The sequence below is a fragment of the Salmo salar genome, chromosome 09, assembly GCF_965601325.2.
Source record: "Salmo salar chromosome 09, fSalSal1, whole genome shotgun sequence".
Classification (NCBI taxonomy): domain Eukaryota; kingdom Metazoa; phylum Chordata; class Actinopteri; order Salmoniformes; family Salmonidae; genus Salmo; species Salmo salar.
Genome location: NC_138299.1, coordinates 129630411 through 129918768, shown reverse-complemented (window position 1 = coordinate 129918768; position 288358 = coordinate 129630411). Strand labels below are relative to the sequence as shown.

The 288358-nt window shown below is 42.9% G+C and overlaps 7 protein-coding genes across 32 annotated transcripts in view; 1 reads left to right on the top strand and 6 right to left on the bottom strand.

The window, feature by feature from the left end:
* Nucleotides 1-10873, bottom strand: part of LOC106612913 (schwannomin-interacting protein 1) — a 301652-nt gene extending 290779 nt beyond the window's left edge. Inside the window, exons 1-2 of the mRNA XM_014214571.3 lie at nt 10813-10873; nt 10484-10559 (exon numbers count right to left, since the gene is read on the bottom strand). Coding sequence (XP_014070046.1) covers nt 10484-10559; nt 10813-10835 — 99 coding nt within the window. The 5' untranslated portion in view covers nt 10836-10873. The remainder of the gene's footprint in view (nt 1-10483; nt 10560-10812) is intronic.
* An 11168-nt stretch (nt 10874-22041) lies between these two features.
* Nucleotides 22042-33854, bottom strand: mfsd1 (major facilitator superfamily domain containing 1). The gene is made up of 16 exons (XM_014214576.3): nt 33613-33854; nt 33340-33392; nt 32764-32876; nt 32140-32182; nt 31354-31421; nt 31150-31258; nt 30930-31032; nt 27047-27145; nt 26455-26566; nt 25228-25284; nt 24304-24460; nt 23856-23953; nt 23564-23676; nt 23435-23482; nt 23182-23242; nt 22042-22447 (listed from the first exon to the last, which is right to left on the bottom strand). The coding sequence occupies exons 1-16, from the start codon at nt 33773-33775 to the stop codon at nt 22444-22446; spliced, it is 1401 nt and encodes a 466-aa protein (XP_014070051.1). The 5' UTR covers nt 33776-33854; the 3' UTR covers nt 22042-22443.
* A 29148-nt stretch (nt 33855-63002) lies between these two features.
* phldb1b (pleckstrin homology-like domain, family B, member 1b) lies at nt 63003-164641 on the top strand. 21 transcript variants are annotated; one of them, XM_082956270.1, is made up of 27 exons: nt 63003-63244; nt 83493-83594; nt 87991-88114; nt 90824-90994; nt 106551-106676; nt 119448-120997; nt 134351-134662; nt 141062-141208; nt 141488-141625; nt 142161-142220; nt 144264-144392; nt 146792-146947; nt 147248-147358; nt 147884-147973; nt 148981-149106; nt 150014-150133; nt 151450-151608; nt 152038-152178; nt 153203-153319; nt 156894-156996; nt 157408-157500; nt 158130-158415; nt 160096-160186; nt 160459-160605; nt 160733-160952; nt 161899-161984; nt 163189-164641. In XM_082956270.1, the coding sequence occupies exons 2-27, from the start codon at nt 83535-83537 to the stop codon at nt 163327-163329; spliced, it is 5004 nt and encodes a 1667-aa protein (XP_082812396.1). In that variant the 5' UTR covers nt 63003-63244; nt 83493-83534; the 3' UTR covers nt 163330-164641. The 21 variants fall into 21 exon arrangements, with proteins under 21 accessions (XP_082812396.1, XP_045580433.2, XP_082812402.1 ...); XM_045724477.2 differs by lacking the exon at nt 63003-63244 and adding an exon at nt 80290-80447; XM_082956271.1 differs by lacking the exon at nt 63003-63244 and adding an exon at nt 80291-80447 and having other exon boundaries at nt 134351-134611.
* Nucleotides 164454-184571, bottom strand: LOC106597686 (alpha-2-macroglobulin). Of its 2 annotated transcripts, none has more exons than XM_045724499.2 (36): nt 184334-184571; nt 182038-182221; nt 181383-181539; nt 181185-181237; nt 180916-180936; nt 180577-180745; nt 180405-180489; nt 180132-180246; nt 179915-180023; nt 179723-179832; nt 179371-179538; nt 178969-179205; nt 178624-178687; nt 178243-178388; nt 177230-177379; nt 176549-176761; nt 176235-176328; nt 175802-175925; nt 175347-175572; nt 173414-173540; nt 172760-172881; nt 172242-172293; nt 172036-172119; nt 171597-171773; nt 171089-171170; nt 170641-170797; nt 170015-170089; nt 168276-168441; nt 168002-168198; nt 167522-167737; nt 167203-167321; nt 166774-166864; nt 166505-166573; nt 166186-166291; nt 165096-165137; nt 164454-164962 (listed from the first exon to the last, which is right to left on the bottom strand). In XM_045724499.2, exons 1-36 carry the CDS (start codon nt 184414-184416, stop codon nt 164949-164951), a joined length of 4404 nt encoding a protein of 1467 aa, XP_045580455.2. In that variant the 5' UTR covers nt 184417-184571; the 3' UTR covers nt 164454-164948. The 2 variants fall into 2 exon arrangements, with proteins under 2 accessions (XP_045580455.2, XP_045580456.2); XM_045724500.2 differs by having other exon boundaries at nt 176247-176328.
* Nucleotides 184572-196906: 12335 nt separating this feature from the next.
* LOC145858080 (alpha-2-macroglobulin) lies at nt 196907-217104 on the bottom strand. Of its 2 annotated transcripts, none has more exons than XM_082956267.1 (35): nt 216857-217104; nt 214525-214708; nt 213872-214028; nt 213674-213726; nt 213419-213439; nt 213080-213248; nt 212908-212992; nt 212635-212749; nt 212417-212525; nt 212227-212336; nt 211875-212042; nt 211473-211709; nt 211128-211191; nt 210747-210892; nt 209734-209883; nt 209053-209265; nt 208739-208832; nt 208293-208416; nt 207833-208058; nt 205905-206031; nt 205251-205372; nt 204733-204784; nt 204527-204610; nt 204088-204264; nt 203580-203661; nt 203132-203288; nt 202506-202580; nt 200767-200932; nt 200494-200690; nt 200014-200229; nt 199695-199813; nt 198995-199354; nt 198676-198781; nt 197571-197612; nt 196907-197437 (listed from the first exon to the last, which is right to left on the bottom strand). In XM_082956267.1, the coding sequence occupies exons 1-32, from the start codon at nt 216937-216939 to the stop codon at nt 199252-199254; spliced, it is 4185 nt and encodes a 1394-aa protein (XP_082812393.1). In that variant the 5' UTR covers nt 216940-217104; the 3' UTR covers nt 196907-197437; nt 197571-197612; nt 198676-198781; nt 198995-199251. The 2 variants fall into 2 exon arrangements, with proteins under 2 accessions (XP_082812393.1, XP_082812394.1); XM_082956268.1 differs by having other exon boundaries at nt 208751-208832; nt 216857-217103.
* Nucleotides 217105-229422: 12318 nt separating this feature from the next.
* LOC145858079 (alpha-2-macroglobulin-like) lies at nt 229423-249439 on the bottom strand. 2 transcript variants are annotated; one of them, XM_082956265.1, is made up of 36 exons: nt 249194-249439; nt 246862-247045; nt 246209-246365; nt 246011-246063; nt 245756-245776; nt 245417-245585; nt 245245-245329; nt 244972-245086; nt 244754-244862; nt 244564-244673; nt 244212-244379; nt 243810-244046; nt 243465-243528; nt 243084-243229; nt 242071-242220; nt 241390-241602; nt 241076-241169; nt 240630-240753; nt 240170-240395; nt 238383-238509; nt 237729-237850; nt 237211-237262; nt 237005-237088; nt 236566-236742; nt 236058-236139; nt 235610-235766; nt 234984-235058; nt 233245-233410; nt 232972-233168; nt 232492-232707; nt 232173-232291; nt 231744-231834; nt 231475-231543; nt 231168-231273; nt 230066-230107; nt 229423-229932 (listed from the first exon to the last, which is right to left on the bottom strand). In XM_082956265.1, exons 1-36 carry the CDS (start codon nt 249274-249276, stop codon nt 229919-229921), a joined length of 4404 nt encoding a protein of 1467 aa, XP_082812391.1. In that variant the 5' UTR covers nt 249277-249439; the 3' UTR covers nt 229423-229918. The 2 variants fall into 2 exon arrangements, with proteins under 2 accessions (XP_082812391.1, XP_082812392.1); XM_082956266.1 differs by having other exon boundaries at nt 241088-241169; nt 249194-249438.
* A 12320-nt stretch (nt 249440-261759) lies between these two features.
* On the bottom strand, nt 261760-281927 carry LOC106599406 (alpha-2-macroglobulin-like). Of its 3 annotated transcripts, none has more exons than XM_082956262.1 (36): nt 281682-281927; nt 279341-279524; nt 278690-278846; nt 278492-278544; nt 278236-278256; nt 277897-278065; nt 277725-277809; nt 277452-277566; nt 277236-277344; nt 277046-277155; nt 276694-276861; nt 276292-276528; nt 275947-276010; nt 275566-275711; nt 274527-274676; nt 273846-274058; nt 273532-273625; nt 273099-273222; nt 272651-272876; nt 270716-270842; nt 270062-270183; nt 269544-269595; nt 269342-269425; nt 268913-269089; nt 268405-268486; nt 267957-268113; nt 267331-267405; nt 265597-265757; nt 265318-265519; nt 264838-265053; nt 264510-264628; nt 264081-264171; nt 263812-263880; nt 263505-263610; nt 262403-262444; nt 261760-262269 (listed from the first exon to the last, which is right to left on the bottom strand). In XM_082956262.1, exons 1-36 carry the CDS (start codon nt 281762-281764, stop codon nt 262256-262258), a joined length of 4404 nt encoding a protein of 1467 aa, XP_082812388.1. In that variant the 5' UTR covers nt 281765-281927; the 3' UTR covers nt 261760-262255. The 3 variants fall into 3 exon arrangements, with proteins under 3 accessions (XP_082812388.1, XP_082812389.1, XP_082812390.1); XM_082956263.1 differs by having other exon boundaries at nt 265318-265514; nt 265592-265757; nt 273544-273625; nt 281682-281926; XM_082956264.1 differs by having other exon boundaries at nt 265318-265514; nt 265592-265757; nt 281682-281924.
* Between the last annotated feature and the right edge of the window lie 6431 nt (nt 281928-288358).

The following is a 288358-nucleotide window of genomic DNA, read 5'->3' as shown; positions in this document are numbered from 1 at the left end:
CTAGCCTGCTTGTTAGCACCAATGAGGGCCAAGATAGCGTGGCTCTCCAAATGATTGTGTTATGTGGAAATGCACTGTTACAGGGGAATTTTACTATGTAAGCAGCACTTGCCTAGCCACGCTAGCTTGCCCTCATGTGGGTGCTAACAAGCTATCAAGCAAGCTAGGTAGTGCTAGCTTATCAACAGCCATTGTCAGCCAATCTAGTAGGGTCTGAAAGCTATGGTGACCTTCATTTGGTCACTTGTGTTGCGATATCGCAGAGGATTTGCATAAAGTTCAGCTTTCCCCAACTTCAGCCCCACCCTGTTCAGCTCCCTCGCCCACTCCGCTTCTCTTTTCTTTCCCTCCAATGAAATTGAATTGATTCCGATGTTTCACTGGGCAATGCCACTCTATATTAACACAGGACGTTACGCTACATTTCCTCATTATGTTGGGTTGGTGACACCGCTAATTCTATTGGTGTCACGATTGTCGTCGGTTAAGGAGGACCAAAACGCAGCAGGTATGTGTACGCTCATCTTGACATTTATTAACTCAGAATGAACACACCAAAACAACGAAACAGTCTTGAACGACACATTCAGCAAAACAAGAAACAATCTCCCACAAATACACAGACAAACACACCCAACTAATATAGGACTTCCAATCAAAGGCAACACCACACAGCTGCCTTCAATTGGAAGTCCACCCCAATTAACTCAACATAGAAACAGATTACCTAGACTAAACATAGAATTACATAAACAAGGAACAGTGCCCAAAAACCCCGGAATACATAAATCAAATGCCCTTTTTAGAAAAACCACCACCCCGAACCACATAAACCAAATACCCTCTGCCACGTCCTGACCAAACTACAATAACAATTAATCCTTATACTGGCCAGGATGTGACAATTGGTAAATTTCCATTTTGGATAAATGTTGTTCCATTGCAGATATTCCATTCTGCTATAGTCAGTGACTGCAGTTATCATTATTGATGTTGTTTGATGTCTAAATGCTACCTGTTTGATAAGGTCCCAATGGTTTAGCCCATTTTGTGAGTGTCTGTTCAGGCTATGTATGCCTTGCTCCATTCATTGTTCACTTTACACGGTTACCAATAGGCTGCACTGTAAATAAAACCTATATTTCAGCATGTTTTTATTCTCTGGTTTGCTCTGTGTACTCAGACCCCCCTAACAAGACTGACGGATCCTGTTTAACAGTGAAAACTACCAGTTCTACACAGAGACAAGTCTTTTCAGTCTAACTTTCCGTTCCTCCTTGTGTTTACCATTACCCCAGTCAGGAGGATAAATGAGGATAAGTGTACTCAGATTCAGCCTGGTTATTTCGGGAGTGACATTTTTCACATCTCTGAGGCGGTGTCTGTCTGGCTTGTGTTTGACGACATTGATTGCCTGTCAACTTCAGCCTGATATGAACATGAAGGGAAGTAGAAAGAGAGAGATAGAGAGGGGGGGTATCAAATGAGCAGAGTAAGACTAGATGCATAACTTCAGAGGGACTGTTTATAGGAATGTTATGTTGTACCGTATGTGGGCCAATGATAGCAACCATAGATCTAGTTCTCTTTAAACACAGAGTTCAATACATTATGTAGAAGAGCTGAGATGGCTCTTAACAAGCTACATTACACTGCCTTGAATTAAACAGTGAGGCAGTAAGAGGGGAGGGAAGGAAGAAGGAAGAGCGGAGAGGAAAAAACACAGCACACACCAGCGACTCCCCCGCCCTTTAATTGAGTTATTAAAATCATAATTTCTCAGAGGCCCAGTTCTATCAGAGAGATCGATGGGAAACACACATCCGATAAGTTGAGTATGCGCACACACACAGTGTGTGAGGAATGGTCTGGTGGATGCCCTTCAGACTCTGGTATCCCAGACACACACATGTACACGCGCGCACAGGCACACACACACACACACACACACACACACACACACACACACACACACACACACACACACACACACACACACACACACACACACACACACACACACACACACACACACACACACACACACACACACAGAGAGAGCGAGATGAGGAAAACACATCACAGGGGTGAATTGATGAAAAGAAAACAGAATGATGGGAACAGAACACAGACCAAATAGAACACACTAGTGGAGATAAGTTCAAGTTCAGGTTTATTATAGAACACACTAGTGGAGATAAGTTCAAGTTCAGGTTTATTATAGAACACACTAGTGGAGATAAGTTCAAGTTCAGGTTTATTATAGAACACACTAGTGGAGATAAGTTCAAGTTCAGGTTTATTATAGAACACACTAGTGGAGATAAGTTCAAGTTCAGGTTTATTATAGAACACACTAGTGGAGATAAGTTCAAGTTCAGGTTTATTATAGAGCACACTAGTGGAGATAAGTTCAAGTTCAGGTTTATTATAGAACACACTAGTGGAGATAAGTTCAAGTTCAGGTTTATTATAGAACACACTAGTGGAGATAAGTTGAAGTTCAGGTTTATTATAGAACACACTAGTGGAGATAAGTTGAAGTTCAGGTTTATTATAGAACACACTAGTGGACATAAGTTCAAGTTCAGGTTTATTATAGAACACACTAGTGGAGATAAGTTCAAGTTCAGGTTTATTATAGAACACACTAGTGGAGATAAGTTCAAGTTCAGGTTTATTATAGAACACACTAGTGGAGATAAGTTCAAGTTCAGGTTTATTATAGAACACACTAGTGGACATAAGTTCAAGTTCAGGTTTATTATAGAACACACTAGTGGAGATAAGTTCAAGTTCAGGTTTATTATAGAACACACTAGTGGACATAAGTTCAAGTTCAGGTTTATTATAGAACACACTAGTGGACATAAGTTCAAGTTCAGGTTTATTATATAACACACTAGTGGAGATAAGTTCAAGTTCAGGTTTATTATAGAACACACTAGTGGAGATAAGTTCAAGTTCAGGTTTATTATAGAACACACTAGTGGACATAAGTTCATGTTCAGGTTTATTATAGAACACACTAGTGGAGATAAGTTCAAGTTCAGGTTTATTATAGAACACACTAGTGGACATAAGTTCAAGTTCAGGTTTATTATAGAACACACTAGTGGAGATAAGTTCAAGTTCAGGTTTATTATAGAACACACTAGTGGACATAAGTTCAAGTTCAGGTTTATTATAGAACACACTAGTGGAGATAAGTTCAAGTTCAGGTTTATTATAGAACACACTAGTGGACATAAGTTCAAGTTCAGGTTTATTATAGAACACACTAGTGGAGATAAGTTCAAGTTCAGGTTTATTATAGAACACACTAGTGGAGATAAGTTCAAGTTCAGGTTTATTATAGAACACACTAGTGGACATAAGTTCAAGTTCAGGTTTATTATAGAACACACTAGAGGAGATAAGTTCAAGTTCAGGTTTATTATAGAACACACTAGTGGAGATAAGTTCAAGTTCAGGTTTATTATAGAACACACTAGTGGACATAAGTTCAAGTTCAGGTTTATTATAGAACACACTTGTGGACATAAGTTCAAGTTCAGGTTTATTATAGAACACACTTGTGGAGATAAGTTCAAGTTCAGGTTTATTATAGAACACACTAGTGGACATAAGTTCAAGTTCAGGTTTATAATAGAACACACTAGAGGACATAAGTTCAAGTTCAGGTTTATTATAGAACACACTAGTGGAGATAAGTTCAAGTTCAGGTTTATTATAGAACACACTAGTGGAGATAAGTTCAAGTTCAGGTTAATTATAGAACACAATTGCATAACAGGTATGAAATGTGTATTACATGGAGGAGAGCAGGAGAAGAGAACACACATTGAAGAACACTACACAAGGATAGACACACACAGGATAACGTAACATGACACATGAATGCACCTGTCGGTCATTACCCTTAACGAGCCCACAATAAAGATGCACACCTTCAGAGGAGACGCTAATGACACTGACGAAGGCCGAAACGTTTGTCCATTAACCTACTCACCAAATGAAATAAACATTAAAAACAAACTCCTTTTGATGTGCGGACCAGCTACACAATTTTGGAACACACAGGCATCTGATTGCTGTGTAGCGTATGCATCATGGCTATCTATCTACCAGTCTTGGCCGGGGGAAATGTCCAATCAGGGAAAAGAGCTGCATCAGTACGGATTGGAAAATTGGAAATCAATTTATATGAGCAGCGCTGGCAGGAGCGGATGTATGGAATGCAACACTTACATTCGCATGATTTGGGAAAAGGGTCTTTAGAACGCAATCACTTCCACTAAGAGGGATGTGTACATATAATGGACACAATCATATGATTACAGGGCTTGAGTGGAGACTGGAATAATTCATGTGGATGAAAGACAATTCGCTACCTGAATGTAATGACCATGAGATAATACAACAGCAGTGGGTAGATGAGATGCCTCCCAGTCCCACATCTCTGCATGGTGAGGAAAAGGGGCGAGACGAACGGATGGACGGACAGACGGACAGAGGGAGATGGGTGGACAGACGAACAGACAGACAAACAGACAGACAGATGACAGACAGGATGATGTGTGTAATAGCACACACTGGTTCCCAGGATCCCCTGACAGAGCAGCTCATTATCGCTTGTCTATTGCACACACATCAATAGACAAGCCAAGGAGGGAGGTGGAAACTGATCAAGGAAGCAGCGATAAGGAGCCACCTTGGAGGCGACAACACGCATGCAGATATGGAATTCATTTCATATCTATAATTAAGCAGTCCATCAAGGGTGAGACAACCCCATTTTCACGTGTTGGAGATAGCCCTGGTTTTATGGATGCGATTCAGAGATATCTTCTCCCCTGAAACTCATACTTACAGTACACACACTCACACACACACACATCTTCAAGGACTAGACACAACAACTCCTCTCTGATGAGTAAGGAAAGAAAAGTGGATAAGACCACAATCCTGATCGGCCCCTTAAAATGTACATTTTGATCAATAAATATTTTATTGTGTTACAGTTAGAAGGTACTTACTTCACACACACACACACACACACACACACACACACACACACACACACACACACACACACACACACACACACACACACACACACACACACACACACACACACACACACAAATGTACACAGACAACACACACACACACACACACATAAATGTACACAGACAACACACATATCCAGGCTGGATGCATGAGAATGGGGTGTTAGGGGAGGATGGTGATGGAAGAGCTGATGAGGAGTGAGGGGGAGGGAAGGAGCAGGAAAGGGGAGTGAGAACCTGGGAGAAAGGGAAGAGGGAATGGAGAGGAAGAGGGATGGCTGGGGTGATGGAAGAGGCGCGAGTGTGAAAATGATCATATGGTCTATCAAAATGCAAAATGGAGCGGTTGGGACTATTCCCCTGGTGCCATTAGCCAGTGGAGAGCTGCTTTGGTAAACATATGGTGAGAAAGAGAGAGGAGGGGCAGAGCTGCATGGTTTCACACAGTGGAGAGCCTGGCTCTCACAGTGATCAAAGACTCCGTCATTTAGCCCAAACCAGTCTTCCACAATATGCTAATGAAATGGAACATGGGTGAGCACTGCATTGCCAGAAATGCTGGGGAAGGACTGGTGGAAGGTGTGTGTGTGTGTGTGTGTGTGTGTGTGTGTGTGTGTGTGTGTGTGTGTGTGTGTGTGTGTGTGTGTGTGTGTGTGTGTGTGTGTGTGTGTGTGTGTGTGTGTGCGTGTGTGTGTGTGTGCGTGCGTGCATGCATGTGTGTGTGTGTGTGCGCGCGCGTGCGTGTGTGTGTGTGCGTACGGAATGGAACGTGAGTTAGTGCTGCACTGCCAGAAGGGCTGGGAAAAGATTGGTGGAAGAGGTGTGTGTGTGTGTGTGTGTATGTGCGTGCGTGCGTGCGTGTGTGTGTGGTGTGCGTGATGACTGAATGCTCCACTGAGCTCAGCTTCATCACTCTGAGAGTCTGAGAACACACTTCAGTCATCTGCCTGCCATTCCAGAAACGTTGTTACACACGTTATTAAGACAATAACCCGCTCAGTCAGTGTAGTGGAGCGAACAAACACACACAGACAAACAGAGACACACACAGGGAGCAACACATTCCCAAGTCAGATGACAAGGTGCAGCAGGCAGGCGGACGGTAAGGGGAGAGGAGATGTATGTGTTTGCGGGCCACTGACGGGTTATTAAGACTCAATCCTGAAGCACTTCAGCTGGTGCAGACGGCAGTCAGCAGAGTGGAGTCCTACAGGGAAATGGAGACGTTACTCAGCAGAGTGGAGTCCTACAGGGAAATGGAGACGTTACTCAGCAGAGTGGAGTCCTACGGGGAAATGGAGACGTTACTCAGCAGAGTGGAGTCCTACGGGGAAATGGAGACGTTACTCAGCAGAGTGGAGTCCTACGGGGAAATGGAGACGTTACTCAGCAGAGTGGAGTCCTACGGGGAAATGGAGACGTTACTCAGCAGAGTGGAGTCCTACGGGGAAATGGAGACGTTACTCAGCAGAGTGGAGTCCTACGGGGAAATGGAGACGTTACTCAGCAGAGTGGAGTCCTACGGGGAAATGGAGACGTTACTCAGCAGAGTGGAGTCCTACGGGGAAATGGAGACGTTACTCAGCAGAGTGGAGTCCTACGGGGAAATGGAGACGTTACTCAGCAGAGTGGAGTCCTACAGGGGAAATGGAGACGTACTACTCAGCAGAGTGGAGTCCTACGGGGAAATGGAGACGTTACTCAGCAGAGTGGAGTCCTACGGGGAAATGGAGACGTTACTCAGCAGAGTGGAGTCCTACGGGGAAATGGAGACGTTACTCAGCAGAGTGGAGTCCTACGGGGAAATGGAGACGTTACTCAGCAGAGTGGAGTCCTACGGGGAAATGGAGACGTTACTCAGCAGAGTGGAGTCCTACGGGGAAATGGAGACGTTACTCAGCAGAGTGGAGTCCTACGGGGAAATGGAGACGTTACTCAGCAGAGTGGAGTCCTACGGGGAAATGGAGACGTTACTCAGCAGAGTGGAGTCCTACGGGGAAATGGAGACGTTACTCAGCAGAGTGGAGTCCTACGGGGAAATGGAGACGTTACTCAGCAGAGTGGAGTCCTACAGGGAAATGGGGACGTTACTCAGCAGAGTGGAGTCCTACGGGGAAATGGAGACGTTACTCAGCAGAGCGGAGTCCTACAGGGAAATGGAGACGTTACTCAGCAGAGTGGAGTCCTACAGGGAAATGGAGACGTTACTCAGCAGAGGGGAGTCCTACAGGGAAATGGAGACGTTACTCAGCAGAGGGGAGTCCTACAGGGAAATGGAGACGTTACTCAGCAGAGTGGAGTCCTACGGGGAAATGGAGACGTTACTCAGCAGAGTGGAGTCCTACGGGGAAATGGAGACGTTACTCAGCAGAGTGGAGTCCTACGGGGAAATGGAGACGTTACTCAGCAGAGCGGAGTCCTACGGGGAAATGGAGACGTTACTCAGCAGAGCGGAGTCCTACGGGGAAATGGAGACGTTACTCAGCAGAGCGGAGTCCTACGGGGAAATGGAGACGTTACTCAGCAGAGTGGAGTCCTACGGGGAAATGGAGACGTTACTCAGCAGAGTGGAGTCCTACGGGGAAATGGAGACGTTACTCAGCAGAGTGGAGTCCTACGGGGAAATGGAGACGTTACTCAGCAGAGTGGAGTCCTACGGGGAAATGGAGACGTTACTCAGCAGAGTGGAGTCCTACGGGGAAATGGAGACGTTACTCAGCAGAGGGGAGTCCTACGGGGAAATGGAGACGTTACTCAGCAGAGTGGAGTCCTACGGGGAAATGGAGACGTTACTCAGCAGAGTGGAGTCCTACAGGGAAATGGAGACGTTACTCAGCAGAGTGGAGTCCTACAGGGAAATGGAGACGTTACTCAGCAGAGGGGAGTCCTACAGGGAAATGGAGACGTTACTCAGCAGAGTGGAGTCCTACAGGGAAATGGAGACGTTACTCAGCAGAGCGGAGTCCGACAGGGAAATGGAGACGTTACTCAGCAGAGTGGAGTCCCACGGGGAAACGGAGACGACAGTCAGCAGAGTGGAGTCCCACGGGGAAACGGAGACGGCAGTCAGCAGAGTGGAGTCCCACGGGGAAACGGAGACGACAGTCAGCAGAGTGGAGTCCCACGGGGAAACGGAGACGGCAGTCAGCAGAGTGGAGTCCCACGGGGAAACGGAGACGACAGTCAGCAGAGTGGAGTCCCACGGGGAAACGGAGAGACGATAATGTACTTCTGAAATATGACCCCCTCCTTCACACATTATAGGCTTTTACAGTAGATCTCACTACCATACCAACTCCACTAGGCAGGATTTCACTAATCCTGTAAACTCACTAACTACGTGTTCAATGGTATATAGTGGACCAGTGCTCTACCTACACCCTTCAAAGGATTCTTCCAGGTTAATTCTGAAATCCATCTATACAACACAAGACACTGCGATAACCTTCACACTCCCCACTGCCGCACCTCACATAATTCTCTGTCAGATACAGAGGTATCGTACTCTGGAATTGTTATCTTATTATTTACATTAGTGAATAGTATTCTAAGCAGGTCCTCATTGTCTTGGCTGTATAAACATCCTCTGGTAGCTGTAGGGGCTAGAGGTTATTGATTTCTTCACATTTCACAAAATACAACTGTCAAATCAAATAGTTTGAGTCTAGCCGGCTGCTGATTGGAACGGTTATGAATTATTGTTGAGTGGATTAATGCTGTGGGTAACTAACACCAGTCTGTAGTTGCTAAAACCGTACCAAGTTAGGAGATCCTATAGCCCAGTATCCTATCCTGCAGGAGTGAAAGAAGGCTAAAAAAAAACATAATTGATCTAGAATGAGAGTTGTGAACAACCAACTAGCCTATATATCTGAAAACGAACAAAGTGAAGAGGGATGAAAAGCACAGCACATGATCACCACACTGACAACGTGTGTGTCGCGACAGCGTCTAGCCTTCCCTGTAGCTCAGTTGGTAGAGCATGGTGTTTGCAACACCAGGGTTGTGGGTTCGATTCCCACGGGGGGCCAGCACAGGAAAAACATTTTAAAAAATGTTTAATGAAATGTATGCATTCACTACTGTAAGTCGCTAAATGACTAAAATGTAAATGTAAAATGCAGTATAACATAACATAGCACAGCGTTAGAAGATACGGGATTGTGCTGTGCTTTCAGGCGTTCGTTCTCAATAATCCCCCAAGCCTAATAAAGCGCTGTAATGCACTTCGCATTACATATTCACGAGCTGCGCGCGGCCAGGTGGATTGGTTGCAGGCTGACACACACACACGCACGGACACACAGACAAATAGATCACGCGTTGAAAGTTGTTTCTTCCGCTGTGTGTCAGACTGTCTTGTGACTATTATTCCTGCGCAGCATATAGATTTGTTTAGGCAAGAGCTGTTCCCATTATTTTGGGGCTAATCACCAGGACCATTTTCAATCGAAAATAAAAATGTGTTTTCTCTCCCATGAACCAAAAGTGGTGAAACTCTGCCGGTCACCCTCATGTAACACATATGCACAATTAGGCCTGGGTTATCTCTTTAGATGCACTAAATGAATCAGATTGTATTCAGAGATTTAATTAAGGAGTGAGAGGTCGTCTGCATTTGCCTTTTCTCGACTGGAAAATGACATTTGTTTGGAGTGTGGAGGTTGGTGGACAGGATTTTAATGAGACCTTAACAGCTGCCGCTGGCAGACGGAGAAAAGTGCCAGCCCACGACTCGAAATCAACGATGAATGACACACGGAATTGATTCAGTCTACTGTATTATTTGAATTGGCTGGCAAAGCCAGTTCATTAAATGACAGTTGGAAGACAATGAAAGTATGGGTGCGAGAGAGAGGGAGGGAGAGAGAGAGAGAGAGAGAGAGAGAGAGAGAGAGAGAGAGAGACTACAGACACGGGGCTTCGCTGTCCATGGTGCTGAAAGACCATCTCGCCGCTTTAATTGAACGGGTTGGGTTTTTGTAACTTGGTGCAACTGAGTGCTAGTTTGGAAGACTTTCAGCTTCACTGTAGGCTACCTTTTGCACAGTAGACAGCTGTTGAAGGAGACTAAAATGATGTTATAGTAGCGGATTCCAGTGGAACTGTTTCTGTTATGTTTTAGGAAGGCTTTTCTGTGTGCCCAGAGACCACTCTTAACACATTATCAATCCCAGCAGTGCTAAAACCAACTGAAATCAGCCAACGGAAGTCCATACACACAAAACGACCCAGAACAATAATTAACACAAATGCATTTCAAAATCATTGAACTACCATAGGTAGGTTACAGAATAATCGTCAACATGGCGTAAGTCATCAACGCATAGGCTACAGTGTAATCTTTAAACGATAAACGTAAACGCATTTGAAACAGCAGCGTGACTTCTGGAGACTGATGTGTATCCTACCTGGTTGATGCACAGGGCAAGACGCTTCCTTTCCCGCGCGCCACGCAGCCTCGTGCCTTCCCCTTGATACATGTTCCTGGAATGACACAAGCAAAAGTTATGCCAATTAGCCTAATGTCCACATTTTCACTGTAAAATACAGATGTCTCCGAGTGAGAAGCAGCGGACTATAGTAGGTCTCTCCGGATAGGTGTTGGCAAAAACCTTCAGAGCTTGTTCTGCTAGCTAGAGCGTGATGTATGATTCATTACTCAAACTAAATTGGAACAGAATATGTCACTTATCAAACATGCATGACGCATCAACAGCCTATATTATGATTGACTAACCGATAATTGCCGGTCCTCAACATAGCTGGCTATGCCACGGTCAGATAGAGAGACAGCAGCGGAGAGTGAAGAGAGTAGAGTAGCCCCACTGTCAGAAAGAGCCGACTTGGGAATTGTTCTCTCATCCAATAAGATGTTTGGGTCGTGTATGATAGGCTATATACTGCATGTGTGTCGCGGCAAAGGGGGAGTAATTTAATCCTGTAATCAACATAAATCACCAGTTTGTTAGCTCTCTCTGCAAAGCATGGTGGGAATATATATATTCTCTCATTTACGGGTAACCGGGAAGGAATTTACAATCCTCATGTGTCGCCAGTGGACCTACAGTCGCGAGTCATGGAGTCAGACATGGGAGATGAATATGCTGGGCACATAGATTGAATACCATGTATTTATTTGACAATAGAATATTGTTGAAGCTTTAGGCTTGTCTGAGGTGTCCTTGTTTGTGGCCATTATTGTTTTTTCTTCCGAAAAGTCCTCAAGAAAATCAAAGCACATTGATGATTACATTTTGTCAATATAATGACAGCAAAACGCTGCAATAGACTGTGTCATATATGACAGTGCCCAACCATATAAATAGGCGGCACAGAGAACAAGAAGCCAGATGTTTCACCGGATGTATAAATCTGATGCATCCGGTTGGAATCTCCTTCAGTGGGAGAGTATGACGCGAGATGGAACTGGAAACATTTTCTGCTGATTTTCTCAATGGAGAAAAGGCCGAACTGAATAGTTTTCTGTTCCCCAAAAATATGTTACGAAACAGGTTGCACTAAGTTTTGTAGACGTGGCCCTTTGCCAAAGTTTAAAAAAATTACGTTGTTTACAAGGGCAACAAAGGCGAATTGAGTTCTTGGACACACACACACACGCTTCACAGAGAATGCGTTCCCTAACAGAAATATTCAAATACATGCCAGAACGCCAATAGGATCGCGCTAGCTAGTGCTTGGCTCTGCCCACCTCCTTGCTTGTTCAACCCACTATAATGAATTCGCTCCCATTGAAAACGACACAGATGAACTATCTTGGGTTAGTTATAAATATATTTGCAGGCGGCTTGAGATGGTCTGAGTAGACTGACTTTCTGTGGTTCTCCAACAGTAAGTAGCCAGATATGTTATTATCAGTGGCATTAACTTGGAAACAATGTAATGCATCATCAGTTTAGCTTCTTGGCTTAGCCTTGTATGTGTAGCTTAGTGTGATTTTATTGATCAAGGCAGGTCAGTTATGTTAGGTTTTACCTAACTTAAAGCAGGTAAGCAAAGTGGACAAAAGCTGGTGAGGTCCATCTGTTACAGAGCAGCCAGCAGCTGAAGTCAAGGAGTTGGGAGTGTCTGCCGTCACAACCATGGCATCTTCAAGGACTAGACACAACAACTCCTCTCTGATGAGTAAGGTAAGAAAAGTGGTTATGACCACCACCACCATCGGCCCCTTAAAATGTGCACCATCCTACTCAGTGAATTTCATGAAAATAAAAACAATGAAACGTTAAAAAAGTTATCTTTTTAGATCATCAAATAACTGATTAAAACACCCTATTTTGTAATGAAGGTAGCCTCAACAGCACTCTCTAGCACCATGGTGTAGCCGGAGGACAGCTATTTTCTGTCCTCCTCTGGGTACATTGACTTCAATACAAATCCTAGGAGGCTCATGGTTCTCACCCCCGTCCATAGACTTACACAGTAATTATCAAATCAAATTGTATTTGTCACATGCACCGAATACAACAGGTGTAGATCTTACCGTGAAATACTTACTTACAAGCCCTTAACCAACATTGCAGTTCAATAAATAGAGTTAAGAAAACATTTACTGAATAAACTAAAAAGTAACACAATAAAATAACAATAACAAGGCTATATACAGGGATACGGGTACTGCTACCAAGTCAATGTGTGGGGGTACAGGTTAGTTGAGGTAATTTGTACATGTAGGTAGGGGTGAAGTGACTATGCATAGATAATAAACAGCGAGTACCAGCAGGGGGGGGTTAATGTAAATAGTTAAGGTAGCCATTTGATTAATTGTTCAGCAGTCTTTTGGCTTGGGGGTAGAAGCTATTAAGGAGCCTTTTGGATTTAGACTTGGCGCTCTGGTACCGCTTCCCATGCGGTAGCAGAGAGAACAGTCTATGACTAGGGTGGCTGGAGTCTTTGATAATTTTTTGGGCCTTCTTCTGACACCGCCTGGTATAGAGGTCCTGGATGGCAGGAAGCTTGGCCCCAGTAATGTACTGGGCCGTTCGCACTACCCTCTGTAGTGCCTTGTGGTCGGAGCCCGAGCAGTTGCCATACCAGGCAGTGATGCAACCAGTCAGGATGCTCTCGATGGTGCAGCTGTAGAACCTTTTGAGGATCTGAGGACCCATGCCAAATCTTTTTAGTCTCCTGAGGGGGAATAGGTTTTGTCGTGCCCGCTTCACAACTGTCATGGTGTGTTTGGACCATGTTAGTTTGTTGGTGATGTGGACACCAAGAAACTTGAAGCGCTCAACCTGCTCCACTGCAGGCCCGTCGATGAGAATGGGGGCGTGCTCGGTTCTCTTTTTCATGTGGTCCACAATCATCTCCTTTGTCTTGATCACGTGGAGGGAGAGGTTGTTGTCCTGGCACCACACGGCCAGGTCTCTGACCTCCTCCCTATAGGCTGTCTCGTTGTTGTCGGTGATCAGGCCTACCACTGTTGTGTCATCGGCAAATTTAATGATGGTGTCAGAGTCGTGCCTGGCCGTGCAGTCATGAGTGAACAGAGAGTACAGGAGGGGGCTGAGCACGCACCCCTGAGGGGCCCCTGTGTTGAGGATCAGCATGGCGGATGTGTTGTTACCTACCCTTACCACCTGGGGCGGCCCGTCAGGACGTCCAGGATCCAGTTACATCCAAAGTGTAATTAATAACTTCACCATGCTCAAAGGGATATTCCATTTTTATTTTTCCCCATCTACAGTACCAATAGCGGCCCTTCTTTGAGAGAGGCATTGAAACCTCCCTGATCTTTGTGGTTTGTGTTAAAAATTCACTGCGCGACTGAGGGACTTACAGATAATTGTATGGGGTGCAGAGATCAGGTAGTCATTCAAAAATCATGTTATACACTACTATTGCACACAGAGTCCATGCAACTTACTCCTGAACTCATTTAGGCTTAGTGTAACAAAGGGGTTTCTCTGCAATACTTGACTCAAGACATTTCAGCTTTTTATTTTTAATTCATTTGTAAATATTTCTAAAAACATAATTCCACTTTGACATTACGGGTTATTGTGTGTAGGCCAGTGACACCACATCTCTATGTAATCCATTTTATGTTCAGGTTGTAACACAGCAAAATGTAGAAAAAGTCAAGGGGTGTGAATACTTTCTGAAGGCGCTGTAAATTCATTTTATCAGTTTTTTTTGTGTGTGTGTGTGTTGATTTGGCGGACCTTATTGTATTTGTAAAAAAACTCATGAATGCAATTGTTAATGTCAAATTATTTTGTGTTCTACTTGTATCCCTGGTTGTCCTGAAAATACCATTTTAAAACACTTAATTATAAGGGCTGGACATGCAGATAAATTAAAGTCAGATAAATGAAAAGCCAATACTGCTGTATTTCCTGGGTTAGACAGGCACCGGAAGCAGCTCTGGGTCCAGTTATTTAGGAGTAAGATGGTCCATCCGGTGGTGTGCAGAGTATAACCAGATATACAGTGGCAAGAAAAAGTATGTGAACCCTTTGGAATTACCTGGCTTTCTGCAGAAATTGGTCATACAATTTGATCTGATCTTTATCTAAGTCACAACTATAGACAAACACAGTCTGCTTAAACTAATAACACACAAACAACTATACGTTTTCATGTCTTTATTGAACACACCATGTAAACATTCACAGTGTAGGGTGGGAAAAGTATGTGAACCCTTGGATTTAATAACTGGTTGACCCTCCTTTGGCAGCAATAAGCTCAACCAAACATTTTCTGTAGATCAGACCTGCACAACAGTCAGGAGGAATGTTGGGCCATTCCTCTTTACAAAACTGTTTCAGTTCAGCAATATTCTTGGGATGTCTGGTGTGAACCAATCTCGAGGTCATGCCACAGCATCTCAATCGGGTTGAGGTCAGGACTCTGACTGGGCCACTCCAGAAGGCATATTTTTTTCTGTTGAAGCCATTCTGTTGTTGATTTACAACTGTGTTTTGGGTCGTTGTCCTGTTGCATCACCCAACTTCTGTTGAACTTCAATTGGCGGACAGATAGCCTTACATTCACCTGCAAAATGTCTTGATATACATGGGAATTCATTTTTCCGTTGATGATAGCAAGATGTCCAGGCCCTGAGGCAGCAAAGCAGCCCAAACTATTATGCTCCCTCCACCATACTTTACAGTTGGGATGAGGTTTTGATGTTGGTGTGCTGTGCCCTTTTTCTCCACACAAAGTGTTGTGTGTTCCTTCCAAACAATTCAACATTAGTTTCATCTGTCCACAGAACATTTTGCCAGTAGCGCTGTGGAACATCCATGTGCCCTTTTGCGAATTTCAGACGTGAAGCAATGTTTTTTTTGGACAGCAGTGGCTTCTTCCGTGGTGTCCTCCCATGAACACCATTTTTTTTTTGTGTTTTACGTATTGTAGACTCGTCAACAGAGATGTTAGCATGTTCCAGAGATTTCTGTAAGTCTTTAGCTGACACTCTATGATTCTTCTTAACCTCGTTGAGCATTCTGCGCTGTGCTCTTGCAGTCATCTTTGCAGGGAGGCCACTCCTAGGGAGAGTAGCAACAGTGCTGAACTTTCTCCATTTATAGACAATTTGTCTTACCGTGGACTGATGAACATCAAGGCTTTTAGAGATACTTTTGTAACCCTTTCCATCTTTATGCAAGTCAACAATTATTAATCTTAGGTCTTCTGAGATCTCTTTTGTTCACAGTATGGTTCACATCAGGCAATGATCCATGTGAATTGCAAACTCACATTTTGTGAGTGTTTTTTATAGGGCAGAGCAGCTCTAAACAACATCTCCAATCTTGTCTAATTGATTGGACTCCAGGTTAGCTGACTCCTGACTCCAATTATCTTTTGCATAAGTCATTAGCCTAGAGGTTCACATAATTTTTCCAACCTACACTGTGAATGTTTAAATTATGTATTCAATATAGACAAACTAATAACACACAAATGATTGTATTTTTCTTAAGTATTGTTGTGACTTACAGTAGATGAAGATCAGATAAAAAAAAATTGATCAATTTATGCAGAAATCCAGGTAATTTCAAAGGGTTCACATACTTTTTCTCACAACTGTAGTGCCAACCTTCTCTGGTACTGCCATATATCAATTAATGATTTTCTTATTTTTCTTCTCTGCAAGTCAGAAAAACAGCTAATTATTTTCTGTTAATAGGTGAATGGACCATTTTGTTCTATGTCTTTTGGCACAAAATTGCCCATCAGTTCAGGCAGGCCTGCTTCATAGAGATGGGTCCATCTTAATCTCTTCTGGACTATACTCAGCTGCTTAGTCAAAGTGACGAGAGGTTAAAAACGGATTATCTGATGTGTTCTCAAGGGCTTTTCTAGAAATGGGAAATGAATAATACACAGCACGCCTTTTTCCTCGATAGTTTTTTGTAACTACGTTTTTCCATTTCACAAACAACAAAGTACAGAACTCATAACAATACCAAATCAAACACCTTGAATGTATTACTGTATTCAGTCATGAAGGTAATATTCTCACCTGTAGGCATGTTCAACAAAAGGTAGTCCATTCATATTCACAGAGGTACTCTAACATTGACTTACATATTGTATGGCAGATAAATAGTGCCCTCTGTTGTTGACACAGTTGAAAACCATATCCACATTGCTGAGGCACATGCAGACAACAACAACAAAAAACACTCAGAGACTTCACACTTACAGGGCATGGAAAACACACGTTATTACACCAAATAGTACTTTCAAGATACAAATATAGTTACTATGTATATAGTAGCTCTTTTACACTATCAAATGTAATTTAGTGATTAGCTTAGAAACTGTAATAAACAAGCAAAAGGCATGAGTGTGGCTTCATAGCAACGTATACAAGGTACAGCAATAGCTTATCAGTAACTGCATCAATAAAGGACCTGAAAGAACATTTTAGTGGAGGATCTTTTGTACCTTTTTTAGACATGGACACAGACTCATAGCCACGGGAAGTAGGGGTGCAGCAGCACCCCCTAATTAAAAATAAATAAAAATGTGTATATATATATACAGTGCCTTTGGAAAGTATTCACACCCCTTGACTTTTTCCACATTTTGTTATGTTACCAGACCAGACACAACGCGTGCGCGAGCGTCGCAAAATAAATGTAGAAATCCATGTTATTCAATTATTGCACCCACACTGATCGCGCACGCCAACGAGCGTCTGCGTTGCCAAGGGCTAAAATAGAACTCCTTTCTATTTCTGACGCAGATCGCGCTGCAAGTCCTGCCTCTCCCATCTCCTCATTGGTTTATAGAAGCAGGTATCCACGTGCCATCTCCTCATTGCTTATACCCACGTGGGTGATTGAAAGACAAAATGTTTTGCTGGTTGTTGTGGTAATACTATGAAAGTGTAGATGCCAATCACCATATAAGTTCAAAGATGAAAAAGCCTGGAAGGAGGAGAGATGACTAGAAACGGTTGGCCGTTTTATGTGTGGATTAATTGTCAGAGTAGAGGACCTTGTGCATTTCAGGTAAAATAACAACTCAATGTTTATATCCCAGGACAAATTAGCTAGCAACAGCAAGCTAGCTAAATAGGACAAATTAGCTAGCAAGTGCAAGCTAACTAGCTAAATTACCATACATATTTCATGTTTTTCGACCTGTCCCCAAATCAATGTCATTGGTTCAGAGTTTGTTTTGATATTTTAACCTGTGTGTCGTGATCGCGTTTGGTGTATGGGGACAAAATAAATGTATGCACGATAACGCACGATGGCGCACGCGCGCAGCCGGTTTGGGTTCCGTGTTATTCTAAAATGGATGAAATAAAGAAAAAAAAAGCCTTAGCAATCTACACAAAATACCCCATAAAGTTTTTGAAATTTTGGCTAATTTATTAAAATACCTTCTTTACATAAGCATTAAGACCCTTTGCTATGTGACTTGAAATTGAGCTCAGGTGCATCCTGTTTTCATTGATCATCCTTGAGATGTTTCTACAAATTGGTTGGAGTACATCTGTGGTAAATTAAATTGATTGGATATGATTTGGAAAGGCACACACCTGTCTATATAAGGTCCCACAGTTGACAGTGCATGTCAGAGCAAAAACCAAGCCATGAGGTCGAAGGAATTGTCCGTTGAGCTCCGAGACAGTATTGTGTCAAGGCACAGATCTGTGGAATGGTACCAAAAGATTTCTGCAGCATTGAAGATCCCCAAGAACACAGTGGCCTCCATCATTCTTAAATGGAAGAAGTTTGGAACCACCAAGACTCTGCCTAGAGCTGGCTGCCCGGCCAAACTGAGCAATCGGGGGAGAAGGGTCTTGGTCAGGGAGGTGACCAAGAACCCGATGGTCACTCTGACAGAGCTCTAGAGTTCCTCTGTGGAGATAGGAGAACCTTCCAGAAGGACAACCGTCTCTGCAGCACTCCACCAATCAGGACTTTATGGTAGAGTGACCAGACGGAAGCCACTCCTCAGTAAAAGGCACATGATAGCCCGCTTGGAGATTGCCAAAAGGCACCTAAAGAATCTCAGACCATGAGAAACAAGATTCTCTGGTCTGATGAAACCAAGATTGAACTATTTGGCCTGAATGCCAAGCGTCACATCTGGAGGAAACCTGGCACCATCCCTACGGTGAAGCATGGTGGTGGCAGCATCATGCTTTGGGGATGTTTTTCAGCAGCAGGGACTGGGAGACTAGTAAGATTTGAGACAAAGATGAACAGAGAAAAGTACAGAGAGAACCTTGATGAAAACCTGCTCCAGAGCACTCAGGACATCTGACTGGGGTGAAGGTTCACCTTCCAACAGAACTACCCTAAGCACACAGCCAAGACAATGCAGGAGTGGCTTCGGGACAGTCTCCGAATGTCCTTGAGTGGCCCAGCCAGAGCCCGAACTTGATCTCTGGAGAGAACTGAAAATAGCTGTGCAGCAACACTCCCCATCCAACCTGACAAAGCTTTAGAGATCTGCAGAGAATAATGGAAGAAACTCCCCAAATACCGGTGTGCCAAGCTTGTGGCGTCATATCCAAGAAGACTTGAGGTAGTAATCGCTGCCTAAGGTGCTTCAACAAAGTACTGAGTAAAGGGTCTGAATATTTAAGACAACGTGATATTTCATTTTTTATTTGTAATAAATTGCTAAAAAAATAAAAGGTTTTTGATTTGTCATTATGCGGTATTGTGTGTCGATTGACGAGGGGAAAAAACTATTTAATAAATGTTATAAGGTTGTAACCTAACAAAATGTGGAAAACTCAAGGGGTCTGAATACTTTCCAAAGGCACTGTGTATATATACAGTACTAGTCAAAAGTTTGGACACCTAATTATTCAAGGGTTTTTCTTTATTAAATTTTTTTCTACATTGTAGAATAATAGTGAAGATATCAAAACTATGTTTAACACTTTTTTGGTTGCTACATGATTCCATATGTTATTTCATAGTTTTGATGTCTTCACTATTATTCTACAACATAGTAAAAATAAAGAAAAACCCTTGAATGAGGTGTGTCCAAACTTTTGACTGTATATATATATATGTATATATATATATATAAATGCAACAATTTCAACGATTTTACTGAGTTACAGTTCATATGAAGAAATCAGTCAATTTAAATGTATTAGGCCCTAATCTATGCATTTCACATGACTGGGCAGGGGTGCCGCCAATCAGAATTCGTTTTTCCACACAAAAGGGCTTTATTACAGAAAGAAATACCCCTCAGTTTCATCAGCTGTCAGGGTGGGTAGTCTCAGACGATCCCGCAGGTGAAGAATCCGGATTTGGAGGTCCTGGGCTGGCGTGGTTACATGTGGTCTGCGGTTGTGAGGCCGGTTGGACGTACTGCCAAATTCTCTAAAACGATGTTGTAGGCGACTTATGGTAGAGAAATGAACATTAAATTATCAGCTCATGAAACATGGGACCAACACTTTACATGTTGGGAAGGGAAATATTTTTTCTCACAAAAATAGTCCTGTATTAGCAGACCAACATAACCCCCCACCCCCAACCCCTGCAGATATGGACAGACTGGGTTTAGATGTCGACGGGGTTAAGTGCAGAGTAGGCCACATCACTTCAGGACACTTCTGTGTGCCAGTGAGGACAGTTGGGTACAGTACTGATCTGGGATGTGTAAAGTGTGTGTGTGTGTGTGGGGGGGGGGTAGCAGTTGCGCAGGCCAAAAGCAGACATGGGCCTGAGTTTGGCCAGCTTCTCCTCAGTCTGCTGACTGACCCTCTGATGCCTCTCAACTGTGCATGGACAGCAGGGGGAGTAGAATAATCATCATGGTGAAAATAAATAAAACGGGTCTGTTTTTACAAACTTTTATTTGCCATCCTGAGACAGTACTGTTGTATATAAAAGTCAATTTGATCAGACAGAATGACAATCAGATCTGACAAGGACACAATGGCCTGATGTTATTTAACAACCACAGTGAACATCAGCCATGTAACAAGAACATCCGCTTGTTTTATTTATCTTTTACCAAATTGTCATTAAATGTGTAATATTTTAACTGTGGCGATTTAAAATTACGACAAGTATATTATGAATGTATGACTACACATGGTACCTCGAGGCCAGGGGGCTCCAACCCTGTTCCTGAAGCACTACTGTCCTGTAGGTTCACTACAACCCTAATCTAGCACACCGGATTGTAATAATTAGCTGGTTGATAAGCTGAACCAGGTTAGTTATAACTGGGGTTGGAGTGAAAATCTACAGGAGGATAGTTCTCCAGGAACAGGGTTGGAGCCCTGCTCTAGGCAGTAGTACCCACAGAACACGTTATTTAGAGCTGTTAGAAGTTTGTTAGATCAACACGAAACAGACAGCACTCTTAGTGAAATTTACACAGAGACTATTCTGCAGCTAACAAACAGCCATCACAACTTCAATGGTATATGGATAGGCTTCCTCTACCACAATATTTGACCTAATACTATGCTACGACAAGCCACTTGGTTCAAGCTCAGGTTGTCCTGCAGAAAACTGACTCAGGATTAAAGACTGAAGTGATCCTTCATTACAATAGAAAAACTATCAAAAATGATTTTGTCATTAGAATGATCATTTGATTTAGTGGTTTTCAACATATCTCTTGGCAATTTCCTGAGATTGATCAATAAAACAAAGCATTTTTCCTTTCATTCAGTTGTACAGCAAAGAGGGTTTCCACCCAATTGCCAATGTTACAGTATTGTTTAAAGTCCTCCTTCTTGCACATAAGCCAGGTCATTTTCACAAAGGTCAATGTAAAATTTCTAAATTTGAGTTGTGGTTTTTTTTGTACATTGGGTGAATTGAAATATAAAATGTTTCCGTTTAAAATTCCTTTATCACTTTGACGAGGTTTGCCTTAGCCTTGACGGTGTGACAGTGTAAAGTTTTACGAGCCTCTATGACCAGCCACGAAAGGAATTAATGAAGGAACAGCACTATAAAGAATTGAACACAATGCTGATTCTGAAATCCTCCAGCATAAATCTGTCAAACTAGATCATGCGTCTAGGATTACTGTTCAGAATGACCTCAAGCTATACAAAAGCAGGGAAAGGAGATTGTTTGGTTGGTTGGTTGTGTGTTCCCAACCAATTTGATATTTTCTTCATGATGATTATACAGATTATTCATTTATGGGAATATAGAAGTTATCACACCAACTGTTTCTTTTGATAATCAAAAACTTGGAAGTAAAAATCTAAAATACTTTTCTGAGCAATATTCATTTTTAAAAACATACATAACATTGATAGACAATCTAACATCCTGGTTGTAGAGAGAGATGCTTAAAAGATGAAGAAATCTATGTACTTTCTAACATCCTGGTTGTAGAGAGAGATGCTTAAAAGATGAAGAAATCTAACCATTTCACCTCTTACAGTGTGGGTGATTATACTAAGCAAAAAGGCATATCTTCACGTGGATTATCGGTGAATAACTTTACATCTCTGAAGTAAAAGTCACTCAGCCTGGAGTCTTGTTCTAGACATTTATAAACCTTTTTTTAAAAACACTTAAGTCGGTTTAAAGTGCTTTCTGGTGCCCCACTCTACTGACATTAAAGTATGATTGGTGCTGAGGCTTGAGGTTCCAAAGCATGCACAAACACCAGTCAGTCATTAGCCCTGACAGACACTGGAGGGAGCAGTCAGTGAGATGAGGAGGCGGCCTTGGTGTGTGATGTCAGAGCAGAGGGGTCAGCATCTGAGCTGCGATGGGTCAGTATGTTGTTGGGAGGGGTCAGTTACAATGCAGGGCTGGGTCAGTGTGCAGGTGGGAGGAGTGAGTAGTGCAGACAGGCCCCCTAGCAGGTGATTGACAGCTGTGGTCAGGTCCGTGCAGCCAGCTGGTACAGAGGCCCAGGACTATGTGACCGCTCACCTGGAAAACAGCACAAGACAGGGCTAATGCATTAGTCTGGGATACTCAGCACACAGCCAGACAGACCAACTGGAACCATAAATCCAGTCCTTCTCTACTGCCCTTGTTAAGTGAAACAGCTTCATACTGTTTTTCACATCTGCGTGGGCAAGTCAACAAGGGCAGAGGGAAAGAGACAATATGTTGGAGAGGAATTGGGCCGAGCAGTCACACACACACACACCAGATTAGACAACACACAGACCACACTCAGGAACAGTGTATGCCGAGTTAGGAGAGCCAGAATTGGTTAAGGAGCAAGAAAACCATATGCAGATTTGATATATCAAGAGTTTATTTGGTGCTCAAAGTCTAAATCTATTTGACTTAATCCAGAGCTGTCAAATTATCTACTACACTTGAACATGTTAATTCAGAATGTTACCTACAAACCACTGAAATGCTTTTCTCAAATGTTTTCATTAAACCCACTTGGGATCATATATTGTAGAGCTTCTCTTACAACTATCTCTGAGCATTCCGATAAGGTGAGAGGTTGGGAACCCTAGTGAAGAATATCACAGTTGCAGGCTTTTCTTTTTAGTCCAGCACCAGTTGGATGTTTAATAATACATTGATAATAGGTCCTTGCCTTCCTCATGAGTGGGTTGAGAACCTAACGTTCAGTGGCTCTTGTCTGTATTGAGTGTGAGAGGAGGAGAGGAGGAGAAAGGTCAAAGGTCATGGATACTCACTCTGAATTGGAGTCCTTCAGGAGTTTGGCCCTGGCAGAGGCTGAGAGGTTCAGATCTCCTCCTGAAGAGAGAGAGAGGGAGTAATGGAAAGAGAGTGGCAGGGAGAGGAAAAGAGGGAGAAGGTCAGAAAGAGAAAGGGTGGGAGAGAACGGGAGAGGGATATCAAAGAGCAAGGTTAGTGATGATATCATAAGGCCCGCTCCACTATGAGTGCTTTAATGGTGTTAGGAGGCCAAGCTCCCAGCTCCCTTACCTCGTAGATAATCAACAAAGTACAGCATCACTACCGCGATCAGCGCCACTGAGAGAGTGCGAGAGACACATACACATTTATTGGTTGACTCGACACACACACACACACACACACAGAAGTGTTACTCACAGCAGACACAGGCAGTGAAGAAGACCTCCAGGAAGAGGTATCCCTTGTTGTCCAGAATAGATCCTGCTGCCATGGAGATCAGAGCCAGGCCCAGGTTCTGGATGGACTGCATGCTGGGAGGTAGGAAGGCCATGCGTCATCATCAACAACAGCAGCATCACCACCGTCATCATCAACAATAACTACAACATCATCATCACAGTCACAAATAATGGATAGAATGCAAACGCCTGTAGGTATGAAGCACCTTTCTGGTTCCACAGAAAGGGTGGGTAGGAGCAGGTGTACTTACAAGCCATAGGCGGTCCCCAGCTGATGCTCTGGCACCACGAAGGCCACCATGGGCCACAGGGCACAGGCCAGCAGGGAGTAGGACAAACCCAACAGGGACTGGAGGACACAGATACATAGTACCATTATCAACACTGTTACCAACACCATTCACTATACCTGGTTACCCAGTCACAAAACAACTACATTACTATATATAAACACAATCTAAACTCTGACTGCATAAGCCAATCCTCTGGAAGCAGGATGTAATTGTCTTGCAGGACTAAACAAAAGCAAGTGTTCAAGGACCCAGTGATCCAAGGTTGCGTGTCCAAATCTGGCCCACCGCTCGTCACTGCATACACTAGGTTTCTAGTGAATGTCCTACTAAATGTCTCCAAGGTCATATTCTGCTGTGAACCACTCTGCACCATTCTATCGGTAATAAAATGGAGAATGGTCTTCACCATGGCGATCCAGGGGTTCCAGAAGGTGAAAGCGAGCATCATGTGGGCTATGAGCGTCGTGACGACGGCACACAGCACCCAGATCACGTTCTTCCCTATCCTGTCCACCATGAAGCCCAACACAGGTGAGGCTGGGGCTGAGATGATGTACACAATACTGGGAGAGGGAGAGGGTGGAGAGAGGGGACACAGGGGGAGAGGGTGGAGAGAGGGGACACAGAAGGAGAGGGTGGAGAGAGGGGACACAGGGGGAGAGGGTGGAGAGAGGGGACACAGGGGGAGAGGGTGGAGAGAGGGGACACAGGGGGAGAGAAGGAGAGGGTGGAGAGAGGGGACACAGGGGGAGAGAAGGAGAGGGTGGAGAGAGGGGACACAGGGGGAGAGAAGGAGAGGGTGGAGAGAGGGGACACGGGGAGAGAAGGAGAGGGTGGAGAGAGGGGACACGGGGGGAGAGAAGGAGAGAGGGGACACGGGGGGAGAGAAGGAGAGGGTGGAGAGAGGGGACACGGGGGGAGAGAAGGAGAGGGTGGAGAGAGGGGACACGGGGGGAGAGAGGGGACAGGGGGGGAGAGAAGGAGAGGGTGGAGAGAGGGGACAGGGGGGGAGAGAAGGAGAGGGTGGAGAGAGGGGACAGGGGGGGAGAGAAGGAGAGGGTGGAGAGAGGGGACGGGGGGGAGAGAAGGAGAGGGTGGAGAGAGGGGACATGGAGGGAGAGATAGTGATTGTGTTTACAAGGGTGGCAGAGACACAGTTACAATGTGTTGTGACAGTTCATAGTCTGAGGTGAGAAGAGAGCTAAAACAAACCTCATTTGAAGAACTCACAAAAAGTTGAGTGGCACATCCTCACTCTGTCCAAATTGAATCACTTGTTTTATTAGTTACTCCGGCATCTCAGACTGGGGTAAAGAGTTGTGTGTGTTACCTGTTAATTGCTCTTGCTTCTTGAGGTGAGAAGTTGAACTTTTCAATGAAGAAAACCCTGCAAGGGGAAGACCGACAGAGGAGAAAAGGACAGTCAGTCACACCAGACCAGAGTATGTCCATACTATCACTGCAACATATCCCACCACCACATTAAGCACATCCCTTTTCCTGTACTATAGGCATTCATTACAACTCACAGACCAATGTACTCTTTACATTTCTATACAGGGCCTTAGGGAGCAACTGACAGTCCCTCAGACTGTTTTAGCACACAAGCACATGCGCGTGCACACAGACACCGAACACCCCCCATCCCTTCCAGCCAGCTACCAAGTAGAGTTGCACCTGGTCCCCACATTGGTGAACCGCAGAACATGGTAGTGAACAGGCTCCAGCAGCCAGGTAAGTATTGTATAAAAAAAAAATCTAGATTCTATAACATGCATCTCCACTCTTCCCCCCCCCCCCGCCCGTCTCTCGCCGTCTCTCCCCCCCCGCCCGTCTCTCGCCGTGTCTCTCCCCCCCCCGCCCGTCTCTCGCCGTCTCCCCCCCCCCCCCGCCCGTCTCTCGCCGTCTCCCCCCCCCCCCCCGCCGTCTCTCCCCCCCCCCGCCGTCTCCCCCCCCCCCCCGCCCATCTCTCGCCGTCTCCCCCCCCCCGCCGTCTCTCCCCCCCCCGCCGTCTCCCCCCCCCGCCTCTCGCCGTCTCCCCGCCCATCTCTCGCCGTCTCCCCCCCCCCCCCGCCCGTCTCTCGCCGTCTCTCCCCCCCCGCCCGTCTCTCGCCGTCTCTCCCCCTGCCCCCCGCCCGTCTCTCGCTGTCTCTCCCCCTGCCCCCCACCCATCTCCCTGTCCCCCCCACCCCCCACCCATCTCCCTGTCCCCCCCACCCCCCACCCATCTCCCTGTCCCCCCATCTCTCCTTAGTACTCCCTTTCCTACCCACTCAGGGGGTTAGATTACATGGTCTCTAACTGTTCATTCTTTAAATCAGCTTGGGAGAAAAACATTATTCTAAAGGAGTTCATTATATTATATTCCCTCAAGGTATTGTACATGATGGAGAATAGACATTGTGTTCGAGGGGACAGGCATGAACAAGTGGCAGCACATAATCCCTGATCTACAATCACCTTGCAGCCCAAATTCCTACTTGTGATAAAAGCTGGCAATATTGGTGATGGTTTTGACTGATAAGACATGATGACTGATGGTTTGTGTGCTACTCACTGTCCCAGTCCAATGAAGGGGAAGATGGCCACGTAGTAGCCCACACAGATGATGAAGATGAGCCACAGTGGGAAGGGGAAGTCCTTCACATCCGTCAGCTTGATCACTTCCCCTACACACACAAAACACATGTTCAACACACAGAACCAGTCTTGGCTAAAGCATCCCCTTGGGAAAGGAGTGTGACAGCCAGTCAATAACCCACAGGAAGTAGTACTACGACCCCTGACCTCCGCCCCTGTCACACTAAAGCCAGCCCAGGGAAACGCTGAGCACGGTGGAAACACAGGCTAACTTCCCAATAATCAATTCTGACAAGATTACATGCAACACAATGGGTAGTTTGAAGTTTCCCAGGTGGATAGAGCTCCTTAAATCAACTAAATTCATCAGGGCAAAATGAGATAGGCTAATGGTGACAGAAGGAACCTACCCTCTACCACCTCACACCAACATTGTCAGAATACAGTGGACATGATAACCATAGCACATAGATAATGACCATCATCCCAGTCAATGCCATTATCCTGTGTAGTTCAGCTCTGATTGGGACACACATCGGAGGCAGTCACTGACTGCCGTGTTAGCTCACCGGTCGCTCCCTGTTCCTTGTTGAGGATCCTCTCAGCCCTCTTGTCCAGGTAGCCCAACACCAGAGCACAGACCAGAGAGAATATACATGTCGCCCCAGCTGGAGAAGGAGAAAGAGAGATGGAGAGAGCACGAGCAAGAGAGAGAAAGGGTGAGGGGGGATAAAGGAGAGAGACAGGAAAATCATTACATCAGCTATGAACAGGTAGGTGTGGCTCATGAACCTACAGCAGCACAATAGGGTAAGTCCTCAGGAGAAGAGCCTGGCAAAGATCTTTAAAGACCTGTCTAGTTCAGTCTAAATAAACATGACTGCTTCCTTTAGGACCAACAGAGTAATTAGATTAAAAAGTAGCTCAAAAAGTTTACTTTAGATTGTGTCGAGAGCGATTGCCGGAATACTTTCGATTTCTTGGGGGAGGTCGAAGATCTCTACATCACACACATATCACATCCCACCCTCTACAGCAGAGGGGTTTGTAGTCCAAAAAAATATTCTCTATTAACCAGGTGAAATTTCAGTAAGTATTTGGCTAAATCCAGTAGGCTTTGGTTTGAATTAACAGTAGGGTATGGACATATTAGACCCATCTCACAGGCTTAATATTCCTCTGTAGCTTCAGTAAAGCATCGGCACATATCTACTGGGGCTCCATTATTCCATTCTAATGTTACAGGACTGTACGGTTAAGTCCTGCTGGAGAGAACACAGACTGCTGGGCTCCTCTTATTCCTGTGGAGCGAGTGAGGACACCCACCATGAAAGAGGAAGTGAAAAGAGAAGTGAGGCGGAGCATCACGAAACCTCTTCCATCACGTGATTCATCAGACATCCCTCTCTGTGCTGAGATTAGAGAGCATTTGTAATAGAAGTGGTATGGTGTTGCAAGCAGGGCTGTCAGGGCTGGAGGGAGATATGTAACCTGAGGCTCAATGTAGACAGCAGGCCTGGGAATTTAGCTCACTCTCCTCCTGATCACGTGGACATGCAACTCACACACACACTGGGTGGTTCTGTATTATGTTATATGTGGATACTAATAAAATACTAAGCGCACACACACACACACACGATGCACGGGTTGACTCATAACCCGCAGTCCCTGTGGTTATATCAGCAGGGCGGGTGGGTTCAGCTTCATTCAATATTGTGTTGATGAAGGGCGGGTGGAATGAAGAGAAACAATGTTTTAAAAAATCCAGAAATGTATAATTCTGGTGTCCATCTATAGGCTATATTGAGTTTTTTTTATCTGGCATTAGTGCATAAGATATAGGGCCTAACTGTATGCTCGCCAAATACATGCACCAATCACCAAATGCTTTTGGGAACTGGGGCAGAAAAATGTATCATCAATCCACTGAGGAAAAAAGGATGGTGTCGGAGTTTAAAATCAATAAGCTACAGAATGGAGGCCAGAAAAGTAGTGTTTGGGAAAGATTTGGTGAAGTGATAAGAGAGAATGATAGCACTATGATGTGTGTGATGATTGTGAGGCGCTATAGAAATTCAACAGCCACATGACAGGGACTTCAAATATGGCCAAGCCACGTACGAGCAAGTCAGGTCTCTAGCCCCAAGCCCATCTCACATGTACGCTGACAGCAAAAAGATACCACTGCAGGTGAAATCCGAGGTTGATGATGATTGTGTGGACTTGCATCCCTTTGACATTGTTTCGGGAAAGGGCTTCACCTGTATGGCGCAGGGACTTAACATTGGAGTCCGTAATGAAGCGATCAAGGCCAACTCTGTCATCCCGCGCAGACAGACAGTGTGTGAAAGAGCCAAAGAGGCCACAACAGAGAAGGCTACACGGTCTGAGTCAATCAAGAAGGCTTTAGACGCCGGGGGAGCTGCCATCACCACAGACATGTGGACGGATGATTTCAACAAAAAGGGCAGGCACCCTGCTTATTTTTTGACAGACGATTGGCAACTGAAAAGTCACGTCATCGCCTCCGTGGAGTCTGACGCCTACCTGAGGAAGACAGCAGAGAACATCCACGAGCAAATCAGCAAGGAACTCAACGACTTTGGAATTCCAGGTGACTGTCTCTGCAAAAGCGTGTCTGTGAGTGACCAGGGAGCAAACAAACGCAGCGCTGCGCGACTACCACTGGATCTCTTGCACAACTCCTGAAACATCAATTCCAAGAAAAGGGAGGCATCAGAGTGTGTTCGTGAAGTCACTGAGATGATGGAAGCAGGCAAGAGCCTTGTGACCTACCTAAAAAGAAGACCGGCACTGTCGCCAATTTACCCCGTGCAGTAATCCAAAAACGTGAGACTCACTGGAACAGCCAGGCTGACATGCTGGAGTCGGTCAGCAAGCAGGACACAGAAATACGGCAAATGCTCGAGGACAGAGACCAACTGGATGGAATGAAGGGCATTTACAAGGATGAGCTGAGCCCTCACCGACTTTCTGTCAGTCTTCAAGGCGGCATCTGTAGAGCTAGAAGGAGAGAAGTACCACACTCTCTAGTTGGTGATGCTCTGCTTTTACAAACTAAAACAACGCTGTGAGCCAACACAGGGCGATCCACTCTACATGGTAAACATCCACACACAGGCATCAGAGCTCCTCGCCGAGAAGATGCTGCTCACTCAAACTCGCCACGCTCCTGTGGCCAAAATTCAAAAAACACTGAAGATGCTCCCCATCAAAGAAAGAGTCGCTGTGTCTGACCAAGCCAGGAGACTGACAGAGCCAGCCACTCCACTCCCCAGTCAAGTTTCAGCACCACGGACAGAGGATCTCAGCAAAGGTAACTTATTATTATTAGAATAATTAGTATTACTAGGCTTAGTCTTATTAAATATTCACTTTACAGTTGGAAATGCAAGCAACTACTCCGTAAAGAGACCAAGATTTAACTTCACGGACTGGGAGGACGAGAGATCGACGAAATCCAGAGGTACAGAAGCACTCACTTTTCCCTGGAGGATTGTGTGGAGGAAAGTTTCCTTTCTTTCTGGGAGATGCAGGAGCATACGTTCCCACAAATCCAGGCTCTTGCAAAGACAATTCTCTGCATTCCAGCATCAAGCACATAGAGTGAACGCGCCTTCAGCACTGCCGGGCGCGTTACTGAATCCAGGCGCGTCACTGAATCCAGGCGCGTCACTGAATCCAGGCGCGTCACTGAATCCAGGCGCGTCACTGAAACCTGGCACAGCCGACTGAAACCTGGCACAGCCGACTGAAACCTGGCACAGCCGACTGAAACCTGGCACAGCCGACTGAAACCTGGCACAGCGGACGTTATTCTGTTCCTTAACAGGGCTGCAAAAAAAAGACAAAGTAGGCAATTCTAGCCTCAACTGGTCAGTGGGCACTTCCCTTTTCTAAACTTCGCTGTGTTGTAGCCAAGTTATCATTTATTTTCTCCCCATTCAATGTTTTTTTATTAATTCATATACCAGTATAGGATATTAGCCCACACAGGCGGTCAGCCTACAAGATGTCCATTTACTGTTTCCTTTCAGTAAAATGATAGGCCTAAGAATTTTCAATTGCTCAAGAAAAAAAAAAACTGCCTAATTGTTCAATAAATGTAAAAAAAATTAAAAAAAAGGAATAAAAAAAAGCTGTGCAGTCGTCCTACAAGAGATCCATTCAATGTTTGACATTTTGTTTCGTTTCAGTAAAACAATAGGCTACTGTTCAATAGGTGCAATCCTTTTTAAATGCTCAAGAGAAATGTAATGGTTCAATAAATTGTGCAAGAGTAAAATATATATAGATTTTCGATATTTGCGGGTTAGGGTCAGGTGTGGGGCTCAGATTTTCACATTGTAACCCATCCACAATCGCCCTACTATCAATTGCTGGTCGGTGCGGGTGAACAAACAGCTGACACACACACTTTTAACTCACCGATCATGAGCGAGACTCCCAGAGTGGTGTGTCCTGTCGAGCCTACCAGGTCAGCGACACGGTTGTACACCCAGCCCATGATGTTCATGTTGACAGTGCTACCCTGAGGGACAGGAGACAACCCAACACTCCCTGATCAGCCACATAAATAACACCTTAAGTATGTGCTTCTGTATCCATCTATATACGGTGTTATACTTCGCTTCTAGCGTGTTCTTACCAGCCTGGCCATGCTGAGCTGAAGACCAAACACCAAGTTGAGTTCCTTCCCTTTGAACCAGTTCACTGCATAGGTGTTCTGGGCCACAGCCAGAGACTCACCTCCGATCCTACCCAGAGAGAGAACTTAGTTAGGGGGAGAGAAGTGGCTTGGAGCTGTAGCAAGGACTAGCTCAGTGACAAAATAGTCTAAAATGCATCTTACCCAAACACAAAACGTCCAATCTCCATTAACCAGAATAGATCTAGAAGTGCCCCAACAGCAACTATAACCTGTGGAAATACACAGTGGTGGAAAAAGTACTCAATGGTCAGTCATACTTGAATAAAAGCAAAGATACCTAAATAGAAAATGGCTCAGTAAAAGTCACCCAGTAAAATCCTACTTGACTAAAAAAGACTAAAAGTATCTGGTTTGAAATGTACTTAAGTACAGTGGGGAATAAAGCAGTCAATTGTCATACTGGAGTAAAAGTCTAAGTAAATGCTCTACATCAAATTCCTTATATTACGCAAACCAGACGGAACGATTTTCTTGTTTTTATTTACGGACAGCCAGGGGCACACTCCAACTCTCACATAATTTACAAACACAGTATTTGTGTTTAGTGAGTCCGCCAGATCAGAGACAGAGATGATAACGCGTTATACTGATAGGTGCATGAATTGGACCATATTGCTGTCCTACCTGAGCATTTAAAATGTAAACAAATACTTTTGGGTGTCAGTGAAAATGTATGGGAGTAAAAAGTACATATTTTCTCTAGGAATGTAGTACAGTACAAGTAAAAACCATGGGGTATTGTGTGTAGATTAATGGAGGGAAAAAACGATTTAATAAATGTGTAATGTACAAAAATTAAAAGGAGTCTGAATACATTTCTGATTTCACTGTACATTACCACCGGAAATATATCTATTTAATTTGTTCCTAGATATTTTGTAGAAGAGCAGCTCTCGAACACATCTCCATCATGTGGTGTGCACCTACCTGTCCAACGCAGACAAACAGGGCGAAGATTATCGTTCCTAGCCTACCAGGAGAGGACAAGCACAGTGACAGAAACTATGTTTACATGGGGATAATTTGAAGTGAATATAAACATGCTCGTCACAACGTTATCTCTCCTTGTGTTGCTGGAGATGACAGCCCTAGTTCATCATAGATTCAGATTAACCCTTCACACACACACACAATTACCTCAGCATCTTCTGTTGTCAGAGGTTCATGGTGAGACTAGGGATTTCCTACTAACTGGCAGACAACCCCTGCCCAGACTACAGTAGGTACAGGCTGTATTGTCCATGGAGGAGTGTGTGGGGGAAAACACACCTACAACCAGCATCCGTTATCATATTATACAAATGTGACGTAAAAAGGATCCTAGGGTGTAAATCTCAACGTATGTATTGTACACATACAGTTTTTGCTCTGAGAAGCACAGCACTATGCACGCGTTATGTGACTGTAACCAGGTAGTCACTGGACGCAAGAGGTTAAATACCATGTCTGCGCCAGTACAAGACGGTTATCCTTGGATGGCGATAACCAAGTATTCCATGTAGGGAACAGGTGTCAGTACAGTAGTGTTTAACTAGTAACCTGTGGTCCTACCTGATGCCAAAGACCCTGTCGAGCAGGAAGCCCCCCAGGAAACAGAGCACCACGTTGGGCCAGGAGTACCAGGCATAGAGCTGCATGAACATGGACGTGTTCAGCTTCATGTCCTGGTGCAGACCAGAGAGGACAGAGAATGTCAGTGCATTGGTAGCCCAAATGACTAGAAAGGTCTCTTTAAGAAAGCAAAACAAAGGCAGAGAAACACTAATATGAACTGTGAGTGCATGGACCAACCATACACTAACTGGTATGACCTGATATTGGTCTGTTGTTTACTGTATTAGAAAACCTTTGAGCACAATGAGAAGTGAGAAACGTAGCTGCATTAGTTCTAATGGGCCATTTCCTTTGTTTCACTTATCAGCAAGTTTACAACATCAAGGTGGTGTCATGAAGAGTCAGACGTTCATGTAATTAGAACGTGTCCATAGAGTTAGAATAACTACAATAACTATGGTCATTTCCCATATTGAAGCATCGGAGGAAGGCTCTGGCATACAGCAGGCTAGGCTACAATGACGACAGAGTGACATGATGTGACAGACGGAAACTTCAGTCCTCCTTCCTCACCTGTATGACTTGAGTCTGCAAAGCAGCTGGGTTATCATAACAGAAGTAACTTCCTGAAACAAAGTAAGGCTGTCAGTGGGCAGAATTGGTACATCAAAGTGCTGAAACTGTACATTCTAAACCAGCTCGTATTTAATTGATACAGTCATGGAAGACTACATCATTGTGAAAGATAATCAAACTCTGATATCCAAAAGCAATTAGTGTGATAGTCAAGTTAGCTGAATGAAGCCTAAACTCTCCAAAGAATTTTGTTGGAACCGCCCTGCTCACCGAATCCCAGAAAGCACATAAAAAGCAGGACGAAAATGCGGTGAGGCAGCCGTCTCGGGTCACAGAGCGCAGACATCGGTCTAACCGGTCCGCTTTCATTTCTGGGACCTGAAGACGAGATATCCCCTTCATCGTCCAAAAGGTTCTGTCGCTCCTCCGCCATCTTCGTCTGTGTTTTGGAAAGGAAGGGAAAAGGATAATAAGGCGCAGACAGTCATATGACATACAGCTCCACGTGACTCGTCTCGGCTGAGCGCAGCAGTAAAAGGAAAAGAGTTCAGCAACAAGCCCATGACCATAAAGGGGCAAATCGCTGATCGTTACATATTCTACTTTAGAATATTCAATACAATGGTGATTTCTAAGGCGGGTCATTTTTATATTACATAATTGAATTTAATTAATTAATTTGACATACATACATACATACATACATACATACATACATACATACATACATATATATATATATATGAAGTCGGAAGTTTACATACGCTCCACATAACACAAGTAATTTTTCCAACAATTGTTTACAGACAGATTATTTCACTTATAATTCACTGTATCACAATTCCAGTGGGTCTGAAGTTTACATACACTTAGTTGACTGTGCCTTCAAACAGCTTGGAAAATTCCAGAAAAAAATGTCATGTCTTCAGAAGCTTCTGATAGGCTAATTGACATCATTTGAGTCAATTGGAGGTGTAACCGTGGATGTATTTCAAGACCTCCCTTCAAACTCTGTGCCTCTTTGCTTGACATCATGGGAAAATCAAAAGAAATCAGCCAAGACCCCCGAAAAAAATAATTGTAGACCTCTACAAGTCTGGTTCATCCTTGGGTGCAATTTCCAAACGCCTGAAGGTACCATGTTCATCTGTACAAACAATAGTATGCAAGTATAAACACCATGGGACCACGCAGCCATCATAACGCTTAGGAAGGAGATGCATTCTGTCTCCTAGAGATGAACGTACTTTGGTGCGAAAAGTGCAAATCAATCCCAGAACAACAGCAAAGGACCTTGTGAAGATGCTGGAGGAAACGGGTACAAAAGTATCTATATCCACAGTAAAACGAGTCCTATATAGACATAACCTGAAAGGCTGCTCAGCAAGGAAGAAGCCACTGCTCCAAAACCACCATAAAAGAAGCCAGACGATGGTTTGCAACTGCACATGGGGACAAAGATTGTATGTACTTTTTGGAGAAATGTCCTCTGGTCTGATGAAACAAAAATAAAACTGTTTGGCCATAATGACTATCATTATGTTTGGAGGAAAAAGGGGGAAGCTTACAAGCTGAAGAACACCATTCCAACCATGAAGCACGGGGGTGGCAGCAACATTTTGTGGGGGTGCTTTGCTGCAGGAAGGACTGGTGCTCTTCACAAAATAGATGGCATCATGAGGGGGGAAAATGATGTGGATATATTGAAGCAACATCTCAAGACATCAGTCAGGAAGTTAATTAAAGCTTGGTCACAAATGGGTCTTCCAAATGGACAATGACCCCAAGCATACTCCCGAAGTTTTGGCAAAATGGCTTACGGACAACAAAGTCAAGGTATTGGAGTGGCTATCACAAAGCCCTGACCTCAAATCCTATAGAAAATGTGTGGGCAGAACTCAAAAAGCGTGTGCGAGCAAGGAAGCCTACAAACCTGACTCAGTTACACCAGCTCTGTCAGGAGGAATGGGCCAAAAATTAGAGAACTTATTGTGGAAGGCTACCTGAAATGTTTGACCCAAGTTAAACAATTTGAAAGCAATGCTACCAAATACTAATTGAATGTATGTAAACTTCTGACCCACTGGGAATGTGATGAAAGAAATAAAAGCTGAAATAAATCACTCTTTACTATTATTCTGACATTTCACATTCTTAAAATAAAGTGGTGATCCTAACTGACTTAAGACAGCACATTTTTACCAGGATTAAATGTCAGGAATTGTGAAAATTGAGTTTAAATATATTTGGCTAAGGCGTATGTAAACTTCTGACTTCAACTTTATAGGCTGACATTGTTGAAGCTTTGTAGGCATAGGGGTGATCGAGGAGGTCTTGTCAATGACCTACACAAACTACTCTGTAATGTCAAAATGGAAGAAAAATTTGAATATATGTAAAGAATATTAAAGATGTATTGACCCCCTGAGTCAATACAAGTTTGAATCACCTTTGGTAGTGATTACAGCTGTGAGTCATTAAGAGCTTTGTGCAACATTTGCCCATTATTATTTAAAACATTCTCCAAGCTCTGTCTAATTGGTTGTTGATCATTGCTGGACAACCATTTTCAGCTCTGGCCATAGATTTTCAAGCAGATTTATGTCAAAACTGTAACTCGACCACTCAGGAACATTCACTGTATTTTTAGTAAGCAACTCCAGTGTAGATTTGACCTTGGTTTTATTGTCCTGCTGAAAGGTCGAATCAAAATTAAATTGTATTAGTCACATGCGCCGAAAACAACAGGTGTAGTAGACCTTACAGTGAAACGCTTACTTACGAGCCCCTAACCAACAATGCAGTTAAACATTTTTTTATCTCAGTGTCTGGTGGAAAACAGACTGAACCAGGTTTTCTAGGATTTCGCCTGTGCTTAGCTCTATTCTGTTTCTTTGTTTCCATCCTGAAAACCTCCCCAGTCCTTAATGATTACAAGCTTACCCATCACATGATGCAGCCACCACTGTGCTTGTAAATATGGAGAGTGGTACTCAGTTATGTGCTGTATTGGATTTGGTCCAAACATAACACTTTGTATTCAGTACATAAAGTTAATTGTTTTGCCAATTTATTTTCAGTTTTACTTTTGTGCCTAAACAGGATGCGTGTTTTGCATTTTTATTCTGCTGTACAAGCTTCCTTCTTTTCACTCTACCTGTAGTGACTTCCTTACCAATTGAACATAGCCACTGGCCAAGCCTGAAGCAGGGTTGTTTCAGACACATACAGTCCACATTCATAGTTTCCAAAAACCAAATGGCAAAAACATTAAATGAGATCCAGGGATACGGTGCAACAAAAAAATTATTTATTTTCCTTATATCTAACAACAACAAAAATTCTCCAAATAACTTAAAGCATAGATTACTTGAAATTAAAATACATAATATGGTCTCTTTGTATGTATGGTCAAAAGACTATACCACTCCCGTGTCTAGCTAGGATTCCCTCCATCCCAAAGGCCCAACTTCCTGTCTTTATCCTATCACTAACACACTTGCCACAGTACAATGCATGGGCCAAAACTAAGTTACACTAATAACAAAATAATACATCTCAATCAGGCAAGTACCAAATATTTCATCACATAATGTACATTCATATATATATATATACACATACATACACACACACACACACATACATGGTGCTCTGTATGTTATTTCATAAAAATATGTCTAAATCGGCAAAAAAAAACAGAATTAGGTTAGTATTGTGGAGTAACTACAATGTTGTTGATCCATCCTCAGTTTTCTCCTATCACAGCCATTCAATTCTGTAACTGTTCAAATGTCACCATTGGCCTCATGGTGAAACACCTGAGCGGTTTCCTTCTTCTTCGGCCACTGAGTTAGGAAGGACGCCTGTATCTTTGTAGTGTCTGGGTGTATTGATACACCATCCAAAATGTAATTAATAACTTCACCATACTCAAAGAGATATGCAATATGACGACTGAACAATGCAGCAGATTACATCATTGTTGATGTCATCATAGTGCCAAACCCTACAAATAGGACGCGTGAGATTGTCTGGACAGACTGTCAGACTTACTCTCTGTGGGTCTCCAACGGTAAGTGGCAAGAGATATATTATCAATGGCATTAACTTGGAAACAATGTAATTCACCATAGATGAGTTTAGCTTATTGGCTTAGCCTCCTTTATGTCCTCTGATTAAATTCTATTGATCAAGGTGAATTTAAGTTGTAACTATGGTAAGTGTGGTATTCAGCTAGGCCTATACATTAGTAAAGTGGGGGAGGGGGGTGTGTTTTGTTCCTCTGTCACCCAGCAGCAGGAGCCCCGAGGGGTGGAGTTGTAGTGACTGCTGATGATACTGTCATCTTCAGGGACTACTGACCAGCTACAAATGAACGCTGATGAGTAATGTTAGAAATAGTGGGCATAAGCTGGTAAGCTTTGGAGAAGTGTGTTTTGTTTCTCTGTCTGTATCTTACAGAAAGCCAGCACCAGGAGCCAAGGAGTTGAAGTTGTAGTCACTGCTGACACCACCATGACATCATTAGTGGCTAGCTACAACTCCTTTCTGATGAGTAAGGTAAGTAGTGCACATGACCAGCACCACTAGCATGGCATCGCCAGGGACAACAACTCATCGCTGCAGATTGTGGAAGACAAAACACTGCACCACTAGCAGTCGACTATATATACGTACTATATACCACAACAAACCAATCAAAACTTCTCACCCCCCTGTTTTTTCTTCTACTGTGGATTTTGATCAATAAAGAACAAATAAACGGTTTCTTGTTGTTTGTGTGTTACAAATATTTAAAATTAACAAAAATGTGTGCGTGTGTGTGGTAGACATGTATCACAGGCAGACACTTGGACACTTCTACAGAGTGAGTAACATTCCTTATGGGACTGCAAGAACGCCCTGATACAATGGGCTCAGGACCCGAATTACCTCAATGGCAGCAGCTTGTACCCACTGATGTCTCTCGACATCTCATGGTGGAAATCATAGGCCCAATCACTTACTGTAATCATGTGAATTTTCACCCCTTGCCTATATCTCTTTTCAGTTTTTGTCATTTAAAAAAAATTATCCTCTGAGTAGACCACAGTATCTCCAGGGTTTATGCAATTCCCATGAATGTAATTTAGAATTTCCCATAATTCACTCCTGCATGGTCATCTGCAAGAGAATTTAATCTAAGGGTGAAGAGTGGGCCTTCCCCTGGCTCCACTCACGCTCTAACGGCATTGTAGCTCATAAATGTTCTGTCCAAATACCAGGCCTTGTTTCTGGCGAGGGAGAGAGATCATATTTCATTATTATATTAATCAGACCCGCATGCAGATGCGACGGTAAATCAGGTCGTAGGTGTCGACAAAATCCCCACGCCCAGTTTGTGACTCTCCAGAAACCTGACTGAGGTGGAGCCAGAAAATACAATATATTTGCTCTGATAAATATATTTCTCATCTGACTCAATTTTAAAATGAATCTGACAATAGGGCGGTATGATTATTATTATGAATAATACATCCCTTCCAGCCTCTCTTGGTGTCGCCCGTTAAAGGCCCTTCAGTTCAGATTTCACTACTACCTAATCCCCATCAGAGCAGTGTACCTGGTATCTCCTGTGTTTCAGTGTCTCTTACCCAGCAGTGATTGATTATAATACATCCTAATCTGTTGTTGCAGCATCACACATGGAGATCCAACCTACCCCAGCCCCACTATCTTGGAGTCTGGAGCTCAATGTTGCTGGAGACAACAGTTGCCATAGCCCATGCCATGCGGAGGGAATGCCCTGACGCTCGGATGCTGCTCCACTGCTCTGTATAAACGTTAATAATCCTTGCTTGTTATACAGTTTTGCAAACCTTGAACACTCAACTAAATTATCATCCAAAAATACATTTACCAAGGTACACTTGCTGTTAGCTGTTTTACCACAGATTCCCACAGTTTTTTTGCATAACACACCTTCGAGCAAACTTATTTTTTGTTCCCTCCCGAGTTTCCATTAGCTCAGCAGGTAGTGTTGTAGTTTGGGTAAATGTGCAACGCAAAGTACCTCTGTGGGAATCTGTGTTAAAATGATGCACGGTAAGTTAATTTGTTTCTATTTGTAAAATAATTTCTCTGTGATATGAAAGTTAAGCTCCAAAGGTCTCCAAAACCATACCGCAGGCGAGGATTGTTATAAACATTTTTAAAGGTTAAAACAGAGCATCAGGATTGTAGTACACATGGTTCCAGCTGTAGTCCATTCATTCAACTGAGAACCCTATAGGGCTGGTTTTATGCCCCCTTGGGTTCTCAAGAGCTACAGTTGCCCCAAAGTGCAGATTTAGGATCAGCTAAACTTGGGTGAATGTATTTAAATTAAATGTGTTAAAGTAACTATCCAGACAGGAGCAAGGGGGAAAACGCTGGTAGGCTTGACGAACAAAATGAACTACTAACAGACAAACAGAACACAGGTATAAATACACTGGGAATAAATGGGGAAGATGGGCGACAACTGGAAGGGGGTGGAGACAAGCAATTAATTATAGGTCATATTTCATAGAAATCTGGAAACACTGGACACTATTATTTTAATTGACAGCCCTCCCACCAATTTGGCCCACTGATTAGGTGCAGGTGAACACATTTGTGGGAGAGGCACATTGTTGGGAGAATGCAATGATGTAAGGAGTGTCCACATTTTTAGACCTATTTGTTTTTGACTTTTTATCCTTGTTTTAGCCATTTTAAGCTGACTGTTTTATATCCAAGTATTTATTCACAATTATTGATAATAAAACTAAAGATCTTGAACTATAACTGTTCCAGACTTCTTTTGAACCTTTTTAATGTGACAAGCCCCAGCCAGCTTCGTCACAGAGAGGAAGAGAAAAGCATTCTGATTGCGGAACATTTCAAAATGCAATCGCACAAAAAAGCAGTGGTTCTACTGTTATGGAGAGAGGAGGGTCTCAGCTTTCTGTAGGTATGACATTTATGTATGACATTTATTTACTAACTTTCAATATTGACTGTTTTAGCACCATTCCAACAGAAGTAGCCAATCTTTGACATATAGCCTAGGCTACAGAGTGCGGGAAGCACTCATCTGCCATTCAGGGTGATTGCATAGGCCTGCAGTATAGCCTATGCTACGGAGTGTGGGAATATAGAGGCGGCATCTTTGGGTGGTATGCTACAAAGTTTAAGACATTACATTTACTGTTCGATTAATCAATTACACAGCTAACTAGCAGGAAAATATATTTAGCTATCTAGGCAATGGGTTTTGAGTTAACACTTCCTCTGTAAGATTATAGCAACAAAAGCCTAATTGTCAATCCAAAATTCATGCCAATCAATGGTTTAGATATTGCACATCAAAATAGCTTTATCATGCAATCCTGCTTGGACATGTTAGGTGAAACAACGTATTACTTGAATCATACCATCTCAATAGTATTGTCAATGACTTTATAGCTTTATTCCTAATTGTCTATTTTGTGACGCGGTGGCAACATTTTGGTGTGACCAAATCAGGTGCTGGTGCCCTTCTATACAGCTTTCTTCATGTACAGTATATGGATTACCGCTAGTATCTTATATATTAATAATTTATATATCTCTTTTTGTGTGTCAGCCACAATACAGGGCTCCACAATGCTCAGTCTAGTTTACCAATAAACAAATAGTGGCATCACCACTGGATAGTGACATCACCTGCTGTCTCGACCTCTGAATGCTCGGCTATGAAAGCCAACTGACATTTACTCCTGAGGTATTGACCTGTAGCACGCTCTACAACCACTGGGATTATTATTTGACCCTGCTGGTCATCTATGAACGTTTGAACATCTTGAAGAACAATCTGGCCTTAAATGGCCATGTACTCTTATAATCCCCCCCAGCACAGCCAGTAGAGGGCTGGCCACCCCTCATAGCCTGGTTCCTCTCTAGGTGTCTGCCTTTCTAGGGAGTTTTTCCTAGCCACCGTGCCTCTACATCTGCATTGCTTGCTGTTTGGGGTTTTAGGCTGGGTTTCTGTATAGCACTTTGTGACATCTGCTGATGTAAAAAGGGCTTAATAAATACATGTGATTATATACTGTATATAACATTTCTCTCCCACACACACACTTTTTTGAGAAACTACAATTGTAGAATTAGAATATTTTACAGTACACTCAACATAGTGCCCAGTTTTTGGTTACATTGTTGGCCATCAGTAGAGGGTTAAATCACAAATAAAGATCAACAATATATTTCCTAATCCATAATAATAAAATAAACTTGGAAGGGGCATGGTATAAGTATTATACACTGGGTAGTTTGAACCCTGAATGCTGATTGGCTGACAGCCTTGGTATACCACGGGTTTGACAAAACATTTGTTTTTCCTGCTCTAATTACATTAGTAACCAGTTTATAATAGCAATAAGGGAGTTTGTGGTATATGGCCAATATACCAAATCAAATGTTATTTGTCACATGCACCGAATACAATAATACAACACCTTACAGTGAAATGCTTACTTAAAAGCCCTTAACCAACAATGCTTTAAGAAGTTAAGGAAAACGTGTTAAGCAAAAAATAGAAAGGTAAAAAACATCTAAGTAACAAATTAAACAGCCGCAGTAAAATAACAATAGCAAGGCTATATACAGGGGGTACCAGTACAGAGTCAATGTGCGGAGGCACCGGTAAGTTGAGGTAATATGTACATGTAGGTAGAGTTAAAGTAACTATGCATAGATAAAACAGAGTAGCAGCAGTGTAAAAGAGGCGTCTGGGAAGCCCTTTGATTAGCTGTTCAGGAGTCTTATGGCTTGGGGGTAGAAGCTGTTAAGAGGCCTTTTGGACCTAGACTTGGTGCTCCGGTACCGCTTGCCGTGCGGTAGCTTTGAGAACAGTCTATGACTAGGGTGGCTGGAGTCTTTGACAATTTTTAGGGCCTTCCTCTAACACCGCCTGGTATAGAGGTCCTGGATAGCAGGAAGCTTGGCCCCAGTGATGTACTGGGCCGCTTTGTGTCGTGCCTAAGAACAGCCTTTAGCCATATACCACACCCCCTCGGCTTTATTGCTTAATTATATGCTACAACTGAGTAGTATATGCTACAACTGAGTAGTATATGCTATAATTGAGAATATGGTATATCTGAATATTATATGGTATATCTGAATATTATATGGTACAACTTATTATTAAAATATAATAAGCCATATTTAACAACTGCTATAATGAGAAGAGGACTCATCTTTATATCTGTCTGTGACAGCATGAGAAGCGACATTGGTTACAACCCATAGGAATCCCCGAACAGTTGACTACTTTAAGATGGAGGAAGCATGGTGTAAGCCCTCAATGGCGCTGCCCATGCTAAAACTGCCTTTTGGCGCATTGAGGCCTCTATCATTCTCTATGCAAATAAAGCAGAATAATGCATCAGGGGAACTTTACCACTGCTTACACAACTCAGAAGCATTTTGGTTTACCCAAAACCCAGGATAGAGGGGCTGAGTGAATGTGGTCTGGACTCTATGGAGGGGGGCATTATATCACAGACACTGTAGAAGGACAGAGTACCTGCCTATAAAAGTTAAGCAAGAAGAGTTTTAAGTTAAGCGTTTTAGTATTAGTATTTCCAACCCACCTGGAGTTGACATCTTGGTTCATTCTCCTTTAAGGAAGTCTTCTAGTTTCATTTTCAGCTCGGACACTGACCTGCTCACATCTCAAAAGTACTGAAGAGGGCGGACAACAATACTGGGTACATCTGAAGATTCATTAGGACTGGAGAGAGACAGAAGGAGAGACAGAAGGAGAGACAGAAGAAAAGAGAAGTTTCGATATTAACCAGTCTATTCCGTCTCTAACTAGAAGCCCAGCCTGTTCCTCACAGTGGGACTCTGATTAGACAGTCTGATTGGAGAGTGGCATCTCTCTCACTGGCTGCCTCAAGGAGAGAAGTGAAATGGTGTGTCTCCCTCTCTGGTTAATCATAACACTCACCTTGAGAGACTCCACAGCACAATCTCTTTCCTGGACTCTCTGCTGGACCTTCTGCCGACTCACCCCCAGCAACTCTGTGGAGAAATTTCATTAAGCTATCAAGTTGTAAGTGTCCAATAGTTTAATTGTACGGCAAAGTAACATGGAGGGTAGGGATACAAATCTAGAAAAAGTATGTTGTTTGTTCAAAAGGCAAGTCAATCACCTGTAAATCACCTAAAACACAGATGAATGATTATAGTTTTTACAGAAGACAACAAGTATCAGGGAGACTAAACTTGAGTCATTAAAGGGAATTCAGAATGATAATGGAATTTGACTTAAGCAAACTGTGATACTTTTGTATAATCTAGGTTTCATGTTCAATCTAGGTTTTGATTCCATTTGAATAACTGTTTCTCCTATTCAAGCAAAAAGTATCACCTTTTACCTTTTCCACATGTTGTGTTACAGTCTGAATTCAAAATGGATTCAATTAAAATGTTGTAATGGCTGTCATGGTGAATGGATGACCAAGGCGCAGCGGGTTGCGTGTTCATCATGATAATTTATTAAATAAACATGAACACGGAAAAACAATAAACAAAAGAGACCGACAGTTTTACAGGCTAGGTACTTACATACAGCAGTGCAAAATCAACAACCCACAAACCCAAGTGAAAAAACACACACCTAATATATGACTCCCAATCAGGAACAACGATAACCAGCTGTTCCTGATCGGGAGCCACACAGACCAACATAGAAACAGACATACTAGATAAACACATACCCAGTACTTCTGCCATGTCCTGACCACAATACTAAACAACTACTCCCTCTGCTGGTCAGGACGTGACAGTACCCCCCCCCTAAAGGTGCAGACCCCAGAATGCACCTTAAAAGAAAACACAAAAATCCCCAATACCACAACAAAAAAATAATACCCCCTAAACAAAAAGGGAGGGAAGGGAGGGAAGGGAGGGTGGCTGCCGTCAATGACGGCACTAGTGCTACATCCCCCCTCCCCATCCCACCTATCCTGGAGGTGGCTCAGGTTCTGGCCTACTGCCCTCCAGACTGTAGGCAGACTCATTGGGTTCCGGGTCGTAGATAGACTCACTCTGTTGTTGATTGTAGGCAGACTCTTTCTGGTCAACGCTGTAGGCAGACTCATTTACAACACAGTTAGTAAATTTCAGTTCTGAGTCGTAGGTAGACTCCTTCGGTTCCGGGTCGCAGACAGACTCACCCGGTTCCGGGTCATAGGCAGACTCCCTCGATTCCGGGTCGCAGGCATACTCCCTCGGTTCCGGGTCGCAGGCATACTCCCTTGGTTCCAGGTCGCAGGCAGACCCCTTCGCTTCCGGGTCGCAGGCAGACCCCCTCGCTTCCGGGTCGCAGGCAGACCCCCTCGGTTCCGGGTCGCAGGCAGACCCCCTCGGTTCCGGGTCGCAGGCAGGCCCCCTCGGTTCCGGGTCGCAGGCAGGCCCCCTCGGTTCCGGGTCGCAGGCAGGCCCCCTCGGTTCCTGATCGCAGGCAGTCTCCCTCAGTTCCTGATCGCAGGCAGTCTCCCTCGGTGCCTGATCGCAGGCAGTCTCCCTCGGTGCCTGATCGCAGGCAGTCTCCCTCGGTGCCTGATCGCAGGCAGTCTCCCTCGGTTCCTGATCGCAGGCAGTCTCCCTCGGTTCCTGATCGCAGGCAGTCTCCCTCGGTTCCTGATCGCAGGCAGTCTCCCTCGGCTCCTGATCACAGGCAGTCTCCCTCGGCTCCTGATCACAGGCAGTCTCCCTCGGTTCCTGATCACAGGCAGTCTCCCTCGGTTCCGGACTACACACTGTTGCCGGATACTCTGGACTGCACACTGGTCCTGGATACTCTGGACGAGGCACTGTTGCCGGACACTCTGGACGAGGCACTGTTGCCGGACACTCTGGACGAGGCACTGTTGCCGGACACTCTGGACGAGGCACTGTTGCCGGACACTCTGGACGAGGCACTGCACCTGAAACAAAAACTAACAAAACAATAACCCACAACAAAAAATCCCAGGGGAGGGAAGGGAGGGTGGCCACCGTCACCGACGGTTCTTGTGCAACACCCCCCCTCCCCAATCCTCCTACCACGGAGGTGGCTCAGGCGCCGGCCTTAGTCCCCAACCCAACCTGTCCATCCCCGCTGGAGACCTCGGGAGCCACACAGACCAACATAGAAACAGACATACTAGACAAACACATACCCAGTACTTCTGCCACGTCCTGACCACAATACTAAACAACTACTCCCTCTGCTGGTCAGGACGTGACAGTTGTGTCACTGGCCTACACACAATACTGCATAATGTTAAAGTGGAATTTTGTTTGAAGAAATGTTTTTCAAATTAATGAAATATTCAAAGCTGAAATGTCTTGAGTCAATAAGTATTCATCCCCTTTGTCACGTCCTGACCAGTATAAGGGGTTATTTGTTATTGTAGTTTGGTCAGGGCGTGGCAGGGGTGTGTTTGTTTTGTGTTGTCGGGGTTTTTGGGTATTGTTCTGTTTTGTATTTCTATGTTCTTTCTATGTTGTGTATTTCTTTGTGTTGGCCGGGTATGGCTCTCAATCAGGGACAGCTGTACATCGTTGTTGCTGATTGGGAGCCATACTTAGGTAGCCCTTTTTCCACCTGTCTTTTGTGGGAAGTTGTTTTTGCACTGCTGTGGTTTGCCTGCAAACTGTATAGCTGTCGTTAGTTTTTTCTTGTTTTGTGTAGTGTTCAAATAAAGTTAAGATGAGCATTCACATACCCGCTGCATTTTGGTCCAATCACTACGACGGCCGTTACACCCTTTGTTATGGCAAGCCTAAATTAATTCAGGAGGAAAAATATACTGAACAAATCACATAATACGTTGCATGGACTCATTCTGTGTTCAATAATAGTGGTTAATTAACATGATTTTTGAATGACTACCTTATCTCTGTACCCCACAAATACAGTTATCGGTAAGGTCCCTTAATCGAGTAGTTAATTCCAAGCACAGATTCGACCACAAAGACCAGCAAGGATTTTCAATGACTCGCAAAGGACACCGATTGGTAGATGTGTAAAAAACAAAAAAGCAGATGCTGAATATCCCTTTGAGCATGGTGAAGTTATTAATTAGACTTTGGATGGTGTATCAATACACCCAGTCAATACAAAGATAAAGGCATCCTTCCTAACTCAGTTGCTGTAGAGGAAGGAAACTGCTCAGGGATTTCACCATGAGGACAATGGTGACTTTAAAACAGTTACAGAGTTAATGGCTGTCATAGGAGAAAACTGAGGATGGATCAACAACATTGTAGTTACTCCACAATACTAACCTAAATGACAGAGTGAAAAGAAGGTAGCCTGTACAGAATAAAACATTACAAAACATGCATGATGTTTGCAACAAGGCACTTAAGTTTTGCATCCTGTTTGCAACAAGTCATATTTTTTTTGCCAAAGAAATGTACTTTTTGTCCTGAATACAAAGTGTTATGTTTGAGGCAAATCCAACACAACACATCACTGAGTACCACTCTTCATATTTTCAACCATGGTGGTGGCTGCATTATGTTATGGGTATGCACTATGCTTGTCTTCGGCAAGGCCTAGGGAGTTTTGTTTTAGGATATAAAGAAACGGAATACAGCTAAGCACAGGCAAAATCCTTGAAAACCTGGTTCAGTCTGCTTTCCTCAGACACTGGGAGACAAATTCATCTTTCAGCAGGACAATAACCTAAAACTCAAGGCCAAATATACACTGGAGTTCCTTACCAAGACGACATAGAATGTTTCTGAGTGGCCTAGTTACAGTTTTAAATTCAATCGGCTTGAAATTCCATGGCAAGACTTGAAAATACCTGTCTAGATATGATCAACATGTCACGCCTGCTCCCGCTTTCCCTCCCTGGTGCTCGAGGGCGCCAGGCTGCCCTGCATTACGCACTCCTGCCACCATCATTATGCACACCTGCTTCCCTCGTCACACGCATCAGCGATTCATTGCACTCACCGAGACTCAATCACCGTGTTATTACCTCCCCTATATATTTCTGTTCCCCAACTCTGTTCCCTGCTTCTGCATTAATTGTCATATAGAGCTTGAAGAAATATTGTCCAATCCAGGTGTGCAAAGCTCTTAGAAATGTACCCAAAAAGACTCACAGCTGAAATCGCTTCCAAATGTGTTTCTAACATGTATTGTCTCAGGGGGGTGAATACTAATCTAAATAAGATATAAACTCAGCAAAAAAAGAAACGTCCTCTCACTGTCAACTGAGTTTATTTTCAGCAAACTTAATGTAAATATTTGTATGAACATAAGATTCAACAACTGAGACATAAACTAAACAAGTTCCACAGACATGTGACTAACAGAAATGGAATAATGTGTCCCTGAACAAAGGGGGGGTCAAAAGTAACAGTCAGTATCTGGTGTGGCAACCAGCTGCATTAAGTACTGCAGTGCATCTCCTCCTCATGGACTGCACCAGTTTTGCCAGTTCTTGCTGTGAGATGTTACCCCACTCTTCCACCAAGGCACTTGCAAGTTCCCGGACATTTCTGGGGGGAATGGCCCTCGCCCTCACCCTCCGATCCAACAGGTCCCAGACGTGCTCAATGGGATTGAGATCTGGGCTCTTCGCTGGCCATGGCAGAACACTGACATTCCTGTCTTGCAGGAAATCACGCACAGAACGAGCAGTATGGCTAGTGGCATTGTCATGCTGGAGGGCCATGTCAGGATAAGCCTGCAGGAATGGTGCCACATGAGGGAGGATGATGTCTTCCCTGTAACGCACAGTGTTGAGATTGCCTGCAATGACAACAAGCTCAGTCCAATGATGCTGTGACACACCGCCCCAGACCATGTCGGACCCTCCACCTCCAAATCGATCCTGCTCCAGAGTACAGGCCTCGGTGTAACGCTCATTCCTTCGACAATAAACGCGAATCCGACCATCACCCCTGATGAGACAAAACCGCGACTGGTCAATGAAGAGCACTTTTTGCCAGTCCTGTCTGGTCCAGTGACGGTGGGTTTGTGCCCATAGGTAACGTTGTTGCCGGTGATGTCTGGTGAGGATCTGCCTTACAACAGGCCTACAAGCCCTCAGTCCAGCCTCTCTCAGCCGATTGCGGACAGTCTGAGCACTGATGGAGGGATTGTGCGTTCCTGGTGTAACTCGGGCAGTTGTTGTTGCCATCCTGTACCTGTCCCACAGGTGTGATGTTCGGATGTACCGATCCTGTGCAGGTGTTGTTACACGTGGTCTGCCACTGTGAGGATGATCAGCTGTCCGGCCTGTCTCCCTGTAGCGCTGTCTTAGGCATCTCACGGTACAGACATTGCAATTTATCCCCCTGGCCACATCTGCAGTCCTCATGCCTCCTTGCAGCATGCCTAAGGCACGTTCACGCAGATGAGCAGGGACCCCGGGCATCTTTCTTCTGGTGTTTTTCAGAGTCAGTAGAAATGCCTCTTTAGTGTCCTAAGTTTTCATAACTGTGACCTTAATTGCCTAAGCTGTTAGTGTCTTAACGACCGTTCCACAGATGCATGTTCATTAATTGTTCATGGTTCATTGAACAAGCATGGGAAACAGTGTTTAAACCCTTTACAATGAAGATCTGTGAAGTTATTTGGATTTTTACGAATTATCTTTGAAGGACAGCGTCCTGAAAAAGGGACGTTTCTTTTTTTGCTGGGTTTATTAGTCTTTTATTTTTCATGAATTTGTTTATAATGGATTTTGCGTAGATCGTTGACCAAAAATTACAATTAAATCCATTTTCATCCCACTTTGTAACACAACAACATTTGGGAAAAGTCAAGGGGTGTGAATCATTTCTGAAGGCGAGTTACCATTAAGTTGTTCTGGTCTTACCTGCTTCTGAGTCTTCTCTGCTGCAGCTGACACTATAATCGCCTTTAAGTTAATCCATCACACACTGATAACACTGTTGATCAGTACAGCAATTAAGATCCATCAGTTTGTTATGACGGGAGCAGTGGTTGTGCAGTGTCTTTGACCAACTTGTGTTTCTTGAAACCAGGAAATACATGGTGAGGTTGGAGGTGAGTCTCACAGTAAGACACCAGACACACCATACAGGACATGAGGGCTTTCTGCTTTCTGGTCCCAGTGCAGACATCACATGCCAACATCTCCAGGTCCAGCATATCACAGAGCAGGGGGAGTAGCCTGGAGTTCTGTCTTCTTCAGTTTCTCCACCACCTCAGCCAACATGTGATTTTTCCTCAGAGTAGACCTTGGAGTGAGAGTCTGTTTTCACTGAGGACAGCTGCAGACGCCCTGATCAGCCTGATCCCGGTAGCCCTCGATACAGCTTGTACAGTAACTCTATCCACAGTGACATGCTCCTTCAGTAGATCCATACAAACAACAACAGAACTCGTCCTGGTCTAGCAGAACTCCGTGCTGAGCCATTTGGAACATTGTTGTTCATTCTCAAACACAGATGACACAGAGAAAGAGATCAGTTTTGTTTCCTCAGAAGATAATTTGTGGAAGGGGAGGGGGAATAACTGGTTCTGCCAGAGGGTGGAGTTAGAGAGACAGAGGAAGGGAGAGAGAAACAAGAGGTAGGGAGAGAAAAGTGGAAATCCAACAAACCAAACAAATCCACATTAGGGGTGGTTTAATGATGGAGTAACTCACGTAACTTACAGTTCAACACGGTTACCTAGACACACTGACCAGCTCCAGTCAGACCAATACAAACTCATCTCTCAGCATGTCCAGCCCACTCATTATCTCAGCCAATCATGGCTAGCGGAAAGGTTGCTCCTTTTTTCTGTGGCTAAACCAACTAGGCTCGTAATTTAACAATTTTATTTGTATTTACAGATGGCATACAAGTTTGATATTAAGGCACATGAAAGTTCACATGTTCGAGAAGGCATTTCTGCCAAAAAAACGCATTTTGATAAAGACATATTTTTAAAGTTCAAACGGCTCTCCTGTGAAGTCCTGACTTGCAACATACGCCTAGTTCCCTGAATCGGGTCACAAATGATGTCACACACACATAAACACCATAATATAATTTGTCCTCTGATACACTCCTCCCCAACAATGAAGACAATTAAATTCAGATGATAAGTTATGACCAAAATGATAAGGATTCAGACATACAATAGACCTGATAAACTACACTCTTCAAAAAAAATTGCTTCTGCATTCACTGGACCATGCAATTGTAATGGAGGTGTGAACCACACTCATGTGTTGAGTAACCTTACCTGAGACATGAGCACAGTGGGCTAACACAGTGTTGTGGTGTGGCAGAGACAAGGGTTTGAACCCAGCTAGTCACACAACCAATGACCATCTCCAAGGGCCAGCAAGGATGGATCTGTTGTGGGATTGTTTCTGGTCAAATCTGGATACCATAAATCTATTTATTTTCATAAAGTGATTTTTCAAGAGGGGGACGGGGTCAGTAACACATATTTAACCGTTGATTTAGGGAGCAGGATAGTGCAATAAATAAGAAGGCTTGAATGAATAAGCATGCATTGGATTAGTTCAGGGCTGACCAGATTTGTGCCTTGATTGCTAGGAGTGAGGTGCAGCTGAAAGGATGATAGTCGACTGGGGAAGTTTGTAGGGGATTGGATCATGGAAAACATGGATGGAAACAGACTGGGTGATGACATTAGAAGCCACAGAGAGGGAGATATTAAATAAAACAAATGTAGATGGAAATGGTTGTTGACACGGGGACAGTCAAATCCTTAGTGGTCATTCAAACAGATGGGCAACCGTGGAAAAAGAAGGGGAAGGGGGGTTAGGAGGGGGATGCTAATAGCAGCTCTTCCAGTGATGAGAGGGTGTGTCTTTTTTCTTTTTTTTATCTTTTTACAAATGAATGAACAGGCAGATAAACACTGAGCCAGGCTTTGTAAAGGGTCTCAAAGGAGAGCGAGGCAGTGGGGAGAGCAGGCCACAGACAATAGACTCAACAGAACACCATTACCATTGGTATGTTGTTAGAGAGTCTGATTTCAGGATTCAGTCTGTCAGAAAACTAACATCAGGACAGTGTTTTGGACACTGGTATTTGTGGTGTGATTACTGCATGGTTTGGTGAGCACAGTCTAAACTCTGCACAGTGGAGGTAGAACTGGAAGTGCTTCTGGACCTGCTGGGAATCTGTTGCATGTAAGAAGTAGCCTCTTCCCCTGGACTCGAGGATGATGCTCAAGAAGGTCCACTTCAAGGTAAGCTACTATTCTCTGAAGTTGTTGTTTTAGTCAGTGCATGTGCACGCCCTATGGGACGGTGCACAATTAGCATAGCGTTGTCCGGGTTTGGCCGGGGTCGGCCGTCATTGTAAATAAGAATTTGTTCTTAACTGACTTACCTAGTTAATAAAGGTTAAATGTAAATAAATGTGAACATTTATTTAAAGCTTTTTTATTAAACTGCCCCCTTTTCTTTATATGTCAGATGGTCCAGCACCATCCTTAAACAATTGCTTTCATTTTTGGTCTAATTCTCATTTCTGGAAAAGGCTTAAAATAAAGGTTCAAATCCAGGTCATGTGACATGAGTAACCAAAATACATGGTCCCAGTATGATGCATGGTTCTAGCTATGGTATTGATTTATTATGTATTTGCTAAATCTGTATTTTCTTTCTATGTCAAGCTTAGTAACTTAAAACTAATGTAAACCTGAATAATTATTTTTATTTGTTGTTTTATAACCTCTTTATAAACACTGTAAAAACTTCCAACAGTATTTGTGAAGTGTTAAGGGCTAGAAAACGTCAATTGTATTTCTAAATACTATATTTGAAATTCAACATTCAACAGTTGTGTACTCAAATCAAATCAAATTTATTTATATAGCCCTTCGTACATCAGCTGATATCTCAAAGTGCTGTACAGAAACCCAGCCTAAAACCCCAAACAGCAAGCAATGCATGTGAAAGAAGCACGGTGGCTAGGAAAAACTCCCTAGGAAAATCTCCCTAGAAAGGCCAAAAACCTAGGAAGAAACCTAGAGAGGAACCAGGCTATGATGGGTGGCCAGTCCTCTTCTGGCTGTGCCGGGTGGATATTATAACAGAACATGGTCAAGAAGTTAAAATATTCATAAATGACCAGCATGGTCAAATAATAATAATCATAGTAGTTGTCGAGGGTGCAACAAGCACGTCCGGTGAACAGGTCAGGGTTCCATAGCCGCAGGCAGAACAGTTGAAACTGGAGCAGCAGCACGGCCAGGTGGACTGGGGACAGCAAGGAGTCATCATGCCAGGTAGTCCTGAGGCATGGTCCTAGGGCTCAGGTCCTCCGAGAGAAAGAAAGAAAGAGAGAAAGAGAGAATTAGAGAGAGCATATTTAAATTCACACAGGACACCGGATAAGACTGTCCATGTCACCTCTGTGTCACATGTTTGGCCATCTTAAACTGTAATTGCCCATGCTCTGACAGACCATTCTCCGGTTATCCACCCTCTTGATTAATCCTATCTAATACAACATTCCATCTCACATAGAAGATGGAATGTTGTATTTACTCAGTAGATTAGAGATGATTAAGGCCACTTATTCACAGGCGGTGGACATTGACCTTAGGGCTGCAGTTCAAAGGAGGCCGGCTGTTGCGGCCCATGTGGTTACACCCAGGCGATAATTATGGCACCGGGCTTCTCTTCCTGGGAAAGATAACACAACCTGGTTGGAGGTTGCCTGGGTTAGGGCTTGGGGTTGAGTGTCAACAACGGGCGATCTAGTTACCTTTGAGTAGGGGTTTAATGGTGTAGTAGAATATCATCATAAGACTGTCAGTATCCTTTCTACTCTGAACAGTTGGACTAATCTGATAAAGACATAAAATCTCTGGCATTTCATGGACGCCCAGAGAAGCACTACACTATAATGTGTCAATTAATTAGGCCTACTAAAATACATTTGCCACTGTATATACATTGTGTACTCTGTCAGTACTTCTGCTCAGGAGTCTGTAGTGTCAGATTGGCAAACCACTCACTTTTCAGTGTTGTCCTCTTGATTTAGACAAATCAGGATAATGTGAACAAATACAAACGGTATTGAGCTCTTTTTCCCTGAGAAGGAACTTCCTATTTTTGGTCATTTTCACATGTCATCCAGGATGCAAATTGCCTTATCTGTCCCATCAAGTCTGCCACTTTTAACAATGCACACCTGTTAACTGAAATGCATTCCAGGTAACTACCTCATGAAGCTGGTTGAGAGAATGCCAAGAGTGTGCAAAGCTGTCATCAAGGCAAAGGGTGGTTACACGGGCACCCTCATAGATATCATCCTAACCAACCTGCCCTCCAAATACACCTCTGCTGTTTTCAACCAAGATCTCAGCGATCACTGCCTCATTGCCTGCATCCGTAATGGGTCTGCTGTCAAACGACCAACCCTCATCACTGTCAAATGCTCCCTAAAACATTTCAGCGAGCAGGCCTTTCTAATTGACCTGGCCCGGGGTATCCTGGAATGATATTTACCTCATCCCATCAGTAGAGGATGCCTGGTTATTCTTTAAAAGTGCCTTCCTCACCATCTCAAATAAGCATGCTCCATTCAATTTTTTTTTAACCAGGAACAGATATAGCCCTTGGTTCACTCCAGACCTGACTGCCCTTGACCAGCACAAAAACATCCTGTGGCGTTCTGCATCGAATAGCCCCAGTGATATTCAACTTTTCAGGGAAGTTAGGAACCAATATACACAGGCAGTTAGGAAAGCTAAGGCTAGCTTTTACAAATAGACATTTCCATCCTGTAGCACAAACTCAAAAACGTTCTGGGACACTGTGAAGTCCATGGAGAATAAGAGCACCTCCTCCCAGCTGCCCACTGCACTGAGGCTTGGAAACACTGTCACCACCGATAAATCCATTATAATTGAGAATTTCAATGAGCATTTTTCTACGGCTGGCCATGCTTTCCACCTGGCTACCCTTACCCCGGTCAACTGCCCTGCACCCCCCACAGCAACTCACCCAAGCCTCCCCCATTTCTTCTTCACCCAAATCCAGATAGCTGATGTCCTGAAAGAGCTGCAAAATCTGGACCCCTACAAATTAGTCGGGCTAGACAATCTGGACCCTCTCTTTTTAAAATGATCTGCCGAAATTGTTGCAACCCCTATTACTAGCCTGTTCAACCTATTTTTTGTATCGTCTGAGATTCCCAAAGATTGGAAAGCTACCGTGATAATCCCCCTCTTCAAAGGGGCAGACACTCTAGACCCAAATGGCTACAGACCTATCTATCCTACCCTGCCTTTCTAAGGTCTTCGAAAGCCAAGTTAACAAACAGATTACCGACCATTTTGAATCCCACTGTACCTTCTCCGCTATGCAATCTGGTTTCAGAGCTGGTCATGGGTGCACCTCAGCTATGCTCAAGGTCCTAAACGATATCATAACCGCCATCAATAAGAGACATTACTGTGCAGCCGTATTCATCGATCTGGCCAAGGCTTTCGACTCTGTCAATCACCACATTCTTATCGGCAGACTAAACAGCCTTGGTTTCTCAAATGACTGCCTCACCTGGTTCACCAACTACTTCTCTGATAGAGTTCAGTGTGTCAAATCGGAGGGCCTGTTGTCTGGACCTCTGGCAGTCTCTATGGGGTGCTACAGGGTTCAATTCTCGGGCCAAATCTCTTCTCTGTATACATCAATGATGTTGCTCTAGTGATTCTCTGATCCACCTGTACGCAAACAACACCATTCTGTATACTTTGGGCCCTTCTTTGGACACTGTGTTAACTAACCTCCAGACGAGCTTCAATGCCATACAACTCTCCTTCCGTTGCCTCCAACTGCTCTTAAATGCAAGGAAAACTAAATGCATGCTCTTCAACTGATCGCTGCCCGCACCTGCCCACCCGTCCAGTATCACTACTCTGGACGGTTCTGACTTAGAATTTGTGGACAACTACAAATACCTAGGTGTCTGGTTAGACTGTAAACTCTCCTTCCAGACTCACATTAAACATCTCCAATCCAAAATTAAATCTAGAATTGGCTTCCTATTTCGCAACAAAGCCTCCTTCACTCATGCTGCCAAACATACCCTCGTAAAACTGATTATCCTACCGATCCTCGAATTCGGCGATGTCATTTACAAAATAGCCTTCAACACTCTACTCAACAAATTGGATGCAGTCAATCACAGTGCCATCCGTTTTGTCACCAAAGCCCCATATACTACCCACCATTGCGACTTGTACGGTCTCGTTGTCTGGCCCTCGCTTCATACTCATCGCCAAACCCACTGGCTCCAGGTCATCTACAAATCTCTGCTAGGTAAAGCACCGCCTTATCTCAGCTCACTGGTCACCATAGCAGCACCCACCCATAGCACGCACTCCAGCAGGTATATCTCACTAGTCAACCCCAAAGCCAATTCCTCCTTTGGCCACCTTTTCTTCCAGTTCTCTGCTGCCAATGACTGGAACGAACTGCAAAAATCACTGAAGCTGGAGACTCATATCTCCCTCACTAGCTTTAAGCACCAGCTGTCAGAGCAGCTCACAGATCACTGCACCTGTACATAGCCCATCATACTGTATTTATTTATTTTTCTTGCTCCTTTGCACCCCAGTATCTCTACTTGTGTATCTCTACTTGCACATTCATCTTCTGCACATCAATCACTCAAGTGTTTAATTGGTATATTGTAATTACTTCGCCACCATGGCCTATTTATTGCCTTACCTCCCTTATCTTACCTCATTTGCACACACTGTTTATAGATTTTTTCTACTGTATTATTGACTGTATGTTTGTTTATTCCATGTGTAACTCTGTGTTGTTGTATGTGTCGAACTGCTTTGCTTTATTCTTGGCCAGGTCACAGTTGTAAATGAGAACTTGTTTTCAACTAGCCTACATGGTTAAATAAAGGTGAAATAAAAAAAATATTTTACTTTGAAGAATCTCAAATATAAAATATATTTAGATTTGTTCAACACTTTTTTGGTTACTACATGATTCCATATGTGTTATTTCATAGTTTTGATGTCTTCACTATTATTCTACAATGTAGAAAATAGTAAAAATAAAGAAATACCCTGGAATGAGTATTATAGGTGTGTCCAAACTTTTGGCTGGTACCATATATATATATATATACATATATATGTATATATAAATATACTGTTTTTGTTAAAATGTTGGTCTCAAAACAGGTGGGTCTCTGCCCCACCTACCCTGAATGATGGGTCGCCACTGGCTTGGGCCATGAGAGAGAATGTGTGTCTGGGAGAGACAAAAAGAGAGCGTCTGTGTGCGTGTGAGAGTGAGCGAGAGAGAGAGAGAGAGACAGAGACAGAGATAGAGAAAGAGAGAGAGAGAGCGAGAGGGAGACAGAGATAGATAGAGACAAAGAGAGAGAGAGAGAAAGCGAGAGAGAGACAGAGATAGAGAGAGACAGAGAGGAAGAGACAGAGGGAAGAGGAAATTGGATGCATTCTATTAGAGTATGTGGAATTTCCTTCACATGATGCTACAAACAGTAGTGGTGCTGTAGAGGTGCTGTGCGTGAGAGACCCACTCCCAAACAGACCGTCAGCCTGCTTTTGTTAGGGTCTTCCTTATCATAACACTCACATGTTATTTTACGGAGGCCTAGCAATCCTATTTGTTTCCATTTCCTAAAGCAGCGCATGATATACAAAGGTATATAGTGAAACTGCTATTTGAATCTTAAAACAAAACCACTGTTTTCTTTAAAGTATTTGTTATTTATCTGTCAATTTTTGAGATTCAATAATTTCACAGAGAGAAGTGGAATGAATTATGTATTGTACCCCCATTAGCTGAACATATTTAGGTTTCTTGACTTAGTTGATCATATTATAGCCATGTTTTATACCTGTTTAGGGTTTCCACCTCTAATTTTAAACTACCACTGTTTTACACTAAACTCCCACTGGGTGGCACTCTTGTTACATCATGTTCAGAGCCCTTCTGTATATCTCCTTATGGTTCTGGGGCCATATGAATCAAGAATCTCAGAGTAGGAGTGCGAATTTAGGATCAGTTTTGCCTTTTAGATCATAATGAATAAGATTTCATAGACAGGAGGGACCTGATCCTAGATCAGTACTCCTACTCTGATATGCTTCATACAGTACATACAGCCCTCATGTTGATTAGATAGAATATCCAACTGATTCTTGGTCATTTCCAGCTGTTCAGCAGTCTGTTGCTGAGTGTGAACTAGAATGGGAGAATACATGAAGGGATAGTGAGTTTTGCTGGTTGTTTAAATCCCTCATGGCAACACTACTCAATGTGGTCTGTTGTCATATTCCAGCATAATGGAGAGTCATCTACTACTCACAGTGATTTACCTATTTACCAGAGAGCAGCTTTGATCATTCATATGGTCATCTTAAGTTCTTACTTTATGCTGATGTTAATGTAAAAAGTACTAAGTAACAAATGTGAAAGGACATGTGGCTTCAGAATAGTAACATTTTACACATTTAGCCTGCAGCTAGTAGAAATATTGAATAATCTACTTGTACTTCTGGAGAAACGGTGACCCATTTCCTTGGAATCTCTGAATTCCCACTCTATTGTAGTCTGAAATCACTCCATGAATTTCCAGCCCTGACTACAGTACTGTTCCAGACCTGGATTAGGTTGTTTTGTTCACCGATTGAGACGCTGAAACCAGCTCAAAGGATCAAGTCAGTGCCTATCAATCCCTTTGATGTCTGTAATGAAGGTTTACTTCAAATTAGGCCCTGGGCCATTCATACATGCTCCCAAAAGCCAATAGGAATTGAGTAGGAGGTGGGTAGGCGAAATATGCTATTCATTTAAAATGAAAGGAAAACAGGGCAAGCTTTTTACTGACACAGCCTGTTGTGTCTTCATTTAGTTTAACAGTGTACTGTATGGTTGCATCCCAAATTAAACCCTATTCCCTACATAGTGCACTTGAATAGGGTGCAATTTATCATGCAGCCTATGTGTTTGCAGTATGCAGATCAATAGCGGGCTGTTGATAAAGGGCATATTTAATAGGGGCTCCTGAGATCTGTATGTGTATTTATAGGGTATTTACAGGGACATGGTCTGGAGTGAATGAAGATCATGTGTAACATACCTACAATACATTCGGAGATGTTCATTCTGCCTAGTTCAAGCTCAAAATCCCCCCCCCAAAACAAATGTCAAAGGTCCCTGTATGCATGGTACAGAAAGTACCTCCTTATCCAAACAGCTGGGGTGCCCACGACAGCTGAAACAGAGCAGAATCTAGCCAATTCCTTTGTCCTAGTTTTTGTCAGGTCCTCAATCTGGAGGCTACGCACTGCAAACCTGTGGATGTGGCCGAGACTGACGAATATCAGCGTCACCCGCTTGCACCTACACCAAGGCTGTCCAAGCGAGTCACGAGGGGCTGGTATTTAAGCAGCTTCTAGGCAAAGGCCTGCTCCATGTATCTGAAGATCCTTTATGCGATCAATAGAATAGTCATAGATGTGGATGTAGAGAAAGCGCTCTGTTGCAACCACCTGGATGAGGAGAGGAATTTAGACAGTATTGGTCAATACAACCACCTGGATGAGGAGAGGAATTCAGACAGTATTGGTCAATACAACCACCTGGATGAGGAGAGGAACTCAGACAGTATTGGTCAATACAACCACCTGGATGAGGAGAGGAATTCAGACAGTATTGGTCAATACAACCACCTGGATGAGGAGAGGAATTCAGACAGTATTGGTCAATACAACCACCTGGATGAGGAGAGGAATTCAGACAGTATTGGTCAATACAACCACCTGGATGAGGAGAGGAATTCAGACAGTATTGGTCAATACAACCACCTGGATGAGGAGAGGAATTCAGACAGTATTGGTCAATACAACCACCTGGATGAGGAGAGGAATTCAGACAGTATTGGTCAATACAACCACCTGGATGAGGAGAGGAATTCAGACAGTATTGGTCAATACAACCACCTGGATGAGGAGAGGAATTCAGACAGTATTGGTCAATACAACCACCTGGATGAGGAGAGGAATTCAGACAGTATTGGTCAATACAACCACCTGGATGAGGAGTGGAACTCAGACAGTATTGGTCAATACAATTGTAGGTATGTAGGCATGACATACAGTACCTGTATGTCTTTTTGATACATGTACTGTATGCCATACCTACAATACATATGCAGATGTTCATTCCCTAGTTCAAGCTCAAAATAATTCCTCATAATTTGCACACACACACACAGTGACTGACTGACACACATACACACACACACACACACACACACACACACACACACACACACACACACACACACACACACACACACACACACACACACACCACACACACACACACACACACAGTGGTTTGGGGGGAATTTGGCTCTGTGCAAGCCTATCTCTGTGGGGAGAGTAATTACATTTAAATAGACGGTTTAGAGTTAGCGAAGTACAGACCACGCAAGGTTGATGAAAGAGTGCCGCTGCTTTCCAATCCACAGCTAACTTTGTAGGCAAATAGTTATCTCCATCTTAAATGACTTCCTCATGTTTGAAAGGACTTTCCAAATATCTGACCCACTACTGCCTGCCTGCTGATGCTTTTCCATCTTTCATTGAATTTCACTTTCATTTCCGTCTCAATATATACCGTACCAGTAAAAATTTGGACACAGCTACTCATTCAAGGGTTTTTCTTTATTTTTACTATTTTCTACATTGTTGAATAATAATGAAGACATCAACACTATGAAATAACACATATAGAATAATGTAGATACCAAAAAGTGTTGAACAAATCAAAATAGATTTTAGATTTTAGATTCTTCAAAGTAGTCACCCTTTGCCTTGATGACAGCTTTGCACACGCTTTGCATTCTTTCAACCCGCTTCACCTGGAATGCTTTTCCAACAGTCTTGAAGGAGTTCCCACATATGCTGAGAACTTGTTGGCTGCTTTTCCTTCACTCTGTCGTCCAACTCAACCCAAACCATCTCAATTGGGTTGAGATCGGGTGATTGTGGAGGCCAGGTCATTTGATGCAGCAATCCATCACTCTCCTTGGTCAAATAGCCCTTACACAGCCTGGAGGTGTGTTGGGTCAATGTCCTGTTGAAAAACAAATGATATTCCCACTAAGCGCAAACCATATTGGATGGCGTATCGCTGCAAAATGACCAGCAAAGCATCCCCACTCCATCACACCTCCTCCATGCTTCATGGTGGGAACCACACATGCAGAAATCATCCGTTCACCTACTCTACATCTCACAAAGATGCAGAGTAAGGACAGATTTCCACTGATCTAATGTCCATTGGTCGTGTTTCTTGGCCCAAGCAAGTCTCTTCTTCGTATTGGTGTCCTTTAGTAGGGGTTTCTTTGCAGCAATTCGACCATGAAGGCCTGATTCACATAGTCTCCTCTGAACATTTGATGTTGATATGTGTCTTTTACTTGAACTCCATGAAGCATTTATTTGGGCTGCAATTTCTGAGGCTGGTAACTCTAATGAACTCTGGGTCTTCTTTTCCTGTGGCGGTCCTCATGAGAGCCAGTTTCATCATAGCTCTTGATGGTTTTTTGCGACTGCACTTGAAGAAACTTTCAAAGTTATTGACATTTTCCTGATTGACTGACCTTCATGTCTTAAAGTAATGATGGACTGTCATTTCTCTTTGCTTATTTGAGCTGTTCTTACCATAATATGGACTTGGTCTTTTACCAAATTGAGCCATCTTCTGTATACCACCCCTACCTTGTCACAACAAAACTGATTCGCTCAAACGCATTAAGACGGAAAGAAATTCCACAAATTAACTTTTAACAAGGCACACATGTTAACTGAAATGCATTCCAGGTGACTACCTCATGAAGCTGGTTGAGAGAATGCCAAGAGTGTGCAAAGCTGTCATTAAGGCAAAGGGTGGCTACTTTGAAGAATCTCAAATATAAAATATATTTTGATTTGTTTATCACTTTTTTGGTTACTACATGATTCCATATGTGTTATTTCATAGTTTTGATGTCTTCACTATTATTAGACAATGTAGAAAATAGTCAAATAAAGAAAAACCCTTGAATGAAAACATGTCTCCAAACTTTTGACTGGTACTGTATATATACACTACCATTCATAAGTTTGGGGTCACTTAGAAATGTCCTTGTTTTTTAAAGAAAATCAAATTTTTTGTCCATTAAAATAACATGAAATTGATCAGAAATACAGTGTAGACATTGTTAATGTTGTAAATGACTATTGTAGCTAACGGCTGATTTTTAATGGAATATCTACATAGGCGTACAGAGGCCCATTATCAGCCACCATCAGTCCTGTGTTCTAATTGCACGTTGTATTAGCTAATCCAAGTTTATCATTTTAAAAAGCTAATTGATCATTAGAAAGCCATTTTGAAATTATGTTAGCACAGCTGAAAACTGTCGTGCTAATTAAAGAAGCAATAAAACCCACAAATGCTGATGCTCCAGATACTCAACTAGTCTTAAGAAGGCCAGTTTTATTGCTTCTTTAATAAGAACAACACTTTTCAGCTGTGCTAATATAATTGCAAAAGGGTTTTCTAATGATCAATTAGCATTTTAAAATTAGCTAACACAACGTGCCATTGGAACACAGGGGTGATGATTGCTGATAATGGGGCTCTCCACACCTATGTGGATATTCCATTAAAAATCTGGCATTTCCAAGCTACAATAGTCATTTACAATAACAATGTCTACACTGTATTTCGGATGAATTTGTTGTTATTTTAATGGACTAAAAATTAGCTTTTCTTTCAAAAACATTTCTAAGTGACCCCAAACTTTTGAACAGTAATGTACATTTGTTTATCAGGAAAATGGTGTGCTTTTTATGAGGCTATAGGAGCTATATTTGTGGCTATGTTGTTTGGGTGTTTGTATTCTGTCTGTGTTAGAGCCAGGCTGACAAGCAGCAGCATCACAGGTTAGGTCAGCCATGACAGCTTGAACCAATTTTGACAGATGAGTCCGAGGCTCTGAGCCTCTACAAAAAGCGGACGTCTGCAGTTTATGTTCCCTTTGACAATAATAGACATTATGTGATTAAAAACTGCCCCAACCAGTTGTTATATTTTACGCTGTTTTCACCACTTACTGTTTTCTCAGTGACACCTGGTCGCTTGTTCATATTAGACTCAGTCAATCAATATTAGCTGTAAAAAAATATAGAGTTTTCAATATAAAAGTTTAAGGAATAAATATAGTTATTTATTTTATGTTGATGAAGTGAAGTATCTGGTATTAAAATGCAGGAACACAGTAGGTCAAAATAACTAATTGGATGCATCTTTGGGGCTGTTTCAGTGAAGAGTGCATGCATCTATCTAATGATTATTTCAACCTCTTCCAAAATATGCCAGTGACTCAAGGTGAACTTGTTTCTGTAGGCTTTGTGAGAACAAGTAAGGATTTCTTTAGCCAGAAGAATGACTGCCTTGTGTCCTGCTAGGAGTGGTTGACAGCACAGGAAAACTGAGGGAGGGAGAATGAGCGAGATGGGGGGGGTGGGAGGGGGGGCAGACTGTGTCAGCAGAGCAGAGCACAGGACACATTGCTTTGTCACTCTTTTTGTCATGACAGTGTGATGTGAGAGAGTGTGTTTAGGACAGGGAGAGCCTCTCAAACATCGGAGAGACTGACCGCAAACAACAAACTCCTGCTGCACCTCTCGCTCTCCCCCTTTTGGATTCCATCCAGGCTTTTTTATTTGGGTTTTGCTGTACATGAAGAAGACTGACAGTGGTGCCCTCTTTGTGACAAGCTGTGTTTGCTCAGTCCTGCCGTCTTTCTCTTGTTGTTACTGGAAACTTGCCCTCAGGTAAAGTAAACTTCCATTATGCTTTGTTAGAAGGGTTGACTTTTTCAGACTGACAATCAGCTGGGAGATTAGCGTTGTATGAAAGACTCCAGGTGAGACACAATACTCGCTTTGTGTTGGCTGCATGTGTAGATCTGTCATTGTTCTAAAGGTTCATTGACGAGAGTTGGTCTATTGGCATGTTATTCAATATAGTTTATTCTTTATTTGCTGTTGCTGGTTTAAAAGAGGGAGAAGCATGAATGAATGAACAAATTAGTTGATCATATGCTTGTTTATCTTGGGATACATTATTGAATTATAAAGGGTTTAAACAAACTTAACTAAATCTATAACAAAATGTTATAATTCGTTGAGATTGTGGGGGAATTTGTATAGTCACTCTTGGTTGGATATCATTGTTCCTTATTTGGACACCATCTGGTTGTTTGTGTCAATGCCAACCTCCAGGAGTGGGTCCTCTAACTGTCCTTGGTTTATCAGAGCCCCAGACAGACACAATACAAGCCTAGGTTGTCCTCCCCTGAGTCTGCACACTGGAAGCTGAGATCTACAGGGCAGATTAACTAGCTAATGCTTGGCTAGTTGGCTACGATGGAGACCAACAGACAATGATCATGTCTGTGTACCTCTTCCTCTTCTAACTGTTCTCTCCTAGTCTCTTTGCAGCTTCTCTTTTCAGAGTGGGGAGAAGGAGAGGAGGATAGAGGGAGATGGAGAGAGAAAGACAGAGAGAGGGAGACAGGGGATAGAGACAGGGAGAGAGAGAGAGGGCAGGCACAGACCAGTTACAGAGGCAACAGTCATTGCCACGTTTAGTCCCTTCTTCTTCCCACTCCTAAAACAGTGGATGCTATTGAGAGAAATAGAGAGAGGGAGGGAGTGAGAGAATTGTTTTGCAGTCGGTCAGACACGTTTTGGGGGCCTTGCAGAGAGAGAAATGCTCCCTAGAAACGGACTTAAACTGCAATAATAACTCCTTTGTTATGAAAGCTTGTTCTGTTCTGTTCTCACAGAAATCAGGGCCATGTTGTAATCACCCAGTCAGTCTTTCAGTGTGTCCTCTGTACTGTGTCAAATGTTACTGTGTTGTTCCACCAGTCCCACTTCTGCTGTGGGTACTGTGCACTGGCCTGTTAATTACTGCTGCTGGCTACCTTGAATGGGATCATACACTCAGTTTCCTGGAAAGAACCTTTTTGATACATTATAACGGTCTTAATAAGATGCATGATCCCCTTTACACCATTAGAGAAATGCACAGTATTGACAGAACAGAAATAAGTGGTCTACTCTGGCGTGCTCAAGCGGTTAGTGATGCTTCCTTCAGGGCGTATGTATGCTGGTGTTGGTGTGAGGTCAAATCTGGCCAATGCCCTTCTAACACAGTAACACACTTTCTCCTCCTTACTTCCATGTCTTTCCTCACTGTCTCTTAAATAAACATGAAATGGGAAGTATATAAACTAGATGAAATACGTTTTTTTTTTTACAGATATCTTATATATTGTATACATTAGAGCACTAGCTGTCATATACACTGAACAAAAATATAAACACAACATGCATAATTTTACAAAGACTTTACTGAGTTACAGTCAATTGAAATAAATTCATTAGCCACTAATCTATGGATTTCACATGACTGGGAATACAGATATGCATCTGTTGGTCACAGATACCATAAAAAAAGGTAGAGGCATGGATCAAATGAATGGCACAACAATGGGCCCCAGGATCTCGTCACGGTATCTCTGCGCATTCAAATTGTCATTGATAAAATGCAATTGGGTTCATTGTCCGTAGATTGTCTGCCCATACAATAACCCCATTGCCACCATGGGGCACTCTGTTCACAACGTTGACATCAGCAAACCGCTCGCCCACACAATGCCATACTGCCCAGTGCCATCTGCCCAGTACAGTTGAAACCGGGATTCATCCATGAAGAGCACACTTCTCCAGTGTGCCAGTGGCCATCGAAGGTGAGCATTTGCTCACTGAAGTCGGTTATGCCACCGAACTGCAGTCAGGTCAAGACCCTGGTGAGGATGACGAGCACGCAGATGAGCTTCCCTGAGACGGTTTCTGACAGTTTGTGCAGAAATGATTCGGTTGTGCAGACCCACAGTTTTATTAGCTGTCTGGTGGCTGGTCTCAGACCAGCACGCAGATGAAGGAGCCGGATGTGGAGGACTTGAGCTGGCGTGGTTTTGCGTGGACTGTGGATGTGAAGCCGGTTGGACGTACTGCCAAATTCTCTGAAACGGCTTATGGTAGAGAAATTAACATTAAAGTCTAGCAACAGTTCTGGTGGACATTCCTGAAGTCAGCATACCGATTCCATGCTCCCTCAAAACATCTGTGGCATTGTGTTGTGTGACAAAACATTTTAAAACATTTGCACATTTTAGAGTGGCCTTTTATTGTCCCTAGCACAAGGTGTACCTGTGTAATGATCGTGCCGTAATTAGCTTCTTGATATGCCACGTCTATCAGGTGGATGGATTGTCTTGGCAATGGAGAAATGCTAACTAACAGGGATGTAAGCAAATTTGTGCACAGAATTTGAGAGAAATAAGCTTTTTGTGCCCATGAAACATTTCTGGGATCATTTATTTCACCTCATGAAACATGGGACCAACACTTTACATGTTGCGTTTATGTTTTTGTTCAGTATAGTATATTTGTCTTCCTTTTATCTAATGAGTAGCTTCCCAAGCTGTGAGCATACCTGTCTGTGAGAGTGTTATTGTTATAAACAGCTGTGTGTTCCAGGGACTTCAGGCCTTTCCAACAGCTGCAACATCTGGGCTTCACACACTACCAGGCGATATCTATCTTTATAGATACTGCAGACTGGATGACCTTTTCTGAAGGTCTTTCCTCATGTGATTTCCTTTCCTCAGTCTTGGTCTTTTTTTCCTCGCCTCGAGGCAAGCCCTTCATCCAAAACAAAGACAATCACTTTCAGACTGAATCATCCTTTGAATTTCTTTTCTTCTGTTTCACAGTCGGATATTTCCTGTTTGCAAGAACTTGGGAAGTGAGCTGGTCATAAGTCTTCATAATGATATCTTCAAATCGGTGGTTCCAATGGCTCAGCGGGGTAGAGAATGGTGCTAGCAACACCAGGGTTGTGGGTTCCATTCTTTCTTGGTCCAGATATACACACACTGTCAAAATTGACAGTTATATAAGTTGCTTTAGATAAAAGCGTCTGCTAACTGACCATATTAGCATTCACAGATTTGTTTGGTGGTAGTTAGTTCACAATCAATGAAACCCAACATTAGCTGATCATCATTATTACTGGTGCAATATCTGAGAACACGCCAGACTGATCGTTTGGGTGTTTTCCAGATGTGTTGTCACGGTAACACATGGTTGGCGGTCCAAACGAGATGTCATCATGTAAGTCACTGGTAACATTTACCGCAGTTGAACAGGGAACCTGTTGTCACTTTGTCCAAGGAAACCACTCTCTCTCTGGCTACTTGTCTGGAAAATGTCTCATAGGCCACATCATTTGACTACACATAAACACAAGATGCTTGTCCAAAACAAGAGCTATAGTAGTATGATATATTGCAGGCTTTCAATTCATATTCACCAGGTTGGAATCTGTGATTTCACTCTGCATGTTGTCTGAACATGAACAATTCGAAATTGTAATGAATACTCAGAGAGAAGAAGGTGTAGATTCACACGCAGAGCACGGCAGATGTTTATTAAGCCTTCGCAGAAGGCAGGAATTGTGGTCGCAGGCAGGCAATGGTCAAACACAGGTAGGCAATCAAAAACAAACAATACAAACAGAAAGAACTGAACTAAATAGGGAGCTGATGAGACCAGGTGAGAAACGAACACAGGTGAAATCAAAGAACAAAAATGAAAGACACGGCTACGTTCAAGAGCACAAAGAAACAAGGCTACGTTCCAGAACACAAAGAAACACGGCTAGGTTCAAGAGCACAAAGAAACAAGGCTACGTTCCAGAACACAAAGAAACACAGCTACGTTCAAGAGCACAAAGAAACAAGGCTACGTTCCAGAACACAAAGAAACACAGCTACGTTCAAGAGCACAAAGAAACACGGCTACGTTCCAGAACACAAAGAAACACGGCTACGTTCAAGAGCACAAAGAAACACGGCTACGTTCAAGAGCACAAAGAAACACGGCTACGTTCCAGAACACAAAGAAACACGGCTACGTTCCAAAACAAAGAACCACGGCTACGTTCCAGAACACAAAGAAAAATGGCTACGTTCCAAAACAAAGAAACACGGCTACGTTCAAGAGCACAAAGAAAAAGAACACATGGTTGACTAAGAAAAGTTCAACCTTACAGAAATAGTGTTGTTTTGGGAAGGAGATTCTTGATTGTAGTGGATGGGGAGAAGAGGATGGCTGTCCGTCCATCCAGAGGAGCAGTTTCCATTACTCAAAGGGATATATCCCACACTGTCGTTTCCTTCCCCCACCCTGCTTCCACCTCTTCCTTGTTACTCCGTCTTCCTATAGTGCTGTCCTTAGCAACAACAACAGCCAACACTTTTCCCTTTTCCCTTTATAGACCAGACTGTGTTTCTGAACTAATTTGTGAAGACCTCTCTCTTGTAACTGACTGACATTTGCCACTTGATGAAGAGAAGGACAAAGTGAGAGTCAAAGGGAGAGAGGGGAGGGTGAGTCTGTGACACTCTTGACAAGCAGCATATTGTGTGAAAGGGCTGCCTTTCAACTGCAAAAAGGTGGGAGGGTAGCTGCTGTTTTGTTGCACTGACACACAGGGCCTTGTGTACTTGTTACTTAGCTTATTCTGGTAACACCACATTCAAATTCCTGACTTGCTGCTCCTCTTTGTCTGTTTTTCTTTCTTAAGAGGGACTGCAAGATGAATGAATAGACCAATAAGTCAGTCAAAATACTGTTGGAGAGACACGGCCTGGTACCAAAGAGTTTGGCAACAGTTGGCACTCCAGCCAAACGTCACCTGGCTGGTACAGACTTTTGACTCACTTAGAGAAAGAGAGAGAAGTGCTGCATTTGCCTGCTGTCCTTTCCATTTGGAGAATTTTCAGTTGAAGAAGGAGGAACTCTGTGTACACCGAGCAAGTCCTGGGACAGCCTGTTTTGAGGATACAGAAAGCCATGGCACCGGTGTTTCTGCCCACTGACCAGCTGAGGACACTGACCTGAGAGATGGAGCATTATCACTGTCCAGCTAACATTGGGGTCAGAGTACTCCTGGTGTCAAAGCTCCATACTAAAATCCAGGTTGTACCAAAGGTAAGAGGGAGCATAGAGCTGTAAACATGGAAATGTACAGATGGATAAATGAGTAAAGAAATAATTGGATACTTTAGTGAGATTCATAGTTGACATGTAGTAAGACATGCTCAAAAGCTTAGATTACAGTAGTGTAACTGATTATCATTATATTTCTCATTGTATAACAGTTGGGGGCCTCCCGAGTGGTGCAGTGGTCTAAGGCACTGTATCACAGTGCTAGAGGCGTCATTACAGATCTGAGTTCGATCCCAGGCTGTATCACAACCGGCTGTGATTGGGAGTCCCATAGGGCGGCGCACAATTGGCCCAGCGTTGTCTGGGTTAGGGGAGGGTTTGGCTGGGGGGGCTTTACTTGCGCCCTAGCAACTCCTTGTGGCGGGCCGGGTGCTTGCAGGCAGATCTCGGTTGTCACTTGAACGGTGTTTCCCCCGACCCATTGGTGTGGCTGGCTTCCGGGTTAAGTTGGTTGGTGTTAAGAAGCGCGGTTTGGCGGGTCATGGTTCGGAGAACGCATGACTCCACCTTTGCCTCCCAAGCCCATTGGGGAGTTGCAGCGATGAGACAAGACCAAAATTGGGGAGAAAAAGTAAAAAAGGTTTAAAAAATGAGGAAAAAAATAATTCATTAAAACATCTTTTTTTTTTACAAAAACAGTTGGACTGTAGAAATGGAAAGTAGAAATGTTACATTTGGAGACCAGATATGTATCCTAATCAACATGGTTTCTCCTCACTCTATCTCTCTCGATTATTCTCTCTTTACATCATGTGGCAAGGATATCTGTTTCCCAAAGGCTGTTGGTCAGCTCTGTTCTCACACATATTGTCCAATAGTTCCCTGGGGGTTTCCCTGGCCATGTGCTGTCTGTATCAGCATGTGTGGTGAGGCAACAGTGTGGGATGGCTGGGCCCTGTAACCTAGTGGAGTGGTGGACAGTCCAGTCGCCTAGTCCATTCCCTCTCTCCTCTGGGAGATTATGGACATTGAAAATAGCTTTTTGTGTCGACCAGCACTGGAATTCCTGTAGAGCTCTGTGTCTTTGGGAAACAAACAGCCAAAGTCAATGGAACTTTTGAGCAATGACCCGCATTTGGAATATCATGGTACCACTCTAACTCTCAAACTCCCCCTGCCCTATCCCCTAATGGTAGTAAGGAAATATCGGAGCCGGAGAAAGAATGACTCACTCCCTAACGGTTGACCTGGCATCTAAGCCAGGGGTTTAGTTTTAGTCAAGTTTGCCTTGCTGGTCGTGCATGTATTAGATAGCGCTTTGTGTTTTGCACGTGAAGGACATATTTTTGTATGGAAATGTTAATCCAATAATTATAGCGTTCCTCTTCTATCCACTGAACTGCATCACTGTAGTTCCAGTATTTGCTGGTATGAGTTGTTCAGTGATGTCAGTGCAGTGGTGAGGAATCAATCACACAGCATAACATATAGTCACCCATATCGTAATGACCAACAGGTATTATGAAGAGGCTATAATGCATTGTAAGACTTGTCATAAGAATGTATGACCCATTATACAGTCTTATCATCTCATAATGATCACAATTAACTGAATAATGGCCATTTTAAATCAATTGAAAATGTATAAATAAGTTATAAAGCATTATGACACATGCCTCTAACCCTATTACAGGGGCTGAGTCACTGGCTTACTGGTGCTCTTCCATGCCGTCCCTAGGAGGGGTGCGTCACTTGAGTGCGTTGAGTCGCTGACGTGGTCTTCCTGTCTGGGTTGGCGCCCCCCCTTGGGTTGTGCCGTGGTGGAGATCTTTGTGGGCTATAATCGGCCTTGTCTCAGGATGGTAAGTTGGTGGTTGAAGATATCCCTCTAGTGGTGTGGGGGCTGTGCTTTGGCAAAGTGGGTGGGGTTATATCCTGCCTGTTTGGCCCTGTCCGGGGGTATCATCGGATGGGGCCACAGTGTCTCCTGACCCCTCCTGTCTCAGCCTCCAGTATTTATGCTGCAGTAGTTTATGGTCGGGGGGCTAGGGTCAGTCTGTTATATCTGGAGTATTTCTCCTGTCTTACCCGGTGTCCTGTGTGAACTTCAGTATGCTCTCTCTAATTCTCTCTTTCTTTCTCGCTCTCTCTCGGAGGACCTGAGCCCTAGGACCATGCCTCAGGACTACCTGGCATGATGACTCCTTGCCGTCCCCAGTCCACCTGGCCGTGCTGCTGCTCCAGTTTCAACTGTTCTGCCTGCGGCTATGGAACCCTGACCTGTTCACCGGACGTGCTACCTGTCCCAGACCTGCTGTTTTCAACTCTCTAGAGACAGCAGGAGCAGTAGAGATACTCTCAATGATCGGCTATGAAAAGCCAACTGACATTTACTCCTGTGGTGCTGACTTGTTGCACCCTCGACAACTACTGTGATAATTATTATTTGACCATGCTGGTCATTTACGAACATTTGAACATCTTGGCCATGTTGTGTTATAATCTCCACCCGGCACAGCCAGAAGAGGACTGGCCACCCCTCATAGCCTGGTTCCTCTCTAGGTTTCTTCCTAGGTTTTGGCCTTTCTAGGGAGTTTTTCCTAGCCACCGTGCTTCTACACCTGCATTGCTTGCGGTTTGGGGTTTTAGGCTGGGTTTCTGTACAGCACTTTGATATATCAGCTGATGTAAGAAGGGCTATATAAATACATTTTATTTGATGTATGCTGTCATTAATTAAAGCGTCATACCTTCAACGGCTTTCACAAAGGGTATGATGATCTGTGAGTCTGTGTTCTGTAGCTCTGCTGTTCCCCACAGTGGAGCAGGTGGTGTGTTTAGCTTGCAGCAGAGAGTGGCTGTGGTCCAAAACGGATAGCTCTGGGCCAGGGCACTGAGCCTGTGTGTTTTGAGCACACCATCAGCTGAGGAAGGAATGACAAAAACTCTTCCAGGCAATGCAGAGCATGTCAATATTGATATCATTGCTTTATCTTCGTTTTGAACAGTGTTTTTATTTTTGCTGCTTGCGGAACGTGTTGCCGATTGGTTTGACACTCCTATAATTCCTACAGAATGAGTCATTGTAAATCAGAAATAGTTGCACTTGTAACATATAACTCGGCATCAGAAGCGTAAGTGACCATTTAGTTGAGAGATCATTGTACATATCAAATCTCTAATTGAATGTTTATAACATCTGCATCTGTTGTTAGTAAACGTTAAAAGTCCCGTTTGCATTTTAGTCTGTTGCATCCTGATCTCTTGGACGGGTTTCCTGAACTACACACAGAGATCATTGTACTGTCCCTTATATCCTTCTGTTCCTTATATGAAAGTGACAGAGGCCACTATCAGACCTTGGCCTTGGCCTCAGCCCTACGGGAAATGCTTCCTCTGTCGGCCACACAGGATGTCCACATATAGTGACACCCGTTGTGGTCAACCTCTTCTAGCTGTCCTTCTTTGTTCGTCATCTTTTTCCTCTTGCTGTCACTCTGTCTTTCCGGGATCCTTCCATGAAGAGATGCAGTCTCTTATGTGGTTCACAGAACATGTCCATCTATTGACTTCCTCAAGCCCTATTTTCTTCAACCTCATTTTAAAATCAGACAATAACTTTTCATAGGTGCTTTTGCTTATGTTATATGGAGAATTTTATGAGAAAGTGCCATCATACTGGCCAGTTTTAGCTATACATGGCAACCATAACATGAGTTAAATACTGTGCATTGGCTCACATAACAAATGGCCATAAGCAACACCTTTAGCCATGTGCAAAAATCAAAGTGGAAACCTTTTATTCTGTCTGGGAGGCCACATCCATTGGCTGTGTCCCATTTACCAATGCTGTTCATTAATCTATTCTTAGATTTCTGTTATGATTTGAAAGCTTTGAATGGTTTTTACAATGAATCGTGAAAATTGTAAATAAATCCAAACTTGTGGGGACAGTTATCTAGTTAAGTAGATAATCTCAGTTTAGACAAATGAAATGTACTGTTTCTCATTCTCTTTGTTACTAGGTTAGACTGACCAACCTCAACCACTGACCCTGACTGTCATTGTACCCTGCCTATTGCAGATTCCCTTTGTTCTATGTGGCCTATAATAAACAGTCATATATCTCACTGGTGTTAAAGAGAAGGAGAGTAGGGAGGTAAGCCTTTGATGCTGCTCACTGTTTAGCCCCCTGTACAGTGTACATATTAGGACATATACCCCTCCTGCCTGTCCCAGGTACAAATGTTTTGACATTTTGAAATGGAGAGGTACTTACCTGAGTTTGTCCAATGAAAACTGTGTGTCCTACTGAAGATGACCCAGATGGAAACAATGACAATCAGATTTTGTGATTATCAATGGAACTATTTGAATTAAAGGAAAACAGCCGTTATGATGCATTTTACATCATATGAGGCTGCGTTTTGCATCATATGATGCAAAATGCATCATACCGGATGTATTTCAGTATTTTGAAAGGTATGTATCTTGAAAACTTGATTGCTGACATGCATAACACTTTAGGACTATATCAACAATGGACTAGTGAAACAAATACCAAAAGATAGTTTTTGGATGGAATGTTCCATTAAGAACATTGAGATGCATTATATGGTTGTTTAAATGTAAATCATTTACACACCTCGAAACACCTCAGAAAGAATTGATATATAAACTTTGTAATGATAGTTTTTTTGGTTTTGAGCTTAATTACTGTTGTAGTTCTCCTTTAGTTTTGTGAGTCGTAGAGTTATGCTCATGGCACTCAAAGTACAAGTAACACGTGAGTAAATAATGAGGGATACAAAGTATATTGAAAGCAGGTGCTTCCACCCAGGTGTGGTTCCTGATTTAATTAAGCAATTAACATCCCATCATGCTCAGGGTCATGTATAAAAATGCCCAGTTGCCCATTATTCTGGCTACCATGTCTAGAAGAAGAGATCTCAGTGACTTTGAAAAGGGTTTTGCAAAGAAGCATATGGGGTTTAAAGGGTGTGTGTGTGTGTGTGTGTGTGTGTGTGTGTGTGTGTGTGTGTGTGTGTGTGTGTGTGTGCGTGCGTGCGTGCGTGCGTGCGTGCGTGCGTGCGTGCGTGCGTGCGTCAGTCACTAGATCTCAACCCAATTGAACACTTATGGGAGATTCTGGAGCAGTGCTTGAGACAGCGTTTTCCACCACCGTCAACAAAACAACAAATTATGGAATTTCTCATGGAAGAATGGTATCATATCCATCCAATAGAGTTGCAGACACTTGTAGAATCTATGCCAAGGTGCATTGAAGCTGTTCAGGGGGCTCTTGGTGACCCAATGCCCTATTAAGACACTTTATGTTGGTGTTTCCTTTATTTTTGCACTTACTTGTATAGTGATCTGTATGTGATGTATTCTCAGCCAGATAAAATATGAACTTTGTTTGGGTGTTTGGAGAATAGACCATGGAAGGGTGTTGCCAGAGAAGGGTACTTTGTAATACCACATTGTAAATTGCTTTTCCCTCCCTCCCTCTCATAAATTGAGTTATTGTTTAGAGATAAAGCTACTTTTATACTGTTTTGCATTCCATGCAACAAAGGGGAACATTTTACTCAAGCAAATGGCAGTAAGCAAAATAACCATAAACTATTTAAATATATTGCTCTCTCTTCAGAGACAGATTTTAAATTAACCCTTCAACATGCTTTATGTTGTATGTTATTAAGAGTTTACCATTAGTTTACTAGTCCACTGAGTGTAAACCAGATCAAGTTAAACAGCCACGTGCAGCAGGACTTTTCATCGCATTCATGTTGTAACTGGGAAATTATTTGTGTTGTATTCTTTTCATTGGCGACAAGTTGTGTCTCAATTCCTAGATCTATAGTATCACTTTGTTTCAGTAGATTGTGTGCTTTCTTGTGATGCAATGGCTGTAGTAACCCTCAGTATATCACTTGGTTCTATCACATAAAGAAGTATGTCAATCAATCAATCAATCAATCCAATTTATTCATAAAGCCCTTTTTACATCAGCAGATGTCACAAAGTGCTTATATAGAAACCCAGCCTAAAACCCCAAACAGCAAGCAATGCAGATGTAGAAGCACGGTGGATAGGAAAAACTCCCTGGAAAGGCAGGAACCTAGGAAGAAACCTAGAGAGGAACCAGGCTCTGGGGGGTGGTCAGTCCTCTTCTGGCTGTTCCGGGTGAAGATTATGAGAGTTGTTCAAATGTTCGTAGATGACCAGAAGGGTCAAATAATGAGAGAGAGCGAGAGAGAGAGAGAGAGACTTAAAGATGTTGATGTCATCATTCTACAGGAGACATGGTGTCACTCATTGTTTCACAGGCTACAGAGAGGTAATTGTACCATCACAGAAACTCAGCTCTGTCAATAGAGGCAGAGACTCTGCAGGACTGATCATTGGTACAAATCCAAAATACATAATCTAATTGATCCCCTCAAAATTGGTAAACATCACATTTGGTTAAAACTGAAAAAAAAACTTGTACTGACTGAAAAATATGTGTTCCTTTGCGCAAAAAAAAAACAAAAAATAGAAACAAGAGGAATTAGTAATACAAAATGGTGACATATGGACAACCCATTTTAAAACACTCTACAACACCGTTCAAATTGACACAAATGCAGAACAATGCAAAATTCATGAGAAGTTTAATGGATTAGAAAAAGCTATAAAGGACAATCAAAATCCATTGGATGCCCCAATTACTGACCAGGAGCTCTATAAGAAACTTCAGTCCCTCAAATTTAAAAAAGCATGCGGACCTGATGGCATCCTTCATGAGATGCTCAAACTCACTAGTGCAAAATTTTTATTGTCTATATTAAAACTGTTTAATTTGATCGTGCGTGTAGGTTATTTCCCTGACATCTGGAATCAAGGACTCATAACCCCAATCTTTAAGAACGGAGACAAATTTGACCCTAACAATTACAGAGGCATTTGTGTGAACAGTAACCTGGAGAAGGTTTTCTGTAGTATTATAAATGTAAGAGTTCTAAACTTCTTTAATAAGCACAATGTCTTGAGTAAAAGCCAAATTGGATTTATACCAAAACATTGCACGACTGATCATATTACACCTTACACACCCTGATAGATAAACATATCCACCAAAATAATACCAAGATATGCGCTTGCTTTATCGACTTCCAAAAATAATTTGATTCTATTTGGCATACAGGACTGTTCTACAAAGTTATTGAAAGTGGTGTAGGGGGTAAAACATATAACATAATTAAATCAATGTATACTGGCAATACGTGCAGCATTAAAATTGGCAAGAAAATAACAGAATTCTTTAACCAGGGGCAGGGCCTTCGCCAGGGTTGCAATCTGAGCCCTGTACTCTTCAATATTTACTTCAACAAATTGGCCACTATTCTAGAAAAATCCTCAGCCCCTGGTGTTAGTCTCCACAAATCAGAGGTTAAATGCCTACTTTTCACAGATGACCTATGCCTGCTGTCACCCACAGCACATGGCCTACAGCAGAGCCTGGACCTGCTAGAGCAGTACTGCCAGACCTGGGCCCTGGCAGTAAACCCCAAAAAGACTAAAATAATGATTATCCAGAGAAGATTCAGATCTCAGGGAATTAGACCAAAGTTCTCAATTGGTACAAAATATATAGAGTACTGCACACACCACAATTACTTAGGTTTAAAAATAAGCTCAACTGGACACCTTAATGAGGCAGTGAATGAACTGAGAGAGAAAGCACGCAGGGCATTCTACACCATTAAAAAAACAAATTCTAATTGAAATACCTATTAAAATTTGGCTAAAATTAATTGAATGGGTCATTGAACCAATTGCACTTTATGGCAGCGAGGTGTGGAGTCCACTTGCAAAACAAGATTTCACCAAATGGGACAAACACCACATTGGAAGCCTGCATGCAGAGTTCTGTAAGATTCTCCTACATGTCCAGAGGAAAACTACATACAATGCATGCAGGGCAGAATTATGCCAATATCCACTAATAATTAAAACTCAAAAAATAGGAATTAAGTTTTGGAAACATCTAAAATACAGTGGCCCCCTCTCATATTTTACATTTATCATTACCAAACCCTGCAATGCCAAGAGCTGAGCAAAGAAAAGAGTCCCCTCATCCAGCTGGCCCTTTGGCTGAGTTCACAAACCTGTTCTACTAACACACTGAAGCCCCAGGACCAGAACATCCAATCAATCAGAATAAAACAAATTACAACACAATCAAAACAAAACTACATTGCTTATTGGGAAGCACAAGCACAAGCAAAATGCAGTGCTATCTGGCTCTAAATTGACAGTACACCATGGCAAACTATTTGACCATGGTTACTGATCAAAACCTTAGAAAAACCTTGACAAAGTACAAGCTCAGTGAGCACAGCCTTGCCATTGAGAAGGGTAGACACAGGAAAACATGGCTCCCTGTAGAAGAAAGGCTGTGCAAACACTGCACAGCAGCAGAACCTGAGACAGAGCTGCATTTCCTTACAAAATGTCAAAAATATAAAACAATTAGAGACTGTCATTTCCCCAAATTTGAAACCCTTATTCAAGGTTTCAAAGACCTCTCTGATGAGGATAGGCTACCCATCCTGTTGGGGGAGGACGCAGAGAGCTGTGGGTTGGCAGCGCACTACATTGCCGCCTGCCATAAGATGAGGGACAGTGTCTGACAGACCAATCAACCTGCACATGCCCTCTACTGTATGCTTATTGTTATTGTTCAATGTATGGTTATTTTTGACCCTTGGTTATTGTTGTTACTGTTGTCCCGTTGACAATTTTGATTCTTATTATTTTCATATTGGAAATATCAAAAGTAAGCTTTGGCAATATGTACATTGTTACGTCATGCCAATAAAGCAAATTGAATTGAATTGAAAAAAATTGAAAGAGAGAGACAAACACAGCAGGTCAGGGACAAGGTAGCACATCCGGTGAACAGGTAATGGTTCCACAGCCACAGGCAGAACAGTTGAAATTGGAGCACGACCAGGTGGACTGGGTCCAGCCAGGAATCATCAGGCCAGGTAGTCCTGAGGCATGGTCCTAGGGCTCAGATCCATCCAGGAGGGGAGGGAGAGAGAGAGTTTTTAGGGAGCCTACTGAGATCCACACAGGACACCAGATAAGACAGAAGAATTACACTGGATATAACAGACTGACCCTAGCCCCTCGGTACATAGACTATTGCAACTTCTTGACTGTCCCCCAAAATGAAATCGGGGAGGGGCCTGTGGCTCTGTCTCCGTGCGTTAGCAAGTGCGTATGTTAATCACACGCGATATGTCAGACAGCACTGGCCTGATTTTGACTAAACTTGGGTAAATGATGCGTCTTGCCATAGAGATCTGGCGTTTACAAAAATCCACTGATTGGCCAGATGGCGATTGAAAATGCAAACTTTTAAAGGTCATGCCCCTAACCCCGCTATTGACCAATAAACATTCACATGGGTGTGGTATGGCACATAAATGTATATTAATCACTCAAGTATATTCGTATTGTAATAACATTTGGTACATATGTTGCAAACACTGTCAAGACTCAACATATGCAAGAACATTCATATCGACCACACAGTGGAGTTATAACAGGCAGATGTTTATATCTCTTGATCTGTTTGACTCGGAGTGATGAAATTTGGCACACATGCTCAGGGATATGGGTCTAGCTAACCCGCTCGATATCTCAGACAAAACTTTGGCAAATTATGCGTCTTGCCATAGAAATCCACAGATTGGCCCAAGGGGGACGCTGCATGATTCATGGGGGACGACATTTTTACCGTTGCCTTCTTGAATTGTATTGTTGTAGGCATATCCTTGCATTGTGGATATTGCGCAAGTAGCATGAATCTTCTTTATATCATCTGATTTAAGGTATCTGGTAAAGGCTGCCTAAAAGATACATGCTGGAACTCTTCCCATGGTAGTTTGCTACATTTCTGTGGCCTCGCTCTAAAAACAGAAGGTGCTGTTTGGCTGTAGCCACATCCAGTTGTGAAGAGCTAAGGGACATTGCAGAGTACAATTGTTGCCATAAATATATGTTCCCTGAAATGCCAAGTATTTATGTTCAGCCACTTGGTGTCCTATAGTAGGCTGTACATGGTGCCTACTACTAGAACTACTGTCCCCCTCTCTACCCTGTTCCCTGACATGTAGGCTACGTTCCAATGTCCATACTAACATACCACTTAGCTAGAATATGTGCCCAATACATTGCTTCATTCTAGGTAGTATGCTAGTGTGAATATTAGAACAGATGATTGCAGAGATGTTTTCTCAGAGTGAAACATCTCCGGGTGAGAAACACATCAGGTCTCAGGGAGAGAGTGTTTACATTTTATGGAGACAGTGAATATTTTATTACAAGAACCAAAAACTACAAGGAGTAGGATGCTATAGCAGATACGGCATTTGTAATAGAATTGATGGATTGTTCAGCAACACCTGGGTATTCGTGTGTGTGTCTTTTTGTCTCTCTTTCTCTCTCCAGCCCACCTCAGTTCTAATGCCAGTGTTGAGTAATCCTCTGGGTAGGAAGGAACAGGCAGCCAATCATTACCTTACTCCATACGAGACTATTCATTTCTATTCTAATTGCTATTTATTTCCGACGCATCAGCATTTCGGAAGCGCACAAAGCGTCTCTTCATTGGAAATTCATGCCCATGGGTAGAGAATCTGTGGAGAATATTGTCCCACGTGTATTCATATGCATGATGAAACCTCCAAATGGTATGTTTGGACAGTAGTGAGATTATATTTTTACATAAGCTACCATAGGATGTCTACGGAGGTAATATCTTGTTGTTGTGTCGAGGAAGTTTGTACTATACTACAGCTGATGTTTAGGAGTTTCTCTGTCTTGACTAGGGGAAGAAAATAGGGAAGAAATTCCCAAGTTACCCAATTCTCCCAGATTGTCGTCAACGTGTTTGAGTGACGAATTTGTTTGTCTCCTGGGACAGTCGTGGGACTTCGGGTTTGGAAACAATATGCCCCACTATTGCACATACTTGCATGCCTTCAGCAAGCCACAAGCTCCCTCCCTCCAACATTTCTGCTATTCAACTCGATGGCTCCCCTCCCATATCCTCATCAAAAAAGATTCCTTCATGTGTGAGGGAAAGATCCATGCATGCTCGATGGAACACAATGCCTGCCTTTGTAGCAGCCACTCCAGTTTGAAAAAAAAGAAAAGTGCCATGCTTTGCATTGTTTCTCCTTTAATCTCTGTGTGTGTAGTTAGCAGTGGGCTGGTTCTGTAGAGCGCATTTTTAGAGAAAAGGCTGTCAACAGTTTTGAGAGAGAGAGAGAGAGAGAGAGAGAGAGAGAGACGTGAGGCTTTGATGAATGTGATGGCATGTGGTGGGAACTGGCTGAGAATAGGGGCTGGAATCAGATCAAACCGGACTAGATCACAGAGATATATTGGATTAGACCGAGTTCGATGATGGCCTATTGTATGTTCTTTATCCAGCTCTCCAGACGACCTACATTGCCTTCATGGAGTTACAGTCTCTGAGTTATTGCATGTTCATATTACCCTAATAGTGTTAATAATACTGTATAATCACTCTAAAGGCTATTTCTACCCCTCACCTCTCATCCTCTCTCAATTTTCTCTTCCTTTTTTGTCTCTGTCCTTCTCTCCATCCCTCTCTCCTTCTGTTATCAGGGCTTGTGGCTGCCAGGCAAGAATGCGGGCTTAGTTCAGCGTAGCAAGCACAGACAGGTCCGTGCTGTGAATGGGAGCATGTAACGAATCAGGGGTGATTGTTGAGGTAGATGATACCTCAACAATAGGTAAAGCTGCTGGCAAGTAGCAGGTACTGTAGCAGCTTTGAAGGAAGCTCTAATTTGCTCACTCTGTAGTTGAGAGTAAGAATCTTTCCACAATGGAGGCCGTATATTTGCTGGACAACTGGTGAAAGGTAATTACCGGATAGCCCTACAACTGCACTGTAAGATATGACAAGGGACGTGGTGGCTATATCATGAGGTTACTCGGTCTCTCACACACACAGTAGTTTCTTAGTATGTATAGTCATGTGAAATATAACTTAGATTGAAGCGTTTTGTTCTGATCATAGTGTTTTTTTTAACTGTTTGTTGACATATACATTTTTGCTATTTCTATAAGTAATATCAGACATTTTAGTGAATTTTTTGGCAGAGTTCTATCACGTTAACAGGATAAACTTGATGATAAAGAACATTTGAATCTATGTTGTGAATTGGGATACATCAGAAACATACACTATGTAGACACCTGCTCGTCGAACATCTCTTTACAAAATAATGGGCATTAATATGGAGTTGGTCCCTCCTTTGCTGCTATAACAGCCTCCACTCTTCTTTGAAGGCTTTCCACTAGATGTTGGAACATTTCTGCAGGGACTTGCTTCCATTCAGCCACAAGAGCATTAGTTAGATCGGGCACTGATGTTGGGCGATTAGGCCCTGGCTCGCAGTTGGCGTTCCAATTCATCCAGAAGGTGTTCGATGGGGTTGAGGTCAGGGCTCTGTGCAGGCCAGTCAAATTCTTCCAGACCGATCTCGACAAACCATTTCTGTATGGACCTCGCTTTGTGCACGGGAGCATTGTCATGCTGAAACAGGAAAGTGCCTTCTCCAAATTGTTGCCACAAAGTTGGAAGCACAGAATCGTCTAGAATGTCTTTGTATGCTGTAGCGCTAAGATTTCCCTTCACGGGAACTAAGGGGCATCGCCTGAACCATGAAAAACATTATTCCTCCTCAACTAAATTTTACAGTTGGCACTATGCATTCGGGCAGGTAGCGTTTTCCTGGCAGCCGAAAAACCCAGATTAGTCCGTCGGACTGCCAGATGGTGAAGCGTGATTCATCACTGCAGAGAACGTGTTTCCACTGCTCCAGAGTACAATGGCGGCAAGCTTAACACAACTCCAGCCAATGCTTGGCATTGCACATGGTGATCTTAGGTAAGCTCAGTCATCGAGACCCATTTCATGAAGCTCCTGACGAACAGTTATAGTGCTGACGTTGCTTCCAGAGACAGTTTGGAACTTTTAAATGTTGCAATCGGGGACGACAATTTTTACGTGCTACGCACCTCAGCACTCAACGGTCCCGTTCTGTGGATTTGTGGCCTACCACTTCACAGCCGAGCCGTTGTTGCTCCTAGATGTTTCCACTTCACAATAACAGCACTTACAGTTGACCCGGGGCACCTCTATTAGGGCATACATTTGATGAACTGACTTGTTGGAAAGGTGGCATCCTATGACGGTGCCACGTTGAACGTCACTGAGTGCTTCAGTACGGGCCATTCTACTGCCAAAGTTTGTCTATGGAGATTGCATGTCTGTGTGCTCGATTTTATACACCTGTCAGTAACGGGTGTGGCTGAAATAACCAAATCCACTAATTTGAAGGGGTGTCCACATACCTTTGGCCATGGAGTGTATTTACCAACACTGCACATCTTTTTAGGGATGCTAATTACTCTGAGAACACTTCCGTCCAAGGCACTTAAATGTACAAAGACGACTATAATTATGTGTTTGATAACCTTACTTGTGGTTTTCTCGACTTAATTTGCCCACAATGGGTGCATAAGTATTTTGTTAGTCTCACATACGCTCACTCTCAAATCTGGTCATTTATGACACGTACAAATACAGACATGGAAAAGTATGTATAGCAATCTGTTCTGGGCTGACTCGGTGGAAAAGCCAAAAAGCAATGAATAAGAGAGAAGGAATTTGTGGGATAAGGAGAGTGGGGGAGAGGGGTGGGTGCAGTAGAGACTGAGGGGAGGGCAGACAGACAGACGCAAGAAGGCTGCAATGCATTCCTGTGTCAGGTCTCAGGGGAGATCACCCTGTGTCTCTGTCTGTTGGCTCAGTGAGGTAATATGGGATATCAGCAGAATCTGTACACTGTCTGTCTCCCTGTGTGTGGTGTATTCTCATCTAATGAATCACATTACTGACTCATCCTGGCTGAGAGGGGCTGAAGGGGGAATCCCAATCAGCAGGGTCTGCCTTTCTCTGAGAGTACTCATTGATCACTTGTAAGGTCTTTTTTTATTTTTTATTTCACCTTCATTTAAGCAGGTAGGCTAGTTGAGAACAAGTTCTCATTTGCAACTGCGACCTGGCCAAGATAAAGCATAGCAATTCGACACATTCAACAACACAGAATTACACATGGAATAAACAAACATACAGTCAATAATACAGTAGAAAAAAGAAACATCTATATACAGTGAGTGCAAATGAGGTAAGATAAGGGAGATAAGGCAATAAATAGGCCATGGTGGCGAAGTAATTACAATATAGCAATTAAACACTGGAATGGTAGATGTGCAGAAGATGAATGTGCAAGTAGGGATACTGGGGTGCAAAGGAGCAAGATAAATAAATAAATACAGTATTGGGATGAGGTAGATAGATGGGCTGTTTACAGATGGGCTATGTACAGGTGCAGTGATCTGTGAGCTGCTCTGACAGCTGGTGCTTAAAGCTAGTGACGGAGATATGAGTCTCCAGCTTCAGTGATTTTTGCAGTTCGTTCCAGTCATTGGCAGCAGAGAACTAGAAGGAAAGGCGACCAAAGGAGGAATTGACTTTGGGGGTGACCAGTGAGATATACCAGCTGGAGTGCGTGCTACGAGTGGGTGCTGCTATGGTGACCAGTGAGCTGAGATAAGGCGTTTCACAGTCCCTTTGGCCATGGCTAGTTAAGCATTCTGGACCATTCTCTTTCACCTGTAATGTATAGAACCATGTGAATGACCGTGCATGTACAGTATAATCGCCACATAAGACGAGACTAAAGACAGAGACACAAAAAGTTGATTATAAAGTATGATTCATGTTGCCTTTTGTAAACAGCAGGAGTCAGTAATGGCAGAAGGCCTGTGAATCCTTCAGAATCCTTTCATCCCTGCTTGTTATCCTCTCACAGGTGTGTTGTGTTTTGTTCCATAGGATCTTCATGTGTCAGGGGAGGTGATTGACAACGCAGTAGATATGGACAGTCTGAACAGGAACCTGCCTGAGTGTGGACGGCAAACCCATCAGGTGTTACAGGTGAGTGTGTGTGTGTGTGTGTGTGTGTGTGTGTGTGTGTGTGTGTGTGTGTGTGTGTGTGTGTGTGTGTGTGTGTGTGTGTGTGTGTGTGTGTTTTGTTTCTATGGGGCGGTGCATGTGTGTGTCCCAGTGTGTGAGCGATGCTAAAAACTTGGCAAGCGCCGTTGGAAACAAAGTCCTGGCCGTCATCGTGATGTGTAATTTTGTTTAATTTTTCCAATGTCAAACCATACCCACTGCATTTTCTCCTCTCCTCCTGATTACTGTATCCACTGACGTGACATGTCAAGGCTCCCTGAAGACTAACTAGATAAGAGATCAATGGGTCTGTAACAACAAGCTGCCTCTGTAGCCACCTGGGGTTGGTATGGCTCTGTGTTGCTGAAACCTGGGTTCAAATACAATTTTAAATCATTTACAATAATTTAGCTGGGCTTGATTGAGCTTGCCTGGCGCAATGGAACCAATAGAATAGTCAAAAAGTGCAAACTCCGCCCATCTGGCACTCCAGGCAGGCTGAAGCAAACGCTCAAGGTATTTGAAAGATTTAAAATAGTCAGTGTCTTGGACTTGGACTGAAATAGGTGGCGGTACTTATTTTTGGTCCCGGTACCATTTATATTTAGGTGCAGGAACTCCTCAAAACTTTTGAGCTGATATTTTAAAGAAGGTGCAGAAACTCAAGAAGAAGACCATTTTAGGTGGCGGTACTCAGTTCCAGTGAGCTCCTGCCCAAGTCAAGTACTGCTTTTTGAATCCAGGTGTGATATGATACAGTGTAGCTACAGATCACTGCTTTTTAAAAGTAGACATCAAAGTCTGAGTCTCCTAATGTGTGTTACAACTTTATAGCACAATGGGCTGCTAGTGTGCTCCTGAAAACCCCTGCTATAGATAAATATAGATTGAAACAACCTACCAATCAAGGTAAAGGTGAAGGAACAGTATAATGGGCATGGAGAGCAAATGGCAGCGCTTGCCAAACTGCCAGGCATTTGGGTTTGTAATTAAAGGGACACTGACATTGAATGTCTTATTCCTGTCTGGGTAATATAGTCCTACACCAGCTGTACATCAAGTCAGGTGGTCCACAATGCAATTTGCAATTTGTAGTTTGAAAGGGGGGAGGGAGGGGTAGGGAAGAGAGAGGAGAGAGGAAAGAGGAGAGAGAGAGAGAGCAGGGAGGGAGGAAGATAATAGAAACGTGAAGATGAGGTGGACATAGAGAGGGAGAGGGGCTGGAGAGTTAGAGAGGGATGAATATAGAGAGGGAGCGGGAGGCAGGAGGATAGGCTCAGGGCTAAAAGCAGCAGACAGAGGTTCAGAGCTGGAGTGCCACAGGGGAGCAGTAGCACACAGGAAACTGCAGCTGGGTGCCACTAATACAGTAACCTATACTGACATTCAGAGAGAGACAATGACTAAACCAGCATAAGAGATCAAAGTGAAAAATATCAAAGGGAGGCTGACAGAAGAGATTGATCTTGTTACAGTAGGCCTTTGGCCTATCAAGCAGGAAACACTTGGATTTTTTTTTCAGAGACGTCTCAGTAAGGTTTAATGAGGATTTTTGGGGGTTGTGTTCAGTAGGGCACACTGTAGCAAAACAAATTGGCAATGAAAAATGAAAATCGTTATTTCTATTGGACAGGTTTAGGTAGCATCTCTGTTTCACTCCGTTTCAAAACGTTTTGTCCCTACTGAACACCACCCTGATGACAGCCAGTAGACAGTGACAAAGAGGCCATGTGGGATTTCAACATTTCATCACCTACTACAAAATGGTGGCATGGTGATTACGCCTATTAGTCCAAAATGTGATTACGCTATCCCCCACAGCACTCCTGGGCCCTCATCTACTGCATCTGGTGACTACTGCTAGCTGGCCTACGCGTTAAAGCTATTATCATCTATCACCCCAATCCTCTTCACCCGGGCCCAGCTTTAACTGATCGATCTAATTGAAAGTAGATCATCCTATTTGGACATCCATGGGTGGCCACCCAAAGGAGAGGATGACTTCATGATCTGTCGTAACGCTGCTTGGTGTGCAAATGGGTTGATTGTAAAGCGAGTGAACGTGAAAGATTATCATCAAGGATATGCAACAGACTCAAAGTAGCATGCCATACATTGGGCTAATGATAACTGGGCTCAACCATTTTACTCCCTCTAGTCTTCTGCAGTACAATGTTAGAGTAGCCTAGGCATCAAATGAGTTAATTTGGACTAAAATGAAATGCAAACCCCACGTGTGCTATACATTCAGAGAGATGTTATGATGATGATGACAAAGAGGTTCTTCACAACTCTTAATTGCAGCTCTCAGTGCTTCAGCGGTTTCCAGTGAGTGCTGTTACCATGACAACTCCTCCTTCTCCCAAAGCCCAAAACCCCATGCTGGTGTTTTTGCTCTGCGGGCATAACTAGGCTCCCTCACAGCTCACACTCTCTCTGTATAAAGCAATATGTAAACAGCACCAGCAGCCAGCTAGAGCAATGCCACCACACAGAGAAGACATTCATACAGGCTGGATGCCCCTGGGCTATGAAATGAACCGTAATGTAGGCCTAAAACAGTGTTGAAACATATTGTGTTTATGAACAGAGAAATAATGAAAGGGATTCTTCTGAATAGCCAACATGGTCATATAATGTCATGTTATGTCCCGACTGTTTGTCTGGATAGTGAACATGTATTGTGTGACTGTCTTTTGCAGTGTAAGGGAGCATCCATCCATTGGGGGATGGTTAGTCAAAAGGCCAACTGTAGCTTGAGGGTAGTTGTCTAAAGGTCTATTCTCTATCCCATTTAGCTTTTCCCAAATATTTGATGATATTAAGTCTGCTTCCAATCACTAATATATAACTTAACCCCTTCCCTTTTTCCACATTTTGTTATGTTACAGCCTTATTCTAAAATAGATTTTTTTTAAAGTTTTCCTCATCAATCTACACACAATACCCCACAACTGTCACGATCGTCGTAAGAACATTCAGACCAAAGCGCAGCGTGAAATCGGTTCGACATTTTATTTGAAGTGAACAATGACAAAGCAAAAACTGGTTTTTCGAAATGTTTGCAAATGTATTAAAAATAGAAACCAGAAATACCTTATTTACGTAAGTATTCAGACCCTTTGCTATGAGACTTGAAATTGAGCTCAGGTGCATCCTGTTTCCATTGATCATCCTTGAGATGTTTCTACAACTTGATTGGAGTTCACCTGTGGTAAATTCAATTGATTGGACATGATTATATAAGGTCGAACAGTTGACAGTGCATGTCAGAGCAAAAACCAAGTCATGAGGTCGAAGTAATTGTCTGTACAGCTCCGAGACAGGATTGTGTAGAGGCAAAGATCTGGGGAAGGGTACCAAAAAATGTCTGCAGCATTGAAGATCCCCAAGAACACAGTGCCCTCCATCATTCTTAAATGGAAGAAGTTTCTAACCACCAAGACTCTTCCTAGAGCTGGCTGCCCAGCTCAGGGAGGTGACCAAGAACCCGATGGTCACTCTGACAGAGCTCCAGAGTTCCACTGTGGAGATGGGAGAACCTTCCAGAAGGACAACCATCTCTGCAGCACTCCACCAATCAGGTCTTTATGGTAAAGTGGCCAGACGGAAGCCACTCCTCAGTAAAAGGCACATGACAGCCCGCTTGGAGTTTGCCAAAAGGCACCTAAAGGACTCTCAGACCATGAGAAACAAGATTCTCTGGTCTGATGAAACCAAGATTGAACTATTTGGCCTGAATGCCATGCGTCACGTCTGGAGGAAACCTGGCACCATTCCTACGGTGGAGCATTGTGGTGGCAGCATCATGCTGTGGAGATGTTTTTCAGAGGCAGGGACTGGGAGACTAGTCAGGATCAAGAAAAAGATGAACGGAGCAAAGTAAATAGAGATCCTTGATGAAAACCTGCTCCAGAGTGCACAGGACCTCAGACTGGGGAGAAGGTTCACCTTCCAACAGGACAACGACCCTAAGCACACAGCCAAGACAATGCAGAAGTGGCTTCGGGACAAGTCTCTGAATGTTCTTGAGTGGCCCAGCCAGAGCCCGGACATGAACCTGATCGAACATCTCTGGAGAGACCTGAAAATAGCTGTGCAGCGACGCTCCCCATCCAACCTGACAGAGCTTGAGAGGATCTGTAGAGAAGAATGGGAGAAACTCCCCAAATACAGGTGTGCCAAGCTTGTGCTTTGTCATTATGGGGTATTGTGTGTAGATTGAAGAAAAAAATACAATTTAATCAATTTTAGAATAAGGCTATAACGTAACAAAATGTGGAAAAAGTCAAGAGGTCTGAATACTTTCCAAATGCACTGTAGAGGCCAAATGGAGTTAATACACTGATAATTGAGTCTATGACCTTTCTGTTCATAGAGCACACCACTGGATCTGTTTGAGAGCGGCAAGGGGCTGAAGGTCCAGGCAGAGCGCCCGCATCTGGTCAGTCTGGGCAGTGGCCGTCTCAGTACAGCCATCACACTGCTGCCCCTTCCTGAAGGTGAGCTAATATTTCTTCTATCCAAATGTCAATAGTGAAATGTAAAAAAAAAAAATGTTTATCTGAGGCGTGAGCATTTGGTTGGTTCTTACACTTCTTTTGATCTTTCAAGTGTGCTTTTCAGTTGTGAGGATTTGCATGCACACACACTCAATGGAGCACAGAATACAGGAACATGCATATGCTCACACATCAGCCCCAGGAGCATAAAACTGACAGTGGCATGTCCTTCACCCTGCAGTGTTCACTTCAGTACCACTATAACCTTTATTGGCTATACCCCACCCAGACACACACACACCGCAACCGATGTAGCTAGGTCGTTAGCCACTTGTAGGTAACCAGTAACTTCTCCAGTATGTGTTGAGGTAATTTCACAGGATTTGTTTTTGGACGGAATAAGTATAGACCAGTAAGAAATGGCACTTCTGTAGCTAAATATCTTATTCACTCATTATAAAAAATGTTTTAGCATTTAATTACCTGGTATGATGGTGCATTGATCATACCAGGTAAATACATAAATCATTTAATTAAAAAAATTTGAAATAAAACCTTGATTTTGCCCAAAATCGACCTTTAATGTAACTGTCCAGTGTTTCCATATTTCTGTGAAATATTACCAATAATGGAGTTAAATAGTTTTCCTTCCAAAAAATGGTAATTAATGATTATAAAAAGCAATTTTCTGTGTTGGAATGGTAGAGGATGACATCATCCTCTATGAGGAAATAGCAAGCATTTTTTTAAATGGTCTGTTTGAGATACAAGTTTGAGGTGGGGTTTTTGAAGTGTTTTTTTTCCCCTCCAATTTATGCTTTGGACACAAATACGAGTATGGGATGAGTCAACAACATTATTTGGGTATGAGTTAACAGAATATTAAGTTTTAAAAGTATGATTTTCACTGGCCAGATGCGGCTACCCAATATACACAGGGTCCATTGTAGGTTCTGTCAGCCCCATAGTGACAAATTACTATGTGGCTAAGTTTGCATCAACTATGGGTAGCTACCGCAACGGTTTGGACTTCTGTTAACATTAGGACGATAGAAGTAGCTAGCTAGGACACCGGTACACAATGTCCTTCGCCCATCTCTGAAGTAGTTCATTCTTTTCGGTAGCATGATCAAGGGCTACCCAATTTGCACAGGGTCCATTGTTAGCAAGGACATAATGTCGTAACGTTAACAGAAGTCCATACCCTCGCGGTAGCTACCCATAGTTGATGCTAACGTAGCCATCTTGAGCAACGTAGCTATCAAAACAATGTCATTCATCACTATGGGGCCAACGGAACCTTGCTAACAATGGACCCGGTGCATATTGGGTAGCCCATGCTCATTGGGTAGCCACACAGTTACTTTAAAACAGCAGCATTTTTTCTCAGTCTCATGGCAAAATATGTAGAAATGCAGGAAAATAGCTTTAAACTGCAACATTCTCTCCAACTCATTACAGAAGGTGTAGAATAGCATTATAAAACTACACATTTCTCTCTCTGCCCATGGCAAAATGGGTTGAAATGCAGGTTAGCTGTTTTCCCCCCCAAAGATTGGGGGGAGGCCTTCCAGTTATCCTTCCACTTATACTGTGTATTCAAAATACCCCTCCATATACCCCTCAAAGAACCCAAGAGATGCATAAGTCATATCAAGCTGTGTAGAATTGCAGGAAATGTGTTTTAATATCTCCCCAAAAATGTCCCCTGTGGCTGTGGACCCTCTGTCTACTATTCGTCCCCCCCAATATCTACACCACAATTTGGCCCTGACCTCAACCCCCACCACCACCCCTCCCTAACACCCCTTTAGTACCCTCACCCCACCTCCTGCAATGTTCACCACTGCTACCCATTCATCTGGGGAATTCCTTTCTCCAAGCCCCTCTCGGTTTGTCTGGAGTTCTGCGGGGAGTTGGGTATGGAATGCACTGAAAAGGCTGCATCCCAAATGACACCATATGCCCTATATAATGGCAGCTTATTCCCTATGGGCCTTGGTCAAAAGTAATGCACGTTATAGGGATTAAGGTGCTATTTGGGAGGAAGCCTTGGTCTGGGGGGGAGAGAGGATGAGAATGCGTATTGCACTGTGATGTGACATTCCACTGGGGTTTCTACTCTTATCTGGAGCCCCAGTAGGGATGAGGCTGGACAGGGCCAGTGTTGGGCGGAAGGAGGGGGTTGTGGAGGGTGGAATGTGATTTAGCAACAAAGCATTTCTATTTAGCATATCTGCCTAATTTAATGAATGACTGCTGGATATGACATTGACTCTCGCCATGAGTTACAAAGACTTATATAATGGATTAAACCAGAATGAAACAAGATTATGTAATCATTCACGTATTTTCAGGGTTTCAGTTCTCTTGCAAGTTATTCTGTCACCTTAATTAATAGATAACTTTGTCATTATAGAGTAACAACATGGACGTTGTACACAATAAGTAAAACACTGTAGTCGAGGGTCAATTTACAGCCACAAACAACCACAGTCAACATACAGCCACATTCTTCTCTTTGCAAAATCATTTGATGAGACTGCTTCTATGAACATTGAGGGATCATTCTAGCCTGGCAGTAATGTTATAGTACTTCTTTAGCCGACTCCTTTTATTGTATGAACAGATTAGGCTACCACCAGGCTAGAATCTCTCAGTTACAGTGTCCATATTTTGCTCATACTCTTCTGGGTGTTGCTCCTAAAGGCAGGACAACGTTGGGCCATGGGGCGATGGACATCAGCATCCAGGGCCCAGGAGTTGCCGCCCAGCACTGCTACATAGAGAACCGGGCAGGGATCATCACTCTCCACCCCTGTGGGAACCAGTGTGCCACAGACGGGCTTCCTGTCACCAAACCGGTCCGCCTGTCACAAGGTATGGCTCGTTACAAACAAACTGACTTGTTGAAATGAACCTCAATGGCAAGGAGTATATACAGTACCAGTCAAACGTTGGGATACACCTACTCATTTAAGGGTCTTTCTTTATTTTTTTACTATTTTCTACATTGTAGAATAATTGTGAAGACATCAAACAATGAAATAACGCGTAGAAAATAAAATAGGAGGAAGGGAAGCCTGCTAAGTTACACAATAGTAGATGTTGGTAGACAGAAGGTGCTCTTTGGTAAAAGGGGTAATTTGGTCATCAAAAAGAAAGGAGGACCAAGGCACTCTTCATATAATTAATTAAAATGCCTTTATTTTGTATGGCATGTTCAATGGAAACAAAGTTTAAAAACTCTGACGTATTTCGGCTGCATGGCCTTCGTCAGGGAGTACAAAGAAATGATAATACAATGTTCTCTTTTGAACAGCTTTTTCCAATCAGCCCTAATTTGAAGAAGGAGTGGTTACAAAATTGATTAGACAACACCTAGTAAGCAATACTATACACATTATAAAATGAAGTACTGTAGATATGTTATCAAAAAATTCAACTCCAAGCTAGAAGCATCAGAACACTAGAAAGGTAGTTCTAACTTTAAATATGACTGGGCAAAATGGCAAAAATAGGAAAGCAAATCTATTCCATAGTACACTAGAACACAGTAAACATGGACAACAACAGTCTAAACATAGCTGAGGGCAATAGAGCAAAATGTCCATTAGATGACTGCAAATGGACCTATCACGACCCTACAGGAAAGGTGAAAAATCCATATTTTCATTTAAACCAGGGTACTTAGTGGCCTGTAGTTTGTAAACCAAAGAACTTTCCCTTTGGTTTAGCTATTTTAGACGGTTCCCTTTTCTAATTGAGGCCGGTACATGATCAATACTCATAACTTGTAGGGAGGCAGGGTTGCCATGGTGTAAGGACTTGTAGTGCCTTTCCATGGGGTAGTCTTCATTGCCTACCCGTATGGCGTACTTGTGTTCTGCTAAGCGGTCTTGAAGGCATCTCTTTGTTCGTCCAATGTAGAACACCTTGCACTGTGGACATTCCAATCTGTAGATGACATGAGTGGTTTTGCAGTTAATGAAATGCTTGACGTGATACTCCATTTTAGAAGCTGTGTCAACAAAATATTTTTTCGGTGCAATATTTCTGCAATGGTTGCACGGGTTACATTTAAAAGAGCCCGTGGGTTTGTGATCTAGCCAAGTTTTGGAGAGTCACCAGGAAGATAGCTGTGAGAACTTGTAATTTAGGGTAGGACATCTCTTAATTAAAGCTTATGACTGGTGGCTCTGGGAAGACTTGGCGTAGTAGAGTATCGCGTTGGATGATTCCCCAATTATTTTTTATGATTAGTTTAATGTTATCGGCTTCAGTGCTGTATTTTGTAAGAAAGTACACTCTTTCTGATGTATCATGAGTCACTCCCCTTTGCAACAAGTTCTCTCTGTCAAGTCGAAATAACGCATATGGAATCATAGTAGTAACCAAAAAAGTGTTAAACAAATCAAAATATATTTTATATATTGAGGTTCTTCAAAGTAGCCACCCTTTGCATTGACGACAGCTTTGCACACGCTTGGCATTCTCTCAACCAGCTTCACCTGGAATGCTTTTCCAACAGTCTTGAAGGAGTTCCCACATATGCTGAGCACTTGATCGCTGCTTTTCGTTCACTCTGCGGTCCAACTCATCCCAAACCATCTCAATTGGGTTGATGTCGGGTGATTGTTGACACCAGGTCATCTAATGCAGCACTCCATCACTCTCCTTCTTGGTCAAATAGCCCTTATACAGCCTGGAGGTGTGTTGGGTCATTGTCCTGTTGAAAAACAAATGATAGTCCCACTAAGTGCAAACCAGATGGGATGGCGTATCGCTGCAGAAGCCATGCTGGTTAAGTGTGCCTTGAATTCTATATAAATCACAACAGTGTCACCAGCAAAGCACCCCCACACCATCACAATTCCTCCTCCAATCTCAAATTTGGACTCATCAGACCAAAGGACAGATTTCCACCGGTCTAATGTCAATTGCTCATGTTTCTTGGCCTAAGCAAGTCTCTACTTATTATTGGTGTCCTTTAGCAGTGGTTACTTGCAGCAATTAGACCATGAAGGCCTGATTCACACAGTCTCCTCTGACCAGTTAGTGTTGAGATGTGTCTGTTACTGGAATTCTGTGAAGCATTTATTTGGGCTGCAATTTCTAAGGCTGGTAACTCTAATGAACGTATCCTCCGCAGCAGAGGTAACTCTGGGTCTTCCTTTCCTGTGGCGGTCCTCATGAGAGCCAGGTTCATCATAGCACTTGATGGTTTTTGCAAATGCACTTGAAGAAACTTTCAAAGTTCTTGAAATTTTCCAGATTGACTGACCTTCATGTCTTAATTAAAGTAATGATGGACTGTTGTTTCTATTTGCTTATTTGAGCAGTTCTTGCCATAATATGGACTTGGTCTTTTACCAAACAGGGCTATCTTCTGTATACCACCCCTATCTTGTCACAAAACAACTGATTGGCTCAAACACATTAAGAAGGAAGGAAATTCCACAAATTAACTTTTAACAAGGCACACCTGTTAATTGAAATGCATACCAGGTGACTACCTCATGAAGCTGGTTGAGAGAATGCCAAGAGTGTGCAAAGCTGTCATGAAGGCAAAGGGTGACTACTTTGAATAATCTCAAATATAAAATATATTCTGATTTGTTTAACACTTTTTTGGTTAGTACATGATGTCTTAGGTCTCTATTTATGTAGTGTTGTGTGGTCTCTCTTGCCGTGACCTTCCGTAGACACCTGAAACCCCACCTCTTTAAGGAATACCTGGGATAGGATATAGTAATCCTTCTAACCCCCCCCAAAAAAGATATAGATGTACTATTGTAAAGTGGTTGTTCCACTGGATATCTTAAGGTGAATGCACCAATTTGTAAGTCGCTCTGGATAAGAGCGTCTGCTAAATGACGTAAATGTAAATGTGTGTTTTGTCCTATATATTTTTTTATTTATTCCCAGCCCCCGAATCCGCAGGAGGCCTTTTGCCTTTTGGCGTTGTAAATAAGAACTGACTTGCCATATGTGTTATTTCATAGTTTTGATGTCTTCACTATTATTCTACAATGTAGAAAATATATACATGGACGGACGATGCTGGGCTCACAATTGGCCCAGCATCGTTAGGGTTTGGCCGGGGTAGGCCGTCATTGTAAATAAGAATTTGTAACTTGTCTAGTGAAATAAAAGTTAAATTAAAAAAATATTGTCCCATTGCTGCAACTCTCGTACAGACTCAGGAGAGGTAAAGGTCGAGAGCCATGCATTCTCCGAAACACTACCCTGCCAAGCCGCACTGCTCACTTAACCCGGAAGCCAGTCGCACCAATGTGTCGGAGGAAACACTGTCCAACTGACGACCATGTCAGCATGCATGCGCCCGGCCCGCCACAGGAGTTGCTAGAGCGCGATGGGACAAGGACATCTCAGCTGGCCAAACCCTCCCCTAACCCAGAAGACGCTGGGCCAATTGTGCCCAGCCTCATGGGTCTCCCGGTCGCGGCCAGCTGCGACATAGCCCGGGATCGAACCCGGATCTGTAGTGACGCCTCTAGCACTGCAATGCAGTGCCTTAGACCGCTGCGCCACTCGGGAGGCCCATAGCAAAGAGTATTTGTGATATTTATTTCGTCGTTGAGAGGGACTCCACTACAATCCTGGACTAACCAATGCACATGTATACATTTAAAGCCAAAGATTGATGCCTATTTGCTAAGTGTGCAACCAGCACTTACAAACCCAAATCGATTAAGAAGGGAGTATTAGAGTCAAGAAATCCATGCAGTAAATTAAAATGTGCACCTTTTCTAAACACTTCGATCTAGAAATAACCATGTGTTCCTGTGGGACTGTAGTGAATTATTTGTTACCACAGTAAACTTGACCGTGCTCTCAGGCACACTGCAGTATTGCAACCTGATTGGGAGGAAACCTCTTGATTTTCAATACATCACATACATCACTCAGCCGCGAAGTGGTAGGCCACACAAGCTCACAGAACAGGACTGAAGCACGTAGCGAGTAAAAAATGATCTGTCCTTGGTTGCAAGACTCACTACCGAGTTTCAAACTGCCTCTGGAAGCAACGTCAGCACAAGAACTGTTCGTCGGGAGTTCATGAAATGGGTTTCCATGTCCGAGCAGCCGCCAGTGGACGATGGAGCAGTGGAAATGCGTTCTCTGAAGTGATGAATCACGCTTCACCATCCGGCAGTCCGATGGACAAATCTGGGTTTGGCGGATGCCAGGAGAACGCTTCCTGCCCTAATGCATAGTGCCAACTGTAAAGTTTGGTGGAGGAGGAATAACGGTCTGGGACTGTTTTTCATGGTTCGTGCTAGGCCCCTTAATTCCTGGGAAGAGAAATCTTAACGCTACAGCATGCAATGACATTCTAGACGATTCTGTGCTTCCAACTTTGTTGGAAGGCACTTTCCTGTTTCAGCATAACAATGCCCCCGTGCACAAAGCGAGGTCCATACAGAAATGGTTTGTCGAAATCGGTGTGGAAGAACTTGGCCTGCACAGAGCCCTGACATCAACACAACACCTTTGGGATGAATTGGAACGCCGACTGCGAGCCAGGCCTAATCACCCAACATCCGTGCCCGACCTCCCTAGTGCTCTTGTGGCTGAATGGAAGCAATTCCCAACAGCTATGTTCCAACATCTCCATCTTAATGGCCACGATTTTGGAATGAGACGTTTGTCAAGCAGGTGTCCACATACTTTTGGCCATGTAGTGTATCATTAAAAGAAAGTCATGCCATGACTAACCTAGTAGTCAGTCAGACAGAGTCAGAGGATACACAACTACTATTGGAGGAAATGGGTGAGGTTGATTCAGACGACACAGATTTGGGATTGCACAAAGGAGCTCTGACTCAGGGTTACTGCCCCCCCCCCACCTACACCAACCCCTTTTCTCTTTCTCTCTGGTGTGGATATTAGTTTGAGCCTGTGTCGGAGACAGCTGCGGTTTCAACACCAACCATCTCTCCCGCTGCCAGGAGTCACCATGAAACAATCATGCGCGTGTAGCCAACTGCGATAGTGACTGACTGTGAAATAGGGCAATACACGAGGCTGCGTTAGAAGGAACAATAGACAACAACGAATTGTAACGCTAAATATTTCACTGAAATGGATTGTATCCCTACGCGTTGGATTAACTCACTTTTCTGCTGGCTCCACTAGAAGGCAGGTGGAGAGCGCTCTTTGTGAAAACATAACGTAACCTATGTGAGTAGCCTGTGGAAGAATACTGATAAATATTACCGTAACAAAAGAGTCGTCAAGACAAGCCCGCATTAACGCTTTCTAGTTCTTCAACAATCATTTGCCGTTCAGGAAAAACACGTGGCTCATTTTAAAGGAGCAGCTGCGATGTTAACAGCGGAGGGCAAGAGGACTTTCATTTGCATTTAAAGTACGTTTTTTTTCTCAGAATTAAAGGTAATGTGTATGCTGTAGAGTATTTCAATTGTGTGTTATATCTACCATTTTTTTTGCAATTGATTAATCATCAATTGTGGCCCACAAACCGAAAGCGAGTCTCTTGATTCGCTACAGTAGATGGGTGACGTTATACAGTAGGTATAACATTGTAACATTCAAATTATACATTTTACCCTAATCTCGAATCATGCATATATGATACAAAGTATTCTCAATAACGTATATTGATATTGTAAAAAAAAAAATGATATACCAGCACTATTGCACCAGTAAAATAACATTGATCTATTGTATTATTTTGTGGTTCCGCACAAAATATGTGATTGTTTTGTTATATATATATATATGTTACAAACAAAACAATCACATATTTTATATATATATATATATATATATATATATATATATTTATATTTGTCAACTTTTAAGATGACTTTCATCTCATATTTCTGCAGTAGTATTGTTTATTCCACTGAACTTCCTCATCCACTTGAGTTCAATTTACAGACAGAAAAACATACATGGGTGAAATCTCTAGCCAAATCCCCCACTATGACACTGCAGTGATCCCTTTTCATTTTGTCATGGTCACCGGATGCCTGTTTACGGTTACATTTCTATTCCTGGTCGATGTGACCTAAGCATGCTGTTAACCCTGTGTAGAATCTAGATGCAGTCTATTCTCATATTAGCAAGCCCACTCAAAACTCCCCCGTCCAACATTCTGTCATTTCTGACACATTGCATTGACCCCCATTGTATGCATAGGAAGTAAAGAGACATGAGGTGCACCCCCTCTGCAAACAAGCATCAGGCTGTCATACAATTCCCTCCTTTTTTTTTCAGCTCGGTGAGCCCCATATCCTCCTGCTCATGCTTGGTGGGACCTGGACTCCTCTGTTTGTGAGGCCATGTCCACATAGCATGGATAGAGAAATAACCCATAGCCATCTGTTTCACTGACATGACCAGCAGGAGTATTTATTGTCTTATGATGTTCCGGCAAAAGGAGGTGAGGGTGAGAGTACGTTCAGTGCACATCTGTTACTAGACCCCCTCACACCTCATTATGCCTCTCACAGAGGGTGGCAGATAGTTTCAAGATATTGTATCTGGGATAAATGTTAATGAATACATTTCTCAATTATGAAAGTATATGAAGAGGAAGCCTGAAATCCGTATCAGTGGTGTCAAATGCAATATACTGTAGATGGTTGACTGTGTTATACTTATTTTAGCACCAAATTAACAGCAGTGTATCTTACCAAAATACTTACTGACACCATCATTAATTTTATTATTCACAAGCTTAAAATGTACTTTCTCATCGGGTATTGCTGGATAGGCTACCTTTAACCTCTTTAAAAAGTAGGCTGACATCCAACTCAGTTATTTTGGATATGCCAACTCCGTTATGTTGGTGAAAATAGAATGGACATATTGGGAACTTGCTCTTCTCAGATGAACTTCCACTGCTTTTCTGTGAATCTCCTCTCTATCTTTTGGTATGTGTGGCTGCACTTTATGTCCTCTGCATTGGCTAAAGCATTGAGTGATTAACTGGTGAGCTTGAAAGTGTCTGGCCTTTCCTTAAGCAGTAAAACACAACAATGCCATGGCAACTGTCTTGCTTACTTTTTAGGCATCCCTTTGTCCAGTATGTCCTCTGCTTTAGAGATGTCTGACACTCTAGGTTTAGTGTCGGCTCTTCTGTGTTTTATGATGAAACAGTAAAACGTGAAATTGTCAACGCTTAAATAGTTAACTAATAGTAAAGGAATGTAAATACATTTGGTCTTATAGAAGTTCAGGTTACTCACAGACGGAGGGTCAAAGGAAGTATTTCTTTGTTGAAGCCAACTGAAACTTCTCAGCTGATTGCTATTTTTTCATACATGCCCTCACGTTATCAGAATTCCAAGTATTTGCTATCAGCCAAGTTTCCTATATCTTATTTCAGTGGCCCCAATGGCTCACTTTCCAAGGCTTAATAATTAAGTTATTTTTGGCTAGCTATGCTACATTAAAATGATGATAGGTAAATGCTTTCATATTGTTGCTTGACAAGGTTCAAGCAAGGGTTTAACTCCAGGGAATGTGGTCTAAATGTGACACTACCGTGATATAATACAGTGTAGTACCTACCCTCCAGGTATGCCAACCCAACCTTCTCCTATGGTTACTTTCATCTACCAGTTTTTCATGAAATAATATCTCTTGAGGTGATGCTGTTGTCCTTGCAGAACAGGGTCTGTAATTTCCTGGAGATTTGAATCCCTGCCAGTGCCAAGGTGTTTTCAGGGAATAATGGTCTGTGCTCTTTCGTGTCACTTCTAGTTGTGTCAAAGTGCCCTTGCAGTAAAGACATATCCACGCCCATCTCAGACAACCCCATCTGTGCTTTTCGGTTTAGAATATTGAAAATATAGTCATGTCAAATCACCCGTCTTATTCTTGAGTAGGCTACATGGTTCACTTTTTGGTTGTAATTGAATAACGTGAATATGGTAACTTGCAGAGACAGCCCCATACGAGATAAGAAAGATGTACGTTGGAGCCATTCCCCAAGTGCACTCACTGTGATGAGAACCCACGACTTCTGCCATTAATGAAGTGGTAAAGGAGAACTCTGCCTCGCGATGTTGAGAGAATCAATCTCGCTGATTAACTGTGAGGATCTTGGCTGCGCACCCGCCAGTCCCGTTCTCTTCCAACAACCCCAATTCATTATTTTCTGTGAAGGTTTTTTTTCATTTACCATTGAACCGTGTCCTCTCCCAAATGACGTCATGAATTTTAATTATACAAATGGCAACGTGTCATATTTTACTGTCAGGTCGTTTTAGCAAAGAACTTGAATAAACGTTGCACTCTCGTGCTGTTTGGAGATCAGAGGTGAGTTTTTTTTTAAGCTCAGCCTTCTACTGAACAGAGTAAGGAAATATTGCTCTTAATCCCAGCTCTTATTGGAATCCATGAGATGCTTGTCTCTGGTGAAAGGGTTCTTCACTTCAAATCTGAGGAGAGCTGAAAACATATGGAGGGATTACATTTTTTATTTATTTTATTAATTTAACCTTTATTTAAGTAGGCAAGTCAGTTAAGAACAAATTCTTATTTACAATGACAGCCTACACCGCCAAACCCTAACCCGGATGACACTGGGCCAATTGTGCGCTGCCCTATGGGACTCCCAATCACGGCTGGTTGTGATACAGCCTGGAATCAAACCAGAGTCTGTAGTGATGCCTCTAGCACTGAGATGCAGTGCCTTAGACCGCTGCGCCACTTGGGAGCATGAGATGAGCTGGGGCCCTGGCATTTCTAACAACATACCCAAACCGGACGCTTGCAGTTGCTAGATAATTTGTCCTATTTAGCTAGCTTGCTGTTGCCAGCTAATTTGTCCTAGGATATAAACGTTGAGTTGTTATTTTACCTGAAATGCACAAGGTCCTCCACACTGTCACAATTAATCCACACATAAAACGGTCAACCGAATCATTTCTAGTCATCTCTCCTCTTTCCGGGCTTTTTCTTTGGACTTTATATGGCGATTGGCATCTAACTTTCATTGGTATATTACCACGACCGACCTCAGTTCATCTTTCAATCACCCACGTGGGTATAACCAATGAGGAGATGGCACGTGGGTATCTGCATCTATAAACCAATGAGGAGATGGGAGTGGCAGGACTTGCACCGCGTTCAGCATCACAAATGGAACTGACTTCTATTTTAGTGCTTGGCAACACAGACACTCATTGGCGCGCGTGAGCGGTGTGGGTGCAATGATTGAATGACATGCATGTGTAAATTTATTTTGCAACGCTCACGCTCACGCACGCGACGCGAGTGGTGTGTTCAGCATGTAACACACCTGCCCATTATTTTCCTTGAGGCCCCCACACCGGGCCATTTTTCCCATTGAGGCCCCCACACCGGCCCATTTTTAGCCAGCTAATGATAATTTTGCACACAAAAAAATGTTAGGCAGACCGACTGGTCTAAAAATGGACCAGCCCAACTGGCATTTGCCAGAAGTACCAGATGGCCAGTCTGCCCCTGGAGTGGAGATCCTTATAGGGGAACATGATCACCCAAGGATCTATTCTACAACCCTGTCACTGGTTTAGTGCCCTCGCTGCCTATACTCTGTCCTCTCCTGTGATTAACCAAAGGTGATTGACTAGGGAATGTCCAATGGGAATGTGACCCCTACAGTGTTATGGAAGTGCTCTAGTGGAGATCTCCACGGACCACCTAGGGAGTTGGGTTAGGTATCTATCTGTGTTCTGATTTGGTATAATCGGTCTGGTTAATAGTCAGTAGATTGACATTTGCTCAACAGCTCTGTCTCAGTAGAAATAAGCTGAGGAGGAGCCCCTAGACAAAAGCATGGTGGGACAGCATGAAAAGGGCATGGAAGTGAAGGGAGGTGCTGCACTGAGGAGCTCACAACCTGAGGGTATTTACATAGGGGAGGCCTCTCACACTTCAGTGTTGTGATGCCAAAATATTAGCAACATCCACACAATCACTTATCATATCAATAATTTATACTCAGGTCTTAGTAGGTTGCTCATTACTTAGTGCCCTGCGTTTTCCCCGGTCAGGTCAAATGGTTTGGATATACTCTGGGCCCTACTCTTAATACAGAGAAATTGTGAATGAAGAGATTAAGTTAAGTATGGAAACCTCCAGTCTCCAGACACATGTTCACATCCAGGTAAATCTGATGACAAGATGCAAATGTAGACGCTTCTTAGTATGTTGGTCTGTTGTAACGCCAAACCAACAAATGATTCATGCTCAATGTGTTACCACCATCAATCCATCTGTATGTCTCTAAAGACGTTCTCCATTTATCTATTTCTCTGTACAGTAATTATATCTGCAACAGATGACTGCTAGATTTATTGAATTCCAGCATAGTGATTGCCTGGGGATCTTGCTAACGGTATTGACTCACTCAATGACTATTTGTTGTGAAAGATAGTTAATTATGAAAACAAGGCATGAGAATCACAGCATGCTATTCTATGTGTCCCGTATTCTGATTAGACCTGCGTGCTTAATCTAATTTATGATTCCAGTCAGGGAATTTCCCCAGACTTAGGCAGTGGTAGGCCTGAGGCCCAGGCCCACCCACTGGGGAGCCAGGTCCACCCAATCAGATTGAGCAAAAAAAAAAGGTAACACACCTACAGCACCAGTCAAAAGTTTGGACACACCTACTCATTCCAGGGGTTTTCTTTATTTTTACTATTTTCTACATTGTAGAATAATAGTGAAGATGTCAAAACAATGAAATAACACATATGGAGTCATGTAGTAGCCAAAGAAGTGTTAAACAAATCAAAATATATTTTCTATTTGAGATTCTTCAAAGTAGCCACCCTTTGCCTTGATGACAGCTTTGCACATGCTTGGCATTCTCTCAACCAGCTTCATGAGGTAGTCACCTGGAATGCATTTAAAATAACAGGTGTGTCTTGTTAAAAGTTCATTTGTGGAATTTCTTTCCTTCTTAATGCGTTTGAGCCAATCAGTTGTGTTGTGACAAGGTAGGGGTGGTATACAGAAGATAGCCTTATTTGGTAAAAGACCAAGTCCATATTATGGCAACAACAGCTCAAATAAGCAAAGAGAAATGACAGTCCATCATTACTTTAAGACATGAAGGTCAGTCAATCTGGAACATTTCAAGAACTTCAAGTGCAGTCGGAAAAACCATCAAGCACTATGATGAAACTGGCTCTCATGCTGTGGAGGATAAGTTCATTAGAGTTAACTGCACCTCAGATTGCAGCCCAAATAAATGCTTCACAGAGTTCAAGTATCCGACACACCTCAACATCAACTGTTCAGAGGAGACTGTGAGAATCAGGCCTTCATGGTAAAATTGATGCAAAGAAACCACTACTAAAGGACACCAAAAAGAGGAAGAAACTTGCTTGGGCCAAGCAACATGCGCAATGGATATTAGCCCGGTGGAAATCTGTCCTTTGGTCTGATGAGTCCAAATTTGAGATTTTTCAACCACCGTGTCTTTGTAAGATGCAGAGTAGGTGAATGGATGATCTCCGCATGTGTGGTTCCCACCGTGAAGCATGGAGGAGGAGGTGTGATGGTGTGGCGGTGCTTTGCTGGTGACAATGTCTGTGATTTATTTAGAATTCGAGGCACACTTAACCAGCATGACTACCACAGCATTCTGCAGCAATACGCCATCCCATCTGGTTTGCGCTTAGTGGAACTATCATTTGTTTTTCAACAGGAAAATGACCCAAAACACACGTCCAGGCTGTGTAAGGGCTATTTGACAAAGAAGGAGAGTGATGGAGTGCGGCATCAGATGACCTAGCCTCCACAATCACCCAACCTCAACCCAATTGAGATGCTTTGGGATGAGTGGAGTTGGACCGCAGAGTAAAGGAAAAACAGCCAACAATTGCTCAGCATATGTGGGAACTCCTTCAAGACTGTTGAAGCTGGTTGAGAGAATGCCAAGAGTGTGCAAAGCTGTCATCAAGGCAAAGGGCGGCGACTTTGAAGAATCTCAAATATACATTTGTTTAACACTTTCATAGTTCTGATGTCTTACTATTATTCTACAATGTAGAAAATATTAAAAATAAAGAAAAACCCTTGAATGAGTAGGTGTGTCCAAATTTTTGACTGGTACTGGATATTTTACCTCTAATCTTTAAAAATGCTAAATCTCTCAGCCTCATGGCAAAATGTATAGAATAGCATGATACGCAATAAAACTGCACATTTTCCTCTCTGCCCCATGGCAAAATGTGCAGAATTGCAGGAAATTAGCTTTAAAATAGCAACATTCTCTCTTATCTTCATGGCAAAATCTGTGGAATAGCATGAGATTAGCTATAAAACTATATATTTTTCTCTTTACCCCATGGCAAATTGTGTTAAATCTATAGTCACATACTGTTGATTAGTGTTTCCCTATGCCAAGGGATCCATCAATATAATTAGGTCTGTAATGGCTGAATTGATGAGTCTTAATTGACATTGATGTGGTTCACAGATAATGACCCTGTCCTGTCACTGCAGGTGGCTACTGACTAGCCATTTATGCTGCTGTTGTATTGTAGGAAGATCTTCAGAATGTTTTTGTCTGTACACTAACTCTCACTTAACAAATCATTCGGTTATTTTGCAATATTTTCCTTGCATTGATATGATCAACCATGGCTAGATGTAATGGTTTTGCTCTCCTCCCTCTGAGTAAAGAAAAACGATCAGAAATGAATTATTCTTATGAGTCATACTTCAAGGTTCGCCCTAGCTAGCTATTCAACGGTTGTTGAGAGAGATTGGAAATTCTTGAACTTGTCATGTCCTTGACTCAGACCCAGTTTGATGCCTGTGCTTGTCCAGTGTGTTGTCCACTTCTGGTTATAGGCTTATGAGCGCGCACACACACACACACACACACACACACACACACACACACACACACACACACACACACACACACACACACACACACACACACACACACACACACACACACACTTCTGTAGCTTGGAAATGGTGTAAACGAGCAGCTCTTTGTGTGGTTTGCTGCCTCATCCTGCCTGTCTGATCCCTGATGGCCTGTCGCGTCACTGCTCAGCTGTAGAGGCATCAGGATGGGGCACCGTTACCCCTTTGCCCTGGGCCTGTGGTGTGTGCGCAGGAGTGTGTATGTAATGTGTGTTTATCGTTACTCATTGTGTATTTATTTGTTGTGTTATTAGTTTTTTGAGTATTTCTCTTTTTTTTCTGCATTGCCGGGAAGGGCCCGTAAGTAAGCATTTCACCTGTTTAGTGAAGCATGTGACAAATCAAATTTGATCAGATTTTAATGTATGTCCGTTTATGGGTGCGTGTGTGCTTTCTTTCTGGTGCAGCAGACTCTTTTAGTTAACCCTCACCGGAAGCCACAGACAGAGAGGCACACGAGGTCCTACGGTTGCCGAGATCTTTGGATCAGTCCCTAAGGGATAAGAGAAAGGGCAGAACAGAGGCAAACAGTCAGTGAATGGCAAGTTCAGCATGTGATGAAAACAACAGGAGAACCAGTCTCCTTCTTCTAACATCAGCAACCAAGTATAACGCTTCTTCGTCCACTGCCTGTATTCCAATAGAGCTGTACAGCTGTATTGGGTAAAGTAAACAAGGCCATGTTAGCCTGACAGGATTTTTCTGCTGTGGGTGACCGAAACAGTTCTGCATTCACAGTTCGTATCTGCATTCTGCACAGACTACATACTTTTAAAGATTTTATTTTATTTTCCCCTTTGGAACTTCATTTGTGGTGTCAGATACAACCACATAAAGTAATTGCAATCACACATAACAGTGTGTTTTTCTTCCTCGCTTTGCAATTTTTACATGTTTTCCTGCCTGATGACCCTGATGGTATGATGTGCAACATCTATGCTATTAATACTTTGGATCAAGTCTGTACAGTGCGTGTGTGCTCTCTGAATAGCCAATGAGTTGTGAGGTTGAGTTGGCTTACAGTGTGCGAGGGCTGTAGCCCGGGGCTATTTCATTTGAAGGGTGGGACTGACACTGGGCGTGATTGAGTTTTCCCTCCCTCAAATCGTGTTGATGCAGGTCAAAGCCATGCCTCTGTTCTCCTTGGCTGTGACTCAGGCCTGCCAAAACGCACAACCTCTGTCTCCTGAAGAAGAACAGAGAGCGTGTACAGACAGATATTCAGTTGATGTGGCGCTCTCCTCTACAATCTTAAGTAATATTGTTATAAAATGTAATACGTCTCAGTACTACCCATCACATCGCTTGTTTTTATGTTTGCCTCCCCAGAGATGTTAATTTCATATATTTTATTATCAAATGTGGACATAAACATCATATATTATAGAAAGGGCTTGAAACTTTAAAAATGTTCCCATTAGTCAAACAATTAAAGCTAAGCTCAACTCTGTCGACATAAAAGAAATGTATCTGCTTCTCCGCTGCATTGGCGTCATCTCATCTCCCTACACTGATGTGATAGTTACCACGGTAATTCAGCTGTGCCTGTGTTTGTGTCCTAATCACTTCCTGTCCTGTCAGAGCCTGTGAAGTAATCAACTGTTTTTCCCCACTGCCATGGAATAAAAAGGCATCTGGCTGCATTGTACACACTATGCATCCCAAGTGAAATCCTATTCCCTATATAGTGCACTACTTCTGAACAGGGCCCTATGGGCCCTGGTTAAAAGTAGTGCACTCTAAAGGGAATATGGTGCATCTGGATCTCGCCCACTGTACAATGATAGTGCTCTGATTGAAAAGTTTCCATGAAAGCCTTTTTACCCCCAGGTTCTCTGGTTGCTGATGACAGGTATCAGTTAACAGACCACCCTCTATTTATCTCAATCTAAAATATATTTTCAGCTATTCACTGTATAATGGGACTGTATTTGGACAGTACAGTATCAATCTTTGCTTTCTCCTGATTACTTTTAGTTAGTAGCATACAGGACTGAATTAGAATGTTTCAGATTTTTCAAACAAGGCTTTAAATCGATCAGAATAGGCACTACAAGCACAGAGTCTTTTCCATAGAGATAAAACTAAATCTATGGTCTTCACTCACAAGGCAATGCGCAATGCTTACATAGAAGTGAGTTACTTTCATATCCTGTTGTTACGCAATGTCTATCAAACCCCTCACCACCTTATCAATCTGCCAGACCCCAGTGACTTGTAATGACTGATGATGAAAAGATCAAGTATATTTCCAGTAACACTGTCCAGACTTATATTGGATGTGTTTCACTCATATATTACAGAGGCAATATCAGTTGAAGCTAAAGCTGATGAACTGAAGATACAGATGACAGATATCAATGTGACAAGCCTGGCCTTGGGGAGTTAATGCAAGTCTTTAGGTCTCAGGCAAAGTTACTCGTCATGCATGCATGGTTCACTGAACCACCTCCATCACAAATGCTGCTTTCTCAACCTCCCATGTTTTCTTTTACAGGCTGTATGCTGTGTTTTGGCCAGTCAGTATTTTTCCGCTTCAACCACCCAGAGGAGGCGTTCAGGATGAAGAGCATGATGCCAGAGGGAAGCAAGGGCTCTGGTGGGAACTACAGAATCCACTCAGGTAATATAGTACTGTCACAGGTAACACAGTACTGTCACAGGTAATATAGTACTGTCATGACACACTCAAGGTATAGGCCCTACCGTTGTATGAACTAGACAAAATATTTTCTGAAAAAATAAGCAGAAAATCTAATGTAGATGTCTATCTGGATGTTACAAGATACATTTTCGGAGCACTTCACTTGAACCCTCTCAAATACAAAGCTTGCATAATACTCAGAATACATGGCCGATGTCAGCTTATGGCAACCAACGTTGGAGTGCAATGACACGCTGAATATAAACTACTGGGGTAAATCTAAAGGTAAGCAAAGGGTTAAAAGCAAGGTATTTTAAAGACATTTTTAATACCCCGTCAAATGAGAAGACACTGAATAAACTACACTTCCTCCACCAAGGTCCTTGTTTCTGTGTCGCCACACAGCTTAATGGCTCAGATTGTTACCGTGGCTAAGGAGGCAGTTCCACATGCCACAGAAGGCCCCTTATTGCCTTTCCATTTCCGGCCTGGGTGAAGACAGGGTGCAACAGAACCCTGGTTGCCTAGCCTGCTGACCCTGGTTTCACACCATGCATGTTTTATGAGCATCTCATTTCTCTCTGGGTCTCTAGGCAGAAGTGTTCAGCTGCCTAGCCCTGCCCTGTCCTATCCTCGCAGGCACAGTGGAGTGTGTTTCCCCTTCTTGGCCGCCTTTGGGGGATCTTGACTAACCAGTGTCTGTATGTAGCTTCGCTACTTTTATAGCCTCGCTACTGTATATAGCCTGTCTTTTTACTGTTGTTTTATATTTTTACCTACGTATTGTTCACCTAATACCTTTTTTGCACTATTGGTTAGAGCCTGTAAGTAAGCATTTCACTGTAAGGTCTACACCTGTTGTATTCGGCGCACGTGACAAATAAACTTTGATTTGATTTGATTCTTGGGGATCTGTCCCAGCATCTTGTTATTTCCTTATTTTTTTTGTGCGTTGACGATGTGCCACCGGTGATAAGTATGGAGCATATACATATATGGTGTTGAACTTCCTGGTTTGTTAATGAATGCTTTCCGCTGTTGTTTAAAATGCTTGATTTCTCCTTAGATGTGCATTCCTTGGTGTGGTCGCTAGAGGGGGTGTGTTCTTACTTTGACGTACTTAAACTGTGTATTATTGTGTGTCACATTAAGGTTGATAGATCTGATTGATGAGTATGATTTCTAGTGCTTGCTTGGTAACCCCCACTCACATATCGTACATTGCAGTAGGCCTATACAGTAGTTAGAGTTCTGACAGGCACTAGTCTCTTCAGCCACCCTCAGTGAGCAGCTCTGACACATTTCCTACCAGGCTCATTCATATGCCAGCCAGGCAGACAGCTTTGTTGGCTACGCTCTGCTTATTTTAAGTTGAGGGGTATCTTTTACTGCTTCTATTTTTAAACCTCTACCCTATTCTACTATCTTCCATCTCCACTTCCTGTGTGTTTCCTTAAACTTTCCTGCACCGCACCATTTCCCTGTGTAGGTTAGGTTAACAGGGGATTTAAATGCCTTCTCTATCTTAATTATCTTCATGCCATATCGTGTCCATCTTAATATCCCATCATTTCAAATGGTTGGGCTCTGCCTAAAAAGTCTGATATAGCTTACACATTCCACAACTGTTATTTGATGTAGTCAAAATCCATTGGTTCATTGTCTATACGGTAAAAATTATAATAGGCAAGGAAATATCACCTTTTAGATAACCTAGAAGACTCACTACTATATAGCCTAGGCATATTATTAAATTAAGTATGAATGACACTATGATTTCGCACTAGTTTCAAGTTTTAATATCACATGCACAAGTACAGTGAAATGCCTTTCTTGCTAGCTCTAACCCCAACAATGCAGTAATTAGGGATGCACAATATATCGGTGAACATATCGGAATCGGACGATATTAGCTAAAAATGCCAACATCAGTATCGGCCGATGTCTAGTTTAACGCCGATGTGCAAAACCGTGCAACACAGCATTTATAACCTAGCCCACAATGTCTACTGTGTGGATCGAGCAGTCAACAAGTCGAGCAGTCATTTGAAAGAGCAAGAACATTTCAGCGAGACAACTCAAAAGGTGAAATCCATTAAAGCCAAGGTAATGGTATTCATTGCCCTTGACAATCAACCGTTCGGTGATGTTGGCTTACGCCGACTGGTCGAGCACCGGTACACACTACCAAGTGCGCTATTTTTCAGTTGTTGCCCTACTGGAGTTACACAGTAATAGCATCACTGCTATTGTCATTGTCGTGTGTGTAGGTGGCAGGGAAGTCAGGCGCAGGAGAAACCAACTTGGTGTAACTGGAGTAGTTTCGGGTTGAGAGCCAGACCCTGTCCCCTGGTGTGAACACTGGGGCCTCACTGCGGTGACGGTCTGCGCCAACTTTCTGGAGAAGTACGGCGCGCTGAAGGTGGACGTGAGCGGTGTCGCAGATTTCCTCCATGCGCCGGAACCAGTCGTCCACCGCAGGAGCCTCGGTCTGACTCTGATGCCAAGGAGCCAGAACCAGCTGATACCCCAACACACACTGAAAGGGAGAGAGGTTAGTGGAGGAGTGGCGGAGCGAGTTCTGGGCCATCTCTGCCCAGGGCATGAACGCCGCCCACTCCCCCGGCCGGTCCTGGCAATAAGACCTCAGAAACCTACCCACATCCTGGTTAATTCTCTCCACCTGCCCGTTACTCTCAGGGTGAAAACCCGAGGTAAGGCTGACCGAGACCCCCAGACGTTCCATGAATGCCTTCCAGACCCTTGACGTAAACTGGGGGCCCCAATCAGACACTATATCCTCAGGCACCCCGTAGTGTCGGAAGACGTGTGTAAACAGAGCCTCCGCAGTCTGTAGGGCCATAGGGAGACCGGGCAAAGGGAGGAGACGACAGGACTTAGAAAAACGATCCACAATGACCAGGATCGTGGTGTTACCTTGTGAAGGTGGAAGATCGGTTAGGAAATCCACTGACAAGTACGACCACGGCCGTTGTGGAACGGGTAAGGGTTGTAACTTACCTCTGGTTAGGTGTCTAGGAGCCTTGCACTGGGCGCACACTGAGCAGGAGGAAACATAAACCCTCACGTCCTTTGCTAAAGTGGGCCACCAGTATTTCCCACTAAGACAGCGCATCGTCCGACCGATCCCAGGATGACCAGAGGAGGGTGACGTGTGAGCCCAGTAGATCAATCGGTCGCGGACAGCAGACAGAACGTACAGACGCCCAGCTGGACACTGAGGGGGAACGAGCTCTGCATGTGACGCCCGCTCAATGTCCGTGTCCAGCTCCCACACTACCGGTGCCACCAAACAAGAGGCTGGGGTTATGGGAGTAGGATCTATGGACCACTCCTCTGTGTCATACAGCCAGGACAGTGCATCTGCCTTAACGTTCTGGGAGCCTGGTCTGTAAGAGAGGGTAAACACAAAATGGGTGAAAAACATGGCCCACCTTGCCTGGCGAGGATTCAGTCTCCTCGCCTCCCGGATGTACTCCAGATTGAGGTGGTCAGTCCAGATGAGAAAAGGGTGTTTAGCCCCCTCAAGCCAATGTCTCCACACCTTCAAAGCCTTGACGACAGCCAACAGCTCCCGGTCCCCCACATCATAATTTTGCTCCGCCGGGCTGAGCTTCTTAGAGAAGAAGGCACAGGGGCGGAGCTTAGGTGGCTTACCCGAGCGCTGATAGAGCACAGCTCCTATCCCAGCCTCAGACGCTTCCAACTCCACTATGAATTGCAAAGAGGGATCCGGATGAGCCAAAACAGGAACCAAGGTAAACAGAGCCTTCAGTTGCCTAAAAGCTGACCACTGCAAGCGCACCGGACCCCCCTTCAGCAGTGAGGAAATGGGAGCAGCTACCTGACCAAAACCCCGGATAAACCTCCGGGTAGTAATTGGCAAACCCTAAAAATTGCTGCACCTCCTTCACCGTGGTAGGAGTCAGCCAATTACGCACGGCTGCAATGTGGTCACTTTCCATCTCCACTCCTGACGTGGATAGGGGGGGGGGGGGGGGGAATCAGGAAAAGTGACACAAATATATGGGCAACAGAGGGCTCTGGATGAGAATGGTGCCTACTCACCCGGGGTGGCGCCAGAGCGCCCTGACTACTACCTCGATTCCCAGAAGAACCTACCTGGCACCGACCAGCAGTGTGACCTCTGCGGTCACAGATGGTGCACGAGCGGGAACCCCCTCCGGTCTCCCTGTGCACCCTCTCTCCCAGCTCCATGGGTATAGGAGAGGGGGTGCGGGAGGATGGAACCACCAGACCCCGATCTGGACGTCCGCGAGCAGCCAGGAAGTTGTCCAGCCTGATGGACAGATCCACCAGCTGGTCGAAGGTGAGGGTGGTGCCTCTGCAGGCCAGCTCCCGATGGACGTCCTCACACAGACTGCAGCGGTAATGGTCGATCAGGGCCCCGTGATTCCATCCCGCACCGGCTGCCAGGGTCCTGAACTCCAGGGCAAAATCCTGGACGCTCCTCGTCTCCTGCCTCAGATGGTAGAGGCGCTCAACCGCCGCTCTGCCCTCGGGTGGGTGGTCGAAGACGGCCCAAAAACGGCGGGTGAACTCCTCATAACGGTCCAACGCCGCATCTCCTCCTCCACACACAGCACTGGCCCATTCCAGGGCTCTCCAGATGAGGCACGAGATGAGGGCGAAACTCTTCTCACGGTCTACCAACTGTGGCTCAGTTGGTAGAGCATGGTGTTTGCAGCGCCAGGGTTGTGGGTTTGATTCCCACGGGGGGCCAGTACAAAAAAATGCATGAAATGAAATGTATACATTCACTACTGCAAGTCGCTCTGGATAAGAGTGTCTGCTAAATGACTAAAAATGTGATGGAACTGGGTGGACCGTGGCCAGATAAAGGTCTAATTGGAGGAGGAAACCCTGGCAGCCGGCAGAGTTTCCGTCGTACCCCTGAGGCATGGATATACGGATTCCACCAGGTTCAGGTTGAGAAGGGGCGCGCAGTATAGTGAAGCTTCTTCGCTTGCTCCTGGACGCGCTCCTCCACCTCCATGTCTGGGGTATCCTCTCCTGCTGACTTCATAATTTTGGTCGGAGTTTCTGTCATTGTCGTGTGTGTAGGTGGCAGGGAAGTCAGGCGCAGGAGAAACCAACTTGGTGTAACTGGAGTAGTTTAATTATTATAAAACAAACTCCAAAAAAACAACGTACATAAAAATAAACATGGGTGAGCATACCCGTCGCACACCTATACAAATACACAAACACATAACCACAAACAATCTCCGACAAGGACATGAGGGGAAACAGAGGGTTAAATACACAGCATGTAATTAATGGGATTGGAACCAGGTGTGTAGGAAGACAAGACAAAACCAATGGAAAATGAAAAATGGATCAATGATGGCTAGAAGACCGGTGACGTCGACCGCCGAGCACCACCCGAACAAGGAGGGGCATCGACTTCGGCAGAAGTCGTGACAGCTATTAGCTTCAAGGCATACATACTATGGAATGCCGTTTGTGTCTTCGCATGTCAAAAAAGATACAGTAGCATTGTCAAAGCTGTACAAAAAAGTTTGCAAACACCGGCCACTAATGATGTGTTTACAATACTGCGTTGGTAATAAACCATCTGTTCGACTGCAACTTCTGGGGTAGGTAGCTTTAGCTTGGTACCTAGCTAGCACCAATACAACCAGCCTGAAAACAATGACCAGTAGAAACTGCAGTCATTTTCATTATTCTTAGCAATGATTAGTATTAGAAAGGTTGCCACTTGTTGTTCGCCTATTGAAATTGAACTTCAGTTCATGAAAATAAATAGCTAGCCAGCTACTTAACCCTGTTGCCCAAGATAACGTTATAAGCAGCCAGCTAGCTTCATCTGGCTAGTGTTGCTCAACCAGACTTGGTTATGTGTTGTGAAGCTAGCCACAATAAGGATTAGGCACAATATTGGAATTTGTGGTTTGCCTTCAAAATGAAGTATGTCATTGACAGTGATGCAAATGAATACAAATAGAATTATGCAATACTTTTATTTTGTAGGCTAACTGCAAAGTCCACTATTGTGGCTAATCCTTATTGTGGCTAGCTTCACATAGATGGGTCCGACCACAATTAATCAAATAAAAACTGTCTTATAATCCATGAGCTAACTGGCTTTTTTTCTGACCAGCACTGTAGGTGCGCGAGACAACTTTACCAGCATCATAGCATACGTATCGATGAATCCTTGTGACATGAAATACAAGTGATAGTGTAATAAATACGTAAAAAAATGAATGGACTCGTTAAATTATTATGTGACGTGCAGTCATAGTCAGGTCCTGATTGGTCAACAAGCAAAGACCCAAACGGCGTTCCATAAAATCCTGGTTGAGAATGAAACGACTGAACAAATGAACAACGAAACAGCACAGCAAGTAAGTGAAAGAAATAGGTTTTGATGATGTTTTACTGGTAATGGGGACATACGTAAATGCCAACAAAATAACTTTTTGGTCAGTGTGGTGTGTGTGTGTGTGTGTGTAACCTTTATTTAACTAGGCAAGTCAGTTATTCTTATTTACAATGACGGCCTACCCCGGCCAAACCCGGACGACGCTGAGACAATTGTGCGCCGCCCTATGGGACTCCCAATCACTACCGGATGTGATACAGCCTAGATTCGAACCAGGGACTGTAGTGACGCCTCTTGCACTGAGATGCCGTGCCTTAGACCGCTGCGTCCATGTGTGTGTGTTAACTATTTAACTGTACTAGAATGCTTAAAATGCTGCTAAAATTGTAAATATCAGTTATCGGTATCGGTTTTTTGGCAAGGAAAATATTGGATATTGGTATCGGCCAAAAATGTCATATCGGTGCATCACTAGCAGTAATCATTAACAATGTAATACAAAAAATAACAAGGTAGAACAAAAACACACAAGATAAGAAGAACACGATAAAGTAAGTAAGCATACTATATACAGGGTCAGTTCCAGTACCATATTTACAATGTGAAAGGATACTGGATCGATAGAGGGAGATACTGTATGTACAGGGGTAAGGTGACTAGGCATCAGAATATATGATAAACAGAGTAGCAGCAGCGTATACAGTGCCTTCGTAAAGTATTCAGACCCCTTGACTTGTTCCACATTTTGTTACGTTGCAACGTTACAGGTTTAGGATTTTTTGCTAATTCATTATTTAGAAAAAACTGAAATACTACATTTACATAAATATTCAGACTCTTTACTCAGTACTTTGTTGAAGCACCTTTGGCAGCGACTACAGCCTCGAGTCTTTTTGGGTATGATGCTACAAGCTTGGCACACCTGTATTTGGGGTGTTTCTCCCATTCTTCTCTGAAGATCCTCTCAAGCTCTGTCAGGTTGGAGGGGGAGCATTGCTGCAGAGTTATTTTCAGGTCTCTCCAGAGATGTTTGATCGGAATCAAGTCCGGGCTCTAGCTGGGCCTCTCAAGGACATTCAGAGACTTGTCCCGAAGCCACTCCTGCATTGTCTTCAATTTTTTTTTAAAGACAATTTGTCACATGCGCCAAATACAACAAGTGTAGCCCTTACAGTGAAATGCTTACTTACAAGCCCTTAACCAACAATGCAGTTAAGAAAATACCTACAAAAAAGTAAGAGATAAAAATAACTAATTATTAAAAAGCAGGAGTTAAATAACAATAGCTTGGCTATATACAGGGGGTACTGGTACAGAGTCACCAGTGTCGAGGTAATTGAGGTAATATGTACATGTAGGTAGAGTTACGTCTTGCTTTTTCCCAGCGCAGTTAAGCCAAAACCACACCCGTTATTCAGAGGGGCGTTCTACAACGCTTTGCGCGCTCTCCAAGTCTGGAAGTGAATATCACGTAGTGCAAAATTTCAGTCACTGATTTAATAACATTTGCCCTTGTATTTCAAGATTGAAAAGTATAATAACATAATGTCCCTTAATGCTCAAAGACAGATTCAATGGCTGTAGCATAGCGTATTTGACTGAATGATTAGCTAATAAATATTTGAGAAATTATGAATAATAAGCATATGCTTTTACCTGATAATAGACTACTAATGATAATATAACAACTTAAAATACCGAGCTAGTAACGTTAAGTAGCCGAGGTTAACTTAGCTGAACTTCAGTTGAGGAAATTCATCAGAGTTCTGAGACATTTTTACAACTAATTGAAACTCTCAAAATAAATACATGGGCAAATGTTACCAAACATGATAATAATAGGCCTGCATTATTGTAGGCAGGGAATTGTTAAATTACACTTCCCATCCTTACCTTGGAAGGTCACTGTCTCTAAGCTGAGAGGTCCTGGATGGCAGGAAGCTTGGCCCCAGTGATGTACTGGGCCGTACACACTACACTCTAGTGCCTTGCGGTCGGAGGCCAAGCAGTTGCCATACCAGGCAGTGACGCAACCCGTCAGGATGCTCTCGATGGTGCAGCTGTGAAACCTTTTGAGGATCTGAGGACCCATGCCAAATCTTTTCAGTCTCCTGAGGGGGAATAGGTTTTGTCGTGCCCTCTTCACAACGGTCTTGGTGTGCTTGGACCATGTTTGTTTGTTGGTGATGTGGACGCCAAGGAACTTGAAGCTCTCAACCTGCTCCACTACAGCCCCGTCGATGAGAATGGGGGCGTGCTCGGTCCTCCGTCTCCTGTAGTCCACAATCATCTCCTTTGTCTTGATCATGTTGAGGGAGAGGTTGTTGACCTTGCACCACATGGTCAGGTCTCTGACCTCCTCCTTATAGGCTGTCTCATCGTTTTCGGTGATCAGGCCTTCCACTGTTGTGTCATCGGCAAACTTAATGATGGTGTTGGAGTCGTGCTTGACCATGCAGTCATGAGTGAACAGGGAGTACAGGAGGGGACTGAGCACGCACCCCTGAGGGGCCCCCCTATTGACGACCAGCGCGGAGGATGTGTTTTTACCCACCCTTACCACCTGGGGGCAGCCCGTCAGGAAGTCCAGGATCCAGTTGCAGAGGGAGGTGTTTAGTCCCAAGGTCCGTAGCTTAGTGATGAGCTTTGAGGCACTATGGTGTTGAATGCTGTTCTGTAGTCAATGAATAGCATTCTCACATAGGTGTTCCTTTTGTCCAGGTGTGAAAGGGCAGTGTGGAGTGCAATAGAGATTGCATTATCTGTGGGTCTGTTGGGGTGGCATGCAAATTGGAGTGGGTCTAGGGTTTCTGGGATAATGGTGTTGATGTGAGCCATGACCAGCCTTTCAAAGTATTTCATGGCTACAGACGTGAGTGCTACGGGTCGGTAGTCATTTAGGCAGGTTACTTTAGTGTTCTTGGGCACAGGGACTATGGTGGTCTGCTTGAAACATGTTGGTATTACAGACTCAGACAGGGAGAGGTTGAAAATGTCAGTGAAGACACTTGCCAGTTGGTCAGCGCATGCTCGGAGTACATTGTGGCATGAAGCCTTAGAGTTCTTGGGAACAGGGATGATGGTGGTCAACTTAAAACATGTTGGGATTACAGACTGGGACAAGGAGATTTAGAAAATTACCGGGAACATACCTGCCAGCTGTTCTGCACATGCTCTGAGAAAGCTCCCTGGAATACCATCGTACCCCGCGGACCTGATTAAAGACTTTAATGATGTTGGCCTTGGAGAGCGAGATCAAACCCAATCTTCTGGGTTGGTGGCGGCCCTCACACCCGGTACGATGTTGGTATTGTCAAGGCGTGCATAGATTGCTTTGAGTTTGTCTGGTAGAGAGGCATCGTTGGGCACATCACGGCTGGGTCTTCCTTTGTAATCTGTGATCGCTCTTATCCATAATCTCATGTAGACTGGCCTACCCGTACTGTATCTGCAAACTGTCTGTAGAGTTGAAAATGTGATGGAAACACATCACAACACATTTATTTGGTATATGAAAATGTAAGCGAAAAAATACATTTTGTGTGCACTGTCATCACACACTGATTTTTATCCGCAACAAGTCTGTTTGGTGGAAACAGCACTGGTGGGAAAATGTGCATATTTTCTTTATGCAGATTCTAGAATATTTGCATGAAAATCTGTCGCCAATTGGATGGAAACCTAGCTACGGTGATTGTTTTAAATTAAAATTGCAAAAAATAAACATAAATAGCTTCTTAGCAAAAGGCTATTTCTCATACACAATTTATCTTGGACAGTCTGGGAGTGGTTTGAGTTAGGGACCTAATTGGAGTAGCCTAATGGGAGGGATATGTAACCTGAAAACTAGCTGTTATTGGCAGAGAGGTTCGAAACTCTCTTTGTTATTGGTCTATTAATTTACTAATTTACTTGCTTTGGCAACATTAACTTATGTTTCCCATGCCAATAAAGCCCCTTGAATTGAATTAATTTATACAGCCTAATTTATACAAAATGAGTTGAAATTTCAGGCAGTCTTTTCAGACTGCTCTTACACACAAATGGTATTATAAGAATTTAGACAATTTCACAGTAATATTCCAAGCTCATAATGTGGAAATATATATAAAACACGTTTTTGAATGCACTGCCCCTTTAAGAAGAAAAACAGACGCCATAGTTCCCGCCCCCGTAAACTACCAGGCCGTCACATCAGCACGGTGGACAGGGAAGGGAGGGGGAGCGAGCTAGCAGGGTAGCGACGCCTGGCACACGAAACCCGGCTTGGAATATCACTCTGTCAACCTTCCCGGGTGCGGAGAGCCGGGTAGGCTACGACAGGCTTCGGTAAATGCAGCTTTATTGAGGTAGAAATGCCGGCACCAGCGTTTGGGTTTTAGCTGGGTTATAAGTCATTATTTCTTAGTCGCAGGCTTGCCCATTCATGTAAGTACTGATCATTATTATTATTTACCGCTTTGGTGTAGGGTCCGTCCAGGGACAGAGACTAATGTATTTTCACGGTCATTCTCTACGTTTTTGACATTGTGGGTCTATTCATCTTCTGAGACGTTTGACAATCGAAATGCTGGCGACATCCTACGACCATGTGGCCTGTTGTGGGCTGACAAAATAATGGGGAAAATGAATAACCAAGTAACCGACAAATATCCATATAATTGTAATTTACACCAACATGTATTGGGGCCATATGGTGGTCGTGCTGTCACTCAAAATGACATGATGCTTGAATAGTTTTTCTGCTTGGCAGATGAAGAACTCTGGTTGAGTCATTGTAGAAAGACCAGGCAGATCGCCTACTCCCAGCTCTTTGCTGAACAAATAGTGCTTATGCATTATTTGTAAAGCCTCTTCATCATCCAGGGCTATGAGATCATATTTATGAATAGAAAGCAAAATTAAGGTGGTTATTTACTGCAGTGATACACAGTAGCTTGTTTATTCTAGACTGAAAGTACCCTATTTGAAACAGAGCTGTATTTGGAATGGCTTTCATATTTGACATGTGCATGATATCGATGTTACAGAAATATGTTAATATACATATTCACATGCATACAGTACATATTTCCACATAGAAGAGTTGCCAAAGATGCATGATCTCACTCATTTGTTTATATATACAGCGTATACCAAACATGAAAAAAGCTTTAATATTGAGTTTCACCCCCCCACCCTTTTGCCCTCAGAACAGCCTCAATTTGTTTGGTCAACAAGGTGTCGAAAGTATTCCACAGGGATGCTGGCCCATGTTGACTCCAATGCTTCCCATAGTTGTGTCAAGTTGGCTGGATGTTCTTTGGGTGGTGGACCATTCTTGATACACACAGGAACTGTTGAACATGAAAACCCAGCAGTGTTATTTTCACATGCATCGGATAGGTGCAGTGAAATGTTGTTTTACAGGGTCAGCCATAGTAGTACGGTGCCCCTGGAGCAAATTAGGGTTAAGTGCCTTTCGGCTCAGGTATTCGAACCAGCGACCTTTCGGTTACTGACCCAACGCTCTAACTGCTAAGCTTACCTGCCATCATACAAATGATCACATTGCTTATTCCTGGTTGCAGCCTATTAGCATATCATTTTAATACCATAGATTACACCTGGATGTCCCCTTGTGCTCCCTAATCTACAACGTTGACATTATGGGGAGGCTGCGGGTTGCCTGCGATTTCGATTGAATTACCACTGGGCCCTGGCCTGCGCTGCTCTCCAGCCGCACAGTAATTGGGTTATACTGGCACATTTTCCCCTCAATCTTTCCAAAGCCTGTCTTTTGCTGCCTTTGCTCTCTCTCTCTCTCTCTCTCTCTCTCGCTCTCTCTCAATCTCTCTCCCCCTGTTTCTCTCACTCTTTTTTTTGGTCTCTCTCGCCGCTCTATCTTTCTCTCTCTTCTCTTTCCTTTTTCTCATTAGCATTTCTTCATGCAGATTGTGATTTGGGTGAATTAAGTTGGGCAGTGGGCAGGTTTAAATTTAGAAGCGCTCTTAGGTAATTGATGGCTTGAAGTGTGGCCAACCTATAAAACATAGAAGCCAATTGAAGGTACTTGTGCTAAAGGCTTAGGTTCTATAATAAAAGTAACAAGACACTTTATATAAATGAGTGGTGATGCAACCGTAAGATACAGTCCATTCAATTCTCTCAACATCATCTCATTATCTATTCAGCTCTTAGAGCCTATGTCTGTTTCTATTTGTCATGTTTTCAGGGATATACCATACTGTAAATGTTGTACATTTTGGTATCTATAATGTATAATATATGCACAATATATAACTGTATATATTGCAGTGGTCATAGTCTTCACTCATAGTATAGCCTAGTGAGTGATGTTAGTTCTGTTTTCCCTACAGACTCAAAGAGCCTGGTCAATGGGAACCATCAATCAGGAGCATCCCAGTCGCACCACCCAGCCCCCGGGGAGAGAGTCCCACGCTCCGAGCATCGTGCCATCGTCAGCTCCATCGAAAAGGACCTCCAGGACATCATGGACTCCCTAGTCATGGATGATCCCCAGCCTTCCTCTTCAGACTCAAAAAAGCCAGACCACCCCATCCCCCACTCCCCGCTGTCCCCCATGGTCAACGGAGGAGGCCGCTACCTCCTCTCCCCTCCCACCAGCCCGGGGGCCATGTCAGTGGGCTCCAGCTATGAGAACACCTCCCCGCCCTTCTCCCCCCTGTCCTCTCCCTCGGCGGCCAGCAGCGCAGGCAGCTACACCAGCCCTTCTCCCAGCGGCTGCCTGGACCCCCAGGACCTATCCCTGCCCCCTGTGCCAGTCCGCTCATCCAGCTACAACTACACAACTACACCACCCATCCCCCAGCCAAGGACCATAATGACAAACTACAGCCCCGGCGGTGGGGTGCAGAGGGTTCCTGAGAGCCCCAGGCTCCAGAGGAAATGTCTCCTGGAGGCCCCCCAGAGCCCCAAGCCAGCCCGCAGAGGCCAGAGCCTGGACAGCCCAGGGGTGATGGGTTCAGAGAGCCCCAGACTGACCCACCTATCTGTTGCCTCAGCCGATGCCGGGTACATGGGCAGGAACGCAGTGCCAAGTAGCCCCAGACTCACCTCCAATTTCCCCTATGCCGCCACGTCCTCCTCCCCATCCAGCCCCAGGACAAAAGCGGGCACCATCCTCCAGGAGCGTCCGGCCAGTCCCTTCAGAGAGCAGGCGGACCGCTCCCTCACCTCCAGCTCTTCCAGACAGCTGCTATCCCAGCCCAGCAGGACCTTCCAGCCTCCCCTGGACCCCATCGTCCACATCATCCAGGGGGGCTCTCCACTCCAGCAGCACCACCTCTTCACCCACCCTCTCACACTGCAGCCCCCAGAGAGCCCTCGGCTGTCCCGCAGGAACCTCGACCTCAGCGGCGGTGGGGGCAGCAGCATGAGGGAGCTCCCCCCTCTCAGCCCCTCCATGGCTCGCAGAGGGGTGCCTGTTCTCCCGGGGGCTCTCCCTGGAAGTATCCCCATGTTGAGAACGCCCGAGAGCCCATCATCATTGGGGAAGCTGGGAGTCCCGGAGAGCCCCGGGCTCCGACGCAAGGCCGGCTCCCCCCCGGAGGACCAGTTTGGCGGCAGTGTGGTTCGAGCCCGCAGCCCCTCCCCTACCTTGGGGCTGATGATGATGGAGAGCGGGGGAGGGGGAAGGAAGGCCAGCTTTGGGAACGTCCTCTCCCCTGCTTACAGCCTGGGCTCCCTACCTGGCTCTTCGCCTCTCGCCAGCCCCAGGGGCCATAGGAAGATGTCCGGGGGCCCCCGGGATCAGAGGGGCCCCCACCCGGGCATGCGGGAACGGAAAAACAGCATCTCTGAGATCAGCGACAACGAGGACGAGCTGTTGGAGTACCACCGGCGCCAGAGAGAGGAGAGGCTCAGAGAGCAGGAGATGGAGAGACTGGTAAGTGGAGTAGCCTACTGTTAGCTTTGAGTTAGGCTAGCTATTCACACAATTCATCATTGACCTATGTGATACAGGGTAATAGCAAACTAGAAGTTATTCGGTTGTTTATTCAAAGTAATACTATCAATTAAATGACTATTAATTTTGATACTGGTCCTCAAGGAGATAACTCAGCTGCCTGAGAAATATGCCCCTTATCCAGCTCCTGATGTTGACACAAAAATCTCTCTCTGTCTTTCTGTCTCCGTCTCTCTCGCCGCTATCTATCTAAAAAAATATGAAAGGGTGTGAATTCCCACCCTAAAAAACAACAACAAAACCTGAAGTTTCTTAGCAACTGGATGTGTGGCGCTGTAGTTCGGCTTCTAGCCTTTTTTAACCAACATGTTCAGTCTGTCTCCACTCAAGTGTTCCTCCACATGACCAGATAACCATTTGTTTAACCTAAAATGATGGGAGTAGAGAGCACAGTGAAGTCCACATTTGTGAGGAAAAGCGAGGAGTGAAACTATCTTAACTGCTGACGTGTCGTGACGGAGCGTCCATGTTTTTCCAATGCAACCCCATTGTTTGTTGTCCCTTTTTGCGCTAAAGAGAGAGAGGGAGCAGTAGACTTGGACTTATGTCCCTAATGAAGCGCCTGAGACAATTCCCTTTAAAATACTTTTATATGCTTAGGCCTCTGTGTGATAAACGTGCCCTAGCCTCTCTGTGTATACTGGGCTACGCTTTGGTTCCCAACAGGAGCATTACTTCCATTACACAGCAGTAAAACCATCACTGGCAATCCCAGAATGGACACAATCTGTCTTTGTCTCCTCTGTCACCCCCATGTGTTGGAATAGGCTGTAGCTCTAAATGTTAGAGAAATGTCTCTTTCTCAGTTCAACAAGAAAAGCAATTGCCAGGATTCTCAGGAAGAAGGCAATTTTCGAATCTATATCAACTTAATAATAGTTCCTTTTTGATTAAGGACAACAAGATCCCCCAACCTTTAGGCCTATCAGTTAAATTGTATTTGTGATTCTCTCTGTATGGATGGTGTTTCAATTGAAAGGATGGTTATTACAGCCAACCATAATGACCTTTGGTTTTAACCTTGTGCCATTAGACTGGGAAATATTGACAAAGGACAGAATGTAAATAGCAGAAGGAATAACAGGGAATGTACATACTGTAAGCAGTGGTGTAAAAATACTTTTTAAAAAACTCCTTAAGTAGTACTTTCATGGTATCTGTACTTTACTATTTATATTTTTGACAACTTTACTTCACTACATTCCTAAAGAATATAATGTACTTTTTACTCCATACATTTGACCTGACACTCAAAAGTATTTGTTACATTTTGAATGCTTAGCAGGACAGGAAAATTGTCAAATTCACACCCTTATCAAGAGAACATCCCTGGTCATCCCTATTGCCTCTGATCTGGCCGACTCACTGAACATGCATGCTTCTTTTGCAAATGATGGCTGAGTGTTGGAACAAGAAAATGGTGCCATCTGGCTTGCTTAATATAAGGAATTTGAAATTATTTGTACTTTTACTTTTGATACTTAAGTATATTTTAGTTATTACATTTACTTTTAATACTTATTTAAAACCAAATACTTTTTGACTTTTACTAGTATCTTATTTTCTATTAAGGTATCTTTACTTTTACTCAAGTATGACAATTGGGTACTTTTTCCACCACTGTACATAAGCCATGCAGATAAGTAATGTAACTTATAAAGGGAGGTACTACGAAGGCGGACAGATTGTAGAGACTTACGTTTTCTTTGTCACCTGCCGGTCGGACTTTCAAGATGTAAGAGGGGTGGTTTGGTGAATTACGTAATGCCTGCGTGATTAGTAACCTAGTCTGAAGCCAGAAGGTTTGCATTAGCTCCCTGAGCAAATGCCTAGGCTTTAGCTTACATTTACATTTGAGTCATTTAGCAGACGCTCTTATCCAGAGCGACTTACAGTAGAGTGAATACATTTTATTACTGGCCCCCCGTGGGAATCGAACCCACAACCCTGGCGTTGCAAGCGCCATGCTCTACCAACTGAGCTACAGTGGGACTACCCCTAAGTGAGCTAGCGTTCCCAGTTATAACAAGAATAAGGCCCTGGCATATGAGCTTTGCAACTGGTATGCTAGCATTTTCATTGTGAGGAGGGATCAAGAGGGGAGTATGAGTATTATATGCATTCATTGTGAACCCAGGTGTGCTCAGCTCATGCAGCACTGCATGAAGGATTTGGATCCCGTAACCATTATTACCATGAGCTATTTCTGCATCCGTTTAAATCCACCAAAGATTCTGTTCTGTCCGGGTCTTTAAGATCCAGCAACTAGACACAGACCGAACTGTGCAGAGCTAAGCATGACATAAGGTCCTTGTAAGTGGAAGGCGTTAGACTCCTGCCGTGGTGAGAGACGGCGAGAGGCAGCGCAGCGAGCCAAGCGTGACACAGGTCCTCAGTGTCTCTCACTGGAGCTGCCGGTGGGGGTGGATGGGGACGTCACCATGTGACTGGCACAGTCATTTCTTTTGGAGGGGAGGTGGGGGGCAGTGTACAGTCCATTCATCAAGGCTATATTTGCCACACTTTCTGTACCCAAGGACCGTCTGTCTGTCTGCCTGCTCGCCGTCTGTCCATCTGTCTGTCAGAAGTCAGTCTGTCAGTCTCCCAGCAACATGCTGCAGGTCAGGCCAGGCCAGGGGTAACTAACTGCCCTTTGTCGCTGAGTTATTTCCGGATGCAGTCAGTCAGACCCTGGGGATCAGTGTCATGCCTGAAGCAAAGGGGTATGCTGGGTACAGCTATATATCTCTACAGAGAGAGGCAGCAAGGCTCTCTGGCATCCTGATAAACTAACAGCACTGTTTATACATAGGACTTGTTTACTGTACCAAGGATACTCAATTATTTCTGTGATCTGGAAAGACATTTGTGTTCTGTGGCCCGAGAAACGAGGGACGACGTCATTCATACCATCTGTTTACAATGTTTATACAGCGCCTTTATTCTCTTTCATTCAAGTATCATGTGTCACATAAACCAGTGAAACAGTATCTTAAGATGTTATTCAGAGGTGAGCTCTGTCATTTAGGAGTCCAGGCAGTTAAGGAGATCATTTCTCACGTCTGAGCTGCCTTTGAGTTGTAGTGCTATACATGGTTGCTTAGTGAAGCGCTGCCTTGGCAAACACACTAGGCATATGGCGTTAGTCGCTGGCTGGCTGCTCTGACTGTCAGACAGATAGGGTTGTGAAAACGGCAGTCTACTGAAGATGACCTCAATGTTGTAATGAATGGTCTAAGGATGATGACATCACATATCCCATTACCTTATAATTCTGACGTTTCGTCATGCTCACAGGGAAATTTCCAAACGTAGCTAAACAAAAATACCCACATTTTTTAAGCTGAGTATCTCAAAATTTGCATGGATACAATTTAGACTATTATTGCTAGTTCTCTCTAGCTCGAGGGACATATTTGTTGTCCTGAAGAGTTTAAGACCTTCATTGAAGTTTCTATACTGCTTTACCTTGAGAGCATTATTTTCTCTCTACGTCGGTCTCTTTGGGCCCTCTCTTTCCGTCTCTTGTGCGTGCAATTCTGTCCGGGAAGAATTTCTAGCAAAGGGAGAAAGACTTTTCAGAGTCGGTGAGAATGTCAGAGAGAACGGTCGGCTCTTCACGGGAGAGGGAGAGGTCTTCTCTGCATGACTGGCATCTTTGTCAGTATTCACATGGATTAGCACACCAAATATACCCAGCGCACCAAACATATTCTCACCTGTACCGTCCTGTCATCGGGCAGCATGGCCTAGGTTTAGACCTAGAACAATACCCGGTCAGTCACTGGTCTAATTCTGTGATCAAGCAGCTGGGGCTGATTTTTAATGGCGTTTTTATATTTTGTAGTTCTACCAGTATACGACTTTATAATTCTAACCACCATTAGGCCTTGAATATGAACCATCCATGAAGGCTTACACGTGTGTGTGTGTGTGTGTGTGTGTGTGTGCGCGTGTGTGGAGGGGGGGGGGGTTTAAAGCACGGTGGGTATCGAGTTTACTAGCCAAGGCAGATTATAGTGATCCCCACAGCTGGATTGAGAAAAGAGAGTGAGAGAAAGGGTGGGGGGAGATAGTCTACTCACTTCACAGATAATCTGGGTCAGTGGCAAATCTCTTATTCAGACTCCTTTTGAAGGGACGCTGTTTTCATCTAGTCTGTGTAAATATGCTCCGTGTCTGTTTTTGGGTTCTCTGTGTCAGTTTTTTCCAAATACGACACGCTACCATGCTGTTTTAAAGCAGTGGTTGGATCTTTAAGACGGCATGGGATAGCCTAACATATCTTTGTGCCCTATCTGCATTCAGAGAACATTCAGGGAGGGGGGAGGTCATAGGGCTATCATAATTATCATGGAACTGACAATTATGGGCATAACCGTGAACTGAAAATTGTTTTCATCATAACCGCCTTAATACATTCATTTTAGATGAAGGGGAATTCAACTTTATATTCAAGTAGATAGTTTATATTCAAGTAGAAGTTTACCCAATAGCAGTTTTTAATTTTTCATTTAATTGGGTAAATTATTTTATAAGCAGATCGGCACGGTAGAGAGGAGAACCTTCATTTCCAAAAGTTGCAAGCGATCATAAACATTTGTTTTTGAGACGGATGTCACCAAAGCTGTTGTATTCACTCGTAGCGAGTTTTCAAAGATGCACTATGATGCATTACAAGAGCAAAACATTTTTTTTTATACAAATGTAAATTATGACAGTAACCGCAGCCATTTCCATGACAATTAATTGTTACCAAAAATTCCATAATTGTCACAGCCCTAGGAGAGGACACCTCTGTCTGAAAAGAGTCTTGTTGTCTAAAAAAGGCTAGTCTTTCCACTACAGTTGGTATCCTCACCTTACTCTATTTTAGTAGAGCTCCATCTCTACAGTCTCCCAAGGGAGTGCAGAAACAAGTCTCAAGACTAGAGCATTGTAAACAAATACCTCTGACCCCTCCCCCTAGTGTCTAAGCCCCTCCCCCTTGGCCTGAGGACAGAGGAAGGATCTCCATCCAAGCTCTGCTCGAACGTGAGGAGGTGAATGACTGAACAAGCCAGCACTGAGAACAGAACCTAGCAATAGAACCACAGTGCAGCCACAGTTTACTGTACATATTACACTGATCTAGGACCAGTAATGGATTGACGTAAAGTCCTCAGTGGAAGCGGATTGGAAGCACACAGAGCGGGACAGAGCAGGGACCAAGCCATGCTGTACTTACTCTCTCTGGCTCAGTAGACCCAGCTTTCCTCACCAATGTGACTGCACTCACTGCAATTATTGTTTGTCGTTCCAGAATGGATGTGGAATTGGGAGAAAACTAGGGGTGCGTACGTGCATGTCTGCTTGAGTTGGGGGTGGGGGGGGGGGGGGGGGTTTGTTGAGGGCTTTTTACGGTTTCAAACAGTTTTTAGACTTTGGCGATGACTATCCTACCGATCCTCGACTTCGGCGATGTCATCTATAAAATAGCCTCCAACACTCTACTCAACAAACTGGATGCAGTCTATCACAATGCCATCCGTTTTGTCACCGAAGCCCCATATACTACCCACCACTGCGACCTGTACGCTCTCGTTGGCTGGCCATCGCTTCATACTCGTTGCCAAACCCACTGGCTCCAGGTCATCTACAAGTCTCTGCTAGGTAAAGCCCCGCCTTATCTCAGCTCACTGGTCACCATAGCAGCACTCACCAGTAGCACGTGCTCCAGCAGGTATATCTCACTAGTCACCCCCAAAGCCCTGGATAAGAGCGTCTGCTAAATGACTTAAATGTAAATGTATATCTCACTGGTCACCCCCAAAGCCAATTCCTCCTTTGGCCGCCTTTCCTTCCAGTACTCTGCTGCCAATGACTGGAACGAACTGCAAAAATCACTGAAGCTGGAAACTCATATCTCCCTCACTAGCTTTAAGCAGCAGCTGTCAGAGCAGCTCACAGATCACTGCACCTGTACATAGCCCATCTGTAAACAGCCCATCCAACTACCTCATCCCCATGCTGTATTTATTTATTTTGCTCCTTTGCACCCCAGTATCTCTACTTGCACATTCATCTTCTGCACGTCTACCATTCCAGTGTCTAATTGCTATATTGTAATTACTTCGCCACCATGGCCTATTTATTGCCTTACCTCCCTTATCTTACCTCATTTGCACTCACTGTATATAGATGGTTCTTTTTTCTACTGTATTATTGACTGTATGTTTGTTTATTCCATGTGTAACTCTGTTGTATGTGTCGAACTGCTATGCTTTATCTTGGCCAGGTCGCAGTTGTAAATGAGAACTTGTTCTCAACTTGCCTACCTGGTTAAATAAAGGTGAAATAAAATAAAAAAAATAAAAAAGGTTTGTGCAACATGCACAGCTAGATTATATTTGTATTAGTAGAAGAAACGTTTTACAATAGGCCTGATCTCCAAGTCTGTACTGTTGAATTAACAGTGGTTGTGCTAAAATGTTCTTTCTTGAGTTGATTCAATTCTCACAGAATTGAATCTCTTACGCTTCCTTTCAAAGGGCATCCTATTCACTCACTGTCAAACACCCCCAGCTTCAAGACACCTGCGTCTGTCACTGAGAGATTGTCTTGACTCTAGAGTCGTGTTCATTAGGAACCAAACGGACTGAAACGGGGAGGAATCATTTCCATTGTAAGGAAACCAATATGTGATTTTGTTATTTGAGTGAAATGACCCTTTTAATGAACACAACCTAGGCCACAGTGAACTCCAACCTGAGGGTGTAAATGCTTGGAGGTCATGGGGTCATTCATCTTCTGCTGTGTGGCTGTGAGGTCTGAGTTTAGCTCGTTGACATCCTGCCGTGCCAGTGGGTTCTGTCTTCTCAGACAGGGGCCCAGCTGAGAGAGAGAGAGAGGGAGGAAGAGAGAGAGACCGCATGTTCGTTCAACCTCACCTGGCCAAACCTGGTCTTATGAAGATCATATAGAGCATGCTGCAGTATCAGAAAAGCTGTTCTAGTTGTATGGTGGTGTGGACTTGGTGCTTCCATGGACTCCTGTAGTGCGTTGTTTTGCCTTTTAGATGTTGTTGAGTGAATGTTGGGCACCACACATTTGCTGCCCTATAGAACTAGCCTATAGGCTAGCACATATCTATTTGTAAAGCTTACACAGTACCCAGTGTTTGGAAAGGTTTGTCAAGCTAGTTAGCTTCTAAAATGGCACCCTATTTTACCCTATGGGACCTGGTCAAAAGTAGTGTATTACAGAATATAGGGAATGGGGTACCATTTGGGACACAGACACCAGCACAACATGCTGTTGGAGGGCTAGTCTTCCATGTGGCTGTTTGAAGCTGCTGTTCCTGTTAGCGCGCACTAGCGACTAGCGTCACTGAAACCGCCGGGTTTTTCCTCAGCCTCCCCGGAACTGTGCCTGATAAAGAAGAGGTCAATGTGGTTGTTTTCCCAGCATTCACTGCACTAAGGAGAGTGTGAGGTTCTTTTATCCCTTGGGTTATGAAGAAAGCCATTGTATCAGTGGTACTCTCTGAATTTGTTCTTGGTAACTCGCCGGCTGTCCTTGTTGCGTGTCTACAGTGCAACATTTAAGCAATACCAAAACATGTTCCAATCCAACCCCTGATGAGAGGCCTACAATTAGGGCATTCCCCACAGGGGTGTTTGGTTTTTTCTTCTGGTTGTTGAGCAGACATCCGAAAAATACATCAGATTTAGGTTGTTTTCTGCTCAGGATATACACTGAGTGTACAAAACATAACATGACATAGACTGACCAGGTGAAAGCTATTATCCCTTATTGATGTCACCTGTTAAATCCACTTCAATCAGTGGAGATGAAGGGGAGGAGACCGGTTAAAGATCGTGGATTGTGTGTGTGCCATTCAGAGGGTGAATGGGCAAGACAAAATAATGAAGTGCCTTTGAACGGGGTATGCTCAACAGTTTCCCGTGTGTATCAACAATGGTCCACCATTCAAAGGACATCCAGCCAACTTGACACAACTGTGGGAAGCATTGGAGTCAACATGGGCCAGCATCCCTGTGGAATACTTTCGACACCTTGTAGAGTCTATGCACTGACACATTGAGGCTGTTCTGAGGGCAAAAGGCTGGAGTTTAACTCGATATTAGGAAGGTGTTGTTTTGTACACTCGGTGTAATTTGACCATGCCATCAGAAAAGACGTCGTAATGAGGTCATTGTAACTAGTTTTGCTCACTGGGAAAAGGATGCAGAAGTGCATAGCAAGAAGGACAGAAGACAGAGAGAAAGAGGAACAGAAAAAAGGAGATAGAAGAGCGAGAGACTGACACATCACTGATTCACATTGGAAAGAAGGCAAAAATGAGGAAGAGATGCTTGGATTCAAAGAAAAGGCCTAGTCGTTAAATGTTAGGGAGAGTGGCACGGTGGGAAAGATACTGACTTACTCAAAGAAAGAGGATGTTGTGAGAGTGAGGGAAAGACAGAGTCCCGGTGCTCGGGGAATGCCTGGAAATAGCTGGCTAGAAATGAGTGGGCCGGAATGTCCCAACAAGGAGCATCAGTCACTTTCTGTAAGATGCCGAATCCATGCCATTTATCCTCACTCCAGACTCTTTTCCAAATCTCTCACATGCCAAGCAATTACCCTAACATTTTACTGGAGCGTTATCTCCTTTGACTTTCTTAACTGTACACTTCATTTACTCATTTAATCACTTCCACTCGGTTAGCGTAACAGGCTAAGTACATTCTGCTAATATGATAAGGGAAGCTAATGATGCTTAGAGAGCTCACTACGAGTTTGTGTTGTGCGGTCACATTTTGTCTGATGAATTGTAAATGGCGGTGGGAGGAAGAATGACTCAGTAAACATCGCAGAACAACATGAAATATCCAGGAATGAGTCATGACTAATTGGAACGTGGGTGAGTTAGTTGGTGGAAAGAACTGCCATCTCTGAATTGCAACCAGTTTGACTATAGAGCAGTACTGTGAACCCGGACCTTGGCTTTTCTGGATCTGTGGGTTCAAATCCCAGGTTGGCCATAGTAGGGATGGACCCTAAAGTATTTTCCTATGGAGCAGACAGACTCTGGATGTGGCTTAGACTTGTGGCTGAGCTTATCCCTTGAGTCACGCTTTAGCAGATAAGGAAAGGGGCCCATATGGAATAAGTCTCTAGCTTGGCTGGGACGTCCAGTCAGTGTTCCTCCTATTAGCAAGCTGGATCTGCTACTACCGCACAACGCTACCTCAACGCTGAAGCAACATCAAATTCAACTCTTCCATCTGAATAGGTCGGAAATGAGAACATGCAGTATGTACACTAGGTAGGAATGTGAGTCAGAGGCTTGTTGTTTGAGGGCACTAAAGGTCTTTCATTGTCAGCCCAACAACTCCCTGTGTACACAGGTCTGGAGACAGTGGAAGGGTTTGGGGGTGGGACTCTGTAGAAGGGTTGTGTTTGTTCATCTGTCTCAGGGAGGGAGACTTGGATTTGTTTGAGTGTGACTTCAATGAGCCTCACTGTCTTCCTAGAGCTGTGCCTTTTCACACCTCCACAATGAGAGTAAGTAGCCCACTTGGATTTGATGACTTTTATTTGCTGTACTGTTGATAATCAAATAGAATTTTCATTGGTTGATTAATTGATTGGTTGATTTCATAACTGATAGTTGTTTTTATACTCTTGAACATGGTGAACTTTGCACAACTAAATAAACAACTTAGTTATGAGGGAGTCTAATTGAATAATCAAAATCTATAACACAGTCTTTGAAATCGGTTGACCAGTTGTCTCTATTCAGATTTATTTAGCTTTTAACCAGTTTCTGATTATTCTCACTGCTTATACTATATAAAACGTTGGTCTGTGTCCTACATATACTGAAAAAATATATACATTTGTGCACAAAATGAGAGAGATGAGCTTTTAGTACGTATTGAACATTTCTGGGATCTTTTATTTCAGCTCATGAAACGGGGGACCAGCACTTTACATGATGCATTTTATATTTTTGTTCAGTGTAGTATTTTACCTACATAGTGTTGTATGGATGCTGCCATGCTGGTTGTGGAACTCAAGGAAACTCTTGGAATTCTACGTGTCACATAATGAGTGTGAAAGCACTCATAAACAGCCATGTGTTTAATAGACAGTGGATTGGAAGCCATATGCTACAGTATGCTGTGATTGGAACCAGTCAGTAACTTAGACCTACAGGGAGCGGAAGCTGCAGGATCAGAGCGAGACTCCGTGTGGGCCAACTTGGAGATCCAATGAGTCGCCCTCTCCACGGGTTCCGACTATGCCACCAGGTTTTTGTATCATGTGCATTAAAGGTTCTAGGAAATCTCTAGTGACACCTTGCCTCAGCCGTGCCTCTACCCCGGGGGAGCCAGTTAATGACATCTACAGAGACCGTTTGAGGCTCATAAACTCAGGGAATTTACATGTTTTAAGGTTGCACTATGCAGAAATCGCTCCGCCGCTTTCTGGTTGCTAAAACGTTAATAGTTTGCCGAAAGTAAAAGACGCAAAAACAGAACTTAATAACGTGAAGCATAGAAATAGCGCAAAACAAAAGAGGGTACTTCATGCTCAAAGAAGAGTAGAGGTGCTGAAACGGTGCATTAGAAGGTGGGGTGCTGAAACGGTGCATTTGAAGGTGGGGTGCTGAAACGGTGCATTTGAAGGTGGGGTGCTGAAACGGTGCATTAGAAGGTGGGGTGCTGAAACGGTGCATTAGAAGGTGGGGTGCTGAAACGGTGCATTAGAAGGTGGGGTGCTGAAACGGTGCATTAGAAGGTGGGGTGCTCCACTATTAAAGGTATTTTTAGGCACTAGCTCTGCTTGCAAAAAACGTACTAGCAATTTGCTGGAGTAAGCAAAGTCCTGGCAACCAGTCACTGAACATAAGATCAGAACATCCCATAATGTGCAGGTTGCAACACTGTCATGCTGATTTATGTACAGAGAAACACATGGGTATTTTTTTATTTAACTAGGCAAGTCAGTTAAGAACAAATTCTTATTTACAATGAAGGCCTAGGAACAGTGGGGTAGATTTACAAGGAAGGAATTGTTCAGGGGTAGAACGACAGATTTTTTACCTTGGCAGCTCGGGGATTCGATCTAGCAACCTTTCGGTTACGAGTCCAACGCTCTAACCACTAGACTACCTGTCGCCCCCGAGCTATTACAGCAACAGAAATCTGTCTAGGCTCTTTGAAACTAGCCAGTAGGCCTACTATGTTCAGTCTGTTGGAATGAAACAGTGATTATGTTGACTGTCGTTTAACTTCTAACAGTATCAGAGACAGTCTGCAAAAAGTAAACATGCCCCAAGTGAGGTGGTGGGAATAGAGAGTACATACAGTATGCTTTCTCTGCAGACCTGGGTTCAAATAGTATTTTCATCCAAATATTTAAGCAGCACTGTCTGACAATGGTATAGTCCCAAAAGTGCAAACCTGCCGGTATCAAATGATCAAAGTATTTGAAAACCAAAACCAATGCTATTTGAACCCAGTTGTGATTCTCTATAGCCCGTTGCACTGCCAGCCAGGTCCTGTTACATGGTATGAGAGAAAAGGAGAAAAGCTGCTGGATTTGTTGTGCCATTCAAACTTTAAAGCCCCAGGAATGCCTGCTGTCTGTATACTTTGTCCCTTAGTAGACTACATTCTTAGCAAACAAAAAATGCACGGAACAGGAGACGCCACATTTCCTATGTTTGCGTCAGCTGTTGGTGTTGTCAGGCCTGCATTTTCTAGACTTAATTCACTAATCAGTGGATCCAGAGAGGGAAGGCACGGTGGCATTTTCAGATGAAAGCCAGTGAGATGTGGGTGTTGTGCATTGCAAATGGAGGCTCCAATGTTGTTGTGCTTCCCCCTCATATCTCTAGTGAACATATTGTAGCCCAGGGCTTGTTCTTCTAACCCTCTGTTAAGTAAAGCTGGCTGGCTCAGATTACAGGTTAAGCTAATGTAGGGTTTGGTGTGTAGAACCCCCATCAGAGGACCCCACTTACCTAAATCACAGGGCATCACAGTCTGAGGGCACATCAAACAGGTCTAGAGCCTGCCTCCCCCTACCACCTGATAACATTAGTGATGTTCTGCATGTAATCCCTAGTTAGTTAGGTGTTAGTTAGGTGTTAACTAGGTTGTTTTGGTTGAGTAATGTGGTGCTGGTGCTGTTTTTATTTCCATGAGATCAACAAAGTTGATCAAAACTTCTCCTTTGTCTGAAAATACAAAACATACCTCATCCGAAAAAAAGAAATACAATTGTGATTACATTTTATAATATTATTTGTCTGTGTTTCTGTCCGGTCATTATATTCTACTGATTGCCTAATACCCCTTTCACACTGCTTAGTCGAGTCGAGCTGTACTGAGCTGGCCCGGTTACCTTAACTGTGGCCCGGTTACCTTAACTGTGGCCCGGTTACCTTAACTGTGGCCCGGTTACCTTAACTGTGGCCCGGTTACCTTAACTGTGGCCCGGTTACCTTAACTGTGGCCCGGTTACCTTAACTGTGCTGGAATGAATCATGTAAAAAGAAAATCCAAGTCAGTACAGTTGGTTTCCACACAAATAGAGTGAAAAGGGGTATCAGTCAGACCAGAGTCGCTGCGTCTGCAGCCCGGGGTTTACAGCAGGGGCCAGTTGACCTTTAGGGTTAGAGGTCACCTCAGAGGTCACCTGGTGATTCTGCAGTCCATCACTGCTCAGAGGTGGGCCAGCACAGATCTTAGAATGACACCTGTTTCTACAATCACTGTGTTTGTGAGACCCCCGGGAAGGAGCTCTGGAGATTGGCAAGCTGTTGTTTCAGAGGTGCATGGGCAGCCTATATGTCTGCTCATTGGGATCAAGACATGGCCGTAGGATAGTACCTACTGTTAAACTGTTAACTTCTATTGACTTCGATTAACTAGGAACACACCAACATCCACAAACATGTCGGTTAATGGAGTTTTGTTATGTTTGGTAGGAGTGTGCTCTGTGCTGCATATTAGCCAGGCTTGGTCTGGCCTAGCCATGGCTAGAGTGAGATCTGTCCATGATAAGACCTGGTTCCTCCACACAGGAAAGATGCCATCACTGAGGCGGGTTCTGGGGAAGGCTCCTTTAAATCTCCACCCACCTCGGAATTGCTCATTTCCAGATTGGCATCAGTGGCAGCCACACACACAGGAAATGAGGTTTGGGGCGTGGAGGACATATTTGCAGCAGAGGCTGGATGTAATCAGTTCCTCCGTTTCTGTCTGTCCACAGGAGAGGCAGAGGCTTGAGACCATCCTGAACCTGTGCGCCGAGTACAACAAGGGCGACGGGCCCTTTGGGGGCGAGGCAGAGGGGAGGATGGGCTTCCCTGGGGGCCTGGGACCGGGGGAGGGGGCGGCCAGGAGACCCTCTATGGACAGCTTGGCGGGGGCCGGCTCGCTGCATCGTAGCATGGCCCAGAGACAGCAGAGGGAGAGCGACGAGGAGAACCTCAAAGAGGAGTGCAGCAGTACGGAGAGTACCCAGCAGGAGGTGAGGACACCACTTCCTCCACAGGCCCTCCACAATGGAGACCGATACCAGGTCAGACGCAGGGCCGTTTTATCACTTTCATCATTTCTAGTACTACTTACCCTTACTATGAGAACTACAGGCATGACATGACATACTAGTACTTACTATGAGAACTACAGGCATGACATGACATACTAGTACTTACTATGAGAACTGCAGGCATGACATGACATACTAGTACTTACTATGAGAACTGCAGGCATGACATGACATACTAGTACTTACTATGAGAACTACAGGCATGACATGACATACTAGTACTTACTATGAGAACTACAGACATGACATACTAGTACTTACTATGAGAACTACAGGCATGACATGACATACTAGTACTTACTATGAGAACTACAGGCATAACATACTAGTACTTACTATGTGAACTACAGGCATGACATACTAGTACTTACTATGAGAACTACAGGCATGACACGACATACTAGTACTTACTATGTGAACTACAGGCATGACATACTAGTACTTACTATGAGAACTACAGGTATGACATGACATAGTAGTACTTACTATGTGAACTACAGGCATGACATACTAGTATTTACTATGAGAACTACAGGCATGACATACTAGTACTTACTATGAGAACTACAGGCATGACATACTAGTACTTACTATGAGAACTACAGGCATGACACGACATACTAGTACTTACTATGTGAACTACAGGCATGACATACTAGTACTTACTATGAGAACTACAGGTATGACATGACATACTAGTACTTACTATGTGAACTACAGGCATGACATACTAGTATTTACTATGAGAACTACAGGCATGACATACTAGTACTTACTATGAGAACTACAGGCATGACATACTAGTACTTACTATGAGAACTACAGGCATGACATACTAGTACTTACTATGTGAACTACAGGCATGACATGACATACTAGTACTTACTATGAGAACTACAGGCATGACATGACATACTAGTACTTACTATGAGAACTACAGGCATGACATGACATACTAGTACTTACTATGAGAACTGCAGGCATGACATGACATACTAGTACTTACTATGAGAACTACAGGCATGACATGACATACTAGTACTTACTATGTGAACTACAGGCATGACATACTAGTACTTACTATGAGAACTACAGGCATGACACGACATACTAGTACTTACTATGTGAACTACAGGCATGACATACTAGTACTTACTATGAGAACTACAGGTATGACATGACATAGTAGTACTTACTATGAGAACTACAGGTATGACATAGTAGTACTTACTATGTGAACTACAGGCATGACATACTAGTATTTACTATGAGAACTACAGGCATGACATACTAGTACTTACTATGAGAACTACAGGCATGACATACTAGTACTTACTATGAGAACTACAGGCATGACACGACATACTAGTACTTACTATGTGAACTACAGGCATGACATACTAGTACTTACTATGAGAACTACAGGTATGACATGACATACTAGTACTTACTATGTGAACTACAGGCATGACATACTAGTATTTACTATGAGAACTACAGGCATGACATACTAGTACTTACTATGAGAACTACAGGCATGACATACTAGTACTTACTATGAGAACTACAGGCATGACATACTAGTACTTACTATGTGAACTACAGGCATGACATGACATACTAGTACTTACTATGAGAACTACAGGCATGACATGACATACTAGTACTTACTATGAGAACTACAGGCATGACATGACATACTAGTACTTACTATGAGAACTGCAGGCATGACATGACATACTAGTACTTACTATGAGAACTACAGGCATGACATGACATACTAGTACTTACTATGAGAACTACAGGCATGACATGACATACTAGTACTTACTATGAGAACTACAGGCATGACATGACATACTAGTACTTACTATGTGAACTACAGGCATGACATACTAGTACTTACTATGAGAACTACAGGCATGACATACTAGTACTTACTATGAGAACTACAGGCATGACACGACATACTAGTACTTACTATGTGAACTACAGGCATGACACGACATACTAGTACTTACTATGAGAACTACAGGTATGACATGACATAGTAGTACTTACTATGTGAACTACAGGCATGACATACTAGTATTTACTATGAGAACTACAGGCATGACATACTAGTACTTACTATGAGAACTACAGGCATGACATACTAGTACTTACTATGAGAACTACAGGCATGACACGACATACTAGTACTTACTATGTGAACTACAGGCATGACATACTAGTACTTACTATGAGAACTACAGGTATGACATGACATACTAGTACTTACTATGTGAACTACAGGCATGACATACTAGTATTTACTATGAGAACTACAGGCATGACATACTAGTACTTACTATGAGAACTACAGGCATGACATACTAGTACTTACTATGTGAACTACAGGCATGACATGACATACTAGTACTTACTATGAGAACTACAGGCATGACATACTAGTACTTACTATGAGAACTACAGACATGGCATGACATACTAGTACTTACTATGAGAACTACAGGCATGACATGACATACTAGTACTTACTATGAGAACTACAGGCATGACATACTAGTACTTACTATGAGAACTACAGACATGGCATGACATACTAGTACTTACTATGAGAACTACAGGCATAACATGACACACTAGTACTTACTATGAGAACTACAGGCATGACATGACACACTAGTACTTACTATGAGAACTACAGGCATGACATGACACACTAGTACTTACTATGAGAACTACAGGCATGACATGACACACTAGTACTTACTATGAGAACTACAGGCATGACATGACACACTAGTACTTACTATGAGAACTACAGGTATGACATGACATACTAGTACTTACTATGAGAACTACAGGCATGACATGACATACTAGTACTTACTATGAGAACTACAGGTATGACATGACATACTAGTACTTACTATGTGAACTACAGGCATGACATACTAGTATTTACTATGAGAACTACAGGCATGACATACTAGTACTTACTATGAGAACTACAGGCATGACATACTAGTACTTACTATGTGAACTGCAGGCATGACATGACATACTAGTACTTACGATGAGAACTACAGGCATGACATACTAGTACTTACTATGAGAACTACAGGCATGAAATGACATACTAGTACTTACTATGAGAACTACAGGCATGACATACTAGTACTTACTATGAGAACTACAGGCATGACATGACATACTAGTACTTACTATGAGAACTACAGGTATGACATGACATACTAGTACTTACTATGTGAACTACAGGCATGACATACTAGTATTTACTATGAGAACTACAGGCATGACATACTAGTACTTACTATGAGAACTACAGGCATGACATACTAGTACTTACTATGTGAACTGCAGGCATGACATGACATACTAGTACTTACGATGAGAACTACAGGCATGAAATGACATACTAGTACTTACTATGAGAACTACAGGTATGACATGACATACTAGTACTTACTATGAGAACTACAGGCATGACATGACATACTAGTACTTACTATGAGAACTACAGACATGACATGACATACTAGTACTTACTATGAGAACTACAGGCATGACATGACATACTAGTACTTACTATGTGAACTACAGGCATGACATACTAGTATTTACTATGAGAACTACAGGCATGACATACTAGTACTTACTATGAGAACTACAGGCATGACACGACATACTAGTACTTACTATGAGAACTACAGGCATGACACGACATACTAGTACTTACTATGAGAACTACAGGCATGACATGACATACTAGTACTTACTATGAGAACTACAGGCATGACATGACATACTAGTACTTACTATGAGAACTACAGGCATGACATGACATACTAGTACTTACTATGAGAACTACAGGCATGACATGACATACTAGTACTTACTATGAGAACTACAGGCATGACATGACATACTAGTATTTACTATGAGAACTACAGGCATGACATACTAGTACTTACTATGAGAACTACAGGCATGTCATGACATACTAGTACTTACTATGAGAACTACAGGCATGACATGACATACTAGTACTTACTATGAGAACTACAGGCATGACATGACATACTAGTACTTACTATGAGAACTACAGGCATGACATGACATACTAGTACTTACTATGAGAACTACAGGCATGACATGACATACTAGTACTTACTATGTGAACTACAGGCATGACATACTAGTACTTACTATGAGAACTACAGGCATGACATACTAGTACTTACTATGAGAACTACAGGCATGACACGACATACTAGTACTTACTATGTGAACTACAGGCATGACACGACATACTAGTACTTACTATGAGAACTACAGGTATGACATGACATAGTAGTACTTACTATGTGAACTACAGGCATGACATACTAGTATTTACTATGAGAACTACAGGCATGACATACTAGTACTTACTATGAGAACTACAGGCATGACATACTAGTACTTACTATGAGAACTACAGGCATGACACGACATACTAGTACTTACTATGTGAACTACAGGCATGACATACTAGTACTTACTATGAGAACTACAGGTATGACATGACATACTAGTACTTACTATGTGAACTACAGGCATGACATACTAGTATTTACTATGAGAACTACAGGCATGACATACTAGTACTTACTATGAGAACTACAGGCATGACATACTAGTACTTACTATGTGAACTACAGGCATGACATGACATACTAGTACTTACTATGAGAACTACAGGCATGACATACTAGTACTTACTATGAGAACTACAGACATGGCATGACATACTAGTACTTACTATGAGAACTACAGGCATGACATGACATACTAGTACTTACTATGAGAACTACAGGCATGACATACTAGTACTTACTATGAGAACTACAGACATGGCATGACATACTAGTACTTACTATGAGAACTACAGGCATAACATGACACACTAGTACTTACTATGAGAACTACAGGCATGACATGACACACTAGTACTTACTATGAGAACTACAGGCATGACATGACACACTAGTACTTACTATGAGAACTACAGGCATGACATGACATACTAGTACTTACTATGAGAACTACAGGTATGACATGACATACTAGTACTTACTATGTGAACTACAGGCATGACATACTAGTATTTACTATGAGAACTACAGGCATGACATACTAGTACTTACTATGAGAACTACAGGCATGACATACTAGTACTTACTATGTGAACTGCAGGCATGACATGACATACTAGTACTTACGATGAGAACTACAGGCATGACATACTAGTACTTACTATGAGAACTACAGGCATGAAATGACATACTAGTACTTACTATGAGAACTACAGGCATGACATACTAGTACTTACTATGAGAACTACAGGCATGACATGACATACTAGTACTTACTATGAGAACTACAGGTATGACATGACATACTAGTACTTACTATGTGAACTACAGGCATGACATACTAGTATTTACTATGAGAACTACAGGCATGACATACTAGTACTTACTATGAGAACTACAGGCATGACATACTAGTACTTACTATGTGAACTGCAGGCATGACATGACATACTAGTACTTACGATGAGAACTACAGGCATGAAATGACATACTAGTACTTACTATGAGAACTACAGGTATGACATGACATACTAGTACTTACTATGAGAACTACAGGCATGACATGACATACTAGTACTTACTATGAGAACTACAGACATGACATGACATACTAGTACTTACTATGAGAACTACAGGTATGCTGTTGATATAACAGCATGAAAGCACTTACTGCATGCATTTTAAAGTGAAAATTGCTAGACATGGCCTGACCTAGACATGGCCTGACCTAGACATGGCCTGACCTAGACATGGCCTGACCTAGACATGGCCTGACCTAGACATGGCCTGACCTAGACATGGCCTGACCTAGACATGGCCTGACCTAGACATGGCCTGACCTAGACATGGCCTGACCTAGACATGGCCTGACCTAGACATGGCCTGACCTAGACATGGCCTGACCTAGACATGGCCTGACCTAGACATGGCCTGACCTAGACATGGCCTGACCTAGACATGGCCTGACCTAGAATTCTGAAAAGATTGATGGTCAAAAGGACACAAGGCCTGAAGATAATGACATTTGTTTGCCAAGCAACAGTGTTTAACATGGAGGCATGTGACGTGAATAGTCCCTCCCTAACGTGTGGATCAGTGTGTGTGCGCAACATAGTCTGAAACAGTTAACTACTGCACATGGGCCATGCTCTTTGCTCTGATATGTAACAATGTGCCTGCCTCTTCTGTTTCTCTCCCCCTTCAGCATGAGGAGCAGTCTGTTTCTGGTGGCGCGAGGCGGGCCGAGCTGGGTTACCTGGAGGACGAGAGGGTCAGAGTGCTGGCCCGAGTCGACGAGCTCAAATCACGAATCACAGAGCTGGAGCAACAGCTGCAGGAGTCCAAGCAGGAGGTAAGAAAGTCAATCACGTCAATTTCCAGATAGTAGGCTACTTCTAATATAAGGAATGATATGTGGGGAAGATAAAATTAAACGTGTGTGTGTGTGTGTGTGTGTGTGTGTGTGTGTGTGCTTCATGCACATTTAGTGACACAAACAAGCAGAAAGTGATATAATGAGCACTGGGTGGTGTCACAAGCACCGCTAGGCTGTGATTGGTCTGCTGTCTGTGGGGAAGCTCTGTGATTGGAGCAGGGGGGCTCATGTGTGACGGGTGTGTCCCGTTCCCAGGCAGAGATGGAGCGGGCCCTGCTGCAGGGGGAGAGGCAGGCGGAACTGGACCAGGTAGAGGCAGAGACGGAGATCATCGGACAGCTGCAACACAAGCTCAACGAGCTGGAGAACGCCATCCAGAGGGAGAAAGACAAGGTAGGACCCTGGGGGAAAACACACAGCATACTGTCCTGTACACAGTAAGCAGTCTTACCACCTGCAGATTAGTTCTTGCTCCACTTATAAACTTCTCATTCCAATGTTACGGTGTTGTATTTTAATGGAGAAAACCAACAAAAAAAGTGCTTTTGTTAGTGAGCTGTTTTTGTTGTCCTGGCACTCAGAGAGAGTCCTTATTGGAAAGACGGTGGGTATGCAGACAGGGAGGTGAGATTTTGGTTGATCTCAAAATTGTGTTATTTAACAGACACAACCCAACCCGACTTTCCCTGCGCTGGACTGTCTGTTATAGGGCCTGTTCAGGTGGATGGAACGTTACAGAACGTTCACACACAAATGTATCCTGTAGAACAGATATACGATTTTCTGACGGATAGAAAAGGGATTCATGGCAGTTCTGTTAGAAATATCACTATCTGCAGCGTTCCGAACGTTTCACATCACTGAATATACATCTTCTAAGCCTCAAAGGGACTGAACAGCCTTTCTGGTCTCTTGACATTCCTTAAAGGCATTGCCAAATCCTGGATGGCCTCCCAAGACTGTATCTAGTTGGTTTTGCCATCCCAAGGTAAATTCACCCAGCCATAGCACTCGCTCTTCAACACCCCCCCCCCCCCCAGCGAGGAATGCCCCAACCTTCCAACTGTTATATGCAATGATGTTATACCTTAGAAGAGCTTTGGATGATGGTGCTTAGACTTAAGTATGGGTGTTTTTTCTTTATTTTCCTTGGTGGTTTCTCTTTCTCTCCAGGGCTTTTTCTTCTTCTTCTGCAGCTCGGCTCCACTAACCAGCCTCCATTAACTTCTAATCCTCTCACTGCTTCACTCAGCAACCTCCTCTCCTCCCCCACTGTCAGTCTGAAATCCATGTAGGTTATTAGCACTTGTCTTAAATGTGTCTCAAATGGCACCCTATTCCCTATATAGTGCACTACTTTTGACCAGGGCTCATTGGGCTCTGTAGGGAATAGGGTGCCATTTGGGACATAGTTATGGGTTTCTACTTGGCTGAAGCTGGGACTGGATGCTTGTGGGTATGAGTGGCTGGCTACTAAAAGTATATCTGTCCACCACATAGTTCACAACATTACAGCACTATTTGAAGGCTTTACACAACTCTGTTGTTTCACCTAGTCATGTCACTCCACTCTTATAGGCTTTATGTAGACACACTTAAACCGACAACCTGAAATGGGGAATTTTTTTAATCTTGTGATTTGTATATTACTGACCATTTCAGAGAGTGTCTTGCTTCCTGTGTTCAAGTTAGAACCATGAGACGCTGACGGTCTGTCTCAGCTAAAACTACAAATCAAAACAAAAGCTTAAACTAGAAAAACGACCTGTAGTGTATCGTCCCTTTTTCTGCTTTTATTGCCATTGGTCACAGACAGAGGTGGAGCCAGAGCAGGGTGACAGTTAGGCAGATTGGAGAAAAGGAGTGCCACTCCAACCCCAAAGCACCGCCCACACCCCTCTCCCACTCAGTGACTTTAGAGAATGCAGTAATGATAAAGATTCTCGATCTGCAGAACGTTTCCCTCTTTCCTGAATGGTCTAGTCTACTGGTTATACAGTGGTGGCCCTCTAGAGGTACTTTACAAGGTGCTTTCACTACAATCAGACCCAAACTCTATCTCTCCTTATTCCACACATCCTCTCTTCTCAAAACTTATTGGAGGAAAAGATCCAAGGTTTTTCCGTTTTGACCATCCATTGCGTTTCGAAGGAGGCGAGGAGAGCCGACGCGGGGAGCCTATTGCAAGCTTCTATTCCCTCCAGGGGTTTTGATATCACAGCCTGGGTGTCAGTAGGGCAGTGGTGCAGAGCACTAGAGTTACCCATGCTTACACCGCCTGCACTCACATGCAATAACAACAAAGATCATTCAGGCATGCCTACACATCCAGTTATAAACCTGTTCAAAACTAACTGGACTGACCTAAACTATTCATACCAAAGCCACATGAAAATCTGGATGGGCTAATAATAATAATAATAATAATAATAATAATAATTATTATTATTATTATTATTTTAAAGCCACATGAAAATCTCTTCAGAAAAAACAGTCACCACCCAAAATACAGCAATCTGACGTGAAAAAACAGCTGAGCCAAAACAAATACAATTCCCATTTCAAGTTTGAAAAAATAGGAACACCTCCTGTTCAATCACAGACCAGTGTTTTCATGAGCATCGGACCGTGCAACTTATAAATGTCTGTGAACAAGAAGTCTGTTCAGACCTGTTTGAGGCATGGGACACGTTTATTAGGCACCAAATGGGGGGGGGGGAAACGGACTTAAAACAAGGAGAACATTTTTGCTTTCTGTTCCAAAACATTTTTAAACGTTTTCAGCGTTGTGCCCTAATGAACACAGCCCTGCAGTCCAGCACTTTTAAAGCTAGTCACTGGGGATTGATTTCACAGTATTATAAACTCCATAGATGCCCCATGTCTCTCCTCTGGCGTATCCACTGTTGTGACCTCTAACATCGGAAGCTTTTTGCATGGCGTGGATTTGAGCAAGTGTGTTTTTTTTGTTGCTTTCTCTCTCTGTTGTCCCCCCTTTCCTCCCACCCCGGACGGTGTGTTCTCTTTCTAGGAGAGGGCAAATGTTGACGCAGAGCGCCGAGCCCTGGAGAGCCTCCAGGAGGGCTACAGTGAGCTGAAGAACCAGCTTCATAACTGCCCCGAGTCACTGAGGGAGCAGTTACAGGAACAGCTCAAAAGGGTCAGTCGTCAATCCACCACCAAGACCATCAGCCCAACCACCCCTGAGACTCACCACCAGAGACAGCAAGCGTACCATGCCTCCACCCTTGTCTCGGAGCTACACATATCCACCATTATGAAGGGAAATTCCAGCAGCGCCACATCGCAATTAGAGTATACTTACCTCCAGATTATTAAAGTACCCAGTAAGAGAATTACATGTTCAGGAGAAGCTGAAGTTGTGTACTTACGGATTTACAGGTATAATGTCTACTGAGCTCCTGAATATAGTGCATAGAATGCTGCACTTGACTGCCAAAGAAACGGAACTGGAATTCTAATTCTATAATGATAATTGATTAAAAATATTCCTAACATCCAAGCAGATTGCATACCAATTTAGGGTAGGTTTCCTGGACACAGATTAAACCTAGACCTGGACTAAAAAGTATGCTCAATGGAGATTGTACATTGAAAGCGCTTTATAGCTCTGGACTAGTCTTAATCTGTGTCTGGGAAACCTGCCCTAAATGTTTATGCCAGATACCAGTCGGTGATTGCTACATAGTAGGCTACACTATCTTGGTATGATAAGACCTGCTGCATATCTCCTCAGATACTGTTACTGGGACCTTTACCCCTTTAGCCCCTCGCCTACGTGCTAATGCCACAAGCTGCTGGAATTTCCCCTCTCTTCGCCTATGTGCTATGCCTCTGAGCAAACGGGAGGAGTGTCAAAATGGCGTCTGGTGACGTCGGGGCGCTGCATTGTGGCGATTTCTGGGTCATAAGTGCGTTGCATGTGTTTCACACAGGAGTGTGTCTGTCTGGTTGATACAGTCTTGAGTCTGGAAGCATCCCTCTCTTCTTGATTTGTGATGGCTTATAACCCCTTAATAACTGCTTACTAATCTATTAATGTAGACACTTACCACCTCCATCCTGTCCTACTCTCTTTTCATATCTTTCCTCTGAATGGAAATGTGTGTGTTTTGTGTCTGAATAATGTTTTATGTCGTCAGCTCTCTGAAAAGTCAGTCCATAGAAAGTGAAACTTGCATTTTGTCAGGCAGTGCAACTATTTATCAGCCAATTACATTTAGCACGTTAGCTCTATTCACTTTGCTGTCCTATCCATGTAGTGTAGCATGACACATTGGCTGACTGCCTTGACATGAGAAAAAATGGGGGGAGCACATGGACAAAAGTACATGTAAAAATGTTTTCCGTTGCGTGCACTGATGAACACGTCCCAAGTTTGCTGAAGACATCCTTCAGAAGTGTGACAGAGGCCCTTGAGTGGCCTGCTCTCCAAACACGAGGGTCTGGAGATGTCACTGATGACATGAGTGTTCTGACGCTCCGAGCCTTCACTCGTTATCGTCAGTAACGCTCCGATGAACTGACAGCAAGGGCAGGCCCTCGTCTTTCCCCCTCCAAAGCATAAGTGGCCCTCTGTCACGTGTGTGTGTGTTTCTTGGGTTTATGGATCTAAAGGGTCAAGACATTCAGTTGGGTTCTCACATTCAAATCAGCTATAAAATGCAGTATAGAAGATAGTACTTAAGTATTACTACAGTAAAAGCACAGTATTACCTTTCGTAACATAGATAGTGGCCCTTTGGTTTCTCATTTTTGGGATTAGTATTGGTGCAGCAGAGAAGACTGCTTGTCACCAATCAATCAATCTACTGGGCTATAAAATCTTCCAACTTATTAGACTCACATGAGCAGAAATGCCTGTAATATTGATAGCTGTGTATACCACATCATTTTCACAAGGGTATGGTGCTTCTGTATTGGTGGCATAGGGAAGTACAAACCTAGGACACAATAAAGAGTCTAATAGTAAAGTTAACCCAAACAACATAATATTCAAGTCTATCAAAACATGATCAAAGTAGTCATAGTGCTAAACAGAACTCCACCAATCGTTAGATAGAACCTCCATGCAGCTTAGTCTCTGTCTAAAATGACAACGCACTACTCTTTTGAAGCACGTTCTTTCTGTGGCCTACCGCCCCTGGTTGTGCTGGCTTGGCTTGGGCCTTGACCGCCGCGGCTCAGGAGCATGGTCACTGGAGAGAGCCAGGGGGGCAGAGGGGGTGACCTTGTGGTGACCTTGTGGGTCTGTCTGTCTGGCTCTTGGGGTTGGTAGTTGTTGGTACTTTAGAACCCTTTTCACACTATCGTGCCAACCACACCAGACTGTGCTGGCTCGGGTATTTTCTCCACACATTGTGCTTTCTAGCACAATTCCAGCAACTATGGTGAATGGATGAATACGTTACCAGGCCAGCCAAATACAGCTTGGCTCGGCTTTGCTTGGCTCAGCAGTGTGAAAACGGTATATTATAGGAGGCTGAGGCCTGGTGTGGTTGTAACCCATTGTGATGGGCTCTGTGTGGGGTTCGACAGGAGGGCGAGACCCTGGAGTCAGAGACAAAACAGTTTGAGGACCTGGAGTTTCAGCAGCTGGAGAGGGAGAGCAGCCTGGAGGAGGAGAGGGAGACCATCAGCCAGCAGCTGCTGCAGGAGAGGGCCGAGTACCACACCAGCGTGGCCAAGAGGAAGGTAATGGACTGGACCACAATGGCTGCTCCTATCCATTCTGGCAACCCTTCATCATATCTGGAGCTGTGAATATGAATGTCTGTCAGAGAAACTTCCTAATTTCTGATGATGGCCAAATACCTTTCCAGGTTGAGTGTAAATAGTATGATATTCACGTCAAGAATGGCGTTGGTGGGGATACCTGACAAAGACATGATAGATGATTACTACTTTGTTTTTGGTGTAGTGTATTTTCTGTTTGTCATCTTGTTGAGTACCCCTTTAATTCAGCAATAACGCTCTAAACATGTTGTCTTCCAGGACAAGGTGGCAGCTCTGGAAGGCCAGGCCAGCCAGCTGGGACAGCAGGCATCTCAGGAGTGTGACAGGCTGGCTAAGGACAGGAATCTTACCCTGCAGATTCTCCATAAGGTAACATTACAATCCATTTCATATCTGGCCCAACAGCCACTCTACAATCTACACATATACAGAGATGACATTGTTGGTTATTACTACGTTTTTTGTCATTGGACTGGTGATTCCTATGTAACCACTTTGAAAAATAACTCATTTGAATCATTATCTCTCTCTGGTCTTGTTTGACAATGTGAGAATCACAGACAAAGGCATTACCACATGAAGGGCAATGTGCCATGCCAGCCACCTCATATTAAGTCAATTAATTAAGAGCTTGTTGGCGGATTTTCCATTTGTTGACATTTCACTTCATTACTCGGCACATGTGCTGCCTTGTCCCCGGCTTTTCTGCAGTGGCACATTTTCTAATTTGGTAAAGAAACTATGGCAATCCATAATCAGGATAGAGTTAGATACTTGGATACTTTCAGTAAGTACAAGAAGCTACGTCTTAATACAAACATACTGTAACCAGGGCATAGTGATGGGTGAGGTAAGCTGTCGTTTGGTCTTGTCTCATGTGTCTCTGTGTTCCAGGAGAAAGAGAGGCTATCGGCCTTAGAGAAGAGGTACGTCAGCCTTACTGGGGGAAGATCTTTCCCTAAGTGTTCCAGCACCATGAAAGAGGTGAGGGGTGTTTATCTTACCGAATTAGAGGTCACACCTACAGTTATCAGTTATCTATCGTGACCCAGACGGATGAACGGACCTCCACTCTGATCACTTGTCTAAAAGCCACACTCCTTCATTTGTGAAAGACCAACAAAGACTACCAACAAGAAATGTAACAATGGAGAAAATGCACTCCTAGATATGTTCATATGCAAATAGTAGGGTACTAGATTTCTATGATACATCTGTTGTCCTCAATGATTTATTTCCCATGAGTGCAATGTTACTTCAAGTACAGATTTACAGACTGTGGCTTTAAGAGAAATGTTATGGTTTTCATAGTTGAGGTTGTTTAACTGGTCAATAGGACTTTTTACCTCAGGTGTAGGTCTGGTGTGTGCTTGTTCTACTGCTTGTGTGCCAGAGTAACCATTTATTTACTGTGTTAAACACGATGTAGTGTCTGTCGGCTTGTGAAGTATGGACTTGTTTTACATTGTGGTCGGATACAGTTGATAACATCAGTCAAACTGGTTTGATCGGCTAATTCAGATCCGACTGATGTATTTTTTTGGATTGGAAACATCTGCAATTTGATGGTGAATTGCACATAATATCTCAACTCAGGCCAGCGAGATATACATCTGGCCTGAATCCCTGGGCTGTGTTGTTTACTCTGAAAACATGAACCAATTAGTCTCGTGCTAAACTCCAATTCGGACATAACCTATCAACCTGCATTCTCATGCATTTAGAACAAGTTCATTACATGAGATGCCTATCAGTTTCATTGTTGAATTGGATATAATGGACTCTTTTAGACCACTGTAAACTAGCCCTATTAAACTGAGTATAACCCATACTGGGGCACTCAATGTGCATAACACCTATGTTTTTGTGATTGACACTTATTATCCCAGTACTGTATTGACACCTAGTGTATGTTAGAGGGACATACACCGTAACTGTACACTACAGCAACAGGAACTGAAACCAGTTTCCCTGACTTCCTATTGAAACAGGAATTGCTCCATATCAGCCAGACTGACCTGTTAGAGGACTCCCACTCCCAGCATCCTCTCTGCCGTCCCGCTGCTTCCTATTTAAGCGCCTCCTCTCAGTTATACCCAGGGGGCAGCCCAACAGAGGTAACCAGACTCTCAGTGTAACTGTCACTGCATGACACCTGAGCACACTCACTGTAACCCCCCTATGCACAGTCTGTCTAAAACTTAAAGGCCCACTCTGTGATATTTACAGCTTTATAGGAAACCAAGTTCTGAGGCTGGCGTTTTTATTGTTGGTTTTTCATTAAGGAGTGGGCCTTTAAGAAGTCTGTGTGAGTTATGTCTTGTTACCCCCAATCACTCCCAGAAAATTGCACCCCGCCCCCCATATGTAGCTGAAAAACACATTTGGTCATCCTGTGAGGCCCTGGAAGTACAACACTGATTTGAATGTCGTCATTGTTTGTCTTTATGAAATACTTGGTCTGTTGGATGAACTATGGCCATTTTAATTGATGTTGTCTCCAACTTTTAGAATGGGCAAAAGCATAAACAACTCTTGCTACAACTGGGATGTTAAGATGCTGTGTTTGTGTGAAGGTTTAGCCAGAGGCTCACAGGCACAGTGCTTTGTCTCTCATTGAAGTGTACTACTCTGTTTGGTTTGTGTAGTGCACTTCTCTCTATTAGCATTTTGCTATCCTTTGAAGATGGGTAGAGCTTGTTGACATCTCTGTTATTGTATTCTTTCGCCACGTGTTTTCACTTCTCCAGCTCGATGTGAGTCTTGGGAAATTACAGGGTAGAGAAATGCTGTGCTCTTTATTTTTTCCGTTCATATAGTTGTTCATGCTTTTCACACAAGCTTATGTGTTTGTTTTAAAACAAGATAAAGCAGCAGCTTGTCTTGGAAGGTTGTAAAGTGTGTATGTTTTTGATATGGGTACACAACCGTGTGTGTATGAGTATTCATATTATGAAAAGGACGTGTCATGGAGTGAGCTCATGGCCTCATGTCCTGTTTGGTTTGCGTTGCGTTGGCTCTCAGGAGTACATGAAGCTCTCGGATGTCTATAAGATGTTTGGGAGTGATTGCCATGACACCCAACTCACCACCTCTGCTCAGCACGGCCTCTCGCTCACCCTAGACGCAGCTGTCCCCTGCGAGGTACCATTGCCCTCTCTGTCTCACTCTCTTTCTCTCCTTATCACTTGCCCTCGGTTTCTGTTTCTCTCTTTCTCTCTCACTCCATCTTTTCATTCTTTCACCTGTTGCTCCTCTCTCTAGCTGTCCGCTTCTAGGTAGCTTACTGTACTTACATACTGGTGTATTGGCTTTCTGCTAAATGGCCCTGTCCTTGATATAATCAGCTCAACTAACTTCTGCATTACTGATTGAGAATGAGAATTTTGAGGATAATGGTACCAGACCTGGATCAAATGCATACAGTGCATTCGGAAAGTATTCAGACCCCTTGACTTTTTCCACATTTTGTTACGTTACAGCCTTATTCTAAAATGGATGAAATAGTTGTTTTCCCTTATCAATCTACACACAATACCCCATAATGACATAGCAAAAACAGGTTTTTAGAAATGTTTGCAAATGTATTAAAAAATATATATATATAACATTTACATAAGTATTCAGACCATTTACTCAGTACTTTGTTGAAGTACCTTTGGCAGTGATTACAGCCTTGAGTCTTCTTAGGTATGACGCTACAAGCTTGGCACACCTGTATTTGGGGAGTTTCTCCCATTCTTCTCTGAAGATCCTCTCAAGCTCTGTCAGGTTGGATGAGGAGCATCGCTGCACAGCTTTTTGATGTTAGATCGGGTTCTGGCTGGGCCACTCAAGGACATTCAGAGACTTGTCCTGAAGCCACACCTGCGTTGTCTTGGCTGTGTGCTTAGGGTCGTTGTCCTGCTGGAAGGTGAACCTTCGCCCCAGTCTGAGGTCCTGAGCGCTCTGGAGCAGGTTTTTATCAAGGATCTCTGTACTTTGATCCGTTCATATTTCCCTCGATCCTGACAAGTCTCCCAAAAATGTAAAAAAAATAACTGTTTTCGCTTTGTCATCCATTTTAGAATAAGGCTATAACGTAATAAAATGTGGAAAAAGGGAAGTGGTCTGAACACTTTCCGAATGCACTGGATGTCATATGCATTCAAATACTTGCCAGTATTTTAGGTGAGCTTGATTTAGCTTGGGGCTTGGTTCCGTTGTACCAGGCAAACTGAATCAAGCACAGCTCAAGTGTTTGACGTATGTATTTCACCCAGGTCTGGATGGTACGATGGGTTGATATTATAGAAAGACTATCCATGTGTGAGTCAGGTTTACTGCCATCTATTTCACATGCTGTCCTTGTTGCTGCTGTTTCCTCCCTGTTGACGTGTGTCCTGCCGTTGTTTCCCTCTTTCCATCTTTGCCCTTTGACCTCCTGTCTGCCTTACTATCTGTTGCTCCCTGAATGAAAGGAGTATGTGACTGTGGGCCAGTTAACTCAGTTCTTTGGGATGCCGAAGGTCGAGTCCTCCCCTACCTCTCCTCTCCGGCCCCTCCAGTCAGGAGCTGGAGACCCCGCCTTCTCCTGCCTCTCCTTTCGTCACGGCTCCTCCCTCTCTCTCTCTGTTGAGGTGTGTGTCTGGTCTCTCGCTCTGTTCCTTCTCACCCACCTCTCCTCCACCTCTCGTTTGAAGATGCCCTGAATGCCCCCTCTACCCCAGTGGCCAAAGCTGGTTGGAATGACGTCATTACAACCAGTTTTCAATCATGTTTGTAATTAATTGTAAACTGGTTCTATTGACGTCATTTCAACCAGTGTTTCCCCATTGAGACACTTATGTTAGCATTTGCTGATATTTCAAGAAGATGAACATTGACACACAAAAAACATAACATTTAGAAAAATATTTATATTTCCGTCACTCTTAACAGATCCTCGTATTTGCTCATTAATGCTTTATTTTCTTAATTCTCTTCCTCCTCCACTCCCTTGCTCTGTCCACCCTGTCCTTTGCCTCTCTGCTGCCTCTTACTGTGGACTCTTAACTGCGGCCCTCCAGTACCAGCCTGAGTGCAGTAGGCCTCAAATCCACACTGTCGATTTAGAGCAGTGGTACCAGGAGGTGATGGCTGCTGGGGAGAGCAGCCAGCTCTGCCCCCCTCTCCCAGCTAAACCTCTCTCCGCTCGCAGGCCTATGCAGGTAATTCTCAGAGCTGCTGCCTTCTCCTCTTTTCTCTTCCTCCCCTCTTCCATTGTTTCTGTTCTGTCCATGTTCTGTCTTCCCATGAAAATGGCTTTTCAAGTGCAGTGTGCTTTGTTGATTGATTTAATATATCAATGATGGTCTGTCTGGGCTTGCTGTCACTCATGCGTTCTTGAATTATTTAAGCATCTCCACATGCTTTACGGTAATCTGTTAGTATGTTTTGTCAGTATTCAATCAAGTAGTAGTACCACTCATGGATGTCATTGCATTGCACTGGAATATAAAATGTTCAACCTGGTTGAATCTTCAAAAATGATTCTGTATTATGTGCATTGTATTAAATTGACTACCAGGTTATACTACAGTACACACAAGCACAGCCAAAGGGTCAATTCCAAGTACTAAATTGACCCCAACCTGGGTATAGCCTAGACTGCAATCAATATCTGATTATTTACTGGCACAATGAAAAACCATAAGACCTCATACTGTATGGCCAACTGAGGTTGTGGGACAAACCACCTGAAGGTTGTGGCTACAACAGGGTGTGTGTCTTCACCCTGGCATCTGCCAGTAAAGCACTTTGACACTGACTCTGTCATTACACCTGTGGGAGGAATCAAAGGACCACCAATAAAAGGGATGCTGCTGGTGCTGCCATAAAAATCACTGTCTCTGGCTGTGTCTGATGACCTCAGTAGTAGTAGTAGTAGCAATTAAAGTTCACTCACCAAAAGTAGGCTGCTTTAGCATTTCAAAGATGTCAATCAATATGTTGGTTGAATTGAAATGTCAATAAATGTGCCTTTTGAAACGCTAAAGAAACCTATTGTTTTGTATTTGTACTCTACTCTCTACTTCTCACAGCATCTCCCACCAGACAAGTTTTGAATAAGCACCACAGTTCATGTTCCTCATTCCATTTAATGTAATACATGTTTTACTATGTGCGGGGTAACCGCAAAAAGTCTACAATGGTTGATAGCTGATCCTGGTCCGTCTTCACTCCTCCTTCCAGGTGTTCCGTTCCAAGCTGGACAGTGATGCTGGACAGACAGTACATCAACCCAAAGCAGGCTCCGGATCCCATCTGCAGTACGTAGCCACTACACTGGGACGCAACACAACCTCCAAGGTAAACCTCATCACCTCCACTCCATCACTACTGGTTGGCTAGTAGGGTCTTCAGCGGATTATGTAGTAATCAGCCTACTCAGGCCTAAATACATACAACCAAATGAAAATAGAAGGTATTGGTGTTGGAGGGTGGTCAAGTTTGTGGCTGGATTGTGTAGTACTCTTCTGAGGCAGGCATTTGCTGTAATCCTGCGATTTAGCTAGCTTCATCATAATAGTTTATGGTAAGTTTCCATGAGAAAGGCTACAAGCACGTAGGGCCCTTATACACAATCAATCTGAAGGTACACTACGTGACCAAATGTATGTGGACACCTGCTCATTGAACATCTCATTCCAAAATCATGGGCATTAATATGGAGTTGGTCCCCCCCTTTGCTGCTATAACAGCCTCCATTCTTCTGGGAAGGCTTTCCACTAGATGTTGGAACATTGCTGCGGGGACTTGCTTCCATTCATCCACAAGAGCATTAGTGAGGTCGGGCACTGATGTTGGGCGATTAGGCCTGGCTCCCAGTCGGTGTTCCAATTCATCCCAAAGGTGTTGGATGGGGTTGAGGTCAGGGTTCTGTGCAGGCCAGTCAAGTTCTTCCACAATGATTGCGACAAACCATTTCTGTATGGACCTCACTTTGTGCGCAGGGGCATTGTTATGCTGAAACAGGAAAGGGCCTTCCCCAACAAAGTTGGAAGCACAGAATCGTCTAGAATGTCATTGTATGAGGTAGTGCGATGATTTTTTTTTTTTTTAAAGGGGCTTAGCCCGAACCATGAAAACAGCCCCAGACCATTATTCCTCCTCCATCAAACTTTACAATTGGCACTATGCATTAAGGCAGGTAGTGTTCTCCTGGTATCTGCCAAACCCATATTTGTCTGTTGGACTGCCAGATGCTAAAGCGTGATTCATCACTCCAGAGAACGTGTTTCCACTGCTGCAGAGTCCAATGGCGGCACACATTTCACCACTCCAGCCGACGCTTGGCATTGCGCATGGTGATGTTAGGCTTGTGTGTGGCTACATTCGGACATGGAAAGCCATTCCATGAAGCTCCCGACGAACAGTTCTTGTGCTGACGTTGCTTTCAGAGGCAATTTGGAACTCGGTAGTGAGTGTTGCAACCGAGGACAGACGATTTTTACACGCTTCAGCACTTGGCGGTCCCGTTCTGTGAGCTTGTGTGGCCTACCACTTCGCGGCTGAGCCGTTGTTGCTCCAATAAGTTTCCACTTCACAATAATGGCTCTTACAGTTGACCGGAGCACCTCTAGCAGGGCAGAAATTTGACGAACTGACTTTTTGGAAAGATGGCATCTTATGACGGTGCCACGTTGAAAGTCACTGAGCTCTTCATTACGGCCATTCTAATGCCAATGTTTGTCTATGGAGATTGCATGGCTGTGTACTCGATTTTATACACCTGTCAGCAACAGGTGTGGCTGAAATAGCCGAATCCACTCATTTGAAGGAGTGTCCAGATACTTTTGTGTACCGTCGTGGCCAAAAGTTTTCAATGACACAAATATACATTTTCAGAGTCTGCTGCCTCAGTTTGTATGATGGCAATTTGTATATAGTCCAGAATGTTATGAAGAGTGATCAGATGAATTGCAATTAATTGCAAGTCCCTCTTTGCCATGCAAATGAACTGAATCCCCCAAAAAACATTTCCACTGCATTTCTGCCCTGCCACAAAAGGACCAGCTGACATCATGTCAGTGATTCTCTCGTTAACACAGGTGTGAGTGTTGACGAGGACAAGGCTGGAGATCACTCTGTCATGCTGATTGAGTTCGAATAACAGACTGGAAGGTTCAAAAGGAGGGTAGTGCTTGGAATCATTGTTCTTCCTCTGTCAACCATGGTTCCCTGCAAGGAAACACGTGCCATCATCATTGCTTTGCACAACAAGGGCTTCACAGGCAAGGATATTGCTGGAAGTAAGATTGCACCTAAATCAACCATTTATCGGATCATCAATAACTTCAAGGAGATCGGTTAAATTATTGTGAAGAAGGCTTCAGGGCACCCAAGAAAGTCCAGCAAGTGCCAGGACCGTCTCCTAAAGTTGATTCAGCTGTGGGATCGGGTCACCACCAGTACAGAACTTGCTCAGGAATGGCAGCAGGCAGGTGTGAAAGCATCTGCACGCACAGTGAGGCGAAGACTTTTAGAGGATGGCCTGGTGTCAAGAAGGGCAGCAAAGAAGCCATTTCTCTCCAGGAAAAACATCAGGGACAGACTGATATTCTGCAAAAGGTACAGGGATTGGACTGCTGAGGACTGGGGTAAAGTCATTTTCTCTGATGAATCCCCCTTCCGATTGTTTGGGGCATCCGGAAAAAAGCTTGTCCGGAGAAGACAAGGTGAGCGCTACCATCAGTCCTGTGTCATGCCAACAGTAAAGCATCCTGAGACCATTCATGTGTGGGGTTGCTTCTCAGCCAAGGGAGTGGGCTCACTCACAATTTTGCCTAAGAACACAGCCATGAGTAAAGAATGCTACCAACACATCCTCCGAGAGCAACTTCTCCCAACCATCCAGGAACAGTTTGGAGACAAACAATGCCTTTTCCAGCATGATGGAGCACCTTGCCATAAGGCAAAAGTGATAACTAAGTGACTCGGGGAACAAAACATTGATATTTTGGGTCCATGGCCAGGAAACTCCCCAGACCTTAATCCCATTGAGAACTTGTGGACAAACAAAAACCCACAAATTCTGACAGACTCCAAGCATTGATTATGCAGGAATGGGCTGCCATCAGTCAGGATGTGGCCCAGAAGTTAATTGACAGCATGCCGGGGCGGATTGCAGAGGTCTTGAAAAAGAAGGGTCAACACTGCAAATATTGACTCTTTGCATCAACTTCATGTAATTGTCAATGAAAGCCTTTGACACTTATGAAATGCTTGTAATTATACTTCAGTATTCCATAGTAACACCTGACAAAAATATGTAATGACACTGAAGCAGCTAACTTTGTGAGAATTAATATTTGTCATTCTCAAAACTTTTGGCCACGACTGTATGTAGTAGTGGATGTATCCTGCTCCGGTAACCTGGTGATTGATTAGACCGAGCATATGGTTACATCCTGGTAAACAGCGGCAGGCTGTTATGTGTTACATGATAGTATCAGATTACATTTGATAGTATTAGATTTTATTGCTCCCAAGACCGAGAGCTTGATGTTTATCTGTAGCTGTTGTCATGCATCAAAGGTTAATGCATAGCATATTCCATGTGTAACTCTGTGTTGTTTGTGTCGCACTGCTTTGCTTTATCTTGGCCAGGTCGCAGTTGTAAATGAGAACTTGTTCTCAACTAGCTTACCTGGTTAAATAAAGGTGAAATATTTTATTTGATTTTTTTTAAATATGATGGTTTATGTAAGCCCCATTCACTGGATGTCTTATTGGCCAGTCAGTGACGACCACGTTGGAAGTATTTTTGTGTAAACCTTGATGGTTTTTAATGTGTGTACTGCCATTGCATTGATATGATGTTGTATGTGTTTTTCATTGTTTGAATTTAATCAATCACTCTCCTTCTTTTGTGTCGTTCCAGAGCCCACTGATGGTTCCCAACAGTACCGGCAGTTTGCCACGGAACTTGGCTGCTACCATGCAGGATATAGAGACCAAGAGAGCACTAGCCTTACAGCAGAAAGGTAACCGCCTTTTGGGAGGTTTACACCAGGCTACTCTGTCCCATGATCTGGTCTGAGGCAAGAGTTTCCTTATAGGGTTCCAGCAGTAAACATCAACTTGGAATTAGTATAGTTATAATGTGTTTAAGATGGTCCTCTCCAGGTTTCTATTAACCAGATTTTGTTGTCTGTCATTTCAAGATTTCCTGTCATGCTTCAGAGAAACCACACCACGTCTCTGTCTCCATCACCCCACTTCCCCCTCACCCAGTCTCTTCCTCCATGGTTGCGACCCCTCCCTCGCTTGCCTCCTCTAGCTCCTATTTAACCACCATGTTGTCCTCCAGTCTGTCTCTCTGTCACCCTGTCCTTCTGTCCCTCCATCCCAACCATCCCTCTCTCCATTACTGTCCTCCACTCTCTATGTCACAGAGTCCTCCTTGCCTTCCACGTCTGAGTCTCCCTGCTCCACCATGGACAATCCCACAGACAGACAGATAGACAGACAGACCACTCAACCTACGAGTGGGTTTGGTCTCGTGTTCAACTCGTATAAATTCTCCCTTCTTCTCCATGTTCTTGCCTGTCTCCATCCTCCTGCTGAGAATCAACAATGCATGTGTTTGGTTCGGGCCACCTTTTGTTCCCCTTTTAACTTTGCGGCTGTTTTTAGATGTATCTGTCAGTTATATGATGGATAGCGAGCATGGGTTCGAATTGAAGATGACTTCCTTGGGTTACTTGATCATGTGGTATTTGTATTTTTGCTGCTACTGTACTTAAGGAAGCTTTGGTGATGAGGAAACATGTTGCTGGTTGAATTGAGCTTGGGCTTTTGATAATGCCAAGCACATGTATCATTGACGTATGTTTGGGGCCTGGTTTCATCTGTCGCTGACCTGTAGTATCCTACTTTACATGGATTCACAGGCAATCTTTAGGTTTACTGTCCCTTCATAGCTGGGTGATGCTGATGATCATGACTTTTTGCTTGGCAAGTAGATATGAATCGTGTGTGTGTGAGAGTTGATTAGGGGGTGAGTATGTGTGTCTGCATGCTGAGAGCGCTGTCATACATCCTAGAGCTGACATGATGGGGTATCCCTGGATGTGATCAGGCAACCCACAGATCAGCTCTCTCCCTCCACCCCCAGGCCATCAGGTGATCGAGGAGCAGCGGCGGCGATTGGCTGAGCTGAAGCAGCGGGCTGCAGTGGAGGCCCAGTGCCAGTGGGATGCGCTACACGGCTCTCAGACACACCTCTACGCCCCCTCACACGCCCACGGCCCTCCCATGGTGCACCACTCCATCCTGCACCACCAGCCGCCATCGGCGGGCGAGCAGCCGTACGACACACTGAGCCTGGAGAGCTCTGACAGCATGGACACCAGCGTCTCCACAGGCAACAACTCGGCCTGCTCCCCCGACAACATGTCCAGGTCAGAGAAACGCACACATGCATATCCTGCAACACACTCACACTGGCTAATTTCTGCCAAGGGATCTCTTGACAAGTAACCACATGGGTCAAATGACTCCTCCCCAAGTCATGTCTGACTGTGAGTTGTGCACCATGTTAAGCTGTGTCGTGTATCATTAGTCTGTCTACTAGTGACAAAAGAAGCCTGCATGTCTGCTCAGCTGTTGTCCATCCACTGTTATCAGTATTCTAGTGGATATTTAATGTACAATATAGGGCTTTTTCCACTACTGAGCAGAACTAACCCAGGTTGTCTGTCCTGAGCTGGGGTGCTGAACCATGCTGAAAAGGTCGATGTGTAAAGTATCCGAGGCAGCACAGTTTGGTTTCAGTCGGCACGATAGTGTGAAAAATAAAAACATTTCTCTAAATCTAGTTCAAACATGCCGTCTTTATCACAGTCAAAAGGCACTCCCAGTTCATACAGAACTCGTCAAGTTTGTTGTCGTGCACGAATTATTGCCGGCCATAAAATCAACAGTGAAACGCTCTTCCGTAAACACATGCCAGAGAACACTGCCTTCCTCCCAAATCATTTATTCACCATATTTTATGATCCTGGCCTGGGTGAACACACTGGGTTGTGCCCAAATGGCTCCCTATTCCTTATATAGTGCACTACTTTTGACCAGAGCCTATGAGCTTTGGTCAAAAGTAGTGCACTATATAGGGAATAGGGTGCTATTTGGGATGCTGCCCTGGATACATATGTAGGCTACTGCAGAAGGGATGTTCCCTTTACTATCTATGATTGGTTAAAAGTCAACATTTTGTATTTTGGCTAGTTAAACATTTGGGTGAGTGACTGCTGAAATATAGTCAAATGACTAGTTAAATAGTCTTAAAACGAGTGAAAGACACTGCACAGATAGTGGTTGCCCTGAGCCAGTTGATATGAAAGGTGTGTGTGTGTGTGTGTGTGTGTGTGTGTGTGTGTGTGTGTGTGTGTGTGTGTGTGTGTGTGTGTGTGTGTGTGTGTGTGTGTGTGTGTGTGTGTGTGTGTGTGGTCGCACACAGACAAGGCAGATGTGTCCATTCCCTTTGCACCTGGTGAAAGCACAGCTGTTTCTCCACTTTAAACAGGATATCGAAGATTGCATGTAATTATCAGGCCTAAGCACTCATTAGGGTTGTGTTCAGTAGGCAGGAAATGGAAAATAAACTGTCCAAAGCGGAGTGAAGAGGGGAGGTTACTATCTGGACATGTCCAATGAGAAACAGTCATTCGTCTTCTGTTGCAAAACGCTTTAGAATGTTGACCTTAATGAACACAACCTCGCACCACCTGGCCATACGCTGTCTAAGACGGGACATTTCCAGTGTATACAGCATTGGATCTCTAAACAGTTACACATTTCATGACCCATTTTATAACAGTTGGTGATAGTTAATAACTGTTTGTGGTAGTTAGTGTCCACAAAGTAACTTACTGTTTTTATGACCAGTGATGACTGGTGTTTTAGGACTGACTTACTTAATCCTCTTTGTTCCTATGTAAGAAGCTTGACGATCTTTAGCCATTTTGGGGGTGGGACACAGTTTTAGGACTTAAGAGTATTAATACACTGTAACCCATAAATATATTGAATGATGGATGTCATTGCAATTTGAGATGTATCTCTGACTGTTTGGTTTGTAGTGCCAGTGGGATGGATGCGCTGAAGATCGAGGAGATGGAGAAGATGCTGAAAGAAGCCCACCTAGAGAAGGCCAGGCTCATAGAATCCAGAGTAAGACACTACCTCACATGCCATGGCTAGCTTCCTATCATATCCCATACTGACGTCTTACTTCAGTGTTACAGCCAGATTAGGACTGGCCACCCCTTGGAGCCTGGTTCCTCTCTGTTTCTTCCCAGTTTCCTGCATTCTAAGGAGTTTTTCCTGTGCTTCTGCATTGCCTTGTCTTTGAGGTTTTACGCTGGGTATCTGTAAAGTACTTGGTGACAACTGCTGATGTAAAAAGGGCCTATGTTCATGATCTTTTTCCACCTTCTCTCCAGGAGCGAGAGAGCCATGCCCGTAGGCAGATGCTGGAGGAGGAGAGGAGGAGGCGTGAGGAGGCTGAGAAGAGGCTGCAGGACGAGACGGTGCACAGGCAGCAGCTGGTGGACAAGGAGGTGAAGATGAGGAGCAAGAACTTCTCCCAGGTGAGCCTGAGGCCCAATAACAAAAATCCAAACAAAAAGAATATACAGTTTCAGATCTCTCTCTCATCCTGTTAGTCGTACAGGCTTTTGAAAGACTCGTTACACGTTTGTTTCCTTCTTTCCTCAGGCCCGTCCTATGACTCGTTACCTGCCCATCCGCAAGGAGGAGTTTGACCTGCGCTCCCACATCGAATCATCCGGCCACAACGTGGAGACCTCTCACCACGTGATCCTCACAGAGAAGATGTGCAAGGGTTACCTGGTCAAGATGGGCGGCAAGATCAAGTCGTGGAAGAAACGCTGGTTTGTCTTCGACCGCCTCAAAAGGACCTTCTCCTATTACGTTGGTAAGGAAAATGCTGCCATTTTATATATACAAAAGCATTAGTGTGCTGTTAATGCTCTGATCGAGCCAATGGGAGATACAGTACATAGCATATTCATACCCTTTGACCTTAATGTAGACTGTATTTGTGAAAGGTGGTGTAAATGAGTTTGAAAGAGATGAACATTAGGATACACAAGGGAAATACACATTTGTGGGTAGCGCTTTGGTAGCAGGCTTTAGATACAGTAATATGCAAATTATGAAATAATTATTCCCTTTAAAATTGCAACTACTTTTCCTAGAAAGTTACGGTTTTATTATTTTTATGTAGCAAGGATCTAGTGCAGTTTATGCCTGAAGGTAAAAGGGGGCAAGAAGTTACCCCTGGTTGTGTTTTTGCAGTGGTTGATGAAATAAGTTGCTATATTGTACCATAAGGGTAGAATGTAGAAATCAGGGACTCTATTCAATCTGCAACGCTGAAGCGTTACAGATTCTGCGATTTATAAATTAAAGGTGATTTCCGATTTGAGCAGACATTCAGCGTTTATTGTGAATGCAGTCTCCACTAAAGGGGGAACATTGCCTTTAAATTTCAATGGCGCTGTAAAACTGAACTTCTGTGATGAGGTTTGAATAGAGCCCCAAGTCTGAAGTACTATAGGTTGCGGTGTCTCTGACTACTATTTTAAACAAAAAATATATTTTGAGCAACTTTTTTGGATGCAATAAACATCAAATGAACACGAAGATACAGTATGTTACTTTTAGGACACTGGCTTAGGAAATACTGTAGGAGCTCATGAGTAGAATTGTGATAATAAACAATGAAAAGGTTTGTCCTTAGCTACATACAGTATATTCCATGACAGTCTCTCTCCCTCTGTCAAAGAAACTGTACTGTAGGAATTGCAAATGTGTGATATTTTTACCCAAGCATTTTGTCATGTTCATTTACTCAACAGACAAGCATGAGACCAAACTGAAAGGAGTCATCTACTTCCAGGCCATTGAAGAGGTCTACTACGATCACCTGCGTAGCGCCACGAAGGTACCTTCTACCTATGTTATCTACCCAACACTCGGAGAACAATCTTTATACAGAACAACAATCTTTAGTCACTTTTTTCTTTTTATACTTTCACTGTACTGATGCAATATTTCTCTCTTTAAGATCTTTAGTTTTATACACATTCTGCTTCTTCCCCGCTTTCATTTCTTTTCTCACTCTTTTGCTTTTACTGGCTGGTTTCACAGAAAGGATTTTTCAACCTCAATTTGACCAATGTATGTACCACTTTTTGTCTGTGAACTCACAGGCCCACCCATTGCTTGTTCTCTGCCCTCCTTACCCAAGTGTGTGTTTGCTTGTTTACACAGAATGTTCAGACAGAAGTGTGTCATGTGGAATAAGGATTTGTGTCAGCTCTACATATTCCATTGCTATCTGCAACTTTCAGTTGAATACCCATCAGGGGTGTGATCATGCATGATTAATACAAGACAGAATGAAAACCCACAGCCATTACAGAACAGTGCATCTCTGGATCCTCACATTCCCCCCACCTCTTGGTTTCATGTCTTTACTTCCTCCATTGGAGTTGTTTGCCAAAGCAAGCCTTAGTGATAATTCCCTTGTCTGTTCCTCTGTGGAATTGGTTGTTTGAATCTGTCCCTTCAATTAATACAATTGAAACAGACTAAATACGGGTGGATTATCCAGATCACATACTGTGCATGTGTGTACTCTCCTGCTGGCAGTCTAGCTGCTGCAGTGTTTCCTGTATCCTGTTTTGACTGTCTCCTTCAGCACTTTTCTGAGCTCCTGCCTCAGTTTCGAAGAGAGGTGTGTGTGATTTAACACGTGGTAGAGCAGCGTAAGGCTGAATTATTATTTTTAACAGGTTCAGTAGACAGAAGTGTGACTGTCAGCATAGACGCCCCATTGTCCATCAACGAGACAATCAGTTGAAAAAAAAAAAAGAGGCAAATGTGTAGCAACTCTAACACACAGGTTTTGGGTTGTTTAAGATATTTGATTGTAGTAAAAATATGTATGGACAGAGTATGATATTGGTTCATTTATAACCAAGCTCTAGTACTGTAGTTGAATCGGAGACATGAGGGTAGCGGGTAGGAAGAACTCTCCGCCCACAAAAGGATATGGGCACCTGCATGCCATTTGGGATAAATCTGAGTCATTAAATGACAAGTCATCTCCATGTTACTGACCTTTCTCTCCCCTGCAATCCCAGAGCCCCAATCCCTCGTTGACCTTCTGTGTGAAGACTCACGACAGACTCTACTACATGGTGGCCCCTGCCCCAGAGGCCATGAGGATATGGATGGACGTCATAGTAACCGGAGCTGAGGGCTACACGCAGTTCATCAACTAATAGGGGAGACTTGTGTGCAGGGACACACTTCAATAGACTCAGGCCTTTCCTTCTAGGGCCTTAACCTCTCCCAGTATTGGGAAATTGCCTTTATTTTGTTACGTTCATTACATCTATTTTTAAAATCACTTTACAATAGATGTTTTTCTACTTGCGGATTGAAAAAGGGAGTCCTGGAAAAGACACTGTATATAACCAAAGTGACAATACTGTCAGACTTTCTATATTGCCAAATTGAGATCTTGCTTGTGTATGTGTCTTTGATAGTTAACTTTTTTTAAACACTATATGGAATATTGCATTATACCGATGGTTGTTTTATATAGAATACAAAAGGCATTTGCCTGACTACCTATTTAGCTCAAAGTAAAGGAAATTCTATTAAATGGAGAATAAACCTAGTGAGAAAGACAACACACCAACTCGGGAGTCCACACTCAATTTGTTCCCATCAGAGAACTGTTGATCTGACTTTAGGAGTTGGCAACATTAGTGGAATCTAGTTCAGCAGTAAGCTAAGGGTGTACACAGTCCGTTTGCCAAGTCCTGATGACTTGAACCCTTGCGCAAGCAGCCATTCCATCACTGCCAGCCTACAACCAAACAGTACATGTCATGATAATGCTATCATCTCGCCTTATTGGCACAGAATCGTGCAGTCTACAATCTGTTGAATTGTCACTGAACAGTAACCTCCACTACATCCTATGCACTGCTGTAGAGCTGAGCAGATTGGATAGGGAAACACGTGGTAGTTCCATATTGCTCTCAGATACGCCAGGTCAAATTGTTGCCATATGCTATTGCTTACTTTCCAATTCTTTCAGATCAAGTGCAAAGGGATTCAGGGTGCATTTCAGCTTTAGAGCGTCATGATCTGGTAGCTTGACATTGTAAAGGATTCAGACATGCTACATAAATCACCATCTGAATAGCTTTAGAGAAGACTATGCTGTGTTTTTGAACATGTAAACCTGTTTAGCTTTGTGAAATTGAGTTGCATCTTTTTCTGGATAACCTGCCTGAGGTACTGTAAACCATGTCACTCAAGTATCAGAAAATACCTTAATATATTTTCCCCACACTGAAATGGGTGTAACCAAATGTTCAGCATTGGCCAGAGGTAGTGTTAGAAAAAGGTTTTACTGTAAAATGTCATTTACTCATTCAACCAGTATTGTACAAAAAGCCATTTCAACAGAAGTCTAATGGTCAGAATACACTTCAGTTAACAGTATGCCACACTCAATATGCTCCCGTATGGTACACTGTTATGTATAGATTATATCTATTAAAACAGATGTTACGGAGACTGGTTTTATTAACATTTACAGTAGAAACATTACAATAACTTTCTGCATAACGAGTTCACAATCACTTTAATAGCAGGATTACAACAGAAGTCAAAGTAACAAAGAGTTACGATTTTACCTTAAGGCCCATCTATTAAATGACAACATTGTAAATGAACACAATTGAAACAGATTACAAGTTGGTCAATGTGTAACCACCAAATGGAGGGGTTCTATGAGCTCTGCCTAAAAAATAAAATGGTACTTCCTAAATAGGAAAGCAATTAGTTGAGCCCAGGTCCAGTCAGCGTGATTGGCTCTCACACTTCATTGACTGTCACCTGTGAAAATGACAAACATCAATAGAATATTACTCCCTCTGAAAACAGTAAACATACATGGTCATCTAAATTTGTCAATTAAGCTCATTTCACAAACTGAAGTATGGTTATAGAAAGGCTGTTATGGACTTACTCTCCGCACATGGGGAGCTGTATTCACTCACAGCTTCATCACCTGAGAACAGAAAAGAGGTCAGTTCCTTTCTAATGATAACTACTTCCCTGTCAATCATTAAACTCCCACTGCAGGGGTGAACCAACGGGCCCATACTGGTGATGTCTTGTTTCCTTCCTCAAGGAACCGGAGTTATGTACGTAACCTTGACAGGTATGCCAGTGGCAAATATTTCAGAGAATGGGGTGGTTTGGAAACTGGTATTCCATTACAGAAAAAAAATATATCCTTTTCAGGACCCTGTCTTTCAAAGATTATTTGTAAAAGGTTTGAACATGCACCTGTGGAACGGTTGTTAATACACACAGACAGTAGGCAATTAAGGTCACAGTTATGACACTAAAGAGGCCTTTCTACCAACTCTGAAAAACACCAAGAGAAAGATGCCCAGGGTCCCTGCGTGAACGTGCCTTAGGCATGCTGCAAGGAGGCATGACTGCAGATGTGGCCAAGGCAATAAATTGCCATGTCTGTACTGTGAGACGCAGCGGCCAGCTGATAGTCCTCGCAGTGTAACACCTGTACAGGATGGCGGCAACAACTGCCCAAGTTACACCAGGAACGCACAACCCCTCCCATCAGTGCTCAGACTGTCCGCAATAGGCCTACAAGACCTCAGTCCAGCCTGTTGTAAGGCAGGTCCTCACCGGCAACAACGTCGCCTACGGGCGAAAACCACCGCAATTAAGTCCTAGACAACCAGGTGAGGTCCTTACTAATCAGTGACCTTAATTCAAGCAAACAATTACAAGGGAGGAGCAAAAACTCCCACTCGGCCCTCTGGAACGAGTTTGACACAAGGTCTAATATGTAGTTGCGAGTGTTATTCTTTTTCTATTTGAGAATAGAGTACCAGTTTTTCCATAAACCCTTGGGGAGCACAATGTTTCTGCGCATGAAGTCACGTTTAAGGCTGCAGAATTACAGGAAACTTAAATACCCTGGTATTCCATAAATCCTGCAGTTGGGATTTTGGGAAAAGCACAGAATTTATTGAAAGTTCTTGGCAACCCTACACATGTCACTGTGTGTTAGATGGAATTCTTACTTGTCTGGTAGTAGTCATACACTTTCACCACAGCTGGTTTCAGATTCCTCACAGGCACATCCTCCTCTATGGCCAGGCTGTACGTCTTCGTTTCCTTCTGCTTGAGCTGTCAGAAAAGGAATAATACAGTTGACATTGCAGTTCAATGTTATAGATTCACATAGTGTTACTGTATAAAACAGCCACTACAGTCTTACTTTGATGTTACTGTTCAAGTTAAATCCAGTGTGTAGATGCAAATGAGACCACATCCAACTAGGTTCTGTAACCGATAAAGACAGACCCGTTTAGATGCAACATTCATTATTCATGTTCCTACCCCATCTAGGTAGATGATGACATGTCCTTCCTCCAGGTCAACTCGTTTGACAGTGGGGTCATTTTTCAACTGGAAGAACAGAACACAGGATAAGATAGTGTCATAGACACTACAACTGATACGTTCAAAGGACAAAACGATAATACTTACAATTAGAACAGACGCCATTATCATTTTATACATTCATCCTCAAGGGGATTATACTTAGTGTCAGGAGTGTTCCCCAAACTGGTAAAACTCCTGGCCCTGAGGTTCTCTTATTGACTCACAGGCCTGAGGGAGGACTTGTCCAGGACAAAGCCGGAGAGAAGCTTGACATTGATGATCACCATGTTGGTCTCCTCTCGCCGACCATTGTACCTGTCAGTCACACAGTCAGATGAAGGATGGATATTATCTTAAAAAGGCGCAACTACGCAGAAGTCGCTCCGCCATTTCCTGATTGCTAAAATTCTACTAGTTAGCTTAATTTAAGTTGACAAAACAAGAAAATCATCAAAACCGCTTGGAAATCTTTTATTTTCTGCTGTTCAAAACCGCAAAAACTATACTTAATGGGAAGCATAAAAAGAGATCTAACACTTGCTGTCAATGAGGATGACAGATCTATAACTCATATTTCTGGGAATTTGGTCAGGTCGCCCAAAAAGTCATTTTTTTCAGCTGCTATTTCAAGGGTAAAAGGAATACCACTGTACCTGACATCCACAGACACTATCAGAGATTTCTTGGTGCCGTTACATTTCCCAAGCGTCTGTGTTGAGATGTTGAAAGCAGAGAAGTCAGGAGGAGGGGGAATATTGTAGTGCATGGCGATCTGAAAAGACAGACGATACTATTGAGATGCATGAAATCAAAACATACACATTTCAATGTATAGTAGCACACATGCATTACGACGAATGCTGAAATTCTAGGGTTGAAACGTTCGTTTTTGTGCAACAGTGTGCTCTACTGAACACAAACCAGACATGCAGTACTGAGAGGCAGCAAAGGGAAAAACGACTGGAGCCTGACCTGCACAAAGACGCAGCTCTTGCCCTGTGCCTTGATGTTGTAGTCCCCAGGGACCTCCCTCAGCTGCTGCTCCTGATAGAGCAGCCTGTTGTTCTGATTCACAGTAAACTCCATCTTCAGGCCTCCGGCCGAGCTCACACTGACTGTACTGGCGCCCTCTGGACTGAAGGTGGCAGCACCGTACTTGGCCAGGGCCTGCAGTGCTACCACTGTGTCCTGGTGACGGGGGAAGAGAGAAGTACTGTTGCTAAAACAAATCCTGATCGACTATAGCTTGGGTATGATGGAGAGAATCAATAAAATGAAGCACAACAAGTCAAAGAAATCCATGTGTTATGAAGTGATTGTAAGGCTTTAATACAATGTCCAATTTACTACATTTCATATACAAATAAGGATTTGGTGTGATCCATGTACTAACAGTAGGAGCGATTGGCAGATGAGTTGCTAGAGTGAATGTCCACCAGACCAATAAAGTACCTGTGTTGAGGCAAAGCCTCCGTAGGGGTTCTGCTGCTGGGCCAGCCAGCGGACGATGCCAGTGGAGTAGTCCAGCCCAAAGCCTGGCATGGTGGGACCGGAAAGCAGCGCCAGCAGCACATAGGATGTCATCTCCACCTCCAGAGAGTCCGTCTTTGTCCCAGAAGCCTCTGCTCTCTCCCAGTGACGATTGCCACCTGTGGTAATTGTCAGTTTCCCAGCAGTCAGACAGAACGGTAGAGACAGACATTTTCACCGAGAGACAAAGACATACCCGAGGTAGCAGCTCTCTTGTCCAGGTGGGTGATGAGCTTGGCCCTCATGTCCTGGTTTTGCGCCAGGGTGAAGGTGTAGGACAGCAGGGCCATGGTGTAGGTGTTGTCCAGCTGGTCAGACACTGCTGCCTTCAGACACACCAGACTCTTCTCCACCATGGGGTCCTGACACACCCACATACAACAGCATTGTGTTTATTATGCACCAAACAGAGGAACACTGAAACTGGGAGGGATTATCTGGACCAATAAGAAACATGCACATTTTCAGTTGCAAAATGTTCATGGGTTTTCCATTGCGCTCCCTAATGAATACAACCCAGACATTTAATACAGGTATGACTACCGAATAACGTTAGCAATATAAATAAATTGACTAGTGTATATACTGTGTACAGTGAGAGGATCTGCAGAGAAGAATTGGACAAAAACACATACATATAAAAATGGATTTTCTCCCATTCCTCTCAAGCTCTGTCAGGTTGGATGGGGAGTGTTGCTGCACAGCTATTTTCAGGTCTCTCCAGAGGCAAAACAGTCTCAGGTCTTCATCAAGGATCGCTGTACTTTGCCTTGATCCTGACTAGTCTCCCAGTCCCTGCTACTGAAAAACACCCCCACAGCATGCTGCCACCACCATGCTTTACTGTAGGGATGTTGCCAGGTTCCCTCCAGATGTGGCCCTTGACATTCAGGCAAAAGAGTTCAATCTTGGTTTCATCACACCAGAGAATCTTGTTTCTCATGGTCTGAGAGTCTTTAGGTGCCTTTTGGCAAACCCTAAGTGGGCTGTCATGTGCCTTTTACTGAGTGGCTTCCGTCTGGCACTCTACCATAAAGGCCTGATTGGTGGAGTGCTGCAGAGATGGTTGTCCTTCTGGAAGGTTCTCCCATCACCACAGGAACTACAGAACTCTGACTGACCGTAGGGTTCTTGGTCACCTCTGACCAAGGCCCTTCTCCCCCGATTGCTCAGTTTGGCTAGGCGGTCAGCTCTAGGAAGAGCGTTGGTGGTTCCAAACTTTATCCATTTAAGAATGATGGCGGCCACTGTTCTTGGGGACCTTCAATGCTGCAGAAATGTGTTTGTAGCCTTCCCCGGAGCTCAACGGACAATTCCTTCAACCTCATGGCTTGGTTTTTGCTCTGGCATGCACTGTCAACTGTGGGACCTTATATATACACACACACACAGGTCTGCGCCTTTCCAAATCAAGTCCAATCAATTGAATTTACCACAAGTGGACTCCAATTAAGTTGTATAAACACCTCAAGGATGATCAATGGAAACAGGATGCACCTGAGCTCAATTTCAAGCCTTATTGCAGAAGATCTGAATACTTAGGTAAATAAGGAATCTGTTTTTAGTTTCAAGACATTTGTAAACATTCCTAAAAACATGTTTTCGCTTTGTCATTATGGTGTGTAGATCGCTGAGGATTTTTAACATTTTATTAATCCATTTTAGAATAAGGCTGTAACGTAACAAAATGTGGAAAAAGTCAAGGGGTCTGAATAGTTTCCCAGAAGGAACTGTATATTGGGAAGTGGTTTATTAGAATACATGGCGAGGCGTTCTGTGGGTGATATGGTCTTATTTAGAATTGTGTTGTAGTTGGACGGCTAAGCAGAAATATCCACTAGAGCAGTTCATGTTTTGATAAAAATCACCAAATGTGACCTTGTTTATCAATAACATTTTAAAAATACTTGGATATGGAAAGAGCTGATAACTCACAGAAGTGTTGCCATCCAGCTCCAGCAGTGCAGCGGTGATGTAGGCAGTGAGCGACACTTCATCCCCGACCCCTCCCTATGACAACAAAGGATGCCAGTAAACGTCATCCAACACTCCAAGGTGTTACAGAGTTTCAAAGTCACACTGATATCAGGTAAAAACATTGGTGTTGAAAACAACATTCACATGATAATGGTGCACAAAGATAAAGAACAGGGGGGAAATAACTAAGAGTACTGTTTAGGAGATGCATAAAAGCTGTCGGGACTAGTCAGACTGAGGTCCCTTTAGGGAGGTGGTGTGTTCTCAGGACTGGCAAAAACATGCTTGGGATTCTTGTTGTGCTCAGTATGTGCTCCGTCGGGGCACACGTGGGGTCCTAAGGTCCGCCTGAACAGTACATTTTCCTACAAGTCAGTGCAATATGAGGTATGTAAAGTACTAAGTCTTTTGTTTGTTAGTTATCTAGGATTTTATGCAGACTCCACCATTGCACTCTAAATAGAACGGGAAACTTGCACCAGAACCTCCTGCTGAATCTCTGCCCTAAACGTTACCTTTGCACATTTGGTGGCAGCAGTAGGATACTCATCCTCTTATTACCCACTGAGCTCTGACTCCTTTACCTTCATGCCGTTATGGAAGAGTTTCCCCACTGACGCGATGCAGCCATCCGTCTGCTGGTGACTGGCCAACCAGGCCTTGGCCTGGGCAATGTGGGCGGGGTCCACAAAGATGTAGGGCTTGGCCCCTCCAAAGGACTTCATCACAAAGGAGGTGAGCCTGAGAGGACACAGGTCAGATGTCACTGGAGTTACACGGACTAGATGTGGTGAGCCTTGCCTAAACTACGGATCATAGACTCTAGATAACAGTAGCCATACTGTATGTGCTGAAGCCAACTATATTTGCCATAGCACATACTAGTATGGATTTGAGACCATCACATTCCTACCTTGATTACATACTGCAACCCCCTTTAAGCTAATGTCATTTTCATGACTTAAAAAAAGGTAAATTGAGGAATAATCTAAGAGAAGGCATTATGACTGTGTGGACTTCAATTGAACGGACCACGTGTTTCCAGACTCATCGCTCTTCCCAAAGGCACTGTAGGAGCCATCGTCATGCTTGTAGTTGAGCTCCCTCTGGTAGCCTGCAACACAAATGGCCAAATGAATAAAGACTCTCCTTCTAGGGACTTGTACTGTATGTGGAAGGTGACGTTAACTGGTTCAGCGCCAAATATATACAACAGGTTGTTGCTAGTCAGAGGTGAGATGAACACAGGATCAGACAGCACACTGTCAGACAGTGTTGATCTTTGCAGAGTCCTGTTCAATCACAGCTCATTATTTAAAAAGTACAAGGCTTACTGCAAATTCTCTTGTCATATCCCACTCTATGCATTAAGTTAAGCAATAGTCTTCAGAATAGATAGCGGTCTATTTCACCAGGGTTATGTCCAGTAGGGAGAATAACATATTTACTGAGTAAAACGGGGAGTGCAGGCTGTAACTAAACATGTCTGACAATAATTGCAACATGTTGTGCCTTACTGAACTGGACCCAGCTCACTCACCACTGTCTAGGAAGCCTGTGGCCCTGGTCTGGATCTCCATGGTGAGCTGCCTGGTGCTTTGCAGGTAGTTGAGGATGTAGATATTGGGAGCAAACAGCACCATGTTCTGCTCTCCACAGCCATAGGGCATCTGCAACAGGCTGTCCAGGTTCTTCATGGCCCGACCCATCAGGTCGCCTGGTGAACGAGACCAACCATTGGATATTCGACCAGCAGAGCCCCGTTTCTTACCTTAACCAATGCTTATCCTGATCCTCACCCATAACCTTAAGGCAATCATAGATCTGCAGGTGGAATATCCACATCCATATATAGAGGGATGAAAAATTCTTGCCTACATTTCATCTGCACCAAAATGGAAAACATATCCTGAAAACGTTATAAAACTTTTAAAAAATGAGTAGGTGTGAACTCAGCAAAACAGATGGATAATTCTCACCCAGTACTGAGAGGGACGCCTTGGCAGAGCCCTCCACAAACACCTCAGGCAGCTTCAGAGAGATGTCCTTCTCCACCGGGCCCTCTGGTGACGAGAGAGAGAGAGAGACTTGATAACCAATTAAAAAGTATCTGTCATCTAAACCAAAACAAATGCACTTCAACTTAATTATGACAAAGTATGACTGATAGACGTCAGTAGATTACCTGCAGGGCAGAGCAGAGCATTGTGGCTGACCGTCTCCTGGGTTCCCTCGGCCTGATAGAGGGAAAGTGAAACAGCACCAAAATACATTTTTAAAAAACAGTAATGACGACAACTCAAGTTAATTCTACCATAGAATTTATATGGTAACCACTTAAAGGTACATTTCACTCCAAAATCAAACATTTAAAACCTGAAACGTAGACCAATGTTAAGATAAGTCTACATCCCAGACCATCTGTTGTGTAGGTCCAGCTATACAGCTTAATCTAAAATGAATGTAAAAGATATGCACCAAGTAATTCTTTATTAAAAATATATATACACACGCTTTCAATTTATTAGGCATGGGCTGGAGTCTCAAGCCCAAATGCAGTTAAACACCAAACCATGTTGGTCTCCTCTCATCAAAATATAAATTCTACTGTATTCACCCTTGACCTAGTGTTACTGAAAACCCAGATCTCTAATTAAATGTGGGAGAAAAACAGTGGACTTGCTATACAGGACAGACACTCACCTCTACCAGCAGTGTTTGCACAACGGTGTCAATGCGTCCTTTCTCTGGCACCGTGGCCACCTCGTTGCCGCAGAGGTCCTCAGTTTTCAACGCCTCGGCGCTCACTTTCACACTCACCTCCCCTATAGTTCAGTCCAGGGAAACATTAACATTCTAGTCTAGACCAGTCACCCATCAGCTTGCTCCCTTTTACCCACTCCACCTCCAGCCTCTCAGTCACTCATGTACCCTGGCTCAACTGTTCCCTCCTTTGTGCCATCCCTCGTTTCCCCTCTCCTCCTTGGTCCCTCCCTCCATTTCTCTGATAGGGGTTATCAGTGGCTGAGGTAGATCTTTGAGCATGTCATATTCGAGGAATTTGTGCATCAGATAAATCATTTCATTTACGGAAATTTCAGTCTAATGAGAGCTGTGTGAAGTCAACAACCCTGTCTTAATGCACTGCTTCCAAATCACTCCCTACCCTTCACTATTTGCATATTTGAAAGGTGTGGATGGGTATAAGCAGTGTAGTGGAGCTTCTACCATATTTCTAACACCTTACAGATCTGCAAGCAGCGAAGGGTTAGGGGGCAAGGGCCTAGGTGTAGGGAGTAAATGTGGAGTCTACTGCAAGAGCCTTGTGAGAGATTGACAGAGTACTGCATGGCTCACCTAAAGCAGTTGGGGTGAGGATCCACTTGAAGGTCCTGCTCTCTTCAGCACACAGACACAGGGTGTACTGGCAGCCTTCACATGGCCTGGCTGTGAACTGGTTCGACTCAGCTAGAGTCACCTTCACCTAGGAGAAACACATGGGTCAATTGCAACTCTTTACTAGATTTCTCAAAAACGTCACAGCGTCTAGATTGTTCCCCAAAGATTAGCAAAAATAAAAGCCATGGGTTTCTTTATATTTTCTACAATAGTGACAACTATGAAATAACCCAAAAAATGAAGTGTTCAAATATATTTCGATTCTTCAAAGTAACCACCCTTTGCACACTCTTGGCATTCGCTCAACCAGCTTCATGAGTAATGCTTTTCCAACAGTCTTGAAGGGTTCCCACATATGCTGAGCACTAGTTGGCTGCTTTTCCTTCACTCTGCGGTCCAACTCATCCCAACCATCTCAATGGGTTGAGGTCAGGTCATCTGATGCAGCACCATCACTCTCCTTCTTGGTCAAATAGCCCTTACACAGCCTGGAGGTGTGTTGAGTCATTGTCCGGTTGAAAAACTAATTATCATCCCACTAAGTGCAAACCAGATGGGATGGTGTATCGCTGCAGAATGCTGTGGTAGCCATGCTGGTTAAGTGTGCCTTCAATTCTAAATAAATCAGTGTCACCAGCAAAGCACCCCCACACCATCACGCTTCACGGTAGGAACCACACATGCGGAGAGCCGTTCACCTACTCTGCGTCTCACAAAGACACGGCGGTTGGAACCAAACAACTCAATTTCAACTCAGACCAAAGGATAGATTTCCACTGGTCTAATGCACATTGCTTGTTTTTCTTGGCCAAGTCTCTTCTTATTGGTGTCCTTTAGTAGTGGTTTCTTTGCAGCAATTCGACCATGAAGGCCTGATTCACGCAGTCTCCTCTGAACAGGTGATGTGTCTGTTACTTGAACTCTGAAGCTTTATTTGGCCTGCAATTCCTGAGGCTGATAACTAATACATCTTCTGCAGCAGAGGTAAGTCTGGGTCTTCCTTTCCTGTGGCGGTCCTCATGAGAGCCAGTTATCATAGTGCTTGATGGTTTTTGCAACTGCACACGGAAGAAACTTTCCAATGTCCTTGTTTTTGAAAGAGCGCATTTTGTCCATTAAAATATGGCAAATTGATCAGCAATACAGTATAGACATTGTTAATGACTATTGTAGCTGGAAACGGCTGATTTTTTTTACAGAATATCTACGTAAGCCCATTATCAGCAACCATCACTCCTGTGTTCCAATAGCACGTTGTGTTAGCTAATCCAAGTTTCATTTTAAAAGGCTAATTGAGCATTAGAAAACCCTTTTGCAATTATGTTAGCACAGCTGATAACTGTTGTGCTGATAAAACTGGCAATAAATCTGGCCTTCTTTAGAATCAGCATTTGTGGGTTTGATTACAGGCAGAAACAAAGAAACTGCCAAGAAACTGAAGATCTCATACAAACAAACGCAGTGTACTACTCCCTTCACAGAACAGCGCAAACTAGCTCTAACCAGAATAGAAAGGAGTGGGAGGCCCCGGTGCACAACTAAGCAAGAGTACAAGTACATTAGTGTGTCGAGTTTGAGAAATAGACACCTCACAAGTCCTCAACTGGCAGCTTAATTAAATAGAATCCGCAAAACACCAGTCTGGGATGCTGGCCTTCTAGGCAGAGGTGCAAAGAAAAAGCCATATCTCAGACTGGCCAATAAAAGACACTGGACAGAGGAACTCTGCCTAGAAGGCCAGCATCCCGGAGTCAATGCTGTTAAATTATCATCTGCCCCCCGACCATTTGCGCCAACACAAATTGGCCTGCAGCTGAATCTAGTTGCCTACCCAAATGAAGTGGGACTGGAGAGGTAAAGAAAGAGACAACACTGGGGGGGGGGGACTTACCATGATACACTTGGAGAGGTAGTTGAACACTGTGGCCTTGAGTGTGAACACCTCCCCCCGGATGACAGAGTAGGGCAGCGTCAGGCTCACAAAGAAGGGTTGGAAGGCAGTGAGGCCAGTGTTGGGAGCCAGGCCAAAACCCACTGGGGAAGTACAGAACGCCCCTGCAGCCCACTTAGTGATGGTGTCTGGGACAGTCTTGTCAACATTCACTTTTCCTGTATGTCTGGTAGTGGTGAAAAGGGTGCAATAAAAACGAAATACATTAAAGCACATGATTTATGGTCAATTCAATAGCGGACTAGGTGATTTTTTTTTTTTTTTTTAATCGACCCCTAGGACAAAGACATGCCTGTGGTTTCAGTATTGCCATATTAGTAGGCATTGTCAGCCCAGAACCCCATGGAAAGGGATGCGTGGTGGACTACAAATATGGCGTCTGTCACAATGCTTACCCCACAGGAACCAGGTCCCAGATCCAGGTCTCAGGGAAGTACGTGCGGACGGTCTCTTTAGGCTTGTCAGAGGCTCCAGGGGTTGGTGAGCTCTCCTCTTTAGGCATCATGTTCATGGGACGAACTGCAAATCGAAACAAATCCTTCATTAGGTTGAGACTAGAAAGGTTTATTCATTAGCATATCAAATCAAAGTTTATTGGTCACATACAGATTTGCAGGCGTTACTAGCTCCAACAATACAAATAAAGGATTAAGAACAAACAATCCAAGTAGATATTAGAGTGGGAATATAAATGGTGTGTATAGACAGAATATAATTTGGAAAAGAAAAAAATATTAAGATGAGCCATGTCGAGAACACAGTATGATCATTCACAGTGAGTAAACAGTCTATAAACAGAATGTGGTGACCACCATTCGATGACTATACCTTCCATCATACCATTTTGTTTCATTGCAAAGTATGTGTTACAGTTGTAAGGTTTTTTCACGTCAGAGTTGGTCAGGATCTTGATTCCAACTTCCTAAAATGAAAAGTACAAGCAATAGAACAGCGTCAGCGTGTAAAGGTCATATCATACCTGGATTTCAGTTTTGGGTATTGGTTGAATCAATTTAAAAACACATCTTTTTACTGATTTCTGAAAACTCACTTCAGAGACAGCATTCAGTGTCTACTTTACAAAGATTCTTACATATACATTCTCCATATTCCAAACAGACAAACTTATTTGAGTCTCATACTTTAAAGATGCTGTAGACATCGTTTTTGTCGTTGCTGGGGCCAAACCAGAATGAGCGTTTCCCCCAATCAGGTACTACCAACTCCTCGACCGGTTTTGGTTCGGGTGGAAGGATCATCTCTTCAAATCTTGGAGGATATCCAAGGCATGGGTAGGGGTCTTCTACTCTGTAAGAATATCCAGACAACTTCTGAACAGGCAGCTGACTGAAGACCTGCGGAGAAGTAATATACCTCTAGTAATACTGACTTTAAAAGCCGCAGCATCTCGACAGTCAGAGCGTGGTCAGAGGTTATAGGGTCAGTGCATATAGACAATACTTGATCTGCACTCGAGTTAGTGGCACAACAGAACCAACAAAATAGTCCCACAAGTTAAAACTTCTAAACTTTAAGTATCAGACAGTGGTTAATACATGGTTAGAGGAAGCTGAAAGTGAGCCAAATCCCATCTTGAAAAACGTGGGTGCACAAAAATAATGCCAAAGGAGATGTGTGATCATGGTTAGGCTTCAGCTTAGTGTGGTGAGTCAATGGTTAGTAAGTGAATGTGATGGGCTGTGTCCTGTCCCAAATGGCACCCTATATAGTGCACTATTTTTGACCAGACCCCAATGAGGCCCTGGTTAAAAGTAGTGCACTACATAGGGAGCCATTTGGGACGCGGCCCATGGAGAACGTACAGAGTCCAGGCTGAGCTCCTGTTCAGGCTGCAGCAGCAGCACACTCTGGTCGATGGCCCTGAGAGAACACAGAGACCCTGGGTGGGCCTGGAGGCTCAGAGAGGTCTTCTCCCCTGGCAACTCCTGGAGGGACGAGAACTTCAGGGACACCTGGAGAGGAGAAAAGCGGGAGAAATCACAGAATACATGTCCAACGCATTGGTTCATTTCAAGTACAGAGCCCACAACATAATAATGCTAGTACTGTGTAGAGCAGGGGTGTCCAACAGGTCCATCACAAGCTACCAGTAGGTCGCAGCCCACCTAGGAGTAGCTCGCCAAACAATTCTGAAAGTACATGCAATTCTCACGTGTTCCACAGCAAACACCGTAAGTCTCAGCTACTATCTAAGCAACGCAACATTGACATCCCAGCCCCGGTTAGCCACTATTGGCATAAAAAGCCAAACCTAACAATGTCTGCCAATTCATACCATGAATATTACCCCAGTCGGTCTGTGCGGTGTGCATGTTTGACTATCACTCAGTGTGTAACCAGTTGATGTGATAACCATCTTGTGGGTTGGCAGAAATATTTCCCCCCCCAAAAACACAATTCAATTGTTAACTGCAAAGTAGGCTTACCTGGCAGAAGCATATCATGAGTAAGTGCATCTGTGGGGCTTGCGCCACAAAAGCCTCAGCTTAGATATTCAACACACTTTTTATGCTGAGGTCTACTAACAGCTCTGTCATTATGGAGCAGCCCAAACGGAGCCAGTGCTCTGAGGGTGACCACAACTGCTTACTATATCTAGTGACCAACCACTGACTCATCTACACCACCACTGAGCTCTGACCACATCTAGACAGAAACAGACCCAACGGATTTATGATGATCCAAAAGGTGCAGTTGAAGGATTTCATATCATAGTCTGATGCAAAGTCATTTTGGAAATTGATCGTAGTGCATGTAGCCCCGATATTACATTTTGACATATCACATAGCTGGCGAAAGACGCCTAGTTGCCTACCTTGTTTTTTAGGCAGAGTTGAATGGGGAAGTCTTGGCTATCTGCTACTGCCTCCCCATCAGGCAACACGGTGTACACCACCACCTGGGCAAAAGGGGTCAGCTCAGGCATCCGCCGCAGCGAGAGCATCAGTTCCCCTTGGTTAACTGAAATAAGAGATGGACATTAGCTCACCATAAGCCACCAATACGGACATAGCGTTCAGTGACTAGTCTGAAATATACTGTGCAGTAAGAGCTTGTTTTGAAGATGTAATCTGGATGATTGAATGTGACAGCTTTTTATCCCATTAGGCCTTTTCCAGGAGGAATGTTCTCTAATCAAGTGGTGTTCCTAAAATTCCAGCTAGCATTCGGGAGAATCCAAGACCACTTTATTTACCTTTTCTTTCTTTAATGATCACAGGAAGACGGCCGTGCTGCTGAATGCTGCCTCTAGATATAACCTGGGACATAAGAGACAGCCAGGTGGCAGCGTCAACATTAATAACCAGAGAAAAGTTCCTGGCCAAAACCTGGAGATCTGCTAGCAAATATAGTACTGTGCATCACCCATGATGAAATATTCAACTGGAAGTCAAGTACTGTATGGTTTTCCCAAGCCATTCTTAAAATATTTTCTGACAAAACACAATATGACAGTCAAATACTGAAGTAAAATATCCCAAATCTTGTGGTGGAATTGAAAGAAAAAAATAATTTGAGTGAAACATCCCTTTAACCTTACCAGATAGAAAAAGTCCAGGGTCGTCTGTCCCCTTTTCAGCTCCACCCCGTGGATGATGTAGCGAGCAAGAACAATACCGTCCTTCTCACAGGAGAACTTCCCTTCGCCCTGCATTATCTTCACAAAGCTCTTGCTCTTGGAATAAAATTTCCATGCGAAATGGTAAGCAGATGTATATAGAGGACTACGCACACCCTGTTCGTACAGATAATCCTCCATAACCTTTTGATAACGAGCCTGGTTCAAGAAACACAGAAAATGTATGAAAAATAAGAAGTTGTAGTAACCTTGGAGAATACACCAGGAGAAATGAATGATCTCACTCAGAACAAACTGAATATTCACAGTAAATAATACCATTAAATATTTAATAGAGGAAACCATGAGCGAGTGACCACTGACCGACAGAGAGACAGAATCAGAAGTCCATAGAGAAGTGTCTAGAGAGAAAGAAGCAATGCCCTTGCTGTCTGTGGTGAGAGTCCAGTTCTCAGATTGGCCACCGTTTTGTAGGAAGAGATACACAGGCTCATTGGGAACGGGAGTAGAGTCTGGACCGGTCACCTTGATCTGAAAACACAGGAGAGGATGACTGCAGACATCCAATATACTAAATGTACACTCCCATTGCATACAAGATATGAAAAGCATGGTTTAGATGCGCCAAATGATATGTTAACATTCAGCACAACTTCATTCAAAGACATTTCTCTGCAGTGTTAAAAAAAACATTTGTTAACAAGGTTGTCCTCACCTTCCCCTCATACGCAATTCCTGGTTTATATGCTTGGGGCACATCCTCAAAACTGACCGTTATGATGACATTGGTGAAGCTTGCCTTGCCACTACCTTTAAGGATGACCCCTGGAGAGAACACAGGCAATGGTCAGAGGTTAACAGTTCAGCATGTAAACACCTCTACGTTCAAGATAAGGTTCTCTCCTACCCGTTCCATATTCCTCCATCTCAGTCTCCACTTCGAAGTCCCCAAAAGATTCACGTAGACGGAACCGGGTCAAGTCGAGCATTTGGGTTGCACAACCAGTTTTGTCAGTCTAGGGTGAATGAGTACAGTTGTAGGGCAGCTTAGCTCAGCTACAAAAACCTCAACAGTGAGTGTTCTTCGTCAAAGAATTTGGCGTAACAATAAAAAAAACACTTACTTTGATAACATACACCTCGCAGATATTACTAGAATCATATAACCAGTGATATTGAACGGCAATTCTGCAAACCGTCGCAGTGACAGACCCCATCACTGGTTTTCCATAAGTGTATCTAGAAATAAAGTCACCAGAAGACAATTAACTGTTCCAAAATAGTACAAACAGCTTTGAACATGAGCAAGTATCTATAAAGTACAGTCTATGCAATACACAAATGAAGGCTTAATTCTCTGTCCATAAAGTTTCCCAGTTTACATCTTATGCACTTACTTGCCACAAACTCTCAGCGTTGCTCGTTTGTCCAGAATAGTGATTGTTTGGGGTAGATAGACTTTGACCTCATATTTGGGTAAAACTGTAAAAAATGCATATCAATATTATTTCCTCATTGTCTGTTGAACTACACCATGTAAAAACAATATAGTCAGGTAGATTTTCTCACCATATTCTTTGACGTCAAAGTTTTGGGAGGTTTGCTCTCCCTTCTCATTCCATGCAGTGATGATGTAACTTCCTTGCGTTGCCTCTGCGGACATGGGGTGGGACAGGTCCAGAATTCCACTCACTGTTGACTGGTTCAACCACTGAGCAATGCGGTTGGAGTTTGGGTCCTGTATACAGATTCATAATAGGTTGAAGGTAGGTATTTTTGTTATAGAGACAGGCATTGTATAAATTCATGCCACAGAACATATTGGCAGGTAATATTTTTGAAGGGAGATCATGTCATTATTATATACAGCTTTGGTTTTTAGTTGCAATGGATTTGAATGAGTCTCACCTGAAGCTCCACTGTTAGATACTAGAAAAGAGAAACAAAATATTCAGCATTTGGCCAAAAAAAACATTTTCAAACTTTATTATTACAGTAGGCCTAGTGTCAAAATTGTTTTAAAATATTCATTTCACCACTTCCCAAAACAGTTTCTACAGTACAGGCATCTTTATCTACAGAGTTACAGTACAGAGCAAATTAACTCTGACCACGTTTGCCGAGCCAGCTACACAGTCTGTCTGTCTCACCCAGACAACACTGAAAGAGTAACTTACCATCTGATTGAATGACAAGAAACTGGCATCCAGCGAGACGATTCGGAACTTGACTGGAAAAGCGGTAGAAACATTTGTCTACACAGTATTTCCATCCTCCATTTCAGTAATGACCTTTCCTCAAGCTTATGGCCTCACAAATATACTGTAAAGTATGCATAAACATTCCAGTGTTCATCAAAGATGATATCTAACTACCTGTCTGTCCAGGTTTGTAGACTGGTTTGTCTGTCTGGAAAATGGTGAGGAATCTTTTAGGCTTGATAAGGATCTTGGTCATTTTACTCATCTCGTCCGTCCTCCCCTTGATACTGACATTGACAGTGGCCACACTGTCAGCCGTCACTGGGGGTACCTACAATATGAAGAACGGAAGCTTGTTAGACTTTCTACAATCCTCTAGCTCCTAACCAAAGTACAGCTCTCTGACTGAGTAGCTTGAGAACATAGGGCTTTTTGTTAAGTGGTAGATAGCGAAGTATGATTAATAGAACTGCTATTGCCTTTCATAGGTTGGATCATTTTCCATACAACACCCAGCCTGTAATCCAAGTTCAATTCCACAAAACATGATTGACTACTCAGAATAAAACAATGAAGTGTTGAATGAATGTGCATAGCTAGCTTGAGTCTACAGTAGAGGATGACCAGTACTAGTTTCCATAGTATTATAGAAGATCCTGATCTATAGCGCATCACATCGTTGTGGAACTTTACAGTTAGAAATGTCATACATAGAGCTGGCTTGATACTCTACATGTCAGAGAGGCATGTTGGTTCTACATGAAATATTTATATATCAGAGCGTTCCACAACGTCGTAGCCTGCTGAACGCAGCACAGTTGCAGCTGACCTGGAAGGAGATGCAGCGATAGAAGTCCTGTGTTACGTCTTCCTCCAGTAGAATGGTGCTGCTGCCACCCTCCATCTCCAGCGACACCTTCAACGACAGAGGCTCTTTGGCTTGGTGGACCTGAGCACAAAGTTTCTCTGTGGTCCCTCCTACCAGCTCCGAGCTGACTGTCACCAGGTAAATCCTAAAAGGGAAAGAGTCAGCATGAATGCAGCTGTGGTAATAATACTTAAGTGGCAGTGTACTCAAACAGCTCTTTAGTTCCTTTGTAGCCTACTGATTTTTTAAAGTTGGGGACAAAGTGACCTTAATTGTCTCTGGCTATGTGTCCCACTCAGAGTCCAATTGATTCTGTTTTGGAGAGTGTAGGAATGGATACCAATGAGTGGTTTTGATGGACTGTCAACCATGTCTTGGGGATGATTAAGCAGAGGGAAATTTAAGGAAATCAGACCAATAGGGGGAAGTGTTTCAACATCACAGATGTGCATTCGTATTCAGACCCCTTGACTTTGTCCACATTTCTTTACGTTGGACTTACTCTAAAATGGCTTAAATAAAATGTTTTCCCTCAATCTAATTGAATTTACCACAGGTAGTAGACTCCAATCAAGTTGTAGAAACAACTCAAGGATGATCAATGGAAACAGGATGCACTGAGTCATTTATTAATTTATTTAACTAGGCAAGTCAGTTAAGAACAAATTCTTGTGGCCCAGCCAGAGCCCTGACTTGAACCCGATCGATGATCAGAGGAGAGACCTGAAAATAGCTGTGAAGAGATGCTCCCCATCCAACCTGAAAGAGCTTGAGGGGATCTGCAGAGAATGGGAGAAACTCCCCAAATACAGGTGTGCCAAGATTGTAGCGTCATACCCAAGAAGACACGAGGCTGTAATCACTGCCAAAGGTGCTTCAACAAAGTACTGAGTCTGAATACTTACAGTTGAAGTCAGAAGATTATACACCTTAGACAAATACTTTTAAACTCAGTTTCACAATTCCTGACATTTAATCCTAGTAAAAAGTCCCCGTCTTAGGTCAGTTAAGATCACCACTTTATTTTAAGAGAACGTGAAAGGTCAGAATAATAGTAGAGAGAAAGATTTATTTCAGCTTTTATTTCTTTCATCACATTCCCAGTGGATCAGAAGTTTACGTCCACTCAATTAGTATTTGGTAGCACTGCCTTCAAATTGTTTAACTTGGGCCAAACAAGCTTCCCACAATAAGTTGGGTGAATTTTGGCCCATTCCTCCTGACAGAGGCTGGTGTAACTGAGTCAGGTTTGTAGGCCTCCTTGCTCGCACATGCTTTTTCCAGTTACGCTGACACATTTTCTATAGGATTGAGGTCAGAGCTTTGTGATGGCCACTCCAATACCTTGACTTTGTCCTTAAGCCATTTTGCCACAACCTCCAATTGACTCAAATTATGTCAATTAGCCTATCAGAAGCATCTAAAGCCATGACATCATTTTCAAGAATTTTCCAACCTGTTTAAAGGCACAGTCAACTAAGTGTATGTAAACATCTGACCCACTGGAATTGTGATTTAAAAGTGAAATAATGTCTGTAAACAATTGTTGGAAAAATGACTTGTGTCATGCACAAAGTAGATGTCCTAACCAACTTGCCAAAACTATAGTTTATTAACAAGAAATATGTAGAGTGGTTGAAAAACCAAGTCAATGACTAAACTTCAACTGTATGTAACATGTGAGCGTTCTCTTTTTAATACACTTGCAAACATTAAAAATAAAATGTAAAAACAGGTTTTGCTGTGTCATTATGGGGTACTGTCTAGCTTGATATTTTTTGTATTAAATCCATTTTAGAATAAGGCTGTAACTTAACATGTGTTAAAAGTCAAGGGGTCTGAATACTTTCCAAATGCACTGTATAACAGCTATCACAAGTAGGATTTTTCAACCCAAAAATCTATAGTTCTATTTGCCAGCATGTCTCATAACAAATGAAAAGCCTCACATGCAGAGATAGAGATACTGAATGTATAACAGTGATGTCCTGTGGCCTTAACAATCTATTTTTGTATTATTAACAAATAGAGACAATTGCAAGCGTCTATTCAGTTATCAGTGCAGTGAGCATATGAAATATGTTATAATTATATTGTTCAGGTGGGCTATTCTACACCTGCATAGCGTGCAGAATTCGGGGTATAATTCATTCCTACATTTGAAGTCTGTTGCATCCAGCCAGACATGTAAATACAAATAGCTGATTGTGTGTTTAATCTACTGCTTTCTACATCAAATGTTTTGTAGCGTACTTACGATTTGAAGGTGCGCGATGTCGCGGTTTGTATAATCACTGATGTGCTCAATACAAAGAAAAGTAAATTGAGAGCCATGGCCATAGCTTCGGTACACAGCCGGTCTTCCTCCGCACTTGGAAATGCTCCCTTCTCTTCCTCGTCCAGGGAGATTGTCAGGAAAAGTTGCACAAACGGTGCTATATATACCCAAATGCACCCTCCTGTGTCACACCCTTCCAAATTGTTTGGAACACTGCAGCCACCTCCCGTTTCCTCCCAACTCCCGCTGAAGTCCTCAACTAGTCACAGCCCCCGACCAATGGGATGGTCAGAATGATGATGAAATCACCTCAGGCTATTTTGGCGGGAACACCTGAGAGAAGAACCTATGTAGCCTGGCTAACCTGTCGATTTAGTCCACCTGTCAATTTAGCCATTATTCATGTAAAAAGCCACCATAGCCTACAGCTTTCTGCTTTGACTGAACAATGCAACATATTAGCTCACCAATAGCATATTTATTTCCCATTGTGTCAGCACTATGTTAATATCAGCAGCCAAATATTGTCATCTAATCTAACAGTAAACCTAGTGGATTAATATACAACAAGAGTAATTTGAAACAATGGCAATTGTATGCTCCAATGCAGGGGGATTGGGCCTCTTGCTATTCTCAGTGGTGTAAAGTACTTAAGTAATACTCTCAAGTATGTTTTACTTAGTTGTTTTTTGGGTATCTGTACTTTACTTTACTCTTGATATATTTTTGACAACTTGTACTTTTACTTCACTACATTCCTAAGGAAAATTATGTACTTTTACTCCATACATTTTCCCTGACACCCAAAAGTACAGGTTACAGTTTGAATGCTTAGCAGGACAGGAAAATTGTCTAATTCACACACTTATCAAGAGAAGATCCCTGTTCATCCCATACTGCCTCTGATATGGCGGACACACTAAACGCATGCTTCGTTTGTAAATGATGTCCGTAAATTAAAAAAACAAGAAAATTATGCTGTCTGGTTTGCTTTATATAAGGAATTTGAAATCATTTATACTTGTACTTTTGCTTTTGATACTTAAGTATATTTTAGCAATTACATTTACTTTTAATAGTTATGTATATTTCAAACCAAATACATTTAACCTTTTACTCGAGTAGCATTTTACTGAGTGACTTTTTCTTTACTATTCATTTTCTATTAAGATATCTTTACTTTGACTCAAGTATGACCACTAGGTACTTTTTCCACCACTGGTTATTCTAAACATGTGATTCTGGGTGCTGAAATTAGCCACATGTCAATGTGAACAGTCGTTATGCCATTATAATGTGGATATCAGGCCCCATGTTCCCCCAGGAATGAAGAGGATTAAGTTAATAATGTGAATATCATGGAGAGAGTTTTCCATAGGCCAACCATGGCTGATATAAATAATATGAAGATAGTGAAACTAAAAAAATGACATTTCCTAAAGAAAATATGTATGCTTGCTAGTCTTGAAGTGTTATGATTTAGTTTAGTTTACTAGGATCCCCATTAGCTGCTGCACATGCAGTAGCCACTCTTACTGGGATCCACATAAAATACAGTCACATCTGAAATGTATTAGCACCCTTGATAAAGATGAGCAAAAAAAGACTATAAAAAAAATAATAAACACTGAGCTATAATGTATGCTCAATTTTTTTTCTGAGACAAATATTTACTTGAACAGGTATTGTTTTTTAAATCTCAAAAAGATAGGTGTGGCCAGTCCTTGCTCTGTGTATGGATGCAGAGAAGTTCTCAACTAGTCGCTGCCTTCTGACCAATGTGACGGTCAGAATGACGACCAAAATAGCACAGGCAATTTTTTTTACACAGTTTGGCGGGAACACTTGAGAGAAGAAATACCTGTTTAGCCTGGCTAACCTGTTGATTTAGCCCACCTGTCGATTTAGACATTAGCCATGAAAAAGCCACGATAGCCTACTGCTATGTGCTTGGATGGATAAAATGCAACATATTAGCTCACCAATAGCATATTTATTTCCCATTGTGTGAGCAGGAAATATCCTTTTCTAGTGTCACTATCTTCATATTATTTATATCAGCCATGGTTGACCTATGCAAAACTCTCTCCATTATATCCACATTAGTGACTATCAACAGCCAAATATTGTCATCAACTTTAACAGTAAACCTAGTGGATCAATATACAATAAGTGTAATTTCATACAATGGCAATTGTATGCTCCAATGCAGGAGGATTGGGCCTCTTGTTATTCTAAACATTTGGTTCTGGGTGCCGAGATTAGCCTCAGCAAACCAACATGTGTTGTTAGGAATAATGTGGATATCAGGCCCCATGATCCTTCAGGAACTAAGAAGATTAAGTAAATAATGTGGATGTCATATAGAGAGTTTTGCATAGGCCAACTATGGCTGATATAAATGATATGAAGACATTGTGAAACTAGAAACGCTGTATGCTTTCTAGTCTTGAAGTATTATGGTTTAGTTTAGTTTATTAAGATCTCCATTAGCTGCTGTAACTCTTCCTGTGGTCCAACATAAAACTTAACACACAGTCACATCCAAAATTATTAGCACCCTTAATAAAGCAACAAGTACTATAAAAGAAATTATACAAATACTGAGCTGTATTGTGTGACCACATATATATTGTATTGGTATAAAATAATTATATTATTTTATACCAATACTATTTCCTGGTAATGGCTTAAACTATCAAAGGAGGTTCTATCAAAAATAATTATATTAAAGTAAGTGAAATCAACACATAAAACCAGACACTTTATCCTTTCAAACCCTTCATTCTATGTTGTGCAATCTAACTAGTAAAGCTAACTAGCAAGCTAGCCAATATTTGCTTGGGTGCTTGACTGCAGTTGTGAGGTCAGAACGTTCGGAACAAACCTACTCATCGGCCAGTCGCTCTGAATTTAGGAACGGACAATCTGACAGCACAGTTGCAGTCACCAACGCTCTGGATAACATAACAGCCTAACCAGCTCTGCTAGGGCAAGTAATGTTCAGTGAGCTGTTCTCTCATTCGTGTCTGGAAGTAGCTAGCAAGTTAGCTTGGGTGCTTGACTGCTGTTGTTAGTACAGAATGCACAGATCAACCCTTAAAGAGATGGGTAGGGCTAAAGCTTAAGAGGGTGTGAACAATGCTGAATGGGTGTAGACAAAGAAGGGCTCTCTAGTAGTAGTACCAAAACATCCAAAGGCCATTTTCTCAAAAGTGAGTTTACAAGTTTACCAACTTTCAAAGCACAATTACTTTCCCATTGTTGCTCAACTGTAGTGTATGATATGCCATTTTGTAGCACCGAGTCTCTACTTTAATTCAATGTAAAAAACACAATTTCAAATTTTGCTACATAAGACCAATTTGAGCCAGTCGGTCACTATGTATTCAGCCACCAATTATTCTGTTCGTATGTCAACTATTAAAAAATATATATATTTATTTTTGTTAAATATATACCGTAATTTCCGGACTATTAAGCGCACCTGAATATAAGCCGCACCCACTGAATTAAAAAATATATATTATTTTGAACATAAATAAGCCGCACATGTCTATAAGCCGCAGGTGCCTACCGGTACATTGAAACAAATGAACTTTACACAGGCTTTAACGAAACACGGCTTGTAACAAAAATAAATAGGCTTTAACGAAACACGGCTTGTAACAAAAAATTAAAAATGAGCAGTAAGCTTTAGTTGTCTTTTTGCACTGAGTCGATTCCTCACGCTGCTGTTTCCAACGTCTTATCATTGACTCATTAAGACCAAGCTCCCGTGCAGCAGCTCTATTTCCTTTTCCAACAGCCAGATCAATCGCCTTCAACTTGAAAGCTGCCTCATAGGCATTTCTCCGTGTCTTTGCCATGATGAGGGTGACAAAATGACTACCGTAATCAGAATGATGGGAAGTTTGAGAGCGCTCGATTTAATCTAAACAGTAAACAAAACAGTTGTTTGACCTTAACCCGTTCGGCAATTTCATTGGTCTAATGAAAGCTTCATGCCGCCAAAAAACTGAGCACGTCACAGAATGTGTTTTTAAAAAAAAATCCATATATTAGCAGCGTCATTGTTTAAGCCGCGAGGTTCAAAGCGTGGGAAAAAAGTTGCGGCTTATAGTCCGGAATTTACGGTAGGCATTTTCAACATAATACAAACCTGTATGGCAGCCATTCTATCACGGAGAGCAAAAAGCCTCTCCTCATTTCTGTCTCTATGCACCTGCCTCTGCCCCCTGGCTCTCCCTCTAGCCCTGCTAGTCAGACTGCCATCATCAATTTTGTCCAACGCAACCTGTGCATACAATGAATGACGTTAGCTAGATGTCCTGCTATGTGAAATACTTTCTTACAAACATTGGCTATTACTAGCTGTAGCTGCAATTGTGTCAAACTAGCTTTGGTTTAGCAAACGTTAGCAAGGGAACTGACAGAACACATCATGGAAAATGGAAAAGTTGGTTCAGAGTTCGTTTTGATATTTCAATCTGCGTGTCCTGATCGCGTCTGGTGTGGGTTTGACAAAATCAACATGCGCACGATGGCACGCGAGCGGTCTGGTCAGCATGTTAGCATTGCAAAATAAATTTGACACATACATTTTATTCAATCATTGCACCCACACTGCTCGCAAGCGTCTGCATTAGTAGTTTCACAGTTCCAGGCAAGAACACATTCTTGACCAGGTATGGACATCACATTACCAGTTGAACAACATTCAAGAACACACTATAGACCAGGAATGGTGGTTGCATTACCAGTTTCACACTGTTTACTTCAGATACAACTTACTGGACTTAATCAAGTCAATGTTTGGGATAATTCAGTAAGAACAGCAAGCACACTAATAACTAGTAGTAGGAACCAATAGAACTTGATGAGCAAGGTATGTCGCAATATCCTTTAATCCTTCCTCTTAGCAAACACTATGTGTATTAAATTAAATGTGTGTGCTTGCTAGCCTTGAAGTATTAATGCTCGTGAAACAGTAGTACTAGTGATAGTGGTAATGACGGCAGTAGGCCTAGTAATGGTAATAGTTAAAGGTAGTTATTTTGGGGTGGTTTGTAGGTGTGGACTTATTATAGTGGGTTATAGTGGGAAATTATAATAGGCAAGCGTGAGTGCTAGTGCATTATTAGCAATAGAATGGGTTTTAAAGATTTCCATTTTTGTTTGTTACAGTATAATCGTCTGATTGTTCTGTGGCAGTGATTTCAGTTTAGAATGTTGAAACTTGCATTCCACCATCGAAATGAATGGAGATACAACAAGCTTTATCGTTTATAAAGTATGAATGGTGGCAAAAAGCTGTGTTGAGGAAATCTAAATGAAGTCAGTCAGCACATGTCAACATTGGGTGGTTTTTGTAGTTGAAATGGATCAAGAGCAGCGGCGAAAACAATTTTTGCTCCATATTCTAAACTGAAATCACTGCCACAAATCTTTCAGAATGTTCAAAAATACATATAATTAAGCTTAAAAATCCATTCTATTGCTAATGATGCTATAGTACTTACTCTAACCTATTATACTTGCCCACTATAATAACTCCACACCTACAAACCAACCCAAAATAACTAACTTTAACTAACCCATAGCCTATGACAACCTTATTACCACCATTACTACAACTTCCATTAGCTAGGCATACTGCCGTCATTACCACTAACACTACTATTTCACAACCATTAATACTTCAACACTAGCAAGCACACACATTTACCTTAATAAATATAGTGTTTGCTAAGAGGAATGATAAAACGATATTGCAATATACCCTTGCACATCGAATTATATTGGTTCCTACTACTAGTTATTAATGTGCTTCATGCACAGTAATATGAACAAAATGTGTCCGCTTCTAGTATTGTTTTTACTGAATTATCTCAAAGTGTTACATGATAAAATCTAGTAAGATGTAACTGAAGTAAACGGTGTGAAACTGATAATGCGACCTCCATACCTGGCGTATAGTGTGTTCTTGAATGGAGCGATAAAACTGGTAATGCAAATAGCAACATTTGTTTATGTCCAAGGCTCAACCAGTCTTCACTTGACCACCTAACATCATAGCATGAGTTTTGTCTAACCTCCAAAAGCTTCAAACACTAACACAGAAGGCAGACGTTTTACGTGCCCCCAACCGTTTTTTTTGTCTGCAGCTTATTTTTTCGGAGAAGTCGGAGGCGATCGAATAAACCCCCAATTCTGCTAGCAATCTTAGGACAATAAAATGGATGAGTTACTGGGAAGATTAAACGACCAACAGGACATTAACAACTGTAACATCTTATGCCTCACGGAGTCGAGGCTGAACTACGACAATATCAACATACAGCTGGCTGGTTATGCGATGTTCTGACAGGATAGAACATCGGTGTCTGGTAAGACAAGGGGAGGCGGTCTATGTATTCTTGTAAACAACAGCTGGTGCATGATATCTAAGGAAGTCTCGAGCTATTGCTCGCCTGAGGTAGAGTTTCTCATGATAAGCTGCAGACCACACTACCTCCCGAGAGCGTTTTCATCTATATTCTTTGTAGCTGTTTACATACCACCGCAGTCAGAGGCTGGCACTAAGATAGCATTGAATGAGCTGTATTCTGCCATAAGCAAACAAGAAAACGCTCACCCAGAGGCGGCGCTCCTAGTAGCCGGGGACTTAAATGCAGGGAAACTTAAATCAAATTTATCAAATTTCTATCAGCATGTTAAATGTGCAACCAGAGGGAAAGGAACTTTAGACCACCTATACTCCACACACAGATATGCATACAAAGCTCTCCCGCGTCCTCCATTTGGCAAATCTGACCACAATTCCATCCTCCTGATTCCTGCTTACAAGCAAAAATTAAGCAGGAAGTACCAGTGACAAGATCAATAAGAAAGTGGTCAGATGAAGCAGATGCTAAGCTACAGGACTGTTTTGTTAGCACAGACTGGAATATGTTCCTGGATTCCTCCAACGGCATTGAGGAGTACACCACATCTGTCATTGGCTTCATCAATAAGTGCATCGATGATGTCGTCCGCACAGTAACCATACGTACACACCCCAAACAGAAGCCATGGATTACAGGCAGCACACGACCCTACCCGACGAGCTAAACTAATTCTATGCTCGCTTCGAGGCAAATAACACTGAAACATGCATGAGAGCACCAGCTGTACCGGAAGACTGTGTGATCACGCTCTCTGCAGCCGATGTGAGTAAGACCTTTAGACAGGTCAACATTCACAAGGCCGCAGGGCCAGACGGATCACCAAGACGTGTACTGCAAGCATGCGCTGACCAACTAGCAAGTGTCTTTACTGACGTTTTCAACCTCTCCCTGTTCGAGTCTGTAATACCAACATGTTTTAAGCAGACCACTATAGTGCCTGTGCCCAAGAACACTAAGATAACCTGCCTAAATGACTACCGACCCGTAGCACTCCCGTCTGTAGCCATGAAGTGCATTTAAAGGCTGGTCATGGCTCACATCAACACCATCATCCCAGAAACCCTAGACCTCTGCAACTGGATCCTGGACTTCCTGATGGGCCGCCCCACTCTTTGGTCTTGGCCATGGTGGAGAGTTTGGAATCTGATTGATTGCTTCTGTGGACAGGTGTCTTTTTTACAGGTAACAAGCTGCTGTTAGGAGCACTCCCTTTAAGAGTGTGCTCCTAATCTCAGCTCGTTACCTGTATAAAAGACACCTGGGAGCCAGAAATCTTTCTGATTGAGAGGGGGTCAAATACTTATTTCCCTCATTAAAATGCAAACCAATTTATAACATTTTTGACATGCGTTTTTCTGGATTTTTTGTTGTTGTTATTCTGTCTCTCACTGTTCAAATAAACCTACCATTAAAATTATAGACTGATCCTTTCTTTGTCAGTGGGCAAACGTACAAAATCAGTAGGGGATCAAATACTCCCCCCCCCCCCCCCCCACTGTATACCCGCCAAACCACCACCACAAATGCCCCTACACCCCCTCAACCTTCCATGTGGGATCTGTGGCAGATGAATCAGAATTAGTTGGGTAACATAGATAATTAAGATGTCTTATCTTAATAATATGCTTATGTGATATACTTGTTATTAGAATGTATCCCTGTGGACTCTGGTGTTGGCAGTTGCACTTCTTCCCTCAGCTGGGGCTCAGTCACTTGGGGCCCAGAGAGGGGAGAGGTCAGACTTGTCTTTTACATGTCTCTGGTGCTATGCAGAATATCAGAAAGGGAAGAAGACAGGATGGAACATTGTCTTCATATGTGAATGTGTCTTTACCTATTCTTAAACCATGTGAAGGGATGGCGTGATTAATGGGGAACCAATTACTTGTCTTCACAATGTCTGTGCGCAAGTCACTCCTTCCTTTGGCATTGGGGGAAGGTGTATGGCAGTGTATGGAACCATTGTATGTCCTCTCCGATGTTGCACTTATCACGGGATAGTATATGACCTAGAGACTCAACTCCCCTCAGTGAGCTTGTCCAGGAGTGGGGTCAAGAAGGGGTTTTACTTGAGATGGGAGTATCTAGAGTTGACAATTGAGTTATGCCATTGGATGAGTTGGTGTTTTTGTTCTATACCGAACCAGGAAGAGACGGTTCCAGTTTGGAGTAGGAGGGCCAGACACTGGTCTGTACAATGAAAACTGTTGACACAGCAGATGCTGTCTGCTATGTATTATAGATACCTTTCATACAAATCTTAACCTTGTGACCATTCTATGTATCTGCTGTTCGTCATGTAGGTTGAGAGGGGTGTATCTTGGCTATAAAAGATCTTTGTACTTTTGTGTTGTCACTCAACGGTTCATTAGAAATAGGGAATCGTTGAAAGTCAGTGCTATTGCAAAGCTCTTATTATTAAATTTGTAGTTTAAGTATAACTGACTTGTGTGTGAAGTTTGTCTCTCTCCTCATTTGGTAATACAGAAATTAACCACCACAGAGCCAACACTGCTCTTGAACCATTTATGCTACAAACACCAAACCAAATTGTACATGTGCAGTCTGACTTGCTTTGCTTCAACACAGCTTGTTGCTACAATTTATGGGTCTTTCTATAAACTAGGGTACCAGTGAGCATTTCTTGTTTGGAGCTGTTACAAAGTCATTGATAATAATTTGCCTTTTTTTTCCCACGTGAACACATTAACATATAAAAGGGGGAACATACGGTACATGATTTACATTGAATGTATCAAAACCTATGTTTAAACCCTTTCTCGTGCTGTCCGGGTAGCTGGTCAGACAATCCCGCAGGTGAAGAAGCCGGATGTGGATGCTCATAAATGCTCATTACGTAAACACATTTGTGAACAAAACTAGAGAAATAAGCTTTTTGTGCATATGGAACATTTTGGGATCTTTTATTTCAGCTCCTGAAACATGTTGCGTTTATATTTTTGTTCAGTATGCTTTAAGACAAGCTAGAGAGCACACACATTTTCTTCAAGAAATGTACAGGAAACAAAATAAAGGAAACACCAACATAAAGTGTCTTAATAGGGCGTTGGGCCACCCACGACAGCTTTAATGCACCATGCTTCCATGAGAAATTCCATCATTTGGTGTTTTGTTGGTGGTGTAAAATGCTGTCTCAGGCGCTGGTCCAAAATCTCCCTTAAGTGTTCAATTGGGATGAGATATGGTGACAGACGGCCACGGCATATGGTTTACATCATTTTTATGCTCACCAAACAATTCAGTGACCACTCGGGCCCTGTCGTTGAGAACATTGTCTCTCTTGAACAAGGCATATTTCCCATGGACATGAAACACACTAAAGTTATACCTCTGTATAAGAAAGGGTTAAAGTCTGACCCTGGGAATTATAGGCCTGTATCTATCCTCAGTGTAACATCAAAGATCCTGGAGAGAGTTGTACATGAGCAAATGTATGATTTTCAGTCAGGTTTTAGAAAATCATACTCAACTGATTCATGTCTTCTCAGTTGTGTAAAGTAACGATGTAGAAATACTTTGTTACTGTACTTAAGTCGTATCTGTACTTTATTTATATTTGCCGACTTTTACTTTACATTAAAAAAAAAAGGATACTTTTACGCCCATACATTTCCCCTGACACCTTCGTTACTCACTACAAAAATCAAATCAATCTGAAGCTAGAAGAAAAAAAACGAATCACGTTGGCAAAAAGATGCAAGCAACATAGGCGAGTCGGCACACTCACGGGTGAACTTGTTTTGCTAGGCAGCAGGCGACGACATACAGAGTTTATCCAATCCTCATCAGTTTGGGCAAATCCAGGGGTCCTAAAGTGTAAACCCCATCCGCCTGTTACTTGCAAAACAGTCAACCACTCAGCAGCACTTTGCCCACGCGTGTCCGAAATGGCACAATCATGTCCGACATCACTCTACCACCACCACCTCCAGATGAGGACGAACACCCTTGGCTGTATCTAAAATAAATGTTCTCTTTTCTCGGAATGAAGGATTCATCCTACCGGATGAAATGTCTTATGTTTACCAAAAGTTCAGAAAATACTAGCGTTCAAGAACTTACCGTCGATCCTAAAAAAATAATATATTTTTTTAATGTAAGTCTACTGTTAGCTTGCTAGAATAACGTTAGCATGCTAATTAGCTAACCTAACATTAGCTAACCTAACTAGCCCACATTTGCGAATGCAACAAGCAGTGTTAGTTGATGCTAGCTAATCCTATATAGTTCACTAGCTAGTAGCTACCTACTATAGCTGGCTAAAATGGGCCCAGATTCAGAAGCTTTGTTAGCTAAAGCAATCTTTTTGCAAGATAACGCCGATAGAGACAGCAGCTTCGATTCAAGTCCTTAGGAAACTGCAGTATTTTTTATTTTTTTTAGGTGGTATAATTTCTTAAATGCTATTACATACAGCCGGGAAGAACTATTGGATATCAGAGAGATGTAAAATTTACCAGCACTACGACCAGGAATATGACTTTCCCAAAGCGGATCCTTTGTCTGCACCTCCCAGGGCAATTGAACCGATTCCAGAGACCGACCCAAAACACCGGAGGAGAGGGTGCCGGAGCGGTCTTTTAGTGAGGCTTCGGATGCGCGCACACCACCCACCGCTTCTGAGTATATTACACGCTAATGTCCAGTCCCTAGTTTAAAGTCGACGAAATTAGGGCAAGAGTTGCTTTCCAAAGAGATATCCGGAATTGTAACATACTGTTTCACAGAGACATGGCTAGCTGGGGACATGTCGGAGTCTGTACAGCCAACAGGATTTTCAGTGCATTGCGCAGACAGGAACAAACGTCTATGGTAAGAAGATGGGCGGGGGTGTAGGTTTCATGATTAACAACTCATAGTGTAATTGTATCAACATACAAGAACTCTAGTCCTTTTGTTCACCTGACCTAGAATTCCTCACAATCAAGAGAACTCTCCTCGGTTATCTTCACAGCCGTGTATATCCCCCGCAAGCGGATACCAAGACGGCCATCAAGGAACTTCACTGGACTTTATGCAAACCATATATCCTGAGGCTGCATTTATTGTAGCTGGGGATTTTAACAAAGCTAATCTGAGAACAAGGCTACCTAAATTCTATCAGCGTATCGATTGCAGTACACGAGCGAGCAACACTCGACCACTGCTACTCTAACTTCCGCGATCCATGCAAGGCCCTCGCCAGTCCACCTTCTAGCAAATCTGACCATGACTCCATCTTGGTTCCTCCCCTCCTATAGGCAGAAACTAAAACAGGACGTGCCCGTGCTTAGGTATATCCAACGCTGGTCTGACCAATTGGATTCCACACGTGGACTGGGATATGTTCCGGGTAGCCGAGTCTGTGAGCGAGTTAAGGACGTGTATAGGAGACGTTGTACCCACTGTGACTATTAAAACCTTCCCTAACCAGCAAACGTGGATTGATGGCAGCATTTCGCGCAAAAGTACGTACCACCGCATTTAATCATGGCAAGGCGACTGGAAACACGACTGAATACAAACAGTGTAGTTATTCCCTCCGTAAGGCAATCTAACAAGCAAAGCGTCAGTATAGAAACAAAGTGGAGTTGCAATTCAACAGCTCAAAACACGAGACGTATGTGGCAGGGTCTACAGACAATCACGGATTACAAAAAGAAAACCATCCTCCCCTCAATATCCTATGCACTGCTGTAGAGCTGAGCGGATTGGATAGGGAAACACGTGGTAGTTCCATATTGCTCTCAGATACGCCAGGTCAAATTGTTGCCATATGCTATTGCTTACTTTCCAATTCTTTCAGATCAAGTGCAAAGGGATTCAGGGTGCATTTCAGCTTTAGAGCGTCATGATCTGGTAGCTTGACATTGTAAAGGATTCAGACATGCTACATAAATCACCATCTGAATAGCTTTAGAGAAGACTATGCTGTGTTTTTGAACATGTAAACCTGTTTAGCTTTGTGAAATTGAGTTGCATCTTTTTCTGGATAACCTGCCTGAGGTACTGTAAACCATGTCACTCAAGTATCAGAAAATACCTTAATATATTTTCCCCACACTGAAATGGGTGTAACCAAATGTTCAGCATTGGCCAGAGGTAGTGTTAGAAAAAGGTTTTACTGTAAAATGTCATTTACTCATTCAACCAGTATTGTACAAAAAGCCATTTCAACAGAAGTCTAATGGTCAGAATACACTTCAGTTAACAGTATGCCACACTCAATATGCTCCCTCAACACTAGAATATAGCTCCCGTATGGTACACTGTTATGTATAGATTATATCTATTAAAACAGATGTTACGGAGACTGGTTTTATTAACATTTACAGTAGAAACATTACAATAACTTTCTGCATAACGAGCTCACAATCACTTTAATAGCAGGATTACAACAGAAGTCAAAGTAACAAAGAGTTACGATTTTACCTTAAGGCCCATCTATTAAATGACAACATTGTAAATGAACACAATTGAAACAGATTACAAGTTGGTCAATGTGTAACCACCAAATGGAGGGGTTCTATGAGCTCTGCCTAAAAAATAAAATGGTACTTCCTAAATAGGAAAGCAATTAGTTGAGCCCAGGTCCAGTCAGCGTGATTGGCTCTCACACTTCATTGACTGTCACCTGTGAAAATGACAAACATCAATAGAATATTACTCCCTCTGAAAACAGTAAACATACATGGTCATCTAAATTTGTCAGTTAAGCTCATTTCACAAACTGAAGTATGGTTATAGAAAGGCTGTTATGGACTTACTCTCCGCACATGGGGAGCTGTATTCACTCACAGCTTCATCACCTGAGAACAGAAAAGAGGTCAGTTCCTTTCTAATGATAACTACTTCCCTGTCAATCATTAAACTCCCACTGCAGACATACTGGGGATGTCTTGTTTCCTTCCTCAAGGAACCGGAGTTATGTACGTAACCTTGACAGGTATGCCAGTGGCAAATATTTCAGAGAATGGGGTGGTTTGGAAACTGGTATTCCATTAGAGAATAAAAATATATCCTTTTCAGGACCCTGTCTTTCAAAGATTATTTGTAAAAATCCAAATAACTTCAGATATACATTGTAAAGGGTTTGAACATGCACCTGTGGAACGGTTGTTAATACACACAGACAGTAGGCAATTAAGGTCACAGTTATGACACTAAAGAGGCCTTTCTACCAACTCTGAAAAACACCAAGAGAAAGATGCCCAGGGTCCCTGCGTGAACGTGCCTTAGGCATGCTGCAAGGAGGCATGACTGCAGATGTGGCCAAGGCAATAAATTGCCATGTCTGTACTGTGAGACGCAGCGGCCAGCTGATAGTCCTCGCAGTGTAACACCTGTACAGGATGGCGGCAACAACTGCCCAAGTTACACCAGGAACGCACAACCCCTCCCATCAGTGCTCAGACTGTCCGCAATAGGCCTACAAGACCTCAGTCCAGCCTGTTGTAAGGCAGGTCCTCACCGGCAACAACGTCGCCTACGGGCGAAAACCACCGCAATTAAGTCCTAGACAACCAGGTGAGGTCCTTACTAATCAGTGACCTTAATTCAAGCAAACAATTACAAGGGAGGAGCAAAAACTCCCACTCGGCCCTCTGGAACGAGTTTGACACAAGGTCTAATATGTAGTTGCGAGTGTTATTCTTTTTCTATTTGAGAATAGAGTACCAGTTTTTCCATAAACCCTTGGGGAGCACAATGTTTCTGCGCATGAAGTCACGTTTAAGGCTGCAGAATTACAGGAAACTTAAATACCCTGGTATTCCATAAATCCTGCAGTTGGGATTTTGGGAAAAGCACAGAATTTATTGAAAGTTCTTGGCAACCCTACACATGTCACTGTGTGTTAGATGGAATTCTTACTTGTCTGGTAGTAGTCATACACTTTCACCACAGCTGGTTTCAGATTCCTCACAGGCACATCCTCCTCTATGGCCAGGCTGTACGTCTTCGTTTCCTTCTGCTTGAGCTGTCAGAAAAGGAATAATACAGTTGACATTGCAGTTCAATGTTATAGATTCACATAGTGTTACTGTATAAAACAGCCACTACAGTCTTACTTTGATGTTACTGTTCAAGTTAAATCCAGTGTGTAGATGCAAATGAGACCACATCCAACTAGGTTCTGTAACCGATAAAGACAGCCCCGTTTAGATGCAACATTCATTATTCATGTTCCTACCCCATCTAGGTAGATGATGACATGTCCTTCCTCCAGGTCAACTCGTTTGACAGTGGGGTCATTTTTCAACTGGAAGAACAGAACACAGGATAAGATAGTGTCATAGACACTACAACTGATACGTTCAAAGGACAAAACGATAATACTTACAATTAGAACAGACGCCATTATCATTTTATACATTCATCCTCAAGGGGATTATACTTAGTGTCAGGAGTGTTCCCCAAACTGGTAAAACTCCTGGCCCTGAGGTTCTCTTATTGACTCACGGGCCTGAGGGAGGACTTGTCCAGGACAAAGCCGGAGAGAAGCTTGACATTGATGATCACCATGTTGGTCTCCTCTCGCCGACCATTGTACCTGTCAGTCACAGTCAGATGAAGGATGTATATTATCTTAAAAAGGCGCAACTACGCAGAAGTCGCTCCGCCATTTCCTGATTGCTAAAATTCTACTAGTTAGCTAGCTTAATTTAAGTTGACAAAACAAGAAACTCATCAAAACCGCTTGGAAATCTTTTATTTTCTGCTGTTCAAAACCGCAAAAACTATACGTAATGGGAAGCATAAAAAGAGATCTAACACTTGCTGTCAATGAGGATGACAGATCTATAACTCATATTTCTGGTAATTTGGTCAGGTCGCCCAAAAAGTCATTTTTTTCAGCTGCTATTTCAAGGGTAAAAGGAATACCACTGTACCTGACATCCACAGACACTATCAGAGATTTCTTGGTGCCGTTACATTTCCCAAGCGTCTGTGTTGAGATGTTGAAAGCAGAGAAGTCAGGAGGAGGGGGAATATTGTAGTGCATGGCGATCTGAAAAGACAGACGATACTATTGAGATGCATGAAATCAAAACATACACATTTTAATGTATAGTAGCACACATGCATTACGACGAATGCTGAAATTCTAGGGTTGAAACGTTCGTTTTTGTGCAACAGTGTGCTCTACTGAACACAAACCAGACATGCAGTACTGAGAGGCAGCAAAGGGAAAAACGACTGGAGCCTGACCTGCACAAAGACGCAGCTCTTGCCCTGTGCCTTGATGTTGTAGTCCCCAGGGACCTCCCTCAGCTGCTCCTCCTGATAGAGCAGCCTGTTGTTCTGATTCACAGTAAACTCCATCTTCAGGCCTCCGGCCGAGCTCACACTGACTGTACTGGCGCCCTCTGGACTGAAGGTGGCAGCACCGTACTTGGCCAGGGCCTGCAGTGCTACCACTGTGTCCTGGTGACGGGGGAAGAGAGAAGTACTGTTGCTAAAACAAATCCTGATCGACTATAGCTTGGGTATGATGGAGAGAATCAATAAAATGAAGCACAACAAGTCAAAGAAATCCATGTGTTATGAAGTGATTGTAAGGCTTTAATACAATGTCCAATTTACTACATTTCATATACAAATAAGGATTTGGTGTGATCCATGTACTAACAGTAGGAGCGATTGGCAGATGAGTTGCTAGAGTGAATGTCCACCAGACCAATAAAGTACCTGTGTTGAGGCAAAGCCTCCGTAGGGGTTCTGCTGCTGGGCCAGCCAGCGGACGATGCCAGTGGAGTAGTCCAGCCCAAAGCCTGGCATGGTGGGACCGGAAAGCAGCGCCAGCAGCACATAGGATGTCATCTCCACCTCCAGAGAGTCCGTCTTTGTCCCAGAAGCCTCTGCTCTCTCCCAGTGACGATTGCCACCTGTGGTAATTGTCAGTTTCCCAGCAGTCAGACAGAACGGTAGAGACAGACATTTTCACCGAGAGACAAGACATACCCGAGGTAGCAGCTCTCTTGTCCAGGTGGGTGATGAGCTTGGCCCTCATGTCCTGGTTTTGGGCCAGGGTGAAGGTGTAGGACAGCAGGGCCATGGTGTAGGTGTTGTCCAGCTGGTCAGACACTGCTGCCTTCAGACACACCAGACTCTTCTCCACCATGGGGTCCTGACACACCCACATACAACAGCATTGTGTTTATTATGCACCAAACAGAGGAACACTGAAACTGGGAGGGATTATCTGGACCAATAAGAAACATGCACATTTTCAGTTGCAAAATGTTCATGGGTTTTCCATTGCGCTCCCTAATGAATACAACCCAGACATTTAATACAGGTATGACTACCGAATAACGTTAGCAATATAAATAAATTGACTAGTGTATATACTGTGTACAGTGAGAGGATCTGCAGAGAAGAATTGGACAAAAACACATACATATAAAAATGGATTTTCTCCCATTCCTCTCAAGCTCTGTCAGGTTGGATGGGGAGTGTTGCTGCACAGCTATTTTCAGGTCTCTCCAGAGGCAAAACAGTCTCAGGTCTTCATCAAGGATCGCTGTACTTTGCCTTGATCCTGACTAGTCTCCCAGTCCCTGCTACTGAAAAACACCCCCACAGCATGCTGCCACCACCATGCTTTACTGTAGGGATGTTGCCAGGTTCCCTCCAGATGTGGCCCTTGACATTCAGGCAAAAGAGTTCAATCTTGGTTTCATCACACCAGAGAATCTTGTTTCTCATGGTCTGAGAGTCTTTAGGTGCCTTTTGGCAAACCCTAAGTGGGCTGTCATGTGCCTTTTACTGAGTGGCTTCCGTCTGGCACTCTACCATAAAGGCCTGATTGGTGGAGTGCTGCAGAGATGGTTGTCCTTCTGGAAGGTTCTCCCATCACCACAGGAACTACAGAACTCTGACTGACCGTAGGGTTCTTGGTCACCTCTGACCAAGGCCCTTCTCCCCCGATTGCTCAGTTTGGCTAGGCGGTCAGCTCTAGGAAGAGCGTTGGTGGTTCCAAACTTTATCCATTTAAGAATGATGGCGGCCACTGTTCTTGGGGACCTTCAATGCTGCAGAAATGTGTTTGTAGCCTTCCCCGGAGCTCAACGGACAATTCCTTCAACCTCATGGCTTGGTTTTTGCTCTGGCATGCACTGTCAACTGTGGGACCTTATATATACACACACACACAGGTCTGCGCCTTTCCAAATCAAGTCCAATCAATTGAATTTACCACAAGTGGACTCCAATTAAGTTGTATAAACACCTCAAGGATGATCAATGGAAACAGGATGCACCTGAGCTCAATTTCAAGCCTTATTGCAGAAGATCTGAATACTTAGGTAAATAAGGAATCTGTTTTTAGTTTCAATACATTTGTAAACATTCCTAAAAACCTGTTTTCGCTTTGTCATTATGGTGTGTAGATCGCTGAGGATTTTTAACATTTTATTAATCCATTTTAGAATAAGGCTGTAACGTAACAAAATGTGGAAAAAGTCAAGGGGTCTGAATAGTTTCCCAGAAGAAACTGTATATTGGGAAGTGGTTTATTAGAATACATGGCGAGGCGTTCTGTGGGTGATATGGTCTTATTTAGAATTGTGTTGTAGTTGGACGGCTAAGCAGAAATATCCACTAGAGCAGTTCATGTTTTGATAAAAATCACCAAATGTGACCTTGTTTATCAATAACATTTTAAAAATACTTGGATATGGAAAGAGCTGATAACTCACAGAAGTGTTGCCATCCAGCTCCAGCAGTGCAGCGGTGATGTAGGCAGTGAGCGACACTTCATCCCCGACCCCTCCCTATGACAACAAAGGATGCCAGTAAACGTCATCCAACACTCCAAGGTGTTACAGAGTTTCAAAGTCACACTGATATCAGGTAAAAACATTGGTGTTGAAAACAACATTCACATGATAATGGTGCACAAAGATAAAGAACAGGGGGGAAATAACTAAGAGTACTGTTTAGGAGATGCATAAAAGCTGTCGGGACTAGTCAGACTGAGGTCCCTTTAGGGAGGTGGTGTGTTCTCAGGACTGGCAAAAACATGCTTGGGATTCTTGTTGTGCTCAGTATGTGCTCCGTCGGGGCACACGTGGGGTCCTAAGGTCCGCCTGAACAGTACATTTTCCTACAAGTCAGTGCAATATGAGGTATGTAAAGTACTAAGTCTTTTGTTTGTTAGTTATCTAGGATTTTATGCAGACTCCACCATTGCACTCTAAATAGAACGGGAAACTTGCACCAGAACCTCCTGCTGAATCTCTGCCCTAAACGTTACCTTTGCACATTTGGTGGCAGCAGTAGGATACTCATCCTCTTATTACCCACTGAGCTCTGACTCCTTTACCTTCATGCCGTTATGGAAGAGTTTCCCCACTGACGCGATGCAGCCATCCGTCTGCTGGTGACTGGCCAACCAGGCCTTGGCCTGGGCAATGTGGGCGGGGTCCACAAAGATGTAGGGCTTGGCCCCTCCAAAGGACTTCATCACAAAGGAGGTGAGCCTGAGAGGACACAGGTCAGATGTCACTGGAGTTACACGGACTAGATGTGGTGAGCCTTGCCTAAACTACGGATCATAGACTCTAGATAACAGTAGCCATACTGTATGTGCTGAAGCCAACTATATTTGCCATAGCACATACTAGTATGGATTTGAGACCATCACATTCCTACCTTGATTACATACTGCAACCCCCTTTAAGCTAATGTCATTTTCATGACTTAAAAAAAGGTAAATTGAGGAATAATCTAAGAGAAGGCATTATGACTGTGTGGACTTCAATTGAACGGACCACGTGTTTCCAGACTCATCGCTCTTCCCAAAGGCACTGTAGGAGCCATCGTCATGCTTGTAGTTGAGCTCCCTCTGGTAGCCTGCAACACAAATGGCCAAATGAATAAAGACTCTCCTTCTAGGGACTTGTACTGTATGTGGAAGGTGACGTTAACTGGTTCAGCGCCAAATATATACAACAGGTTGTTGCTAGTCAGAGGTGAGATGAACACAGGATCAGACAGCACACTGTCAGACAGTGTTGATCTTTGCAGAGTCCTGTTCAATCACAGCTCATTATTTAAAAAGTACAAGGCTTACTGCAAATTCTCTTGTCATATCCCACTCTATGCATTAAGTTAAGCAATAGTCTTCAGAATAGATAGCGGTCTATTTCACCAGGGTTATGTCCAGTAGGGAGAATAACATATTTACTGAGTAAAACGGGGAGTGCAGGCTGTAACTAAACATGTCTGACAATAATTGCAACATGTTGTGCCTTACTGAACTGGACCCAGCTCACTCACCACTGTCTAGGAAGCCTGTGGCCCTGGTCTGGATCTCCATGGTGAGCTGCCTGGTGCTTTGCAGGTAGTTGAGGATGTAGATATTGGGAGCAAACAGCACCATGTTCTGCTCTCCACAGCCATAGGGCATCTGCAACAGGCTGTCCAGGTTCTTCATGGCCCGACCCATCAGGTCGCCTGGTGAACGAGACCAACCATTGGATATTCGACCAGCAGAGCCCCGTTTCTTACCTTAACCAATGCTTATCCTGATCCTCACCCATAACCTTAAGGCAATCATAGATCTGCAGGTGGAATATCCACATCCATATATAGAGGGATGAAAAATTCTTGCCTACATTTCATCTGCACCAAAATGGAAAACATATCCTGAAAACGTTATAAAACTTTTAAAAAATGAGTAGGTGTGAACTCAGCAAAACAGATGGATAATTCTCACCCAGTACTGAGAGGGACGCCTTGGCAGAGCCCTCCACAAACACCTCAGGCAGCTTCAGAGAGATGTCCTTCTCCACCGGGCCCTCTGGTGACGAGAGAGAGAGAGAGACTTGATAACCAATTAAAAAGTATCTGTCATCTAAACCAAAACAAATGCACTTCAACTTAATTATGACAAAGTATGACTGATAGACGTCAGTAGATTACCTGCAGGGCAGAGCAGAGCATTGTGGCTGACCGTCTCCTGGGTTCCCTCGGCCTGATAGAGGGAAAGTGAAACAGCACCAAAATACATTTTTAAAAAACAGTAATGACGACAACTCAAGTTAATTCTACCATAGAATTTATATGGTAACCACTTAAAGGTACATTTCACTCCAAAATCAAACATTTAAAACCTGAAACGTAGACCAATGTTAAGATAAGTCTACATCCCAGACCATCTGTTGTGTAGGTCCAGCTATACAGCTTAATCTAAAATGAATGTAAAAGATATGCACCAAGTAATTCTTTATTAAAAATATATATACACACGCTTTCAATTTATTAGGCATGGGCTGGAGTCTCAAGCCCAAATGCAGTTAAACACCAAACCATGTTGGTCTCCTCTCATCAAAATATAAATTCTACTGTATTCACCCTTGACCTAGTGTTACTGAAAACCCAGATCTCTAATTAAATGTGGGAGAAAAACAGTGGACTTGCTATACAGGACAGACACTCACCTCTACCAGCAGTGTTTGCACAACGGTGTCAATGCGTCCTTTCTCTGGCACCGTGGCCACCTCGTTGCCGCAGAGGTCCTCAGTTTTCAACGCCTCGGCGCTCACTTTCACACTCACCTCCCCTATAGTTCAGTCCAGGGAAACATTAACATTCTAGTCTAGACCAGTCACCCATCAGCTTGCTCCCTTTTACCCACTCCACCTCCAGCCTCTCAGTCACTCATGTACCCTGGCTCAACTGTTCCCTCCTTTGTGCCATCCCTCGTTTCCCCTCTCCTCCTTGGTCCCTCCCTCCATTTCTCTGATAGGGGTTATCAGTGGCTGAGGTAGATCTTTGAGCATGTCATATTCGAGGAATTTGTGCATCAGATAAATCATTTCATTTACGGAAATTTCAGTCTAATGAGAGCTGTGTGAAGTCAACAACCCTGTCTTAATGCACTGCTTCCAAATCACTCCCTACCCTTCACTATTTGCATATTTGAAAGGTGTGGATGGGTATAAGCAGTGTAGTGGAGCTTCTACCATATTTCTAACACCTTACAGATCTGCAAGCAGCGAAGGGTTAGGGGGCAAGGGCCTAGGTGTAGGGAGTAAATGTGGAGTCTACTGCAAGAGCCTTGTGAGAGATTGACAGAGTACTGCATGGCTCACCTAAAGCAGTTGGGGTGAGGATCCACTTGAAGGTCCTGCTCTCTTCAGCACACAGACACAGGGTGTACTGGCAGCCTTCACATGGCCTGGCTGTGAACTGGTTCGACTCAGCTAGAGTCACCTTCACCTAGGAGAAACACATGGGTCAATTGCAACTCTTTACTAGATTTCTCAAAAACGTCACAGCGTCTAGATTGTTCCCCAAAGATTAGCAAAAATAAAAGCCATGGGTTTCTTTATATTTTCTACAATAGTGACAACTATGAAATAATTTTTTGGGTTAAGTGTTCAAATATATTTCGATTCTTCAAAGTAACCACCCTTTGCACACTCTTGGCATTCGCTCAACCAGCTTCATGAGTAATGCTTTTCCAACAGTCTTGAAGGGTTCCCACATATGCTGAGCACTAGTTGGCTGCTTTTCCTTCACTCTGCGGTCCAACTCATCCCAAACCATCTCAATTGGGTTGAGGTCAGGTCATCTGATGCAGCACCATCACTCTCCTTCTTGGTCAAATAGCCCTTACACAGCCTGGAGGTGTGTTGAGTCATTGTCCGGTTGAAAAACTAATTATCATCCCACTAAGTGCAAACCAGATGGGATGGTGTATCGCTGCAGAATGCTGTGGTAGCCATGCTGGTTAAGTGTGCCTTCAATTCTAAATAAATCAGTGTCACCAGCAAAGCACCCCCACGCTTCACGGTAGGAACCACACATGCGGAGAGCCGTTCACCTACTCTGCGTCTCACAAAGACACGGCGGTTGGAACCAAACATCTCAAATTTCGACTCAGACCAAAGGATAGATTTCCACTGGTCTAATGCACATTGCTTGTTTTTCTTGGCCAAGTCTCTTCTTATTGGTGTCCTTTAGTAGTGGTTTCTTTGCAGCAATTCGACCATGAAGGCCTGATTCACGCAGTCTCCTCTGAACAGGTGATGTGTCTGTTACTTGAACTCTGAAGCTTTATTTGGCCTGCAATTCCTGAGGCTGATAACTAATACATCTTCTGCAGCAGAGGTAAGTCTGGGTCTTCCTTTCCTGTGGCGGTCCTCATGAGAGCCAGTTATCATAGTGCTTGATGGTTTTTGCAACTGCACACGGAAGAAACTTTCCAATGTCCTTGTTTTTGAAAGAGCGCATTTTGTCCATTAAAATATGGCAAATTGATCAGCAATACAGTATAGACATTGTTAATGACTATTGTAGCTGGAAACGGCTGATTTTTTTTACAGAATATCTACGTAAGCCCATTATCAGCAACCATCACTCCTGTGTTCCAATAGCACGTTGTGTTAGCTAATCCAAGTTTCATTTTAAAAGGCTAATTGAGCATTAGAAAACCCTTTTGCAATTATGTTAGCACAGCTGATAACTGTTGTGCTGATAAAACTGGCAATAAATCTGGCCTTCTTTAGAATCAGCATTTGTGGGTTTGATTACAGGCAGAAACAAAGAAACTGCCAAGAAACTGAAGATCTCATACAAACAAACGCAGTGTACTACTCCCTTCACAGAACAGCGCAAACTAGCTCTAACCAGAATAGAAAGGAGTGGGAGGCCCCGGTGCACAACTAAGCAAGAGTACAAGTACATTAGTGTGTCGAGTTTGAGAAATAGACACCTCACAAGTCCTCAACTGGCAGCTTAATTAAATAGAATCCGCAAAACACCAGTCTGGGATGCTGGCCTTCTAGGCAGAGGTGCAAAGAAAAAGCCATATCTCAGACTGGCCAATAAAAGACACTGGACAGAGGAACTCTGCCTAGAAGGCCAGCATCCCGGAGTCAATGCTGTTAAATTATCATCTGCCCCCCGACCATTTGCGCCAACACAAATTGGCCTGCAGCTGAATCTAGTTGCCTACCCAAATGAAGTGGGACTGGAGAGGTAAAGAAAGAGACAACACTGGGGGGGGGGGACTTACCATGATACACTTGGAGAGGTAGTTGAACACTGTGGCCTTGAGTGTGAACACCTCCCCCCGGATGACAGAGTAGGGCAGCGTCAGGCTCACAAAGAAGGGTTGGAAGGCAGTGAGGCCAGTGTTGGGAGCCAGGCCAAAACCCACTGGGGAAGTACAGAACGCCCCTGCAGCCCACTTAGTGATGGTGTCTGGGACAGTCTTGTCAACATTCACTTTTCCTGTATGTCTGGTAGTGGTGAAAAGGGTGCAATAAAAACGAAATACATTAAAGCACATGATTTATGGTCAATTCAATAGCGGACTAGGTGATTTGTTTTTTTGTTTTTTTTTAAATCGACTCCTAGGACAAAGACATGCCTGTGGTTTCAGTATTGCCATATTAGTAGGCATTGTCAGCCCAGAACCCCATGGAAAGGGATGCAAGGTGGACTACAAATATGGCGTCTGTCACAATGCTTACCCCACAGGAACCAGGTCCCAGATCCAGGTCTCAGGGAAGTACGTGCGGACGGTCTCTTTAGGCTTGTCAGAGGCTCCAGGGGTTGGTGAGCTCTCCTCTTTAGGCATCATGTTCATGGGACGAACTGCAAATCGAAACAAATCCTTCATTAGGTTGAGACTAGAAAGGTTTATTCATTAGCATATCAAATCAAAGTTTATTCGTCACATACAGATTTGCAGGCGTAGCGAAATGCTGGCGTTACTAGCTCCAACAATACAAATAAAGGATTAAGAACAAACAATCCAAGTAGATAGAGTGGGAATATAAATGGTGTGTATAGACAGAATATAATTTGGAAAAGAAAAAAATATTAAGATGAGCCATGTCGAGAACACAGTATGATCATTCACAGTGAGTAAACAGTCTATAAACAGAATGTGGTGACCACCATTCGATGACTATACCTTCCATCATACCATTTTGTTTCATTGCAAAGTATGTGTTACAGTTGTAAGGTTTTTTCACGTCAGAGTTGGTCAGGATCTTGATTCCAACTTCCTAAAATGAAAAGTACAAGCAATAGAACAGCGTCAGCGTGTAAAGGTCATATCATACCTGGATTTCAGTTTTGGGTATTGGTTGAATCAATTTAAAAACACATCTTTTTACTGATTTCTGAAAACTCACTTCAGAGACAGCATTCAGTGTCTACTTTACAAAGATTCTTACATATACATTCTCCATATTCCAAACAGACAAACTTATTTGAGTCTCATACTTTAAAGATGCTGTAGACATCGTTTTTGTCGTTGCTGGGGCCAAACCAGAATGAGCGTTTCCCCCAATCAGGTACTACCAACTCCTCGACCGGTTTTGGTTCGGGTGGAAGGATCATCTCTTCAAATCTTGGAGGATATCCAAGGCATGGGTAGGGGTCTTCTACTCTGTAAGAATATCCAGACAACTTCTGAACAGGCAGCTGACTGAAGACCTGCGGAGAAGTAATATACCTCTAGTAATACTGACTTTAAAAGCCGCAGCATCTCGACAGTCAGAGCGTGGTCAGAGGTTATAGGGTCAGTGCATATAGACAATACTTGATCTGCACTCGAGTTAGTGGCACAACAGAACCAACAAAATAGTCCCACAAGTTAAAACTTCTAAACTTTAAGTATCAGACAGTGGTTAATACATGGTTAGAGGAAGCTGAAAGTGAGCCAAATCCCATCTTGAAAAACGTGGGTGCACAAAAATAATGCCAAAGGAGATGTGTGATCATGGTTAGGCTTCAGCTTAGTGTGGTGAGTCAATGGTTAGTAAGTGAATGTGATGGGCTGTGTCCTGTCCCAAATGGCACCCTATATAGTGCACTATTTTTGACCAGACCCCAATGAGGCCCTGGTTAAAAGTAGTGCACTACATAGGGAGCCATTTGGGACGCGGCCCATGGAGAACGTACAGAGTCCAGGCTGAGCTCCTGTTCAGGCTGCAGCAGCAGCACACTCTGGTCGATGGCCCTGAGAGAACACAGAGACCCTGGGTGGGCCTGGAGGCTCAGAGAGGTCTTCTCCCCTGGCAACTCCTGGAGGGACGAGAACTTCAGGGACACCTGGAGAGGAGAAAAGCGGGAGAAATCACAGAATACATGTCCAACGCATTGGTTCATTTCAAGTACAGAGCCCACAACATAATAATGCTAGTACTGTGTAGAGCAGGGGTGTCCAACAGGTCCATCACAAGCTACCAGTAGGTCGCAGCCCACCTAGGAGTAGCTCGCCAAACAATTCTGAAAGTACATGCAATTCTCACGTGTTCCACAGCAAACACCGTAAGTCTCAGCTACTATCTAAGCAACGCAACATTGACATCCCAGCCCCGGTTAGCCACTATTGGCATAAAAAGCCAAACCTAACAATGTCTGCCAATTCATACCATGAATATTACCCCAGTCGGTCTGTGCGGTGTGCATGTTTGACTATCACTCAGTGTGTAACCAGTTGATGTGATAACCATCTTGTGGGTTGGCAGAAATATTTCCCCCCCCAAAAACACAATTCAATTGTTAACTGCAAAGTAGGCTTACCTGGCAGAAGCATATCATGAGTAAGTGCATCTGTGGGGCTTGCGCCACAAAAGCCTCAGCTTAGATATTCAACACACTTTTTATGCTGAGGTCTACTAACAGCTCTGTCATTATGGAGCAGCCCAAACGGAGCCAGTGCTCTGAGGGTGACCACAACTGCTTACTATATCTAGTGACCAACCACTGACTCATCTACACCACCACTGAGCTCTGACCACATCTAGACAGAAACAGACCCAACGGATTTATGATGATCCAAAAGGTGCAGTTGAAGGATTTCATATCATAGTCTGATGCAAAGTCATTTTGGAAATTGATCGTAGTGCATGTAGCCCCGATATTACATTTTGACACATCACATAGCTGGCGAAAGACGCCTAGTTGCCTACCTTGTTTTTTAGGCAGAGTTGAATGGGGAAGTCTTGGCTATCTGCTACTGCCTCCCCATCAGGCAACACGGTGTACACCACCACCTGGGCAAAAGGGGTCAGCTCAGGCATCCGCCGCAGCGAGAGCATCAGTTCCCCTTGGTTAACTGAAATAAGAGATGGACATTAGCTCACCATAAGCCACCAATACGGACATAGCGTTCAGTGACTAGTCTGAAATATACTGTGCAGTAAGAGCTTGTTTTGAAGATGTAATCTGGATGATTGAATGTGACAGCTTTTTATCCCATTAGGCCTTTTCCAGGAGGAATGTTCTCTAATCAAGTGGTGTTCCTAAAATTCCAGCTAGCATTCGGGAGAATCCAAGACCACTTTATTTACCTTTTCTTTCTTTAATGATCACAGGAAGACGGCCGTGCTGCTGAATGCTGCCTCTAGATATAACCTGGGACATAAGAGACAGCCAGGTGGCAGCGTCAACATTAATAACCAGAGAAAAGTTCCTGGCCAAAACCTGGAGATCTGCTAGCAAATATAGTACTGTGCATCACCCATGATGAAATATTCAACTGGAAGTCAAGTACTGTATGGTTTTCCCAAGCCATTCTTAAAATATTTTCTGACAAAACACAATATGACAGTCAAATACTGAAGTAAAATATCCCAAATCTTGTGGTGGAATTGAAAGAAAAAAATAATTTGAGTGAAACATCCCTTTAACCTTACCAGATAGAAAAAGTCCAGGGTCGTCTGTCCCCTTTTCAGCTCCACCCCGTGGATGATGTAGCGAGCAAGAACAATACCGTCCTTCTCACAGGAGAACTTCCCTTCGCCCTGCATTATCTTCACAAAGCTCTTGCTCTTGGAATAAAATTTCCATGCGAAATGGTAAGCAGATGTATATAGAGGACTACGCACACCCTGTTCGTACAGATAATCCTCCATAACCTTTTGATAACGAGCCTGGTTCAAGAAACACAGAAAATGTATGAAAAATAAGAAGTTGTAGTAACCTTGGAGAATACACCAGGAGAAATGAATGATCTCACTCAGAACAAACTGAATATTCACAGTAAATAATACCATTAAATATTTAATAGAGGAAACCATGAGCGAGTGACCACTGACCGACAGAGAGACAGAATCAGAAGTCCATAGAGAAGTGTCTAGAGAGAAAGAAGCAATGCCCTTGCTGTCTGTGGTGAGAGTCCAGTTCTCAGATTGGCCACCGTTTTGTAGGAAGAGATACACAGGCTCATTGGGAACGGGAGTAGAGTCTGGACCGGTCACCTTGATCTGAAAACACAGGAGAGGATGACTGCAGACATCCAATATACTAAATGTACACTCCCATTGCATACAAGATATGAAAAGCATGCTTTAGATGCGCCAAATGATATGTTAACATTCAGCACAACTTCATTCAAAGACATTTCTCTGCAGTGTTAAAAAAAACATTTGTTAACAAGGTTGTCCTCACCTTCCCCTCATACGCAATTCCTGGTTTATATGCTTGGGGCACATCCTCAAAACTGACCGTTATGATGACATTGGTGAAGCTTGCCTTGCCACTACCTTTAAGGATGACCCCTGGAGAGAACACAGGCAATGGTCAGAGGTTAACAGTTCAGCATGTAAACACCTCTACGTTCAAGATAAGGTTCTCCTACCCGTTCCATATTCCTCCATCTCAGTCTCCACTTCGAAGTCCCCAAAAGATTCACGTAGACGGAACCGGGTCAAGTCGAGCATTTGGGTTGCACAACCAGTTTTGTCAGTCTAGGGTGAATGAGTACAGTTGTAGGGCAGCTTAGCTCAGCTACAAAAACCTCAACAGTGAGTGTTCTTCGTCAAAGAATTTGGCGTAACAATAAAAAAAAACACTTACTTTGATAACATACACCTCGCAGATATTACTAGAATCATATAACCAGTGATATTGAACGGCAATTCTGCAAACCGTCGCAGTGACAGACCCCATCACTGGTTTTCCATAAGTGTATCTAGAAATAAAGTCACCAGAAGACAATTAACTGTTCCAAAATAGTACAAACAGCTTTGAACATGAGCAAGTATCTATAAAGTACAGTCTATGCAATACACAAACGAAGGCTTAATTCTCTGTCCATAAAGTTTCCCAGTTTACATCTTATGCACTTACTTGCCACAAACTCTCAGCGTTGCTCGTTTGTCCAGAATAGTGATTGTTTGGGGTAGATAGACTTTGACCTCATATTTGGGTAAAACTGTAAAAAATGCATATCAATATTATTTCCTCATTGTCTGTTGAACTACACCATGTAAAAACAATATAGTCAGGTAGATTTTCTCACCATATTCTTTGACGTCAAAGTTTTGGGAGGTTTGCTCTCCCTTCTCATTCCATGCAGTGATGATGTAACTTCCTTGCGTTGCCTCTGCGGACATGGGGTGGGACAGGTCCAGAATTCCACTCACTGTTGACTGGTTCAACCACTGAGCAATGCGGTTGGAGTTTGGGTCCTGTATACAGATTCATAATAGGTTGAAGGTAGGTATTTTTGTTATAGAGACAGGCATTGTATAAATTCATGCCACAGAACATATTGGCAGGTAATATTTTTGAAGGGAGATCATGTCATTATTATATACAGCTTTGGTTTTTAGTTGCAATGGATTTGAATGAGTCTCACCTGAAGCTCCACTGTTAGATACTAGAAAAGAGAAACAAAATATTCAGCATTTGGCCAAAAAAAAACATTTTCAAACTTTATTATTTCCCAAAATTGTTTACAGTAGGCCTAGTGTCAAAATTGTTTTAAAATATTCATTTCACCACTTCCCAAAACAGTTTCTACAGTACAGAGCAAATTAACTCTGACCACGTTTGCCGAGCCAGCTACACAGTCTGTCTGTCTCACCCAGACAACACTGAAAGAGTAACTTACCATCTGATTGAATGACAAGAAACTGGCATCCAGCGAGACGATTCGGAACTTGACTGGAAAAGCGGTAGAAACATTTGTCTACACAGTATTTCCATCCTCCATTTCAGTAATGACCTTTCATCAAGCTTATGGCCTCACAAATATACTGTAAAGTATGCATAAACATTCCAGTGTTCATCAAAGATGATATCTAACTACCTGTCTGTCCAGGTTTGTAGACTGGTTTGTCTGTCTGGAAAATGGTGAGGAATCTTTTAGGCTTGATAAGGATCTTGGTCATTTTACTCATCTCGTCCGTCCTCCCCTTGATACTGACATTGACAGTGGCCACACTGTCAGCCGTCACTGGGGGTACCTACAATATGAAGAACGGAAGCTTGTTAGACTTTCTACAATCCTCTAGCTCCTAACCAAAGTACAGCTCTCTGACTGAGTAGCTTGAGAACATAGGGCTTTTTGTTAAGTGGTAGATAGCGAAGTATGATTAATAGAACTGCTATTGCCTTTCATAGGTTGGATCATTTTCCATACAACACCCAGCCTGTAATCCAAGTTGAATTCCACAAAACATGATTGACTACTCAGAATAAAACAATGAAGTGTTGAATGAATGTGCATAGCTAGCTTGAGTCTACAGTAGAGGATGACCAGTACTAGTTTCCATAGTATTATAGAAGATCCTGATCTATAGCGCATCACATCGTTGTGGAACTTTACAGTTAGAAATGTCATACATAGAGCTGGCTTGATACTCTACATGTCAGAGAGGCATGTTGGTTCTACATGAAATATTTATATCAGAGCGTTCCACAACGTCGTAGCCTGCTGAACGCAGCACAGTTGCAGCTGACCTGGAAGGAGATGCAGTGATAGAAGTCCTGTGTTACGTCTTCCTCCAGTAGAATGGTGCTGCTGCCACCCTCCATCTCCAGCGACACCTTCAACGACAGAGGCTCTTTGGCTTGGTGGACCTGAGCACAAAGTTTCTCTGTGGTCCCTCCTACCAGCTCCGAGCTGACTGTCACCAGGTAAATCCTAAAAGGGAAAGAGTCAGCATGAATGCAGCTGTGGTAATAATACTTAAGTGGCAGTGTACTCAAACAGCTCTTTAGTTCCTTTGTAGCCTACTGATTTTTTAAAGTTGGGGACAAAGTGACCTTAATTGTCTCTGGCTATGTGTCCCACTCAGAGTCCAATTGATTCTGTTTTGGAGAGTGTAGGAATGGATACCAATGAGTGGTTTTGATGGACTGTCAACCATGTCTTGGGGATGATTAAGCAGAGGGAAATTTAAGGAAATCAGACCAATAGGGGGAAGTGTTTCAACATCACAGATGTGCATTCGTATTCAGACCCCTTGACTTTGTCCACATTTCTTTACGTTGGACTTACTCTAAAATGGCTTAAATAAAATGTTTTCCCTCAATCTAATTGAATTTACCACAGGTAGTAGACTCCAATCAAGTTGTAGAAACAACTCAAGGATGATCAATGGAAACAGGATGCACTGAGTCATTTATTAATTTATTTAACTAGGCAAGTCAGTTAAGAACAAATTCTTGTTTACAATGACGGCCTACCGGGGAACAGTTTAGTGGCCCAGCCAGAGCCCTGACTTGAACCCGATCGATGATCAGAGGAGAGACCTGAAAATAGCTGTGAAGAGATGCTCCCCATCCAACCTGAAAGAGCTTGAGGGGATCTGCAGAGAATGGGAGAAACTCCCCAAATACAGGTGTGCCAAGATTGTAGCGTCATACCCAAGAAGACACGAGGCTGTAATCACTGCCAAAGGTGCTTCAACAAAGTACTGAGTCTGAATACTTACAGTTGAAGTCAGAAGATTATACACCTTAGACAAATACTTTTAAACTCAGTTTCACAATTCCTGACATTTAATCCTAGTAAAAAGTCCCCGTCTTAGGTCAGTTAAGATCACCACTTTATTTTAAGAGAACGTGAAAGGTCAGAATAATAGTAGAGAGAAAGATTTATTTCAGCTTTTATTTCTTTCATCACATTCCCAGTGGATCAGAAGTTTACGTCCACTCAATTAGTATTTGGTAGCACTGCCTTCAAATTGTTTAACTTGGGCCAAACAAGCTTCCCACAATAAGTTGGGTGAATTTTGGCCCATTCCTCCTGACAGAGGCTGGTGTAACTGAGTCAGGTTTGTAGGCCTCCTTGCTCGCACATGCCTTTTCCAGCTACGCTGACACATTTTCTATAGGATTGAGGTCAGAGCTTTGTGATGGCCACTCCAATACCTTGACTTTGTTGTCCTTAAGCCATTTTGCCACAACCTCCAATTGACTCAAATTATGTCAATTAGCCTATCAGAAGCATCTAAAGCCATGACATCATTTTCTGGAATTTTCCAACCTGTTTAAAGGCACAGTCAACTAAGTGTATGTAAACATCTGACCCACAGGAATTGTGATTTAAAAGTGAAATAATGTCTGTAAACAATTGTTGGAAAAATGACTTGTGTCATGCACAAAGTAGATGTCCTAACCAACTTGCCAAAACTATAGTTTATTAACAAGAAATATGTAGAGTGGTTGAAAAACCAAGTCAATGACTAAAGTTCAACTGTATGTAACATGTGAGCGTTCTCTTTTTAATACACTTGCAAACATTAAAAATAAAATATAAAAACAGGTTTTGCTGTGTCATTATGGGGTACTGTCTAGCTTGATATTTTTTGTATTAAATCCATTTTAGAATAAGGCTGTAACTTAACATGTGTTAAAAGTCAAGGGGTCTGAATACTTTCCAAATGCACTGTATAACAGCTATCACAAGTAGGATTTTTCAACCCAAAAATCTATAGTTCTATTTGCCAGCATGTCTCATAACAAATGAAAAGCCTCACATGCAGAGATAGAGATACTGCATGTATAACAGTGATGTCCTGTGGCCTTAACAATCTATTTTTGTATTATTAACAAATAGAGACAATTGCAAGCGTCTATTCAGTTATCAGTGCAGTGAACATATGAAATATGTTATAATTATATTGTTCAGGTGGGCTATTCTACACCTGCATAGCGTGCAGAATTCGGGGTATAATTCATTCCTACATTTGAAGTCTGTTGCATCCAGCCAGACATGTAAATACAAATAGCTGATTGTGTGTTTAATCTACTGCTTTCTACATCAAATGTTTTGTAGCGTACTTACGATTTGAAGGTGCGCGATGTCGCGGTTTGTATAATCACTGATGTGCTCAATACAAAGAAAAGTAAGTTGAGAGCCATGGCCATAGCTTCGGTACACAGCCGGTCTTCCTCCGCACTTGGAAATGCTCCCTTCTCTTCCTCGTCCAGGGAGATTGTCAGGAAAAGTTGCACAAACGGTGCTATATATACCCAAATGCACCCTCCTGTGTCACACCCTTCCAAATTGTTTGGAACACTGCAGCCACCTCCCGTTTCCTCCCAACTCCCGCTGAAGTCCTCAACTAGTCACAGCCCCCGACCAATGGGATGGTCAGAATGATGATGAAATCACCTCAGGCTATTTTGGCGGGAACACCTGAGAGAAGAACCTATGTAGCCTGGCTAACCTGTCGATTTAGTCCACCTGTCAATTTAGCCATTATTCATGTAAAAAGCCACCATAGCCTACAGCTTTCTGCTTTGACTGAACAATGCAACATATTAGCTCACCAATAGCATATTTATTTCCCATTGTGTCAGCACTATGTTAATATCAGCAGCCAAATATTGTCATCTAATCTAACAGTAAACCTAGTGGATTAATATACAACAAGAGTAATTTGAAACAATGGCAATTGTATGCTCCAATGCAGGGGGATTGGGCCTCTTGCTATTCTCAGTGGTGTAAAGTACTTAAGTAATACTCTCAAGTATTTTTTACTTAGTTGTTTTTTGGGTATCTGTACTTTACTTTACTCTTGATATATTTTTGACAACTTGTACTTTTACTTCACTACATTCCTAAGGAAAATTATGTACTTTTACTCCATACATTTTCCCTGACACCCAAAAGTACAGCTTACAGTTTGAATGCTTAGCAGGACAGGAAAATTGTCTAATTCACACACTTATCAAGAGAAGATCCCTGTTCATCCCATACTGCCTCTGATATGGCGGACACACTAAACGCATGCTTCGTTTGTAAATGATGTCCGTAAATTAAAAAAACAAGAAAATTATGCTGTCTGGTTTGCTTTATATAAGGAATTTGAAATCATTTATACTTGTACTTTTGCTTTTGATACTTAAGTATATTTTAGCAATTACATTTACTTTTAATAGTTATGTATATTTCAAACCAAATACATTTAACCTTTTACTCGAGTAGCATTTTACTGAGTGACTTTTTCTTTACTATTCATTTTCTATTAAGATATCTTTACTTTGACTCAAGTATGACAACTAGGTACTTTTTCCACCACTGGTTATTCTAAACATGTGATTCTGGGTGCTGAAATTAGCCACATGTCAATGTGAACAGTCGTTATGCCATTATAATGTGGATATCAGGCCCCATGTTGACCCAGGAATGAAGAGGATTAAGTTAATAATGTGAATATCATGGAGAGAGTTTTCCATAGGCCAACCATGGCTGATATAAATAATATGAAGATAGTGAAACTAAAAAAATGACATTTCCTAAAGAAAATATGTATGCTTGCTAGTCTTGAAGTGTTATGATTTAATTTAGTTTACTAGGATCCCCATTAGCTGCTGCACATGCAGTAGCCACTCTTACTGGGATCCACATAAAATACAGTCACATCTGAAATGTATTAGCACCCTTGATAAAGATGAGCAAAAAAAGACTATAAAAAAAATAATAAACACTGAGCTATAATGTATGCTCAATTTTTTTTCTGAGACAAATATTTACTTGAACAGGTATTGTTTTTTAAATCTCAAAAAGATAGGTGTGGCCAGTCCTTGCTCTGTGTATGGATGCAGAGAAGTTCTCAACTAGTCGCTGCCTTCTGACCAATGTGACGGTCAGAATGACGACCAAAATAGCACAGGCAATTTTTTTTACACAGTTTGGCGGTAACACTTGAGAGAAGAAATACCTGTTTAGCCTGGCTAACCTGTTGATTTAGCCCACCTGTCGATTTAGACATTAGCCATGAAAAAGCCACGATAGCCTACTGCTATGTGCTTGGATGGATAAAATGCAACATATTAGCTCACCAATAGCATATTTATTTCCCATTGTGTGAGCAGGAAATATCCTTTTCTAGTGTCACTATCTTCATATTATTTATATCAGCCATGGTTGACCTATGCAAAACTCTCTCCATTATATCCACATTAGTGACTATCAACAGCCAAATATTGTCATCAACTTTAACAGTAAACCTAGTGGATCAATATACAACAAGTGTAATTTCATACAATGGCAATTGTATGCTCCAATGCAGGAGGATTGGGCCTCTTGTTATTCTAAACATTTGGTTCTGGGTGCCGAGATTAGCCTCAGCAAACCAACATGTGTTGTTAGGAATAATGTGGATATCAGGCCCCATGATCCTTCAGGAACTAAGAAGATTAAGTAAATAATGTGGATGTCATATAGAGAGTTTTGCATAGGCCAACTATGGCTGATATAAATGATATGAAGACATTGTGAAACTAGAAACGCTGTATGCTTTCTAGTCTTGAAGTATTATGGTTTAGTTTAGTTTATTAAGATCTCCATTAGCTGCTGTAACTCTTCCTGTGGTCCAACATAAAACTTAACACACAGTCACATCCAAAATTATTAGCACCCTTAATAAAGCAACAAGTACTATAAAAGAAATTATACAAATACTGAGCTGTATTGTGTGACCACATATATATTGTATTGGTATAAAATAATTATATTATTTTATACCAATACTATTTCCTGGTAATGGCTTAAACTATCAAAGGAGGTTCTATCAAAAATAATGATATTAAAGTAAGTGAAATCAACACATAAAACCAGACACTTTATCCTTTCAAACCCTTCATTCTATGTTGTGCAATCTAACTAGTAAAGCTAACTAGCAAGCTAGCCAATATTTGCTTGGGTGCTTGACTGCAGTTGTGAGGTCAGAACGTTCGGAACAAACCTACTCATCGGCCAGTCGCTCTGAATTTAGGAACGGACAATCTGACAGCACAGTTGCAGTCACAAACGCTCTGGATAACATAACAGCCTAACCAGCTCTGCTAGGGCAAGTAATGTTCAGTGAGCTGTTCTCTCATTCGTGTCTGGAAGTAGCTAGCAAGTTAGCTTGGGTGCTTGACTGCTGTTGTTAGTACAGAATGCACAGATCAACCCTTAAAGAGATGGGTGGGGCTAAAGCTTAAGAGGGTGTGAACAATGCTGAATGGGTGTAGACAAAGAAGGGCTCTCTAGTAGTAGTACCAAAACATCCAAAGGCCATTTTCTCAAAAGTGAGTTTACAAGTTTACCAACTTTCAAAGCACAATTACTTTCCCATTGTTGCTCAACTGTAGTGTATGATATGCCATTTTGTAGCACCGAGTCTCTACTTTAATTCAATGTAAAAAACACAATTTCAAATTTTGCTACATAAGACCAATTTGAGCCAGTCGGTCACTATGTATTCAGCCACCAATTATTCTGTTCGTATGTCAACTATTAAAAAATATATATATTTATTTTTGTTAAATATATACCGTAATTTCCGGACTATTAAGCGCACCTGAATATAAGCCGCACCCATTGAATTAAATTATATATATTATTTTGAACATAAATAAGCCGCACATGTCTATAAGCCGCAGGTGCCTACCGGTACATTGAAACAAATGAACTTTACACAGGCTTTAACGAAACACGGCTTGTAACAAAAATAAATAGGCTTTAACGAAACACGGCTTGTAACAAAAAATTAAAAATGAGCAGTAAGCTTTAGTTGTCTTTTTGCACTGAGTCGATTCCTCACGCTGCTGTTTCCAACGTCTTATCATCGACTCATTAAGACCAAGCTCCCGTGCAGCAGCTCTATTTCCTTTTCCAACAGCCAGATCAATCGCCTTCAACTTGAAAGCTGCATCATAGGCATTTCTCCGTGTCTTTGCCATGATGAGGGTGACAAAATGACTACCGTAATCAGAATGATGGGAAGTTTGAGAGCGCTCGATTTAATCTAAACAGTAAACAAAACAGTTGTTTGACCTTAACCCGTTCGGCAATTTCATTGGTCTAATGAAAGCTTCATGCCGCCAAAAAACTGAGCACGTCACAGAATGTGTTTTGAAAAAAAAATAAAAATTAAAAGCGGGAAAAATCCATATATTAGCCGCGTCATTGTTTAAGCCGCGAGGTTCAAAGCGTGGGAAAAAAGTTGCGGCTTATAGTCCGGAATTTACGGTAGGCATTTTCAACATAATACAAACCTGTATGGCAGCCATTCTATCACGGAGAGCAAAAAGCCTCTCCTCATTTCTGTCTCTATGCACCTGCCTCTGCCCCTTGGCTCTCCCTCTAGCCCTGCTAGTCAGACTGCCATCATCAATTTTGTCCAACGCAACCTGTGCATACAATGAATGACGTTAGCTAGATGTCCTGCTATGTGAAATACTTTCTTACAAACATTGGCTATTACTAGCTGTAGCTGCAATTGTGTCAAACTAGCTTTGGTTTAGCAAACGTTAGCAAGGGAACTGACAGAACACATCATGGAAAATGGAAAAGTTGGTTCAGAGTTCGTTTTGATATTTCAATCTGCGTGTCCTGATCGCGTCTGGTGTGGGTTTGACAAAATCAACATGCGCACGATGGCACGCGAGCGGTCTGGTCAGCATGTTAGCATTGCAAAATAAATTTGACACATACATTTTATTCAATCATTGCACCCACACTGCTCGCAAGCGTCTGCATTAGTAGTTTCACAGTTCCAGGCAAGAACACATTCTTGACCAGGTATGGACATCACATTACCAGTTGAACAACATTCAAGAACACACTATAGACCAGGAATGGTGGTTGCATTACCAGTTTCACACTGTTTACTTCAGACACAACTTACTGGACTTAATCAAGTCAATGTTTGGGATAATTCAGTAAGAACAGCAAGCACACTAATAACTAGTAGTAGGAACCAATAGAACTTGATGAGCAAGGTATGTCGCAATATCCTTTAATCCTTCCTCTTAGCAAACACTATGTGTATTAAATTAAATGTGTGTGCTTGCTAGCCTTGAAGTATTAATGCTCGTGAAACAGTAGTACTAGTGATAGTGGTAATGACGGCAGTAGGCCTAGTAATGGTAATAGTTATTAAAGGTAGTTATTTTGGGGTGGTTTGTAGGTGTGGACTTATTATAGTGGGTTATAGTGGGAAATTATAATAGGCAAGCGTGAGTGCTAGTGCATTATTATCAATAGAATGGGTTTTAAAGATTTCCATTTTTGTTTGTTACAGTATAATCGTCTGATTGTTCTGTGGCAGTGATTTCAGTTTAGAATGTTGAAACTTGCATTCCACCATCGAAATGAATGGAGATACAACAAGCTTTATCGTTTATAAAGTATGAATGGTGGCAAAAAGCTGTGTTGAGGAAATCTAAATGAAGTCAGTCAGCACATGTCAACATTGGGTGGTTTTTGTAGTTGAAATGGATCAAGAGCAGCGGCGAAAACAATTTTTGCTCCATATTCTAAACTGAAATCACTGCCACAAAACTTTCAGAATGTTCAAAAATACATATAATTAAGCTTAAAAATCCATTCTATTGCTAATGATGCTATAGTACTTACTCTAACCTATTATACTTGCCCACTATAATAACTCCACACCTACAAACCAACCCAAAATAACTAACTTTAACTAACCCATAGCCTATGACAACCTTATTACCACCATTACTACAACTTCCATTAGCTAGGCATACTGCCGTCATTACCACTAACACTACTATTTCACAACCATTAATACTTCAACACTAGCAAGCACACACATTTACCTTAATAAATATAGTGTTTGCTAAGAGGAATGATAAAACGATATTGCAATATACCCTTGCACATCGAATTATATTGGTTCCTACTACTAGTTATTAATGTGCTTCATGCACAGTAATATGAACAAAATGTGTCCGCTTCTAGTATTGTTTTTACTGAATTATCTCAAAGTGTTACATGATAAAATCTAGTAAGATGTAACTGAAGTAAACGGTGTGAAACTGATAATGCGACCTCCATACCTGGCGTATAGTGTGTTCTTGAATGGAGCGATAAAACTGGTAATGCAAATAGCAACATTTGTTTATGTCCAAGGCTCAACCAGTCTTCACTTGACCACCTAACATCATAGCATGAGTTTTGTCTAACCTCCAAAAGCTTCAAACACTAACACAGAAGGCAGACGTTTTACGTGCCCCCAACCGTTTTTTTTGTCTGCAGCTTATTTTTTCGGAGAAGTCGGAGGCGATCGAATAAACCCCCAATTCTGCTAGCAATCTTAGGACAATAAAATGGATGAGTTACTGGGAAGATTAAACGACCAACAGGACATTAACAACTGTAACATCTTATGCCTCACGGAGTCGAGGCTGAACTACGACAATATCAACATACAGCTGGCTGGTTATGCGATGTTCTGACAGGATAGAACATCGGTGTCTGGTAAGACAAGGGGAGGCGGTCTATGTATTCTTGTAAACAACAGCTGGTGCATGATATCTAAGGAAATCTCGAGCTATTGCTCGCCTGAGGTAGAGTTTCTCATGATAAGCTGCAGACCACACTACCTCCCGAGAGCGTTTTCATCTATATTCTTTGTAGCTGTTTACATACCACCGCAGTCAGAGGCTGGCACTAAGATAGCATTGAATGAGCTGTATTCTGCCATAAGCAAACAAGAAAACGCTCACCCAGAGGCGGCGCTCCTAGTAGCCGGGGACTTAAATGCAGGGAAACTTAAATCAAATTTATCAAATTTCTATCAGCATGTTAAATGTGCAACCAGAGGGAAAGGAACTTTAGACCACCTATACTCCACACACAGATATGCATACAAAGCTCTCCCGCGTCCTCCATTTGGCAAATCTGACCACAATTCCATCCTCCTGATTCCTGCTTACAAGCAAAAATTAAGCAGGAAGTACCAGTGACAAGATCAATAAGAAAGTGGTCAGATGAAGCAGATGCTAAGCTACAGGACTGTTTTGTTAGCACAGACTGGAATATGTTCCTGGATTCCTCCAACGGCATTGAGGAGTACACCACATCTGTCATTGGCTTCATCAATAAGTGCATCGATGATGTCGTCCCCACAGTAACCATACGTACACACCCCAAACAGAAGCCATGGATTACAGGCAGCACACGACCCTACCCGACGAGCTAAACTAATTCTATGCTCGCTTCGAGGCAAATAACACTGAAACATGCATGAGAGCACCAGCTGTACCGGAAGACTGTGTGATCACGCTCTCTGCAGACGATGTGAGTAAGACCTTTAGACAGGTCAACATTCACAAGGCCGCAGGGCCAGATGGATCACCAAGACGTGTACTGCAAGCATGCGCTGACCAACTAGCAAGTGTCTTTACTGACGTTTTCAACCTCTCCCTGTTCGAGTCTGTAATACCAACATGTTTTAAGCAGACCACTATAGTGCCTGTGCCCAAGAACACTAAGATAACCTGCCTAAATGACTACCGACCCGTAGCACTCCCGTCTGTAGCCATGAAGTGCATTTAAAGGCTGGTCATGGCTCACATCAACACCATCATCCCAGAAACCCTAGACCTCTGCAACTGGATCCTGGACTTCCTGATGGGCCGCCCCACTCTTTGGTCTTGGCCATGGTGGAGAGTTTGGAATCTGATTGATTGCTTCTGTGGACAGGTGTCTTTTTTACAGGTAACAAGCTGCTGTTAGGAGCACTCCCTTTAAGAGTGTGCTCCTAATCTCAGCTCGTTACCTGTATAAAAGACACCTGGGAGCCAGAAATCTTTCTGATTGAGAGGGGGTCAAATACTTATTTCCCTCATTAAAATGCAAACCAATTTATAACATTTTTGACATGCGTTTTTCTGGATTTTTTGTTGTTGTTATTCTGTCTCTCACTGTTCAAATAAACCTACCATTAAAATTATAGACTGATCCTTTCTTTGTCAGTGGGCAAACGTACAAAATCAGTAGGGGATCAAATACTTTCCCCCCCCCACTGTATACCCGCCAAACCACCACCACAAATGCCCCTACACCCCCTCAACCTTCCATGTGGGATCTGTGGCAGATGAATCAGAATTAGTTGGGTAACATAGATAATTAAGATGTCTTATCTTAATAATATGCTTATGTGATATACTTGTTATTAGAATGTATCCCTGTGGACTCTGGTGTTGGCAGTTGCACTTCTTCCCTCAGCTGGGGCTCAGTCACTTGGGGCCCAGAGAGGGGAGAGGTCAGACTTGTCTTTTACATGTCTCTGGTGCTATGCAGAATATCAGAAAGGGAAGAAGACAGGATGGAACATTGTCTTCATATGTGAATGTGTCTTTACCTATTCTTAAACCATGTGAAGGGATGGCGTGATTAATGGGGAACCAATTACTTGTCTTCACAATGTCTGTGCGCAAGTCACTCCTTCCTTTGGCATTGGGGGAAGGTGTATGGCAGTGTATGGAACCATTGTATGTCCTCTCCGATGTTGCACTTATCACGGGATAGTATATGACCTAGAGACTCAACTCCCCTCAGTGAGCTTGTCCAGGAGTGGGGTCAAGAAGGGGTTTTACTTGAGATGGGAGTATCTAGAGTTGACAATTGAGTTATGCCATTGGATGAGTTGGTGTTTTTGTTCTATACCGAACCAGGAAGAGACGGTTCCAGTTTGGAGTAGGAGGGCCAGACACTGGTCTGTACAATGAAAACTGTTGACACAGCAGATGCTGTCTGCTATGTATTATAGATACCTTTCATACAAATCTTAACCTTGTGACCATTCTATGTATCTGCTGTTCGTCATGTAGGTTGAGAGGGGTGTATCTTGGCTATAAAAGATCTTTGTACTTTTGTGTTGTCACTCAACGGTTCATTAGAAATAGGGAATCGTTGAAAGTCAGTGCTATTGCAAAGCTCTTATTATTAAATTTGTAGTTTAAGTATAACTGACTTGTGTGTGAAGTTTGTCTCTCTCCTCATTTGGTAATACAGAAATTAACCACCACAGAGCCAACACTGCTCTTGAACCATTTATGCTACAAACACCAAACCAAATTGTACATGTGCAGTCTGACTTGCTTTGCTTCAACACAGCTTGTTGCTACAATTTATGGGTCTTTCTATAAACTAGGGTACCAGTGAGCATTTCTTGTTTGGAGCTGTTACAAAGTCATTGATAATAATTTGCCTTTTTTTCCACGTGAACACATTAACATATAAAAGGGGGAACATACGGTACATGATTTACATTGAATGTATCAAAACCTATGTTTAAACCCTTTCTCGTGCTGTCCGGGTAGCTGGTCAGACAATCCCGCAGGTGAAGAAGCCGGATGTGGATGCTCATAACGTAAACACATTTGTGAACAAAACTAGAGAAATAAGCTTTTTGTGCATATGGAACATTTTGGGATCTTTTATTTCAGCTCCTGAAACATGTTGCGTTTATATTTTTGTTCAGTATGCTTTAAGACAAGCTAGAGAGCACACACATTTTCTTCAAGAAATGTACAGGAAACAAAATAAAGGAAACACCAACATAAAGTGTCTTAATAGGGCGTTGGGCCACCCACGACAGCTTTAATGCACCATGCTTCCATGAGAAATTCCATCATTTGGTGTTTTGTTGGTGGTGTAAAATGCTGTCTCAGGCGCTGGTCCAAAATCTCCCTTAAGTGTTCAATTGGGATGAGATATGGTGACAGACGGCCACGGCATATGGTTTACATCATTTTTATGCTCACCAAACAATTCAGTGACCACTCGGGCCCTGTCGTTGAGAACATTGTCTCTCTTGAACAAGGCATATTTCCCATGGACATGAAACACACTAAAGTTATACCTCTGTATAAGAAAGGGATAAAGTCTGACCCTGGGAATTATAGGCCTGTATCTATCCTCAGTGTAACATCAAAGATCCTGGAGAGAGTTGTACATGAGCAAATGTATGATTTTCAGTCAGGTTTTAGAAAATCATACTCCACTGATTCATGTCTTCTCAGTTGTGTAAAGTAACGATGTAGAAATACTTTGTTACTGTACTTAAGTCGTATCTGTACTTTATTTATATTTGCCGACTTTTACTTTACTACATAAAAAAAAGGATACTTTTACGCCCATACATTTCCCCTGACACCTTCGTTACTCACTACAAAAATCAAATCAATCTGAAGCTAGAAGAAAAAAAACGAATCACGTTGGCAAAAAGATGCAAGCAACATAGTCGAGTCGGCACACTCACGGGTGAACTTGTTTTGCTAGGCAGCAGGCGACGACATAGAGTTTATCCAATCCTCATCAGTTTGGGCAAATCCAGGGGTCCTAAAGTGTAAACCCCATCCGCCTGTTACTTGCAAAACAGTCATCCACTCAGCAGCACTTTGCCCACGCGTGTCCGAAATGGCACAATCATGTCCGACATCGCTCTACCACCACCACCTCCAGATGAGGACGAACACCCTTGGCTGTATCTAAAATAAATGTTCTCTTTTCTCGGAATGAAGGATTCATCCTACCGGATGAAATGTCTTATGTTTACCAAAAGTTCAGAAAATACTAGCGTTCAAGAACTTACCGTCGATCCTAAAAAAATAATATATTTTTTTAATGTAAGTCTACTGTTAGCTTGCTAGAATAACGTTAGCATGCTAATTAGCTAACCTAACATTAGCTAACCTAACTAGCCCACATTTGCGAATGCAACAAGCAGTGTTAGTTGATGCTAGCTAATCCTATATAGTTCACTAGCTAGTAGCTACCTACTTTAGCTGGCTAAAATGGGCCCAGATTCAGAAGCTTTGTTAGCTAAAGCAATCTTTTTGCAAGATAACGCCGATAGAGACAGCAGCTTCGATTCAAGTCCTTAGGAAACTGCAGTATTTTTTATTTTTTTTAGGTGGTATAATTTCTTAAATGCTATTACATACAGCCGGGAAGAACTATTGGATATCAGAGAGATGTAAAATTTACCAGCACTACGACTTTCCCAAAGCGGATCCTTTGTCTGCACCTCCCAGGGCAATTGAACCGATTCCAGAGACCGACCCAAAACACCGGAGGAGAGGGTGCCGGAACGGTCTTTTAGTGAGGCTTCGGATGCGCGCACACCACCCACCGCTTCTGAGTATATTACACGCTAATGTCCAGTCCCTAGTTTAAAGTCGACGAAATTAGGGCAAGAGTTGCTTTCCAAAGAGATATCCGGAATTGTAACATACTGTTTCACAGAGACATGGCTAGCTGGGGACATGTCGGAGTCTGTACAGCCAACAGGATTTTCAGTGCATTGCGCAGACAGGAACAAACGTCTATGGTAAGAAGATGGGCGGGGGTGTAGGTTTCATGATTAACAACTCATAGTGTAATTGTATCAACATACAAGAACTCTAGTCCTTTTGTTCACCTGACCTAGAATTCCTCACAATCAAGAGAACTCTCCTCGGTTATCTTCACAGCCGTGTATATCCCCCGCAAGCGGATACCAAGACGGCCATCAAGGAACTTCACTGGACTTTATGCAAACCATATATCCTGAGGCTGCATTTATTGTAGCTGGGGATTTTAACAAAGCTAATCTGAGAACAAGGCTACCTAAATTCTATCAGCGTATCGATTGCAGTACACGAGCGAGCAACACTCGACCACTGCTACTCTAACTTCCGCGATCCATGCAAGGCCCTCACCAGTCCACCTTCTAGCAAATCTGACCATGACTCCATCTTGGTTCCTCCCCTCCTATAGGCAGAAACTAAAACAGGACGTGCCCGTGCTTAGGTATATCCAACGCTGGTCTGACCAATTGGATTCCACACGTGGACTGGGATATGTTCCGGGTAGCCGAGTCTGTGAGCGAGTTAAGGACGTGTATAGGAGACGTTGTACCCACTGTGACTATTAAAACCTTCCCTAACCAGCAAACGTGGATTGATGGCAGCATTTCGCGCAAAAGTACGTACCACCGCATTTAATCATGGCAAGGCGACTGGAAACACGACTGAATACAAACAGTGTAGTTATTCCCTCCGTAAGGCAATCTAACAAGCAAAGCGTCAGTATAGAAACAAAGTGGAGTTGCAATTCAACAGCTCAAAACACGAGACGTATGTGGCAGGGTCTACAGACAATCACGGATTACAAAAAGAAAACCATCCTCCCCTCAATATCCTATGCACTGCTGTAGAGCTGAGCGGATTGGATAGGGAAACACGTGGTAGTTCCATATTGCTCTCAGATACGCCAGGTCAAATTGTTGCCATATGCTATTGCTTACTTTCCAATTCTTTCAGATCAAGTGCAAAGGGATTCAGGGTGCATTTCAGCTTTAGAGCGTCATGATCTGGTAGCTTGACATTGTAAAGGATTCAGACATGCTACATAAATCACCATCTGAATAGCTTTAGAGAAGACTATGCTGTGTTTTTGAACATGTAAACCTGTTTAGCTTTGTGAAATTGAGTTGCATCTTTTTCTGGATAACCTGCCTGAGGTACTGTAAACCATGTCACTCAAGTATCAGAAAATACCTTAATATATTTTCCCCACACTGAAATGGGTGTAACCAAATGTTCAGCATTGGCCAGAGGTAGTGTTAGAAAAAGGTTTTACTGTAAAATGTCATTTACTCATTCAACCAGTATTGTACAAAAAGCCATTTCAACAGAAGTCTAATGGTCAGAATACACTTCAGTTAACAGTATGCCACACTCAATATGCTCCCGTATGGTACACTGTTATGTATAGATTATATCTATTAAAACAGATGTTACGGAGACTGGTTTTATTAACATTTACAGTAGAAACATTACAATAACTTTCTGCATAACGAGTTCACAATCACTTTAATAGCAGGATTACAACAGAAGTCAAAGTAACAAAGAGTTACGATTTTACCTTAAGGCCCATCTATTAAATGACAACATTGTAAATGAACACAATTGAAACAGATTACAAGTTGGTCAATGTGTAACCACCAAATGGAGGGGTTCTATGAGCTCTGCCTAAAAAATAAAAATGGTACTTCCTAAATAGGAAAGCAATTAGTTGAGCCCAGGTCCAGTCAGCGTGATTGGCTCTCACACTTCATTGACTGTCACCTGTGAAAATGACAAACATCAATAGAATATTACTCCCTCTGAAAACAGTAAACATACATGGTCATCTAAATTTGTCAGTTAAGCTCATTTCACAAACTGAAGTATGGTTATAGAAAGGCTGTTATGGACTTACTCTCCGCACATGGGGAGCTGTATTCACTCACAGCTTCATCACCTGAGAACAGAAAAGAGGTCAGTTCCTTTCTAATGATAACTACTTCCCTGTCAATCATTAAACTCCCACTGCAGACATACTGGTGATGTCTTGTTTCCTTCCTCAAGGAACCGGAGTTATGTACGTAACCTTGATAGGTATGCCAGTGGCAAATATTTCAGAGAATGGGGTGGTTTGGAAACTGGTATTCCATTACAGAAAAAAAATATATCCTTTTCAGGACCCTGTCTTTCAAAGATTTGTAAAAATCCAAATAACTTCAGATATACATTGTAAAGGGTTTGAACATGCACCTGTGGAACGGTTGTTAATACACACAGACAGTAGGCAATTAAGGTCACAGTTATGACACTAAAGAGGCCTTTCTACCAACTCTGAAAAACACCAAGAGAAAGATGCCCAGGGTCCCTGCGTGAACGTGCCTTAGGCATGCTGCAAGGAGGCATGACTGCAGATGTGGCCAAGGCAATAAATTGCCATGTCTGTACTGTGAGACGCAGCGGCCAGCTGATAGTCCTCGCAGTGTAACACCTGTACAGGATGGCGGCAACAACTGCCCAAGTTACACCAGGAACGCACAACCCCTCCCATCAGTGCTCAGACTGTCCGCAATAGGCCTACAAGACCTCAGTCCAGCCTGTTGTAAGGCAGGTCCTCACCGGCAACAACGTCGCCTACGGGCGAAAACCACCGCAATTAAGTCCTAGACAACCAGGTGAGGTCCTTACTAATCAGTGACCTTAATTCAAGCAAACAATTACAAGGGAGGAGCATAAACTCCCACTCGGCCCTCTGGAACGAGTTTGACACAAGGTCTAATATGTAGTTGCGAGTGTTATTCTTTTTCTATTTGAGAATAGAGTACCAGTTTTTCCATAAACCCTTGGGGAGCACAATGTTTCTGCGCATGAAGTCACGTTTAAGGCTGCAGAATTACAGGAAACTTAAATACCCTGGTATTCCATAAATCCTGCAGTTGGGATTTTGGGAAAAGCACAGAATTTATTGAAAGTTCTTGGCAACCCTACACATGTCACTGTGTGTTAGATGGAATTCTTACTTGTCTGGTAGTAGTCATACACTTTCACCACAGCTGGTTTCAGATTCCTCACAGGCACATCCTCCTCTATGGCCAGGCTGTACGTCTTCGTTTCCTTCTGCTTGAGCTGTCAGAAAAGGAATAATGCAGTTCAATGTTATAGATTCACATAGTGTTACTGTATAAAACAGCCACTACAGTCTTACTTTGATGTTACTGTTCAAGTTAAATCCAGTGTGTAGATGCAAATGAGACCACATCCAACTAGGTTCTGTAACCGATAAAGACAGACCCGTTTAGATGCAACATTCATTATTCATGTTCCTACCCCATCTAGGTAGATGATGACATGTCCTTCCTCCAGGTCAACTCGTTTGACAGTGGGGTCATTTTTCAACTGGAAGAACAGAACACAGGATAAGATAGTGTCATAGACACTACAACTGATACGTTCAAAGGACAAAACGATAATACTTACAATTAGAACAGACGCCATTATCATTTTATACATTCATCCTCAAGGGGATTATACTTAGTGTCAGGAGTGTTCCCCAAACTGGTAAAACTCCTGGCCCTGAGGTTCTCTTATTGACTCACAGGCCTGAGGGAGGACTTGTCCAGGACAAAGCCGGAGAGAAGCTTGACATTGATGATCACCATGTTGGTCTCCTCTCGCCGACCATTGTACCTGTCAGTCACACAGTCAGATGAAGGATGGATATTATCTTAAAAAGGCGCAACTACGCAGAAGTCGCTCCGCCATTTCCTGATTGCTAAAATTCTACTAGTTAGCTTAATTTAAGTTGACAAAACAAGAAAATCATCAAAACCGCTTGGAAATCTTTTATTTTCTGCTGTTCAAAACCGCAAAAACTATACTTAATGGGAAGCATAAAAAGAGATCTAACACTTGCTGTCAATGAGGATGACAGATCTATAACTCATATTTCTGGGAATTTGGTCAGGTCGCCCAAAAAGTCATTTTTTTCAGCTGCTATTTCAAGGGTAAAAGGAATACCACTGTACCTGACATCCACAGACACTATCAGAGATTTCTTGGTGCCGTTACATTTCCCAAGCGTCTGTGTTGAGATGTTGAAAGCAGAGAAGTCAGGAGGAGGGGGAATATTGTAGTGCATGGCGATCTGAAAAGACAGACGATACTATTGAGATGCATGAAATCAAAACATACACATTTCAATGTATAGTAGCACACATGCATTACGACGAATGCTGAAATTCTAGGGTTGAAACGTTCGTTTTTGTGCAACAGTGTGCTCTACTGAACACAAACCAGACATGCAGTACTGAGAGGCAGCAAAGGGAAAAACGACTGGAGCCTGACCTGCACAAAGACGCAGCTCTTGCCCTGTGCCTTGATGTTGTAGTCCCCAGGGACCTCCCTCAGCTGCTCCTCCTGATAGAGCAGCCTGTTGTTCTGATTCACAGTAAACTCCATCTTCAGGCCTCCGGCCGAGCTCACACTGACTGTACTGGCGCCCTCTGGACTGAAGGTGGCAGCACCGTACTTGGCCAGGGCCTGCAGTGCTACCACTGTGTCCTGGTGACGGGGGAAGAGAGAAGTACTGTTGCTAAAACAAATCCTGATCGACTATAGCTTGGGTATGATGGAGAGAATCAATAAAATGAAGCACAACAAGTCAAAGAAATCCATGTGTTATGAAGTGATTGTAAGGCTTTAATACAATGTCCAATTTACTACATTTCATATACAAATAAGGATTTGGTGTGATCCATGTACTAACAGTAGGAGCGATTGGCAGATGAGTTGCTAGAGTGAATGTCCACCAGACCAATAAAGTACCTGTGTTGAGGCAAAGCCTCCGTAGGGGTTCTGCTGCTGGGCCAGCCAGCGGACGATGCCAGTGGAGTAGTCCAGCCCAAAGCCTGGCATGGTGGGACCGGAAAGCAGCGCCAGCAGCACATAGGATGTCATCTCCACCTCCAGAGAGTCCGTCTTTGTCCCAGAAGCCTCTGCTCTCTCCCAGTGACGATTGCCACCTGTGGTAATTGTCAGTTTCCCAGCAGTCAGACAGAACGGTAGAGACAGACATTTTCACCGAGAGACAAGACATACCCGAGGTAGCAGCTCTCTTGTCCAGGTGGGTGATGAGCTTGGCCCTCATGTCCTGGTTTTGGGCCAGGGTGAAGGTGTAGGACAGCAGGGCCATGGTGTAGGTGTTGTCCAGCTGGTCAGACACTGCTGCCTTCAGACACACCAGACTCTTCTCCACCATGGGGTCCTGACACACCCACATACAACAGCATTGTGTTTATTATGCACCAAACAGAGGAACACTGAAACTGGGAGGGATTATCTGGACCAATAAGAAACATGCACATTTTCAGTTGCAAAATGTTCATGGGTTTTCCATTGCGCTCCCTAATGAATACAACCCAGACCTTTAATACGGGTATGACTACCGAATAACGTTAGCAATATAAATAAATTGACTAGTGTATATACTGTGTACAGTGAGAGGATCTGCAGAGAAGAATTGGACAAAAACACATACATATAAAAATGGATTTTCTCCCATTCCTCTCAAGCTCTGTCAGGTTGGATGGGGAGTGTTGCTGCACAGCTATTTTCAGGTCTCTCCAGAGGCAAAACAGTCTCAGGTCTTCATCAAGGATCGCTGTACTTTGCCTTGATCCTGACTAGTCTCCCAGTCCCTGCTACTGAAAAACACCCCCACAGCATGCTGCCACCACCATGCTTTACTGTAGGGATGTTGCCAGGTTCCCTCCAGATGTGGCCCTTGACATTCAGGCAAAAGAGTTCAATCTTGGTTTCATCACACCAGAGAATCTTGTTTCTCATGGTCTGAGAGTCTTTAGGTGCCTTTTGGCAAACCCTAAGTGGGCTGTCATGTGCCTTTTACTGAGTGGCTTCCGTCTGGCACTCTACCATAAAGGCCTGATTGGTGGAGTGCTGCAGAGATGGTTGTCCTTCTGGAAGGTTCTCCCATCACCACAGGAACTACAGAACTCTGACTGACCGTAGGGTTCTTGGTCACCTCTGACCAAGGCCCTTCTCCCCCGATTGCTCAGTTTGGCTAGGCGGTCAGCTCTAGGAAGAGCGTTGGTGGTTCCAAACTTTATCCATTTAAGAATGATGGCGGCCACTGTTCTTGGGGACCTTCAATGCTGCAGAAATGTGTTTGTAGCCTTCCCCGGAGCTCAACGGACAATTCCTTCAACCTCATGGCTTGGTTTTTGCTCTGGCATGCACTGTCAACTGTGGGACCTTATATATACACACACACACAGGTCTGCGCCTTTCCAAATCAAGTCCAATCAATTGAATTTACCACAAGTGGACTCCAATTAAGTTGTATAAACACCTCAAGGATGATCAATGGAAACAGGATGCACCTGAGCTCAATTTCAAGCCTTATTGCAGAAGATCTGAATACTTAGGTAAATAAGGAATCTGTTTTTAGTTTCAAGACATTTGTAAACATTCCTAAAAACATGTTTTCGCTTTGTCATTATGGTGTGTAGATCGCTGAGGATTTTTAACATTTTATTAATCCATTTTAGAATAAGGCTGTAACGTAACAAAATGTGGAAAAAGTCAAGGGGTCTGAATAGTTTCCCAGAAGGAACTGTATATTGGGAAGTGGTTTATTAGAATACATGGCGAGGCGTTCTGTGGGTGATATGGTCTTATTTAGAATTGTGTTGTAGTTGGACGGCTAAGCAGAAATATCCACTAGAGCAGTTCATGTTTTGATAAAAATCACCAAATGTGACCTTGTTTATCAATAACATTTTAAAAATACTTGGATATGGAAAGAGCTGATAACTCACAGAAGTGTTGCCATCCAGCTCCAGCAGTGCAGCGGTGATGTAGGCAGTGAGCGACACTTCATCCCCGACCCCTCCCTATGACAACAAAGGATGCCAGTAAACGTCATCCAACACTCCAAGGTGTTACAGAGTTTCAAAGTCACACTGATATCAGGTAAAAACATTGGTGTTGAAAACAACATTCACATGATAATGGTGCACAAAGATAAAGAACAGGGGGGAAATAACTAAGAGTACTGTTTAGGAGATGCATAAAAGCTGTCGGGACTAGTCAGACTGAGGTCCCTTTAGGGAGGTGGTGTGTTCTCAGGACTGGCAAAAACATGCTTGGGATTCTTGTTGTGCTCAGTATGTGCTCCGTCGGGGCACACGTGGGGTCCTAAGGTCCGCCTGAACAGTACATTTTCCTACAAGTCAGTGCAATATGAGGTATGTAAAGTACTAAGTCTTTTGTTTGTTAGTTATCTAGGATTTTATGCAGACTCCACCATTGCACTCTAAATAGAACGGGAAACTTGCACCAGAACCTCCTGCTGAATCTCTGCCCTAAACGTTACCTTTGCACATTTGGTGGCAGCAGTAGGATACTCATCCTCTTATTACCCACTGAGCTCTGACTCCTTTACCTTCATGCCGTTATGGAAGAGTTTCCCCACTGACGCGATGCAGCCATCCGTCTGCTGGTGACTGGCCAACCAGGCCTTGGCCTGGGCAATGTGGGCGGGGTCCACAAAGATGTAGGGCTTGGCCCCTCCAAAGGACTTCATCACAAAGGAGGTGAGCCTGAGAGGACACAGGTCAGATGTCACTGGAGTTACACGGACTAGATGTGGTGAGCCTTGCCTAAACTACGGATCATAGACTCTAGATAACAGTAGCCATACTGTATGTGCTGAAGCCAACTATATTTGCCATAGCACATACTAGTATGGATTTGAGACCATCACATTCCTACCTTGATTACATACTGCAACCCCCTTTAAGCTAATGTCATTTTCATGACTTAAAAAAAGGTAAATTGAGGAATAATCTAAGAGAAGGCATTATGACTGTGTGGACTTCAATTGAACGGACCACGTGTTTCCAGACTCATCGCTCTTCCCAAAGGCACTGTAGGAGCCATCGTCATGCTTGTAGTTGAGCTCCCTCTGGTAGCCTGCAACACAAATGGCCAAATGAATAAAGACTCTCCTTCTAGGGACTTGTACTGTATGTGGAAGGTGACGTTAACTGGTTCAGCGCCAAATATATACAACAGGTTGTTGCTAGTCAGAGGTGAGATGAACACAGGATCAGACAGCACACTGTCAGACAGTGTTGATCTTTGCAGAGTCCTGTTCAATCACAGCTCATTATTTAAAAAGTACAAGGCTTACTGCAAATTCTCTTGTCATATCCCACTCTATGCATTAAGTTAAGCAATAGTCTTCAGAATAGATAGCGGTCTATTTCACCAGGGTTATGTCCAGTAGGGAGAATAACATATTTACTGAGTAAAACGGGGAGTGCAGGCTGTAACTAAACATGTCTGACAATAATTGCAACATGTTGTGCCTTACTGAACTGGACCCAGCTCACTCACCACTGTCTAGGAAGCCTGTGGCCCTGGTCTGGATCTCCATGGTGAGCTGCCTGGTGCTTTGCAGGTAGTTGAGGATGTAGATATTGGGAGCAAACAGCACCATGTTCTGCTCTCCACAGCCATAGGGCATCTGCAACAGGCTGTCCAGGTTCTTCATGGCCCGACCCATCAGGTCGCCTGGTGAACGAGACCAACCATTGGATATTCGACCAGCAGAGCCCCGTTTCTTACCTTAACCAATGCTTATCCTGATCCTCACCCATAACCTTAAGGCAATCATAGATCTGCAGGTGGAATATCCACATCCATATATAGAGGGATGAAAAATTCTTGCCTACATTTCATCTGCACCAAAATGGAAAACATATCCTGAAAACGTTATAAAACTTTTAAAAAATGAGTAGGTGTGAACTCAGCAAAACAGATGGATAATTCTCACCCAGTACTGAGAGGGACGCCTTGGCAGAGCCCTCCACAAACACCTCAGGCAGCTTCAGAGAGATGTCCTTCTCCACCGGGCCCTCTGGTGACGAGAGAGAGAGAGAGACTTGATAACCAATTAAAAAGTATCTGTCATCTAAACCAAAACAAATGCACTTCAACTTAATTATGACAAAGTATGACTGATAGACGTCAGTAGATTACCTGCAGGGCAGAGCAGAGCATTGTGGCTGACCGTCTCCTGGGTTCCCTCGGCCTGATAGAGGGAAAGTGAAACAGCACCAAAATACATTTTTAAAAAACAGTAATGACGACAACTCAAGTTAATTCTACCATAGAATTTATATGGTAACCACTTAAAGGTACATTTCACTCCAAAATCAAACATTTAAAACCTGAAACGTAGACCAATGTTAAGATAAGTCTACATCCCAGACCATCTGTTGTGTAGGTCCAGCTATACAGCTTAATCTAAAATGAATGTAAAAGATATGCACCAAGTAATTCTTTATTAAAAATATATATACACACGCTTTCAATTTATTAGGCATGGGCTGGAGTCTCAAGCCCAAATGCAGTTAAACACCAAACCATGTTGGTCTCCTCTCATCAAAATATAAATTCTCCTGTATTCACCCTTGACCTAGTGTTACTGAAAACCCAGATCTCTAATTAAATGTGGGAGAAAAACAGTGGACTTGCTATACAGGACAGACACTCACCTCTACCAGCAGTGTTTGCACAACGGTGTCAATGCGTCCTTTCTCTGGCACCGTGGCCACCTCGTTGCCGCAGAGGTCCTCAGTTTTCAACGCCTCGGCGCTCACTTTCACACTCACCTCCCCTATAGTTCAGTCCAGGGAAACATTAACATTCTAGTCTAGACCAGTCACCCATCAGCTTGCTCCCTTTTACCCACTCCACCTCCAGCCTCTCAGTCACTCATGTACCCTGGCTCAACTGTTCCCTCCTTTGTGCCATCCCTTGTTTCCCCTCTCCTCCTTGGTCCCTCCCTCCATTTCTCTGATAGGGGTTATCAGTGGCTGAGGTAGATCTTTGAGCATGTCATATTCGAGGAATTTGTGCATCAGATAAATCATTTCATTTACGGAAATTTCAGTCTAATGAGAGCTGTGTGAAGTCAACAACCCTGTCTTAATGCACTGCTTCCAAATCACTCCCTACCCTTCACTATTTGCATATTTGAAAGGTGTGGATGGGTATAAGCAGTGTAGTGGAGCTTCTACCATATTTCTAACACCTTACAGATCTGCAAGCAGCGAAGGGTTAGGGGGCAAGGGCCTAGGTGTAGGGAGTAAATGTGGAGTCTACTGCAAGAGCCTTGTGAGAGATTGACAGAGTACTGCATGGCTCACCTAAAGCAGTTGGGGTGAGGATCCACTTGAAGGTCCTGCTCTCTTCAGCACACAGACACAGGGTGTACTGGCAGCCTTCACATGGCCTGGCTGTGAACTGGTTCGACTCAGCTAGAGTCACCTTCACCTAGGAGAAACACATGGGTCAATTGCAACTCTTTACTAGATTTCTCAAAAACGTCACAGCGTCTAGATTGTTCCCCAAAGATTAGCAAAAATAAAAGCCATGGGTTTCTTTATATTTTCTACAATAGTGACAACTATGAAATAACCCAAAAAATTAAGTGTTCAAATATATTTTGATTCTTCAAAGTAACCACCCTTTGCACACTCTTGGCATTCGCTCAACCAGCTTCATGAGTAATGCTTTTCCAACAGTCTTGAAGGGTTCCCACATATGCTGAGCACTAGTTGGCTGCTTTTCCTTCACTCTGCGGTCCAACTCATCCCAATTGGGTTGAGGTCAGGTCATCTGATGCAGCACCATCACTCTCCTTCTTGGTCAAATAGCCCTTACACAGCCTGGAGGTGTGTTGAGTCATTGTCCGGTTGAAAAACTAATTATCATCCCACTAAGTGCAAACCAGATGGGATGGTGTATCGCTGCAGAATGCTGTGGTAGCCATGCTGGTTAAGTGTGCCTTCAATTCTAAATAAATCAGTGTCACCAGCAATGGTCTAATGCACATTGCTTGTTTTTCTTGGCCAAGTCTCTTCTTATTGGTGTCCTTTAGTAGTGGTTTCTTTGCAGCAATTCGACCATGAAGGCCTGATTCACGCAGTCTCCTCTGAACAGGTGATGTGTCTGTTACTTGAACTCTGAAGCTTTATTTGGCCTGCAATTCCTGAGGCTGATAACTAATACATCTTCTGCAGCAGAGGTAAGTCTGGGTCTTCCTTTCCTGTGGCGGTCCTCATGAGAGCCAGTTATCATAGTGCTTGATGGTTTTTGCAACTGCACACGGAAGAAACTTTCCAATGTCCTTGTTTTTGAAAGAGCGCATTTTGTCCATTAAAATATGGCAAATTGATCAGCAATACAGTATAGACATTGTTAATGACTATTGTAGCTGGAAACGGCTGATTTTTTTTACAGAATATCTACGTAAGCCCATTATCAGCAACCATCACTCCTGTGTTCCAATAGCACGTTGTGTTAGCTAATCCAAGTTTCATTTTAAAAGGCTAATTGAGCATTAGAAAACCCTTTTGCAATTATGTTAGCACAGCTGATAACTGTTGTGCTGATAAAACTGGCAATAAATCTGGCCTTCTTTAGAATCAGCATTTGTGGGTTTGATTACAGGCAGAAACAAAGAAACTGCCAAGAAACTGAAGATCTCATACAAACAAACGCAGTGTACTACTCCCTTCACAGAACAGCGCAAACTAGCTCTAACCAGAATAGAAAGGAGTGGGAGGCCCCGGTGCACAACTAAGCAAGAGTACAAGTACATTAGTGTGTCGAGTTTGAGAAATAGACACCTCACAAGTCCTCAACTGGCAGCTTAATTAAATAGAATCCGCAAAACACCAGTCTGGGATGCTGGCCTTCTAGGCAGAGGTGCAAAGAAAAAGCCATATCTCAGACTGGCCAATAAAAGACACTGGACAGAGGAACTCTGCCTAGAAGGCCAGCATCCCGGAGTCAATGCTGTTAAATTATCATCTGCCCCCCGACCATTTGCGCCAACACAAATTGGCCTGCAGCTGAATCTAGTTGCCTACCCAAATGAAGTGGGACTGGAGAGGTAAAGAAAGAGACAACACTGGGGGGGGGGACTTACCATGATACACTTGGAGAGGTAGTTGAACACTGTGGCCTTGAGTGTGAACACCTCCCCCCGGATGACAGAGTAGGGCAGCGTCAGGCTCACAAAGAAGGGTTGGAAGGCAGTGAGGCCAGTGTTGGGAGCCAGGCCAAAACCCACTGGGGAAGTACAGAACGCCCCTGCAGCCCACTTAGTGATGGTGTCTGGGACAGTCTTGTCAACATTCACTTTTCCTGTATGTCTGGTAGTGGTGAAAAGGGTGCAATAAAAACGAAATACATTAAAGCACATGATTTATGGTCAATTCAATAGCGGACTAGGTGATTTGTTTTTTTGTTTTTTTTTAAATCGACTCCTAGGACAAAGACATGCCTGTGGTTTCAGTATTGCCATATTAGTAGGCATTGTCAGCCCAGAACCCCATGGAAAGGGATGCAAGGTGGACTACAAATATGGCGTCTGTCACAATGCTTACCCCACAGGAACCAGGTCCCAGATCCAGGTCTCAGGGAAGTACGTGCGGACGGTCTCTTTAGGCTTGTCAGAGGCTCCAGGGGTTGGTGAGCTCTCCTCTTTAGGCATCATGTTCATGGGACGAACTGCAAATCGAAACAAATCCTTCATTAGGTTGAGACTAGAAAGGTTTATTCATTAGCATATCAAATCAAAGTTTATTCGTCACATACAGATTTGCAGGCGTAGCGAAATGCTGGCGTTACTAGCTCCAACAATACAAATAAAGGATTAAGAACAAACAATCCAAGTAGATAGAGTGGGAATATAAATGGTGTGTATAGACAGAATATAATTTGGAAAAGAAAAAAATATTAAGATGAGCCATGTCGAGAACACAGTATGATCATTCACAGTGAGTAAACAGTCTATAAACAGAATGTGGTGACCACCATTCGATGACTATACCTTCCATCATACCATTTTGTTTCATTGCAAAGTATGTGTTACAGTTGTAAGGTTTTTTCACGTCAGAGTTGGTCAGGATCTTGATTCCAACTTCCTAAAATGAAAAGTACAAGCAATAGAACAGCGTCAGCGTGTAAAGGTCATATCATACCTGGATTTCAGTTTTGGGTATTGGTTGAATCAATTTAAAAACACATCTTTTTACTGATTTCTGAAAACTCACTTCAGAGACAGCATTCAGTGTCTACTTTACAAAGATTCTTACATATACATTCTCCATATTCCAAACAGACAAACTTATTTGAGTCTCATACTTTAAAGATGCTGTAGACATCGTTTTTGTCGTTGCTGGGGCCAAACCAGAATGAGCGTTTCCCCCAATCAGGTACTACCAACTCCTCGACCGGTTTTGGTTCGGGTGGAAGGATCATCTCTTCAAATCTTGGAGGATATCCAAGGCATGGGTAGGGGTCTTCTACTCTGTAAGAATATCCAGACAACTTCTGAACAGGCAGCTGACTGAAGACCTGCGGAGAAGTAATATACCTCTAGTAATACTGACTTTAAAAGCCGCAGCATCTCGACAGTCAGAGCGTGGTCAGAGGTTATAGGGTCAGTGCATATAGACAATACTTGATCTGCACTCGAGTTAGTGGCACAACAGAACCAACAAAATAGTCCCACAAGTTAAAACTTCTAAACTTTAAGTATCAGACAGTGGTTAATACATGGTTAGAGGAAGCTGAAAGTGAGCCAAATCCCATCTTGAAAAACGTGGGTGCACAAAAATAATGCCAAAGGAGATGTGTGATCATGGTTAGGCTTCAGCTTAGTGTGGTGAGTCAATGGTTAGTAAGTGAATGTGATGGGCTGTGTCCTGTCCCAAATGGCACCCTATATAGTGCACTATTTTTGACCAGACCCCAATGAGGCCCTGGTTAAAAGTAGTGCACTACATAGGGAGCCATTTGGGACGCGGCCCATGGAGAACGTACAGAGTCCAGGCTGAGCTCCTGTTCAGGCTGCAGCAGCAGCACACTCTGGTCGATGGCCCTGAGAGAACACAGAGACCCTGGGTGGGCCTGGAGGCTCAGAGAGGTCTTCTCCCCTGGCAACTCCTGGAGGGACGAGAACTTCAGGGACACCTGGAGAGGAGAAAAGCGGGAGAAATCACAGAATACATGTCCAACGCATTGGTTCATTTCAAGTACAGAGCCCACAACATAATAATGCTAGTACTGTGTAGAGCAGGGGTGTCCAACAGGTCCATCACAAGCTACCAGTAGGTCGCAGCCCACCTAGGAGTAGCTCGCCAAACAATTCTGAAAGTACATGCAATTCTCACGTGTTCCACAGCAAACACCGTAAGTCTCAGCTACTATCTAAGCAACGCAACATTGACATCCCAGCCCCGGTTAGCCACTATTGGCATAAAAAGCCAAACCTAACAATGTCTGCCAATTCATACCATGAATATTACCCCAGTCGGTCTGTGCGGTGTGCATGTTTGACTATCACTCAGTGTGTAACCAGTTGATGTGATAACCATCTTGTGGGTTGGCAGAAATATTTCCCCCCCCAAAAACACAATTCAATTGTTAACTGCAAAGTAGGCTTACCTGGCAGAAGCATATCATGAGTAAGTGCATCTGTGGGGCTTGCGCCACAAAAGCCTCAGCTTAGATATTCAACACACTTTTTATGCTGAGGTCTACTAACAGCTCTGTCATTATGGAGCAGCCCAAACGGAGCCAGTGCTCTGAGGGTGACCACAACTGCTTACTATATCTAGTGACCAACCACTGACTCATCTACACCACCACTGAGCTCTGACCACATCTAGACAGAAACAGACCCAACGGATTTATGATGATCCAAAAGGTGCAGTTGAAGGATTTCATATCATAGTCTGATGCAAAGTCATTTTGGAAATTGATCGTAGTGCATGTAGCCCCGATATTACATTTTGACACATCACATAGCTGGCGAAAGACGCCTAGTTGCCTACCTTGTTTTTTAGGCAGAGTTGAATGGGGAAGTCTTGGCTATCTGCTACTGCCTCCCCATCAGGCAACACGGTGTACACCACCACCTGGGCAAAAGGGGTCAGCTCAGGCATCCGCCGCAGCGAGAGCATCAGTTCCCCTTGGTTAACTGAAATAAGAGATGGACATTAGCTCACCATAAGCCACCAATACGGACATAGCGTTCAGTGACTAGTCTGAAATATACTGTGCAGTAAGAGCTTGTTTTGAAGATGTAATCTGGATGATTGAATGTGACAGCTTTTTATCCCATTAGGCCTTTTCCAGGAGGAATGTTCTCTAATCAAGTGGTGTTCCTAAAATTCCAGCTAGCATTCGGGAGAATCCAAGACCACTTTATTTACCTTTTCTTTCTTTAATGATCACAGGAAGACGGCCGTGCTGCTGAATGCTGCCTCTAGATATAACCTGGGACATAAGAGACAGCCAGGTGGCAGCGTCAACATTAATAACCAGAGAAAAGTTCCTGGCCAAAACCTGGAGATCTGCTAGCAAATATAGTACTGTGCATCACCCATGATGAAATATTCAACTGGAAGTCAAGTACTGTATGGTTTTCCCAAGCCATTCTTAAAATATTTTCTGACAAAACACAATATGACAGTCAAATACTGAAGTAAAATATCCCAAATCTTGTGGTGGAATTGAAAGAAAAAAATAATTTGAGTGAAACATCCCTTTAACCTTACCAGATAGAAAAAGTCCAGGGTCGTCTGTCCCCTTTTCAGCTCCACCCCGTGGATGATGTAGCGAGCAAGAACAATACCGTCCTTCTCACAGGAGAACTTCCCTTCGCCCTGCATTATCTTCACAAAGCTCTTGCTCTTGGAATAAAATTTCCATGCGAAATGGTAAGCAGATGTATATAGAGGACTACGCACACCCTGTTCGTACAGATAATCCTCCATAACCTTTTGATAACGAGCCTGGTTCAAGAAACACAGAAAATGTATGAAAAATAAGAAGTTGTAGTAACCTTGGAGAATACACCAGGAGAAATGAATGATCTCACTCAGAACAAACTGAATATTCACAGTAAATAATACCATTAAATATTTAATAGAGGAAACCATGAGCGAGTGACCACTGACCGACAGAGAGACAGAATCAGAAGTCCATAGAGAAGTGTCTAGAGAGAAAGAAGCAATGCCCTTGCTGTCTGTGGTGAGAGTCCAGTTCTCAGATTGGCCACCGTTTTGTAGGAAGAGATACACAGGCTCATTGGGAACGGGAGTAGAGTCTGGACCGGTCACCTTGATCTGAAAACACAGGAGAGGATGACTGCAGACATCCAATATACTAAATGTACACTCCCATTGCATACAAGATATGAAAAGCATGCTTTAGATGCGCCAAATGATATGTTAACATTCAGCACAACTTCATTCAAAGACATTTCTCTGCAGTGTTAAAAAAAACATTTGTTAACAAGGTTGTCCTCACCTTCCCCTCATACGCAATTCCTGGTTTATATGCTTGGGGCACATCCTCAAAACTGACCGTTATGATGACATTGGTGAAGCTTGCCTTGCCACTACCTTTAAGGATGACCCCTGGAGAGAACACAGGCAATGGTCAGAGGTTAACAGTTCAGCATGTAAACACCTCTACGTTCAAGATAAGGTTCTCCTACCCGTTCCATATTCCTCCATCTCAGTCTCCACTTCGAAGTCCCCAAAAGATTCACGTAGACGGAACCGGGTCAAGTCGAGCATTTGGGTTGCACAACCAGTTTTGTCAGTCTAGGGTGAATGAGTACAGTTGTAGGGCAGCTTAGCTCAGCTACAAAAACCTCAACAGTGAGTGTTCTTCGTCAAAGAATTTGGCGTAACAATAAAAAAAAACACTTACTTTGATAACATACACCTCGCAGATATTACTAGAATCATATAACCAGTGATATTGAACGGCAATTCTGCAAACCGTCGCAGTGACAGACCCCATCACTGGTTTTCCATAAGTGTATCTAGAAATAAAGTCACCAGAAGACAATTAACTGTTCCAAAATAGTACAAACAGCTTTGAACATGAGCAAGTATCTATAAAGTACAGTCTATGCAATACACAAACGAAGGCTTAATTCTCTGTCCATAAAGTTTCCCAGTTTACATCTTATGCACTTACTTGCCACAAACTCTCAGCGTTGCTCGTTTGTCCAGAATAGTGATTGTTTGGGGTAGATAGACTTTGACCTCATATTTGGGTAAAACTGTAAAAAATGCATATCAATATTATTTCCTCATTGTCTGTTGAACTACACCATGTAAAAACAATATAGTCAGGTAGATTTTCTCACCATATTCTTTGACGTCAAAGTTTTGGGAGGTTTGCTCTCCCTTCTCATTCCATGCAGTGATGATGTAACTTCCTTGCGTTGCCTCTGCGGACATGGGGTGGGACAGGTCCAGAATTCCACTCACTGTTGACTGGTTCAACCACTGAGCAATGCGGTTGGAGTTTGGGTCCTGTATACAGATTCATAATAGGTTGAAGGTAGGTATTTTTGTTATAGAGACAGGCATTGTATAAATTCATGCCACAGAACATATTGGCAGGTAATATTTTTGAAGGGAGATCATGTCATTATTATATACAGCTTTGGTTTTTAGTTGCAATGGATTTGAATGAGTCTCACCTGAAGCTCCACTGTTAGATACTAGAAAAGAGAAACAAAATATTCAGCATTTGGCCAAAAAAAAACATTTTCAAACTTTATTATTTCCCAAAATTGTTTACAGTAGGCCTAGTGTCAAAATTGTTTTAAAATATTCATTTCACCACTTCCCAAAACAGTTTCTACAGTACAGAGCAAATTAACTCTGACCACGTTTGCCGAGCCAGCTACACAGTCTGTCTGTCTCACCCAGACAACACTGAAAGAGTAACTTACCATCTGATTGAATGACAAGAAACTGGCATCCAGCGAGACGATTCGGAACTTGACTGGAAAAGCGGTAGAAACATTTGTCTACACAGTATTTCCATCCTCCATTTCAGTAATGACCTTTCATCAAGCTTATGGCCTCACAAATATACTGTAAAGTATGCATAAACATTCCAGTGTTCATCAAAGATGATATCTAACTACCTGTCTGTCCAGGTTTGTAGACTGGTTTGTCTGTCTGGAAAATGGTGAGGAATCTTTTAGGCTTGATAAGGATCTTGGTCATTTTACTCATCTCGTCCGTCCTCCCCTTGATACTGACATTGACAGTGGCCACACTGTCAGCCGTCACTGGGGGTACCTACAATATGAAGAACGGAAGCTTGTTAGACTTTCTACAATCCTCTAGCTCCTAACCAAAGTACAGCTCTCTGACTGAGTAGCTTGAGAACATAGGGCTTTTTGTTAAGTGGTAGATAGCGAAGTATGATTAATAGAACTGCTATTGCCTTTCATAGGTTGGATCATTTTCCATACAACACCCAGCCTGTAATCCAAGTTGAATTCCACAAAACATGATTGACTACTCAGAATAAAACAATGAAGTGTTGAATGAATGTGCATAGCTAGCTTGAGTCTACAGTAGAGGATGACCAGTACTAGTTTCCATAGTATTATAGAAGATCCTGATCTATAGCGCATCACATCGTTGTGGAACTTTACAGTTAGAAATGTCATACATAGAGCTGGCTTGATACTCTACATGTCAGAGAGGCATGTTGGTTCTACATGAAATATTTATATCAGAGCGTTCCACAACGTCGTAGCCTGCTGAACGCAGCACAGTTGCAGCTGACCTGGAAGGAGATGCAGTGATAGAAGTCCTGTGTTACGTCTTCCTCCAGTAGAATGGTGCTGCTGCCACCCTCCATCTCCAGCGACACCTTCAACGACAGAGGCTCTTTGGCTTGGTGGACCTGAGCACAAAGTTTCTCTGTGGTCCCTCCTACCAGCTCCGAGCTGACTGTCACCAGGTAAATCCTAAAAGGGAAAGAGTCAGCATGAATGCAGCTGTGGTAATAATACTTAAGTGGCAGTGTACTCAAACAGCTCTTTAGTTCCTTTGTAGCCTACTGATTTTTTAAAGTTGGGGACAAAGTGACCTTAATTGTCTCTGGCTATGTGTCCCACTCAGAGTCCAATTGATTCTGTTTTGGAGAGTGTAGGAATGGATACCAATGAGTGGTTTTGATGGACTGTCAACCATGTCTTGGGGATGATTAAGCAGAGGGAAATTTAAGGAAATCAGACCAATAGGGGGAAGTGTTTCAACATCACAGATGTGCATTCGTATTCAGACCCCTTGACTTTGTCCACATTTCTTTACGTTGGACTTACTCTAAAATGGCTTAAATAAAATGTTTTCCCTCAATCTAATTGAATTTACCACAGGTAGTAGACTCCAATCAAGTTGTAGAAACAACTCAAGGATGATCAATGGAAACAGGATGCACTGAGTCATTTATTAATTTATTTAACTAGGCAAGTCAGTTAAGAACAAATTCTTGTTTACAATGACGGCCTACCGGGGAACAGTTTAGTGGCCCAGCCAGAGCCCTGACTTGAACCCGATCGATGATCAGAGGAGAGACCTGAAAATAGCTGTGAAGAGATGCTCCCCATCCAACCTGAAAGAGCTTGAGGGGATCTGCAGAGAATGGGAGAAACTCCCCAAATACAGGTGTGCCAAGATTGTAGCGTCATACCCAAGAAGACACGAGGCTGTAATCACTGCCAAAGGTGCTTCAACAAAGTACTGAGTCTGAATACTTACAGTTGAAGTCAGAAGATTATACACCTTAGACAAATACTTTTAAACTCAGTTTCACAATTCCTGACATTTAATCCTAGTAAAAAGTCCCCGTCTTAGGTCAGTTAAGATCACCACTTTATTTTAAGAGAACGTGAAAGGTCAGAATAATAGTAGAGAGAAAGATTTATTTCAGCTTTTATTTCTTTCATCACATTCCCAGTGGATCAGAAGTTTACGTCCACTCAATTAGTATTTGGTAGCACTGCCTTCAAATTGTTTAACTTGGGCCAAACAAGCTTCCCACAATAAGTTGGGTGAATTTTGGCCCATTCCTCCTGACAGAGGCTGGTGTAACTGAGTCAGGTTTGTAGGCCTCCTTGCTCGCACATGCCTTTTCCAGCTACGCTGACACATTTTCTATAGGATTGAGGTCAGAGCTTTGTGATGGCCACTCCAATACCTTGACTTTGTTGTCCTTAAGCCATTTTGCCACAACCTCCAATTGACTCAAATTATGTCAATTAGCCTATCAGAAGCATCTAAAGCCATGACATCATTTTCTGGAATTTTCCAACCTGTTTAAAGGCACAGTCAACTAAGTGTATGTAAACATCTGACCCACAGGAATTGTGATTTAAAAGTGAAATAATGTCTGTAAACAATTGTTGGAAAAATGACTTGTGTCATGCACAAAGTAGATGTCCTAACCAACTTGCCAAAACTATAGTTTATTAACAAGAAATATGTAGAGTGGTTGAAAAACCAAGTCAATGACTAAAGTTCAACTGTATGTAACATGTGAGCGTTCTCTTTTTAATACACTTGCAAACATTAAAAATAAAATATAAAAACAGGTTTTGCTGTGTCATTATGGGGTACTGTCTAGCTTGATATTTTTTGTATTAAATCCATTTTAGAATAAGGCTGTAACTTAACATGTGTTAAAAGTCAAGGGGTCTGAATACTTTCCAAATGCACTGTATAACAGCTATCACAAGTAGGATTTTTCAACCCAAAAATCTATAGTTCTATTTGCCAGCATGTCTCATAACAAATGAAAAGCCTCACATGCAGAGATAGAGATACTGCATGTATAACAGTGATGTCCTGTGGCCTTAACAATCTATTTTTGTATTATTAACAAATAGAGACAATTGCAAGCGTCTATTCAGTTATCAGTGCAGTGAACATATGAAATATGTTATAATTATATTGTTCAGGTGGGCTATTCTACACCTGCATAGCGTGCAGAATTCGGGGTATAATTCATTCCTACATTTGAAGTCTGTTGCATCCAGCCAGACATGTAAATACAAATAGCTGATTGTGTGTTTAATCTACTGCTTTCTACATCAAATGTTTTGTAGCGTACTTACGATTTGAAGGTGCGCGATGTCGCGGTTTGTATAATCACTGATGTGCTCAATACAAAGAAAAGTAAGTTGAGAGCCATGGCCATAGCTTCGGTACACAGCCGGTCTTCCTCCGCACTTGGAAATGCTCCCTTCTCTTCCTCGTCCAGGGAGATTGTCAGGAAAAGTTGCACAAACGGTGCTATATATACCCAAATGCACCCTCCTGTGTCACACCCTTCCAAATTGTTTGGAACACTGCAGCCACCTCCCGTTTCCTCCCAACTCCCGCTGAAGTCCTCAACTAGTCACAGCCCCCGACCAATGGGATGGTCAGAATGATGATGAAATCACCTCAGGCTATTTTGGCGGGAACACCTGAGAGAAGAACCTATGTAGCCTGGCTAACCTGTCGATTTAGTCCACCTGTCAATTTAGCCATTATTCATGTAAAAAGCCACCATAGCCTACAGCTTTCTGCTTTGACTGAACAATGCAACATATTAGCTCACCAATAGCATATTTATTTCCCATTGTGTCAGCACTATGTTAATATCAGCAGCCAAATATTGTCATCTAATCTAACAGTAAACCTAGTGGATTAATATACAACAAGAGTAATTTGAAACAATGGCAATTGTATGCTCCAATGCAGGGGGATTGGGCCTCTTGCTATTCTCAGTGGTGTAAAGTACTTAAGTAATACTCTCAAGTATTTTTTACTTAGTTGTTTTTTGGGTATCTGTACTTTACTTTACTCTTGATATATTTTTGACAACTTGTACTTTTACTTCACTACATTCCTAAGGAAAATTATGTACTTTTACTCCATACATTTTCCCTGACACCCAAAAGTACAGCTTACAGTTTGAATGCTTAGCAGGACAGGAAAATTGTCTAATTCACACACTTATCAAGAGAAGATCCCTGTTCATCCCATACTGCCTCTGATATGGCGGACACACTAAACGCATGCTTCGTTTGTAAATGATGTCCGTAAATTAAAAAAACAAGAAAATTATGCTGTCTGGTTTGCTTTATATAAGGAATTTGAAATCATTTATACTTGTACTTTTGCTTTTGATACTTAAGTATATTTTAGCAATTACATTTACTTTTAATAGTTATGTATATTTCAAACCAAATACATTTAACCTTTTACTCGAGTAGCATTTTACTGAGTGACTTTTTCTTTACTATTCATTTTCTATTAAGATATCTTTACTTTGACTCAAGTATGACAACTAGGTACTTTTTCCACCACTGGTTATTCTAAACATGTGATTCTGGGTGCTGAAATTAGCCACATGTCAATGTGAACAGTCGTTATGCCATTATAATGTGGATATCAGGCCCCATGTTGACCCAGGAATGAAGAGGATTAAGTTAATAATGTGAATATCATGGAGAGAGTTTTCCATAGGCCAACCATGGCTGATATAAATAATATGAAGATAGTGAAACTAAAAAAATGACATTTCCTAAAGAAAATATGTATGCTTGCTAGTCTTGAAGTGTTATGATTTAATTTAGTTTACTAGGATCCCCATTAGCTGCTGCACATGCAGTAGCCACTCTTACTGGGATCCACATAAAATACAGTCACATCTGAAATGTATTAGCACCCTTGATAAAGATGAGCAAAAAAAGACTATAAAAAAAATAATAAACACTGAGCTATAATGTATGCTCAATTTTTTTTCTGAGACAAATATTTACTTGAACAGGTATTGTTTTTTAAATCTCAAAAAGATAGGTGTGGCCAGTCCTTGCTCTGTGTATGGATGCAGAGAAGTTCTCAACTAGTCGCTGCCTTCTGACCAATGTGACGGTCAGAATGACGACCAAAATAGCACAGGCAATTTTTTTTACACAGTTTGGCGGTAACACTTGAGAGAAGAAATACCTGTTTAGCCTGGCTAACCTGTTGATTTAGCCCACCTGTCGATTTAGACATTAGCCATGAAAAAGCCACGATAGCCTACTGCTATGTGCTTGGATGGATAAAATGCAACATATTAGCTCACCAATAGCATATTTATTTCCCATTGTGTGAGCAGGAAATATCCTTTTCTAGTGTCACTATCTTCATATTATTTATATCAGCCATGGTTGACCTATGCAAAACTCTCTCCATTATATCCACATTAGTGACTATCAACAGCCAAATATTGTCATCAACTTTAACAGTAAACCTAGTGGATCAATATACAACAAGTGTAATTTCATACAATGGCAATTGTATGCTCCAATGCAGGAGGATTGGGCCTCTTGTTATTCTAAACATTTGGTTCTGGGTGCCGAGATTAGCCTCAGCAAACCAACATGTGTTGTTAGGAATAATGTGGATATCAGGCCCCATGATCCTTCAGGAACTAAGAAGATTAAGTAAATAATGTGGATGTCATATAGAGAGTTTTGCATAGGCCAACTATGGCTGATATAAATGATATGAAGACATTGTGAAACTAGAAACGCTGTATGCTTTCTAGTCTTGAAGTATTATGGTTTAGTTTAGTTTATTAAGATCTCCATTAGCTGCTGTAACTCTTCCTGTGGTCCAACATAAAACTTAACACACAGTCACATCCAAAATTATTAGCACCCTTAATAAAGCAACAAGTACTATAAAAGAAATTATACAAATACTGAGCTGTATTGTGTGACCACATATATATTGTATTGGTATAAAATAATTATATTATTTTATACCAATACTATTTCCTGGTAATGGCTTAAACTATCAAAGGAGGTTCTATCAAAAATAATGATATTAAAGTAAGTGAAATCAACACATAAAACCAGACACTTTATCCTTTCAAACCCTTCATTCTATGTTGTGCAATCTAACTAGTAAAGCTAACTAGCAAGCTAGCCAATATTTGCTTGGGTGCTTGACTGCAGTTGTGAGGTCAGAACGTTCGGAACAAACCTACTCATCGGCCAGTCGCTCTGAATTTAGGAACGGACAATCTGACAGCACAGTTGCAGTCACAAACGCTCTGGATAACATAACAGCCTAACCAGCTCTGCTAGGGCAAGTAATGTTCAGTGAGCTGTTCTCTCATTCGTGTCTGGAAGTAGCTAGCAAGTTAGCTTGGGTGCTTGACTGCTGTTGTTAGTACAGAATGCACAGATCAACCCTTAAAGAGATGGGTGGGGCTAAAGCTTAAGAGGGTGTGAACAATGCTGAATGGGTGTAGACAAAGAAGGGCTCTCTAGTAGTAGTACCAAAACATCCAAAGGCCATTTTCTCAAAAGTGAGTTTACAAGTTTACCAACTTTCAAAGCACAATTACTTTCCCATTGTTGCTCAACTGTAGTGTATGATATGCCATTTTGTAGCACCGAGTCTCTACTTTAATTCAATGTAAAAAACACAATTTCAAATTTTGCTACATAAGACCAATTTGAGCCAGTCGGTCACTATGTATTCAGCCACCAATTATTCTGTTCGTATGTCAACTATTAAAAAATATATATATTTATTTTTGTTAAATATATACCGTAATTTCCGGACTATTAAGCGCACCTGAATATAAGCCGCACCCATTGAATTAAATTATATATATTATTTTGAACATAAATAAGCCGCACATGTCTATAAGCCGCAGGTGCCTACCGGTACATTGAAACAAATGAACTTTACACAGGCTTTAACGAAACACGGCTTGTAACAAAAATAAATAGGCTTTAACGAAACACGGCTTGTAACAAAAAATTAAAAATGAGCAGTAAGCTTTAGTTGTCTTTTTGCACTGAGTCGATTCCTCACGCTGCTGTTTCCAACGTCTTATCATCGACTCATTAAGACCAAGCTCCCGTGCAGCAGCTCTATTTCCTTTTCCAACAGCCAGATCAATCGCCTTCAACTTGAAAGCTGCATCATAGGCATTTCTCCGTGTCTTTGCCATGATGAGGGTGACAAAATGACTACCGTAATCAGAATGATGGGAAGTTTGAGAGCGCTCGATTTAATCTAAACAGTAAACAAAACAGTTGTTTGACCTTAACCCGTTCGGCAATTTCATTGGTCTAATGAAAGCTTCATGCCGCCAAAAAACTGAGCACGTCACAGAATGTGTTTTGAAAAAAAAATAAAAATTAAAAGCGGGAAAAATCCATATATTAGCCGCGTCATTGTTTAAGCCGCGAGGTTCAAAGCGTGGGAAAAAAGTTGCGGCTTATAGTCCGGAATTTACGGTAGGCATTTTCAACATAATACAAACCTGTATGGCAGCCATTCTATCACGGAGAGCAAAAAGCCTCTCCTCATTTCTGTCTCTATGCACCTGCCTCTGCCCCTTGGCTCTCCCTCTAGCCCTGCTAGTCAGACTGCCATCATCAATTTTGTCCAACGCAACCTGTGCATACAATGAATGACGTTAGCTAGATGTCCTGCTATGTGAAATACTTTCTTACAAACATTGGCTATTACTAGCTGTAGCTGCAATTGTGTCAAACTAGCTTTGGTTTAGCAAACGTTAGCAAGGGAACTGACAGAACACATCATGGAAAATGGAAAAGTTGGTTCAGAGTTCGTTTTGATATTTCAATCTGCGTGTCCTGATCGCGTCTGGTGTGGGTTTGACAAAATCAACATGCGCACGATGGCACGCGAGCGGTCTGGTCAGCATGTTAGCATTGCAAAATAAATTTGACACATACATTTTATTCAATCATTGCACCCACACTGCTCGCAAGCGTCTGCATTAGTAGTTTCACAGTTCCAGGCAAGAACACATTCTTGACCAGGTATGGACATCACATTACCAGTTGAACAACATTCAAGAACACACTATAGACCAGGAATGGTGGTTGCATTACCAGTTTCACACTGTTTACTTCAGACACAACTTACTGGACTTAATCAAGTCAATGTTTGGGATAATTCAGTAAGAACAGCAAGCACACTAATAACTAGTAGTAGGAACCAATAGAACTTGATGAGCAAGGTATGTCGCAATATCCTTTAATCCTTCCTCTTAGCAAACACTATGTGTATTAAATTAAATGTGTGTGCTTGCTAGCCTTGAAGTATTAATGCTCGTGAAACAGTAGTACTAGTGATAGTGGTAATGACGGCAGTAGGCCTAGTAATGGTAATAGTTATTAAAGGTAGTTATTTTGGGGTGGTTTGTAGGTGTGGACTTATTATAGTGGGTTATAGTGGGAAATTATAATAGGCAAGCGTGAGTGCTAGTGCATTATTAGCAATAGAATGGGTTTTAAAGATTTCCATTTTTGTTTGTTACAGTATAATCGTCTGATTGTTCTGTGGCAGTGATTTCAGTTTAGAATGTTGAAACTTGCATTCCACCATCGAAATGAATGGAGATACAACAAGCTTTATCGTTTATAAAGTATGAATGGTGGCAAAAAGCTGTGTTGAGGAAATCTAAATGAAGTCAGTCAGCACATGTCAACATTGGGTGGTTTTTGTAGTTGAAATGGATCAAGAGCAGCGGCGAAAACAATTTTTGCTCCATATTCTAAACTGAAATCACTGCCACAAAACTTTCAGAATGTTCAAAAATACATATAATTAAGCTTAAAAATCCATTCTATTGCTAATGATGCTATAGTACTTACTCTAACCTATTATACTTGCCCACTATAATAACTCCACACCTACAAACCAACCCAAAATAACTAACTTTAACTAACCCATAGCCTATGACAACCTTATTACCACCATTACTACAACTTCCATTAGCTAGGCATACTGCCGTCATTACCACTAACACTACTATTTCACAACCATTAATACTTCAACACTAGCAAGCACACACATTTACCTTAATAAATATAGTGTTTGCTAAGAGGAATGATAAAACGATATTGCAATATACCCTTGCACATCGAATTATATTGGTTCCTACTACTAGTTATTAATGTGCTTCATGCACAGTAATATGAACAAAATGTGTCCGCTTCTAGTATTGTTTTTACTGAATTATCTCAAAGTGTTACATGATAAAATCTAGTAAGATGTAACTGAAGTAAACGGTGTGAAACTGATAATGCGACCTCCATACCTGGCGTATAGTGTGTTCTTGAATGGAGCGATAAAACTGGTAATGCAAATAGCAACATTTGTTTATGTCCAAGGCTCAACCAGTCTTCACTTGACCACCTAACATCATAGCATGAGTTTTGTCTAACCTCCAAAAGCTTCAAACACTAACACAGAAGGCAGACGTTTTACGTGCCCCCAACCGTTTTTTTTGTCTGCAGCTTATTTTTTCGGAGAAGTCGGAGGCGATCGAATAAACCCCCAATTCTGCTAGCAATCTTAGGACAATAAAATGGATGAGTTACTGGGAAGATTAAACGACCAACAGGACATTAACAACTGTAACATCTTATGCCTCACGGAGTCGAGGCTGAACTACGACAATATCAACATACAGCTGGCTGGTTATGCGATGTTCTGACAGGATAGAACATCGGTGTCTGGTAAGACAAGGGGAGGCGGTCTATGTATTCTTGTAAACAACAGCTGGTGCATGATATCTAAGGAAATCTCGAGCTATTGCTCGCCTGAGGTAGAGTTTCTCATGATAAGCTGCAGACCACACTACCTCCCGAGAGCGTTTTCATCTATATTCTTTGTAGCTGTTTACATACCACCGCAGTCAGAGGCTGGCACTAAGATAGCATTGAATGAGCTGTATTCTGCCATAAGCAAACAAGAAAACGCTCACCCAGAGGCGGCGCTCCTAGTAGCCGGGGACTTAAATGCAGGGAAACTTAAATCAAATTTATCAAATTTCTATCAGCATGTTAAATGTGCAACCAGAGGGAAAGGAACTTTAGACCACCTATACTCCACACACAGATATGCATACAAAGCTCTCCCGCGTCCTCCATTTGGCAAATCTGACCACAATTCCATCCTCCTGATTCCTGCTTACAAGCAAAAATTAAGCAGGAAGTACCAGTGACAAGATCAATAAGAAAGTGGTCAGATGAAGCAGATGCTAAGCTACAGGACTGTTTTGTTAGCACAGACTGGAATATGTTCCTGGATTCCTCCAACGGCATTGAGGAGTACACCACATCTGTCATTGGCTTCATCAATAAGTGCATCGATGATGTCGTCCCCACAGTAACCATACGTACACACCCCAAACAGAAGCCATGGATTACAGGCAGCACACGACCCTACCCGACGAGCTAAACTAATTCTATGCTCGCTTCGAGGCAAATAACACTGAAACATGCATGAGAGCACCAGCTGTACCGGAAGACTGTGTGATCACGCTCTCTGCAGACGATGTGAGTAAGACCTTTAGACAGGTCAACATTCACAAGGCCGCAGGGCCAGATGGATCACCAAGACGTGTACTGCAAGCATGCGCTGACCAACTAGCAAGTGTCTTTACTGACGTTTTCAACCTCTCCCTGTTCGAGTCTGTAATACCAACATGTTTTAAGCAGACCACTATAGTGCCTGTGCCCAAGAACACTAAGATAACCTGCCTAAATGACTACCGACCCGTAGCACTCCCGTCTGTAGCCATGAAGTGCATTTAAAGGCTGGTCATGGCTCACATCAACACCATCATCCCAGAAACCCTAGACCTCTGCAACTGGATCCTGGACTTCCTGATGGGCCGCCCCACTCTTTGGTCTTGGCCATGGTGGAGAGTTTGGAATCTGATTGATTGCTTCTGTGGACAGGTGTCTTTTTTACAGGTAACAAGCTGCTGTTAGGAGCACTCCCTTTAAGAGTGTGCTCCTAATCTCAGCTCGTTACCTGTATAAAAGACACCTGGGAGCCAGAAATCTTTCTGATTGAGAGGGGGTCAAATACTTATTTCCCTCATTAAAATGCAAACCAATTTATAACATTTTTGACATGCGTTTTTCTGGATTTTTTGTTGTTGTTATTCTGTCTCTCACTGTTCAAATAAACCTACCATTAAAATTATAGACTGATCCTTTCTTTGTCAGTGGGCAAACGTACAAAATCAGTAGGGGATCAAATACTTTCCCCCCCCCACTGTATACCCGCCAAACCACCACCACAAATGCCCCTACACCCCCTCAACCTTCCATGTGGGATCTGTGGCAGATGAATCAGAATTAGTTGGGTAACATAGATAATTAAGATGTCTTATCTTAATAATATGCTTATGTGATATACTTGTTATTAGAATGTATCCCTGTGGACTCTGGTGTTGGCAGTTGCACTTCTTCCCTCAGCTGGGGCTCAGTCACTTGGGGCCCAGAGAGGGGAGAGGTCAGACTTGTCTTTTACATGTCTCTGGTGCTATGCAGAATATCAGAAAGGGAAGAAGACAGGATGGAACATTGTCTTCATATGTGAATGTGTCTTTACCTATTCTTAAACCATGTGAAGGGATGGCGTGATTAATGGGGAACCAATTACTTGTCTTCACAATGTCTGTGCGCAAGTCACTCCTTCCTTTGGCATTGGGGGAAGGTGTATGGCAGTGTATGGAACCATTGTATGTCCTCTCCGATGTTGCACTTATCACGGGATAGTATATGACCTAGAGACTCAACTCCCCTCAGTGAGCTTGTCCAGGAGTGGGGTCAAGAAGGGGTTTTACTTGAGATGGGAGTATCTAGAGTTGACAATTGAGTTATGCCATTGGATGAGTTGGTGTTTTTGTTCTATACCGAACCAGGAAGAGACGGTTCCAGTTTGGAGTAGGAGGGCCAGACACTGGTCTGTACAATGAAAACTGTTGACACAGCAGATGCTGTCTGCTATGTATTATAGATACCTTTCATACAAATCTTAACCTTGTGACCATTCTATGTATCTGCTGTTCGTCATGTAGGTTGAGAGGGGTGTATCTTGGCTATAAAAGATCTTTGTACTTTTGTGTTGTCACTCAACGGTTCATTAGAAATAGGGAATCGTTGAAAGTCAGTGCTATTGCAAAGCTCTTATTATTAAATTTGTAGTTTAAGTATAACTGACTTGTGTGTGAAGTTTGTCTCTCTCCTCATTTGGTAATACAGAAATTAACCACCACAGAGCCAACACTGCTCTTGAACCATTTATGCTACAAACACCAAACCAAATTGTACATGTGCAGTCTGACTTGCTTTGCTTCAACACAGCTTGTTGCTACAATTTATGGGTCTTTCTATAAACTAGGGTACCAGTGAGCATTTCTTGTTTGGAGCTGTTACAAAGTCATTGATAATAATTTGCCTTTTTTTCCACGTGAACACATTAACATATAAAAGGGGGAACATACGGTACATGATTTACATTGAATGTATCAAAACCTATGTTTAAACCCTTTCTCGTGCTGTCCGGGTAGCTGGTCAGACAATCCCGCAGGTGAAGAAGCCGGATGTGGATGCTCATAACGTAAACACATTTGTGAACAAAACTAGAGAAATAAGCTTTTTGTGCATATGGAACATTTTGGGATCTTTTATTTCAGCTCCTGAAACATGTTGCGTTTATATTTTTGTTCAGTATGCTTTAAGACAAGCTAGAGAGCACACACATTTTCTTCAAGAAATGTACAGGAAACAAAATAAAGGAAACACCAACATAAAGTGTCTTAATAGGGCGTTGGGCCACCCACGACAGCTTTAATGCACCATGCTTCCATGAGAAATTCCATCATTTGGTGTTTTGTTGGTGGTGTAAAATGCTGTCTCAGGCGCTGGTCCAAAATCTCCCTTAAGTGTTCAATTGGGATGAGATATGGTGACAGACGGCCACGGCATATGGTTTACATCATTTTTATGCTCACCAAACAATTCAGTGACCACTCGGGCCCTGTCGTTGAGAACATTGTCTCTCTTGAACAAGGCATATTTCCCATGGACATGAAACACACTAAAGTTATACCTCTGTATAAGAAAGGGATAAAGTCTGACCCTGGGAATTATAGGCCTGTATCTATCCTCAGTGTAACATCAAAGATCCTGGAGAGAGTTGTACATGAGCAAATGTATGATTTTCAGTCAGGTTTTAGAAAATCATACTCCACTGATTCATGTCTTCTCAGTTGTGTAAAGTAACGATGTAGAAATACTTTGTTACTGTACTTAAGTCGTATCTGTACTTTATTTATATTTGCCGACTTTTACTTTACTACATAAAAAAAAGGATACTTTTACGCCCATACATTTCCCCTGACACCTTCGTTACTCACTACAAAAATCAAATCAATCTGAAGCTAGAAGAAAAAAAACGAATCACGTTGGCAAAAAGATGCAAGCAACATAGTCGAGTCGGCACACTCACGGGTGAACTTGTTTTGCTAGGCAGCAGGCGACGACATAGAGTTTATCCAATCCTCATCAGTTTGGGCAAATCCAGGGGTCCTAAAGTGTAAACCCCATCCGCCTGTTACTTGCAAAACAGTCATCCACTCAGCAGCACTTTGCCCACGCGTGTCCGAAATGGCACAATCATGTCCGACATCGCTCTACCACCACCACCTCCAGATGAGGACGAACACCCTTGGCTGTATCTAAAATAAATGTTCTCTTTTCTCGGAATGAAGGATTCATCCTACCGGATGAAATGTCTTATGTTTACCAAAAGTTCAGAAAATACTAGCGTTCAAGAACTTACCGTCGATCCTAAAAAAATAATATATTTTTTTAATGTAAGTCTACTGTTAGCTTGCTAGAATAACGTTAGCATGCTAATTAGCTAACCTAACATTAGCTAACCTAACTAGCCCACATTTGCGAATGCAACAAGCAGTGTTAGTTGATGCTAGCTAATCCTATATAGTTCACTAGCTAGTAGCTACCTACTTTAGCTGGCTAAAATGGGCCCAGATTCAGAAGCTTTGTTAGCTAAAGCAATCTTTTTGCAAGATAACGCCGATAGAGACAGCAGCTTCGATTCAAGTCCTTAGGAAACTGCAGTATTTTTTATTTTTTTTAGGTGGTATAATTTCTTAAATGCTATTACATACAGCCGGGAAGAACTATTGGATATCAGAGAGATGTAAAATTTACCAGCACTACGACTTTCCCAAAGCGGATCCTTTGTCTGCACCTCCCAGGGCAATTGAACCGATTCCAGAGACCGACCCAAAACACCGGAGGAGAGGGTGCCGGAACGGTCTTTTAGTGAGGCTTCGGATGCGCGCACACCACCCACCGCTTCTGAGTATATTACACGCTAATGTCCAGTCCCTAGTTTAAAGTCGACGAAATTAGGGCAAGAGTTGCTTTCCAAAGAGATATCCGGAATTGTAACATACTGTTTCACAGAGACATGGCTAGCTGGGGACATGTCGGAGTCTGTACAGCCAACAGGATTTTCAGTGCATTGCGCAGACAGGAACAAACGTCTATGGTAAGAAGATGGGCGGGGGTGTAGGTTTCATGATTAACAACTCATAGTGTAATTGTATCAACATACAAGAACTCTAGTCCTTTTGTTCACCTGACCTAGAATTCCTCACAATCAAGAGAACTCTCCTCGGTTATCTTCACAGCCGTGTATATCCCCCGCAAGCGGATACCAAGACGGCCATCAAGGAACTTCACTGGACTTTATGCAAACCATATATCCTGAGGCTGCATTTATTGTAGCTGGGGATTTTAACAAAGCTAATCTGAGAACAAGGCTACCTAAATTCTATCAGCGTATCGATTGCAGTACACGAGCGAGCAACACTCGACCACTGCTACTCTAACTTCCGCGATCCATGCAAGGCCCTCACCAGTCCACCTTCTAGCAAATCTGACCATGACTCCATCTTGGTTCCTCCCCTCCTATAGGCAGAAACTAAAACAGGACGTGCCCGTGCTTAGGTATATCCAACGCTGGTCTGACCAATTGGATTCCACACGTGGACTGGGATATGTTCCGGGTAGCCGAGTCTGTGAGCGAGTTAAGGACGTGTATAGGAGACGTTGTACCCACTGTGACTATTAAAACCTTCCCTAACCAGCAAACGTGGATTGATGGCAGCATTTCGCGCAAAAGTACGTACCACCGCATTTAATCATGGCAAGGCGACTGGAAACACGACTGAATACAAACAGTGTAGTTATTCCCTCCGTAAGGCAATCTAACAAGCAAAGCGTCAGTATAGAAACAAAGTGGAGTTGCAATTCAACAGCTCAAAACACGAGACGTATGTGGCAGGGTCTACAGACAATCACGGATTACAAAAAGAAAACCATCCTCCCCTCAATATCCTATGCACTGCTGTAGAGCTGAGCGGATTGGATAGGGAAACACGTGGTAGTTCCATATTGCTCTCAGATACGCCAGGTCAAATTGTTGCCATATGCTATTGCTTACTTTCCAATTCTTTCAGATCAAGTGCAAAGGGATTCAGGGTGCATTTCAGCTTTAGAGCGTCATGATCTGGTAGCTTGACATTGTAAAGGATTCAGACATGCTACATAAATCACCATCTGAATAGCTTTAGAGAAGACTATGCTGTGTTTTTGAACATGTAAACCTGTTTAGCTTTGTGAAATTGAGTTGCATCTTTTTCTGGATAACCTGCCTGAGGTACTGTAAACCATGTCACTCAAGTATCAGAAAATACCTTAATATATTTTCCCCACACTGAAATGGGTGTAACCAAATGTTCAGCATTGGCCAGAGGTAGTGTTAGAAAAAGGTTTTACTGTAAAATGTCATTTACTCATTCAACCAGTATTGTACAAAAAGCCATTTCAACAGAAGTCTAATGGTCAGAATACACTTCAGTTAACAGTATGCCACACTCAATATGCTCCCGTATGGTACACTGTTATGTATAGATTATATCTATTAAAACAGATGTTACGGAGACTGGTTTTATTAACATTTACAGTAGAAACATTACAATAACTTTCTGCATAACGAGTTCACAATCACTTTAATAGCAGGATTACAACAGAAGTCAAAGTAACAAAGAGTTACGATTTTACCTTAAGGCCCATCTATTAAATGACAACATTGTAAATGAACACAATTGAAACAGATTACAAGTTGGTCAATGTGTAACCACCAAATGGAGGGGTTCTATGAGCTCTGCCTAAAAAATAAAAATGGTACTTCCTAAATAGGAAAGCAATTAGTTGAGCCCAGGTCCAGTCAGCGTGATTGGCTCTCACACTTCATTGACTGTCACCTGTGAAAATGACAAACATCAATAGAATATTACTCCCTCTGAAAACAGTAAACATACATGGTCATCTAAATTTGTCAGTTAAGCTCATTTCACAAACTGAAGTATGGTTATAGAAAGGCTGTTATGGACTTACTCTCCGCACATGGGGAGCTGTATTCACTCACAGCTTCATCACCTGAGAACAGAAAAGAGGTCAGTTCCTTTCTAATGATAACTACTTCCCTGTCAATCATTAAACTCCCACTGCAGACATACTGGTGATGTCTTGTTTCCTTCCTCAAGGAACCGGAGTTATGTACGTAACCTTGATAGGTATGCCAGTGGCAAATATTTCAGAGAATGGGGTGGTTTGGAAACTGGTATTCCATTACAGAAAAAAAATATATCCTTTTCAGGACCCTGTCTTTCAAAGATTTGTAAAAATCCAAATAACTTCAGATATACATTGTAAAGGGTTTGAACATGCACCTGTGGAACGGTTGTTAATACACACAGACAGTAGGCAATTAAGGTCACAGTTATGACACTAAAGAGGCCTTTCTACCAACTCTGAAAAACACCAAGAGAAAGATGCCCAGGGTCCCTGCGTGAACGTGCCTTAGGCATGCTGCAAGGAGGCATGACTGCAGATGTGGCCAAGGCAATAAATTGCCATGTCTGTACTGTGAGACGCAGCGGCCAGCTGATAGTCCTCGCAGTGTAACACCTGTACAGGATGGCGGCAACAACTGCCCAAGTTACACCAGGAACGCACAACCCCTCCCATCAGTGCTCAGACTGTCCGCAATAGGCCTACAAGACCTCAGTCCAGCCTGTTGTAAGGCAGGTCCTCACCGGCAACAACGTCGCCTACGGGCGAAAACCACCGCAATTAAGTCCTAGACAACCAGGTGAGGTCCTTACTAATCAGTGACCTTAATTCAAGCAAACAATTACAAGGGAGGAGCATAAACTCCCACTCGGCCCTCTGGAACGAGTTTGACACAAGGTCTAATATGTAGTTGCGAGTGTTATTCTTTTTCTATTTGAGAATAGAGTACCAGTTTTTCCATAAACCCTTGGGGAGCACAATGTTTCTGCGCATGAAGTCACGTTTAAGGCTGCAGAATTACAGGAAACTTAAATACCCTGGTATTCCATAAATCCTGCAGTTGGGATTTTGGGAAAAGCACAGAATTTATTGAAAGTTCTTGGCAACCCTACACATGTCACTGTGTGTTAGATGGAATTCTTACTTGTCTGGTAGTAGTCATACACTTTCACCACAGCTGGTTTCAGATTCCTCACAGGCACATCCTCCTCTATGGCCAGGCTGTACGTCTTCGTTTCCTTCTGCTTGAGCTGTCAGAAAAGGAATAATGCAGTTCAATGTTACAGATTCACATAGTGTTACTGTATAAAACAGCCACTACAGTCTTACTTTGATGTTACTGTTCAAGTTAAATCCAGTGTGTAGATGCAAATGAGACCACATCCAACTAGGTTCTGTAACCGATAAAGACAGACCCGTTTAGATGCAACATTCATTATTCATGTTCCTACCCCATCTAGGTAGATGATGACATGTCCTTCCTCCAGGTCAACTCGTTTGACAGTGGGGTCATTTTTCAACTGGAAGAACAGAACACAGGATAAGATAGTGTCATAGACACTACAACTGATACGTTCAAAGGACAAAACGATAATACTTACAATTAGAACAGACGCCATTATCATTTTATACATTCATCCTCAAGGGGATTATACTTAGTGTCAGGAGTGTTCCCCAAACCGGTAAAACTCCTGGCCCTGAGGTTCTCTTATTGACTCACAGGCCTGAGGGAGGACTTGTCCAGGACAAAGCCGGAGAGAAGCTTGACATTGATGATCACCATGTTGGTCTCCTCTCGCCGACCATTGTACCTGTCAGTCACACAGTCAGATGAAGGATGGATATTATCTTAAAAAGGCGCAACTACGCAGAAGTCGCTCCGCCATTTCCTGATTGCTAAAATTCTACTAGTTAGCTTAATTTAAGTTGACAAAACAAGAAACTCATCAAAACCGCTTGGAAATCTTTTATTTTCTGCTGTTCAAAACCACAAAAACTATACTTAATGGGAAGCATAAAAAGAGATCTAACACTTGCTGTCAATGAGGATGACAGATCTATAACTCATATTTCTGGGAATTTGGTCAGGTCGCCCAAAAAGTCATTTTTTTCAGCTGCTATTTCAAGGGTAAAAGGAATACCACTGTACCTGACATCCACAGACACTATCAGAGATTTCTTGGTGCCGTTACATTTCCCAAGCGTCTGTGTTGAGATGTTGAAAGCAGAGAAGTCAGGAGGAGGGGGAATATTGTAGTGCATGGCGATCTGAAAAGACAGACGATACTATTGAGATGCATGAAATCAAAACATACACATTTCAATGTACAGTAGCACACATGCATTACGACTAATGCTGAAATTCTAGGGTTGAAACGCTCGTTTTTGTGCAACAGTGTGCTCTACTGAACACAAACCAGATACTCAGTACATGCAGTACTGAGAGGCAGCAAAGGGAAAAACGACTGGAGCCTGACCTGCACAAAGACGCAGCTCTTGCCCTGTGCCTTGATGTTGTAGTCCCCAGGGACCTCCCTCAGCTGCTCCTCCTGATAGAGCAGCCTGTTGTTCTGATTCACAGTAAACTCCATCTTCAGGCCTCCGGCCGAGCTCACACTGACTGTACTGGCGCCCTCTGGACTGAAGGTGGCAGCACCGTACTTGGCCAGGGCCTGCAGTGCTACCACTGTGTCCTGGTGACGGGGGAAGAGAGAAGTACTGTTGCTAAAACAAATCCTGATCGACTATAGCTTGGGTATGATGGAGAGAATCAATAAAATGAAGCACAACAAGTCAAAGAAATCCATGTGTTATGAAGTGATTGTAAGGCTTTAATACAATGTCCAATTTACTACATTTCATATACAAATAAGGATTTGGTGTGATCCATGTACTAACAGTAGGAGCGATTGGCAGATGAGTTGCTAGAGTGAATGTCCACCAGACCAATAAAGTACCTGTGTTGAGGCAAAGCCTCCGTAGGGGTTCTGCTGCTGGGCCAGCCAGCGGACGATGCCAGTGGAGTAGTCCAGCCCAAAGCCTGGCATGGTGGGACCGGAAAGCAGCGCCAGCAGCACATAGGATGTCATCTCCACCTCCAGAGAGTCCGTCTTTGTCCCAGAAGCCTCTGCTCTCTCCCAGTGACGATTGCCACCTGTGGTAATTGTCAGTTTCCCAGCAGTCAGACAGAACGGTAGAGACAGACATTTTCACCGAGAGACAAAGACATACCCGAGGTAGCAGCTCTCTTGTCCAGGTGGGTGATGAGCTTGGCCCTCATGTCCTGGTTTTGGGCCAGGGTGAAGGTGTAGGACAGCAGGGCCATGGTGTAGGTGTTGTCCAGCTGGTCAGACACTGCTGCCTTCAGACACACCAGACTCTTCTCCACCATGGGGTCCTGACACACCCACATACAACAGCATTGTGTTTATTATGCACCAAACAGAGGAACACTGAAACTGGGAGGGATTATCTGGACCAATAAGAAACATGCACATTTTCAGTTGCAAAATGTTCATGGGTTTTCCATTGCGCTCCCTAATGAATACAACCCAGACATTTAATACAGGTATGACTACCGAATAACGTTAGCAATATAAATAAATTGACTAGTGTATATACTGTGTACAGTGAGAGGATCTGCAGAGAAGAATTGGACAAAAACACATACATATAAAAATGGATTTTCTCCCATTCCTCTCAAGCTCTGTCAGGTTGGATGGGGAGTGTTGCTGCACAGCTATTTTCAGGTCTCTCCAGAGGCAAAACAGTCTCAGGTCTTCATCAAGGATCGCTGTACTTTGCCTTGATCCTGACTAGTCTCCCAGTCCCTGCTACTGAAAAACACCCCCACAGCATGCTGCCACCACCATGCTTTACTGTAGGGATGTTGCCAGGTTCCCTCCAGATGTGGCCCTTGACATTCAGGCAAAAGAGTTCAATCTTGGTTTCATCACACCAGAGAATCTTGTTTCTCATGGTCTGAGAGTCTTTAGGTGCCTTTTGGCAAACCCTAAGTGGGCTGTCATGTGCCTTTTACTGAGTGGCTTCCGTCTGGCACTCTACCATAAAGGCCTGATTGGTGGAGTGCTGCAGAGATGGTTGTCCTTCTGGAAGGTTCTCCCATCACCACAGGAACTACAGAACTCTGACTGACCGTAGGGTTCTTGGTCACCTCTGACCAAGGCCCTTCTCCCCCGATTGCTCAGTTTGGCTAGGCGGTCAGCTCTAGGAAGAGCGTTGGTGGTTCCAAACTTTATCCATTTAAGAATGATGGCGGCCACTGTTCTTGGGGACCTTCAATGCTGCAGAAATGTGTTTGTAGCCTTCCCCGGAGCTCAACGGACAATTCCTTCAACCTCATGGCTTGGTTTTTGCTCTGGCATGCACTGTCAACTGTGGGACCTTATATATACACACACACACAGGTCTGCGCCTTTCCAAATCAAGTCCAATCAATTGAATTTACCACAAGTGGACTCCAATTAAGTTGTATAAACACCTCAAGGATGATCAATGGAAACAGGATGCACCTGAGCTCAATTTCAAGCCTTATTGCAGAAGATCTGAATACTTAGGTAAATAAGGAATCTGTTTTTAGTTTCAAGACATTTGTAAACATTCCTAAAAACCTGTTTTCGCTTTGTCATTATGGTGTGTAGATCGCTGAGGATTTTTAACATTTTATTAATCCATTTTAGAATAAGGCTGTAACGTAACAAAATGTGGAAAAAGTCAAGGGGTCTGAATAGTTTCCCAGAAGAAACTGTATATTGGGAAGTGGTTTATTAGAATACATGGCGAGGCGTTCTGTGGGTGATATGGTCTTATTTAGAATTGTGTTGTAGTTGGACGGCTAAGCAGAAATATCCACTAGAGCAGTTCATGTTTTGATAAAAATCACCAAATGTGACCTTGTTTATCAATAACATTTTAAAAATACTTGGATATGGAAAGAGCTGATAACTCACAGAAGTGTTGCCATCCAGCTCCAGCAGTGCAGCGGTGATGTAGGCAGTGAGCGACACTTCATCCCCGACCCCTCCCTATGACAACAAAGGATGCCAGTAAACGTCATCCAACACTCCAAGGTGTTACAGAGTTTCAAAGTCACACTGATATCAGGTAAAAACATTGGTGTTGAAAACAACATTCACATGATAATGGTGCACAAAGATAAAGAACAGGGGGGAAATAACTAAGAGTACTGTTTAGGAGATGCATAAAAGCTGTCGGGACTAGTCAGACTGAGGTCCCTTTAGGGAGGTGGTGTGTTCTCAGGACTGGCAAAAACATGCTTGGGATTCTTGTTGTGCTCAGTATGTGCTCCGTCGGGGCACACGTGGGGTCCTAAGGTCCGCCTGAACAGTACATTTTCCTACAAGTCAGTGCAATATGAGGTATGTAAAGTACTAAGTCTTTTGTTTGTTAGTTATCTAGGATTTTATGCAGACTCCACCATTGCACTCTAAATAGAACGGGAAACTTGCACCAGAACCTCCTGCTGAATCTCTGCCCTAAACGTTACCTTTGCACATTTGGTGGCAGCAGTAGGATACTCATCCTCTTATTACCCACTGAGCTCTGACTCCTTTACCTTCATGCCGTTATGGAAGAGTTTCCCCACTGACGCGATGCAGCCATCCGTCTGCTGGTGACTGGCCAACCAGGCCTTGGCCTGGGCAATGTGGGCGGGGTCCACAAAGATGTAGGGCTTGGCCCCTCCAAAGGACTTCATCACAAAGGAGGTGAGCCTGAGAGGACACAGGTCAGATGTCACTGGAGTTACACGGACTAGATGTGGTGAGCCTTGCCTAAACTACGGATCATAGACTCTAGATAACAGTAGCCATACTGTATGTGCTGAAGCCAACTATATTTGCCATAGCACATACTAGTATGGATTTGAGACCATCACATTCCTACCTTGATTACATACTGCAACCCCCTTTAAGCTAATGTCATTTTCATGACTTAAAAAAAGGTAAATTGAGGAATAATCTAAGAGAAGGCATTATGACTGTGTGGACTTCAATTGAACGGACCACGTGTTTCCAGACTCATCGCTCTTCCCAAAGGCACTGTAGGAGCCATCGTCATGCTTGTAGTTGAGCTCCCTCTGGTAGCCTGCAACACAAATGGCCAAATGAATAAAGACTCTCCTTCTAGGGACTTGTACTGTATGTGGAAGGTGACGTTAACTGGTTCAGCGCCAAATATATACAACAGGTTGTTGCTAGTCAGAGGTGAGATGAACACAGGATCAGACCGCACACTGTCAGACAGTGTTGATCTTTGCAGAGTCCTGTTCAATCACAGCTCATTATTTAAAAAGTACAAGGCTTACTGCAAATTCTCTTGTCATATCCCACTCTATGCATTAAGTTAAGCAATAGTCTTCAGAATAGATAGCGGTCTATTTCACCAGGGTTATGTCCAGTAGGGAGAATAACATATTTACTGAGTAAAACGGGGAGTGCAGGCTGTAACTAAACATGTCTGACAATAATTGCAACATGTTGTGCCTTACTGAACTGGACCCAGCTCACTCACCACTGTCTAGGAAGCCTGTGGCCCTGGTCTGGATCTCCATGGTGAGCTGCCTGGTGCTTTGCAGGTAGTTGAGGATGTAGATATTGGGAGCAAACAGCACCATGTTCTGCTCTCCACAGCCATAGGGCATCTGCAACAGGCTGTCCAGGTTCTTCATGGCCCGACCCATCAGGTCGCCTGGTGAACGAGACCAACCATTGGATATTCGACCAGCAGAGCCCCGTTTCTTACCTTAACCAATGCTTATCCTGATCCTCACCCATAACCTTAAGGCAATCATAGATCTGCAGGTGGAATATCCACATCCATATATAGAGGGATGAAAAATTCTTGCCTACATTTCATCTGCACCAAAATGGAAAACATATCCTGAAAACGTTTAAAAAATGAGTAGGTGTGAACTCAGCAAAACAGATGGATAATTCTCACCCAGTACTGAGAGGGACGCCTTGGCAGAGCCCTCCACAAACACCTCAGGCAGCTTCAGAGAGATGTCCTTCTCCACCGGGCCCTCTGGTGACGAGAGAGAGAGACTTGATAACCAATTAAAAAGTATCTGTCATCTAAACCAAAACAAATGCACTTCAACTTAATTATGACAAAGTATGACTGATAGACGTCAGTAGATTACCTGCAGGGCAGAGCAGAGCATTGTGGCTGACCGTCTCCTGGGTTCCCTCGGCCTGATAGAGGGAAAGTGAAACAGCACCAAAATACATTTTTAAAAAACAGTAATGACGACAACTCAAGTTAATTCTACCATAGAATTTATATGGTAACCACTTAAAGGTACATTTCACTCCAAAATCAAACATTTAAAACCTGAAACGTAGACCAATGTTAAGATAAGTCTACATCCCAGACCATCTGTTGTGTAGGTCCAGCTATACAGCTTAATCTAAAATGAATGTAAAAGATATGCACCAAGTAATTCTTTATTAAAAATATATATACACACGCTTTCAATTTATTAGGCATGGGCTGGAGTCTCAAGCCCAAATGCAGTTAAACACCAAACCATGTTGGTCTCCTCTCATCAAAATATAAATTCTACTGTATTCACCCTTGACCTAGTGTTACTGAAAACCCAGATCTCTAATTAAATGTGGGAGAAAAACAGTGGACTTGCTATACAGGACAGACACTCACCTCTACCAGCAGTGTTTGCACAACGGTGTCAATGCGTCCTTTCTCTGGCACCGTGGCCACCTCGTTGCCGCAGAGGTCCTCAGTTTTCAACGCCTCGGCGCTCACTTTCACACTCACCTCCCCTATAGTTCAGTCCAGGGAAACATTAACATTCTAGTCTAGACCAGTCACCCATCAGCTTGCTCCCTTTTACCCACTCCACCTCCAGCCTCTCAGTCACTCATGTACCCTGGCTCAACTGTTCCCTCCTTTGTGCCATCCCTCGTTTCCCCTCTCCTCCTTGGTCCCTCCCTCCATTTCTCTGATAGGGGTTATCAGTGGCTGAGGTAGATCTTTGAGCATGTCATATTCGAGGAATTTGTGCATCAGATAAATCATTTCATTTACGGAAATTTCAGTCTAATGAGAGCTGTGTGAAGTCAACAACCCTGTCTTAATGCACTGCTTCCAAATCACTCCCTACCCTTCACTATTTGCATATTTGAAAGGTGTGGATGGGTATAAGCAGTGTAGTGGAGCTTCTACCATATTTCTAACACCTTACAGATCTGCAAGCAGCGAAGGGTTAGGGGGCAAGGGCCTAGGTGTAGGGAGTAAATGTGGAGTCTACTGCAAGAGCCTTGTGAGAGATTGACAGAGTACTGCATGGCTCACCTAAAGCAGTTGGGGTGAGGATCCACTTGAAGGTCCTGCTCTCTTCAGCACACAGACACAGGGTGTACTGGCAGCCTTCACATGGCCTGGCTGTGAACTGGTTCGACTCAGCTAGAGTCACCTTCACCTAGGAGAAACACATGGGTCAATTGCAACTCTTTACTAGATTTCTCAAAAACGTCACAGCGTCTAGATTGTTCCCCAAAGATTAGCAAAAATAAAAGCCATGGGTTTCTTTATATTTTCTACAATAGTGACAACTATGAAATAACCCAAAAAATGAAGTGTTCAAATATATTTCGATTCTTCAAAGTAACCACCCTTTGCACACTCTTGGCATTCGCTCAACCAGCTTCATGAGTAATGCTTTTCCAACAGTCTTGAAGGGTTCCCACATATGCTGAGCACTAGTTGGCTGCTTTTCCTTCACTCTGCGGTCCAACTCATCCCAAACCATCTCAATTGGGTTGAGGTCAGGTCATCTGATGCAGCACCATCACTCTCCTTCTTGGTCAAATAGCCCTTACACAGCCTGGAGGTGTGTTGAGTCATTGTCCGGTTGAAAAACTAATTATCATCCCACTAAGTGCAAACCAGATGGGATGGTGTATCGCTGCAGAATGCTGTGGTAGCCATGCTGGTTAAGTGTGCCTTCAATTCTAAATAAATCAGTGTCACCAGCAAAGCACCCCCACACCATCACGCTTCACGGTAGGAACCACACATGCGGAGAGCCGTTCACCTACTCTGCGTCTCACAAAGACACGGCGGTTGGAACCAAACAACTCAAATTTCAACTCAGACCAAAGGATAGATTTCCACTGGTCTAATGCACATTGCTTGTTTTTCTTGGCCAAGTCTCTTCTTATTGGTGTCCTTTAGTAGTGGTTTCTTTGCAGCAATTCGACCATGAAGGCCTGATTCACGCAGTCTCCTCTGAACAGGTGATGTGTCTGTTACTTGAACTCTGAAGCTTTATTTGGCCTGCAATTCCTGAGGCTGATAACTAATACATCTTCTGCAGCAGAGGTAAGTCTGGGTCTTCCTTTCCTGTGGCGGTCCTCATGAGAGCCAGTTATCATAGTGCTTGATGGTTTTTGCAACTGCACACGGAAGAAACTTTCCAATGTCCTTGTTTTTGAAAGAGCGCATTTTGTCCATTAAAATATGGCAAATTGATCAGCAATACAGTATAGACATTGTTAATGACTATTGTAGCTGGAAACGGCTGATTTTTTTTACAGAATATCTACGTAAGCCCATTATCAGCAACCATCACTCCTGTGTTCCAATAGCACGTTGTGTTAGCTAATCCAAGTTTCATTTTAAAAGGCTAATTGAGCATTAGAAAACCCTTTTGCAATTATGTTAGCACAGCTGATAACTGTTGTGCTGATAAAACTGGCAATAAATCTGGCCTTCTTTAGAATCAGCATTTGTGGGTTTGATTACAGGCAGAAACAAAGAAACTGCCAAGAAACTGAAGATATCATACAAACAAACGCAGTGTACTACTCCCTTCACAGAACAGCGCAAACTAGCTCTAACCAGAATAGAAAGGAGTGGGAGGCCCCGGTGCACAACTAAGCAAGAGTACAAGTACATTAGTGTGTCGAGTTTGAGAAATAGACACCTCACAAGTCCTCAACTGGCAGCTTAATTAAATAGAATCCGCAAAACACCAGTCTGGGATGCTGGCCTTCTAGGCAGAGGTGCAAAGAAAAAGCCATATCTCAGACTGGCCAATAAAAGACACTGGACAGAGGAACTCTGCCTAGAAGGCCAGCATCCCGGAGTCAATGCTGTTAAATTATCATCTGCCCCCCGACCATTTGCGCCAACACAAATTGGCCTGCAGCTGAATCTAGTTGCCTACCCAAATGAAGTGGGACTGGAGAGGTAAAGAAAGAGACAACACTGGGGGGGGGGACTTACCATGATACACTTGGAGAGGTAGTTGAACACTGTGGCCTTGAGTGTGAACACCTCCCCCCGGATGACAGAGTAGGGCAGCGTCAGGCTCACAAAGAAGGGTTGGAAGGCAGTGAGGCCAGTGTTGGGAGCCAGGCCAAAACCCACTGGGGAAGTACAGAACGCCCCTGCAGCCCACTTAGTGATGGTGTCTGGGACAGTCTTGTCAACATTCACTTTTCCTGTATGTCTGGTAGTGGTGAAAAGGGTGCAATAAAAACGAAATACATTAAAGCACATGATTTATGGTCAATTCAATAGCGGACTAGGTGATTTTTTTTTTAATCGACCCCTAGGACAAAGACATGCCTGTGGTTTCAGTATTGCCATATTAGTAGGCATTGTCAGCCCAGAACCCCATGGAAAGGGATGCGTGGTGGACTACAAATATGGCGTCTGTCACAATGCTTACCCCACAGGAACCAGGTCCCAGATCCAGGTCTCAGGGAAGTACGTGCGGACGGTCTCTTTAGGCTTGTCAGAGGCTCCAGGGGTTGGTGAGCTCTCCTCTTTAGGCATCATGTTCATGGGACGAACTGCAAATCGAAACAAATCCTTCATTAGGTTGAGACTAGAAAGGTTTATTCATTAGCATATCAAATCAAAGTTTATTGGTCACATACAGATTTGCAGGCGTTACTAGCTCCAACAATACAAATAAAGGATTAAGAACAAACAATCCAAGTAGATATTAGAGTGGGAATATAAATGGTGTGTATAGACAGAATATAATTTGGAAAAGAAAAAAATATTAAGATGAGCCATGTCGAGAACACAGTATGATCATTCACAGTGAGTAAACAGTCTATAAACAGAATGTGGTGACCACCATTCGATGACTATACCTTCCATCATACCATTTTGTTTCATTGCAAAGTATGTGTTACAGTTGTAAGGTTTTTTCACGTCAGAGTTGGTCAGGATCTTGATTCCAACTTCCTAAAATGAAAAGTACAAGCAATAGAACAGCGTCAGCGTGTAAAGGTCATATCATACCTGGATTTCAGTTTTGGGTATTGGTTGAATCAATTTAAAAACACATCTTTTTACTGATTTCTGAAAACTCACTTCAGAGACAGCATTCAGTGTCTACTTTACAAAGATTCTTACATATACATTCTCCATATTCCAAACAGACAAACTTATTTGAGTCTCATACTTTAAAGATGCTGTAGACATCGTTTTTGTCGTTGCTGGGGCCAAACCAGAATGAGCGTTTCCCCCAATCAGGTACTACCAACTCCTCGACCGGTTTTGGTTCGGGTGGAAGGATCATCTCTTCAAATCTTGGAGGATATCCAAGGCATGGGTAGGGGTCTTCTACTCTGTAAGAATATCCAGACAACTTCTGAACAGGCAGCTGACTGAAGACCTGCGGAGAAGTAATATACCTCTAGTAATACTGACTTTAAAAGCCGCAGCATCTCGACAGTCAGAGCGTGGTCAGAGGTTATAGGGTCAGTGCATATAGACAATACTTGATCTGCACTCGAGTTAGTGGCACAACAGAACCAACAAAATAGTCCCACAAGTTAAAACTTCTAAACTTTAAGTATCAGACAGTGGTTAATACATGGTTAGAGGAAGCTGAAAGTGAGCCAAATCCCATCTTGAAAAACGTGGGTGCACAAAAATAATGCCAAAGGAGATGTGTGATCATGGTTAGGCTTCAGCTTAGTGTGGTGAGTCAATGGTTAGTAAGTGAATGTGATGGGCTGCGTCCTGTCCCAAATGGCACCCTATATAGTGCACTATTTTTGACCAGACCCCAATGAGGCCCTGGTTAAAAGTAGTGCACTACATAGGGAGCCATTTGGGACGCGGCCCATGGAGAACGTACAGAGTCCAGGCTGAGCTCCTGTTCAGGCTGCAGCAGCAGCACACTCTGGTCGATGGCCCTGAGAGAACACAGAGACCCTGGGTGGGCCTGGAGGCTCAGAGAGGTCTTCTCCCCTGGCAACTCCTGGAGGGACGAGAACTTCAGGGACACCTGGAGAGGAGAAAAGCGGGAGACATCACAGAATACGTTTAAGTATATCTATACTAGCATACATGTCCAACGCATTGGTTCATTTCAAGTACAGAGCCCACAACATAATAATGCTAGTACTGTGTAGAGCAGGGGTGTCCAACAGGTCCATCACAAGCTACCAGTAGGTCGCAGCCCACCTAGGAGTAGCTCGCCAAACAATTCTGAAAGTACATGCAATTCTCACGTGTTCCACAGCAAACACCGTAAGTCTCAGCTACTATCTAAGCAACGCAACATTGACATCCCAGCCCCGGTTAGCCACTATTGGCATAAAAAGCCAAACCTAACAATGTCTGCCAATTCATACCATGAATATTACCCCAGTCGGTCTGTGCGGTGTGCATGTTTGACTATCACTCAGTGTGTAACCAGTTGATGTGATAACCATCTTGTGGGTTGGCAGAAATATTTCCCCCCCCAAAAACACAATTCAATTGTTAACTGCAAAGTAGGCTTACCTGGCAGAAGCATATCATGAGTAAGTGCATCTGTGGGGCTTGCGCCACAAAAGCCTCAGCTTAGATATTCAACACACTTTTTATGCTGAGGTCTACTAACAGCTCTGTCATTATGGAGCAGCCCAAACGGAGCCAGTGCTCTGAGGGTGACCACAACTGCTTACTATATCTAGTGACCAACCACTGACTCATCTACACCACCACTGAGCTCTGACCACATCTAGACAGAAACAGACCCAACGGATTTATGATGATCCAAAAGGTGCAGTTGAAGGATTTCATATCATAGTCTGATGCAAAGTCATTTTGGAAATTGATCGTAGTGCATGTAGCCCCGATATTACATTTTGACACATCACATAGCTGGCGAAAGACGCCTAGTTGCCTACCTTGTTTTTTAGGCAGAGTTGAATGGGGAAGTCTTGGCTATCTGCTACTGCCTCCCCATCAGGCAACACGGTGTACACCACCACCTGGGCAAAAGGGGTCAGCTCAGGCATCCGCCGCAGCGAGAGCATCAGTTCCCCTTGGTTAACTGAAATAAGAGATGGACATTAGCTCACCATAAGCCACCAATACGGACATAGTGTTCAGTGACTAGTCTGAAATATACTGTGCAGTAAGAGCTTGTTTTGAAGATGTAATCTGGATGATTGAATGTGACAGCTTTTTATCCCATTAGGCCTTTTCCAGGAGGAATGTTCTCTAATCAAGTGGTGTTCCTAAAATTCCAGCTAGCATTCGGGAGAATCCAAGACCACTTTATTTACCTTTTCTTTCTTTAATGATCACAGGAAGACGGCCGTGCTGCTGAATGCTGCCTCTAGATATAACCTGGGACATAAGAGACAGCCAGGTGGCAGCGTCAACATTAATAACCAGAGAAAAGTTCCTGGCCAAAACCTGGAGATCTGCTAGCAAATATAGTACTGTGCATCACCCATGATGAAATATTCAACTGGAAGTCAAGTACTGTATGGTTTTCCCAAGCCATTCTTAAAATATTTTCTGACAAAACACAATATGACAGTCAAATACTGAAGTAAAATATCCCAAATCTTGTGGTGGAATTGAAAGAAAAAAATAATTTGAGTGAAACATCCCTTTAACCTTACCAGATAGAAAAAGTCCAGGGTCGTCTGTCCCCTTTTCAGCTCCACCCCGTGGATGATGTAGCGAGCAAGAACAATACCGTCCTTCTCACAGGAGAACTTCCCTTCGCCCTGCATTATCTTCACAAAGCTCTTGCTCTTGGAATAAAATTTCCATGCGAAATGGTAAGCAGATGTATATAGAGGACTACGCACACCCTGTTCGTACAGATAATCCTCCATAACCTTTTGATAACGAGCCTGGTTCAAGAAACACAGAAAATGTATGAAAAATAAGAAGTTGTAGTAACCTTGGAGAATACACCAGGAGAAATGAATGATCTCACTCAGAACAAACTGAATATTCACAGTAAATAATACCATTAAATATTTAATAGAGGAAACCATGAGCGAGTGACCACTGACCGACAGAGAGACAGAATCAGAAGTCCATAGAGAAGTGTCTAGAGAGAAAGAAGCAATGCCCTTGCTGTCTGTGGTGAGAGTCCAGTTCTCAGATTGGCCACCGTTTTGTAGGAAGAGATACACAGGCTCATTGGGAACGGGAGTAGAGTCTGGACCGGTCACCTTGATCTGAAAACACAGGAGAGGATGACTGCAGACATCCAATATACTAAATGTACACTCCCATTGCATACAAGATATGAAAAGCATGGTTTAGATGCGCCAAATGATATGTTAACATTCAGCACAACTTCATTCAAAGACATTTCTCTGCAGTGTTAAAAAAAACATTTGTTAACAAGGTTGTCCTCACCTTCCCCTCATACGCAATTCCTGGTTTATATGCTTGGGGCACATCCTCAAAACTGACCGTTATGATGACATTGGTGAAGCTTGCCTTGCCACTACCTTTAAGGATGACCCCTGGAGAGAACACAGGCAATGGTCAGAGGTTAACAGTTCAGCATGTAAACACCTCTACGTTCAAGATAAGGTTCTCCTACCCGTTCCATATTCCTCCATCTCAGTCTCCACTTCGAAGTCCCCAAAAGATTCACGTAGACGGAACCGGGTCAAGTCGAGCATTTGGGTTGCACAACCAGTTTTGTCAGTCTAGGGTGAATGAGTACAGTTGTAGGGCAGCTTAGCTCAGCTACAAAAACCTCAACAGTGAGTGTTCTTCGTCAAAGAATTTGGCGTAACAATAAAAAAACACTTACTTTGATAACATACACCTCGCAGATATTACTAGAATCATATAACCAGTGATATTGAACGGCAATTCTGCAAACCGTCGCAGTGACAGACCCCATCACTGGTTTTCCATAAGTGTATCTAGAAATAAAGTCACCAGAAGACAATTAACTGTTCCAAAATAGTACAAACAGCTTTGAACATGAGCAAGTATCTATAAAGTACAGTCTATGCAATACACAAACGAAGGCTTAATTCTCTGTCCATAAAGTTTCCCAGTTTACATCTTATGCACTTACTTGCCACAAACTCTCAGCGTTGCTCGTTTGTCCAGAATAGTGATTGTTTGGGGTAGATAGACTTTGACCTCATATTTGGGTAAAACTGTAAAAAATGCATATCAATATTATTTCCTCATTGTCTGTTGAACTACACCATGTAAAAACAATATAGTCAGGTAGATTTTCTCACCATATTCTTTGACGTCAAAGTTTTGGGAGGTTTGCTCTCCCTTCTCATTCCATGCAGTGATGATGTAACTTCCTTGCGTTGCCTCTGCGGACATGGGGTGGGACAGGTCCAGAATTCCACTCACTGTTGACTGGTTCAACCACTGAGCAATGCGGTTGGAGTTTGGGTCCTGTATACAGATTCATAATAGGTTGAAGGTAGGTATTTTTGTTATAGAGACAGGCATTGTATAAATTCATGCCACAGAACATATTGGCAGGTAATATTTTTGAAGGGAGATCATGTCATTATTATATACAGCTTTGGTTTTTAGTTGCAATGGATTTGAATGAGTCTCACCTGAAGCTCCACTGTTAGATACTAGAAAAGAGAAACAAAATATTCAGCATTTGGCCAAAAAAAACATTTTCAAACTTTATTATTTCCCAAAATTGTTTTTACAGTAGGCCTAGTGTCAAAATTGTTTTAAAATATTCATTTCACCACTTCCCAAAACAGTTTCTACAGTACAGAGCAAATTAACTCTGACCACGTTTGCCGAGCCAGCTACACAGTCTGTCTGTCTCACCCAGACAACACTGAAAGAGTAACTTACCATCTGATTGAATGACAAGAAACTGGCATCCAGCGAGACGATTCGGAACTTGACTGGAAAAGCGGTAGAAACATTTGTCTACACAGTATTTCCATCCTCCATTTCAGTAATGACCTTTCCTCAAGCTTATGGCCTCACAAATATACTGTAAAGTATGCATAAACATTCCAGTGTTCATCAAAGATGATATCTAACTACCTGTCTGTCCAGGTTTGTAGACTGGTTTGTCTGTCTGGAAAATGGTGAGGAATCTTTTAGGCTTGATAAGGATCTTGGTCATTTTACTCATCTCGTCCGTCCTCCCCTTGATACTGACATTGACAGTGGCCACACTGTCAGCCGTCACTGGGGGTACCTACAATATGAAGAACGGAAGCTTGTTAGACTTTCTACAATCCTCTAGCTCCTAACCAAAGTACAGCTCTCTGACTGAGTAGCTTGAGAACATAGGGCTTTTTGTTAAGTGGTAGATAGCGAAGTATGATTAATAGAACTGCTATTGCCTTTCATAGGTTGGATCATTTTCCATACAACACCCAGCCTGTAATCCAAGTTGAATTCCACAAAACATGATTGACTACTCAGAATAAAACAATGAAGTGTTGAATGAATGTGCATAGCTAGCTTGAGTCTACAGTAGAGGATGACCAGTACTAGTTTCCATAGTATTATAGAAGATCCTGATCTATAGCGCATCACATCGTTGTGGAACTTTAGTTAGAAATGTCATACATAGAGCTGGCTTGATACTCTACATGTCAGAGAGGCATGTTGGTTCTACATGAAATATTTATATCAGAGCGTTCCACAACGTCGTAGCCTGCTGAACGCAGCACAGTTGCAGCTGACCTGGAAGGAGATGCAGCGATAGAAGTCCTGTGTTACGTCTTCCTCCAGTAGAATGGTGCTGCTGCCACCCTCCATCTCCAGCGACACCTTCAACGACAGAGGCTCTTTGGCTTGGTGGACCTGAGCACAAAGTTTCTCTGTGGTCCCTCCTACCAGCTCCGAGCTGACTGTCACCAGGTAAATCCTAAAAGGGAAAGAGTCAGCATGAATGCAGCTGTGGTAATAATACTTAAGTGGCAGTGTACTCAAACAGCTCTTTAGTTCCTTTGTAGCCTACTGATTTTTTAAAGTTGGGGACAAAGTGACCTTAATTGTCTCTGGCTATGTGTCCCACTCAGAGTCCAATTGATTCTGTTTTGGAGAGTGTAGGAATGGATACCAATGAGTGGTTTTGATGGACTGTCAACCATGTCTTGGGGATGATTAAGCAGAGGGAAATTTAAGGAAATCAGACCAATAGGGGGAAGTGTTTCAACATCACAGATGTACATACAGTGCATTCGTATTCAGACCCCTTGACTTTGTCCACATTTCTTTACGTTGGACTTACTCTAAAATGGCTTAAATAAAATGTTTTCCCTCAATCTAATTGAATTTACCACAGGTAGTAGACTCCAATCAAGTTGTAGAAACAACTCAAGGATGATCAATGGAAACAGGATGCACTGAGTCATTTATTAATTTATTTAACTAGGCAAGTCAGTTAAGAACAAATTCTTGTTTACAATGACGGCCTACCGGGGAACAGTTTAGTGGCCCAGCCAGAGCCCTGACTTGAACCCGATCGATGATCAGAGGAGAGACCTGAAAATAGCTGTGAAGAGATGCTCCCCATCCAACCTGAAAGAGCTTGAGGGGATCTGCAGAGAACGGGAGAAACTCCCCAAATACAGGTGTGCCAAGATTGTAGCGTCATACCCAAGAAGACACGAGGCTGTAATCACTGCCAAAGGTGCTTCAACAAAGTACTGAGTCTGAATACTTACAGTTGAAGTCAGAAGATTATACACCTTAGACAAATACTTTTAAACTCAGTTTCACAATTCCTGACATTTAATCCTAGTAAAAAGTCCCCGTCTTAGGTCAGTTAAGATCACCACTTTATTTTAAGAGAACGTGAAAGGTCAGAATAATAGTAGAGAGAAAGATTTATTTCAGCTTTTATTTCTTTCATCACATTCCCAGTGGATCAGAAGTTTACGTCCACTCAATTAGTATTTGGTAGCACTGCCTTCAAATTGTTTAACTTGGGCCAAACAAGCTTCCCACAATAAGTTGGGTGAATTTTGGCCCATTCCTCCAGACAGAGTCTGGTGTAACTGAGTCAGGTTTGTAGGCCTCCTTGCTCGCACATGCCTTTTCCAGCTACGCTGACACATTTTCTATAGGATTGAGGTCAGAGCTTTGTGATGGCCACTCCAATACCTTGACTTTGTTGTCCTTAAGCCATTTTGCCACAACCTCCTATTGACTCAAATTATGTCAATTAGCCTATCAGAAGCATCTAAAGCCATGACATCATTTTCAAGAATTTTCCAACCTGTTTAAAGGTACAGTCAACTAAGTGTATGTAAACATCTGACCCACTGGAATTGTGATTTAAAAGTGAAATAATGTCTGTAAACAATTGTTGGAAAAATGACTTGTGTCATGCACAAAGTAGATGTCCTAACCAACTTGCCAAAACTATAGTTTATTAACAAGAAATATGTAGAGTGGTTGAAAAACCAAGTCAATGACTAAAGTTCAACTGTATGTAACATGTGAGCGTTCTCTTTTTAATACACTTGCAAACATTAAAAATAAAATATAAAAACAGGTTTTGCTGTGTCATTATGGGGTACTGTCTAGCTTGATATTTTTTGTATTAAATCCATTTTAGAATAAGGCTGTAACTTAACATGTGTTAAAAGTCAAGGGGTCTGAATACTTTCCAAATGCACTGTATAACAGCTATCACAAGTAGGATTTTTCAACCCAAAAATCTATAGTTCTATTTGCCAGCATGTCTCATAACAAATGAAAAGCCTCACATGCAGAGATAGAGATACTGCATGTATAACAGTGATGTCCTGTGGCCTTAACAATCTATTTTTGTATTATTAACAAATAGAGACAATTGCAAGCGTCTATTCAGTTATCAGTGCAGTGAACATATGAAATATGTTATAATTATATTGTTCAGGTGGGCTATTCTACACCTGCATAGCGTGCAGAATTCGGGGTATAATTCATTCCTACATTTGAAGTCTGTTGCATCCAGCCAGACATGTAAATACAAATAGCTGATTGTGTGTTTAATCTACTGCTTTCTACATCAAATGTTTTGTAGCGTACTTACGATTTGAAGGTGCGCGATGTCGCGGTTTGTATAATCACTGATGTGCTCAATACAAAGAAAAGTAAGTTGAGAGCCATGGCCATAGCTTCGGTACACAGCCGGTCTTCCTCCGCACTTGGAAATGCTCCCTTCTCTTCCTCGTCCAGGGAGATTGTCAGGAAAAGTTGCACAAACGGTGCTATATATACCCAAATGCACCCTCCTGTGTCACACCCTTCCAAATTGTTTGGAACACTGCAGCCACCTCCCGTTTCCTCCCAACTCCCGCTGAAGTCCTCAACTAGTCACAGCCCCCGACCAATGGGATGGTCAGAATGATGATGAAATCACCTCAGGCTATTTTGTCGGGAACACCTGAGAGAAGAACCTATGTAGCCTGGCTAACCTGTCGATTTAGTCCACCTGTCAATTTAGCCATTATTCATGTAAAAAGCCACCATAGCCTACAGCTTTCTGCTTTGACTGAACAATGCAACATATTAGCTCACCAATAGCATATTTATTTCCCATTGTGTCAGCACTATGTTAATATCAGCAGCCAAATATTGTCATCTAATCTAACAGTAAACCTAGTGGATTAATATACAACAAGAGTAATTTGAAACAATGGCAATTGTATGCTCCAATGCAGGGGGATTGGGCCTCTTGCTATTCTCAGTGGTGTAAAGTACTTAAGTAATACTCTCAAGTATTTTTTACTTAGTTGTTTTTTGGGTATCTGTACTTTACTTTACTCTTGATATATTTTTGACAACTTGTACTTTTACTTCACTACATTCCTAAGGAAAATTATGTACTTTTACTCCATACATTTTCCCTGACACCCAAAAGTACAGCTTACAGTTTGAATGCTTAGCAGGACAGGAAAATTGTCTAATTCACACACTTATCAAGAGAAGATCCCTGTTCATCCCATACTGCCTCTGATATGGCGGACACACTAAACGCATGCTTCGTTTGTAAATGATGTCCGTAAATTAAAAAAACAAGAAAATTATGCTGTCTGGTTTGCTTTATATAAGGAATTTGAAATCATTTATACTTGTACTTTTGCTTTTGATACTTAAGTATATTTTAGCAATTACATTTACTTTTAATAGTTATGTATATTTCAAACCAAATACATTTAACCTTTTACTCGAGTAGCATTTTACTGAGTGACTTTTTCTTTACTATTCATTTTCTATTAAGATATCTTTACTTTGACTCAAGTATGACAACTAGGTACTTTTTCCACCACTGGTTATTCTAAACATGTGATTCTGGGTGCTGAAATTAGCCACATGTCAATGTGAACAGTCGTTATGCCATTATAATGTGGATATCAGGCCCCATGTTGACCCAGGAATGAAGAGGATTAAGTTAATAATGTGAATATCATGGAGAGAGTTTTCCATAGGCCAACCATGGCTGATATAAATAATATGAAGATAGTGAAACTAAAAAAATGACATTTCCTAAAGAAAATATGTATGCTTGCTAGTCTTGAAGTGTTATGATTTAATTTAGTTTACTAGGATCCCCATTAGCTGCTGCACATGCAGTAGCCACTCTTACTGGGATCCACATAAAATACAGTCACATCTGAAATGTATTAGCACCCTTGATAAAGATGAGCAAAAAAAGACTATAAAAAAAATAATAAACACTGAGCTATAATGTATGCTCAATTTTTTTTCTGAGACAAATATTTACTTGAACAGGTATTGTTTTTTAAATCTCAAAAAGATAGGTGTGGCCAGTCCTTGCTCTGTGTATGGATGCAGAGAAGTTCTCAACTAGTCGCTGCCTTCTGACCAATGTGACGGTCAGAATGACGACCAAAATAGCACAGGCAATGTTTTTTACACAGTTTGGCGGGAACACTTGAGAGAAGAAATACCTGTTTAGCCTGGCTAACCTGTTGATTTAGCCCACCTGTCGATTTAGACATTAGCCATGAAAAAGCCACGATAGCCTACTGCTATGTGCTTGGATGGATAAAATGCAACATATTAGCTCACCAATAGCATATTTATTTCCCATTGTGTGAGCAGGAAATATCCTTTTCTAGTGTCACTATCTTCATATTATTTATATCAGCCATGGTTGACCTATGCAAAACTCTCTCCATTATATCCACATTAGTGACTATCAACAGCCAAATATTGTCATCAACTTTAACAGTAAACCTAGTGGATCAATATACAACAAGTGTAATTTCATACAATGGCAATTGTATGCTCCAATGCAGGAGGATTGGGCCTCTTGTTATTCTAAACATTTGGTTCTGGGTGCCGAGATTAGCCTCAGCAAACCAACATGTGTTGTTAGGAATAATGTGGATATCAGGCCCCATGATCCTTCAGGAACTAAGAAGATTAAGTAAATAATGTGGATGTCATATAGAGAGTTTTGCATAGGCCAACTATGGCTGATATAAATGATATGAAGACATTGTGAAACTAGAAACGCTGTATGCTTTCTAGTCTTGAAGTATTATGGTTTAGTTTAGTTTATTAAGATCTCCATTAGCTGCTGTAACTCTTCCTGTGGTCCAACATAAAACTTAACACACAGTCACATCCAAAATTATTAGCACCCTTAATAAAGCAACAAGTACTATAAAAGAAATTATACAAATACTGAGCTGTATTGTGTGACCACATATATATTGTATTGGTATAAAATAATTATATTATTTTATACCAATACTATTTCCTGGTAATGGCTTAAACTATCAAAGGAGGTTCTATCAAAAATAATGATATTAAAGTAAGTGAAATCAACACATAAAACCAGACACTTTATCCTTTCAAACCCTTCATTCTATGTTGTGCAATCTAACTAGTAAAGCTAACTAGCAAGCTAGCCAATATTTGCTTGGGTGCTTGACTGCAGTTGTGAGGTCAGAACGTTCGGAACAAACCTACTCATCGGCCAGTCGCTCTGAATTTAGGAACGGACAATCTGACAGCACAGTTGCAGTCACAAACGCTCTGGATAACATAACAGCCTAACCAGCTCTGCTAGGGCAAGTAATGTTCAGTGAGCTGTTCTCTCATTCGTGTCTGGAAGTAGCTAGCAAGTTAGCTTGGGTGCTTGACTGCTGTTGTTAGTACAGAATGCACAGATCAACCCTTAAAGAGATGGGTGGGGCTAAAGCTTAAGAGGGTGTGAACAATGCTGAATGGGTGTAGACAAAGAAGGGCTCTCTAGTAGTAGTACCAAAACATCCAAAGGCCATTTTCTCAAAAGTGAGTTTACAAGTTTACCAACTTTCAAAGCACAATTACTTTCCCATTGTTGCTCAACTGTAGTGTATGATATGCCATTTTGTAGCACCGAGTCTCTACTTTAATTCAATGTAAAAAACACAATTTCAAATTTTGCTACATAAGACCAATTTGAGCCAGTCGGTCACTATGTATTCAGCCACCAATTATTCTGTTCGTATGTCAACTATTAAAAAATATATATATTTATTTTTGTTAAATATATACCGTAATTTCCGGACTATTAAGCGCACCTGAATATAAGCCGCACCCATTGAATTAAATTATATATATTATTTTGAACATAAATAAGCCGCACATGTCTATAAGCCGCAGGTGCCTACCGGTACATTGAAACAAATGAACTTTACACAGGCTTTAACGAAACACGGCTTGTAACAAAAATAAATAGGCTTTAACGAAACACGGCTTGTAACAAAAAATTAAAAATGAGCAGTAAGCTTTAGTTGTCTTTTTGCACTGAGTCGATTCCTCACGCTGCTGTTTCCAACGTCTTATCATCGACTCATTAAGACCAAGCTCCCGTGCAGCAGCTCTATTTCCTTTTCCAACAGCCAGATCAATCGCCTTCAACTTGAAAGCTGCATCATAGGCATTTCTCCGTGTCTTTGCCATGATGAGGGTGACAAAATGACTACCGTAATCAGAATGATGGGAAGTTTGAGAGCGCTCGATTTAATCTAAACAGTAAACAAAACAGTTGTTTGACCTTAACCCGTTCGGCAATTTCATTGGTCTAATGAAAGCTTCATGCCGCCAAAAAACTGAGCACGTCACAGAATGTGTTTTGAAAAAAAATAAAAAATTAAAAGCGAAAAAAATCCATATATTAGCCGCGTCATTGTTTAAGCCGCGAGGTTCAAAGCGTGGGAAAAAAGTTGCGGCTTATAGTCCGGAATTTACGGTAGGCATTTTCAACATAATACAAACCTGTATGGCAGCCATTCTATCACGGAGAGCAAAAAGCCTCTCCTCATTTCTGTCTCTATGCACCTGCCTCTGCCCCTTGGCTCTCCCTCTAGCCCTGCTAGTCAGACTGCCATCATCAATTTTGTCCAACGCAACCTGTGCATACAATGAATGACGTTAGCTAGATGTCCTGCTATGTGAAATACTTTCTTACAAACATTGGCTATTACTAGCTGTAGCTGCAATTGTGTCAAACTAGCTTTGGTTTAGCAAACGTTAGCAAGGGAACTGACAGAACACATCATGGAAAATGGAAAAGTTGGTTCAGAGTTCGTTTTGATATTTCAATCTGCGTGTCCTGATCGCGTCTGGTGTGGGTTTGACAAAATCAACATGCGCACGATGGCACGCGAGCGGTCTGGTCAGCATGTTAGCATTGCAAAATAAATTTGACACATACATTTTATTCAATCATTGCACCCACACTGCTCGCAAGCGTCTGCATTAGTAGTTTCACAGTTCCAGGCAAGAACACATTCTTGACCAGGTATGGACATCACATTACCAGTTGAACAACATTCAAGAACACACTATAGACCAGGAATGGTGGTTGCATTACCAGTTTCACACTGTTTACTTCAGATACAACTTACTGGACTTAATCAAGTCAATGTTTGGGATAATTCAGTAAGAACAGCAAGCACACTAATAACTAGTAGTAGGAACCAATAGAACTTGATGAGCAAGGCATGTCGCAATATCCTTTAATCCTTCCTCTTAGCAAACACTATGTGTATTAAATTAAATTAAATGTGTGTGCTTGCTAGCCTTGAAGTATTAATGCTCGTGAAACAGTAGTACTAGTGATAGTGGTAATGACGGCAGTAGGCCTAGTAATGGTAATAGTTAAAGGTAGTTATTTTGGGGTGGTTTGTAGGTGTGGACTTATTATAGTGGGTTATAGTGGGAAATTATAATAGGCAAGCGTGAGTGCTAGTGCATTATTATCAATAGAATGGGTTTTAAAGATTTCCATTTTTGTTTGTTACAGTATAATCGTCTGATTGTTCTGTGGCAGTGATTTCAGTTTAGAATGTTGAAACTTGCATTCCACCATCGAAATGAATGGAGATACAACAAGCTTTATCGTTTATAAAGTATGAATGGTGGCAAAAAGCTGTGTTGAGGAAATCTAAATGAAGTCAGTCAGCACATGTCAACATTGGGTGGTTTTTGTAGTTGAAATGGATCAAGAGCAGCGGCGAAAACAATTTTTGCTCCATATTCTAAACTGAAATCACTGCCACAAAACTTTCAGAATGTTCAAAAATACATATAATTAAGCTTAAAAATCCATTCTATTGCTAATGATGCTATAGTACTTACTCTAACCTATTATACTTGCCCACTATAATAACTCCACACCTACAAACCAACCCAAAATAACTAACTTTAACTAACCCATAGCCTATGACAACCTTATTACCACCATTACTACAACTTCCATTAGCTAGGCATACTGCCGTCATTACCACTAACACTACTATTTCACAACCATTAATACTTCAACACTAGCAAGCACACACATTTACCTTAATAAATATAGTGTTTGCTAAGAGGAATGATAAAACGATATTGCAATATACCCTTGCACATCGAATTATATTGGTTCCTACTACTAGTTATTAATGTGCTTCATGCACAGTAATATGAACAAAATGTGTCCGCTTATAGTATTGTTTTTACTGAATTATCTCAAAGTGTTACATGATAAAATCTAGTAAGATGTAACTGAAGTAAACGGTGTGAAACTGATAATGCGACCTCCATACCTGGCGTATAGTGTGTTCTTGAATGGAGCGATAAAACTGGTAATGCAAATAGCAACATTTGTTTATGTCCAAGGCTCAACCAGTCTTCACTTGACCACCTAACATCATAGCATGAGTTTTGTCTAACCTCCAAAAGCTTCAAACACTAACACAGAAGGCAGACGTTTTACGTGCCCCCAACCGTTTTTTTTGTCTGCAGCTTATTTTTTCGGAGAAGTCGGAGGCGATCGAATAAACCCCCAATTCTGCTAGCAATCTTAGGACAATAAAATGGATGAGTTACTGGGAAGATTAAACGACCAACAGGACATTAACAACTGTAACATCTTATGCCTCACGGAGTCGAGGCTGAACTACGACAATATCAACATACAGCTGGCTGGTTATGCGATGTTCTGACAGGATAGAACATCGGTGTCTGGTAAGACAAGGGGAGGCGGTCTATGTATTGTTGTAAACAACAGCTGGTGCATGATATCTAAGGAAGTCTCGAGCTATTGCTCGCCTGAGGTAGAGTTTCTCATGATAAGCTGCAGACCACACTACCTCCCGAGAGCGTTTTCATCTATATTCTTTGTAGCTGTTTACATACCACCGCAGTCAGAGGCTGGCACTAAGATAGCATTGAATGAGCTGTATTCTGCCATAAGCAAACAAGAAA

Coding starts and splice junctions, on each gene's coding strand:
- phldb1b (XM_082956270.1), top strand. CDS start 83,535: ATGGACAGTCTGAACAGGAACCTGCCTGAGTGTGGACGGCAAACCCAT. Junction 88,115..90,823: donor ACTGCTGCCCCTTCCTGAAG/GTGAGCTAATAT, acceptor TTGCTCCTAAAG/GCAGGACAACGTTGGGCCAT. Junction 120,998..134,350: donor AGCAGGAGATGGAGAGACTG/GTAAGTGGAGTA, acceptor GTCTGTCCACAG/GAGAGGCAGAGGCTTGAGAC.
- LOC106599406 (XM_082956262.1), bottom strand. CDS start 281,764: ATGGCCATGGCTCTCAACTTACTTTTCTTTGTATTGAGCACATCAGTG. Junction 273,223..273,531: donor ACAAAATGGTATGATGGAAG/GTATAGTCATCG, acceptor TTCGATTTGCAG/TTCGTCCCATGAACATGATG. Junction 263,881..264,080: donor ACAAGTCCTCCCTCAGGCCT/GTGAGTCAATAA, acceptor CTGTTCTTCCAG/TTGAAAAATGACCCCACTGT.
- LOC145858080 (XM_082956267.1), bottom strand. CDS start 216,939: ATGGCCATGGCTCTCAACTTACTTTTCTTTGTATTGAGCACATCAGTG. Junction 214,029..214,524: donor ATCACTGCATCTCCTTCCAG/GTCAGCTGCAAC, acceptor TTCATATTGTAG/GTACCCCCAGTGACGGCTGA. Junction 212,043..212,226: donor GAATTGCGTATGAGGGGAAG/GTGAGGACAACC, acceptor CTGTGTTTTCAG/ATCAAGGTGACCGGTCCAGA.
- mfsd1 (XM_014214576.3), bottom strand. CDS start 33,775: ATGGCGGAGGAGCGACAGAACCTTTTGGACGATGAAGGGGATATCTCG. Junction 31,033..31,149: donor AGCTCAGCATGGCCAGGCTG/GTAAGAACACGC, acceptor CCTGTCCCTCAG/GGTAGCACTGTCAACATGAA. Junction 24,461..25,227: donor GAAGCAAGAGCAATTAACAG/GTAACACACACA, acceptor TCCCTCTCCCAG/TATTGTGTACATCATCTCAG.
- LOC106597686 (XM_045724499.2), bottom strand. CDS start 184,416: ATGGCCATGGCTCTCAATTTACTTTTCTTTGTATTGAGCACATCAGTG. Junction 179,539..179,722: donor GAATTGCGTATGAGGGGAAG/GTGAGGACAACC, acceptor CTGTGTTTTCAG/ATCAAGGTGACCGGTCCAGA. Junction 170,090..170,640: donor TCTTCCATAACGGCATGAAG/GTAAAGGAGTCA, acceptor TTGTTGTCATAG/GGAGGGGTCGGGGATGAAGT.
- LOC145858079 (XM_082956265.1), bottom strand. CDS start 249,276: ATGGCCATGGCTCTCAACTTACTTTTCTTTGTATTGAGCACATCAGTG. Junction 242,221..243,083: donor AACTCTGCCTAAAAAACAAG/GTAGGCAACTAG, acceptor TCTCCTCTCCAG/GTGTCCCTGAAGTTCTCGTC. Junction 231,544..231,743: donor ACAAGTCCTCCCTCAGGCCT/GTGAGTCAATAA, acceptor CTGTTCTTCCAG/TTGAAAAATGACCCCACTGT.